This window comes from Dromiciops gliroides, chromosome 6 (assembly GCF_019393635.1).
Source record: "Dromiciops gliroides isolate mDroGli1 chromosome 6, mDroGli1.pri, whole genome shotgun sequence".
Classification (NCBI taxonomy): domain Eukaryota; kingdom Metazoa; phylum Chordata; class Mammalia; order Microbiotheria; family Microbiotheriidae; genus Dromiciops; species Dromiciops gliroides.
In genome coordinates, this window is record NC_057866.1 from 34,883,106 (window position 1) to 35,171,463 (window position 288,358).

Genomic DNA, 288,358 nt, shown 5'->3' on the forward strand with positions numbered 1-288,358 from the left:
AGCTAGGTCTGAAAACATGAAGAACTGAGTTCAAATCTTGACCATAGACACTTACTAGCTGTGACCTGGGGAAATTCACATAATCTCTGTCTCAGTTTCCTCATCTGTAAAGTGGAGAAAATAATAAAAATAACAACAATAGCACCTACCTTCCAGAATGGTTTGTGGGGATTAAATGAGGTAATATTTGGAAAGTGCTTAGAGTGTAGTACATGATATATAAGAGCTAGCTATTATTATTAATCCCGGCTTTCATTCTTCTCTGGATGAATCACAAGGATCCAATCTAGATCTTGACCTCAGGGGGAGGACCTACTTAAGGCCAAATCTCTCACTTGGTATCCCCCCCACTCTTTATAGCCCTCACCTTTTAGAAGCTCCAATTACCTCCCCAAACCCCGCCACTCCCAACCCCAACCAGTTCCTCCAGAACAGGAATTTACAAAAATAGAACAAAAAAATGACCCAGCTCCTGTAAGCTTTGTATGGGGGAGGTTTTCCTTCTGCTCAAGTCTCTGCCTCATTGCCTGAAGTAAGAGAATACTTTTTCTTCCCCACTCGGGAGTTGAATCTTCGCAAAAATTTCAAAACAAAATTAAACCAAATGGAGAATTAGATTCCTCCCCTCCATCTTTTTCCCCTCCGTTTGCTTTTCCTTTTTTTCCTTTTATAAATATCTTGCCACTGGGCCACGTTCCCTGGGAATGAAGCAAACTTTTGAAAGTAGAACAAAAATAGATTTCTCAGTGGGGTTTCTTGAAGTCAATAAGTGGATTTATGGAAAATGGGTTAGAAATGACAAGTTCTGAATTCTGATTGGTCAAGGATGAGATATATATGCATATATATACCCACACATATATATGCATATATAGATATATATGTGTGTATGTGTATTTACATATATGTATGGATGTATGGATATATATATATATATATATATATATATACATGATTTCTTTTACTTTCTCCTTCACTTACATCAAATTGGAATTATTTAGCATGAATTTGAATGTCCTTCACCAGTAACCCCCTTTTTTCCTTATCTCTGCTTTCTGCTATATTCCAGCCAAGGCTGGGCATAGCTAGGTGGCACAGCGGATGGGGTGCCGGGCCTGGAGTCAAAAAGACCCATCTTCCTGAGTTCAAATCTGACCTCAGATGTCTACTAGCTGTGTGACCCTGGGCAAGTCACTTAAATCTGTTTGCCTCAGTTTCCTCATCTGTCAACTGAGCTGGAGAAAGAAATGGCAAACTACTCTAGGATCTTTGCCAAGAACATCCCAAATGAGGTCACAACACAACTGAAAACAACTGAACAATAAAGGCCCAAGGTTGTTGGAATCCTTATCTCCTTGACATGACTTAAAAGGACCTTCTCTTCCCAATATGTCTCTTCTTCAAACAAGGGAAAGTTCTGTTGAGGTAAGGCAGAAGGTGAGCAGACAATCTGGTCCTAGCCCCTGTAGGAATAGACAAGGGAAGATGGGCCTTAAAAATATGGATTCAAAATCAGGCCTTTGCTACCTTTTGCTTGGGTAGCCTTAGACAAATTACTTCCTTTCCCTGGGATCTGGTCCTTCTTCCTTGACCTCTGTTAGACCCATCTATGTGATGAGGAGAGCCCACAGCCTTGGAGCAGGTATGCAGCTCCCACCAGAGACCAGCCATTTTGCTTAAAAATTCCCCACCCACTATGAATCATTCATTTGGGTTAAGGCATTAATGGCCTTTATCAAAAGGTAAATGCTTGGGGCAACTAGGTGGCACAGTGGATAGAGCACCAGCCCTGGATTCAGGAGGACCTGAGTTCAAATCCAGCCTCAGACACTTGATACTTACTAGCTGTGTGACCCTGGGCAAGTCACTTAACCCTTACTGCCCTGGAAAAAAAAAAAGGTAAATGCTTCCTGGGCAGAGTAAAGCTTAAAGTGTCATTGGCCCATAACACCCTCTTACACAAGTTGTAGTTTTGTCATTTTTCAGTCACATCTGATTCTTCCTGACCCCATTTGGGGTTTCCTTGGCAGAGATACTGGAGTGGTTTGCCATTTCCTTCTCCGGCTCATCTGGCATTTAGCTGCTTGGGGTGTATGCATGCATGCATGGATGTATGATGGATGTGTATATAATATGCAAGCAGGTATGTATGAATGATGGATGTGTGTATAATATGCTTGCATATTATATACATATTATATACATATATAAATATTTATATGTACTTGTTTTCTCCCTCATTAGAATGTAAATTACTTTACAGCCAAGATTATTTCATTCATAGAGGCAGCTACATGGCTCGGTGGAGTGTATTGACTTTATCTTGAGTCAGGATCTGGGAGTTCAAATCTTACCTCAGACATGTAACTATCTGTGTGATCCTGGACGAGTCTCTTGACCTCTGCCTTTTTCAGTTTCCTCATCTGTAAAATGGGGATAATAACAGTATCTAGTTCTTAGAGGTGTTGTGAAGATAAAATGAGACAATATTTATAAAGAGCTTTGCAAACCTAAAAAGCACTATAAAAAGCTCATTATTATTATTAGTAGTAGTAGTGGTAGTAGTAGCAGTAGTAGTAGTTGCGTCCCCAGCTCCTGACACAGTGCCTGGCATGTAGTAGGCACTTCCTATGTACTGGTTGGTTGATTGATCAGGTGAGGAAACATGTTCCTATGCATGCATCATGTCAGATGATGAGCCCTCATATTTAAGTTGGAATAGATTTCAATCAGGGCTTGTGATGTTTCCATTCATTCATAGCATCCAGATAGTCCTGGACTCAGCCAGTAGCATTTTCTCAACCAGCACAGTCATGGGCTGCCTGTCTCTGCCGATTCCCTTTCTTGTACTTGAGATAAATCCAAGCTTTGTCCCGTGGTGACCAAGACCATCCACTCTGTATCTCTGTTCTCCTCAGTTTCAGTTAAAATTCTCCTCTCCCTCCCAGGAGTTTCTGTGAGTGGCCCTTGGACAGGTAACCAGGAAACAGGACCAAAAACTCCACACTTGGCTCACACCAACCGCAAGGGAAGTACAGGCAATTTCCTAAGAAATAGGGCTAGAGAATGAGCTTTCATAAAGGGCAAGAAGGAGAAGTGATGACTCAGGTAAGGGGCCTCAGGATCCCCTACTAGGGGACAATAAGACCTCTGTGGGTATTCCAGCATCTAATGGAGAACACTCTGGGACCAGGATAAAAGACAGTTACTCTCAGCCCCTCCTAGCCAGAAATCTGTCACAGCTGACTGGACCAATACCAAGGTCTCCATTATACTGATCATAATTTAACGCTCTCACTACCTAATTTTCTTATCACTGTCTGACTCATGGAGCAAAAGGAGGAAACTGTCAGGAGAAGCATGTTTGCTGATTTTTCTAGACAAAACTGTCTCTAACTCTGGCTCTCTCTTTTTCCTCTGATTCTGTCTGTTTCTGTCTCTTTTTTATCTCTCCTTTTCTGTCTTTTTCTGTTTTTGTGTCTCTGTCTTTGTCTCTGTCTCTGTCTCTCCATCTCTTTCTGTCTCTGCCTTTTTCTCTCTATCTTTTTCTGCCTCTGTCTCTCTCTGTCTTTTGTATCTATCTCTCTCTGTTTCTTCCTGTCTTTCTCTGTCTCTATCTTTCTGTCTCTTACTGCCTCTCTCTCTCTGTCTTTCCAGATGTGGAAAAAGCATTACCTTAATTGTAAAGGCTCAGCCCAAGTAACCACCTCTCTCTTTTATGGTGAGTGTGTGTATGTGTGTGTGTGTGTGTGTGTGTGTGTGTGTGTGTGTGTGTGTGTGTGTGTGTAGAGGGGCACCACAGAAGCCAGCTTCTTCCTTTTCCTGATCCAGTTGGTATTGCTTGCCACCCCCTCCCTCCGCCATTACCTTGTATTTATTTTCTTCATTGTGTATGTTTACATTTTGTTTTCCTGATGGAATATAAACTCCTTGAGGTAGGGACATTTTTTCTTGTCTCTGCACCCCTTGCATGTATACATGTAAGGACTAAATGGGATGGGGTGAGATGAGAGATTGGGCCTGTCAGGCATTCCACTAGGCTACATCAGCAGGGTTTCCCAGAGCTCATTTTGCCTGTTCTCATATAATGGAACCCAGGTGTGATGAAATAATGGGACTTAGCAGATACTCAAAGACCCACCTGAAGATTAATCTAGACTGATTGAATCAAGTGAGAGTGATTGACTGCTGATTAGTTAACTGGATTGTAATCACACCTGACTATCCCTTAAGAAGGTATTGTTCTCAGAAGCTAGACTGTGAACTCAACTTGAGAACACCTTCAAAACCAATGGATTTGGAGGACAGCAACCAATCAGCTTGAAGCGGTGTGTAAGGACTGCCTCTGTTCCAGACCTATAAAAAGCTTCCAAAATCAGCTTGCTGGAGAGTTCCTGATTAAAGCAGGCTCCTGGAGGAGGAATTGAGGAAGAACCCAACCAGGCTGGAACTCTAGGCCAGGTAGGACTTCTTTTTCTTAACTTTCTGAACTCCTTGTAAATATCTGTAAGCTTTAATAAATGTTTAATGCCCAAAGACTGGTGCTGAAGCTTTTTTTATTTAAGGCAATCACACAATATAGATTTTAAACTTCACACAGGGTATGTGAATGTGTCTATATGCTAGTGCCCTTGTCTAGAGAGTGAGAAGTGTTTATATTTGGGGAAGGGGGGAGATAATCAGTCAACCAACAAACACTTATTAAGCACCTATTACTGGGGCAGCTAGGTGGCATAGTGGATAACGCACCAGCCTTCGATTCAGGGGGACCTGAATTCAAATCTGGCCTCAGACACTTGACACTTACTAGCTGTGTGACCCTGGGAAAGTCACTTAACCCTCATTGCCCTACAAAAAGAAAAGCACCTATTACATACCAGACACTGAAACAGTCCCTGTCCCCAAGGAGTTTACATTCTGTTGGGTAGATAACATTTACAAAAATAAATACATACAAAATATAGACTTATTAAATACAACAGAAATTTATTTTTGTGGAAGGAAGGCCATTAAGAGATGTAGGGATTGGGAAAGATTTCACAAAGAAAATGGAGTTTGAACAGAGTTTTAAAAACAAACCAGCAGAGGAGTGAGGAGGGAATCTCTTTCCCAGTTAAGCAATCAGACCCAGCCTGATTCCTTTCATTATGAAATCTTATTTTGTAACATCAAATCTAAAATTCTATCCTCCAATGGGCCATGATTTAGCTATAGTTTGCATGAATGGCAGAAAGGAAGAAGGGAGATTTTTGAAAATTGCATTTATGGATTATAAATAGAATCAACCAATCAAACAAACAAATCAATAAAAGAGAAGGAGCTTTACCAGTTTAATTGACTGTTACTGAGCTAGCCCCACCCCCTTCTCTTCCTCTTCTTCTTCCTCAATGCAGGGTGGAGTGAACCTGGGTTTTTTTTTTTCTATTTTTTTCCACATTTATTTATTTTTATTTTTAATTCATGGAATAAATAAGCATTTCCATAATATGGTATAATAAAAAGATAAATTTATCTGTAAATCTATTATGTACAACTTGCTATTAAGTTATTCTGTAATTTTTTTTTCTCTTCTTTTTTTCTTCTCTCTCCCTTCCCTTGCCCTAGAGATGGCTACCATTAGATACAAATAGGTGTGTATGTGTGTGTATATATATATATATATATGTATAGTTGTCTATGTACATGTGTTTATATATATACACACGTACACACATATACATATATATATGTGTGTGTGTGTGAAATTATTCTATGCATGCTTCTATTTATCAGTTCTTTCTCTGCATGCAGATAACGTCTTCCTTCATACGTCCTTTGTACTTAGGGTATTTATAATAGTCAAAATTACTTATTCCCTCAAAGTTATTCTTAAAACAACATTGTTGTTACTGTATACAATGTTCTCTTGGTTCTGCTCATTTTGTTCTTCATTATTTTGTGCAAGTCTTTCCATGTTTTACTCAGATCACTGAGCTCATGATTTCTTATAGCACAATAGTGTTCCATCACAAACATGTACTACAACTTGTTCAGCCATTCCCCAATTGATGGGTATCCTGGGTTCTTGGAGGTTATGCAGGTGGAGGTAAACTCTGACCCCTTCTACTGAACAGATAAGGCTTTGTCTCCCAAAGACCAAACCTTAGTTAATTGGGCACTTTGGAAAGTTTGGAAAGACTCGTTGCCAGAATACTGACTACAAGGTGATGAATTTAATAAATATTTATAGAATGTAATTGAATTTTTTTGTCTACAGCAACTTGTCTCCTATGGTGTGCCGGGGGTTATGATTTGCCCTTGGTACAGGGAGAATTCATGTCATTGAAATCATGGTGTTTTTAAAGAAGGACTGAAATGTTTAGCTAGCATTTGGAATCACCATGCACAACTTGGATGGCTCCCTTGGCAGCACCCAAGCACCCTTCAAGTTCAGGGACCAGAACTCAGAACTGACCTCCAGAAAGAATGGGAAAAATAACCATGGCTGATATTGATTAGAAAGTAAGCTCCCTGAGACCAGGCACTGTCTTCGCTTTTTCTTTCTATCCCCAGGGTTTACATTGTATCTGCCATTCTGGCAAACCCTTAAAAGATGCTTGTTGACATAACAACAACATTGGAAAGACAAGCAAGACTCAAGAACTCTGAGATGCCAGAGGACCAGTGAGGCAGCATGTTTGGTACCCATCTCCTGCCAGAGAGGTGATGGACTCAGAGTGAGGGGAATTTGTTTTGTTTTCATTTTTTGTTAAAGGGGCTCTGTTTTTCTTTTGTTTTTCCCTCCAATGGTGACAGAGAGACAAAACAGACTTTATATTAATTTGAACAACTAGAATAAAATTTTATCTTGATATAAATGAATGTTTCTTGGTTAATTGATTGATTTATCATATGAAAGCATCTTATATCCAGGAAGTTTGTCTTCATAGTTCATAAAAGTCAGAACCAGATGAGACCTTAGGGATTATTTAATGTCTCCTTAGCAACCCTATCATTTTACAGATAGGGAAACTGAGACCCATAGAGGTCTCAGAGGTAAGCGAAAGAGCCAGAATTTGAATTCAGGTCCTCTTAATCCAGCTGGAGCCTTCATTTCTCTACACTCTCTGAATTAGAGTCTGCCATCCTTCTTGTTCTTGCCCTTCTCTCTTTTCTTCCAGGACCCTGTGGGGAGATAAATTCATTTGTATTGGAATAAGTGACAAATGGAAGAACTTCAGATTTCAAACAGGGCAAGTGGGAAATGCTATGGGGGCAGGAAGTCTTCTGCTTGTTGTATTCCACCTGTGGGGTGAAATAAAGGCTGTCATTTCTACATATAAGAGCATACATTAATGTACATGCATGTATATTTACAGTGTAATAGCATGTGCTATATATAGCATAAATGATATATATTATGCATGTTACTGCATTGTTACACATAAATATACACCTAGATGTGCCATACAGTTGACTCACATTGAGTTCACAGTTCACTAAAATGCCCTGTGATTTTTTTCCTAAACTCTTGTCTAGTGATGCTTTCCCTTCCCACCTGGGAGCATCTGCTTCCTGCCTCCCTCTTTTCTTCCTCCTTTTGGATCACACATAACCACATACTCAGGACAATGAGAGGGTCATAGGAAGGAAGCTAAAACCAGAGCCAATGACCTTGGGAGAGAGGAAAGAGGATTTTTCCCATTAGGGGATCTGAAGTCCCTCTAGAAACAAACAAACAAACAAACAAAAACCTTCTTACAACTCATTTGAAATAATCCTTCACTCTTTTAAGAGGATTTATTGGCAGGTACCTTGGTCCCTTTGGCAGTGGAGCCATGGACAGCAATTTGGGGAGGAATTCTAATGGCGACAATTTATAGAGTGTTTTAAAGTTTGCAAAAATGCTTTGCAGATATTATCTCATTCAGTTATTACAACAACCTTGGGAGATAGAGACCACTCTTATTTCCATTTTACAGATGAGGAAAATGAAGCAGATTGAAGTTGTGACTTTCTCAGGATCACATAGCTAGTGATCTGAGGATGGATTTGAACTCAGGTCTTCCTGACCTCTGGTTCTTGGCAGGAGCTAGATTGGGGAGGGGATGCTTTACAATTGATACATTCTCTCCTCCTGTGTGTTATTTCTTCCTATGATTTACATAATACTGCATATCACAAGGGCTGAGCTCTACCAGTGTTTTCATATTTTCTCTTCGTTCTCTTCTACAGTCACCCTCTGATATCCCTTCATGGTGTGAATGCCAGCCTGACTTTGCCTTTTTTTTTTTTTTTTGCGGGGCAATGGGGATTTAGTGACTTGCCCAGGGTCATACAGCTAGTAAGTGTCAAGTGTCTGAAATCGGATTTGAACTCAGGTCCTACTGAATCTAGGGTCGGTGCTTTATCCACTGTACCACCTAGCTGCCCCTGCCACCCTGACTTTTGAAGATGAAGCCAATGGAGCCCATTCTCTAACAGATCCTATCATGTGGGAAAAACTTCCACTGATAAACTGACATCTGTCAGTCAAGGGTCAGTATGTTGGAAGAGGTTTCTCACCAGAAGGTTGGCTGGCGGCTGATGAATTTTCTGGCCACATTCTCTGGTGAAACCATCTGTCAGTGGGTGACATGACCCACGACTCCATGACCCATATTAAGTAAATCAGAAATACCTTAGGTACTGAAGCCTTTTCAGAGGACATTGGCAAGAGTTTTACAGAATGAGCAGGCATGGATGGGTTGCCATTTGGATTTTGGGAGACAATACCCATGCTTCTGAGACCATAGATTCGTTGTGGATATTTGCATGTGCCTCAGCAGCATTGCGATGAAATGAGGAGAGCTAGTGTCACTGTAATCACTAGGGGGACAGCATGTAACAAAGTGAAACCAAAATAATATGGTCCAGAATCTCGGAATCATATAACTTCAGCATTGGGCAGGTTCTCAGAGTTCATCTGGTCCAACTTGTATCTCAACTAGAACCTCCTTCTACAACATCCCCATCAAGGATTCACCTAGCTCTCACTTAAGGACAGCTAGTAAAGGGGAACTTATTATGTCCTGAAGCACCCTTATTCTACTCTAGTTGTTAGGAAGTTTTCCCAGATATCTGGCATAAATTTGACTCTTTGAGGCTTAAACCAATTCCTCTCAGTTCTGCCCTCAGGGGTCAAGGAGAAGTGGAGATCAAAGGTAATCCCATTTCCATAGTGATGGTCCTTGAAGCCAGATTTCCTATATCCCCCTTATTCTTCTCTTCTCCAGCCTAAGTATTCCCAATTCCTTCAGCTAATAGCCACATGACATGGTGCGATGGTCCCTTGCCATCCTTATCATAGAAAAACTCAAATCTCAATATCCCTTTTCTTTTTGACTGAGTATATTTTTATGTTGGTAATTGAAGTGTTGGAGATAGGAAGGAAACAAGCCTTGGAGGCCTCTATCTGACTTCTGACATGTTTGTTTTGCCCATTAAAACTCTGTTTTACCCAAAGTGAAAGAGAAACAAGAATCACCATTGAAGAAGAGAATGAGCAAATTGTTTCCTTGGGAGTCGAGGTGGAGATTAGAGGTGAAGGGAAGGTTACCCAGCACTCAGCAGCAGCAACTCTTTAATGGAAGCCAAGCTGTCATCTCCCCACAGCGGACATCAACAACCCTAATGAACCTGAAAATAAATCCTGATTCCCCAGCTCATGTTTGTGGGGACAGGTCAGACCACAGCTTGAACTTTATGACTTCATTTCACGGCCAGAGGAATCCAACAGCCTTCATAGCAGTTGTTAAAGGGGAAGAAGGGCAGGCAGCCAATGACCCTGCGACTCCCCACGTGATGGATCTCAGGTGGAGGAATGATTCCCACCATCCTGAACATTACAAAATTCACTTTGTCAACCACAAAGATAGGCAATGTGATGTAATGGTGCATTGGGAGTCTTGTGTTCAAACCATGCCTCTGATATTGATGAGCTGTGTAACCTTGGACAGGTTCAACATAAGCCTCAGTTTTCTCATCTTAAAATGGGGATAAAAATACCTAACTTTTGGTGAGATCCTCTATATAAAGGGATTTGCAAACTTTAAAGCATTGGATAAATAGTGGATAAATGCCCAAGGCCACACAGGTAATTAAGTGCTAAGTAAGGATTTGAACTCATTACTTTTGAAGTCACACCCAGTCCTCTCTTCATTGTACCACAATGCCCTTGGGCAAGTCCCTTGTTTTTCTCATGTGTAAAATGGGGGAATTGGATTAGATGTTCTCTAGAGCAGGAAAAGACAAAGGTATCTTCCCATGCTACAATTAATAATAGCTAGCATTTATATAGAAGTTTAAGTACTTTATTAATATATTTAATTAATTTTTATATATCACCATCATCCTCATATATCCAACTATGGGCAGTAAGTGCTATTGTTATCCCCATTTTGCAACTGAGAAAACTGAAGTAGATAGTGAATAGGTGACTGACTCAGGGTCCCACAGCCTGTGAGTGTCTGAGGTAAGATTTGAACATGAGTCATCCAGGTCCAGTGCTTTATCTGCTGTGCCAACTGGCTGCCTTCCATACTTCTTTTGTCCCTGGGAGCACAGGACACCCCAGCTCAGTCTTAATGGTTGTCACGAGGTTAAAACTTCTCAAAGAGAGAATCCCTTAAAGTAAGACATTTCTTACACTCGTGTTGTGTCTCAGGCACTAGGCTGGCTGCTGGAGATCAAGGATTAAAGGGACATATTCCCTGCCCTCAAGATTTCCATGTTCCTGTCATTTCCCGTAGGATCACCAAGCCTCCCCAGGGCAATAACTTTAACTGGCCTCTTCTCACTTGGACTGGACAGAACTCTGTGAAACATCCTATTCCCTAATCCTGAAACTACCTAAACCTTTGGTTTCCAGATCTTTATATTGCTTTGGGATTTACAATGCAATGACATAAGAGTCATGGAGAGAAGTCATCTACATTGCTGACTCATCTTCACAGGAATTTTTGCACCATACTCAGGACCTTCACCTCATCCCCCTCATTTTCAGTTCCTTTTGATGTGTTTTCCACCCCCATTAGAATTTAAGCTTCCAGGTGGTGAAGTGGGCAAAGCACCGGCCCTGGATTCAGGAGGACTTGAGTTCAAATCTGGCCTCAGACACTTGACACTTACTACCTGCGTGACCCTGGGCAAGTCACTTAACCCTCATTGCCCTAAAAAAAAAGAATAGAAAAGAAAAGAAAAGAAAAACTTAAGCTCCTTGAGTGCAGAGACTATCTTTTTTTCCCCTATCTGTGTATCCTCTGCATTTAGCTCAATGTCTAGCATATAAAGAATGTTTAATAAACATGTGTTGACTCGTTGACTTGACTTGAATGACATAGAAGATAAACCAACAAACTTTGGAGTAAGGCAGAGCTGTGTTCGAATCTTGCAGCAGACATTTACTAGCTGTGTGACCCTGGGGAAGTCTCATAAACTCTCTAAGCCTCTGTTGTTTTGTGTGTAAAAACGAGGACCAAATGAGATAATGTACACAAAGGGTTTTATTAACCTTATGTGTTATGTAATAGCTAATACGGAAATGTTTTGCATAATTGCCCATGTGTCATCTATATAAAATTGCTTGTCTTCTCAAGGCAGGGGAGGGTGGGGATGGAGGGAGAGAATTTGGAACTCAGATGTAAAAAAAAATAAGTTTTAAAAATATTTGTTTACAAAAAAAACTAAAAAAATATTTGTTTACATTAACTGAGAAAAATAAAATACAAATGAAAGGTAAGGCAAAAGTGTTATGTAAATATGAGGTATTCTTCTTCTCTTATTGCCTTCCATATTTTACCAAAGATAGCCATGCCAAGTCAGCCCAGTTAACAAAAAGGAAAGAACGAGGTGCTTTCCTGGATCTGCCTGTGTCCCATAATACTTCCACATCCAATACAATAATTACATTCTAGAAGATAAAACCCAAATGAAAACCATAGAATCACAAAATGTCAACATTAGAAAGGCCCTTAGAGATTATTTAGTCTGACTTCCTCATTTTTTGCATCAATTTTACATAGATTTTTATTCTCCAGGACAAAATTTGCATTTCCCCTTGTTTGCAGGCCTGATAAAGGGCTATGTTGTTCATTTCTCTCCTCCTGCACACATTGAAATATTCAGAATGCTCAGATTTACACAGTAACTCAAATGTTATTTTTTAAATGCCACTACATCCAGCCTTGGTTACAAACTTGAATCCTTGTTTTTGGAAAGCTTCGTGTCAGTCATGTGGAGAGAGGAATGACTACTGCACAGGCCACATGCTCCGCTGATATCATTACTTTTTGGGGGGTGCAGGGCAATGAGGGTTAAGTGACTTGCCCAGGGTCACACAGCTAGTAAGTGTTAAGTGTCTGAGGCTGGATTTGAACTCAGGTCCTCCTGACTCCAGGGCCGGTGCTTTATCCACTGCGCCACCTAGCTGCCCCTGATCACTGATCTCTTAATAGTAAACCTAGGGGCAGCTAGGTGGCGCAGTGGATAAAGCACCAGCCTTGGATTCAGGAGGACCTGAGTTCAAATCCAGCCTCAGACACTTAACACTTACTAGCTGTGTGACCCTGGGCAAGTCACTTAACCCTCATTGCCCTGCAAAAATTTTTAAAAAAAATGAAAAGCTTCATGTGATGCTCTCACTTCTGGTGACCTCTTCAGTGGTGGGCCCTTGGTCATTGGGGAGGATTGCTACTTTCCCATGTTGGAAGACAACTATGTGGGAAGAAGTAGGGTCTAGATCAATGACAAGTGGGGTCCCTTGACATGACAGTTGGGGCATCTGTTGACCAACAAGGAGTCATAAGTGTTGCTTCTTCACTAAATAAAATAACCTCTTCATTTTAAAGATGAGTAAACTGAGGCACAGAAAGAGGTAATGACTTTCCCAAGCCGGAAAAGACCTCGATTTAATAAAGGAGACCACCCAATGCCATCTTTGACAAGTAGTCCTTCTGCTTTTGATTGAAGATCTCCAACTATGGAGAGCTCCCTCCCCCTTCAAGGTAATCCATTCAATTTTAGACAGTTTTGGCTGTTTAAAAAAAAAAAAAGGTTCTTTTTCACATCAAGTATAAAGTTTGCCACTTCCATCCATTGCTCCTAATTTTGTTCCCTGAGATCAAGCTGTTCAAGTATAATTCTTCATCAACAGGATTCAGATATATATACAATATGGTAGGGTGGAGAAAAGGTGTTGAATCTTAGTAAAAGGACCTGGGTTCAAATCCTAGCACTGCTAGTTCCTATGGGTATGTATGGACAATTCATTTCACCTCTCCCAAACTTGATTGCCTAATCAACAAAATATGAGGACTGGACAAGATGTCCTCCCAGAACCCTTTGGCTCAAAACTTATGATATTTTGTCCCACTGGTTTTTTTTTTTTTTTAACTCCACTAAAACCCCCTAAATTCTTAATCTGACTCCTACTGCCTGGTTTCCAGCCTGATAGGATAAAACCTGGGATTATCTGTGGATTTCAATGACCCCTATTAGCCTAAATCATGTAAAAACACTCTTGATTGGGTTGTCTTTAGCCAAGAGCAGATAGGAGTGGGAAGGGAGGGGGTGATGGGAGGGAAGCACCTGGAGAGCTGTGGGTCCTTGTTTGAGGTGCCCAGTGGGGGGTTAATTTGCCCAGGCTGTTGATTTTTAAAATGGCATTGCTCTGCAATACTGCCTCTAAAATATTTCTTTTTAAATAAATGAGAGGCAGAGACAAGAAACATAGAAAGAGATGGAGATACTGAGAGACAGAGACAGAAAAAGACACACAGAAATAAAGAGACACAGAAAAAGACTGAGGCAGAAACAGAGAGATACACAGAAAGACAGAGAGAGAATGAGACAAAGAGACACAGAGAGATAGGCATAGAAAAAGACAGAGACAAAGATACAGAGACACAGAAAAAGAGCAAGATAGAGAAAGACACACACACACAGAGAAAGAGATAAAGACAGAGACAGAATGGCAAAAAGAGATGGAGACGGAGACAGACAGAAACAGAGACAGAGAGAGAACAACAGATAAAAAGAGAAGAGAGAAAGAGAGACAGAGACACTCAGAATAAAAGACAGAGAAAGACACACAGACACAGAAAGAAATACAGAGAGACAGAGTCAGAGAGAGAACAACAGATAAAAAGAGAAGAAAGACAGAAAGAGAGAGACAGAGAGACACAGAGAGAGAGAGAGAGAGAGAGAGACAGAGAGAGAGACACACACACACACACAGAGGCAATAATTCAAATAGCTTAAAATAATTCATGAGGCCCCTTTATCTATAAAATCCCACCCACCAGGCAGGGCTCATTTCCAAGAGAAGCTCAGCCTAGCTCTGGCCTGAAGCTCGACATAATCTCGGTCTCCTGGCACCTCTGCAGCTCACCTCATTACTATGTTCTATGAGCACGTGCAGCTTATAAAAGTGGAAACAGGTCCCCAGCTTCAAGAGGGCCCCTCTTAAAAGGCTTTCTGCCCCATGGTCTGTGTTCTGCAGAGCCCAGATAAGGTTCTGGGAGGTTTTCCCTGCTTGGAGTTACTGGGCCTTGGCCCAGGGGGCCACCTGAGTGACTTTTATCTTCCCTGCTCCTTGCACTGGGCTGCAGATGTTTTGAGTGTCCGGAAATTTTAAACAGTAATGAGTGACAGCTGTTGCCTCAGCGTCCTCTGGCATGGGGACACAGGAATGAATGGCTAGCAGCCATGGAGGCTGGTTTGGATCACAATCCAGGAGGAAGCCAGAATGGTGCAGTGAAAAGAACACTGGGTGGGGAGTCAAGGGAAATGGATTCAGATCCTGGTTCTATCACTTACTTAATTGTGTGAATTTGGGGCGTCATCTACCTTCTCTGTACCTTAGTTTCCTCATCTGTAAAAATGAGAGAACTGGAATAGATTGCCTCTAAAATCCTTCCTAGTTCTATACCTCTGACACTTACAAGTAATAATAGCAAGCATTGCTATTTAAGATTTGCAAAGCACTTTACAAATATTATCTCATTTTATCTTCATAACAACTCTGGGAGGCAGGTGCTATGATTTCCCCCATTTTACAGATGGGTAACTGAGGCTGAGAGGGCTTAAATGATTTACTCAATCACATAGCTACTAAGTTTCAGAGTCAGAATTTAAACTCAGGCTTTCTTCACTCCAAGTCTAGTACTCTATTTGGTTAAGTCACTTAACATTTTAATGTATGTTTCCTCATTTGAAAAATAGGGAGGTTAGACTAGTAGTCTCTCAAGCGCTTTCTTGCCTAAGTCAGAGTTAGAGCAGATCAAAGTTTTCCTGATGATCAGACCAATGAATGGTTTCTGCATTTCTAGCCTGGGCAAGATGGGGAGACCTGGAATTAAAAAAAGATTAAAAAAAGAAAAATTGCTTCTTACTCTGTCAATGATGGTATGAGGAAGGGGAGTCTATCTAGACTCCCTGGAACAAGGATACTCAAGTGTGGTCTAGTACCCGCTATTCATACTTGAGAATCCTGAACAAAACCAGGTAGGAGAGTCACCAAGGAATATCTAGACAGGATTTTGTGTCGCCTTCCAATCACACCCTCATCTTTTCCTACTTTCTTTCCATTACCATTGCTCATTGATCAATAGATCTCAGAGCTGGATGGAAAGCTCACAACTCCTAACTGTTATTGTCACTGTTTGTTGAAATGAATGGATGAAAATGGAAACGAGGCACATTTAGACCAGACTGGAAGGTAGTGAGCTCCCTGTTATAGAAGAAAGACCTCATGTCAAGTATGTTGTAGGCAGGTACTGTGAGCTCACATACAGGTTGCATTCTATGGTTGCTGAGGTCCTTTCTACTTCTGAGATTATGTGTTCTAGCTGAATTATAACTTCCCCTACATCATCCTCCCCAAAGTAGTCATGAGGACCTCTGCTCAAACACACCCAGTGAGGGAACATCAATACCCCTGCAACAACATACTTTCTTTCTCCCACTTCTATTCTTCAGTCCACTTCCTCCCCAATTGTGACTGGATTGTACCTTTCACAATTATGAAAAGTGCCTGATAATTTAATGTATTACTACCTAGTCAAGGATATTTGCATTTTAAAAGAGGAGATTGGCAAAGAGAGGGTGGCTTGGTTTGCCAGCCACAGGGCCGCACTTTGATCAGAGCTACCCCCACCCCCACCCCCAATACGGGGAGAATGGGCTGCCTCAGGAAGTTCTGGGCTCCCTCCTCAGAGGATGTCTTTAGATGGTGGCAGATCCATCAGGTATGCCATGTTTGGACCAAATGGCCTCTGAGGACCCTTTTGATCCTGGGATTCTAGGACCATGTGAGCAAGGCAGAACTAGTCATAGTGGGAAGGTCACAGAGCCACCTTTCTCAATGTTTTGTTTCCTATCACAGGCTTCTTCTGGGTCACAAGGGATTTCATTTATTTATGTGAACCATATGAACATGAAATTATGAGACCCAAGCAGATTGGGGCTTCTTAGCTCTCACCAGGTGGTCTCAGCAAAGAACAAAAATACATTGGTGTGAGAACAAGCTCATGTTTTTAAACACACACACACACACACACACACACACAGAACCATCCTTCTTCCCTCTATCGCTGACACCTTTGCTTAGCCAGAGTAATTAACTGAGACCCCTTCCCCACACTCCCCTGTATTTTGCTCATTGGCATTTTAACCTGGGATCTTTTTCTCAGTCTGGATCAAGAGGACTTCAGTTCCCATCAAATCTCACCTCAATGTTATAAAAACACACAATTTTGAAGACTTGTATAAGCTGATGGAGAAGGAAATGAGCAGAATTAGGAGAACAATTTATACAACAATAACAATACTATAAAAACACACCACTTTGAAATTCTTGGGAACTCTTGTTAACACAATGACTGTCCATAAATCCAGTTTCCTGATGCTGAATCATACTACCTACCTCCTGATGGAGAGGTGATGGATGGATTCAGGGTGCAGAATGAAACATACATTTGTTTTTAACATGGCCAATGAGGATATTTATTTTGCTTAACTATGCACATTTGTTACAAGGAATTTATTTTTATTTTTTCTTCTCCTGCCCCTTGGGATGGGGTTGGGAGGGAGAGAAAACAGACTTCTCTTAATTAAAAAATTAAAATTTAATTAACAAAACAATACTTTACCCATGTCAAGTAGTGTGATTGAGAGGGAGAGGAATTTGTGAAATGGTGAAAGAGCTAAATTGTATATTTGTTTTAAAATTGCAGTATTATTACTTTCAAATAGAGCATATTGTCCGGCAGCTAGGTGGCACAAGTAGATAATACACTGGCTCTGAAATCAGGAGGACCCAAGTTCAAATCTTGAGTCAGACACTCAGTAGCTATATGACCCTGGGCTAGTCACTTAACCCTAATTGCCTTAAACATCTGGGGCTATCTCCAGTCATCCTGATGTATACCCAGTCCACTGGACCCAGATGGCTCTGGAGGACAGAGTGAGGTTGGTGACCTTGTACAGCCCTCCCTCACTTAAATCCAGTTCAGTGCAAGTCATAACATCACCCAGATGTCATGGTCCTCTTCAAGAATGAAGGACAAAAAACTACAAGAGTACATTGATTGACATATATCAATAGGTATTAGTCAATGGAATAAATAAATTTTATAACACAGGCCAGTGTGAACTATATTGTAAGCATAAAAGTCCTTTGGAAAATGAGATTTGGGTTTTTCCCTTACCTTTTACTATTTACACAATCTTTGGTGAACTACTTGCTCATAATTAGGAACTGTTAAGGGCTAAAATTCTAGCTAGTCTGTCTAAAATATCTAATGAGTGGTCGCCAATAAATTATAAGCTTTAGCAAGAGTTAGGCTTTTAAGCATTTATTAAGGAGAATAAGAATTTGATAAAGAGAGAGAGAAAGGCCTAGATTTCTATCTATTAAAGGGAGAGCACATTTCTAGCTCCACTCTCCACCAGAGTCCAAAGGAAAGAGCGTGAGACCGAGCACCAGTCTCTTCCTTCCTCCTCCCACTCGCCCACGTCACTTCCTGACGCCAAAGAAAAGACTCCTGGTCTTGCCCTCAAAAACCTTCGCTTCATGGGTGGAACTCTTCTACAGTAAGTCTCCAGCAGGTGGCGTCATTCCAATCGTTACAGAACCATGCCCAAAAGGTTTTAAAACTTCATACCCTTTGACCCAGCAATACCACTAGTAGGTCTATATCCCAAAGAGATCATAAAAAATGGAAAAGGACCCATATGTACAAAAATATTTATAGCTGTTCTTTTTGTGGCAGCAAAGAATTGGAAATTGAGGGGATGCCTAAATGGCTAAACAAGTTGTGGTATATGACTGTAATGGAATACTATTGTGCTGTCAGAAATGATAAACAGAAGGATTTCAGGAAAAAAAAAAAACCTTGAAAGACTTACAGGAATTGATGCTGAGTGAAATGAGCAGAACCAAGAGAACATTGTACACAGTATCAACAACATTTTGTGATGATCAACTGTGATAGACTCTTCTCAACAGTGCAATGCAATGCTCTCCACATTCAGAAAAAGAACTATGGAGTCTGAATGCAGACCAAAGCATACTATTTTCACTTTTTGTTGGTTTTTTTGTTAGTTATTGTTTATTCTTTCTTTTGTTTTTTCCTTTTGTTTTGATTAATGTGGAAATGTGTTTAACATGATTGTAGTGTATAACCTATATCAAATTGCTTGCTGGCTTCAGGAGAGGGGAGGGAAGGGATGGTGGGAGAAAAATCTGGAACTCAAAAAAATCTTTATACATAATTGAGAAAAAAATAAAAAAATAAAATTAAAAAAGAACTACTTATGCATTCTGACTCAGTTTTCCTTTCCATAAGACATGGATAATACTTCTCATAATATCTCTCAATAGCTCAGTGACACAGTGGTTAGAGCTCTGGATCTCTACTCAGGACGATGAGTTCAAATATAACCTCAGACACAGACTACCTGTGTGACCCTGGACAAGTTATTTAAACCCTGTTTGCCTCAGTTTCCTTATCTGTAAAATGAGCCAGAGAAGGAAATGGCAATCTGCTTCAGTATCTTTGGCAAGAAAACCCCAAACGGAGTCACAAAGAGTCAGACACAACTGAAATGACTGAACAAGAGTAAAGAATACCTCTCACTAGGGTTGCTGTGAAGAGAATGCTTTTTAAATCTTCAAATTCTGGAGATATATGTGCTGTTTGCTATAATTGTGATTATTTGGAAAGAGTAGATCTGAGTCGTAGACCTGCCCCTGCTACTTACTACCTGGTTGATCTTGACTGAACTACTTCTCCCCATTTAGCAGATGAAGAATGATGGTCCTGTAAAGCTATAAGAGCCTCCCTGCCTATCTGTCAGGGCTGTTGATGGGAACTCTTTTTTTTAATTTATTTTATTTTATTTTATTTTTTGGGGGGGGCAATGGGGGTTAAGTGACTTGCCCAGGGTCACACAGCTAGTAAGTGTCATGTGTCTGAGGCCGGATTTGAACTCAGGTCCTCCTGAATCCAGGGCCGGTGCTTTATCCACTGCGCCACCTAGATGGGAACTCTTTATGACATGAGATCTCTCCTGATCTCCCTTCATAGGTTCATACATCTCCAGCTGGAAGGGGCCTCAGTGGTTATCAACTCTATCTCCCTTATTTTATGGATATAGAAACTGAGGCACAGGTAGTTTTCTGTTATTCCCACTTTCTTCTTCTTGAAATGACTTAGTTTCACTTGGCATTTAATTTCTTGTATCTGTGTTAGATACCATCCCCCCTTACCGCCCCCCCCCAAGTAGAATGTAATCTCTTGATGGCAGAGTCAGTTTTTTTCCTTTTGTTTGTGTTTCCTTGGCAGCCAGGAGAGAGGACTTGGCACACAGTAAGCCCTTAACACTGATTGGTTGAATTTGCCATTGAATCACTTGAGACAAAGAACATGAAAATCATCAAGCTCTGCCTAGGATCACAGTTGCATGGTTTGAGAGGGGGAAGCAGGGATGTGCTGGAGCCAGCTCAAACCTCTCCAGAGAGCCGCGGCTCCATCCAGTTTTAGTGTGAGGATTTACACCTCAGAAAAGCGGCAAATGCTACAAAACAGGGCTTGATTTATTGTCTTCTAGATTGTCTGTTCTTAAGAAAGTGCGGAGAAAATGCTAATAAATCAGATTAAACTTTAAGGTATATGTGGATGCATCTTTTTTATTTCCCCCCAAAGAACCACTTGTTAGACATTTAGCAACATATCTCTGTCGCAAAGGGACCTTTGCGGTCATCGTGTCCAACCTTCTCTTGTTACAGAGGAAGAATGGGAGGCCTAGAGAGATGAAGTGACTCGCCTGAGGTCCCTAAATGACCAAGTCGGGTCTTGAACTGATTTCTTCTGACTTCAGAGTCAAGTCTTTCCATGCACCACGCGGTGTAGCAGCTATTTAGTGAGAATGCTGAACAACCGATGGGTAGTTTGAATGCTGTATTGGTGGCCCCAGGACTTTGAGTGAATTCTTTGTGGGGAAGATTGAGAGAAGGCGACAAAGCTGAGAATAGAACCCAGGCCCTCTGACCCTCCGAACCCCGGCTCTTTCAGCTGCCTTGAGTTAGGGATTGTTGATTTTTGACTCCAGGCACAGTGAAAGAATCCCAACATCGTAAGGTTCACAGTGGTGGCCCCGGGTAAGCTCAAAGCATGGTCTGGGAATGTTGTAATTACACTTCTCTTTGTTGTTTTTGTTTGCAAAGCAGGATGAGATTATATTTGCTTTTCTGCAAAGCTGTCTTTTTAAAATAACACCACCTTTGGTTCTAAAAACTGTCCAGCAGGGCTCTTTTAAGACCCGGGGGGAGGTAATCTTTCAGCTGCTTTCCGGGAGACATCCAGATGCTTCAAAGCTCCAGGATTAAGGTAGCTCTTGTAATGAATATATCAGCCTTGGATAAACATAGAGACTAAATGAAATTGTGCATATCCTGATGGAGGAGACCCAATACACACACACGGCCCCATCTCCACGAGACACTGGCAGGCAAGGGCTGTTTGTATCCCTGCACAAAAAGGGGGCAATATTTATACAACCTCTCTATCCTCTGAAGCCATCTTGGCCCCTTTGTTACTGCTTGATTCTACTTAGATTTCTCCTGCCAATGGAGGGCTTTGTGAAAAGCAACTAATGTCAGACCCCTGCTGGAAAAGTTTGGCATTACACAGAGGACTCACCCTCTTCCCCTCTTGTTTGGCTGATAGAGAAAGAACGTAGCCCAGAGTCCAGGGATCAGTGGAGGTTTGGGATGCTGGTTGCCAAGACCTGTCTCAGGTGTGCAGAACTCAGGTTAAGGGGAAGAAAGAAAAGCTTTGGTCCATGTCATTCACCCATCAACCATCGTGTGTGTGTATGTGTGCAGGTATCTGCATGCACACACATATATACCTATAGCTATAGAAATTTATACATTTATATTTATATAAATATACAAAACATGTGCATGCATAGTGTATATGCCACATGTATTATAAATAATATTTACACATACACACATATGTGTAAAAAGGTAATATTAGGCATTGTGTGAGCATGTACACATACATATAATGTGAATAATATTGTATATATAAATAAAATGTCCATTATATTTTGACACATGTACGTATGTGTATGTTGTACACATGTCTATCCATACACACATATATCCATCCATCCACACATGCATGTATATATGGGCATGGGTATAAATAGAGGTGCTGAGCTGGAAGAAGGGTAGAAATTCAAGACCTTGCAAATAACCAGTTGGGTACTCTTAATTGTCACTCCCCCCTGCCTTAACCCTCAATTTTTTAGTCTGTAAAATAAGTGCTGACTTCTCAGACCATGGATAGCACTGATATTTCATGATTCTATGACTTAATTGGTGGAGGAAGGAACGGCAGTTAAATTGGGGGAACTGGAGGAAATGAAGAGATGAATCTAAGGTGGGGCAATCGGTGCTTTGTTTCAGAGTTCTATGCTTTAAGGGAGTGCCATAATTTAACACAGGCACTCCTTCAGAAGCACAGAACGCAGTATAATAACTTATGCTCCTTCCTGCTCAACTGAGTTTGTCTTAATTATTTCTTGGTTATTTTCATTTCATGAATTACAAAACTGATTTGAGGTGCTTTTTTGAGCAGGTGTGTTTCGTATTGCTTATACTGCCCTTTCCCCTGGGGACCAAAATATTTAATTATGATTCTGAGTAAATGAGTCAGAAGTTTGAAAAGAAATGCATATTTTTTAAAAGTTTCATTGTTGATATTGCCTATTTAATCAAGTTATTTTCCCTTAAACATTCCCCACCCCCATCTAACCTTTCCTTGTAACAAATGCATTTAAACAAAACCAGCTGACATATTTGCAAACCATATTTGGGCAGTCATTCCAGGACCAATGGGTAACTCTTGTTTCCAGTATTTTGTTACAACAAAGAATTCTGCAATTGATATTTTATGTCTTTACAGATGTGTTTAAATGTCGGGAGGTGGCAATGTGTTTAGAGCACTAGATTTAGACTAAGGAAGATTTGACATGCTTCAGAAGTGCAGTTCAGGACAAACAATTGAACTTCTCTCAACTCGAGTTTTTCCACCTGTAAAATGAAGCTATAAGGAACATCTGCCCCTTGTTATTGTTTTGAGGATCAAATGAGATTACATATAAATCACTTTGCAAACCTTAAAGGAATGCACAAATGCTATTACCTTATTATTAATTTATTGAGCAATCAACAAAGGATTTTTTTAAACACCGACTATGTGCCAGGCAAGGAGATAGAAAACAAAAATGAAAATGTGCTTGCCTACAAAAAGTTTAAATTCTCTTACTAATCAAAGGAGAATGCCATGGGAGAGGCAGATCCAAAGCCAAATGCACCGCCAAACTACAGATAGGCAAGTTTTCAGATAACTTATACATTTTTCACCTTTGTAGATTATCTCTCTTTTGGGGGGGGGGCAATGAGGGCTAAGCGATTTGAACAGGGTCACACAGCTAGTAAGTGTCAAGTGTTTGAGACCAAATTTGAACTCAGGTCCTCCTGAATCCAGGGCCAGTGCTTTTGCTCACTGTGCCAACTAGCTGCTCCCTGTAGATTCTCTTTTAAGACAACCTGACTTGACATTCTGACTTCTTCTCACCCTGGATATGCTTCCACCCCTCAGTTGGTGAGTTCCAACTTGGGACCTCCATTAAAGGAAATCCTCCCACCCACCATGCTCACTAATAACTACTCCTGCTCAGCCCCCAATTCTCTGGACTTTTCCACTTTGCCTCTATGCTCCCATGTCCTGAAATTCTTATCTTCCTTATATGTGCTGTCTTTGTTCATTAGAATGTAACCTCCTTGAGCATAGGGATTCATTTTGCTTTCATTTATATTCCCAGCTATTGTTGTTGTTGAGTTCTTTAGAATTTTCTTGGCAAAGATACTGGAGTGCTTGAACTGAGGCAAACAGGGTTAAGTGACTTGCTCAGGGTCACACAACTAGCAAGAGTCTGAGGCTGGATTTGAACTAATGAAGATGAGTCTTCCTGATTCCAAGTCCAGTGCTCTATCCACTGGGCCACCTAGCTGCCCCTCATAAATGCTATATCTAATCAAATCTAAACTCACCATTATTTTTTACAGAAAGGAAGGAGTGACATAAAGGATTCTGCTAGGGAGATGGATGACTGGGAAAGAATGGAGACCACTTGGACAGTGAAAAGCAAAGGATAGCTGATGGACAGCTGGGATGCCCCATTGGTATCCATGAAGGGTCCAGAGACCTGAAGGAAATCTCTCAACCAGGACTTCTTAAACTTTTTCACCTGGAGACCCCTTTTTGCCTGAGAAATTTTTATTCAACCCCAGGTATATAGGTATATAACAAAGCTTCTTAACCTTTTATTGTTGCCAAATTTTTGTGACACTCCCCCCCTACATTCAGTTACACGATCCCATATGGGGTCACAACCCACAGTTTAAGAAGCTAGACCATTGAGTGGTTCTCCTGTAGTCCATTTATGGGGGTTTATGGAGAAGCATTACACAAGAGAAGATGCAGATAGACTGCATCATCAGAGTGAGTGCCCATATTGATGAGATCTCACATCCATCAAAATAATGAATTCTAGAGAAAATGGAGACCTAGAAAGTGAAGTGACTTTCCCAAGGTCTCTTGGCTATGAAGAGACAGGGCAGAGAATAGAGTTTAGACTGCTAGATTCAAGCCTAATGCTTTCCCCACAATATTATGCTGACTCCATAACAAACATGATGAATAGTCATCTGAACTTCAAATAAAATAGAGATTCTGTACCCTTTTGCATATCATGGATCCCTTGGGCAGTCTGCTGAAACCTTTTAAAAAAATTTTTTTTTAGAAATTTACATTTGAAAGAAATAACAAATTTCATTTAGGGGTGAATAAAATAATTATTTGAATGAAAATAAATCTGAATTAAAATTAAAATGATGTATTCAAATCTGGCCTCAGACACTTACTAGCTGTGTGACCCTGGGCAAGTCACTTAATCCTGATTGCCTCCCCCAAAAATAATGATGTAAATTTTTTCCATTCAAATTCATGGATGCCCTAAAACCCATCCACAGCCACCCAAATTAAGAACCCTCAAATAAAAGCTGGATGTCTCCCTATCTGAGGCCAACCCAAACAAGGGGATAGTGTAGAAAGGAATTCTCATGCAGTCGCAGGATAGACTAACTGGTGACCTCTGAGGTGCCATCTTGCCCTGTCATTCTATGATTGGCTCTCCAATATGCTCCTCTATAGATTTCCTGGCTTCTTAAACACAGCCCCAAAACTCACTTTTTCTTAAAATATCACAGTTCTAGAGCTGGAAAGTGCCTGAGAGACCTGTAGTCTAAATTCCTCATTTATCAGATGCGGAGACTCGAGATACAAAATCAGAGATTTAAAACTAGAAGGTCCATTGGAGGTCTTCTAGTCCAACCCTCTTATTTTACAAGTGAGCATACTGAGGTGCAAGGAAGTTGTGACCCGCTCAAGGTTATATGGATAGTATGCTTCAGAGAGAGATTTGAACCCAGATCTTCTGAGTCCAAAGTCAGTGCTCTTTCTCCTATACCATTCTGCTTCCTTTTCTTTCTCTGATTCTTGGCCCCTGGGAGGATGCAGTCACACCATCAAGGGCAAAGATTTCCATCCCCTAGAGATGAGCAACCCTCTGCTGTCTCTGATGACCCTTTGCCCAGTACAATTATTCTCCTCTTTTCTTTTGGATTTGCCCAAGTCTCCCACCTCTACCCTCCTCACTCTTCAAGACTAGATTTTCCAGCTTGAGTGACACACACTGGAGTCCTTCAGATAAAATAATAATCATCATCTCATTAGCATCCTGGAGAATATTTCATGATTGCTGGCAGGAAAGCCGTGATTGCAAATCTAAACACTGATGGTGTGGCCACTCTCTCGTGCACCCGTCTGTTCTAAGCACAGCAGGCTCAGCGAAATCCATTATTGCTTTTACCTGCCTTGAGTTTAACTAGAACACACTTTTCAAGGCATCCTTCAGAGGTCAATTCTCACATCTCTCTTGTGCTGCAGAAAAAAAAAAAAAAGGCAGCTGAACAGTAAAGACCCAGTGGTGACTCAGAATGGGACAGCTCTGTAGCAGTTAGGACTGGGGAGCTCAATCCATCAATTGCCAATTCGCACGCTCTGCTCATTGCTTGGCAGTCTGGGTTCTCATACCACTGAGCGAGGAAGACAGGGGTGAAATGACTTGCCCAGGGTCACACAGCTATTAAGTGTCTGAGGTCAAATTTGAACTCAGGTCTTCCTGATTTTAGGTTCCAAGCTCTATCCACTGTGCCACCTAGCTGCCTCCAAGCACTCTCATGGGGCTCTGAAGCTACAGTGTTAGGAATGTAGCCCCACAGGGTTACCCCTAGAGCCCAAGGTTGTAGCCACCACCTGAAGACCTAATAAGGAATTGTGAGTACGTATTGGAGGACTGGGGAAGGGAATAAACAATTTTATAGCAACTACTATGTGCCAGGCACTATGCTAACTACTTTAAAAATATGTCATTTGATCCTGGGGGTAGATATGATCTCCATTTTATAGTTGAAGAAATTGAGGCAAAAAAGGGTTAAATGACTTTCCCAGGGTCACATAGCTAGTGTCTGAGGCTGGATTTGAACTCATGTTTTCCTGGGTGCCCTAGCTACTGCATGACCTAGATGCCTCTAATCCAGAGTACCCCATAGGGGGTGTTATAAGGAATGGGTTTCTGGGCAGGATTTTGTTTAGTAATTTCAGTCATATCTGACTCTTTGTGACCCCATTTGGGGTTTTTCTTGGCAAAGATAATGGAGTGGTTTTCCAATTCCTTTTCCAGCTTATCTTAAAGAGGAGGAAACTGAGGCAAACAGGGTTAAATGACTTGCCCAGGGTCTCATAGCTAGTAAGTGTCTGAGGTCAGATTTGAACTCAGGTCTTTCTGATTCCACACTCAGCACTCTATCCACTGTGCCATCTAGCTGTCCAACCTGGGTGATCTAGGGGAAGGGATAAAGTCGAAAACGAAGACAATGCCAAAAAAAAAGGAAATATAATTTATAAGATATTTATCGAAATGGTATTTGCTTTCACCTAATGGCAAAGGCTGTATAATCCTCAGGAGAGGTAGAGGAAGAGGAAGGAGGAGGAGGAGGAAGAAGAATTTTCTTACTCTCTGGGGCCATGTCTTCAACATGAACACCTCCCAGATACTCAGATAGCTGGAGGATCTTATAGGATCATAAATGTAGCGCTGAAAAGCACAACCTCATCACACCTACTCCTTTTAAAGATGGGGAAGCCGAGATCCCAAGGCATTATGTGATTTAACTGAGGGATTTGAACCCAGGTCCCCTCACTTCAAAACCAGTGCTCCTTCCATTCTACCAAACAGAAGGCTAAATGGGCTCAGCTCCTTTAACTTGTTTGCCGTTGTCTCCAGTCTTTTGGAGATCTTAGTCACCCTCCCTTGGGAACTAGTGACCTCTCTGTTCCTGTCTCTTCTGACCAAATGGTGGGATTTGATGTGAATGTTTCTTATGCTTGCTAGAGTTTTCTATAGAATAATCAGCCTGCTAATCCGACTTACCCGCTATACTTGCTTCACAAGCAGACAACTCTCCCGAATGCACTCTTACATAGACGATTTTCCCCAAAGAGAAACAGGATTTGTGGCTAAGCCACTAGACCATGGAATGCAGAGTTGGGAGTATAGAGTCTACCACTGTCAGTAAAGTTGGTTTGAGGTCATTCTTATTGTTTTATGCCTCAGTTCCCCAGAGCCAGAAAATGGGAATAATGATTAAATCATGGTTAATCATGGCAAAATGATAATGGTTAGAACCTCAGGAGAACCTCATAGCCCAAGATGGCCTGCAGAATTTAGAATGGCAAGAGGTCTTAAGTAGACAGCAAGGAAGTACCATTTACCTCCCAATGTTTCCTCTGGGTTAGCTGAGGAAGAAGAGCAGGAAGGAGAACAACACAAATACCAGCCCCCTCCCCTTCCCTGACAGATAAGTCAGACACACAAAGGAGAGCAAAAGGGAATAGAGAAGGAAATTAATAGTAACTGTCATTTATACTCTGGGTTTGCAAAGAACCCAATATATACTGCCTCATTTGAGCCCCTAAATGACTTTACAGGATTTGTAGTTTAACTGATGTCCCATCTGGAAATCAGGAAGACCCAAACTCATGCCCTGTGTCCAATACCTTCTGACTCTGTGACCCTGGCCAAGACCCATGAGCATTTTCAAGCTCAGGAAACTCTCTAAGACTTATCTTTGTTAGAGAAGGATTGTGTTTGCACGGGTGGAGGCAATTCCCAGCAGACAGTCTTTATGGGCAGAAGCAGTTTAGTATAGTGACTTTGAGAGTCAGGAAAACCTGGGTTCCAGGCCTGTTTTAGACACATACTGGCTGTGGGTGACCCTGACCTCAGCCTCAGTGTCCCAGTCAACTTTCCAAGACCATAAATTATCAAGCAGATGCCAGTCTTTACTGGTGTCCAGAGAGACTATACAGCTTGTCTAATTACTTTATTTTAAGGCAAAACTGGGACCCCGATGACAGGGTTCCTCCCTTTAGTTTCCTGCACCTATGGAATTGGCTTAAAAACAAACAACAGATACTTTGCCAGCTAGATCCTAGTTTATAAATGGGCTTAGAGACATTATATAACTGGGTCCTGTTTACACAGAGACAGAACTCAAATGCAGGTTTTCTCACCTCTAAGAGGAGAATACTTTCCTCTGCACTTGGCTGCTTCTAATGAATTAACAGTATACATGAAGTCCCCAAGTGCTGCCTGGCTTGGGCCCCCTGGGGTACCCTCACCATACTGACCCTACTCCCAGCTGACTGAGGCTCTAGGGAAGTAGGAATTGTACCCTGTTAAGATGTTAATTGATTTACTTGCTTAGAGTCACCATTTCTAGGAATAGCAGCTTTTTAAGGAGGCCACAGAAATTCAGGGACTCAGAAGTCCTGGGTCCTAGTCCTTCCTTAAAGTCAAGTAGCTTTGTGACCTTTGCTAAACCTCTATATCTCAATCACCTAAAAATAATAATAGGTGGTCTCCTGGAGTCAGAAGACCTGAGTTCAAATCGTAACTCTGACACTTGCAAACTTTCTGACCTTAGGCAAGCCACTTAACCTCTGCCTTCACTTTCCTTATCCAGAAAATGGGATAATATTATCTCCTACCTCCTGGGGTTGTTGTAAAGGTCAAATGAGGTAATATTTGTGAAGTGCTTTGCAAACTTTAAAGAACTATAGAAATGCAAGCTATTATTAGTAGTCACATTTTTCATCCTTGTTAGTTTATGAACCATTATTCATCATTTTAAACATACATCACTCATTCATACTACTGATTTTACAGATAAGAAAACTGAAACCCGAAAGGCAGTGACTTATCCAAGGTCATACAAGTAGTTTTTTTTTTTAGAAGAAAGACTTGAGATTCTCACAATGTCTGTGAGGAAGGTTATGGGGGTGTTATTATCCCAATTTTGCAGATGAAGAGATAATAAAAGACCCACCCATGGTCACACAATTACAAAATATTAGCGGCTGATTCAAGCATCCAGTCTGGTATGCTATCCAAGTTTTGTGTGCACAGAATTGTGTGGGCGACAGATGAGGGGTGGAGGTGGGGGGAGATTGAGAGGGCAGGAGATGAATGAGATAGAATGGGAGTGAAAGTAGCAAGAGAGAAGGAAGAAAAGAAAAAAGGAGAAGAGGAGGAGGATGACAAGGAGAAGATAGAGAGGAAGGGGAGGGAAAGAAGGAAAATGTAGAAGAGAGAGAGAGGAGAGACCGAGACAGAGTGACAGAGACAGAGAGTGACAAAGAGAGACAGACACAGAGAGACAAAGACACAGAGAGAGAAGCAGAGACAGAAACAGAGACAGAGACAGAAGGAAAAGGAGAGGGAGGGAGAGGATGCTAACCTGTGCTCTGGCTTTCCAGAGCATACACCCCAAATCAGTGAGTCGGGCCCCCTCCCGGTCCTCATTCCTTCTCCACAGTGGCTTCGGCCCAATAGGAGCAACCACTGCGCACAGATGGTGCCACCCGGCGAGACAAACAGCAGCTAGTTCAAAGCTATTATGGTGTTCGCACGACTGCATTCAGGCTGCATACTAATGTCTGGGCGAGCTCCCGGATCAGAGATTGGGGACCAGGGACTCAGGCCAAAGAGATGCTGCCCTCTGGCTTCAAAGGGAAAGGCCCAGGCATTTACTGGGGGTAAGGGGAGGCACAGACCAAGAGAGGCACTTGTGTCCCTGCTTCTGCCTGGGTCCATGGAGTAGTCTTGTTCTCATGAGGAAGCTTGGAGCTTGGTCCCTGAGGCACTGGACGATGACCTCACCTGCCTATCCTTACCTCTTACTTAAGAAGAAGGGTAGGGATGGGGGTGGGATTGGGGGGAGGCCCTCTGTAACACTGCACATTGAGCATGGCCTGGTGCGGAGCTGACGAAGGGGTCTCCTACATCGATAGGATCATGGATTAAGAGCCGGAAGGCCTCAGAGACCATGCGGACCAATGGCTTCCCACTCCCATTTTACAGATGAAGAGGACATCGGAAGATTCTAGATCTGGGGCTGGAGGGGCCTCCACGAGCCGTCTGCTCCACACTCCCCGCCCCCCTCCATCTTTTTACAAATGAGGAAGTTGCAAGTTAAGTTCCCAATGTCACACCAATGAGTAGTAGAGGAGGAATTTGTGACTCAGGATTCATTGCATTCAGGCCATTGTACCACTCAGCATCTTGGTATATACACAGATTCCTCTTCACGTAGATGTGAGAGGCGTGATAGGAAATGAAGCCTTGTTGAGGAGAGAAACAACTACCTCCTTCTAGAGAGCCTAAAGGGGGAGCCTGAAGATCAGCCTGAGCTCTGATGTGATCTGGCCTTGCTCCATTACAGAGCCTGAGGAGGGAAGCTGCCCAAGGAAGAGCTGGAGGGAGCTAGCCCCATCCATCACCCACCCTGACAGGGTCCGATTGTTCTCAGCAGGCTGGTGCCCATGGCTTCCTCCTGCCGGCTTTCCAAAGGGAGGCTAGAGGCTCTGCTACTTTTCTGAGAGATCTGACTGACTGCTGCTCCCTCTCTTGGGAAGAGTCACCTTTAATTTTCTAAATTTCACTTCTCGGCTTCATCCCATCAATCCTGGGCCTGCTTCCTTCCTGGACACCACTGCACAGGCACACACAAAATCAATTAAACTGTATTATCTGAATCAGGGAACAAGAAGCAGGTTGCCCGTCTCTATCTCAGAAAGAAGAGAAGCATCCTTTTTTACAAGTGGAGGCATTGTTTCTCCCTTTAATATCCTCCCAGGAGAATCAGAACCATTTTTTCCTGAAGGCCTACATTGTGTGTGGTTTTCCCAACTGGGCCAGTGGGGGAATAAGTCAGTCTCTCTTGTGCCCCACCCCCACTTCTGTTCTATATTTATTTATTTTCCCTCCTGTAGAAAGGTCTCAGCTGTTCTTCCTCCTAAATTGAATCCTCCTCCCACTGAAGAATGACCCAAGCAGACAAATTTCCCAAACATCTGAAATCTGACCATTTGCTCCTGGAATCCATGAGGCTACATGGATTCCAGATGGAAAAACCGGAAGAAAGAAAGAGGGGAAGGGGGGTGGGGTGGAGAAGGAAAGTAGGGGCACAAAAGGGGGTGGGAGGAAAAACAAAACCCTGAACTCTGGATCACTTCTGACTGCCTGGTGAACCAGCCCACACCTTCCATTTTGTCTGCACGTCTGACATTGCACGGTGGGCCAAGTCTGGAAGATGCACACCAGTCATGTATCCTCAAGAGGCTGTCAGAGAAATTATTAGGAAGTAAGTCTTTTCAAAGCCTTCCTTTCCAAGGGTGGTCAATGACTGATCTCAAGAAGCTGTATCCCAAAGAAAGACCCTGGATAAATGCTTCTGAAACACAGCAAGCTCCAGGAAGGGATGAGGGACTGCAAATCCTCAAAAAGGATACCCCCTCCCTCTGGCATGTGTAAGATGCTTATGACATGCATTTGGTGAAATCTCTGGTCCCGTTACTTGATCCCATCCAGGATATGGGTAGAAGGGATCCTAGCATAAAATCCAGATTTGGGAGGGATATCAGAGGCCAGCTCACCCACCCAGGCCTGAGTTACAATCCCCGTTGCAAGGGTACCTAGCCTTGGTTCAGGTTCCTGGGCAAACACACAACTGAATATTGTGGATAAATGGATGAGCAGAATTTGGACATTGGTGAAATGATTTACTGTGGAGCCTGTAAATACTTAAATGAATCCACAAGTTCTTCAGTGTGGGTGGCTTTGTGATAAAGGTGATTACAGCCCCTTGATACTTCCTCATTCTATTAGATTTTTTTGTTGTTGAGTTGTTTCAGTCATGTGTGATTCTTCATGATCCTGTTTGGGGGTTTTCTCAGAAAAAATACTGGAATGGTTTGCCATTTCCTTCTTCAGTTCATTTTACAGATGAGGAAACTGAGGCAAATGGGGTGAAGTGATGCCCAAGATCACACAGCTAGTAAGTGCCCAAGGTTAAATTTGAATTCGGGTCTTCCTGACTCTAGGCCCAGTACTCTATCCACTGGGCCACTTAGTTGCTGGGATTTATGACTGTGTATCTACTTCATTGGAAGGAAAGGACCTGAAATATCATTGATGTAGCTTCTGATGATACAGCCCAAAATTTTCTCTGCAATTTATCATCTTTCAGATATGTCTGGCACATGACTTGCTAAGTGTCATATAGCTAGTAGGTGTCATAGATAGAACCTGAATCCAAAGGAAGCCAGCTCTCTATCCCCTAGGCAACACTGCCCATCATTTACCTCAATACTTCAAAGAGACCTAATTTCACTGGCAGGGATACTACCTTCCCCCAACAGACAGCAACATTTTTTTTTTGTTTTTTTTGCAGGGCAATGGGGGTTAAGTGACTTGCCCAGGGTCACACAGCTAGTAAGTGTCAAGTGTCTGAGGCCGGATTTGAACTCAGGTCCTGCTGAATCCAGGGCCTGTGCTTTATCCACTGCGCCACCTAGCCGCCCCCAGACAGCAACATTTTTGAGGATGCTCTTGGTGAATTGTGATGGGTAAAAAACAATGCATCATGTGGAAGCCAACCTGGTAAGGGATTCCTCTGGATTCAGTTAGGCTGGTCCTCAGCCATACTCAAAGCCTTTACAACTTTGGGGGACCTTATAGAGCTTGTGCTTCAGAAACAAAGCCTTTGAAGACCGAGGGAAATATTCCCACCTTAGTGAGGCATGGAGAAGGATTTTAGTGCAGGATAATTAAAGATAAACCCAAAGGCTTGTTGCCAACAATGTGTGCACAATAAAGGCCAAGATGGCAGCCAAGTGGACGATAGTGACCTCACCACCTTAGCTTAGCTTCTTCACTTGCTCAAATTCATTTCTATAGGAGACCCAGAGCCTTAGTGCATCATAGACCTAGCAATGGAAGGGACTGCAAAGGTCATTTAATCCAATCCTCCATTTTATAGCTGTAAGGGTAGGGATGGATACATTCGTTATCTTGCCCAATTAAAAGTAATTGCTTTCCTTAAGTAAGCAATACACTTCTTGATGGAATCAAAAGGATGGCCAAAACAGGGCTTGTACACTTCATTGAATCAATCAAAGCTAGTGTCTGAAACTTGGAATTTGTGTAAAAGGAAGGAGTTATTTCAGGGCCAGAGAGAGAGAGAGAGAGAGAGAGAGAGAGAGAGATTCCTGAAGGTAACATAGAGAGGAAGGAACAAGGTCATTGAGTCAATCGGTGAAAAGGCAAAGAGAAGGTAGGACTATGACACAGAAGGGAGGACAGTCAGGAGCTCTGCAGGAATCTTTTTTGTGAGGCAATTGGAGTTAAGTGACTTGCACAGGGTCACACAGTTAGTAAGTGTTAAGTATCTAAGGCTGGATTTGAACTCAGGTCTTCCTGACTCCAAGGCCTATACTCTATCCACTGCGCCACCTAGCTGCCCCTCTTTGGGCATCTTAGGATGGAAAATGTGTACCCACCTACTCAAGGACTGAAGATAGTACAAAGGAAAAAAGTCTATTCTTTCCCCAGTTTCCTCTCCTGATGTTATTCTATCTACAGCAAATATAATATAGCCTGCACTTTCATTACCTGAATTTTATCTCAATGACAAAGAATACAGGTGTTAATAAAGATAGATATAAATGTAAATTTAAGCATTGAGACCAATCTCTGACTAAATATGAGAATCTTCTAAACTGGGCATTCAGAGTAATTGAACTTATACATTTTCATCTAAACTCCCTAAAACTGTAGAAGAGGTAACTATGTAGGCCCTTGCCCTTGGGATTAAAATGAACTAATTACTAAAATGGGATTTTACACAGATGAGAAATCTGGGGCCCTATAAGTACCAGCTTTCAAACTATATTACAAATGGTAATTATCAAAACAATCTGGCACTGGTTAAGAAGTAGTGTGGTGGATCAGTGGAATAGATTAGGTACACAATACAAAGCAGTAAATGACCATAGTAAACAAAGACCCAAGATTTAGAGTTCATTGTTTGACAAAAATTGATGGAAAAAACTGGAAAGCAGTTTGGCAGAAACTAAGCATAGATCAGTATCTCACATCAAATACCAAGAAAAGGTGAAAATGGATATACTATTTAGACATAAAGGATGATATAATAAGCAAATTATGGAAATATGGAAAATTTTACTTGGGCAGATCTGTGGATAAGGGAAGTGTTTTTGACTAAATGAGACAGAGAAGATCACAGGAAGTAAAACTGATCATTTTGATTACACGAATTTTAAAAAAAATGTTTTGTACAAACAAAACCAATGCAGCTAAATTTTTTTTTTTTTTTGCGGGGCAATGGAGGTTAAGTGACTTGCCCAGGGTCACACAGCTAGTAAGTGTCAAGTGTCTGAGGCCGGATTTGAACTCAGGTCCTCCTGAATCCAGGGCTGGTGCTTTATCCACTGCGCCACCTAGCCGCCCCCCCAAATTTTTTTTTAAAGCGGGAAACTGAGAGAATTTTTTACAGCATTTCTCTGATAAAAGCCTCATTTCTCAAATATATGGGGAACTGAGTCAAATTTATAAAAATACAAGTCATTCCCTAATTGATAAGTGGTCAAAGGATATAAAAAGGCAGTTAGAAGAAATCAAAACTATCTATAGTTGTATAAAATACTCTAAATCATTATAGATTATAGAAATGCAGATGAGAGCAACTCCGAGGAACCAGCTCACACCTGTCAGATAGGCTGACATGACAGAAAAGGAAAATGCCAAATTCTGGAGGGGGCGTGGGAAAATAGGGACACTAATGAACTGTTGGTGGACTCGTGAACCAGTCTAACCATTCTGGAGGATAATTTGGAACTGTGCCCAAAAGGCTATAAAACTGTACATGCCCTTTGGCCCAGCAATATCACCACAAGGTCTATGTCCTAAAGAGATCAAAGAAAATGGGAAAGGACCTACTTGTGTCCCCCTTCCCCCCCAAAATTATAGCAGCTCTTTTTGTGGTGGCAAAAAAATTGGAAATTGAGGGGATGTCCTGTAGCTGGGGAATGGTTGGTTTTGTAAATGATTGTGATAGAATACTATTGTACTATAAGAAGTGATAAGCAAGATGGTTTCAAAAAAATCTAAGGAGACTTATGTGAACTGATGCAACCAGGAGAATGTTGTACACTGTAACAGCAATATTGTATGATGCTCAACTGTGAATGACTTGGCTACTCCTTTGAACACTATGATCCAAGACAATTCTGAAGGACCCATGATGAAAAATGCTATCCACCTTCAGAGAAAGAACTGATGAATTCTGAGTGCATGTTGAAGTAGAATTTTCTCACTTTATTTTTCTTGCTTTTTTTGCAACATGGCTAGTATGGAAATATGTTTTCCATGATTTCACATGTATAATTAATATCACATTTGCTTGCATTTTCAGTGGTTCAGGGAGTGGCAGGCAGAAGGAAGAAAATTTGGAACTCAATTTTTTTAATGTTATAAATAAATAAATATAGAAATTAAAAAAAAAGAAATCCGAGGCCCAAAGAGGAGAAGTAAGTTGTTCAACTCAAACACACAGTATTTTATAGTATTTTGGACTTAGAAAACCCTTTGCAATTTATCAGAAGCCATAACATGAAATGATCTGAACTGAATGCAGATTGATCATCAGGAATCCATGGGAACTAAAGAACTTGCTTATTCCAAGCCAGACAGAATCTTAGGACAGAGACAGTGATCTTGCTAGTAGGAAGATGTAGATTCAAAGACAGATTAAATGCCTGAGTACTCTAATTAGCTGGCAAGAAGTTCTCTATCCCACAAGACATGGGGCCCTGGAGGCTAATATTCTTGGAGCTGACTCATCTCCCTAATTTTATGGAAAGAAAGCAACTGAGGGTTTTCCCCCCTCGTTTGATGGTGACCAAGTTTGTTAAGAACCCGACATGCTACGTATAATTAGGGAAGATGTGGCAACTTTGAACAAAGAAACTCATATCCAACCTGGTCATTCACACTAAGTGGAAAGTGGTCACATATCTGAGAAAAGTCAGTTTTCTTCCAATCTAAAAGGAACACTTGCTTCCCTATATTGAGTTTTTCTGGGTAAAATAAGTTGAACTCAGGGTCATGGTGATATCATACTAAGGAATCAGAAGAGGACTTTTATAAGTTTTCTTTTATAGGTACTCTTTTAGGATTCCCAGAATTCCCAGGCAAAAGTCCCATACTGCCTTTCCTTACACTCACCTCACCCTAACCACATTTCCAAGGCCAGGATATGTTGTGAGAGAAACCAGATCTTGAAAACGGGCTTCTAATTAACACCTTCTTTCTCCAGCTGTCTTAAGAAAATGGTGAGTCAGAGAACACACCTCCCAGTCAGAGAAACACTCGAACTCCACAAGAGCCAAACAAAACACACCTCTCTTCCTTCTTTGGGATATGGAATTTTTTTTCTCTCCAAGTCTGGAAAGTATGTTTTTACAAAGAGGCAGAGAATACATTCTGCTAATGGGCACACATGCCACAAGCTACACTTCTCAGTCTGAGTTATGGAGGGGACACCAATTGTCACCTCACGTTGGGAAGTGCTGAGGATTTATGAACTCCTCTCAAGTCTGATCTAAGTCTGGGTTGGAGGCCAGACATTAGCGAATAGAGGCATTGGGCCACTTCCCTCCCTTTTCCTATTACAGCTTATGCCATTCTCAAGAGTGAATTATGCTTTAATCTTTTCTGTTGTTAAGGATGTTACAGCGTGTTGTTAGCATTGTGGTCATAAAAAAGATTTGAACTGGAAAAAAAAAGTGAAAGGGAAATGTAGCCCTCATCACCCATCTGATCACTGCCACCATGGTAAAGCAGATCATCAATGGAGATTCAGTGCTAATCAATCAATAAACATGCATTTATTAAGCACCTAAAATGTGTCAGGCACTACATTAAGTGCTGAAGATACAAAGACAAAAAAAAATAGGACCTGCCCTTAAGGAATTTATATTCTATCAAGGGAGAATAAGTTTGCTGAAAAAGTCTTTACCAGTAACTAGCCTTCTCATAATGAATTCAGTTAGGTTGGCCCTCAGACAATCAACATACACTCTATATTTGGGTCTCAAAGGGTATCATACTTTTTTTTTTTTTTAGTGAGGCAATTGGGGTTAAGTGACTTGCCCAGGGTCACATAGCTAGTAAGTGTTAAGTGTCTGAGGCCGGATTTGAACTCAGGTACTCCTGACTCCAGGGCCGGTGCTCTATCCACTGCGCCATCTAGCTGCCCGGTATCATACTTTAAACAAGCTGAGATAGCATGTCCTATTTCATCAACTCTCTATTGGACATTTGCAACTGGGTGTCTTACCAGCATCTCAAACTCACTGTGTTCAAAAGAAAAATCATCATCTTTCCGCTCAAACCTTCTCCTCTTGTGAACTTCCATATTTATGTCAACCCTTCTCTTAGCCACCCAGTCCTCCTCAACTCCTCATTTCCCCTCATCCCACTTACCCAGTTGATTGACAAGTACGGTCGATTACATTTCCACACTACCTCATATCAGTCCCCCCTTTTTTTGCAATTACACAGACACCACCCTCGTTCAGATGCTATCCAGCTCTTACCTGGACTATTGCAATTCCCTTTAATTTGAACTCCAAAAAATCCATCTCTCTCCACTCAAATTTATCTTCTACAAAGACACCAAAGTGATGTTGCTAAAGTACTGATCTGACCATGTCAATTCCCTGCTTAGCAGATTCTAGTAGTTTGTATTTATCTCTGGATCAAATACAAACTAGTCTGTTTGGTTTTAACAGGCTTCGGCAACCCAGCTTCAGTCTACCTTTCCAGGCTAATTGTAAATTACTTCCCTTCACTTACTCTCCAAAATAACCAAATTATCCAGTTTGCTGTTGCTCACACACATAATTCTAGCTCCAGTCTCCACACCTTTGTACACATTAATTTTTGTGCTTGTTATGGACTCCTCCCTCATTCCCTTTTTACAAAGTCCCTAGCTTCCTTCAGAGTCCTGTTCAAGCCCTACCTCATACATGTGCCCCCCCCAACAAATCACCTTGTGTATGTCTATGTCTGTTATATGTGTGTGTGTATATATGTATATATATGAGTATATATATGTATGTAATGTACTTTGTGTATATATGTGTATATGTGTGTGTATATATATATATGAGTATATATATGTATGTAATGTACTTTGTGTATATATGTGTGTGTATATATGTATATATGTATGTAATGTACTTTGTGTATATATGTGTATGTGTGTGTATATATGTATATATGAGTATATATATGTATGTAATGTACTTTGTGTATATATGTGTATATGTGTGTGTGTATATATATGTGTAATATACTTTTTACTTGTACTTTTATTGTCTCTTTCTATAGAAAGCAAATGCTTTGAGGATCAAGTTTTATTTTTGTCTTCCTATCCTCAGTGCTGTCCCACTTTGCCAAAACCCTAGCCCCTCTTCTATGATTTGGCTCCTGCTGTTAGAATGTATGGTCCCTGAGGACAGCAACTGTCTGGCTTTCTTATTTTTAATGCCCCTCCCCTTTAGCACAGTGTAGCAAGTTCTTAATAAATGCCTTTCACTTCATTTCATTCATTCATTCTATCATTCATTCACTTAATAAATAGGTGTTGACTGGTTGACTGAATTGGTTGATTGATTGAAGAACCCAGGGTCACCTCCAACCATAATGAGAAGCTGGAGTAATGCTTTCAAGAAGTAATGGATTGTACAGGAACTAAATGAGCTATTATTGCCTGGGGCTTGGGAATCCTGACACTAGTGAAGTGATTTCTGCTAAACCAATCTTCATGGTAACCAGATTTGATGGGTATTGCTGGTTTTGGTTTTAATTATAGGGCTGAAGCACATTTGTAGACCAACACAGAGGAGGCTGGGTACTCTCTTTGTCCATACTGTTTATGTGTGAATCACTGTGGTGTGAAAAACACCTGTGTTTGGATGAGATGCTTGCTCACTGTTTATTATTACAAGAGGATTGTGGTACTATCACCTTCCATTACTTCAACCAGGGGAAAACAAGCTGTTCTGGCGACCTCAGGGTTTATCCCTTTAAGCCCTTAAACTAAAAACTAAAAGTTTTGGATATTCATCTCAAAAATCTATGCAGATTCCACACATGGAACAGCATTTAATCTCTTATTCATGACCCATTTGCGATTGTGGACTTCACGATGCCTCAGTGTTGTCTGACATACACCTGAGCCCTTTGCCCCTACACCAACTACCCCCTTCGTGAGTTCTTGTGTCTGTTTTTTGTTTGTTTGTTTGTTTTTCTGCTTTCTCCCTTGTCTTTCTTACAGCTGTCACTTTGGGCCATTATTACTGTACCAGTTTTTTCCTCTCTTGAAATTAGGTATTGTGATCCATTGTGGGTGTGGTAGTCATATTTGAAAAGGGGGGAGGGGGCTAAAAAGTGAAAAAAGTAAAAGTAGTGGGGCTGTAAACAAGAGCCTTTACAGGCTTTAAGACATCTGTTCTGGGTGCTCTGAGGTCGGCTTTGTTTCCTTCATTATTCTCAGATGTGTTTTGCCCAGAGGACGTTGCCAACTAGGCAGCTACATGGTGCAGTGGTTAGAGCAAAGGACCTGGAGTCAGGAAGACCTGAGTTCTAAATCTAACCTTTGACACTATATAACTATGTGGGCTTGGTCAAGTCACTGAATCTCTTGTTGCCTCAATTTTCTCATCTGTCAAATGGGAATAATAATAATAGCACCTACCTCTCTGAGTTTTATTAGGATAAAATCATATTTGTAAAGTGCTCTGTAAACTTTACAATGCTTTCTAAACTCTAGCTGCTGCTACTCATGTTCTACATAGATGAAGATTAGTGATTTCATCAGCATAGGGAGCTTCTGGTGTGAAAACTCTCTCTACTGATTCAGATCAGTGACTCTTCTGTAATTTATAGTCTTAGGGGGCTGCCTGAGGCATTGAGTGGTTAAGTGACTTGCCCATGGTTGTGTATCAGAGTTAGGACTGGAGCCCAGATGTTCCCAAGGTCTCCAGTACCAGCCTCTATTCACCGTCATGCCCCTAACATTGCCATGTTTTGGGACGAAGGCCATGGGCTGAACATTTTGATAGGGCCAACATCTTAATCTCAGTCCTGCTTTCCCTATCCCCTCCAATCATTATAAAGACAGACCAATGTCAAGAGATCCATGAAACCTTTGAATTGTTTAAATGTAACCTTGATTTCTGAATTCTGGTGCAAGGAAGCAAGAATTCCTGACATAACTTTCTGTCTTAAAAGGAAGAGAGGGTAGGGACTGTTTAATATCTTTTCCTTTCAAAGACACCAAGTTGGAGCTTTAAAACAGAATTAGATTTGAATGTTGTCCACAGCCCTTCCCCACCCCCCAACAGCAAGATGATGGGCTAAAATGTAGGGATACTATGTATATATGCAAGGCTGGAAAAGCCATTGCCGGGGATGGTCCTTAAACACTCTGCACTTGTGACAGGTGGATGCAATCACCAAAAAGTCTGAGCTGGAGTAATTTTATCCCAGGGAGTGCAGCATTTAAGAAGAATTGGGCAACAGCTCCAGACAATTGACTTCCCATAGCCTTTTCTTTCAACTCCATTTTCTCCTACTAATTAAGACTGATCCCTTGATTGTCTGCCTGCCTGCCTGCACGTCTCTATTCAGCTCTAGTGTCTTGTTAAAACTTGCAGATATTCCTACTGCCTTGTGGTTTTTATCCTCCTTGTTAGGATGGTGCAAACAAAAGCACCAGTGGGGTTTGGACTGAGTGTAGATCAATATAATCAAGGGTTTTTAGCTTTCATCTGGAAAGATAAAAAATGAGAGGCTCCTAGGACAGGGGTGGGGTTGGAGGTGGGGTGGGACAGTGAAGGAGCTAGTAGTACCAGGAAGTGAATTTCTAAAAAAAAAGTAATCCCCTCAAAACCCCAAACTGACTTATGCTTTATTATTACCTAGCTGATCAACGAAGCCAGATTCATAGCTGCAAGACCTCCAAGTGCTGGGCTGAATGGTGGCCCTCTTGTGTGGAATGGAATTTACTGTCCACTGTTCCTAGTGAGGTAGGAAATGTGTGTGCGCGCGTGTGTGTGTGTGTGTGTGTGTGTGTGTGTGGTGGGGTGGGGATCTAATGACTTCTTCAGGAGATTGAAAGTCTGGCTTCCTGGGTTCTGTAGCTATTTCACTCTTCATCTAGACTGGGGGCTGTGGTGGTGGTGGTGGTGATGGTGTACTTGTTTCTCTGGAGTGAAAATGGTCAAGGCTAACACTACTCCCAACATACCTGAGAGCCATAAACCGATCTGGGAAAATGTTTCATTCAGACTCTATTAATCTGGGTATGATATAAAATAATAATAATAATAATAATAATAATAATATCACATGTATCTAATCCTTCAGGTTTGCAAAGCTTCTTGTATATGTGATTGAATCTGAGTTTGTGAGTAAGCTAATATACTAAGCAAAAAAGGATGGAATGCTTAACCCATTAATTGGTCAGGTTTCAACCACAGACTCCTAAGAGTTGTCAGGCACCTTAGAGGTCACCTCCTCCAATCTCCAGGCTCAGGCAGGAATCCCCCTATTTGCGTATTTGTCAATACAGGGTTCTCTTGATTCATTTATCTCTACATTGCATAGACAATACAGGGCTCCCTTCATTGAGTTATCTCTACATTGCATAGACTTAGCCTCGTGCATGTTGTATATGTTGGATTCCCCAATAGCAGTGTTGTTACTCTGTGTGTGTGTGTGTGTGTGTGTGTGTGTGTGTGTGTGTGTGTGAGAGAGAGAGAGAGAGAGAGAGAGAGAGAGAGAGAGAGAGAGAGAGAGAGAGAGAGAGAGAGAGAAATAGAGAGCTGGCCCTCTTTTATAGTCTGCCAAAGGCAATGAACCCTTCTCAGAATTATAATTTTAAATTCATAAAATACCTAGGATTACAAAGGAATCCAATTATATTAAAATAGTTATCTATCTGTGTATGTATCTATGTATCTATCTATTAAGCCCAACAAGTTTATAGACCCCAGGTAAAGAATCCCTGCCCTTTAGAGTGCAAGTTCCTTAAGGGCAGGGATTGGTTCATTCTTCCCTTTGTAGCCCCAACATTCAGATAGCCCTTGGCACAAAGTTGTTTTTTCTTGGGACTAAACATCTAATGGGATTGATCAAGAACTTTCACTGTGGAAACTCCTTCTACCAATTCAGATTAACACCTGCATTCTAACATAGCTTTAAAGGAGCTGCTTGGGATACTGAAAATGTCCAAGGTCATGAAGCCAGTATATGTCAGGCAGGACTTGAACCCCAATCCTCTTAATTCTTGATAGATAGATAGATAGATAGATAGATAGATAGATAGATAGATAGATAGATAGATGATAGGTAGATAGAGATAGATGATAGATAGATATGTGATGGATAGATGATAGATAAATAGATAGATAAAGTTTTTTTTTTTTTGCGGGGCAATGGGGATTAAGTGACTTGCCCAGGGTCATACAGCTAGTAAGTGTCAAGTGTCTGAGTCTGGATTTGAACTCAGGTCTTCCTGAATCCAGGGCCAGTACTTTATCCACTGTGCGACCTTGCTGCCTCCCTAAGATTCTTGATAGATGATAGATAGATAGATAGATAGATAGATAGATAGATAGATAGATAGATAGATGATAGATAGAAAAAGATACAGATACAGATATAGATATAGATATAGATACAGATACAGATACAGATATAGATATAGATATAGATATAGATATAGATATATAGATTACATGTGATGAAACGAAATGGGGGAAATACACATTTTCCCTATTTGGTTTCATCACATGACATGTCATTCCAAGGCTGGCTCTCCATTACTACGCCACACTTTCACAGCATCTCAGTGATACACATTCACAAAAGAGTTTTGCTGACCTAGTTAGAAATTATCTCCTCAAAAGTAATGAAGTGCATCAATTATAAATTATGTTTAAAACCAAACTTTTCAGTAGTTCAAAGTGAGGTTTTCCAATACATGAACATCTGGTGCAGTCACCAACTCTTTTTGTTGTTGTTGTTGTTGTTGTTTGTTGTTTTTGCAGGGCAATGGAGGTTAAGTGACTTGCCCTGGGTCACACAGCTAGTAAGTGTCAAGTGTCTGAGGCTGGATTTGAACTCAGGTCCTCCTGAATCCAGGGCCAGTCCTTTATCCACTGCACCACCTAGCTGTCCCCAGTCACCAACTCTTAAATTTTGAATTGGATGAGACCTTGATGGACATTTTGTCCAAACCCCTCATTTTACAGGTGAGGAAAGTGAGACCCAGAGAAGGCAAATGACTGGCCCACATTCACATAGTCAGTAATGACCAGAGCTTTCCAGTCCTCTGATTTTAAATCCAGTGCTCTTTCCACTGGACCGTTCTCCTGTGCTCTGTGGGGGTGGGGACCATGTTAGTCTTTGCTGTGAAAGCTTCATACTTGGGCTTCATAAAGGCATCCATCATTGTGGATATTCCTTCTGGTGACAAAGGTCATACTCTTCTGCAACTCAGCCCACAATTTTCCATGCGTATTGTTGTCATAGAGTCTTTAAAGCAAAATGAATAAATAAATACAATCCATCAATGTCTAGCCATCCTAGTGATGAGTTTCTCCAACTCAGTTAGGCTGGCCCTTGGATGACTGATGTGAATCCCATTATCAGCCCAAAGTTCAAAGTCCATCAGTCTGAGGTGGGGGATACTAGCACTCTCAGAATCCTTAAGGTCCCAATGTCAACTCCACTCTGAGGGAAGCTTTAAAAGAAATCTTTATTGAAGGACAAACACTTAGTCCAAAAATGAAAAAGTTTACTTTTGCAAAGTTATTTTTCCAATATCTCCCAGTGCAAAGGTATTTAAGTCAACTCAGGAAGAGTCGAGAATCCCATATCCAGCAACTGTTAAAAGCATCAACTCAAAGCATTTCCAGTGACACATGCAGATAATAACGAATATTTACACCTACTTGCTTCCTCTGTGTGCAACTCTCAAAGATAAATGATCTTTTCAGTAATAGTTTTATTGATTTCCAAATGTGCAGGGAGGCCCAACTCAAATGTCTTTGGGGAAGTGCTTAATTTATCATTATCAAATAATTTAAAGGATGAGGGTGACATAGGGAAACATTAACTCAAATATTATACTTCCTGGAAAGATGGGGGATTCCCTTGTTTCATCCAGAGGGCTGAATAAAGACAGGAAATGGATAAGGAGAGAAAAGTGACTACAAAAATACCACCCTTGGCAATCCTAGCCCCCAGAAGGACTAGAGCAGTGCTTTCCACTGCTAATTTTTCTTTTGGCTGGTTGGAATGTTAGGAAAGATTTGAAATCTACTGTCACCATATTAGATCAGTTCTAGCATGGGCTCAGTGGGTTGTTTTTGCCACTGTTGAAATATGGGAGTGACTTCGTTTGTAAATTATTTGTATCTCCAGAGTACAATTCTTGGCACATAGTTGATACTTAATAAATGCTTGTTGGTTGCTTTTATTTTGCCCAGATTGCACTATACAGTTGAGATAAGGAACCTTTGGGGGTAGTCCAACAGTACATCTATTTTGGATGGACATTGATGAAGCTCTAACTAACTAGTCATTTTTGTAGCTGGGGCAGAAATACTGGGGTTGGGGTGGGGGAGAGTAGGGAGAGTGGTCTGCTACTCATGATATAGCTGGCATTCCAGGACATTTGAAATCTTTTAAGTTGATGAAGGGAGAGTAAAGTACAACTGGGAAGAAAGGGAGGCTGCATTTGCTACCACTAAGGGAGTAGTGTTTGGTAGAGGAGGAGCTGTGACTTAAGAATTCTGCTGGTGTCTTCTAAATATACTACTTTGAAGTAAAACCCTGGTGGCGCCATCTTTGTTATGGCTCTAGTCATTGACTATAGGAAATGAACTGGGCTGAGTTGACCAGGAGGAGGAGAGGGAACTGGATCACCTTTAGACTGTGTCAATGTTATTGATGATCTCAAATTGTTCCCTGTTGTCTGAGAGTACCTTTTTCCTACTAAGATTGCTCTAGTTATGCTATATCTCTGGGTATTATGAGACAACATGATCTCTGAAGGTTATGGACTACTGAAAACCCAAGGGCAATGAAAAGAACTATGGTAGTAGAAATGTTGTAGGCTAAGGCAAATTACCAATGATGACACAAGCACAAAAACATGGCCAAAAAAGATATCATCAAAGTCATGTGTGAATGGAAAAGGAGGTGGGTGGGTTGGGCATCTAATGGAAGTGAAAAATAGAAAAGCAGAATAGGTGTTACACAATTATCCATGATTCATGCCATTGTCCTTAAAATACTGGGGTGGGGGAGAACCATCAGGAGAAGACATCGGACACATTGGGCAGATCATCTATGGATGGTCTATGGAAATGCATGTGCAAGGACTGCATATAGTCCTCACCAAGCACTCACAGGGATGAGATTTGATCCACCTTGTATTAAAGGCTTACCTTCTGCTCCAGACTGGGGCTTTCTGAGTCCGTCATAACTTTCTTTGTCTTCTGTGTTTTGTTTATTTCTTGTTTGCATTTGACAGCTCCCATTCAAAATGGAACTTGTTGACACTGCCCAGTGTAGGGTGAGGTGTTGGTACTTTATTTGCTTTAATGGCTGATATATTTTTCCATATGTGGCCTGCTTCATAAATACTCTTTGATCAGAGAATAATAGATTTAGGGCTGGAAAGAAACTAAGAAGCTATTAGTCCAACCCCCTTATTTAGCAGATAAATCCTGTAGAGCACAAGATTCTGGGATATTTCTCATTTCTCACTAGTACGGCAGTGATCCATCATTGCTGGCAGCTTTTAAAAGTGAAAAAATCTTGCGCATGTATGGCATTTTGTAATTTTCAAAGGGATTTCAAATATCTGTCTATCTATCTGTCTATCTATCTATCTATCTATCTATCTATCTATCTATCTATCTATCTATCAATCAATCTATCCTCACATATATATATACACACACATATATATAATGTACATATATGTGTTTATGTATATATGAGTATATGTATACATGAGTACATGTGTATATGTGTACATATGTATCACATGTACACATATGTGTGTATGTGTGCGTGTATATATATATAGTATGAGATTTGGGATTTGAACCTATATCTGAAATTTTCCTCATGGCAAATGGAATGGGCTCGTATTGGCCCAGGGTGGCGAGTGGGGAAGCCAATTATCTTTTCCATCCTGGCTGTCACTTCCAGCTGCAATTATGGCTTTCTATTAGGTTCTCCAATAGCCCGACCTAGACTATAAATTCCTTGAGGGCAGGGGCCCTGTATTATCTAAACTTTGTATCAAATGAGATATTTGTAAAGTGCTTAGCCCAGTGCCTGGTATGTGGTATATGCTTAATAAATGGGTGTTCCCTTCCATCTTCTCCAGTTCTGAACACAAGGCTCTGAACATAATTGGAGACTAATTCATGTTGTTCCCAAGTAGAAAAAACCAACAACCATCATTTCTATAATTCATTGACCACTGTGAGGATATAAATAATGTTTCATTGTGAAGGTGATGGGGTTTTTTTGGGGGGGAGGGTGGGGACCAACAGTAAAATATTAATATTTTGACATTTCAGACTCCCTCTAATTTCGGGGGTGGGCTTGCAGCTTTGCTAATTGTGGACTTTTCAATCCAAACTGACATCTCCAGAGGTCATTCTATTCTCCCTTTTTTCACCTTCAGTATTTTTTTCTATTTTCTCAATGAGCCCCATGGAGAGAATTCCTGAATTTTGCTGATAACAAGTCTGTTTCCCAGAACTCCTTGGGCTTGAGTCTGAATTAATTAAATCAATCACATGATGAACCTTCCCTAGCCTTCCTTCCAAAATAAAACATTTCAATGGCAGTCATGCACTGTAATCAGCACCCAATTCATCATGGAGACATTACCCACTTCCTCTGATGAATCCTCCTAGGGGACTCTCTCATAGACCTGGGGGGCCTGTGGCCAATCAGGACCTAATTGAGAACCAGCATGGTCCTAGAGGAGGATGGGAGCCACGTCACTCTTCTGTTCAAGGGCTAAGAGGTCACCCTATAGTTTGGCAAAAGTTAGTATCGGGTTTTTTGGGGAAATGGACACGGCTCCAGGCTGATGTCTGTGCTAGACAGACACGGATGAGGCCTGGGCAAAAACCATTGCTGTGGGTTTAAAGATTCCCCGGTTAAAGTTTTATCAGGCACTATGGACAGCAAGAGGCCATAAAGCAAATTTTAAATCCTTCTTAAGAAAAAGCTAAAGTGCTTTCCCCTGTGCATTATTGAGATATGATAATTTATTTGGACAAGTTGCAGTATATTTTTATATTCTTGGTTATAACCATCTCATAAACTCCCGGATTTCCAAAATCATGATTCAGGTTGCAAACTTTAAAAAAAAAAATCAGCTCTTATGCCCTATTGGAGGCCTTGAGAATTTGCCCATCACAAGGACAGAGTTACTATTTTAAGGGGACATGGCGGAAGTCATGATTGAGAAAAGAAAGCAGAGCCAGGCTCTATACTATAAACCTAATAACTCCTCAGAAGCATCTAGTCTGCTCTGAAGCAATAACCTTTGAAAGCAGTTCTGTTAGGATAGCTGTCCTTGGTACAAGCAGTAGGATGGAGTCTGATCGATAAAATACCAGCGTCATCCTTCTCTCCAAACCGAAGGGCAATTGACAGTTCAGGGGGGCTTAGGTACTTATAAGCAGATTGTAGATGAGGAAACAAGGTCTTGCTGAAGCATCTAAAGCCTGTTTGCTTTTTCCTATGACATGGCTCCTACTGGGGCGCAGGATGGCATTGAAGAGATGGAGGTGGTGGTGGTGGTGGTGGTGAGTGGAGGAGACCAAACTATATCTAGGAATCTGTGTTCTCTGAATTAGCAGCATGATTTGTGCCCTCGGCTGAGCTGGGGGGAGACATTCTTCTGTTTTGGGAGGCAGAGCCCTCAGGACACTGGTGTGAGGCTGCTGGATTGGAGAGAATATGACATCCTTTAGGGCTGGAGATAATTTGCTTCATTTCTGCTGTTGGGTTCCCAGTGTGTAGCACAATGACCAGCACACAATGACCGACACATAGTAGGCACTTAATAACAATTTCTTTTTCTTTTTCTCTTTTTCTTTTAAAACGGGTCAATGAGGGTTAAGTGACTTGCTCAGGGTCACACAGCTAGTAAGTTTCAAATGTCTGAGGCCGGATTTGAACTCAGGTCCTCCTGAATTCAGGGCTAGTGCTTTATCCACTGTGCCACCTAGCTGCCCTTAATAACAATTTCTAGATTGGTAAGGAAGGGTGAGGGAGGAACTCATCCTGGGTCATCTGATAATATCCTATTATTCCTGCTTACTGAGTAAATTCTGTTGTAGTAGCTACAGTGGACAAAGCACTAGGCCTGAAGTCAGGAAGACTTGAGTTTAAATCTAGCCTCAGATGCTTCCTAGCTGTGTGACTCTGGGCAAGCCATTTAAAAATCTCTATCTGCCTCAGTTTCCTCATTTGTAAAATGGGAATAGTAGCATCTCCTTGGTGTGAGGATCAAATGGTATAACTGTAAAGCACTCAGCATAGTGCCTGACAAATAGTAGGTGCTTAATAAATGCTCTCTAGTACTGTTATTTTTTCTATAGTGCTGAGGCAATCAAAGTACATCAAGATACAGGACGTCCTTTAAATGTGCTGCTTTGAGGCAGAGACCGTTTTGCTCCCACCCTAGTAACAACCCTGCATTGGGGAAGATGTTGGAGATGTTGGTCTGGAACCTTCCACAGAGAAATAATTTCACACCACACACAAGATTCAACAGCAAAAATCAGAATTCCAAGAGAAAACAAGTCCCATTTTCATTACTGGGTACCAGTCATAGTAAACTATTGCCCACCCACACACTAAGGCCTCCCAGCCCACCCCCAGATCAGAAGATCATTGAGCTAAAGATGTCACCAGGTGGGAAGCCATCAAGCAGGCATTGATGGGCTTCCATCCTCAGGGATCAGGCTTTTGCTTTTGGTTGTGGCTTGGGGTGTGTGTCAAAAGGAGACTTGGAGGTGCTGTATCCCCAAAACCAAAGCTTGCAAAGGAAGGTGAGCTTGCAGACAAGGGTAGGTAAAGAAACCCCCTTCTGGTCCTTTAGTGGTTGTCTGTCATTTTCCATGACTTGAAAAAGGCCAGGGTGCTGGAAATAACTTAGAGGTTTCTAGGTATAGAGGGCTAGAAAGGATGGATTATCTTCTAGGAGTTAGGAGATATCAGAAAAGCATAAACTTGGGATGAAGATCAACTCAATGCATCCCTTGGATACGAGGATCTCACTGCATTTTAAAACAAGGAGACCAGAAACCCACGTCAAAGCTACCACGAGATACCCTGGCCTTTAATGTGGCTTGAATAACATGGGAACCCACAGAATTCCAAAAGAGAAACCAGGCTTTGACCTTATGGTGCTAGGAACCCTTGTTAGATGACCTTGAAGACTTGAGCAATTAGCATGTCAATTAACTGAAGCAAACTTTCATCTTTAAAGTCAAGGGTTAATCTCCCAGTACTGAATGAAGAAACTGAAGTCCTGGGCGACCCCAGCAATGAAAAATACCTTTGTATTTCTCAGGCTCACATGGCTTTTTCTTTCCTTTACAGAAAAGGTATCCATCTTAATTAATGGCCACACCCTTTCAAAGCACCAGCATCAACGAAAGGGCTCCATTACTGTTTCCAACTTTGTCAAGATGAAATAAGATTAAAGTAGGTTTTCCGGTTGTTGGCAGGTAGGTTCAAAAGAGTCACCCTGCCCAAGCCTGATAGCTCTGGATTCTACTGAGTTCTTTACTCTTCTATGGAAGAGCCTTCCCTGTGTCACTGCTAACTTGCAGGGACTTCACAATTGAGGGATTTCACAAAGGACCATTCTACCCTGGTCCTGGCATAGAACTGCTTCTAACGCCCACTATGACAGAACTGGGAGGCACATGGCAGACAGAAGACCACAGTCCTGGGGGAGATGCATGTCTGTGACCTGGGGGCTTTGGACACAGCTGTTGTTGGAAAGTTCATGGAGAAGTAGGAGGGTGAAAACACACACGCATTCACATACACATGAAGAACGGACGACTTTGTGTTGCTGCTGCCACAAACAAGTAGGCATTCATTTTTTTCTCTTCTCCTGTATGTTTTTCTGCTTAGCAGGCTGGGTGGAGAGGGGTTTTCCTAGGAAGCAAAAAAGAGGATATATTTAAGTGTCAGTGTGGGGAGCTTGAGATGATTATCTTTTCCTTTTCTTTCTCTTCCTTCTTTCTTTCTTTCCTTCCTTCCTCTTTCCTCCTTTTCTTTCTCCCTTCCTTTGTTTCTATTTCTTTCTCCTTTGCTTCCTTACCTCCTTCCTTCTTTCCTCCTTTTCCTTCTTTTTCCTTTCCTTCCTTCCTCTATCTCTTCATTCTTCCATCCTTCTTTCCTTTCCTCCCTTCCTTTTTTCTTTCCTTCCTTCCTTATTTCCTTCCTTTTTTCATTCATTCCTTCCTTCTCTTCCTTCCTTTTTTCTTTCCTTCTTTCTTTCCTTCCCTTCTCTCTTTCTCTTTTCTTCTTTCTTTATTTTCTTTCCCTGTTCCTTCCTCTCTCTTTTTTCTTTCTTGGACCATCTGTCTGACTCTGTCTCTCGGTCTCTTTTTCTTGAAGTTTTGCAGAAAGAATGACTGGTTACCATGATGAGGGATGACCTTCACTCTAGGCTAAAATCGTCCATTCCTAGAGTAGTAACAAGAATGACAACAGGAGAATAATAGGGGGAGCTTTCACTATTTTCTCTTCTTCTAAAGGAGTCTAGAAAGGCAAAAACAATAAACGCCCTCCCTCTACTCCTCCTCCTCTCCCCATCCTGAAGTAGTCTGGCCTCAGTGGAGTCTAGAGCCATTCTTTCCCCTAGTAATAATGGCATATAAAGGACCAATGGCCTCTTTAATGTTACACAGACATTTTCCACTTGAAACTGGGTCAAGATTCCACTTCATTTCACTTGGGCCCAGGAGTAGCCATTGGAGAACAATTTCAAATTATGACTGGTTTGGTCATTGGAATGCTGGGAGTCAGAGAAGCTTTGAGATTGTAGGATTTGGGAGCTGAAAGGGATTTTAGAGACAATAGATAGTCAGAATTGGGAGGACCTTCAGGGGACACCTAGTCCAATCCACTCCTCAAAAAGAGTCCCCAATATAACATACCCAACAAGTGGTCTTTGGGTCACCAATGAGCCCCCTGCCTCTCTCCCATCTACCTTCCAAGGCAGCCATTTTATTCTTGAACAATTCTAATGTTTAGGAAGGTTTTCTTGGCAACAAGCCTACATGGACCTTTTTTCACTCTTCTCCCACAGTTCCACCGCATAGGACCAAAAAGAGTAAGTCTAAATTCTATCCCATGTGACTACCCTTTGAATATTTAAAGGCAACTTCATGCATCCCCAAATTCCATTTGTTGTGGAGGGTAAAACCATGAATAGTGGGGGAAGAGTAGGAAGAGGCTTGATACTGGCAGGGATCCCCAAGACTTTTAACTACCAGAGCTATTTGTCTTTGTATTCAAGGTGCTTTGCACATAGTAGGTTGCTCAGTGAATGCTTTCTGAATGGATTTTAATCCATATGAGAAAGGGGCTGTCTTAGGTGGTCATAGGTTCGCTCTTTACTTGAGGTCTTCAAACAAAGACTAGGTGACTGCCTGTTAGTATATAATACTTTATGGTCTCAATCAACCAAGAGATTCTCTAAATGTAAACCCAGGGCTCTTTCCCTTACACCCCTATTAGCACCTTTGGGGATCAAAAATCCCAGATAAAGTATTGAGGACACCAAATGATCAGTGTGGTAGCAGCTATCCACCCACACCTTGATCCCCAGTGAAGGGACTGCCAAGATGATAGATGGAATCACAGAATTATCATTACCATCATCGGCAGCTAGGTGGTGCAGTGGATAGAGTGCCTGGCCTGCAGTTAGGAAGATCTGAGTCCAAATCCAGCTTCAGACATTTACTAGTTGTGTGAGTCCCTGGCCAAGTCACTTAACCTTGTTTGCCTTAGTTTATTCACCTGTAAAATGAGCTGGAGAAGGAAATGGCAAACCACTCCAGTATCTTTGCCAAGAAAATCCTAACTAAATATGGCTGCAAAGAGTTGGACATGACTAAAAAAATGACTGAAATGATGATGATGACAACTAGCATTTTGCATCATGCTTTAAGGTTTCTTATTTGATCCTTACAACTCCGTGAGGTAGGTATTATTATTATTCCCATTTTACAGATGAGGAAACTGAGGCAGGCAGCAATTAAGTGACTTGGCCTGGGTCACAGAGCTAGGGAGTGATTGAGGCTGGATTTGATCCAGGTCTTCCTGACTTAGAGGTCATCTAGTGCAACCTGTACCAGATGAAGAACTTCCTCTAAAGCATTCAGCCTTCACTTTAAGACCTCTCATGATGGAGAGCTCACTATTCCTGTAGTAGAAGGAAGAGGTGAAAAGCAAAGCTTCATCAGGCAGCCCCAGATCAGTTGTTCTCTTCCATCTGCTGTGCCTTCTCCTCCCCTGTGACCAAAATGCTTTCCTTTTTTCTGTCACCCTCCCCAGACCAGACGTGGGGAGGGGGCCATCACGTTAAACTGGTGTGGCTTGTCATCTCTGGTGATGGGCACAAAGAGAAAGTTTCAACTACTGAACCTGAATCCTCTTAAGCCTTGAGATTCTGAGACCTTCACTGATGCCTGAGACCAGCCCTACAAACAAAGGACTCTCCCATTGTTCCCTGAAATGAATCAGACTGCCCGCTCCTACCCTGTTATTCTCTGACATAATTTTTCTTCTTTGAACAGAGATGGTGATTTGAGTAGAATCAGGGGCAGAAGGGGATTCCTTACACTCATCCTTTATTACTAGCAAGACCACATTGCCAGTAAATCCTTAGGCAAATACTGAGTAGTACAAAATGCTGCAAAGGCATTATAGTTTTCCTTACAAGATAAATGTGGTTTTTACAGGTGAATTAAATTTTTTACATCCCACTGCCTAACTTCTTTAATAAAGAAATGATCCATCGACATGCATTTTTCAGATGCCTACTATGTTCCAGGCACTATCCTAGGTATTGAGAATTCAGGAACAAAACTGGTAATAGTGGTGGTGGTGATAATGATAACTAGTATTTCTATCAAGCTTTAAAGTGTTTCTTTTTTGGTTCTCATAGCAACCCTGCAAGATAGGTACTATTATTTCCCCCATTTTACAGATGAAGAAACTGAGGCAGTCAGAGATTGAATGACATGGCCAGGGTCACACAACCAGTAAGAGTCTGAGACTGGATTTGAATTTGGGTCTCTTGATCTGTCCACATGATCACTTAGTCTTTGTTGACATTAGCTTTCCTCATTTGCCTGTGTTCTAGCCCTGAATCTGGACTTCTGATCCCATTCTTTGACCCCTTGGGTCTCTTCTGCACTGAAGGATTCATAATGCTAATATTATACAGGGAAATGCCTCAATTTTGTATCTACCTTCTATCACCTGCCCTTGCTTCCACTTTCTGTACATGTCATTTAACTCTCAGTTGATTTGGTGAGTTCCCCATGTCAACCTGTCAGTCTCTTTAGGCAATTTCCCTCTTCCTCCTCATCTGACTTGTTTCTTTGCATATTCAGAATTTCATAATTTCATTCTTGAGATCTCCTAATCCCTTCTGAGCTAACTTCCCTACATCTTTTTTGCTTCTGGGATCCTGGTATCCTTCTCCCTGAACCCTTGGGAACACTTCTCCCTAAATTTTGGGTGTACACATGTCAAACTATAATCTCAGTTTTCCTCTCCTCTATCAAAAATTCTAATATGGAATGCTCATTTCCCCAAAATGTTTCCATCATTCCCACTACCAACAACCAGTTTCTCCCCCTTGGTGAGAACCATATCCAGAATAAAATTTTTCCTTGTTCCCTCCTACATTTTGAAGGATGAAATTATCATTAAGGCAAATAGAAAGCCTGCTCTACTTAAAGTTGGAGGGCCTAGAAATTAGCTCTGCTACTTAATTCCTCTGTGTCCTTGGTCCAGTAACATTCCTGCCCACTCATTTGTCAAATGATGGTAACTTCAAGTTCTCAACTTATGATGGTATACAATGATTAGCTACTCTTCTTTTGGCAGAGAGTTCCAGAAGATATTTAGATCTCAGATGTAGAGAAAGAGGGGACAATAGAAGTCAGGCCCAAACTCCTCATTTTACAAATGAAGAAACTGAAGCTGAGGGAAAGTGAGTGACTTGTCCAGAGTCACACAGCTAATAAGTGTTTGAGGTCAGATTTGAACTTGGGTCTTCCTGATTCCCGGCCCAGCATTCTATCTACTATATCATTTGGCTGCCCACATAATCTGAATTTGGAGCAAAGGGGACTGAGGTGGAGACTCCACTTGGCTTTAGTTTTTGGTTTTGGATCTTTCCCAGCTTCCTTCCCTGGCTCAGGTTCATCTGCACAGGAGATCCAAAGGATTTTGAGGAGTCAGAGAAAAAACCAAGGGGAAGAGAGACAGAGACAAGAGACAGCGAAACAGAGTGATAGCAAGGGAGAATATGGAAGGGAACATTTTTTCTCTACATATGCCTTGGCCACATGCATCTCTTAGATTACTGTCTTTTCAGACATGTTAGGCATGTCCAGTCTTCCAATGAACAGTATATGCATTTGTGGGGGAGTGTGCCCCAGATTTGTGAGGGAAATGTTTATGGCTACTTCTCATACTATGCTGTTTTATTTAATGCATTTACTTTGAAGTAATTGCTTCCACAGGCTGACTATAAAAGTAAAGACACTAATGGGGGCTCATGAGCTATGGTTTTCAGGGGATGTAGACCCACTGGGTAACTTGTACCTGGGATGGTTTTTCTCATAGAACCCATGTGTAACAGGGTTACCTCCAGCTGCTACATTGAAACTTATTTTACAGGAGAAGAAAATGAGAGAGAGAGAGAGAGAGAGAGAGAGAGAGAGAGAGAGAGAGAGAGAGAGGAGAGAGGGGAAATATATTATCCTTATTTTATAGATGAGGAGACTCATACTTAGAGAGGTACATATCTACAAATGGGGAAACTTCAGAGAGGTGAAGTATCTTGTCCAGCTAATAAGGGCTGGAACTAGGCTTTCACTTGACTTCCTGCCCAGCACTTTTCATCCATGGCCTCGGTTGGGGAAGGAGGATTAGATTAGATGATGTGGAAAGTCTCTCTCAGCTCTAAAATCCCATGGTTCTGTACATTTGCTGACACTGCTTGTGGGCATCTCTTCCCTAAGAACTTGAATCAGAACTTGGACAATATTAGAGGCTACTCGGCACTCATCTAGGCCAATAGTAAATCTAGGAGAAAAGCTTCCTTTATCTTTGCCCTTAGGGTCATAGTCCTTGGAGTTTAGGAGGACCTTTTTCAGCTCTGGAAGCAGCCTGGCTGGTCGGCTTAGCTGTGAGGTCAAAAATCTCCTCCTTTGGCAGAGGTGGGGAGGGATGGAAGGAATAAGAATGTCTGGGGGACTGTCTTGCCCCTGGCTGTGAACCAGAAATTTTCATTTCGTAAAGAACTATCTATCTCTATAGAAAAATCTGTGCTCTTTTGCACCCAATTGGGAAAGAGTTTAGGGAAAATGTCACGGGGAGCAGATTTCCAGCTCTTTGGCCAAAGGGAATAAAGGCTTGAAATGAGGTCCATAAATTAAGACAAGTGTGTCCTAGGCACCAGAGAGAGCTAATGCCCTGGTGCTCACCAGACCATGCAGAGAAAGCCAGTCTGCAGCCCTGAACTCCCCCCTTCTCATGCCCATCCCCCAAACGGCCTGCCCAAGAAAACCGCAATGTAACATCCCAAAGCATGTTGGGAAGGTCTGGATCCTGGAAAAAAAAGTCATTAACAGATGAACTACATTCTTTGGTGGCCTCTGTCCCAAAGGGAACAGAGTGTCTTTTGTAAAAATTTCCCACCAGGAGCTTGGCTAAGCTTGAACTGGGGCCCTATCCTCCCACTTGGTATTAAACCCTCATCAAGACATTATTGTTCTTGTTTCATTTGTACTACACCAAGCGGGGGAGGAGATTCAAATGGCACTGAAAATATATGGTCCATGAAGTCTCACGAGGCCCTTTGCCCAAACTTTGGGTTCATTTCTTTAGGGCAGCCAACTAACTCGTAGTACTATGAAATGTGAGAGCAAGAAGGGACCTTAGAGCAGAAGCATCATCACTGGAACAGAACTTAGAATATGGAGTGCAGATTGTGAGAAACAGAAGAGACCTTAGAATGCAGAAGACAGAATGCCCAATCTAGAAGGGACGTTAGAACATGGAACACAGAATGGTAGAGCTAGAAGGAACCTTAGAACATAGAACATAAAATGTCAGCACTAGAAGGAAGCTTAGAACATAGAACATAAATATTAGAGCTGAAAGGGACCCTAGAACATAGAAGATAAAATGTCAGCTCTAGAAGGAACCTTAGAACATGGAACACAGAATTTTAGAGCTAGAAGGGACCTTAGAACATAGAAAATAAAATGTTAAAGCTAGAAGGGACCTGAGAGCATGGAACACAGAAGGTAAGAGCTGGAATGGACCTTAGATCACAATGTCAGAAGAGGAAGAGACATCAGAAGATAGAACATAAAATGTAAATGCTAGAAAAATCCTTTGAACAAAGAAAAAGAAGCTCAGGGGGCAGTTAGGTGGAACAGTAGATAAAGCACCGGCCCTGGATTCAAGAGGACCTGAGGTAAAATCTGGTCTCAGACACTTGACACTTACTAGCTGTGTGACCCTGGGCAAGTCACTTAACCCTCACTTCCCTGCAAATAAAAAAGAAAAAAGAAAAGAAAAGAAGCTCAGAACATTGGAAAGGACCTTAGAGATTATTTGGTCCAACCCTCCCATTATATAAAGGAAAGAAACTAAGATGAAGTTGCTACAAAGAGGTTCTTCTGTTTCTCTGTCCCTGAAGAGACTGGCCTGGTCTCCTGGTCTGTTCTCCAGAGGTATAGCTTATTTTGATGCATAGAATCAGCCTTAAGTTGGAAAGAACCTTTAGAGACCATTTAATCCAACCTTGCCCTAGGGATGAGGAAAACACTACCTCATGGGCAGCCTGCTATATAATAAGTGAGTCCTAATTGTAGCCAAGCCCTGTCTCACATGGAGGCAAAATCCATCTCCCTCCGGGGCTACAAATAATTAATTTCAGCTCTCTTGTACATGAAAGCAGTGCAAATATTGGAAGACAGCAATCCCAGCCCCCCTTATCTTGGTCTGGGGACTTCTCTCATTACAGCTCCCAGACTGAGCTAAATATTTCCCCTGCTCTTCTAGGCCAACAGATATTTGAACTCATTCAGCCTTATTCTCTCCTCTCATATCCTCCTGATCGTGCCCCAAGGAATGGCTAACCATTTGTTTGATATGTTTTGGGGGGCATCATTTCATGTATGGGCTGGATTCAGTGGCCCCTGAGATCTCTTCCAACTCTCAAATTCTGTGATTTTTATCAATGGCTTTCATTCATTTCCCCATTTTGCTGCTATTCTCAAGAGTCCCTTCCAATTACCCCTGATTTTTAGTCACAATATGCCCAATAGTGAACCAGAAATTCTGGGAGTGTCTTCTTATGAGTGATTTGGATAGAGACATCCCAGCAGCATCTGTCATGGGGATGAGTTTAGATGGAATTCAAAGGTCTTTTGGGGGGAAAGTGTGTGAATAATAATGGGGGAGGGGGATGGTCAGCCCATCAGTCCACAAGCACGTATTATGTAACTTGCCCAAGATCACACAGCTATTAAGTGTCTGAGGTCAGATTTGAACTCAGGTCCTCCTGAATCCAGGGCCGGTGCTCTATCCACTGCACCACCTAGCTGCCCTGTTTATTTTCATAAAGGGCATCGATAAGCTGAAAAGGTTCCAGAAGAAGGCTGCCAGGATGGTAACACATCTCAAGTTCATGCAATATAAAGGAGTGTTTGAAGGAACTGGAAGTATTTAGTCTGGAGAAGAGAAGACTCAAGGTGAGGAAAATCATGTTAGGGGCCCTCAAACTTTTGGAGAGCGATCAATTTGTTTTGTTTGTTTCTTCGTATTTGTTAGGAAGGTTCTGTTTTTCTTCTTTCTTTTCAGTGTGGGGAGGAGAGGACAGAAAATGAATATTCACTCATTGAAAAAACAATTAAAGTTTCATAAAGATGGTTCCACTTCTTCTATCTGGTCCCAGGGGACAGAGACAACAACCATGAGTGGAAGGTGTGAAGAAGCAAATTTAGCTGTGATTTTAGGATAAGCTTTCTTACAATAAGAACAATGTTAAAGGAAAATGCGCTACTTTGCTAGTAGCCCATGAGCTCCTTGGGTGTATGGATATGAATACATAGTGCATATTTATGTGTATATATATATTACAACACACATGTAGTCTATATCCATATGTTATGTATATATTTATGTATACACACATATTTATAGCTATACCATGGCAAGTCATCTATTAAGGAGTGGTACGTATACCTATAGAATAACATATCTTTAAAGTAAATTTTGATGGGGCAGCTAGGTGGCACAGTAGATAGAGCACCAGCCCTGGATTCAGGAATACCTGAGTTCAAATCTGGCCTCAGATAATTGACACTGACTAGCTGTGTGACCCTGGGCAAGTCGCTTAACCCCAATTGCCTTGCAAAACAAAACAAAACAAAACCAAAAACAAATAAAGCAAATTTTGAGATGAGGGACCATTTGTGGTCTAAAGGTTTTGTTTTGTTTTTCATGTGGAGTCTTGGGGGAAAAAAAAAACCTTTAGTGTAATCAAACCAATAGGGATTGTGAGTGGCTTTCATTCTTGTTTCTTGTTTCTACTTTGTTGTATCCCCAGAGTTTAAAGGCACAAAATTTGGTATATTAATGCTTGTTGATTTGACTTGGGAGGCAGCAGATTTCCCTTCACCAGACCTCTGACATTCCTTCTAACTCTGAAAATCCTGTGACTTTGCCATCCATCTTGTCTACATCAAGCTATCTCCCTTCCTGAATCCTCTACCCCAAGAAGTGATTTTTGCTTATCTGATGTCAAAACACTTATCCAACTCTATTTGTATTAAAGTCATCTGATTACATGTCCAGTCACTCCTTCTCACATTGCAAACTCTATGAAAACAGAAAATATGCTTCATTTATTCCTGTATCTCTTATGCCTTAGAGATTATAAAATATTTATTGAATAGATGAATAAAGCCGTGAAGTCCTTCATTCAGCTTAGATGGCTTATTGGCTAGAGTGCTGGATTTGGAGTCAGGAAGACCTGAGTTCAAACTACATCAGACACTGACTACTTGTGTGACTCTGGGCATGTTACTTAACCTCAGTTTCTTCATCTGTAAAATGGGGATCATAACAATGCCTACCTCATAAGGTAGTTTCAAGAATCAAATGAGATAATTGATATAAAATGCTTTGCAGATTTTAAAGTGCTATATAATTGCTAGATATATTATTGCTGTTCAACCAAGGAGCAATACCCATGTAGCTCACTCCATTTATCTCCAGTCCTTCTCCAGGTCAACAGCTAGAGAAGCCAATGCTAGGCTCACTCCCACATGAGCCCCCTGAGGGCAGAGAATGTGCCTTATCTAAACCTTGGGTCCCCATTTTCCACCAAGTACAATGAGCTGTACACAAAAGGCATTTAATAAATGCTTATGGATTGACTGATGAGACAGAGAACCATGATATCTGAGGATTACTCTGAGATTGACCAATGAATGACTTTTGATAGCCTGACAAAAAGAACGTCACTTAATTATATGGCAATTCCCTTATCTCTGAGTGTGAATGAGCCAGATTAGTGGTGGGGGGTGGGGGTGGATAGAAGGCAGTGTTTGGAGTCTGAGGTCAGGTTCAAGTCCTAACCAGCCACTCCCAGTGGGGCTTTGTAATGACTCAATAGTTCAATATGGCGCACCTGCCAAGCAGTCATCCATCTTTTGCTTAAAGACTTCAGATGAAGGGGAACCTACTGCTTCCAGTACATTTCACCTTAGGGTTGTTCTAATTATGAGAATGTTTAATTTAAAATCAAAGCTAAATTCACCACTTCAAATTCAGAAGCATTTGCTCCTACATGGGTAGAACATAGCCTAGCCAATGCTCTTGTCCTCTGGGACCACGCAGAGCAAATATTTACATTTGCCTTTTTGGTGTGTCTTCTCTGGGCCTCTCTGCTCCCATTCATTTTGTATATGTTTTAAAATATACTTTTAGATGAACTGTTGTTTCCCCTGATAGAATGTAAGCTTCTTGAGGGTAGGGATTGTTTCATTTATGTCTTTCTTAGCACAGAGCAGATACTTACTCAATGCTGGTGGGTTGACTGCATGGTAGATTGAACTCTACAGGCTCTTCCAGTCCTCAGTCTTAGGGTCCTAGAGCCAACAGAGGCTTAATGAACTAAGGCCTAATTCCTATGCATATTTGCTACAAGGGCCTTGTCTCTCTTTTTCTTTTCAACGAAGGGAGATGTGAGGGAGAAAAAAGTTTCATTTTTTAAAAATGGTTCTGGGGCAGCTAGGTGGTACAGTCAATAGAGCACTGGCCCTGGATTCAGGAGGACCTGAGTTCAAGTCCAGCCTCAGACACTTGACACTTACTAGCTGTGTGACCCTGGGCAAGTCACTTAACCCAAATTGACTCACCAAAAAAAAAAAAAAAAGGTTCTCCTATTTAGTTCCAGGTTATAGACATAAAAACATTGAGTAGAAAGAGTAAAGAGGCAAATGTAACGTTGACTTTAGAATAGACTTTTAAAATAATAGTAATCATAATAACTAAAATTTATAGAGCACCTACTATGTGCCAGGCACAGTGAAAATAATAACAACAACAATAATAATAATAATATCTACATAGTACTTAACCATGTACCAGGCACTGTGCTGAGTTTTATAATTATTACCTCATTTGATCCTGAGAGGCAGGTGTTATTATTATCTCCATTTTACAGATGAAGGAACTGAGGTAAACTTAAGGTAAAAGTGAAGTGACTTGCCCAGATCACACAGCTAGTAAGTGTCTGAGGCTGGATTGGAACTCAGATCTTCCTGACTCTGGGCCTTGTGCTCTATCTACTGCAATCTACCTTTTTACAGTTAGAACAATGGGAATGGATACATGTGTGTGTTGTTGTGAATACCTGACGAGGCACTCTTCCATCCAGCAAAACAATGGCTTCCACCTCTCAGAAGGGCCCGTTGGCTGATGAAGGGTCATCATCATCGTATCTATGAGACCCTCGGTTTGGAGGGATAGCCGGGAAAGGATTTCGTCTGGCAGAGAACAAAGGAAATGGTGATCAGTTGTAAGACCTAGAACCCAGAACCTAGAACCTATCCTAGGAAAGTAGTTGTGAGCAAAGAACATTCTGCCTGCAGAGGGACATTGCATTACAGATGTTGAAAGCCACAGTAATAAGGGCAATAAGGAACCATGATGATGATAGTAATGTTTATGAAATACTTTAAACAAGTTAGCATGTTTCGTTCTCAAAATAACTAGGTGAGGTCACTTTGGAGATTACCATCCTCATATCACAGATGAAGAAACCGAGGATAAAGTGTTACTTATGGCCAACACCGAAGCCTAGATTTGAGTCCAGGTCTTTCTAACCTCAAGGTCGGACACTCTCTTCACTATGCTTCTCTACCTCTCACAGCAAAGTGTCTGCCCCAGTATTGTCCCCCTTTGCTCTCCTTAAAGATGTTGCTGAGGGCTAGTTAATGAAAAAGGTGGCCCACCTTCTGGCCTCTATTAGTTCAATAGATTTTTGAAAAAGAGTATGACACAACTTAATTGGACAAGGGTGCCTTTCCTGCCCCCTCTCAGTCCTTGGTTATTAATTAATTCAATATTTAATTAATGCTGTAAAATGATTATTCAACTCAGGAAGACAGAGAAGTCAAGGAGAGGTCCTGATAAGGCTGAAAAACAAAAAAGATTTAATATTCTTTGAATTAAGGTATGAGTATCACCTTCATCTCCTCCCAGAGTCCTAGGAGACAGGAACCACGATGGATTCCTCTACGCATCAGAACTAGAGAAGTATCAGGATGACCTCAAAATGATCTGGAAGGGTCATAGGTAAGAACATTCCAGAGCAGAGTCATGTCTGACACCCCAGGGGGGTGGTGCTGGATCATCATTTGAAATAAAAACTTCAAATGATACACTTGGAACCCTTGAATGTCTTATGGAGTAGAGCGGGGCAGACATCTAAGCATTCATGACCTTTGTTTATGCCCTGTTAGCCAATTAGTGGCAGTGGAGTAGAGTGGGCAGAGCACTGCATTTGGGAATCCAGAAGATCTGGGCTCTTCTCTCATCTCTGACATTCACTAGCTATACCCCAAAGCAAACCAGTTCACCATTCTGACCCTCAGCTTCCTCATCTTATAAAATGGGAATAATAATACCCAGTACAGGGTTGTTGTGAAGCTCAAATGAGATTACACACACATACACACACACACACACACACACGTGTATACATTTATATCTTTTTTGTTTGTTTGATTGTTTGTTTTGGGGTTTTTTTTGGCAGGGCAATGGGGGTTAAGTGACTTGCCCAGGGTCACACAGCTGGTAAGTTTCAAGTGTCTGAGGCCGGATTTGAACTCAGGTCCTCCTGAATCCAGGGCCAGCACTTTAACCACTGCACCATCTAGCTGCCCTCCATTTATATCTTAAACATATATTAAGTGCTTACTCTGTCTATAGCACTTTGTTAGGAATTGGGGGAGGGAAGGAGGGAATAAGCATTTATACAGAGCTTAATATGTGCCAGGCATTGTGTTAGGCACTTTACAACTATTCTTATTTGCTCCTCACAACAGCCCTGCAAGGTAGGTGCCACAAAGAGATACACAGTTTAACCATGACACAGTTTCTGTCCGACAGGTCTAGAAGAGGGGAATGAGACACAAAGAGGTAACTGTAAGATACAATTCTCTAATCTTTCCCCAAACACAAGGTTCTGTATACAGTACGTGCTAAATAAATGTTTGTCTAATGAATGTTAGAGAAGGAGGAAACAAAGGATGAGGCAAAGTCACAGGTGGAAGTAGATGGGAGGACTTCATGAAGAAAGCGGCTTTCTTGAGTTGTGGCTAGAGATTGACTGGGTGAACAAGGAAATGGGGGCATTCTTGGCATAGGTAACAAAAGCCTAGAGACACATTCGAAGAGCAGAGAACTATTTAGTTGACCAATGCTCAGAGGGCAGCTTGGGGAATAATATGAGATGGGGATGGAAAGTAGGGCAGTCCCAGATTGTGCAGGTCCTTGGACAGCTGCCAAGTAAGCTTAAATTGTACACAGGAGACAGTAGGGAGTTATGGGAGATCTGAGCAGAGTGACATGAGGAAGATGATTTTGGAAGGAATACTGGAGAGGTGTAAGGGAAAGTGAGAGGACTTATTAGGAGTCTAATCCAGTCGAAGGGACTGAGTTATGAAGGGTAGCAAAAGGAATTGAATGAATGAAAAAGGGCTATTTTAAGGACTTGGTGTTTGCCAAGCATGGTGCTTTGCTGGGTGTTAACAAATATAAAAGAAAAAATATCACCTACCCTCAGGGTACTTACTTTTTAATAAAAGAAATAAGTACCTACGGGTGAGTGGTGGCTGAGACAAAGAAATTAAGTCAGAAGAGGTAGTAGAATCAACAGGATTTGGAGACTGATTAGATAACGTCTGGGAGAGGGAAAGAGTAACAACAACAACAACAATAACAGGGCAGCTAGATGGTGCAGTGGATAGAGCAACAGTCCTAGAGTCAGGAGGACCTGAGTTCAAATCCAACTTTAGACACTAGCTACATAACCTTGGGCAAGTCACTTAACCTCCACTGCTTCCAAAAGCAAAACAAACGAAACAACAACAAATCCTTCAGTATGCCACCCAGAGAGAACAGTGGTGCCAAATACAAAAAAGCAGGGTTAGGAGGAAAGATGATTAGCTTGGTTTTAGGCATGGCAACTTTGAGGTGGAGCAGGTGTAAATTTGGAAACCAGTGGCACAGAAGTGATAGCTGAAGGCATGGAAATAACTGGGACTTGAAAGGAGAACACATGAAAAGAGAAGACAAAGAGGGGCTGAGGATAATTAGAGGAAGCCTCTCATTAATGGGTCAAGATAGGCATGAGGAGTCAGTGGAGGAGACAGAAGAATGTTCAGAGAGGTTGGGGCAAGATGAGAACAATGTGACATCTCTAAAGCCAAGAAAGGAGAGTGTTGGTGAGGGAGGGGTCAATGAGATCAAGCAGGATGAAGAACAGGGGAAAAAAGCCATTGGATATAGGGACTGTTGACTTTTTCACGGGGATAGGTTGGGTGGAAGGCAGTCCAGTCCACAAGGGGTTGAAGAATTTAAGGCATGGGGAGTAGGCAATTTTTTTTCAAGTTTTGTAGTGAATGGGGAAGAGGGAGACAGGATAGTCACTGCAAGGGACAGAAGTACCAAGAGAAAGCTTTTTTTTCAGACGGGGGAGACCTAGATATGTTTGGAGGGAGATGGGAAGAACAGGCAAAGATTGAAGATCTATAAGACAGAGCAGATGACTGATAGAAAAGGAGCCTAGGGGAAGCAGCAGGGAATGAGCCTCAGTTTCTATATCTGTAAAAATGGATATAGGGACTGTTAGATCAGATCAAGGTTCTTAACCTCATATTATGTTATTTGTTTCAACAGACTTTAAACAGTCTGAGGAAACTGTTCTTCTCAGAATGTTTTTTTTGTTTGTTTGTTTTGGGTTTTTTGGTTTTTTTTTAGTGAGGCAACTGGGGTTAAGTGACTTGCCCAGGGTCACACAGCTAGTAAGTGTTAAATGTCTGAGGCCGGATTTGAACTCAGGTACTCCTGACTCCAGGGCCGGTGCTCTATCCACTGCGCCACCTAGCTGCTCCCAGAATGTTTTTAAATGCATAAAATAAAATATATGGGATTATAAATGAAGCCAATTATGTTAAAGTAGTTATCAAATATGTATATATATATACATATAAAATACACATATGTAGGTAGGTATAGATATCACATATTTCAGGTTAAGAACTCCAGAATGAGGTAATCACTAAAATTCTCCCAGCTCTAATGTTTTAACTTTTCATAAAATTTACTTCATTTTCAAGTGTTCCCCCCCTTGACTTTTACCTATACATACTTATCGTCCCCCAGGGGCTCTCTTTCACTTTCAGAATCTCATCGAACTTTGCTCTCCTTCCTAACCTCTGTGGTCCAGCTAAATTGGCTTTCTCTTTTTTCCTTCCCAATGATATTCCATCTCCTGACTCTGTGACTTTACTCTTCCTGTACTCCCTCTGCCTATAATGCCCTCCCTCCTCACCACTGCCTTAGAGAATTCTCTCTTCCTTCACGACTCAGCTCCAAGCATCACCTTCAACATCAGGGCTCCTTAACTTGGGAATCTGGGAATTTGTTTTTTTCAAATATTTTGATAAAGTGTCTTTCAACCTAATGGGTTTCCTTTGCAATACTATGTATTTTATCCATTTAAAAACTAAGAAGGGACTCACAGGCTTTCAGAGACTGCCCAAGAAGCACCTGAAACCAAAAAGGCTAAAAGAACTCTTCTCCTCCATGAAGCTTTTCCTGGTCTCTACCCCCCAACCTCTCTCTGTACAACCTTGGATTTGTTCCCTTTACATTTAGTCTATATAGATTTACATATGGACTTGTTATTTCCTTCATTAGAATACATGCTCTTGGGGGCAGCTAGGTGGCGCAGTGGATAGAGTACCGGCCCTGGAGTCAGGAGTACCTGAGTTCAAATCCGGCCTCAGACACTTAACACTTAACTAGCTGTGTGACCCTGAGCAAGAACCCCAATTGCCTCACTAAAAAAAAAAAGAAAAGAAAAGAAAAGAAAAAAAGAATACATGCTCTTTGAGATAAAGAATTATTTCATTATTTGTATTTGCAGCCCCAGCATCTAGCACAGTGCCTGGCACATAGGAGCCTAATCAATGCTTGATAATTGAGTGACCCACTGATTTAACACCTCTCTCCAAGCCACTGTTTCAAGACCTTTGTTGACTGTCTCTGTACTCATCCAATCCAGGATCACCACCACGTTTTATCCTTCATATGTTCCTCTCCCCCAATTTTCTAGTCTTCTTATAGCTTACATTTCCCCTTCCTCCATCTACCCCCCTCCCATGTCTGCTCTGATCTAGCGGCACTGGCTTCCTTGCTATTTCTCGAACAAGACACTACCTCTTGACTCCTGGTATTTTCCTTGCCTGTCCTGGGGTTCTCTCTCTCCTCATCTCTACCTCTGACTTCCTAAGACTCTGAGGTCCTCAAGGTCAGGGACTGTCTTTTGCTTCTCTGTATCCTAGCTCTTTACACGGTGCCTAGAACACAGAAGGGGTTTAATAAATGTTTATTAACTGATTATTCCCCAAAAAGTCTGTCCCTAGCCACAGTTCACCTCTTCCTTCATATCAAGAGGAAAGGGACAACCAGGAGAGAATCCTGTATTGCTGACTCAGATTGACTTCACCTAGTAGCATCTTGTTCTCTTGGGCTACATTTCTGTACAGACAACAAATAATGGGTTTTACATCATAAGGACAGTGTTCAAATCCTGTCTCTTCTTTTAACCGTCTATATAACTGTAGGCACATTGTTTCTCATTTCTGGGCCTCAGTTTACTCAGCTGTAAAATAAATGGGTTGGATTTGATCCTAAAATCATCAATTTAGAGCTAAAAGGTACTTGAAAAGACATTTTACGTGACATCTTCATGATGAGGAAACTGAGTCCCTGACAGGTAAGATAACTTGCCCAAGATCCCACGGCAGAGCTGGGATTGACCCTTCTAGTTTGAAATCTCATGATCCTTGGGCTGGGCCTGGGAAGGTTCCCAATGGCACTGTGGACTTCATGCCTCACAACTGTTTCATTTGGAATTCAAGATAACCCTGGACCATTCACTGAGCCCATCTCCAACATGGTGCTTCATCCCTCCCCCATGCCATGATCATCCCCCATGCAGAGTATGGCTCACTGGACATCTGTCCTTTTTGCTTCCCCCGCCCCCAGGGTGGTGATGGCTGCCTGTTTCCACAGAAGACTGGATGGCTTGCAAGCATGCCCTGGCAGTGACCGGCAAAGCAACCTTATTTGAGTGGAAGTAATAGGCCAGATGGATGATATAGGAAGGTCCCACCTGGTCCCTGATGCCCTTTTACCAGCACAGCTAGACACAGAATATTGCAATTTTTCAAGACTCTTAAGGGGTGTGTGTGGGGTGTACTGCTTTTATTTCCAAATGAATTATATGACCACAGTTAGTTGCAAAGTAGAGATGTAAGAATGCATCTCCTTCCCTTCTTTGAAATGGGAAGGGGGATTATGGATGTGCAACACTGTATATACTGTTAGACTTAAGACTTGATTAATGTGTGTTGATTAGTTTAGCCAAATTGCTTTCTTTTGTCTCTTAGGAGATTTTTGTTTGTTTTTTTGTTAAAAGGGATGGTTCTTTGGGTCATGATAGAGGAAAGATATGTCGGGGAATGAAGGTGATGTAAAAAGAAAAGATGTAAATGAAAAAAATTTAAGTAAAATAAATTGAATGTGCAAAGTAAAAAAAAAAAAGAGAGAGAGAAAAGAGAAAATGAATGTGAAAATGAAGCTAGGTTTCCCGCTGAGTTTCAAATGAAAATGACATGAGAGAAGTCAATTTTGCCTTTCCCTCTTTACTTTGGGTCTCCCTGAAGCAGCAGCATTTGGGGTGAACCCCCCATCCATATCCAATGGGGCCAAGGCTGAAAGGGAGTGCAGGAGTCTTTCCCACAGCCTCGGGGCAGATCTGCCCAACACCCTCTGGGCTTTCAGGAGTGGGGGGGGGCGGGGAATCGCTCTAGCCTTTTACTTTCCCCTTTTTCAGCAAGTTCAGAAAATCTTCCTCGACCCAGTTTCCTCATCTTGTCTTGGCATGTGAATAATGGAAACTCAATCTCTCTGAAGCCATTTCCCTTCCACAGAAATCACACAGAGAAGATTTAATAAAATGCTGGACTTCAAATTTCCTGTTGCCTCTGCTGTTCTATCTTGGTAGTTAGCAGAGGGGGAGGGAGGGAGAGGAGCAGACAATAAATAACCCTGCCTTAGACACTTATCTCTAATCGCAACATGAATGGTGGCCTTATTCTGCACCATCGAACCAGTTCCAGGAACTTCAAGTCCCACTGTGACCTTGAATGAAGGCCCTACTCACTACCATGCTACCCCATCCTTTGCAAAGAATGGAATTCACCAGCACAAACACCATCGGGTAGGATGCCCTGCCCGCGTGAGAGAAGCTTTCCCACAGAGGGGCAACCACCCTTTGGTAGAATGCACTCCTACATTCCTTCTCCAGCACAGAGCAGTGGAAAGAGAGCTGGCTATGGCAGAGGACATGGGTTCAGATCTTGACTCTATATGACTTTGGGCAGAACCACAGAATTGAGTTGGAAAGGACCCCGGGAGCCACTGAGTCCAACTCATATATCAAAGGAATTTCCAATATAATACCCTTGACAAGTGGGATGCATATATCCTAAATATAGATAAATGTATTTATATCTATGATCCGTGCTCACTAGAGCAGTGAATGATGTCTGTTGTGTACCCTCATCCCTGGTCTAGGAAAATGGAAACCATTTTCTCGCTCCCTGAGAATTATGGTGGTCTTTGTATTATAGGATTTCAGGGTTGTAAAGGACATCTAGAGGTTATCTAATCATTTTACAATTGAAGAAATGGAGGTGGAGTGACTTGTCAGTTAGTTGGTAAGGACACAGTGGGTATAACTAGCTGTAAGAAAACTTAATTTGGAGTTAGGCTTCAAATTCTGGCTCTCCTACTTAAGAGCTGGATAGCTTTGGAAGAGAAGGAATTGAACTTCATTAAGTCTCAGCTTTCTCAGCTGAAAAAGAAAGGAGTTGAACTAGGTAACCTTCCCCCTGGGGTACCCTCTTTCCAAATCATCAATGCTCCTATAAGAACAGGGCTGGGATTTGAACTCAGGTCTTCTGACTTGTGTCTAGTGCTCTTCCCCCTGTACCATGTTGACTCTGCAGGTGAACACAAATCATTTATTTCCAAACCGTCTCTGCCTGATAATGACCAGTTAGACACCCACCCACCTTATTGACACAGGCACGGGGTGTTGATGGAAATGAGACACCTGAGAGTAGCTATTGTTCTAAATGATGACACCTCGTTGGTAATGAGGTTAGATCAAGCTGCTGCTGGTACCAACGAGCAAGAAAAACATACCTGTCCCTGAAATGGTAACATATTTCCCCAACAAATCAACCACGATAAAGCAGCAGCAGCCTCATTCTCCCTCCCCTCGTTCTCCCCCAAAGAGCACCCTTGCAGAATCCATTCATCTCTATGAGTAGATTTTCTCATCTGGTTTCCCTATAAAACAGCTGCTCACATGGCAGCCTGCTGAGCTGCATATCCAGCTGTGAGATGCTCCGATTAGAGGCTTTTCTAGGGCCCTAACCAACAAGCCACCCCCATGCACTGCCCTGCAAGTGTACTCAAGGGAAGAAAACTAGGGTGGCGAGCCAGCACTTCAGACAAACCAGCTTCCTGGATTCTGGGGACAGGAGAAAGCATTTCTACACTCACCTCACCTCTCCGGTGGTTAGGGAGGTGAGCTGTCTCTTCCCCTTAAAATGAGGTTTCCTACAGAGGTCTGGAAAGTGGTTAACGAGGGGGCTAGGAATTGGGACCAATGCCAAACATAAGGCTAGAATCGAGGTGCCTATGGGGGACCCAAATAAGAGGTGGTGGTCCATGCTTCAGAACCTGTTCTGGTCTTTGTGACCGTAAGAAAGCCATTTCAGGAGGCCAGCTAGGTGGAGCAGTGGATAGAATATTGGCCCTGGATTCAGGAGGACCTGAGTTCAAATCATCCAGAAATGATCCACTTCCATTTTTGTGAAGTCCAACATTCTTTTATCTGATCATAATCATTTATCATTACATTGTTCTTACACTTCATGGCCCCCTAAACCTTCTTTACTATTCCCTCTACTTCCTTCATCCCCCTCAGTTCTTTCCCTGGCTGTCACCCCTGGACTAACTATGCTGTCTCTGCTTCCTTATCTCAATCACTTAGTAGGGCAGTTAAACTCTCAATATCTTCTGCTCTTAAGTTTCTTGCTTTCTTGACCAATCATACCTAGCCAAACCCCAGTCCTGAATTACTGTCACCATTTTTAACCTTCACTCATAATCACATACCACCGAGCAGAAATCCTGAAGGCAAATTGACTGGGTCTACTACATACTTTCATTATCTAATCTCAACTGCGTCCTCGTAGCAGCAAGCAATCATTCTAATCCTTCCTAATCAATTCACTCTCCCACTCTTCAAAGTGGTGATTCCAAAACTTCTCATCTCTTCTTAAGCCTCCCACAGCACCACCTTGGTTCCCATCCATTTAGACCTCGACTTATACTTCACTCTCCAAAACTGAAGCCTTTCGCCGAGAGCTCCCTCATCTTTCTTCTTTGTCATCTGACATCTCGAAGATGCCTCCTCCCACTAGTTCCTGCTACACCCCTTTTTCACACAGTTCTTCTCTTTGCCAAGCACAACCCCCCTCCATGTACCCATGTTTCATCCTTCTGTACCTCCCAGAAACTTCCACTATCATCCCTACTCTAATTTTCAATATTCTATCTACTGGGGGAAGCTAGGTGGCACAGTGGATACAGCACCGACCCTGGATTCAGGAGGACCTGAGTTCAAATCTGGCCATTGACACTTGACACTTACTAGCTGTGTGACCCTGAGCAAGTCACTTAACCCCAACTGCCTCACTAAAAAAGAAAAAATCTATCTACTGGCTCCTTTCCTCCTTTCCTTCTGTCTACAAACATGTCTATATCTTCACCATTCATAAAAATAAATTTATTTGAGCCTACGTCCCCACTAGTTACAGTCCCAATATCTCTCTTATTCCTCAATCAAAATCCTAGAGAAAGCTAACTGCTTTGGGTAATACTATTTACTCACCTCTGTATTTTTTCTAAACCGTCTGTAATCTGACTTCCAACCTCATCCTCTAATTGAAATTATTCTCTCCAGTCACCAAAGATCTTTCTTATTGGCAAATCGAATGGCCTTTTCTCAAACCGTGTCTTTCTTAATCTCTCTGCTGCCTTTGGGACTGTCACTCACTCTTTCTCCCTGGATATGCTCCCTTCTCTAAGTTTCCATGATACTGCTCTCTCATGGATAGTATAGTCCATAGTCCAGTGCCTGGAACATAGTAGGTGCTTAATAAATGTCTGTTGACTGGTTCTCTTCCCAGTCTGACCAATCTTTTTTGGTCTCCTTTCTACTATTCTTTGCTAAGTCTTCATCCATGTCATTCTCACTAAGTGTGGGTGGCTCCCATATCTCTGCCTCCTTTCTCCCTCTCTACCATCCTCCTTGGGAATTTCATCAACTTCCATGGCTTCAATTTCCATATCTATAAACATCATTCCTAGATCCATATATTCAGCTTTAGTTTTTCTTCTGAGATCCAGTTTCTCATTTAGACATCTCAAATCGGATACCATGTAGGCATCTCAAACCTAACATGTCCAAAACAGGACTCATTCCCCCTCACAAAAATTTCTTCTTCTTCTTCTTCTTCTTCTTCTTCTTCTTCTTCTTCTTCTTCTTCTTCTCTTCTTCTTCTTCTTCTTCTTCTTCTTCTTCTTCTTCTTCTTCTTCTTCTTCTCCTTCTCCTTCTCCTTCTTCTCCTCCTTCTCCTTCTTCTTCCCCTCCTTCTCCTTCTTCTTCTTCCTCTCCTTCTTCTTCCTCTTCATCATCAACACCACCACCATCATCACTGCCATCTTACTAGTCACCCAGGATTGGAACTTATGTGTTATCCTCAAATCCTTACTTTTATTCTGCCCCCCCCCAAATTATACATTACCAAATCTTGCTGTTTCAATCTTCACATCTTTTATCAATGTCCTCTTCTCTCTACTCACATAGCTGTAACTCTAAATACATCCACTCATCTCATGCGTGCTGTATTGCAGTGGTCTGCTGGTGGGTGTCCCTGTCTCGTCTCTCCCCACTCCAATCCCTCCTCCACCCAGCTGCCAAAGTGATTTTCCTAAATGTCATGTCTGAGCACATCATTGTCCTAATAAGTAAGCTCCAGGGGTCCCTATTGCCTCTAGGATCACTTATGAAGTGCTCTGTCTATCATTAAAATCTCTTTATTGCCTAGACCATTCCTACCTTTCCAAACTTTTTATACTTGACTCACCCTCCATGTGCTCTATAATCCAGCTACAGACTTACTTGCTGTTCTCCACTTCCTGATGCTCCATCCCCCATTTCTGTGCTTCTGCTCTAGTTGCGCCAAATTCCTGGAGAGGTGTCCCTCCTCATCTCAGCCTCCTGACTTCCTCAAGACTCAGCTCAAATCCCACGTTCTTCCAGGTGCCTCCCCATCTACCTTTGACCTTCCCAACTACTAGTGCCTTCCCATCTGAGTTACCTTCCATTACACTGTATATAACTTGTTCATAGGGACTATCTGTGCCTGACTTGTAGTAGAGCCTTCCATGCTGGTATTGGTCTGATCAGCCACAGTTGGACACACTATACCCTGACCCCAACATAGTCATGTCATTTTGGTCGTCTTACAGAACAAAGGACAAAAACTATGTTGTTAATATGTTACCTTCTCCATCAGAATGTAATATGAGCTCCCTGAGGGGAGGAGAAACAGCTTTACCTTGCTTTGTTTCTCCTACCCTTGCTAAGAACAGTGCCTGGCACATAGTAAGTGTTTAATAAAGACTTCGATTGATTAATTGGTAGTCCCACAGACAGTATATGTCAGAGGCAGGCTTGACCTTGGGTCATCCCATCTCCAAATTCTGACTCCACACCTGATATGCCACATGAAATTATTATTATTTTACTTATACTACTACTACTACTACTACTGCTGCTGCTGCTGCTGCTACTGCTACTACTACCACCACCACCACCATCTACCTACCTACCTCTCAGAGTTGTTATAATCAAGGTACTTTGTAAGCCATAAAGCCCCAAGAGATGTGTGCCATTATTATTATTATTACTAAAAAACAAAGGAAGCTAAGGTGGGGATTGTCCCAAGGGTTAAGGCACCTGGTACAGGTGGCAGATAATGAGTGTGGCACTGGATATCCAGCCCCAAAGGTGGGAGGATGGCACAGAGTATGTAGGTTTCTTGAAAATTTCTCCAAGAACCAGGCAGCAGCTGGCTGTATATGTGCCTCAATTACTTTAAACCACCCTTGCTGCTGCAGAGGGATGAGTCTCATGCAGATTGCCTTTTTTAAAATGGGGAAAATCATATTTCTTTTTCTTTTCTTTTCTTTCTTTTCCCCCTTCTCTCTCTCTCTCTCTCTCTCTCTCTCTCTCTCTCTCTCTCTCCTCTCTCTCTCTCTCTCTCTCTCTCTCTCTCTCTCGTGTGTGTGTGCACGTGAGAGCACAACAATTGTCTGAGTCCATGGGACTAGACCTGGTTTTCTCTGTCAGGACTCTGATCTCTGGGCTCATCGCCTACCTCCCAGACCCAGAACTGCCCCTATGGGTGCCCCATGGAAGCACACATATGCCAGGCACCAGGAGAGCTGGTGTATCCCCAGGGACATAGAATGGGGCCACAGTAGCTTTTCTGGGTCAGGCATCTTTGCTTTCTCATTTTTAATTAGGCTATATATTAAATATTTTTTCAAGGCAAGTGCTATTTTTTAATTAGGTGATGTCCAGATAGAAGATAGGAGTGGAAAAGAATAAAGAAGATTTCCCAACACTGTTCTACCTGCAAGTCGGGGGGCTGGGGTCTGCGGGTAATTGTAGGTAAGCGGCCTGAGGGCAGGGATTACATAATTTCTGTTTTTATATACTTAGCACCTAGCATAATGCCTACTGGCTATGTAGGCACTAAGTAAAAGCTCATTGACTATCTGATGATGTGGTCCTCTTTCTGTTTCCATCATCTACCATCACTAGCAAAAGAAAGGGAGGTATATTTCCCCATTCATCCCTTGGAATCAAAATCCATTGAAGCCCTTTGCCTCCCAGACTCCCTTCACGCCACTCTGCTACCTGTCCATTATTGCTTAGGGAACATGATCTGGCAACCCTGGCACGGCTAAACCTAATGAAATTCCTGGATTTTGGTGGCCAAGAGCAGAATACAATTCCTCTTTTATGGTAGAACTCATGCTGCAGAGAGAAACTGGCTCATTCTCATGAGCCCTTTGTGGCTCATCTTCTTCAAAAGGGGGTTCCAATCCCAGTCACACATCAACTACCCTGTGACCTTGAGTAAGTCACATCTCTGGGCATCAGCTTCCTCCTTTTTTGGACCCCATGACCTACCTCTTCCAGCTCTAAATGTAGGATCCTTTCTATCATCCTAGGTCAGAGATGAGGTTTTTCTTACTTAAAAGAGACAAGAAGAGGAAAACACGCATGTGGACCTCCCCACTCAGTAGGATGTCTAGCACACTGCCAACACTCAACATAAGTGAAAAAGGGTTCAGTTTAAAATATTAGAGCCGTGTTCAGTACGATGCTCCCCCAGGCAGCAAACACAGATGTTTAGGGGGAAAAAAACAAGCCAACGGGAGCTGAATATAGAGCTTGCGTGGGGGATGCTCAGACTTCAGGAGGGAGGCTCAAACGTGATTATATCATCCACTCACAACTGGGAACGGGACTGGAATGATAGATAGATAATACAGGTGCCAGTCCAAGCAAGAAGTCTGCAAAGTGCCTGTTTGCCTCCAGGCAGTGCCAAGAACAGAATCTGTCTCTTTGGCTCATGCGTGGGCTTGCTCTCTGCGCTCCTGAGACAGCGAGGGAGTGTAGCTGCTGCAAAGTCCTGGGCAGGGGAATAAGAAGGTACTGGATCGGGAGTCATAGGACCCAAGTTCAAATCCTATTTCTGCAATTTCTGGCCCATGTGACCTTGGGCAAGTCACTTGCTCATGTCTCAGTTTCCCCATCTGTAAAAATCAGTGGGTTGGACTAGATGGCCTCTGAAGTCTCTTGTGGCCCTAAATCTATGTGTAAGGCATTCTGCAAATCTTAGAACATTATGATCATGATGCAATCAGAGCCTGGTTAGAAGTTCCAGAGCCTCTATTTTACCTCATGCTGGGGGATCATAGATTTAGAGCTCAAAGGGCACTTGGAGGCCATTAAGTTTTATGCCCTCATTTTCCAGATGGGGAAACTAAGTCAGAGAGAGGTTTAAGTGACTTGTCTAGCTACTTAGTATATGAAGTGGGATTTGAACCTAAGTCTTCCTGGCCATGCTTCCTCTATTCCAATCCAGCTCTCTTTCCTCTGAACCTGGACACTACCTCTTAATATCATTTCATCTAACACTCACCACACCCTTCCTTGTAAGCTAGGTGCTATTATCACATGTATTCCATAGATAAAGGGAAAAGGCTCAAAGAGGTAACAAGATGGTGCTGTGGACAGAGGGACAGGCTCAGAGTCAGGAAGACTGGAGCTCAAATCTGGCCCCAGACACTCACTAGCTGGGTAACCCTGAGCAAGCATTTAATTAATTCTTGTTTGCCTCAATTTCTTCATCCACAAAATGGGGATAGTAATAGCACCCACCTCCCAGGGTTGCCGTGAGGATCAAATGAGGCAATAATTGCAAAACCCTTAGCACCATACCAGGTACATAATAAGTAGTACATTATTATTGTTGTTGTTGTTGCTCTGTGTTATACAGGGAATAAGTAGTAGATGCATGATTTGAACCCATGTCCTAATGCCAGCTATTACCATTATAACATAAGCCAACCTATCAATGAGGTAGAAACGTTTGCAAATATGAAGCATTTAGCTAGCATGGGTCCCCTTTGTGTCTGCCTCTGAATGTTCTAGTCCTGGAGGCAGAGTAAGCTCTGGTCACACAACTGACTGCCTGTGAAATTGAGAAAAGGCTAAAAGACCATCGAAACTCCAACCCCAATCCAGAGCGCTAATGGCTGACGATGATGTGTCAGTTTTGGTTAATATGAATCTGCCCCTATCACGAGAAAGGCTGTGCAGCCCCGACAGCTGAAGAGACAAGTGACACATCTAATCTGACTTCATCAAACCACACCAGAGGGTTTGTCTGAATTCCCAAAAGGTGCTGCCTGCATAGAAAATACTAGCTCTGGCAGCAAGAGATGAAGATGATACAATAGAGGGGCGGGAAAAAGGCGCAGCGTTTCCTGAAGTGTTTGGTGCAGTGAAGCACACAGGAAAGGGGGAAGCTGTCCTTTTGCAGAGCATCTATCTGGTGGAGGCCATGACATGCCAGGCAAGAAGGAGCCCAGTGGAGTAGCTGGACCATAAACCCATTGTTCCTCTCATCTCCAGGCATCATCATTTTCAGGTGGAGAATCACTGCCTTGAGTGGGTAGTGAAAAATAAAAACCATGACAAAATGAAGAATAGCCCCTGACTGCCCTCAAGGAGCTTACATTTTATTTGAGGATTCAACAAATAAATAGCTGAGCAAATGCTCAATAATAACAGCAGCTAGCATTCAGGTGGGACCTTAGAGTTTACAAAGCACTTTACATATATTATCTCATTTGAGTCCCTATGAGGTAGGTGCTCTTACTTCCACATTTTACATCTGAGGAGAGAGAGGTTAATGAGATGTGAGTAGGGTCAAACTTGCTCTAAATCCTTTGCTCTTTCCATTCCACCATCTCTACCTTTCTAAGACCTGGGAAAACCAAGAGGGAGAGGAAGACTGTAACACTAGACCCTTGACATTATGGAATCTTAGTGCTAGAAGGGTCCTTAGACATTGTGAGGTCCATGCTCATTCCTAGAGCAGGAATCATTTCTAGAATACGCTGGGATAGGTGAAGTCTTCTAATGTCAACTTGAATACTTCCATTGATGGGTTGCTCCCCACTCATGATGCAGGGATCTCATTCCCTGATCAGATAGCTTGACTAGTTGGTTACTATGAAGAAGACTCTATGAGCTGAAATCTGCCTTTCTGATAACTTCCTCTCATGGATTCTAATTCTACCCTTATGAGCAACTTGGAATAGCTCTTTTCCCTCATTCATACAACAACTTTTCAATTCAATTCAGTTCAATTCCATTCAATTCATTTGAATTTAGTTCAATTTAACTGAATTCAGTTCAATTCAGTTAAACTAAAGTCAGTTGAATTAAGTGAATTCAATTGAACTGAATTCAACTCAGTTCAATTAAACTGATTTCAATTCAACAAAATTCAATCGATTTCAATTCAGTTAAACTGAATTACATAGAAGCGAATTCGATTCATTTCAGACACTGGGCTAGGCCTGGGATATGAAGAAAAAAGAAAAAAAAGTCTCTGCTTTCAAGGAGCATACATTCTACTAGAGGATATAATGAATAAACGGATGAGAAAATACAAAATGATTAAAATTGGAAGAGAGCACGAACAATGAATGTTGACCAGGAAAGTTTTTCTGAAGGAGGTGACATCTTAGCTGAGTCTGAAAGCAAGCCAAGGATTCTATTAGATGGAAGGGAGGAGAGAAGGCATTTCATGCATGGAGGACAGTCAGTATGGATGGATGTAGGAGAGAGATGAAATGCTGAGTTCAGTGAAAAGAAAGTCAGTCGGTTTGGCTGGGAGGGTCATGGAGTGTATGAGGGGAGCAACATGAAATGAGACTGGAAAGATAGGTTGCAATTAGATTGTGAAGGGTTTTAATTGGTGTCCTAGAGGTAATAGGGAATTAGTAATGATTCTTGGTGAAGCAGTAACATGGTCAGATATTCTCTGTAGGAAGATTACTTTGGAAACCACATGGAGGATAGAGAGGAGCAGGGAAGAACTTGGATGGAAGTAAGACAGCTGAGAGGCTATTCCAATAATCCAGGTAAAGATCTGATGATGAGTGATGTGTTGCTGTGAGTGGGAAAAGGAGGACAAGATGAAGAGACATAGAGATAAAAATGGACAAGTCTTGGCAACTCATTCAATATCAGTTTTAGGGGAAGTCAAGAACTGGGGGGGGGGGGGCGGGGACTCCAAGTTTGCAAACATGGATGACTGGAAAGATGATGGTATCCTCCATAAAATAGAAATATGTGAATGAGCAATAAGTGGGAGAAGCAGGATAATTTTCAGATATTTTAAGACATCTTCTTTTGTGCTGTATTATAATTTGTTTGTGATATAGAGGAGGAACTCTTAGGGATGAGATTATGCTGAGTTCAACTTTGTATCAAGTGTGATAACTATCTGCTGGATTGAGATGAATGGATACTCTCTCATTATAGCAACTGGAAATCAATTAAATGGCTCCTCTTTATCTGCTGGAAGGTTGATACAGAAGACAAGAGACAGAAATATTACCCTTTATTCTGGATCTTTCTGTACCTACAAAGAATTTTAATGTCATTAGAGCTGGGAGGCACAGTGGATGGAGAGTTGTACCCAGAGTTGGGAATAAATGAGTTCAAATCCTGCCTCAGAAACTGACTTGAGGAAGTCACTTAACATTTTATCATCTATAAAATAAAGATTTTATACTCTATGGCCTCTAAAGTCTCAACTAGTTTGAAAATCTATGATCTTATGGTAAATTCCAAATTTCTTCTTGTAGTACTGTTCTCCTATCAATCACGAGAAGTGTCAGTTATCAGGTTCTTGGCAAGTTCTTCATCATAATATACTCTCTAAATTTGTGACCTGGGATACATGAATTTCTGGGTGTTTTTTTCCAGGGGCTTAAACTGATAAATTTAAATAATTTTTAATTTATTTGAATAAATTTAAATAGATTGTTTAAACTGATACATGTATTTCAATATAATTGGTTTCCTTTGTGATCCTATGTATTTTATCCTATGCATTTAAACACATTGTTCTGAGGCTTGTTCTATAGGCTTTATCAGACTGCTAAAGAGATCCATCACACACACACACACACACACACACACATAAGATTAAGGACCCCTGATAAGACAGAATACCTTCCCGTTGACTCCAAGAAGTCTACTTATGGCCACCTTCATAAACTTCATCAAAATGAGAGGGCAATAAGTGCAGAGGTAAGAGCATGGATTGGCATCATATCTTGGGTTTATAACTCAGTTCTGCCACAGACCTGCCTGTATGACCTTGGGTATAGTCATTTAATGTCCTCTAGGCTTTATTTTCTTAATTGGTAAAAAGAGGGGGCTACTGTTCCTTTCAGCTCCGATTGCCTTGGTATTCAGATCCTATGCCCTATACCAAAGGACCATTATAATTTTCCTTGCATATTCTTTATTGCCTCCAAGAACATGGGATTCTCCTTGGAAAGCTCTGGATTCACCCTCAAGGGAAGAACTGCAGACCTCTCGAATAGCTCTGGGGCTGCTGGGTACTCTCTTTTTCTTCTGTGTCACATTCTTCCACCAACACCCTCCTGATATCGGTTTTGATTACCCTCATTAGAATCCGTTTTTATTTCTAGCTCCCTAGACAGGATGAATGAGATAATCTACGGAGGAACTCTTCATCTCCGCTAAAACACAGAGAGAGCCAGTCATCAAACACTTTAAACTTCTTCTCAAGTAGAGAGATCGGCTTGTATAAGTCAAGTGAAGTTGAATCAACAAGCATTTATTAAGCACCTACTTTGTGGCACTGCGCCAAGCTAAAGAAAGTAACAAGTGTTTTTGTACAGGAAAAGTTAGACTAAAAGGACAAAGAGAGCTCATTCCCACTCTTCTTGTCAGGGGTAGCTCTCCCACCTCTTAGAAGACAACTTAACAAAGCATATAGGTTTCATTCTTTACCCATCCACCTACTCAGCACTCAAAAAACACCGTCCTCCTCACTGTTATTAGCAAGGCTCTGCTTGGGGAGGGGTTTAGTCAGGAGGGATGTTACAAAATAAACATCACAACAAAATACTTAGAGGAAAGGACAAGAGTATTCTTTGGGGGCTTGTTTTTCAATATAAAGACGTTACAGAAATGAAAACAATAAGGCAGCCTTCTACCAAACTATTTTTAGTGCCCTTGAATTGTAAATGCAGGAAAGTTCCAGAACTCAGAATTAACACTCCTTTGGCATTTATTTATTTATTTTTGTTCAAGCCTGCAGAGTGACTTATTTCATACTCAACTGGAAAAAGAAAGCCCCTTTCCTCCAAACACTGCTTCTCTGGCTTTTCCCTTTCCTGAGTCTGATTTCTGATATTGCTACTGGGTCTGGTAGGACTAATGGGGCTTGGCTGCTGATCAAATGACTTTCTTTTCCACCACAGAGGATGGGGATGAGCCAGGCTTAGCCAGCTCAACATGTTCCCCTTTATGTTCCTCTGTCCAGGATATTTTGGAGTCATTTTGGAAATAGAATGGAGTTATTTTTATTTTTCCTTCCTTCTTCCCTTTTTCCTTCTCCTTCCTCTCTTCTGTCCTTCCTCCATCCTTCTCTCTATTCCATCTTTCCTTCCTCTCCCATCTCCTCTTTCTTTTTCTTCTCCTCCTTTTTTAAAAAGATATCAGACAGGGCAGCTAGGTGGCACAGTGGATAAAGCACTGGCCTTGGATTCAGGAGGACCTGAGTTCAAATCCACCTTCAGACACTTGACACTTACTAGCTGTGTGACCTGGGGCAAGTCACTTAACCCTCACTGCCCTGCCAAAAAAAAAAAAGATATCAGACAGTATAGAACAGTATCTATATGACCTTAGGCAAGTCACTGCCTGTTTCTGGGTTTCAGTTTGTTCATCTGTAAAATGAGGGGATGGGAGATAAAATTACATGGGAGACAGTATGGTGTGGTAGAAAGAGTGACTGCTGGAGTTAAAGTCAGAGGAACTGGGTTAAATTCCTGATTCCATTACTATTTATGTGACCTTGGGCAAGTGACTTCACCTCAGCCTCCTTATCTCTAAAATAAAGGGGTCTCACTCCCTGGTTTCTAAGGTCCCTTGTGGCTCTGCTATTCTGTATTGTAAGGTGTATCCCAGCTCTGACATTCTGTGATTTTTGATTCTCTCACTTCTCCCCTTTGGGTCACAGTTTCCTGTTCTATATCTCTTAGGACCCTTCTGTTATGCCACTCTAAAGCTTCCCTAACGTCTCTCTGTGTCTCAGTTTCCTCACCTGTGAAATGGGAGATTGGGCTAAATGACCTTGAAGGTCCCTGTTATCTCTGATAATCCATGATTATCCAACATCTCCTTTTTAGGACACAATTTCCTCAGCTGTATCTCTAAGGTCCCTCCAGCTATGCCATTGTAAGATTCTCTAACATTTTCTCTTGGGATCTTAGTTTCTTCATCTGTAAAATGAGGGACTAGACTGGCTATATCTAAGGTCCTTGCTTTCTCTAATATTCTGTGATTTTCTGACATCTTTCTGGGTACCCATTTCCTGATCTGTAAAATGCAGACATTAGATTAGATGATCTCTAATAGCCCTTTCACCTATTTAAATCCTACGACCGACCAGCACAATTCCCATACACATATTAATATGAGGGAAATGAGGGCTGATCCTAGTAGGACAATCACTACTTCCTTCATAGGGCTTAGCTTAGTAGAGAGCCAGAATTAGAAACCTCCCTATCTCTCACCCTTTCTCTCTTGCCTCAGTGACACTGACTCTTGTCTTCCTGCCCAGGTGGGCTAAAGAGGCTGAACTTGCGGGATTTCAACAACACCTTTCCTTCCCAAGGGATGTGACCACTAAGATACTGTTGATGGCCTGTCACTTGACAGTTTCTGGAGAGATTTTTGCCCTTCTGGCTGGATGCTCTCCAGTCTGAATGAGTCAACCCCCCAGCCAGAGCTGAGTGATGGAAAAATGAGGGGAGGAGAACTGATGTGGAGGGAAAAGATAAAAGGTTGGAATGGAATAAAGGCAAAGGGAGATTGTGTTGGTCCCTCCAAGCATCCAATTCAACTAATATTTATTAAGCCCTTACTATAGAGCAAGACACTTGTAGGTGCTAGGCATTCAAGGACAGAACTGAAACAGTTCCAGCCTCAAGGATGTTTAAATTTATTTTTTTTTAATTTTGATTTTTTTGGTAGGGCAATGAGGGTTAAATGACTTGCCCAGGGTCACACAGTCAAGTGTCTGAGGTCGGATTTGAACTCAGGTCCTCCTGACTCCAGGTTCGGTGCTTTATTGACTTTGCCACCTAGCTGCCCCCTTCAAGGATGTTTAGACATGTATCCTGGTAAATAATCCAACATCTAGAAGCAGGAAGGCCCTAGTGGGTTAATCCAGTTACTTCCTCTGACACATACTGGCTATAGGACTTTTCAGTTGTCCTTGGCTAACCTCCCAGTCACCGTGCCTGGATCTCTCTCCCTCCTCATCTTCGCCTCCTGGTTTCCCTGGCTTCCTCCAAGTCCCAGCTAAATCCCACTTTCTCCTGGAAGCCTTTCCTCATCCCCTTAATGCTAGTGCCTTTTCTCCAATTTATTCTGTCTATAGATTGTTTGCATGTGGTCTCCCCCATTAAACTGGAAGCTCTGTGAGAAGAAGCACTTTGGCTTTCTTTTGTATCCCCATCACTCAGCATAGTGCCTGCCCTAAAGTAGGCGCCTAATAAACATTAATGGAGTGACTCCAAGTTGCAGAAAAGGTGCTGATCTGCACTGGTGGTTGGCGTTTCCTCACATGAGACGTCCCTATAGAAATGAAATCAAAGGTTCTGTCCCTTTCGGTCGCCTACATACAAAGTTTTTCAAAATGTTTCTAAGGATGTGAGACGCCCCAATAACTGGGGGATCAGGAAAGTCTTCATGGAGGGGTTGGTGCCTGAGCTCTTCTTAGATGAAAGCTAGGAAAGCTAGGATCATAAATATACAGAGTTGGTGGATAGAGCATGGGCCCTGGAGTCAGGAGGACCTGAGTTCAAATCTGGTCTCAGACACTTAACACTTACTAGCTGTGTGATCCTGAGCAAGTCACTTAACCCCAATTGCCTCACTAAAAAAAATTTAAAAAAAAAATAAAAATAAAAAAATAAATATACAGAGTTGGATCACAGTTGGCCCCTTTTCAGTCCTCTTTCTATATATGGAGTTTTACCCCTATCCATGGATGGCTTCCAACTCTTAGAGAATTAAGCTCCCTGATCTGATCTCACCTTTCTGATTAGGCAAAACATGCTAATTTAAACAAAGTCCCATAGCCCTGAGGCATTGAATTGAGAAGACTGATGTCATGTTCAGCCTGCTTCTTCCATCCTTCAAAACTTCTTGACATTATCACGGAATCTCAGCATATCCATTACAACAAAATTCTAGTGCAGCCAAGGAAGCCTGGAGGACAGTATCTTGGAATTTAGCCTAGAATAGCAAACACTTCTGTAAATTTCAGTGTTAAAAAATTGCAGATTTAGAAGAGACCTAGTGGCAGTCTAGTTCAACACACATGGGAAGAGAATCTTCTCTACAACACACTCAAATCATGATCCAGCTTTTTTCTGAAGTCCTCTAATGATGGGGAACTCACTACTTATGGAATCAGCCTATTCCACTCTGATTCAGTTGCTGTCTTTGGGTAGTTAAAGATCTCTCCCATGGGAAGAGATATTAGAGATGAACTGCTTGGCCCCAGAAGGAAGAACTAAAATCAAGAGGTAGAAATTTTAGGCTTGACGTAAGTAAGCAAGGACAAATTTACTAAAAACTAGAGCTATATAAAGTATGGACCCTGGAGTCAGGAGGACCTGAGTTCAAATCCAGCCTCAGGCACTTGACACTTACTAGCTGTGTGACCCTGGGCAAGTCACTTAACCCTATTTGGTGGGAGAATTTACACCTTGGATATCTGCAAACATTGCACATCAGAGCTCAATTGACTATTTTGTTGATTGTCTATATTTTAAAGATCTTTCATAATCTGATAATCATTCAATAAATCAATAAATATTTATTAAGAGTCCACTATATGTGGGGCAGCTAGGTGCTGCAGTGGACAGAGCACCGACCCTGGATTCAGGAGTACGTGAATTCAAATCCAGCCTCAGATACTTGACACTTACTAGCTGTGTGACCCTGGGCAAGTCACTTAACCCCCATTGCCCCACCAAAAAAATAAAATAAAATAAAAAGTCCACTATGTGCTAGGCTCTGGAGATAAAAAGACAAACATAACAGTCTCTGCCCTCATGGAGCCCCTATTCTGTCACAAAACAATATGTACACACATTCCATGTATTTCCATATATAGAGATATATATGTGTGTGTACATACCCACAAGCATGTATATGTAGATACAAGAATATACAACATACTATGTGGGTAGGCTTGAAGGATCAGCAAAGGCTTCCTGTAGAGAGTAGGTCTTGAACTGAGCTTTGAAAGAAACTAGAATTCTAAGACACAGAGGTGAGGGGGAGGCATCTTAATTCCCCAGGCTGATTTTAATAGCTAATAAGAACAGCTAATATTTATATAGCATTTGCTTTGTGTCAGGAGCTGTGCTGACACAATATACACCAATATGATCTCACTTTGACCCTTACATCAACCCTGGGGGGTGGTAAGTGTTATTATGTATCATGCCCATTTTACTGATGAAGAAACTGAGGCAGAGGTCAAGTGACTTGCCTAAAGTCACACAGTTAGTATGTGTCAGAAGCTGGATGTGAATTCAAGTTTTCCTGATTTCCAGACCCAGCATTCTATCCTTTGCACCATCTCACTGCTTCTTTCCCATATTCCCATATTCTATGGTCTTTCCCATATTCTATGGTCTACCCAAACCCGTCTATTCTCTCTCTAAAATGCAACATCACCCACTTCCGGTTCTCTATGATTTTTATTTACACTTCTCTGTGTACCTGAAATGCCTTCCTTTCCTGCCACCGCATCTGCTGACCTATTCTTTAAAACCCAAGGCAAAGGACACCTTCTCCATGAAGTTCTCTGTCAGCAATGACCTTTCCCTTCAGCCTTAAGTCGTTCTTTGATCTGCATCCCTCTATAATACTTATCATGATGTAATGGTGTGTATTGTGGCTCCATGAGGGCAGGGTCACATTCTGTCTAATTTCTCTATCTCCCTCAGTGATTGTCATAGTGGTCTGCACACAGTAGGTGCTTAATACATATCAGCTGATTTGGATTGAATATTGAATAAATGAATAAATTCCATCCCCGTCTCTTGAACAGGCTCTATCAATGTTAATATGATCAGTACTCTATGATAATGGAAAATGGAAATGTCACCAATCAAGCAATAATTAAGCACCTACTCTATGCCAGGCATTGTGCTAAGTCCTAGAGATACAGAGACAAAAATGAAAAAGAATCTCTCTTTGAAGAACTAAAGCTCCCTGAGATGTTTAATAAATGCTTGTTGAACTGGACTTACATCTATACATTCTCTAAATCTCATTTCTAGCCTAAGTTTCAGCACCCACCATGAGCCCAAAGCTTCTACTGCAGTGCCTAACAAATTGCAATGTGGATTTAGGAGTCTCAACTCATTTTGTTTTCTCTCCAATGTTCCTTGGGTGTCCCCTTGGGATGTCCTTCCTGTACAGTAAAATTCCTGCCCATCCTTCTAGGCTGAGCTCAAGTCCTGACTTATCCCTGAAATCTTTCCTGATCATTCCAGACCAAGGTGATCTCTCCTTCTGACGAACTCAACACACTTAATGCTTGTACCACTCAATTGCATTTAATCATACATTGCTTTGGGGCATCTCTGTATTTTTAATTGTTTACTGATGGATAGGCAGATGTGGATAGATTGTAATATGGAGTGAAGGGAGTGCCCAGACTGATGAGATCACAGATCTATCTAAGTAAGAAGTAAATATGTTTGCTATGTACACATGTCTTATTTATAAAGACATTATAAAGACTTTGTCACCAAGTGGACAATCTACTCATGACAAGTCTTTGCATTTTTAAGCCAAGCTGGTCCCTGGAGAGCTGAAAGGCTATTACGTAAAGCCTTCCTACATTTAGGACTTGAGAAAGCTTAGCCTTTGCAAATCCAAGTCATCACCATTTACAGATAAGGCTCTCCAACTACATAATAAATTCCTCTAGGATGGGGAGCCCGGATAATCCTAGCACAATTCTTGTAATCCAATTTGACAACTGATTTCAACAAGCATTTATTAAGTACTTCCTATGTGCTAGGCACTGAGGATACAAAGTGAACAATTAAACAGCCCCCTGGCCTCTAAGTGCTTATATTCTACTGGTACTTACATTGTAAGCACTGAAAATGTTGTTTTGTTAATGACAGATGTGAGGTTAGACATTTATGGATAGAAATACATACCCCAGGGACCCATTTAAGTTATCCCAGGCTCTAAAACATTCTAGGTTGGGTGGTGAATCACTCATCTAGAAGAAAAATAAAATTGTCCTTGAAAATTATTTCTTTGGGAATGATTGGACTTGGACGAGATACAGATAAAGTCAAATAGAAACAGATCCCTGCAGGCTGCAAATTGACTTAGAAAACCACAAGTTAACATTATCTATGTTGTATTGTATTTTAATTTATTTTTTTAAACATTTCCCAGTTACATTTTGATCTGCTTCTGGTGGCACTCCTGAGTTTTTGCCGGCCATGAATCTCTGTTGTAGAGCACTAGTAGAATTTTTGAGGACAGGGGATGATTATTTTTTCATTTTGTCTTTTATCCCTATCATCTAAGAGCTTTAAGCATATTATGATAGAAATAGAGATAGGGATAGAACAGGGGGTAGAGAGAGAAATGGGGATAAAGAGATAGAGATAGGGTAGGGATAGGAATAGAGATAAGGATAGGGATAGAGGAAAGAGATAAGGATGGAGATAGAGATAGGAATAGGGATAAGGATAGAAAGAGGGAAAGAGAAAGGGACTCCACTTAGGATTTCCTTGGTACAGGGAACTCCAGGGAGAAGAAATTCCTTCTAGGATGCAGGTCGTAGCTGCATAGAACTGAGGAGTCAAACATGATGATGGGTCAAACACTTCAGATTAAATGCTGATTCAAATGTAATTGGGAAACAACAAGATCAATAAACATACAGTCAAACATAGGTAATGTTAACATGTGCTTTAAATGTTACTATGCAGCCATCAGGGATCCTCATGTGTGATTTTAGTGGTCCCTGTTTCCATCTGAGTTTGACACCACTAGCACAAGACTCTGAGGAGTTAAGTGACTTGCCCAGGGGTCATAGAGCCAGCGTATGTCAGAGGTGAGATCTGAACCTAGGTATTTCTAACTCCTAGCAAGATCGCTATTCATCTACCAGGCATATCCTGTCTCTCAACTTTGTATATATATATATATATATATATATTTTGTTAATTTCCTGTGTACATTTTGCATCCCACTAATAGAATGTAAGCTCCTCAAGGGTAGACACTGCTTCATTTTTGTTGTTTTATGCCCAGTGCCTGCAGTGGTGCTGTATCCAACAGAAGGCACTTATATTTTATGGAACCGAAATGCACAAATATTTGCCAAATAAATAAATGAATGATTTGAGTTTTATCTCCTTTTTGGTTCCTACCCAGGGTTTCCTTTGGTGATGTTACTAAATAAATAGTTTTTAAAAAAGAGAGAGAGAGAGGGCTGTCCTGGAGCCCAGGAATATAAATGCCTGAATAATTAAGAGTTGCTCTAAGTACTCAGTTCCTTACCTCAAAGGCAGCTGCTTGTTCATTCCCAAGGTGACAAGGCACACAGCCAGCATCGAAAAGTAAGCCCAGTCCTGGAGAGAGATCTAGCTACTCTGGGCTCATTATCCCTTTTGTTTTTTCTTTCCCTGCAGCATGTGGGAGTTTCCTTATATCATAATGAACTAATTGCGCTTGCAGACACAGTGGACCAAAGAGGCTGGAGGTGAGAATACTCCTCCAGCTCTTGACCAATTTGCCATTTAGCTACACACCATCTTGGTTCCCTCCAACAGCCTGGAGCCTTGCTCATTCTTCCCCAGCCCCTCCCCACCAACCCTTCTTAAGCAGAGGTCACCCCACAAGTTCAGCTCCAGCCACAAACACAAATTACAAATGGAGCGCATGGCTGGCAATGTCATCCTGGTGTCAAGCTGCCATTAAAAGCACTTAAGGAAATCACAGAGGGGGATCAGAGAGAAGGCTTCAGGGACCGGCTACAGGATGTGAAAGAAACACCAGTGGATGCTCCACGTGCCTGCCTCTTGCCCTTGGGAGGAAAGTGGAGGGAGAAAAAGCCGACATATAAAAAGCAGTTATTTCCAAAGAATGGGTTATGCCCTTGACACAATGGCACTTGTTTGATCTGCCCAACTACTCCATGAGCTGAGAGATAAGGGTACAGGGAGCAGGGAAAAACCTTTCCTAAAGTACCCACTACCTTTTGAACCCAAGCCAAATTCAATACAATTTAGCACAAGTACCCTTATCCAGGACTATAATGAGGGCTGAATGCCTTGGACTTTGTCTCAGGGTGCTGAATTTAGAGGGCTCTCATAGCACTTGTAGTCTTTTGTGGGTATAGAAAGAACCCAGCTGGGGCCAGCTAGGTGGCACAGTGGATAAAGCACCAGCCCTGGATTCACGAGGACCTGAGTTCAAATCCTGACTCAGATACTTGACACTTACTAGCTGTGTGACCTTGGGCAAGTCACTTAATCCTCACTGTTCCACCCAAAAAAAAAAAAAAAAAAAAAGAACCCAGCTTAGCACCTAGACAGTAAGAATACTTAGCCACACTAGGGAACTATATGATGGAAGTCGAGGTGTTCAACTTCCCTTCCTTCCTTTTCCAAGGGCTGTGTTTGTATCAATCACCCCCCTGCATGTGCTATTGGAACTTACCCGGAGAGCAAAAGTAGCTAGTCATGGCTCCTTCCACATATATTATTATTATAAGGAATTTAGTAGACACCAATTAATTAATTAATTAATTAATTTTTTTTTAGTGAGGCAATTGGGGTTAAGTGACTTGCCCAGGGTCACATAGCTAGTAAGTGTTAAGTGTCTGAGGCCGGATTTGAACTCAGGTACTCCTGAATCCAGGGCCAGTGCTCTATCCACTGTGCCACCTAGCTGTCCTAGTAGACACCAATTAAACCATACATTTTAGAGGGACAGCCCAAACCCTTCATTTTACAACTTGAGGAAATTGAGTCTATAGAGACAAGTGGAACGGAGCAAAAGTAAGCCATTATGTTCCCATAGCACCCTGTATATCTCTTGCGTGTTTTATCTGCATGCTATCTCCTCCCTTAGAATATAATCTCCTTGACTCAAATACTCAAGTGGTGTGCCATTTCCTTCTTCAGTAAATAGCAAATCTATATTATAGATACAAGGTGAATGGGGGTGGGGGGGAAGGTCATGAGCAGCTGAAGTGGGGATCAGAAATTTATACAACTGCCTTAGAGTTCATTTTCAATATTTCCTATGAGCTCAATTTCACACACTTCTTACTGGTCAGAGAATGCCTGTTTGTTAGTATCTTACTTTGGGTAGAAAACAGGGATAAGAGGAAAGTGGAAGGGAGAACCGATTAATCTATAAGCAAATATTTATTAGGCACCTACTATGTGTTGGGGATTTGGGTGAGGTGGGATGGAGAGACCAGGACTGTGATTCCATTGATGTGAGGAACTCCCCCAAAAGGAATCTTTCTCTACCAGACTAATCCACTTAAGTCCTTTTGCCTGTAAGGGCAAACAAAACAAAACAAAACAAAACAAACAAGCACCCCCCAAAATAAACAACCCCCACTTCCAGTTCTTGTCCTACTTCTGCCCCTCAAGGGTATATATTCAATCAGAGGAAACAAACTATATTGAAAGATTATTTTTATTTTATTATTTTATTATTGTTTTGTATCCTCAGCATCTAGCATGTGGTGCTTATAAATGCTTGTTGAATGAGGAGTGATATATAAACCAAAGTCCCATCTATCCATTTTTGTACCTGGGTTGGGCTAGGCAGTGCTAACTATGCTTGAGGGTAAGCAGTGAGACTGCTTAAAGCCCTGGGTAGATAATTCCGAGACTATATAAACTATTTGGAAAAATAGGCAAAGGAGGAGTCCTACCAAATTCCTTTTATGAGACAAATAGAGTGCTGATACCTAAACCAGGAGGAGTCAAAACAAAGAAAAAAAAAATCAGTAGAACAATTTCCCCTAATAAATATTGATGCAAAAATTCTAAAAAAAAATAGATTAGCAAAGAGATCATTTATCACCAGGATAATACACTAGGCCAGGTGGGATGTATAGCAGGAATACAGGCTAGTTAAATATTAGGAAAACTTTCAACATAATCACCACATCAGTAATAAACTAACCAAAATAATATGATTATCTCAATAGATGCAGAGAACACTTTTGACAAAAATACAGCTCCTATTCCTATTAAAAACACCTAAAGAGCAGAGGAATAAATGGAGCTTTCCTTAAAATGATAGGCAGTATCTATCTAAAACCATCAGCAAGCATTATGTGTGATGGGGATAATTTAGAAGCATTCCCAAAAAGATCATGGGTGAAAAAAGGATGTCCATTATAGCCACTATTATTCAATATGTACTAGAAATGTTAGCTCTAGCAATAAGAGAAGAAAAAGAAATTGAAGGAATTAGAATAGGCAAGGAGGAAACAAAACTATCTCTCTCTGCAGATGATATGATGGTATGCTTAGAGAATCCTAAAGAATCAGCTAAAAAAACTACTTGAAACAATTAACAACTTTAGCAAAGTTGCAGGATATAAAATAAACCCACATAAATCATCAGCATTTCTACATATGACCAACAAAGGCCAGCAGAAAGAGATAGAGAAACCCCATTTAAAATAACTGTGGACAGTATAAAACATTTGGGAGTCTACCTGCCAAGACAAACCCAGGAACTATATGAACACAATTACAAAACCCTTTTCACACAAATAAAATCAGATCTAAACAATTAGAAAAGTATCAATTGCTCAAACTAATATAATAAAGGCCAAACTAATACAATAAAAATGACAATTCTACTTAAATTAATTTACTTATTCAATGCCATATGAATCAAACTACCCAAAATTATTTCGTAGAGCTTGAAAACATAATAACAAAATTCATCTGGAAGAACAAAAGGTGAAGAATATCAAGGGAATTAATGAATAAAATCCAAAGGTATCTGGCCTAGCTATACCAAATCTAAAACTATATTATTATAAAGCATAAACCATCAAAACTATTTTGGACTGGCTAAGAAATAGAGAGGTGGATCAGTGGAATAGGTTAGGCACACAAGACACAGAGGTAAATTACTATAGCAATCTACTGTTTGATAAACCCAAAGACTACAGCTTCTGGGATAAGAACTCACTATTGGATGAAAAATGCTGGGAAGACTGGAAAATAGTATGGTGGAAACTAGGCATGGACCAACATCTTACAACATATACCAAGACAAGGTCAAAATGGGTACATGATTTAGACATAAAGGGTGATACCATTGGCAAATTAGAAGAGGAAGAAATAATTTACCTCTCAGAGCTATATAGAGGGGAAGAATTTATGACCAAATATGAGATAGAGAACATTATGAAATGCAAAATGGATCATTTTGATTACATTAAATTAAAAAGGTTTTCACAAACAAAACCAATACGACCAAGATTAGAAGAAAAGAAGAAAATTGGGAAACAATTTTTATAGTGAGTGTTTCTGATAACGATCTCATTTCTCAAATATATAGAGAACTGAATCAAATTTATAAGAATACAAGTTATTCCCCAATTGAGAAATGGTCAAAGGATATGAATAGTCAGTTTTCAGATGAAGAAATTAAAATGATATAGTCATATGAAAAAATGTTCTCAAGCACTATTGATTAGAGAAATGTAAATTTAAAATACTCGAAGGTACCACCTCATACCTATCAAATTGGCTAATATGACAAAAAAAGGAAAATAATAAATGTTGGAGAAGATGTGGGAAAATTGGAAAACTAATGCATTGTTGGTGAAGTTGTGAACTGATCAAACCATTCTGGAAAGCAATTTGGAACTATGCCCAAAGGGCGATGAACTGGGCATAACCTTTGACCCAGTAATACCACTACTAGGTCTGTATCCCAAAGAGATCATAAAAAAGAGAAAAGGACCTACAAGTAGAAAAATATTCATAGCAGCTCTTTTTGTGGTGGCAAAGAACTGGAAATTGAGGGAATGCCCATCAATGAAGGAATGGCTGAATAAGTTGCGGGATATGAATGTAATGGAATACGATTTGTTCTTCTAAGAAATGATGAGCCGGCAGATTTCAGAAAAATCTGGAAAGAGTTACATGAACTGATGATGCTGAGTGAAGTTGATTAGAACTAGAGAACCTTGTACATAGCAACAGCAACACTGCATAGTGATCAACTGCGATAGACTTAGCTCTTCTCACCAATACAATAATTCAAGATTATTCCAAAAGACTCACGATGTAAAATGCTCTCCACATCCAGATAAAGAACTATGTAGTCTGAATGCAGGTCGGAGCATACTATTGTCACTTGTTGTTGTTGTTTTTGTTTAATTTTTTCTTGTGTGTGTGTTTTTTTCCTTTTGTTCTGATTCTTCTTTCACAACATGACTAATGTGGAAATATGTTGAACATGATTGTACTGTATAACCTATATCAGATTAATTGCTGGCTTCAGGAGAGGGGAGGGAAGGGAAAGAGGGAGAAAAATCTGGAACTCAAAATCTTAGCAAAAAAAAAAGAATGTTGAAAACTATCTTTACATGTAACTGGAAAAAAAAATACTATTTTAAAAAGAATTTATTTTTTTAAAAAGCCCTAGATAGAGAGGGTGAGAGACCTGCCTCTGGTGCTAAAAAGGCTGCTGGTGGTGGCAGGGCTGAGGAGGAAGAAGACCCAACAGCACCTTCTAGTTTAACTATTCATTCTTGGTCACTAGCTGACAGGCTCAGTGATTCCAAATATTGTCAGTACCCTTTATATTTCATTTTCTCTGCGTCCTGCCCTACTTACAGCTCTGGTTATAATAGGCAACTTTTTTTTCCAGTCTGAATTCCCTTTCCTCCTTGCCTTGATGCCCAAACAAATTTTATACTGAAACACTTTCTGAGGTTAACAGGAACATCATAGATCATTAAAAAAAAACACCAGAGACAACTTTTTTCACAAGCTCCAGTCTGACTGGTCCACACCTTTCTTGCCTGTGATGTTGCCTTCACTAAGCTTGTACTGAGTGTGGGCACAGTCTAGTTAAGTAGACTGAACTTCATTACTTCTTATACCTTCCATTTTTAGAAAGAGTCTGAGAGGATTTTCAAGACAGAAATTGTCTTAAGCAAAGATGTTATGATTTCCATGCCTACAAACTAGTACTTATTGAGCACCTACTATGTGCCTGGCACTAACAATACAATGAAAAATACAGCAACAGTCCTTGTTTTCAAGGTGTTTTCTGTCTAGCCAAGTGAGACAAAATGTACTTAAATGTGTAACATAGATATCATCGACAGAGTAAGAGAGGAAAAGAATATTTCATCAGAGTTCTAACTAGGGTTGGGTGAGAAGGGCTTTGCTCTACGGTGATGACATAGTGGGGGGGGGCACATATCTTCTTCCTGAGGTTCTTCAGAGAGAGCCATCCCTGTGCTTCCATGGTCTTCTGGCAACTTGTCACATGTCATGGCTCTGCTCCCTTGCATGGCCTCAACCTCCCATTTTAGAGATGAAAAAAGTGGGGCCTAAAGAGGTTAAGTGATTTGTCAAAGATAATACAAGCAGTCACCATCAGAGGTGAGTTCTCGAGAGCAGCACTCCTGGCCAGACCTCCTCCTTAACCCTGAGAAGAGTCTGGGCATAAGGAATGGATGCCCCCTCTCTCATCATTACTGTACCTGCATTCAGACTGTCCTCCGTGCCAGGTGAAAGGATCCCTGGTCAGGACCCTGGATCCTATCCCTTCTAAAAGAAGAAATCTTCTTTATTTCAAGGTCAGAGAAGTAGTAAGTGACAGAGACAGGATCCAAAGATGACTTTTCACTGTGCTGTCTCTCTGGACATGTGAGTACTGTAGAGCCTACAATCATTAGAGGAACATTTTACCTTTTTGTCCTCCCTAGAGGCCTGAGAGAGATTTTGGCCTTCAGACTATGTGTTGGTGTCTCCTGTGCCTGAAATGAGCTCCCTCTTCAGCCTAGCTTCTTGGAACCTTCAGCTTCATACAGAGTACACTTCAGAGGTCACCTTCTCTATGAGGCCCCCATGACCTCCTTCCCAGTCACTAATGTTTTTTCCTCCCCCTGAAATCAATGAACATTGATTAAATACCTACTATGCACCAGGCACTATGCTAAGCACTGAGGATACAAACAGGAGACATAAGACAGTCCTGCCCTCAAGGAGTTTATAGTCTAACAGGGTCAGACAACATACAAACAAATATATGCAAAACAAGTTATATACCGGATAAATAGGAGATACTAACGAGAAGAAAGGGCACTGGAATTAAGGACGTTTGGAGACGCCTTCCTGAAGAAGGTGGGATTTAATTGTGACTTAAAGGAAGTGAGAGAGGTCAGTAGTCAGAGTGAGGAGGGAGAGCTTCCTGTCTGAGGGAACAGATTGATGAAATGCCTGGAGCTGAAGAGATTACTTTATGCATACCTTGTATTTACTTATGAATTGGTCCATGACCTCTTGACAGGTAATGATTCTGAATTAGTTAGGGCATTGGAAACCTCTACTAGATACCTGAAGCAAAGGTTTTTTGGTCAGTCTGGCCACTATTTTCAGAGAGATTGGAAGCCAAATCACATTAGTTTGGCTGACTACTCTGCCCTCTGTGAAATGGAAATGCCAATTAAAACTCAGGTCATGTACTCTAATCGATTATGAAATGATGTGAGGATAAGAAGATATGATATCTGTAGCAGGTTCATCCAGAGAGAAAGCAAAATGGGCACAGGAGGAAATATCCCAGAAACCAGTCATTAAGTAAAGAAGAAACACAGCATCAACCAAGTCTCATTGGTGACCCACATGCCTGAATGCCTAAATGGCTTACCGATGGGGATGTGGATAGGTAAGGCTTGATAGATGGAGCACAAACAAGATAATAAGCTGGATGTCTCCTTCAACAGCCCATAAACGGCATTAAAAGAGGCAGGGAACCTTGGCTCACTGTGGTCACACTGGTTTATTCTCTTCCCATGCTCCCCCTTTGCTGGTACATTCCTAGATAGCAGAATGATAGAGCCAATTTGAAGATGCCGGGGGCTCTAACTGCTTCTCCTTCCCTCAGTCAGATCTCCAATGATACCTATTCAAGGCAAAGCTCGGATGAGCTTTCCAGATGCTTTCCTCTCTTTCCTCCCACACATTAGGTCAGTTGCCAAGGCTACTATTTCTATATGTGTAATATATATTGGGCTCTGCTTCCTTTATTCCCAGTTCAGTCCACTCACATTCAGGTCTTCACTTCTTCTTACTTAGCATAATTAGAATATCTTCTTAGCTGATGTTTAGGTTTCTAGTCTCTCTACTCTCAAATGATCATCCTGCTACCTGAATAATCTTCCTCATGTCCAGCTGTGATCATGTTACTTCTCAAAAAACTTCCTCGTTCATTTATTCGTTCATTTATTCATTCATTCATTTGTTCATTCAATCAATCAATCAAGCTCCAAACATTTTTAAGAGACTACTATTATCCCAAACAATGTACTAGATGTTGAGATGACCATGTTCCAGCTAAATTAGATTGTTCTCCATTCTCTACTTTGCCCTTTCTTGCCTCCATATCTTTACTCATATCAACCTCCATGCCTAGAAATGACTCTCCTCCCACTTCTTCACCTAAGAACCTTAGTTCTTCCTTTTTTCAAAGCCCAGTTGAGATGTCACTTCTTCCATGAAGCCTTTCTTGATTACTACTCCCTCGGCACAGGTAAAAGTGGGGAGTCTTCCAATTCTTCCTAGCACTTTGTCTGAACCTTTCCGTTGTACTAACTCCCTCTCCCTTGCATCATTGTCATTTCTGTGCTCATTCTTCTTTCCCCTCCCCTCTTCTTTCCCTACATTGTAATTTCCTGGAGAGTAGAGTCTGTGTCCTAGCTTTGTATCCCCTTACCAAGCTTATTCTCCTTGCTCATAGCAGGTGCTTATCAACATTTATTGAAATGAAGTGAATTGACCCAGAAAATATTTTGATATCTCAGTGACATAGTTTGAAAACAAAACCAGATTTGGTTCCAGCGCAAATTTGTTCACCGAGTTTGTAAAATACATAAACAAAATCATCCTGAGTTTGAGTCACGACTCCCTAGGTAGGTGGATTGGTTATTTGAGATTCATTTGAAGTTCCCCAAACTGTTGAGCATCCTTGTGGCCATTGGTTCATGGTGCTCCTTGGTCACATCCCTCCTTGTGAGCCCACTTACTCAAAGGTGCTGTTCACAGTGCATGAGCAGGGGAAAGCCCTTATAAGAACAGCTAGTTTACCAACCAAGCGTCAATTCTTAGCCCTGGCATCTAGCACCCTGCCTTCAAGGTAGTTTTTAGGATGACACTCTCCTTCCATTCTACTTACCCAACATTCCACATTAGTCCTGTCTACAAAACCAAAACAATGGTCTCTTCTACAACTATTTCAGATGATGTAAACAAAACATAATAGCCAAAGGTGTAGCATGGAACACCATAATGGAGATAACTCCCCAAGGCTGTTCTCCTGCCTTGTACTCTGATAGCTAAATGTATTCTTAGATCTGAGAGGTTAGGTGACTTACCCAGTGTCACACAGCCCATATGCCAGAGACAGACCTTGAACTTTGAAGCTAACTCTCTATCCAGTATACTCTTCTTCCCTTCAGGTCTTCTAACCTACCAATGGTCCCAGGTGACTCTCAGATATAGTAGGTCTTTGGGGTGTGCTGTTTAAAATCTGTATTGTGGTCACCTTAAATTAGAAGCTTCAGTACCAGTCTTTTGGCATTAAACATTTCTTAATGCATACAGGTATTCACATGGAGTTCAGAAAGTTAAGAAAAAGCCCATTTAGCCCAGAGTTCCAGCCTGGTCTGGTTCTTCTTCAAGTCCTCCATCACAAGCCTGTTTCAGTCAGGAACTCCCAGCAAGCTGATTGTTTAAGCCTTTTATAGGTCTGGAACAGAGGCAGTCCTTACACACTGCTTCAAGCTGATTGGTTGGCATCATCCAAATCCATTAGCTTTGAAGCTGTTCTCAAGTTGAGTTCACAGTCTAGCTTCTAAGAACAGTACCTTCTTAAGGGCTAGCCAGGTGTGATTACAATCCAGTTAACTTGAAGTAGGTTAATCAGAAGTCAATCACTCTCACTTGATTCAACCAATCTAGATTAATCTCCAGGTGGGTCTTTGAGTATCTGCTAAATCCCATTATTTCATCACAGGGGAGATGTCTTTGTGCATTGGTAGAGGGAGTTTCCATACTTGAAATCCCCTGATCCAATGAAATCGAAGGTTCCATGAAGAATAAACACACAGGGGGCAGCTAGGTGGCGCAGTGGAGGGAGAACTGGCCCTGGATTCAGGAGGACCTGAGTTCAAATCCGGCCTCAGACACTTGACACTTACTAGCTGTGTGACCCTGGGCAAGTCACTTAACCTTCATTGTCCCACAAAAAACCCAAAACAAAACAAAACAAAAAAGAATAAACACACACCTGTTTCTATCTCTATCTCTAGACCTAAGTATGTATATATCTACATCTATATCTAAATACACATGTATACACATATATTTGTATATGTACACACATATACATGTGTATATATTTGTTATATGTTTAGTTAAATTCCAGTTTAGTAGATAGTTACTTCATCTATATTATTTATTTGATATATAGTTATGTTTTTGTTGTTTTAGTCCTTTTCAGTTGTGTCCAACTCTTTCTGACCTCTTTTGGGGTTTTCTTCACAAAGATACTGGGGTAGTTTGCCATTTCCTTCTCCAGCTCATTTTGAGGATAAGGAAACTGAGGTATATAGGGTTAAGTGACTTGCCCAGGGTCACACTTATCTGGGCCAGATTTGAACTTTCTGACTCCAGGCCCTATCTTTAGTTTATATTATGTTTGAAATATACATTACCACATATGTGTGGTGCATGTATGTACATATATGTATATGCATGTGCACTATGTATAGATATAGATAGATAAATGAATAGGTAGGTAGATATGCATATACATCTATATGTGTGTATATATATATGTGTGTGTGTATGCATGTATATATGTAGTTTCTAATCAAAACAAAATTTCTAAACACATACACATCATGTTGTCCCAAAAATCTTAATGTAGTTTTAAGCTATTAAAGCTTATTGCTTAAAATAGCTGTGTGCATGTACATTTAGTAACCACTTGTATAAAACAGAAGCCAGTCTCATCATTACCAACAAGGAACCAGATGAGCATTAAGGAACTAGGACAACTAGGACAGTGAAGGGCCTTCATCTATTTCATTTAAAGACCGGCCAAAGGATCTGGGGGTTTTAGCCTGGAGGGAGAAGCTTTAGGGGCAGGGCTGAGACAAGGCTTCAAGGATCTGAAGGGCTGTCCCGTGGGAGAGGGATTTGGCTAGTTCAGGTTGGTCTGGGAGGGCAGGCTTGAAGGTCACGCTTGAGCAAAGAGAAGGCTAAAGCAAGGGAAAGGCTAAGATGAACCCAAAGAAAGGAGATACCTGATGACACCAACCAAGAAAATAAAGACAACCCCAAAGGCAGCAAAACTCAGGTCAAGTATAACAGATCATATTGGTGTTGTGCTACCCAAGTTGAAGTATGAGTTAGTCCATCTGTCAAAAAATTACAAAGTCTGCTAATTGAAAGAGACTTGTCCTTTCAGTCACAACTACCTCAACTTGCTCATTTGGGGGGATGGAGTGGGAGGGATGCGTTTTGTGTGGGTGTGTGTTGTTTGGGTGTTCACAGAGAAGCAGGTATTGTGTCCAAGGAAAATGAATTAGCAAAGAGAAAAGAATAAAACCAATTTGTAGTTGTAAAATGCCTGGATACGTGGAGTTTCGAGAGGTTCTGCTGTTCATGGCACAGAGTGGTGTGGTTTTATCATAATGAGACTTTGGGTAAAAGAATTACACTTTCTGAGATTAAGGCTAGAGAAGACAAGGTACTGTTGGTTAAATTCGAACCCATGAGCCTTCTGAAGGGTCCACTATCTTTTGTAGATTTACTCCATGTCATGGCAGAAATGACAGTCTGTGACATCCCAGAGTTCAGGTGTTTGCTGGTCTTTTTGCATTAAGGTGGCAAAGGATGGTCACCTCTAACCAGCCTTCACCTGGTCTGTGCTTGAGACTAAGGAGGTATGGGGAAGCAGCAGGATTCAGGAGGTCATGATCCAGGTGAGGGTGACTTGGGGATGAAATCCCCAAGAATTCTGGTGTAATCCATAGTTTATCCTGACAACCAATAAATCAGCATTTATAAAGTGACTACTGTGTGCAAAGTATCAAAGGCACAAAGACAGTTAGTTCCCTGACCTCAAGGAGCTCACACTCTTGAAGATGGGGAAGGGAGGAAAGGGGGACAGAAACATGCATATGTATGTGTGTCTATATATTGTACAGAAAAATACATACACATACATATATAACTATATATAAAATACATAACAATTCACACAAAAGATCATAGATTTGTAGATTTGGAATCAAAAGGGACTCCAGAAGTCACCATATAAGTATATTTTCGGGGCAACTAGGTGGCATAGTGGGTACAACACTGGCTCTGGAGTTGGGAGGACCTGAGTTCAAATCTCACCTCAGACATTCACTGGTTATGTGACCATGGGCAAGTGACTTAACCCCAATTTGTCTTAAATATCTGGGGCCATCTCCAGTCATATGTATGTTTATAACATCATTTATATGTGTGTGTATATACATACATACATATATGTGTGTAAGTATATGTGTGTGTGTATATATATACACATACACATATATACATACATACACACACACACACACACACACACACACACATATATATATATATATATATGATCACATACTTGATAATCTGAGGAGGGAAAGCATGCTAACAATGAAAGTGACCAGGAATGGCTTCCTGGAAGAGGTGGCGTCTGTGTTTCACCTTGAAGAAAGTCAAGTATTATAAAATATGGAAGTTACAAGAATGCGTATTCTAGGCTTGAAGGAAAGCCTGTGCAAAAGAACTGAGGTGGGTAATTAGACACCAGATTAGGGGAAGTCAGACAAGCAGAGATTCTACAAGACAGAAAAGCAGAGATTTTAAGATTAAGATTTTAAGATTCACCTTTCTTGGCCCATAGAATTTTGAACTATAAGACACTTTAGAGATCATTTATTCCTCATTTTTCCTCCTTAATCACCTCCTAGATGGTGTGGGAGAGACCTAGCATAGAAAACTAAAGGGGGGGGGGCAGCTAGGTGTCGAAGTGGATAAAGCAACGGCCTTGGATTCAAGAGGACCTGAGTTCAAATCTGGCCTCAGACACTTGACACTTGCTAGTTGTGTGACCCTGGACAGGTCACTTAACCCTCATTGCCCAGCCCCCCCCCCCCCAAAAAAAAAAGAAAACTAAAAGGGGATGACTCAGAGATAAATACAAAACCATTCTAACTCCAGGTCTCTTGCAATGGGCATATATAGGAAGCAGCAAGGGAAGATGGAGGCTTGGTCTGTCTCTAGTTCACCCTTTCCTTTTCAGTCTCCCCATTGTGAACCAGAGTTCTGTGTATATGGAACCCACAGTAAATAATTTAAAGCAAGTGGGAAACTTGTGCATATTTAGACAGTTTAGGTGAAGCGAGTATTCTAGCTAATTACTGTGTTTGAAGATGCCTTTATCGTTCCTTTTGAAGGAATCCCTTTGAGGAGGGATTCCCAATACTGGGACTGACCAGCAATCACTTCACATTCTTTTTATAATTTTGGGGGGGAGGACAACGAGGGTTAAGTGACTTGCCTAGGGCCACACAGCTAGTAAGTGTTAAGTGTCTGAGGCCTCATTTTTTTTTTGGGTGAGGCAATTGGGGTTAAATGACTTGCCCAGGGTCACACAGCTAGTAAATGTTAAGTGTCTGAGGTCGGATTTGAACTCAGGTCCTCCTGACTCCAGGGCCGGTGCTGTATCCACTGCGCCACCTAGCTGCCTCTCAAAGTCTCTTTTGCCTCTGGGATCCTAAGCATTGAAAAGGATATTTTGACAGCAGTGCAGTAAGTAGGATTTCCGACATTTGGAGCAAAATCACAACGGTCATTTTAGGATGGCTACACCTGGATGGGGATGATATAGAATGGAGAACAAGGGCATATAAATTAAGGAGGTTCAGGGAGTCAGAGAAAGTGGGGACCAAGGGGGCACCAAAACAGGGGGAGTCCAGGGGGGAGTGAAATGAAGCGTGGCTCGGATCTCTGGAGGGGGAGTCATCTATCAGGAATGGGGGGCCTCGGAGCAGAGGTCTCCTCCTCCCAACTCGGAGATTCCCTGAAATTCCCCATCCCAAGCTCTGAATCTCTGGTTCCTCGGTCTGCGTAATCCTTTCTTGCCCCATCCTCCAGGACCCATCTTGCTACAATACATCGACTCAGATAAATCTCTCTCAAGTGCTGTGTCCCTTTTGCTCTCTAACCGGCATCTGTCTCTTGATTAGTCATCCTCATGGTTTACGGGAAGGTTGCACCCCCCACAGCTGACTGCTAGCATCCCCCCCAGCAGCTCGTGAATATTCCTGGCAGCCTGTTCAGCTTTGTCCATCAGAGAGGCCAGAACCAGCCCTCGGACATAGGGAGGGCAAGTGGTGAAAAGTGATTCCAAAGGGGGGCTCTGTCTAATGAGGCCAGTGTGCTGCAATTACAGTGATTGCCCCATTAACTAGGGCCCAGCGCTAAATCACAGTGGAACACCGACAGTATGAAAAACCAACGTACCTTTCATACATGGAGCAAATTAACTCTGCCCATTGCCCCTCCAGCTAGGAATTGTCAGTGAGGCTAGGTGCTCATTTCACACACACACACACACACACACACACACACACACACACACACACTTCCAGTTGGGACCACCGTGGTTTCTTGGCTCGGCACAAACTAAACATCTGCGGGCATACATGTGTGTGCACACACACCACATCCACACAGCACTGCCATCCCTCATTCCCAATGGAACAATGGAGAACCTGGGATACACTTTAAGTGTCCATTTACCCACATAAATGAGAAGAGAGAATCGTCAATGGTGGCAACATCTGCAGGAACACAAAATGTATTCATTATCCCGGGGGCTATTACAACGAAGGCAAATGCATCTGTAATGGAAGGACATTTAAAAATAATGTGCTGCTGGATTCCGCGTCCATAACAGCCATAAGGAGGGGATGGGAATGGATCATGTGAAGAAGGAGGCCCCACCGGCACCGGGGGTGCTTCTGGACTGAGTCAGCGCCTGGCTGAGGGTCCTGGGGATCAATGACTTTGGGATCTCTAAAAGACACAGAAGAATGGCTGTTGTGAATGAAGCTTTTGTTATCATGCTGTTCAAAGTACCAGCATAATTTGCAAAACAGGATTGGAGGTTTCTTCAGCAGGATTATAGCTACTGACAGTAAGGGGCAAGAGCACCGATCTGGGAATTAGGAGATTTAGAATCTCCGTGCTATGTGACCCCAGGCCAGCTGCTGCTCCTCCCCGGCTAGCTGATGGCCAAGCCCCCTCATGTCTCTGACATTCTAATACCATGGGGGAAGTGTGGGAGGCTGTGGCTTGCCTGATGTTTCCTCACCTCTAAGCCGGGGACAGTACGGAGGCTGCCCAATCTACCTCATGTGGTTGATGGGATGCATTAGATGGGAAAGCGTTTTCATTCAGCTGGCAAGCATTTATTAAGGACTTTCTGGGAGGGAGGCGCTAACAAAGGTGAATCAGCTTCTGCCCTCATGTAGCTAATAACTGAATATGTCCATATACAAGACTGAGGTGCGGGGGCAGCTAGGTGGCACAGTGGATAGAGCACTGGCACTGGATTCAGGAGGACCTGAGTCAATCCAGCCTCAGACACTTGACACTTACTAGCTGTGTGACCGTGGGCAAGTCACTTAACCCTCACTGCCCCGCAAAAAAAAAAAAAGAGAGAGAGAGAGAGAGTAAGGTGCTATCCTCTTCAACAAGCAAAATATAAGGCAACAATACTTTACATAGTCATAAACAGAATATAATGGAGCAAAGACTCTTGCCTCTCTTCCTCACTCTCTGGACTTTTCTACCTTCTCCCCAGCAATCTTGGAGATGCTGCCACTCTGTGAACCTCTTTTCTTTTGGGTCAGTCCTTGGACTGGACCGCCATTTCCTAAGGTGTCCAGTCCAAGGTTAATTCTCTCCTAGCTCTACCTTTACTCTCCAGACTATGTCACCTCTTCCTAAAACCCCACTACCTTAGTGGGTACCTTTATCCTCACTTCCCCACTGTTACCACCTCCATTTTATATGATATCTCTTCTCCCACTGGAATGTAAGCTCCCTGAGGGTAAAGACAAGGGCTCTGCTGGCAAATATGCAAGAACTAGCATATGCATGTCACACTTCTAGATTTAATCTGAATTATTAACATCTTTTCCATTGCTTTCTCAAATGTAGACAATCAACAAGACAATAAATCAAGCTCTTATTTGTAGCATTTGCAGATTCATTTACAGATAAATGCTCACAAAGAAAAGTTAACAGTGGCTCCATGAGCCAGTTTGAGCTGGCTTCAGCACATTCCTGGTAGAGAGTGCAAGTTTTGCTTGTATTTGTATCCCTAGTGCCCAGCACGTAATAAGAACTTAATAAATGATCATCCATTTTATTTGTCTGTCTGCCCACATCTATCATCTATCCTCATCTATCTACCATCTATCCATCATCTATACATTATCTATCTATCTATCCATTAACTATCAATCATCTATCATCTGTCTATCTATCTATCTATCCATTATCTATCTATGTATCTATCAACCATCTATTTAGCCATTGATCCATCTATGTATCTATATCTACCATCTATCCATCATCAATCTATCCATCTATCTATCCATTATCTATCATTGTATCTATCTATGTATCTATCAACCATCTATTTAGCCATCCATCTATCTATCATCTACCAACTATCTATCCATCATTTATCTATCCATCATCTATCCATCTATCCATCATCTATCCATCTATCTATCCATCCATCTATATATCCATCTATCTATCTATCCTTCCATCTATCTATCCATCTACCATCCATTTATCTACAAGATGAATGCAGATCATTTTGAGAGACAATGGAAGGTTTCAAAGAGCCAACGATGCTATATGAATGAAACATGGCGGTGGCATAGTGCACAGAGAACTGGACTTGTTCCCAGAAAAACTTGGGTTCACATCCCACCTCTGACACTTAGTGACTGGGTGGCCATAGGCAAGTCCTTTGACTTCTCTGAGCCTCAGCTTCTTCATCTGAAAATGGAGATGATAATAATATGTACCCATTCTCAGAATCATGTTTTTAAATAATCATGGGAAATGGTAAATTTCAAGAAAAGGTTAATTAAAATAAAGATGTACTGGTTTTCCTATCCATGTTCACAGACCCCCTGAAATCTATTCATGGATCCCAAGTGAGGAACCCCTGCTTTTAGGTAGTGATTGGCAACCTTTTGGAAGTGATAACGCCCATATCTCATGATATGCCTTCTCTACTTCTACCTCAGTGTGGAGGCACATTTATATTTCATGTTAATTGAATTTAAATGAGTTCTTTATTTGGAGGATTGATTTTTTGAGATAACCAGAAATATCCCAGGATTACTCCAAATCAGAGTCCCATGAGTCTCATCTCCCTTGAGCAGGATGGTTCCCAAACCCCACGTGAATATACCCTCTCCCTTTATTAAGCTCACTCGGTCATCCATGTCTCTGTAACATGCTAAGTATTTTGAGAGGAAACCCAAAAAAGTAAAAATAAGCATAAGCCATTTTGCAACTATAAAGCAAAATAATAAATGGACGCTACCCTCCAGGAGGAGCCCAGGATAGAATTCTTGTTAGGAAGTGAGCATACTCTGTATTCACCTGGCTACTTCTTAAGGAACTGCACGGTCACCTTGAAGCTAAGATATATCATAGGATTCCAGGTTGGAAAGGACCTTAGAGATCCCAGAGCCCAACCCCATCGTTTCACAGATGCTATTTCGGTCCTCACTAACATGACCCTTGCTCTAAGGGCATTCATTCCATCTCTCAGCCCATATTTATGAGGCACCTAGCACGGCCTTGTGGGAGATACAAAGATGAATAAGACATGGTTCCCTGCCAGACCTTGCACTCCCGATGGAACAACCTTTGAGAATCCAGGGTCACCTCCACCTCCAATGAGGCATCAGAGGAGACTGTTAGTGTAAGAGTCAAAATAAAATAATGACAGCAACAACAACATGCTGAAATGAAATTTAGGGAATCATTTGGATGGAAACCAACTAATCTGGACGTTGGAGATTTCATGGACCTTTGACTGAAACAACCTCACTCTCCCCCTCATTTTTCACCTTTTCCCTGAATCTATTGAATTTATACTCAGACTCAAGGCTGGTATATGATTAGATATCCAAGGAGGTACTTTGACCCAGACTGCCTCCTTATTTTTATTTTTTAGGATCTTTGGAAGGAAAAATTTCCTGGCAATCAAAGGTAGGTGAGAGAGTAATGGGCAGTCTAGAAAGGTAGCAAGCTCCCCTTTTCTAGAGGGTCCCAAGATTCCACATTGTGCAGCAGACCCCCCTTTTCAGTCATGGGCTGGTCTCTGAGATTCTGAAAGACCTTCCCTTTTCTTCCTTCCTCCCTTGCCCCCAGCACAGGGAGAAGGAAGCATGCAACATGAACAAAGTGCTCAGTCAACATATCTGATGTATCAATTCAGACAATGAAAATGCTACTCGGTCAGTTGGCAAGTCAATAAGCATTGATTAAGCACTTACTATGTGCCAGGCAGTATGCTAAGGACTGAAGAGACCAAGAAAGGGTAAGAACAAGGTCCCTGACCTCAGTGAGCTTACATTCTAATGGCAGAAAACACAAAAAACAATGAACACACTAGCTGTATACAAGGTAAGATGCTGGTAATATTTGAAGGAAGGCAGAGAGAGAGAGAGAGAGAGAGAGGACAGAGAGACAGAGAGACAGAGAGAGAACATTTATGGAATCAGCTGTGGGGTACAAGAGAATCAGAAGATCCACCCTCTTCCCTCAGGGGGCTGAAAATCTAATTAAAGGGACAAAGTTCAGGGGTTCATACATTTAGAACTGATAGGGACCTTAGAAGTTGTCAGGTTCTTCCATCCATTTACCATGGGGTAAATCCTCAATTTTACAGACTAGGGAACTGACGCTCAGAGGGGTTAAATGATCCAGGGTCACATAGTGAGGAAGCATAAGAGGTTGGATTTGAACTCAGGTTTTCTTTCCTCCAGATCCAGCCCTCTCTCTGCTGAGCGATGCCACCTCCAAGGTCAATGTCAGGAATGAGGTTGTACATACCAAACTTAATATGCAACCAGTGTCATTGTGGTGTTGAAGACAGTTTTTTTTTTTAAGTGAGGCAATTGGGGTTAAGTGACTTGCCCAGGGTCACACAGCTAGTAAGTGTTAAGTGTCTGAGGCTGGATTTGAACTCAGGTACTCCTGACTCCAAGGCCAGTGCTCTATCCACTTCGCCACCTAGCTGCCCCGACAGTTTTTGTTTTTGAGAAACATTAGCCAAATAAAGTCAATATATTAATTCACTGGCTACTGGAAATGGATCTCCCATTTGGAATATCATGGGCTATTAGGACTAATAGGGATAAGAATAGGGATTAGATTTGTGATTTTACTGATATCAGGAACTCCCAGAGGAAGAAAATTCTTTTGCCAATGAAGGTGGGCAACTTCTCTACAATTTAAACAATTCTAGAGAGCCACCTAGAGCTCGGACTTTAAGGTAAAATGACTTGCCCAGTCTAAAAGTCTAAAACAATTTATTCTGAGAACCCTCTGCCTCCTTTTCCCATCATCTTGTCACTGTTACTGCAGAAGCAACAAGGCACTGATTTTTAGAGTTACCCAATTACATGGCTATAACTGATCTAACAATCAACATATATTTATTAAGCACCTATGGTGCCAGGTACTATGTTAAGTGCTAGGGATACAGACAAAAGCAAAACCATGTCCTCAAGGAGCTTACAATCTGTGATGAAATAATGGGATTTAGCAGATACTCAAAGACCCACCTGTAGAGTAATCTATACTGATTGAATCAAGTGAGAGTGATTGACTGCTGATTAAGCCTACTTCAAGTTAATTGGATTGTAATCACACCTGGCTATCCCTTAAGAAGGTATTGTTCTCAGAAACTAGACTGTGAAGACAATGGATTTGGATGATGCCAACCAATCACCTTGAAGCAGTGTGTAAGGACCCCTCTGTTCCAGATCTATAAAAAAGCTTCCACAAACACTTTGGAAGGGTGTTCCTGATTAAAGCAGGCTCGTGGAGGAGGACTTCAGGAAGAACCCAAGCAGGCTGGAACTCTAGGCTAGATTGGAACTGAAGCTTCTGATTTAAGGCGACCAAAATTTAGATTTTAAACATCACAAATCTAATAAACTAAAGAAATCAAAGAAGGAGATAAAGGATCTATATGTACAAAAATATTTATAGCAGCTCTTTTGGTGGTAGCCAAAAATTGGAAACTAAAGGGATGTCCTTCTATTGGGGAATAGATAAACTAATTGTGGCACACAAATGTAATGGAATGTGACTTGGCTATAAGAAATGCCAAAATGTAAAGTTTCAGAAGAAATTAAAAAGACCTCTATGAATTGATGCAAAGTGAAGTGAGAAGAACCAGAACAATGTATACAGTTGCCTTATAGAGAAAAACAACTTCAAAGGGCTTTTGAATTCTCATCAAGACAGTGATAAACCATGAATCCAAAAGAAGGAAGAAAAAACAGACCATTCATTTCCAGAGGAGCATGAGGAACTGTCAGAGAGGTGATGAACTTAAAATGCAGAAAAATATACCTAAGAGGAGAATAATAGGGGACTATGAGACTATGTGGGCAGTGAGGTGTCGTAGTGGATAGAGCTCTGGGCCTGGAGTCCGAAAGACCTGAGTTCAAATCTAGCCACATACACTTACTAGTTGTGTGACCCTGGCCAAGTCACTTAACCCAGTTTGTTTCCATTTCCTCATCTATAAAATGAGCTGGAGAAGAAAATGGCAAACCACCCCAGTGTCTTTGCCAAGAAAATCTCAAATAGGGTCACAGAGTTGAACCCCACTGAACAAAATGCAGCTATGTATTGAAGGATTTGTTTTAAATTTTTATTTGTTTATTTTTGCAAATTTTCTCAGTGGAAGGGATGTTGTTAGTGAGAGGGATGAATTAGCTTAAAAACAATAACAACACAAGATATTCATGGTGTGCCACATATATTTTAAAAATAATTTTGTTTGTTTGTTTGTTTTTGAGGGGGAGCAAGGCAATGAGGGTTAAGTGACTTGCCCAGGGTCACACAGCTAGCAAGTGTCAAGTGTCTGAGATCAGATTTGAACTCAGATCCTCCTGAATCCAGGGCCAGTGCTTTATCCACTGCACCACCTAGCTGCCCCGTACCACATATATTTCAATATAATTTATTGCTGTGAATCGATGACATCAAACTCAAATAGAAATGGGGCCACCAAGGCATACATACGGATCCCTGAAAAAACACATATTAGTATTATATTCATTTTGTTATCTTCTTATTCCTTTTGTTAACTATTTCCGAATTACATTTTAATCTGGTTCAGGGTGCATTTGGCAAGACCTTGTGTCTCTCTGAATCAAAACTCAGGCACTGAACCACACTGCCTGAGAGGAAGAGTGAGAAGACACAGAATCAGCTTGCTATTAAAAATAGAGTATTTCAATTCATTGCCTTGATTGGGTAGGATTGCTATCGATGTGACTGTTATTGATAATGAATGGAAAGGTAAAAAAACCAGGTTAAGTACACAGGATTTAAAGCAGAAAACACATTTTTAAATCATCATATTACTAAGACAACTAAGCTGGGGAATGAAATCAAATTTAATTTAAAAAGAAAAAAAAAGAAGCATGGGGTATCACTCAGAACTGAGAAGCACTTTGTATTTTTCTTGGTTTCGTGGGTTGTCATGGTCTGAGCATCCATAAGGTGGTGGCTTCCCGCTTTGCTGCCTGGGGACTCCTTACCTCTGCAACTCTTGGTGCAGATGATGTACCCTTACCCCGGGGAAGATCAGCCATAGCCTGAAGTGCCCCAGTCAGCACCTTCTCATGTGCTTCTACAAGATTCGACTGGAGGCTAGGCAGACCTCCGGCTTCTGACAGAAGTTGGGGGGTGGGGGAAGGGAAGCTGTCATCTGTCCAGCACAACAGCTGGCTTGAGGACAATCAGGATTTCATCAGCATTTCCTTGCAATGCCCAAACTGCCTGGTAAACAAAAACTAAAGTGGATGCGGATTTCATTGATCAGAAACTCTCTGATTTTTTTAGGAGCCCAAACAACTTCCACACTGTGGTACTGAGGCCCATTTTACATTTTAAAATATTCACACAGAGAAATGTCTTTATTTAAACATATGGCCAGCACTGGGATTATCTTTCCCGATCTTTTCTCCCTCTCCAGTCTGTCTGAGCAAAGGTGGGCCAGGGAGAAGAGAAATCTCTATCCACACCCTGGTGGTGAGAGATTGCATTGGGACCTGAAGGAGAATGAAGAAGGGTGAAGAGAGGAAGGGCCAGGGGGTCATCCTGGGAGAAGAGAAGGAATCTGGTGGGTTTTGTTCTCCACGTGTGACATTGGGGAAGTGACTTAACCTCTCTGGGCCTCATTTTACTCAGCTGTTAAATGAGTGGGTTGGGGCAGCATGGTGCAGGGGAGAGATTGTTAGCTTGGGAACCAAAGGATGGGAGTTCAAGTCCTGACCTGACAGTACCTCTGTGACTCTGGCTAAGTTCCTTAACCGATCTTTGACTTGGTTTCTTCATCTGTAAAATGAAAGGCTTGCACTGAATAATCTCCAAGGTCGCTTCTAAGTCAGAGCCGATGATCTTATGATCAGATGGCCTGGAAGTCTCTTTACAGCTTAAAATCTAAGATCCTGTGGCTAGGACCTACAATCCCAGGAGGCTGTAGGAGGAGATGGCACAGGAAGCTCAACCTTGCCTCGTCTTAGGCTGACTGCCAGTGACAGGGAGACAGAAAAAAAACTGGAGTCAGAGAGAGAGAGAGGGAGAGAGGAAGAGAAGAAGAGGGACAGATGGGGAAAGAGAGGGGGGGACAGAGACAGAGAGACAGAGAGAGAGACAAAGAGAGAGGGAGAGAAGAGGAATAGTTCAGAGACAGAAAGGGAAAGAGAGGGGGAGGGGAGAGAGAAAGAGAGAGGCAGAGAGACATCGAAAATCAGGGAGACAGGGAAGGAGAGAATAAGAAAAAAACAGAGAGAGAGGGAAAGAGAGGGGAGGGGGAGAGACAGGAACAGAGAGAGAAAGAAAGAGACAGAGAGACACACAGAGAGAAAAACAGAGAGACAAGGAAGGAGAAAGAAAGAAACAGAGACAGAGAGGGAGAGAAAGAAAGAAATGTAGAAACAGGGAGGGGGAAGGAAGGAAGGAAAGAAGGAAGGAGGGAAGGAAGGAAGGAAGGAAGGAAGGAAGGAAGGAAGGAATAAAAGAAAGAAAAAGGGGACAGCTAGGTGGCACAGTAGATAGAGCACCAACCCTGGAGTCAGAAGGACCTGAGTTCAAATCTGTACTCAGACACTGACACTTACTAGCTGTGTGACCCTGGGCAAGTCACTTAACCCCAATTGCCTCACCAAGAAAGAAAGAAAGAAAGAAAGAAAGAAAGAAGAAAGAAAGAAAGAAAGAAAGAAAGAAAGAAAGAAAGAAAGAAAGAAAGAAAGAAAGAAAGGAAGGAAGGAAGGAAGGAAGGAAGGAAGGAAGGAAGGAAGGAAGGAAGAAAAAAGAAAGAAAGAAAAAAAAGAAGGGAGAGGGAAAGAGAAATAGTGGGGGAGAGACAGACAAGACAGAGAGAGAGAGAGAGAGAGAGAGAGAGAGAGAGAGAGAGAGAGAGAGGAAAGAGGAGAGAGAGAGGATAAAAATGTCTCCCGAACTTCGTTAGTCAGGAGGTGTACTCCAAGATAGTACTTGAGGGGGAGGGAGTCACAGCCCAGAGTAGCTCTAATATTGGGGACTATATTTGACTTTGGAGATTTACCTGTATCTCTGAGACTAAGGACTAAATCCTTGTTCGAGGATTTTTATTTCTTTTTTTTTCCTTCTTTTAGTAAAACATTCTGTAATGTCATGAATTGTGTGCCTGTGAGTGGGAAGTCAGTATCAGTTTTCTGGAAGGGCACCGCGCATAAATTCTCTTAGGTTTCCTTGGTGGGGATTATGAGCTCAAAGACTAAGGAAATTCCCTTTAGGGTACCTGAGCCATTCATGTTGTAAGAAAGCCTCTAAAACAGGTGTTGTATACACAGGTATATACTTATCATCCCTGAGAGCAGAACCTGAGGGGAAAGACTAAAATAAAAGGAGAAGGGATTTAGGAAATATTCCCTAATATCTCAGGCTGCTCAATGCCTGAACGTGTAACTGGAGGGAGTTAGATTGTCTGTTTCCTAGACTTATTTAAAATGGAACATATGTTTCTATTTGAAGGCAGGGGAGTGGAGCTGCTTCTCAAGGTCCCTTTGGCTCAAGGATGCTGTGCGGTCATCAGTAGCCACTCTGGAGCAGGGCCTCTCCATCTTTTTGTGCTTCACTGGCCCTTTGGCCACTCTGCTGAAGTCTGATTAACATTTTTAAAAGCATAAAATAAAATGCTTACCACTACAAAGGAAACCAATTATATTGAAATACAGGGTGTTCCAAAAGTCTTAGTGAAGTTTGAAGCTTTACTAGCTCATTAATAGCTTAAAACTGTAGTAAGACTCTGGGACACTCTGTCCAATGATCAAAATATATGTTAATGATTCGAGATGGCTCTGAAGGACTTATGATGGAAAATGCGATCCATCCCCAGAGGAAGAACTGATGGTGTCTGAATACAGATCAAAGCATACTTTCTTTATTTTTCTTGAGTTTTTTTTTAAATGTTGGTCTGTGTTTTCTTTTACAATATGCCTAATATGGAAACATGTTTTGCATGAGTAAACATGAATAACCTATATCAAATTGCTTGCCTTCTCAATGAGGGGGGGGCAGGGAGGGAAGAAGGGAGAGAACTTAGAACTCAAAATTTTAGAAATGAATGTTAAAATTGTTTTACATGTAATTGGGAAAAGATAAAATACTAAATAATTTTAAAATGTTATGTTAAAATAAGTTCACAAACCTCAAGAATCACTGCTCTAGAGCAAAACTTCTTAAACTGTGGGTCTCCACCCTATATGGGAGTACATAACTGAATGTGAGGGTTATGAAAAATTTGACAAAATTAAAGGTTGTGTATACATGTTTTATATATCTATATACCCGGGGTTGTGTAAAACTTTCTTGGGCAAGGGGCAGCTAGGTGGTATGGTGGATAAAGCACCGGCCCTGAATTCAGGAGTACCTGAGTTTAAATCCAGCCTCAGACACTTGACACTTACTAGCTGTGTGACCCTAGGCAAGTCACTTAACACTGACTGCCCCACCAAAAAAAAATTCTTGGGCAAAAATGGGTTGGGAGTAAAAAAAAGTTTAAGAAGCCCTGCTCTAGGGAACCACAGAATGTCACATCTAGAAGGACCTTGGGTGTTCTAGATCAACACTTTCATTTTACAGATGATAAGATGATTTGTCTTATAGGGGGGAGAAAGACAGATACCTAAGGTTACAACACAGGTAGTAGAAGCACAGTTCTTTTGTTTTTCTTTTTGTTTTTGTTTTTTGTTTTTTTGTCAGGGCAATGAAGGTTAAGTGACTTGCCCAGGGTCACACAGCTAGTAAGTGCCAAGTGTCTGAGGCCAAACTTGAACTCAGGTCCTCCCGAATCCAGGGCCGGTGTTTTATCCACTGTGCCACCTAGCTGCCCCCAGCACATGGTTTTTGACTCTAAATTCAGCGCTCTTTCCATGACACCGGGAGACTACAACAGCTGTCCCTAGTTTGGCAATATTTCCATCCCTTTCTACTCACATCATATCCAACTACAGCCCAGTCACTATCATCTTCCTGTCTTTGTTTTCCTTAGCCACATGGGCTGTTGGATGTAGAGAACCTAGGAGCCCCAAGGGACTCTCAGACAAGACTCTGCAGAAAGAGTGGCCTCACAGTTCCCATCTGGCTCCTTATATCCCACCTCCAACATCCCGAAGGTCCTCCAGAATCAGCAGGCCTGGGCAGCTGTGGTACAGTGATGAGAGAGCTCTATTTGGTCTAGGTTTGTACCCTGGCTCTATCATGTTCTCTCTGTGTGACTGAGCAAATCGCTTAACATCTCTGGGCTTCAGTATTCAAATTTGTAAGATGAGGGAGTGGAACTATATTAGAATCACAGATGATCAGTTTAAGTGGATGTTAGAAGCCAACTAGTCCAACCCAGAACTAAGTAAGCAGCCCCTTGCAAAAGCATCCCTGACAATAGGTCATCCAGTCTTTTCTTGAAGACTTTTATTGAAGAAGAACTCATTCCCTCACAAAGTCAGCTTTCATTCTTAGGAAGTCCTCCCTTACATGAAGCCAGAATCTATGCGAATTTAAGGAGTTCTACTCTGAGGTTCTACCTGATTCCCATGAGATTGTCAAAGCTGATAAATGGGGTTAATGAGAGGTGTTGGAGGGGCTATGGGGAAAAGGAACACCTATGAATTGTTGGTAAAGCTGAAAATTGGTCCAGATAGATGTTCTGGAAAGTGATTTGGAACTACATCTCCAAAGTCACTAAATTATGCATAATCTGACTCAGTTATATGACTATGAAGTTATATTCCTAGGAAATAAGAAAAAAAGAAGAAGAAGAGAACCCCTGTCTACCAAAATGTTTACAGCATCTTTTTGTAGCAGTAGAGAATAGGAAACATAGGAAGTGCTTTTTAACAACTTCTATCCGTTATTCCTAGTTTTGCCTCTGTAGCAAAGCAGGACAAGCCTAATTCCTCTTCCACCTGACAGTCCATCTATCAAGGTGGGTTTCCTGGAAGATGAAAGAAAGAAGGAAGGAAAGTTAGAGAGGAATTCTACTGAGGGCCCAAGGAGAGGAAGTAGAAAGAGTCCTCTCCATCTCCACAGTCTCCTGGAGAATAGTCTGGTGGTTTGGGAACAAGAATCTCATCTCGATTCACCAGAGGACTGTCTTCCATGAACCCTGAGAAACGCATTCTCAAGACACTGGGACAAGGTCACTGCAGAGGAGCCCTGCTGTCTCAGGCTCGGATCAACTTATATCAAACTGGTGATGACCTAATCTCACGAGAAATTGGCTCCAAAAATCTCAGAAGCAGCATCGCTGGGAATTGGGATCCATCCCCATATGGGCCTCCCTCAAACTGTTCTCATTGAAACCAGGGCCTTCTGACCCATCTGAATTAGCCCCTTGGTGGCTTCGGAAGATCCTAGCAGCCGCCTTTGCCCCTTTTACCCTCTTTCAACCCCCCCCCCCCACCCCCCCCCCCCCCCCCCCCCCCCCCCCGCACACACACACCTTTCAATTCCACTGGTTCAGTTATTCAATTAGCAAGCGGTTTTTGAATGTCAGCTGTGAACCTGGCAATTCAGTAACTGCTTGAAGCATCAAGGGAGGGCTGAGGGATAGACCGGCTACTGTGGGGAGGATGACAAAAGTAGAAGAAACAGTCTGTGCCTCTGTAGAGCTCACAGTCTAATGGGAGAGAGAGGACACACTCACTCACACTTAAACATACACTCATACTTACCCTCAGATACACACACATTCACACACACACATTTTCACATGCTCACATTCACAATAACACACTCATACATATATACACACTCACACTCACATCCATGCTCACACACATATACACTCACACACATTCACACACTCACACATACACACATTCTTAAACACATTCACACTAAAACACACTCACATACACATTCATGCTCATGGCACATACTAACTCACATATACACTCATGCACATAGACACTCACATACACATTCATACTCACACTTGTACAGACACACATAAACACACATACTCACATGTGCATGCATGCATTCAAATACCAGAGTAGGATGCAGAAGGTAGGGGCTTACCTTCTGGCTTCCTCGAAAGCTGGCTCTGTGACCCTGGATGACTTGGTTGCCTTCTCTGTGACTCAGTTTCTCCATCAGTAAAATGGGGGATAATAATGCTGCACTCCCTGTCTCACAAGTGGCTTATAAGGATCAAGAGTGGCAAAGAATGTATATAAAGAACTTGTCAAAGGGTCAAGTGATTGCCAGCATAAATGATCAGATACAAACAGATGCACAGTTAATAACTGTACATTATGTGGAAATCCCAAAGAGCTCCCCATGGATCAAGAGAAAGTAACCAGTTGAAGGCATATTGGCTTCATTTGGGGTTGGACTTATTTCACTCTATAGAGTTTAATATATCCTTGCAAGTAGGGAATGCTCCATTCTTTGTACCTGCATATGCCACACTGAGAATAGTACCTGACACTAATAAGCAATTAATAATGTTGATTGATTGATCAACGAAATGACCCTTCCAAATCTGACTTCCTATGCTCTATATTACCTCTCTGATCCTCAGTTTCCTCATTTGCAAAATAGAGATAGTTATATTTGAACTCCCAACCTTGGGGGCTGCTAGGTGGCACAGAGGATAGAGCTCTGAGCCAGGAATCAGGAAGACATTTTCCTGAGTTCAAATTTGGCCTCAGACACTTATTAGCTTCATGACCCTGGGAAAGTCACTTAACCCTGTTTGCCTCAGTTTCCTCATCTGTAACACGAGCTGGAAAAGGAAATGGCCAACCACTCCAATATTTTTGCCAAGAAAACCCCAAATGGGGCATGACCGAATAACAACAACTCCCTACCTTACAGGGGGTGATAATACACCTTTAAGTGAAGGTTGGCTGGTCTGTGTCTGGCTATGGGCCATGGGAAGGAAGAGAGTCATTTGCCTAAGATGAACAAGCTGGCTAGTTAGGTAAGTTGACAAGCGCTAATTCAAGGTAAACCTAAGGAAGTTCAAGACTGAGAATATGGCCCCAGAGGACCAGGAGAAGAGGAAGAACTAGATTGATCCTCATTGTTTAGGTCTAACATAACAAGGTGATCTTTTATGCTGACAAGCTCTGCTATTTTAAAATACTTTTTTTATTTTATAAGGGTATTAAAGGGTCACAAACTCCTCATTTTACAAATGAGGAAAGTGAGGCAAAAGAGGTAACATGACTTATCCAAGGTCATATAGCTAGTTCCTGTGAGAGGCAGGATCTGTATACAGGTCTTTCTGACTCTAGGTCCAACATTCTAGCCATTATATCATATTTCCTTCTCATTTCCTTCTCTCATTTCCAAATACTACTAATAATATCTAGCTTCTATATAGTGCTTTAAAGTTTTCATATTACTTTGCATGTTATCTGATTTGAGCCTCACAAGAACCCAGTGAAGTAGTTACTACAGGTCTTATTATACCCATTTTGCAGATAAGTAAATTAAGTCTCAGGCAAGTTAAATTAATTGCCCGGGACCACATAGCTAAAAATGGGTCTGAGATAGTATTCTAACCCCAGACTTCCTGATTCAGAGGCCAGCATTATCCCCACTAGACTGATCCTCAGCTAAACAGTATGTATGATACATATTTCCTTCTCTTCATTAACATCTAACTCGAAGAGACACCCAAGGTAATACTTCATTTAACATCATTACAGTGATTATCCTGCCTTCAATGCAATTATTAATAAAAAGAAAAGGTGCTACATTATACAGAGGAGTGTGCACAAATTAACTGACATGACACCTTTGATCCAAGTAACTGAATTTTTAATTAAGTCCACTCCACTTTCAAGGATGGAGAAACTGAGACACAATGAGCTTAGGAATCTTAGCACAGACCATGCCCCGGGTCAAGAGCTGAGAAGGAAGACTTCTAAGCACAGCAATCAGTAGTACTATTCATTACTGCCTCATGCTTCATGGACAATCATGAAATGGCCAGTCGCTTACTAGAGTTCTTTAACTAAAGACCACCAGTGAAGAAGCGTATTGGAGAAATAGCATAAAAGGTGTCATAACATATGTATAATCAATATTTATTAAGTGCCTACTATGTGCTAAATGCTAGGAATAAAAAAAGAGGCAAAAGACAGTCTCTGCCATCAAAGAGCTCACAACTGGAAAAGGAGGTTGGCTGGTATGTGGATCCTTGTACAGATATGGTCTTCCAAATCCGAGTTTCTATAATTCCATTAAAATATTTTTGTAGTTCTTCAAGTCTTTGGCTCATTGTACTCTGACATTTCAATCAATCATACAATACTTATTAAGCACCTACTATGTTCCAGACACTGTGTTAAGTGTTGGGGATATAAAAAGAGACAAGAGACAATCCCTGTCCTCAAGGAGGGTCTCATCAATGTGCTGATTGCACCTCATCTATACCTTCTCATCCTGTACAATACTTGTCCCTGTCCTCCTGTAAATCCAAGAGGGCTAGAGTTTCTTTCTTCAAAACTCTTAATATTGTATGGATACCAATGGGACATTTGGGCTATCTATTTGTCACCCCTCATTCTTTCTACATGACCATCTACCTCCTTTTCCAGTAGTGAGCTCCTTGAGGGTAGGAACTGTCTTTTGATTCTTTTTGTTCCCCAGCACTTAGCACAGTACCTGGAAAATACTGGGCACTTAATACATGTTGATTGGTTATACATATCCTATGACATCCTCTATGACACTTCTCTACTACCGTTTTTCACTAATGGTACACCATTGTCTACTCCTGTTCCCACTGTGTTGTCTTTTGTGTGATCAGCCACTTATACTCTCCAAGACTATGGGATTTCTTGGCTTTTAGCCATATAGCATCACTGGAAGAATATTGATATTAAAAATATGGATATTGATTACATAGCAGATGCCCAATAAATGCATGCAGAGTGAGTTGAGAAATGAAAACAAGGCCATCTTACATTTATATGGTGTTTTATGGTGACAAATACCTTTACATTACATTCATCCTCCACTAAAGTCTATCTCCAATTCATCACCATTTCATAGAAATGACTGGGTTCTCAAGGGCTGGGTTAGAGGAACTCGCTCAAGTCCTATTTATCTGGAAATGATTTGAGTATGGGCATAGTGATAGACAATATGCCTGTTTTACAAGAATTGGCATAGATAAGTATGGAGATTCCTACTACTAGAGCATGATAAATTCTACTGGACAGGGCAATTTGTGAAACCTTCCACTAATTCGAAGAGGCAGCTGCCATCTGCATAGGTGGGGGTGTTGAAGACTTATGTGTGTCAGCACCACGGCCAGTGGTTGTGATGAAGCTAAGAGCAGCCAGGTGATTCAAACCAGAAATGGAAGACTAGGCCATTATTGTGATGTTGTCCCAGGCAGCTGTATGAGGGATATTTAATGAGAAGAAAACCTTGTGACTGGAGCCAGTATATTTAATTAGGTTGGCCTATTTTTTATGCCTTATGGTAGTCTTTATTGCTCACAGAATAATAATACAAAAGGAAGGGCATCATTACATTTTTCCTGAAGAGAGTATCTCTCTTTGTTCTCTTTGTTCATAGCCATAGGATTATTAAGACCATGGAATATGAACTGGAAGAGACCTTAGAGGCCATTTCATCCATCACCACCGTCATTTTATGGTTGAAGAAACTGAGGTCCAGGGAAGTTGTAACTCAACCAGGATTTGAACCGAGGTCCTTTGACACCAAGTCCAGTTTTTCTCTTTTGTACTATGTAGTTGGAGGCTGAATGAATGTGACCCTGTCCCTGTGTCTGTTCTAAGGCTTTGGTGGTATGTAGGTTGGTATTCCAATAATGGTTGAGTCTTTGATGAGAAGGCCTGAAGGCTTCTCAGAGGCAGCTTTGTCTTCATTCTTTTTTTTTTTTTTTTTTTTGGTGAGGCAATTGGGGTTAAGTGACTTGCCCAGGGTCACACAGCTAGTAAGTGTTAAGTGTCTGAGGCCAGATTTGAACTCAGGTACTCCTGACTCCAGGGCCGGTGCTCTATCCACTGCACCACCTAGCTGCCCCTGTCTTCATTCTTAATGTGGCTCTTGTCCTAAGCACACTCCATCACTATAAAGGTATATTTTGAGAGTCCAAATTTAATAACATGGATGAAGTCAAATATATTTGAATTATTTACTCCTGGGTTATCAAATGATCCCATCTGATCCTTACTACCTCTTAAGGTGAGCATTCAGAATAAAGAATATCATACCCATTTCATGGTTTAGGAGACTGAGAGTCACTCAAGGTCATAGAGACACTTCTAGGATTTGAACTCATGTGTTCTGATGCCAAGTCCCTTCTTTATTACTATAGGCTATGTTCTGCCCTTCCTTGATCCTTCGGGGGTTAATGTTATGAGGGCACAATAAAATGACAGAAAAGGGCCACAGTAAGAGATGAGCACAGACTGTCATTCCTTAACTCAACTGGGTACTGCTCCATGTGTCTAGTGATTACAGGTGCCCACACCTGCTGAGCTGGCAAAACTGCGAGGTAAGAAGTCCAGCTAGAACGGAGAGAGCTCAAGGATGGGCCAGCAGGAATGCACAAGCAGTGAGCAGCCCTTTGGTCTTTAATTATAGGAAATATCTGCTGAGAGCATCTCAACTGCCGTCTGGAATCCTGCTCAGCTAGAAACAGAATGATGACCCAGCATCAACAGAAAACAATACACAAGGCAAGAGAGAGTTCTGCACATAAATGAAATAGCCCTTTTCTCCCAGATGGATAAAAAGTATCTTCAATATTAACAAGGTAGCAATTTTCTGGCATGGGATAATGACAAGAGCTATAACTGACAATTTTGGTGCCCAGGGCAAATAGCAACAAAATATGCCCTCAAATCATGAGGGATGTTGATGAAGAGACCCCAATACATCACAAGGGAAGAGACTCTAAACACTAGCTCTATGGAGAGAAACTTTTTATCAGTAAACCACTGCTCGAAGGTTCACCTTGTATAGATGTTGGTAACCTATACATATTGTTGCTCTGGGACAAAGCCCTACTTTCCCCATCCTAGTTACAGCTCTGGAAAATGAAAACATTATGACTATCTTGCATCAGATTTCTTGACTTTTTAGGACACAGTTGGGGAGGAGAAGTTGATTTGCTATTTTGGAATGGAAAGTTCCTTAATAGTTAAATAATAGGGGCAGCCAGATGGCGCAGTGGATAGAGCACCGGCCCTGGAGTCAGGAGTACCTGAGTTCAAATCCGGCCTCAGACACTTAACACTTACTAGCTGTGTGACCCTGGGCAAGTCACTTAACCCCAATTGCCTAACTAAAAAAAAAAAGAAAGAAAAAAATAGTTAAATAATAATACTATTGTAGCTCACATTTGTATTGTACTTCACTAAATTGAATTAAACAACAAACATTGAGTAAGCCTGTTATGGTCAAGACACTGAGCTGGGCTATCAAGGAAATTACATTTTATTGGGGGTGGGGGAAATGGCATGTAAACAGTCGATACAAAAGGAAGAGTACAAATAACTGGGGGGGGAGGTTAGAGAAATCTGGAAAGTTTAGGAGGTGAAATGTGAGCTGTTCATTCAATCCCCCTAGGGATTTTAGAGGTGGCATCTAGGAAGGAGTTCATTAGAGATAGAAGCAACCTCTCCAGTTAGCCTGGACAGGAGAGTGCATGAAGGGCAGTAAGATGACATGACTGGAAACGTTTCTATGTCAGAGTCAGTAGTTAATATTCTATCCTACAAGCAGTAGGGATATTTCTGAGTTGGGGACTGACTCTAAAGGTTAGCTCTCCATTTTAGAAACATCCATTTGATAGTTGGGGGGAGGATGGATTGGAGGGGCAGAGGGAGACTTGGGAAGAGAGCCCATTGCGATAGTTGAGGTGAAGGCGTTGAGGGTCTGAACTGGGATAGAGGCTGTGGAAGTGGAGTAAAGGAGAAAGATGTGAGAAATGTGGAGCTGGTGTCAACAGGATTTGGCAATTGCTTGGACGGAGGTGGGGTAAGAGTCGGGGAGAGCCAAGGATGGCGTTGATTGTGATTCCATATGAGTAGAAAGAAAGTCCATGTTTACAAGACATTTCCCTCACAAAAGTCTTGGGATGTGAGTAACACAAGAATGATTTTACCTTCTTTACAGATAAGGAAACTGATGCCAAGAGAGTTAAAGTGACTTGTTTACGGTTATATGACTAGAGATGAGACAAACATCATAGCACAATTCTGAGAGAATGCAGTAGAGAGCAACCCAGCACCGGCAGGTGTGGATGGGCTGTCGGCTGCATCGTGGGGAAGCATGCCCACATTAATGAGATGCGGGATCCATTGGAGCCCTGAGTAAATGCATTTATATGTGAGACACATGATTTATTCATTCTACAGAAGGTACATTGGTTTATTTATTACACCAAGCCATTTAATGAAATGCCCACCTTGCAATAACTCCACAGCCCCAAGCCGGGGAGTAAATAGGAATCACTGGTGTAAGAATCAAGTCAGGGAGTTGGGAGGTATGGGAATTCCATTTTGTTTGCCACTTGGCATCTGAAAAACAACTGTCTTCCCTTGCTAGAATCTGGGTGGCATAGTAGAGAAAAGACTGTATTTAGAGTCAGGAAGAGCTGAGTTCGAATCCAGCCCCAAATACTTACTAGTTATGTGACCCTAATTAAGTCACTTAATCTCTTTGGGCCCCAGTCTTCTCATCTGACAAATGAGAGCACTGGATGCGTTGGACTTTAAGACTCCTTTCAGCTCTCCATCTATGGCCCAACAAAACCTCCTTTTCTCGATCCGCAAAATCCAGAAGGAGAGTGAAAAGGCCATACTAATTGTAAGGGGCTGGTGTGTAGAGTCTCTCTCAGGGCCTTCCATCTGCGATGATGTTTGGTACCCAGAGTCATCACCTGAAATATTCCAGGGAAAGCACCAGTGAGGATGCCTGAGAAATGCAGCATAATAAAAGCATCCCCACAGACCAAGCATAAAGCCTGTTTCCTCTATGTCCTCACCTGCCAGCTAGTGATTAGAGATATTCTGACTCCTTTGTAAATCCACAGAGAATTTAAGGAACATACACACATGTGCAGGTCAGTCTGAGGCAGAGAGCTGGGAAAGGGGAAGGAATCAAATCCCACATGGGAACGGTGATTCATTCTGCCTCTGCATTGTGAGGCCAGTGTGGGGTGTCGAAAGACCATTAGATTTGGGCTTATCACCTGTCATTTAGTTCATGGGAAATCCCAAAACCCTCTCTGCCTCAGTTCACTTCTATGTGAAATGAGGGAGTCGATCTTAGGGTTCTCAACCTGGGGTCCATGGACCATCTCCCCCCACCCCCAAGAGTCTGTGGATAAGTATCAGTCAACTTGGATGGAAAACCCCACTATTTTCACTAATCTCTAATTGAAATTTGGAATTTTCTTCAATTAAAAAAAAAGTTATTCTAAGGCATCCATGGGCTCTGCCTGACTTCCAAAGAGGCCCATGACCCTCAGAGTAGCTCACAGGATGGATCACAAGTGTAGAGCTGGAAGGCACTTCAGAGGCATCCAGTCCAACCCCTTCATTTTACAGGGTCGATTGAGTGACTTATAAGATTGGATACTGTGAGACTTGTAAGATCTAGGTTTGAAAGGAAGCTCAGAGGTGGTCATCTAATCCATTTCCCTGTTTTACAAATGATGAAACTGAGGCCCAGGGAGATCACTGACTTTTCCAAGTCTATGTAGGCAGTGAGTGATAGACCAAGGTTTGAACCCAGCTGCCTATCACTTGATGACCCCCCACTTAATGAGGCAACCCCTAGTGAAGAACTGCTGCACACAGTGGGTGTTCGATGAACTGATGGGCCACAGCTGATCCCCGATGCAAAGCTTCCCATGCCGCTTTCAGTTTCTGATGTGTTCAAACCCTGGTTTTGACACTCCCTTCTCTCTTGCTTGCCTAAGAGCTTCAGAGGAAAAGCCTGAATTTTAAATATCTTCCAGGTCTGAGAGAGATATAACCTGTGAAGGGGAGAAATCATTTTCTCCTTCTCAGATGTCAGCCTTATCATTCAAGCTGGGGGAAAAAGGAGAAACAGCAATCCAGAGAGACTATTTTAAAAACACAAAGAGGAAATGGCCGACCATAAGCCCAAAAGGTAGGAGTCAGCAAAAAAAAATAATAAACATTAAAGAAAAAATTCTGTTTATTTTGGGAGGCGTCTCAGGACAATAAGTTGTGAGTTCACACCTTGCCTTTCTCAGCCTGTACCACAGCTGGTTCAGACAGACAGCTATTCCCCAGTCTCATCATGCACAACAGCCAGAAGCTCTGAGAACCAAAGAGGGCAGGCAGTTTAATTAAAGAAGGCTTGCAGACAGCCACTTGCCCAGGGACAGGCAAACAGCTGTAAGGAAAAAACTTCCTAACACTTGGGGCTGTCCAAACATGCATCAGACTGCCTTGGGAGAGAATAGCAATAACCATGGCTGACATTCATAAAGTTTGCCAAGCACTTGTCTTCATCATCTCATTGGATCCTCATAACTGCCCACTGAAGTGTTCCAGATATTGTCTCCCACACCAAGGACTGGGTTTTGTTTGTTTCTTTCTTGGGTTTTATTTTTTCTTTTCTTGGTATCCCCAGTGCTTGGCATAGTACCTGACAAATAGTGTCACATTTGTTGACCAAAAAATTTTAAGGTGTTTGGATTTTTCATTTTGGATGTGCAATTCCATTTCTCTACTACCACTCAATTTTCTAATGCCTTCCTGTGGCAAAGAAGCGACCATTTTTTTTCTCCAAAGTTAAATTATTTTAATAAAAATAAAAACCCTTGTAATAAATATGCAGAATCAGGCAAAATGTATCCCTGAATTGGCCATGTCTAAAAACAGATTTCTCCTTCTGCACCTTGAGGCTGTCACCATTCTGTCAGGGGGTAGGGAACAAGCTTCCTGGTCATGATCCTATATTTTTGATCAGAACATGAGCTCTGGAATTCCTGCCAAGCTAGAAAATCTTTACTACGGGTCAAGTGAAAGACTCCATTATTTAGCCTCTCATTTAAGAGGTTCAAATCTGATCTCAGACACTTGCTAGCTATGTGACCTTGCGCAAGTCACTTGGCTCTGTTTGACTTAATTTCCTTGTCTGTCAAATGAGCTGGAGAAGGAAATGGCAAACCTCTCTAGTATCTTTGCCAAGAAAACCCCAAATGCAGTGACGAAGAGTGAGATACAACTGAAAACAACTGAAAAAAGATCTCTGAAGAGATATCTCATAGATTTAGAGATGGAAGGGGCCTTGGAGTCATCCAAGCTAGTTCTCTTATTCATGAGGAAACTGAAGCCCATTTAGATGAAGTGAATTACTCAAAGTCTTATAGAGAGTAAATGGAAGGGTTGAGATTTTAATCTAGGTCCTCCTGCTCTTTCCCCCAGACCCTGTGTGATCACATTTGTTAAAGAATCTTATATAATTTTAGCATATTCATGGGAGAACACTTGTTTGTTGATGTTTTAAAAAATGACTCAGTAGGACAACAGTAAACATAGGGAGAGATTGTATTTTTTCTTCCTTTTTTTTTTTTTTTTTTTGGCAGGGCAATGAGGGTTAAGTGACTTGCCCAGGGTCACACAGCTAGTAAGTGTCAAATGTCTGAGTCCGGATTTGAACTCAGGTCCTTCTGAATCCAGGGCCGGTGCTTTATCCACTGCACCACCTAGCTGCCCGAGATTGTATTTAAAAAACAAAACAAAACATTTGTCACAGAATTGTAAAGATGTGATTTGTAAAAGATCATCTACAAAATTCTATCTCTTCCCTGTTCATGCTTTCATCAAGGATACTCTGTCCCATGCATGCATAGACCATTTTCATTTTTAAAAATTGAGGAAATGAGAAAATTGGTATATGGTACATCTCTGTTGCCTTTTTTTGTTTGTTAAAATTATTGTCTCATCTTTTCATTGTTGGAATTCTCTATTTAAATTTTATTAGAACATTTTGTCTGGACCTCTCCATTGCTATTTCATCATTTATCATGCTTATTTACACATATAGCACATCCTCCTGTTAGATAGTAAGCACTTTGATGACACAGACTTGGCTGTTTTTCATTTTCACAGCCTCTCCCAAAGGTATTGAGCTCTGTGTTTCTCTCTTCTTGCTCTGTTCTTTGGGGCCTCTTCCTGGTGAATAGAGGAGCAGATAATGCTCTGAAAAGTCAGTCCTTTCTTTTTCTCTCTTCCTATCTGCTTCTTCTTCCAACTTTTTCTTCTTTCTTCTCTCCTTTTTCTTCTCCCTCCCATTTTCTTTTCTTCTTTTTTCTCCCCCTCTCTTTATCTCTTCTTTCCTTTCTTACTTTTTCTTTTCCTTTCTCTCCATCTCCCTCTCTCATCTCCTTCCATCTCTCCCTCTTTCCTTCCTCATGTTTCTCACTTTCTGCTCTCTCTCCTCTCATTTCATTTTTCTCTCTCCTCCACCATCCCTTGCCCACTTCCATTATTTCCCTTTCTCTGTGTCCCCATGTCTCTTTCTTTCTCCTCCCTTCCCATGCCTGCATCTCTTCTCTTTAATGCATCTCTGACTGTTGTGTGGGATGGGAAGCTGTCCCTAGGATAAGTACAAGTTAGGAGAGTATTGCTAGGGAATCCGGTTCTACACAGAAATGTCTAAACATCTGTCTCTTTAGGGTTATTATTAAGAGTTACAGCCTCAGTTTATCAGGATGATATTTTATGGATTTGCATGTGAATTCCTGAACTGGTAATTTTCCTGAAAGTCCATGTGCTTGATAGCACCCATTAAATATTCCTCTTTTTTCTCTCTCTCTCTTGAGAAAAATTATCAATATGTTCAGTGGGTTTAGTTAGCTGAGCACCTAAGAATCTTACCACCCACTGTCAAATAGATCTCAAGGCACAAGAAGGGAAAGGGGAAGGAAGGTTAATTGTACTTAACCTGATGTCCATTCTAAAAAAAAGTCTTTAGAAATCTGATAGAGATAATGTACATAGTTTTAGAAAGAATCTTGTTTTTACCATTCATAATATAGTAAGACTGATGGATGGACACACTAAGGACTGTAATGGTACTCAACATATTGGGTGGTAGCACTAGAAAAAGATTTGAAGAGATAGGCAAGAATGAAACATGTTGGGGCAGCTAGGTGGCACAGTAGATAAAGCACTGGCCCTGGATTCAGAATGACCTGAGTTCAAATCTGGATTCAGACACTTGATACTTATTAGCTGTGTGACTCTGGGCAAGTCACTTAACCCCCATTGCCCTGAGAAAAAGAATGGAACATTTTGTAAAAGCATGAAAAGGCTTCAATCTGCAACATGAGCTCTGTCTGGCTAGACACCAGGGTTACTTCAGATTGTAGGGGTGTTGAATGCTAAGCATTCAAGTATGTATCTGCATTAGTATGAAAAGCCATGGGAATGACCAGACTGATGTGGAAAAGAAGATTGTTCAGGCAACTAAGTGGAATAGAGCCCTGGGCCTGTACAAGTGGAATAGAGCCCTGGGCCTGGAGTCAGGATGACCTGAGTTCAAATCCAGCCTCAGACACTTGCTAACTCTGTGACCCCGGACAAGTCCCTTCATTTCTATCTGACTTGTTTTTCTAATCTGTAAAAATAGAGGGGATAATAAAAGCACCTACTTCCCAAGGTTGTTGGGAGGATAAATTGAGATATTTATAAAGTGTTTTGTTTTAAAGTGATCTATGTGTGCTAACTAGTGTTATTAATGGGGGCTTGGACTGGGGTGGTGGCAGAGCCACCATTAGTAGAAAGAAAATAGACTAGAGAGATGAGATGAAGGTGTGATCGATAGAGAGTAGTTGGTAACTAATTGGATGAGAGAGGCAAAATCAAGGGGGGAAAATTCAAGATCATTCCACACACTTAAACGCAGGAGACTTGTTGGAAGTCAAGAGTGAAAACAAAGGAACAAATTTAGGGAGATTCCTAATGAGGTGGCTTTGAATGGGAGGATGCTGCAGTGTAGACACCACCACACAGGTGGTGAATTCTCACTTATTAATCCAATCCCATGCCCTGCCAATGGTAAAATTCTGATGGTGCTTTTCCTCTGGGCAAAATGCCAAGCTTAAAAGGTCTGTCCCCGGCACCCCAGAGAAATGCCTAGAGGGTTACCAAGGAGGTCTCAGAACAGATGGGTGGCCACCTTTCCACTGGAGCCCAGGAAAGGAAAGGTGAATTGGCCAGAAACAAACCACTTAGGCCCACTTTTCTAAGTGATGGATGTAGTGCTGATCTTTCCAAGCAGCAGACAATTCATTCCCTTAGAACAAAAGTCTCCAAATTATCTCAACAGTCTTTTGCATCTCAACCCTGAGCTAATCTTATTAAGAGAGAGGTTATCCTGTTCTTTGTTATTGAACAGCACATTAATGAGATCTCCCTGAAATAATCCCATCTCTAATGTGCAGACAAAATTACATTTTCCAGTATAATTGTTGTGGCAGTCGGGTGCTCAAACTTCAATATTAATTGCTTCGTTTGGAAAGGCGGCAGCAACCTGTTGGTTTGTCAAACCTCTGAAGACTGAGGGAAAGCTCCCATATTCAAGTATATGTACATAAATTTTAGAGGAGGTCAGTTGTATATGGGGATGGATTGCCTAGGGAGATAACAGGTTCCTCTTCATTAGAGGACGTCTAAAAATATCTTATACGTATTTTTTTATAAATTTATGGCACTCTTATTTTCCATCGACTCCCTTCCCAGCTCCCTCCCCCATGACCCTGCCTTGTAACACATAAGTGGAGTCAAGTGTGGCAATGTTTGAAAATGTATGCCTCATCTGTCACCAAGAGTCCACCACTTTCTCTGTCAAAGGGTCAGCAGACTCAATGCTTCTCAAGGCTAGCTCATCGAAGGTGGGGACTCTGTTGTGTGTATCCAGAGCCAATCCCTTAGTGATAAGGACTAGACTTGAGAAAGGCTCCCAGGTGAGAAAAATCCCACCACCACCAAGCAGGTTGGCACCTTCTATACAACTTATAGTCTAGAGAGTTGTTCAGGGGGCAGTCAGGTGGAGCAGTAGATAAAGCACTGGCCTTGGATTCAGGAGGACCTGAGTTCAAATCTAGCCTCAGATACTTGACACTTAACTAGCTGTGTGACACTGGGCAAGTCCCTCATTGCCCTGCAAAAACAAAAACAAAAACAAAAAGTCCTTTAGAGAGTTCTCCAGAGCACAGAGGGGGTAAGTGATTTGCCCAGGGTCACACAGCAGGGATGTTATCAGAGCCATAATTGTTAAGGGCTAAAATTCTAGCTAAAATAGGATAATTAGGGAGTTTAAAAGGTCCATTTGAAAAAATTTAAAGGAAAACACAGCCAGTACACCAGTACTTAGCAGTTAAAGGGAGAGGGAGGGGAAATTTCTTACCCAACCAGAAGATCAGAAGAAGACTGAAGTTTAGCTTTCCTCTTCGTGGTCAGCCATCTGTTAAGGGCTAAAATTCTAGCTAAACTGTCTAAAATATCTAATGAGTGGTCGCCAATAAATTATAAGCTTTAGCAAGAGTTAGACTTTTAAGCATTTATTAAGGAGAATAAGAATTTGGTAAAGAGAGAGAAAAAGGCCTAGATTCCTATCTATTAAAGGGAGAGCACATTTCTAGCTCCCTTCTCCGCCAGAGTCCAGAGGAAAAAAACGCGAGACTGAGCGCCAGTCTCTTCCTTCCTCCTCCCACTAGCCCGCGCCACTTCCTGACTCCTGGTCTTGCCCTCAAAGACCTTCGCTTCATGGGCAGAACTCTTCTACAGTAAGTCTCCAGCAGGTGGCGTCATTCCAATCGTTACATAATGAAGCCTGGCCTTCCTCACTGCAAAGCGAACTCTCCCTCTGCTGAGCCCTGTCTCTTACCCAGAGCCTGTTCATTGATGCAGAGTGAGGTGAGAACCAAGAGAATGACTCTTATGATAACAACCGCCTTGTAAAAACAAACAATTTTGAAAGCCTCAGTGATGACAACTAGCATTTATGGGGTACTTGAGGTTTCTCACGTGCTTTACACATATTGTCTCATTTGATCCTCACGACAAAACCTGGGAGGCAGGTGCTCTTGTCTTCCAGGGAGGCTGAGGCCGCTGTGTCTGTCCTATCCTAGACCAGGCACCACTCCTTAGAATCCTCTAAGTCCTTGGAGATAAAAGGTGTGGGTTAACCTGTGAATTTATCTAGGAAGGTCTGAGAGTGTGACATGTTAAAAACCTAGAATCCTACATTTCCTCTCCAGGTCTAACCTGTTTGGATGACTGTGGTGACCCTGACAGACTTCATCAGCACGGCATGATTTCTGATACTACCCATGTCTTGATTTTGTCATTTACCTAACTATTCAATGCTTCAAGGGTCCAGCAGTGTTTCTCAGTGTGGGTACATCCTTTACTTGTGCAGCTCCTCTATAATTAAATAATTGGTCTTACAGAGTGGCTTTGGACAAAGAAAAGGCCATCCCTTTGCGACCAACTTGGAGATGAGCCCATCCAACCCTAATGGTCTGGTCCAAGGACACCAGACTCATGGGTGATGCATCACGGGCTTGGTATTTACAGACTTTACCCACTTGAGGGGGGTCTTCCCCCCACGGTCATAGTCTTTAAGAACCAGGGCTCACCTGGGTTCAAATCCGGCCTCAGACACTTAACACTTACTAGCTGTGTGACCCTGGGCAAGTCACTTAACCCCAATTGCCTCACTAAAAAAAAAAAAAAAAAGAACCAGGGCTCTCTCCCAGCCTGTGTCCCAGGACACAAGAGGACAGCATGCTGTGAATAACTTTGCCCACATTACTATTTAACCAGAAAATTATCATTATTCTCTTCAATGTGATTTTTAAAGGTTTCCTGTATGTTTAGGTGTGAGTTTATTATACCATTGGTTTATTTCCTCTTCCCAAAGCACTCATATCCAAATTTATAAAGAAAATCCATGGGAAAATAGCATTCTGCATCTGATATTCATTTCCACAAGTCAGAAGCCCATATATTTTGCATAGAAACAAATCAATATTTACTATTTACTTTGTTCTTAGCACCCCATCAGATGCTATATCCCTTTCATTCCCCTCCTCTTTCATCCCCTTTTTCTTCTTCCTTCCCCTCCCTTCCTCTCTTTCCCTCCTCTTTTCTACCCCTCCTCCTCCCTTTCCCTCTTCTCTCCTCCCCTCTCCTTTTCTCTTATCTTTCCTCCTCTCTTCTTTTCTTTCCTCCTCTCCCTCCTCCTTTTCCCCCTCCTCTCCTTCCTTTTCCCCTTCCTTTCCCTCTTCTTTTCTTCCCCTTCCTCTCTCCTCTTCCCCTTCCTTGCACTCCTCTCCTCCTCTCTTCTCCCATCCTCCTCTCTACTCTTCCTTCCCTTCCCCTCACCTCCTTTCTCCTTCCTCCCCTCGCCTCCCCTCCCAATTCCTGTTCTCTCCTCTCCTCCCCTCCTCTCTCCTTTCCTTTCTTCTGATAGCTTTTTGGGGGGAGGGGAGGTTATGTTGGACCCCCAAGAGTGAATCTGCAGCCTACAAAGTTCATGGGTCATCCAAAGGATGCTGGCTAAGTAGGTGGACTCATCTCTGCCCCCCCTTTCCCCTTCTGGCCCAAGAGTGCTCTCTCAAACTGGGTGCATTTCCCAAAGGGACCAAGGTTATCTGGGCCCCCTCCTTTGTTTTCAAGGATCCCCAGCCAGAGGAGATGAGGGCCCGGGCTGAGGGGCCATCGCTGGGCTGGCAGCATCCGTGCCCCGAGTCTTCATCAGTCCTGTTTGCCTGTAATTGCCGAGCCTCCCCTCCTGCTCCAATTATCCCCCCACCCCCAGTTAATTATCAGTTCTGGAATTAAGTGGCTTGCCTCTCCTGTCGTTGTCATGGCAACCGCTGGCCCGCACCTGCCACTGGGTGAGCCTCGGCACTTTCTGACAGAGGAGCTGGTGGTAGGGTTGGGACGTCAAAAGTAAGAGCAGGGGCCGTGTTTATGTGTCTGGGGAGGAGAATTCCCTTTCCCAAGGCCTCCTTGGCTCACCTGCCAAGCACACCTTGGGATGGATTTGACATCAGAGACTTGATTCCCAATAACAAATCACCAGGAAAAAAAACAAAACAGAAGGCAATCAGCCAGAAAATCCTCCTGTTTTGCCATAAAAATGATCGGGCCTCTCATCAGACCCCTGAGCCCCACTCACCACCTGCTCAGGGTCGTGCCAGGTAAATAAATATGGATTTTCCAGCTACCCTTCCAGCAACAGAAGCTTCTCCCTTTCATTCATTCAATAAGCACTTCATTATTAAGCAATGTATAAAACAGGTCCTGCCCTCGAAAAGCTTGCATCTATTGGGAGGTAAAGGGTGTGGAGTATAACATGATTCAAGGAATTTGAGAGAGGCGGGGGGGGGGGGGGCAGGGGGAGACCTCTGTGGCCACCAGTCCAACCCACAGGTAAAGAGAGTCCTCATTACCTGGCAAGTGGTCGTCCAGCCTCTCCTTGAACCTACCACTTCTTGGCTGGAAAACAATCTCAGCCCGTATTTTTGTGGGGTTTTCTGCTCCAGGGGTTCTTTTCTTGCTGTTTTTGGGGTAATTGTATCAGGAGTTCTGTGCATTTAATGTCTTTCCTCCACCATCTTCGGAACCTATCACTTCTTGAGGCAGCCCATTCAACTGGAGACAACTCTCATTATTAGAAGTTTTTCCTAACATCAAGCCTTAATTTGCCCTTTTGCAACTTCTACCCATGCCCTGTTTTCTGGCTCTCCCTTTTAATATCAAACAGAACAGGTCTAACCCCACCCTCAACACATACACATAAAAGCTTCTTAAGTGCTTAAACACGGCTCCTTCTCAGTTTTCTACAGGCTAAACAATGCTCATTTCTTCATATGTTGTGAACTCATGGCTCATCCACCCTCCGGGGTTGTCCATCCAAGGGAAATACAAAGTATCCTAGGGTGCAGAGTGGGGAGCTAGGGTGGGAGGGGGAAGAGATAGCATGTATATGGAGCCTCGAACAAAGCTAAGGTTTCTAAGAGATAGAGGTGAGGAGGTAGAGCCTTCCAGCCAATTCCCATTACTGTAAGCTCCTCTGAATTCTGTGTTATATTTCCAGGCCCTGCACATAGTAGGCACTTCCTAAATGAGGAAGGATTGATAGAAAAACAACAGAAAGAGGAAGAAAGGGATCATATATTTAGAGCTGGCTCATTTTCTAGATGAATGAAACTGAGGCCCAGAGTGACTCAATCCCTCAGCCTGCAAGAAGCAAAAACTGGAATTTCAACAGACCTGCTCCCGGGTGACCAAGAGCAGGGCACGGAATACCCCAATTTCTTCACCTGGAAGATGAGTGTATTGGGCTAGATACCTCTGAGTTTCCTTCCCACTCTAGAGACCAATCCTCTGAGTCCAGACCTGGCAGAACTCTGGGAGGTTCTCTTGCAGTAGGCCTCTCAGGAACAGGTGATGGTGAGGAACACAGTGAGGCCGACACTCTGCTCTTAGCCAAAGCTTGTCCATCCTCAACTGGGAGGTGAGTGATGGGGCCAACAAAAGAATGTCAGGCAAACTGACCCAAATGGATGCGGGCTTAGGACAGGTGCCTGGACCAACTGAGAAAGAAATACAATTGCTGTTTGCACACTCTGTTTTTCCTCAATGCTTAATCTCACATCCTTTTAAATGGTGAGGTGAGGGAGAAAAGTGGGGATTGTTTACAAGTGAAATGTTTGCTTTTTTCCCATTGAAAGCCCCACTTGTGGGCAAGGGATTGTCTCTCCTGCAGAACTTGAGTTCAAATCTCAAGTGAGATTGAGAACCGGCCCTTGAGCTTCAAAGATTTGCATTGCTTTGGCCTTGTGTTCATGCAAAGCATGAACATCTCTCCTCCAACCTTCTATGCTCACCCCTCCTCCGTAGTTCCATTTTTCTTTTAAAAGGAAGGCTAACCAGAGGTTAGCAGCTCAACTTTGGACCTAGCATCTTGAAGGAAAACAAATGAGCAAGTGCTCCTCAGCACCTATAACCCATCCATGTAGCTGGTCTCAGGATAGGAGGTGGGCAATTTCCGAGCAGTGAGGGAGAGGAAGGACCTTGAAAGCTTGCTGGGGAAATGGAATCATTGACCTTTGGACTGCCTCTCAATGATGGGAAGGGAGTGGGTGCTGGAAATGCCAACAAGTTCCTCTAAGAATAAAAGACAGATGAGCAACGCATTTTGACATAACCAATACTTGGGTTTCATGGCCCAAACAGTGGGCACATGACCAAGGACATCAGATGTAGGTTATTTTTATGAACGATGACAGTTCAGAAATGAAAACGAAGAGGGGGGGGCTTACCAAACTCCATCAATCTCCCTTCCTATGCGGGGGAAACATCTGGGAAGAATTCAGGCTCAGCCTCCCTAGATGGGTGCAGGTCCCGTTCTGGGATCCCTTCTTAGTCTCTGAATGAAGGTGGCCCTGCATCCCCTAACACCCCCCCTTTTGTTGGTCTTAAAAATCTGGAAAGCACAAAATAAGCCCAAGCCTTGAAGAAAGAAAACACTCTCGGAACAGTTGTCCCTCAATGCCGATATTTAGGCATCTCTTCCTTTTGAAACACAGAAACCGTTTGCCATATTGTTTTTTTCAGGCCCAAACTGTCATATTTGGAAACAATTAGGTGGTACAGTGGAGAGAACAGTGGACCTTGAGTCCACAAGGCCCGAGTGTGAATCTTACCTCAGGTACTACTGGGAAAGTCACCGACCTCTCTCAGTTTTCTCATCTGTAAAATGTGATAATAATACTCTAGGTAGTTGTGAGTGGGAATCTGAGGAGATGTAAACCTTAAAGCCTCTATCAATGGTAAACTTCATTATCATCATCATTATCATCATTATTTGGTGAGGCAATTGGGGTTAAGTGACTTGCCCAGGGTCACACAGCTAGTAAGTGTTAAGTGTCTGAGGCCAAATTTGAACTCAGGTCCTCCTGAATCCAGGACCGGTGCTCTATCCACTGCACCACCTAGCTGCCCCTTAAATTTCATTATTATTAAAGTATGAATCAGACAAGATAAAAACCACCCTTTGATCAGCGATCATGGCGCCCATTAGGTGGCTCATCATCCCTTAAGGAGGGAGATCTATTTCAGCTTCTTGTCTGTATCCCTACAAGTGCCTGGCACATAACAGGTACTCAATAAGTGCATGCTGTTTGATTTGTATACAAGGGTAATAGAATGTGATTGCATTCCCAGAAACAAATAATGAGAGATACGAACTGATTTAGAGCAAGCAAAGCCGTGCCAAGAGAATGAGACACACTGATTATAATCACGGACGAGATAACACCGAAAAGTAGCTGAATTTTTATGAATTGTAATGAGCAATCTTGGACCTGGAGACCTGAGAAGGAAGACTTCCCTTCTTCCTCTCAGTAGAGAGGTGGGGACCGCAGATGCGGAATGCAGGATACACCCTTTTCTTTGGCTTTGCATCAATGGTTTTTCTTTATTACCAGGAAGGGTTCCAATTGGGGGAGGGAAGTGGTGCAGTTAGTCAGTCAATAAGGATTTATTAAGTGCTGACTATGTGACTGACAGTGTGCTAAACACTGGTGGTGGTAATAGTAGTAGTAGCAGTAGTAGTAGTAGTGGTGGTGGTGGTGTTGGTTTTGGTAATGGTAATGGTAGTGATGGTGGTAGTGGTAGTGATGGTGTGAGAAAATAATGGGATTTGTCAGATACTCAAAGGCTCAACTGAAACTGATTGAATTAAGTGAGAGTGATTGACTTTGATGATTAGCCTACTTCAAGTTAATTAGATTGTAATCACACCTGGCTAGCCCTTAAGAAGGTATTGGTCTCAGAAGCTAAGGACTTTGAACTCAACTCAAGACCACCTTCAAGTCCAGTGAACCAATGAATTTGGATGAAGCCTACCAATTAGCTTGAAGCAGTATATAAGGACCGCCTCTGCTACAGAACTATAAAAAGCTTCCACACTCAGTTTGAGGGGAGTTTGTGATTGAAGCAGGCTTGTGGCAGAGGACTTAAGAAAGAACCCGACCAGGCTGGAACTCTAGGCTACATAATTTTCTGAACTCCATGTGAATACCTGGTATGCTTTAATAAATGCTTAATGCCCAAAGACTGGTGCTAAAACTTCTAATTTAAGGTGACCACACATTAGATTTTTTAGACAACACATTTAGATTTTAAACATCACAGTGATAGTAGTAGCAGCAGTAATTGTAGTAGTTGTACTGGTGGTGGTAGTAGTAGTTGAAGATGTGATGGTAGTGGTGGTGGTAACAGCAGTAATTTTACTAGTAGTTATAGTAATGGTGGTGGTGGTAGTAGCAGCATTAGTTATGGTAGTAGTTGCTGTAGTGGTGGTGGTGGTAGTAGCAGCATTAGTTATGGTAGTAGTTGCTGTAGTGGTGGTGGTGATGATTATAATGATGCTCATGGTGGTGGTGGTGGTGGTGATGATAACAGTTAACAATAACTAACATCGGGGCAGCTAGGTGGTACAGTGGATAAAGCACCAGCCCTGGATTCAGGGGGACCTGAGTTCAAATCCGACCTCAGACATTTGATACTTACTAGCTGTGTGACCCTGGGCAAGTCACTGAACTAACTTCATTGCCCTGCAACCCCCCCCACAAAACCCTCCAATAACTAACATTTATATAGCTCTAAGTTTTGCAAAGCACATACCCCATTTGAGCTTCACAAGAACCTTAGGAGATAAGTGCTATTATTAACCCCCATTTGACTGATGAGAAAATTGAGACAAATAAAGTTTAAATGATTTGCTCGGGGTCATACAGCTGAGGCAGGATTCAAAATCAGGTCCTGAGGTCTGCCCACTATATCACCTAGCTGCTCAAAATAAAAGTTTTTAAATGACAACAAAAATCAGTATAAATCTCACTTGGGGGAAAGATGACTAAAAAAGTGCATTTTGTTCTCCAGAAGAGATGCTAGTTGCTTCTTTTTTTTTCTTTCCATCAAAAGAGGAAACCCAGGAAAAACCTGCTTCCATTGCAGCTCATGTTCTTTGCATATTTAAATCTCATGGGAATATGCTCATCTTCACATGTGTAAAGCTAGGGAAAGTGTGAAGGAGAAGGATCTGTCCTCTGTTATAAAAACCAGGGAAGGCTGGAGAATGGGAGTATCTGACTTCAGCCCCTTTCTTCTATCAGTGGGGCACAATATCAATTGAGGGATGGGCAATAAGGCAGGGGTGAGCACTGTCTTGTGACTCCCAACACTGCCCCCTTTAGAGAGGGGGCGAGGAAGTGGGATTCCATCCATCGGGTCATCCTTGATGTCCAAAAAGGACTATTGCCCTCATCCAGCTGTTCTCAGGGGGCATAGCACCTTAAGGAACAAAGCCCTGCTTGGATGGGTGTGTGGAAAAGTAGATGGTCAGAGGAGCAAGGCATGGAAATGAAGTGCACATGCCATAATCCTCAGTCTCCACTGAGACTTTCTTCTTAGCCTTTGCTCTCCAGCCCTGGACTCCCCCCTCCCTTTCTACATTCCAGTTTGGGTGGGTTGGACCAATCCTATGGTCCAGTGTGGTACAGGGGCAGTTAGGTAGTGTAGTGAATAAAGTACTGAACCCGGAGTCAGAAAAACCCGAGTTAGAAACTTATCTCAGACTCTTAACTCTGGGCAAACGTGTGTAACCCTTAACCACTGTTTACCTCAGTTTCTTCATCTGAAAATGGAAATAATAATAGTACCTACAGCCCAAGGATTTTGGGCAGAGGAAGTGGGCAGTTGGGTGGGACTGTGGATAAAATGTTGGGCCTGAAGTCAGGAAGACTGATCTCCCTGAGTTCAAATCTGGCCTCAGACACTTCTTAGCTGTGTGACCCTCAGCACGTCACTTCACCCTATTTGCCTCAATTTCTTCATCTGTAAAATTGGTTGAAGGAAGAAATAGCAAACCACTCCTGTATCTCTGTCAAGAAAACCCCAATAGGGTCACAAGGAGTCAGGATTTTTGCAAGGAAAAAAGGAAATAATATTTGTAAAGTGCTTTGTAAATCTTAAAGTACTATAAAAATGACAGTTGCTACTGTTGCTACCACCACCACCACCACCACACTACTGTAATACTACTACTACTACTACACTACTACTATACTACCACCACCACCATTATTTAGAATCAGAAGATCTTGATTTGAGCCCTAGCTTTGCCACAGGCTTCCTGGGTGACTCTGAACTTATTAACCCTTTAATATCTGCTTCCTTATCTGTTAAAGTGAAGGGACTGGATTAAAATTGGACCAAACTTTTTTGTTTCAGGACCCTTTTACATTCTTGAAAATTGTTGAAGACAATCCCCCTCCCTGAGATCTTTTGTTTATGTGGCCTATAACTGATAATTTTTAACCATATAAGAGATTAAAATATCTTAATTATTATGAAAATAATTTTGACTAAGTGGACCCCCTGAGAGGGTCTCAGGGATGTCCAGGGATCCCCAGACCACACTTTGAGTATGCTTGAACTAAGTGGTTCCAGAGGTCCCTTTCAGTCCTCTGATCTCACTCCCTAATAAAAAGTCTCTGAGAGCAATGGCTTTTGTCCCAATCATGTTTTTGTATCCCTAGCTGCCAGCACATAGTAGGTGCTCAATTATGGATTTAGACTTGGAAGGGTCTCCATCTCATTTGAGCTTTCCAACAACCCTAAAAGGTAGGAGGGGGCCTCAGCCAGCTATGCTCACTTCTCACCCCGTTGCACTTGTGACTTTCTGGACTAAAAACCTGTTTTGGTGCCCGTTCCCCACCCTCTCCTTTTCAGCTTCCTTTTATATATTGTCACCACCTGTTGTCAGACTATAAGCTCCTGGAGGGCAGAGGCTGTTTTTTTACTGGAATTTGTATCCCCCAAGCTTAGCACAATGCCTGGCAAATAGCAACAGCCTGATAAATGCTTTATCTAGGTTTGACAGATTCGTAAGATTTTAAATTTAGAACTAGAAAGAAATTTAGAGGTTATTCAGTCCACCTACCTCAGAATACAGATGAGGAAAACTGAGGCTCAAAGAGGGTCAGGGTTACAAAGCTAGTAAAAGGTCTGAGGGGAGATTTGAACTTAGATCTTTTTTTCATTCCAAGTCCAGTACTCTATCCACTAAGATACCCTGCCTCTCATAATAAATACTTGTTGCTCGATCCTAGGGGAGAAACAATGTCTGGACTTCTCCTTGCTGGAAATCTTACAGTTTGGGAGAAGTCTGGTAGGGTATTGAGAAAATAATTTTTGATACTTCTGATTTTAGCTGACCTTTTGCAACTAGACCATACCCCATGGCACCATCTACCCTCTAGCCAGGATGAACAGCTCCAAAGGGCTGGCCTGGCTGTGAGATCAGCATCTTTGACCTTCCAGACAAGAAATCCTCAATTACAGAATTGACTTGTTGAGGCCACTTAAATTGAAAGCACCTGAGTTCACCATTGGTGGAGCTGGGAATTGGTTCATCCATTGAAGAAAAGAATTTGGAATCGTGCAATGAAAGTTCCTAAAACTTGCAGCCTTTGACTTGGAGATTTTGTTCTGAGGGTATATCTCAATGAAGTTAGTGATGACCGGAATAGAAAGACCTGGATATAAGGAAATACTCCTAGCAGCATTATTTAGGGTAGCAAAAGACTGGGAGAAAAACGATGAATATGAAGAATTCAGAGAAACAAGGGGAGGACTTTCCCTTAATTGATTCTGAGTCAAATTGCAGAACCAAGAAAACAACAGACCCAGTGATTATAATGTAACTTAAGTCAACAGAGAGAGGTAACAAAACTATCCAATACAATGGTCGATATCAGCATCATATTAAAGATCATGGGACCATAGATATGGCTGGAAGGGATTGAAGAGGTTATTGAGCCCAATTTTTAGAGACAATTTTTACAGATGAGGAAATAGAGGCTATGGAGGTCTTACACAGGAAGACACAGCCCTATTTGCCGTTCACAGAATTAGAAGATCACAAATTTAGAAATGGAAGTCGGCTCACAGATCATGGAGTCCAATGCCCTCATTCACTGGAAATAAACTTGTTGGAAATGAAAGTTGTACTTTGTAAAGGGTAGTGGTGGGGACCTATTTGTTGCATTAAAACAATATGTATCAATATTAGAAAAAAAAACAATCACACCAATGCCCCATGACTGCTCCAAGTGGGACTTTCATCTGGGATTAACAACGAAGAACAAGCAGGCAGATGTGTTTGAATACAAAGTATGCCTGCCCTTATGTTTACAGCGGTAGGAAGATGCAGGAAGCTGGAGAGACTACGCCTGCATTCTATAGCTTCCAATGGGTTCTTTAGGATTCAGGAGCTCATGAAACACAATTAAGTGGTGACTGTTGTACGGAAAATATCTGAAAATCAATTACATCAGGAAGGCAACTAGATTTTGTCGCAGATGGGCACTGAGATGGATGGAACACCGTCTGCTTCCACTTTTCATGTGGCCCAGGTGAGGGCGGTGGGGGATTCCCCCCCCCCCACAGCCAGTAAAAACAAAATATAGCCCAAGCCCTGTACTTGGAAGATGTGGCAGTTGAGGGTCTCTTTATGCAAGAGGCCAGCAAAGATGCTGGAGAGAGAATGACAAACAGCTCTATCTCATTCTGTCCATTTCACAGTATCTCAGCTCTTCGGGTTTGGCTTCCAGCTAAGCCCAGTGAAACGGGGATAATCCAACAATGAAGCTGCAATCATTGAAAGACAAAGGAAGCCCCAGACATCCTGCTGACTCAGTCGTCCCCAGTCCCCCGCAAACTAAGGCACTGACACAAAGGGAAGATAAATTCAAAATTAAGCATACATTTTTTATGGTTTGAGAGAAAATAAACAGGTCATGGCATAGGGTCCCAAACTGTTTTTAAATGAATTATAAGCCACAAGGTTAAAAAAAAAAAAGCTAAGGTTTGCAGAAATTATGCTCACGGGCAGCTCCATCTTGCTGAAGTCCATTCCCATTCAAGGGCAGCCCCATTTTGCCGGAGCCCATCCCCATCTCTACTTGCTGTTTTGTTTAAAACATTCACGGAATTTCCCCATCTGTCCAATGAAGGAGCATAAGATTATGGGATTTCCATCTGGGAGTGACCTCAGGGGCTGCGAAGCCTAAACTCCTCATTTTATAGATGAGAAAATGGTGGCCTGGAGAAATGAGGTGACTTGCTCTAGGTTTTCAGTCAATCTAGATTAGCGGGGTGAAACCCAGATAAAAAGGGGGGGTGGGGCACTAAACTGTACAGACTGATCCCTGTGGGCCACATAGTAATTTAGGGTTAGAATGCATTGGTATCTGTTTTATTATGTTTTAATTTATTTTGTTAAATATTTCCTACTTACATTTTAATCTGGTTCTGGCCACATTGGGAAGTAATGGGGGCTGAACGCCATAGGCTGCATATTTGAAACTTGTGATCTAATCCATCTTCCAATTTACAGATGAGGAAATTGAGGCAAAGGGAATTATGTTGACTTCCCCAAGGTGACAAAGGAAATAAGGAGCTTCCCTTACTTCCCTCCTTCTCTTCCTTCCTTCCTCTTTCCTTCCTTTTCTCCTCTTCCTTTCTTCTTCCTCTTCTTTTCGTCCTTCCTTTTCTCCCTTTTTCTTCCCCTCTGTTCCTCCCTTCTTCCCTTCCTTCCTTCCTCCATCCCTTCTCCCTCCCTCTCTCCTTTCCTTCTTTCCTTCCTTCATTTCTTCCTTTTCTTCCTTCCTCTCTTTGTTCCTTCTTTCCTTTTTTCCTTCCTTTCTTCCTTCCATGCCTGTCACAGACTTTTTAATAAATGCCTGTCATTGCATTGGTTGATAAGTGTATTCCTATGAGACAGGTAAAGGACACATTCTGACACAGAAGTAGAGAGGGTCAAGTGATTTGCTCAAGGTCACAGAGCAGGTCAATGAGTGTCCATAATGAAATCCTAGTTTTCTGACTCCCCTTGTAGCTTTTCCACCTTTAGAACAAGCTTCCTCTTTGATCATGGAATCAGCAAGGGTCAGACTCACACTGATGGTAGTGGTGCTTTCTTTTTTTTCCAAATAAGAGAGAACTTTGAAGAAAAAAAATGCTACAGAAGCCCAATGTATGGCTGTTGCTATTTTTAAAATGCACAGGGTGAGTCTAAAAACCACCCTGTGCATTTACCTTACAATAAAGTGGAGAAAAACCCATCCCCCGATGCACACACACACACACACACACACACACACACACACACACACACACAATCTGACTCTAAAACTGCTCCAGCCCCTTGGAGCAAAGGAGTTGATAGGAGGGTCTGTCCTTTCCGTGGTGCCCCCTCCCATGTCACACGACTTTTGGAAGCAGCTGATGTACATCAGAGCTGCCACCCCCTCTCCTCTAATTTCTATTACTTCTCAGCAGGCTTCAGCAGGAAGAAGGAGGACGCAGATCTCCCAGAGAGTGAATGCAGGATCTCCCATAATACAAGAGTGAAGACAGAAAATTGTTCCCCAAAGTGCAAATTGCTTTTCTCCCCCCTTTTAATGTTCTTAAAAGGAAAAAAAATCACCCTGGGCTTTAAAAATACCCATCCCCCACCCCCTGAAAAAGATGACTAAGTGCTGAGTAATAAGCATCCTTGAGCCATTTGGGCTGCCTTGTTTTCCCCTTGGAGAATCCTTTCAGTGTATGAGATACTGTGTGTGTGGCAAGGGCGGGGGGAGGAGGCAGTGAGATGGGGAGACAATAGAGAGCTTTTTTTTTCTGGGGCAGAGCTAGTCTTGACGTTTGCCTGGAAGCCTCCCTGGGATGCTTTTCCACAACTGGGGTTTTACATGTATCACTGGGGCTTATCCTCTGTGGCACCCCAGTGAGGTGAGCAGATGGGAGAAACATCGCTGTTTCGATGACAGATGAGAGGGGAGGCGGTGACTCGGATAAGGGAATGTGTTCATGCAGGGAAGACGATACAGTTTTCCTGACTCCAGGGTAGAGGAATGGAACCAGAATTTCCAATCCAGGACTGAAGATGACCTTGCTTAAAATATAAGTTAACAGCCATATGAGGAGTGCTTGCACCCTAGGCAAATGCTGGAGATTTCACTCGCGACTAGGGGTGAAAAGTGAGTTCTCTGTTGGGGAATGCACAACCTTGTCACATGGTGAGGATGCATAAACACTGAAAGGGGGCTGTGAGGCTGACATAGGAAGGAAGGGAGCAATGGGCAAGGGAACAAGTCAACCAGCCCAGTCCTAGGCAGCTTCCTGTTTTAACTATTTTGGCTAACCAGAACACTAAGTTCTATTGTTTCTAAGCTGCTCAAGGACCACAAGCCCTGTCAGCACCCCCACCCCCATTGCCCTACCCTAGCTGGGGTCTTTCACAGATAGATCCACAGCCTACATGCCTGCCTATCTATGTAACCTTGACCAAATCATTCACCCTCTCTGGGCTGCTGCATCTCATCTGTAAAATGAAGAGATTGGACTCAGCGACCTCTCAGATTCCTTCTAGCTCCAAAGTTATGATCTTAAGATCCTGGAATAAAGGGGACAATGTCTGGGCACCTTGGTTCAAATGGCTCATGTGGCCCGGGTTCAGCAAGGAGACTGCAGCTGTTAGGGAGTGTTATCTATGAAGCAGGAGGGTGGGAGGAAAAATGGTGGATTATTGGCCAGATGGCTTAAACTCAAAAGGAATTTTCCTGTGTCTGCTATTTTCAGGGCTGTCTAACTCCCAGGCCTTGCTTTTTCTGTTCATGGGGTTGCTCCCATACTGTGTGGCCCGGACAGAATGGATATGAGTTAGGCTGGTATTAATTACCCAAGCAGAATTAGAAGGGGAGAACAATTCCATTTCCAACCTCTCCGGAATGAAGAGAGACCTATTCATCCTCTCTGGCTCCTTCCCACCACAAACTCCAATCCAGGATTGCCAACCACGTGAAAGCCTTTGGAACGAGACTCCTCTTGGCTTGTTGGGATGGCGAACAATGAGGGAACAATGACAATCTGCCCAAAGTGTTCATTAGGAGAGATGGAGCCAAATGATGGTTTAACACTAGCAAATTCAATTCAACACATAGAAATGTAGAGGTTGAAAGGAAAACCTGATGACTTCCTGTACTGTCAGCAGAAGCATCCTCCTGAGGCACTCACCCTACATGCAGCCTTCCTTCTGACCTAGTGTCCAGCACAAGCCCTGCACACCATCACGGGTGGTGTGCTCTGAGGCAACAGCTTGGCATCTTAGTAACCTGTCAAATGTCTCCATGCTGTGTGTCCAAATAACATGAAGTCATGTTCCATTACACTAGAAAGTCACAGAATCAGAGAATCTCAGAAGGTGTCTCAGTGGATTATGAGTCCAACCCACACCCGAAAAAAAAAGGCTACCCTCTAAATCTCAAAGCAGAGGTTATCTATGATATCATATACACACACTATCTATCTATCTATCTATCTATCTATCTATCTATCTATCTATCTATCTATCTATCCATCTATCTATCTATCTATCATCTATCTATCTATCTATCTATCTATCTATCTATCTATCTATCTATACATCTATCCATCTATCTATCTATACATCTATCCATCTATCTATCCATCTATCTATCTATCTATCTATCTATCTATCTATCTATCTATCTATCTATCATCTATCTATCTATCTATCTATCTATCTATCTATCTATCTATCTATCTATCTATCTACCTACCTATCTAATCTCCACCACCCTTGAGCTGATCTTCCTTCTACCATCTTGGACAGTTTCCACCTTATCAATGTGCTGTACAGAACTGAATGAAATACTCCAGATGGGGTCTATCCAGGACCGAATCACCTCTCTGCCAGCTAGGTGGTGCCATAGTGCACAAAGAGCTGGGTCTGGAGTCAGAAAGACTCATTGTCTCCCTCAGTTCAAATCCATCCTCAGACACTTTCTGGCTATGTGACCCTGGGCAAGTCACTTCACCCTGTTTGCTTCAGTTTCCTTATCTGGAAAATGATCTGGAGAAGGAAATGGCAAACCACTACAGTATCTTTGCCAAGAAAACCCCAAAATAGGGTCATAGAGAGTCAGATTCAACTAAAAAAAATGACAACAACAACTTCCCTAGTCTCAGACGTTGTGCCTCCCTTCCCTGATGACTCATACTGCACTTTAATCTTTTTTCAGATGAACAGCTATCTAACAAAATCTCTGCCATTTCATATGTGTGTAATTGATTTTGGGATCTCAATATAAAGTACATTGGACAATTCTCCTAAATTCTCTGGATCGCAGTTTCCTAATCTTCAAAATGAGCACATATGGGGAAGTCTAGCACTCTGAGGTCTTAGACTATATTATAAAGCAGCAGTCATCAACTTTTTGATACTAGCTAAATAACAGAAAAGTGAATATCAGTGGATATCAGTAGATATCATATTAGTAGATAGGAAATCAATCAATCAGGCAATCAATCAAAATTATTAGTGCATACTATGTGCCTGTGCTGAAAAGTAAAAAACCTAAGCAATCAAAAAATAGTAGTCTAGTGTTTGATAAATCAAAGAATCAAAGGGAAGGAAATAACTTTTCTGATGCGAACTATTGGGAAACCGGAAAAGACCGCCATCTTACCCCAATACAACAATGTAACTCAAAATAGTTATGTGACTGAGTTCACAGGTCACACATCATAGCAAGAAAAAAGAAGAAAATTACTATACATTTATAACTTATATTGAATTGCTTGAGTTCTTAAGAGGGGTGGGGAGGGAGGGAGGAAGAGAACTTGGAACACAAAGTTTTAAAAATCTATGTTAAAATTTGTTTTTACATGTAATTTAGGAAAAAATTAAAATTCTAAATAAAGAAAAAAAGAAAATAGAAGAGAAAATTATCAGTTTCCTTTCACAACTATGATTAGGGAGAAAATTTTTAACCAAGGAAAAGATAAAGGAACTTATTAATAAAAAGGGACAATTACATAAAATTAAAAGGTTTTACATTAAATAAAATAACGACAAATATAAAAGGAATGTTAGAGGGACTGAAAAAGACAGGAAAATGATGTTATTGGTGATTTAGTCCAACCACTATGAATGATGAAAGAATGGGGACTAAATTGTTCATATGCTTTGACCCTGTGATCTCTTTTGCTGAAACATATACCCCCAAGCAACTCAAAGACAGAACATAAATTCAATACGTACCCAGTTCCTCCATTCCGAAAGAATTGAAGCAGCATTCTTTATGGCACTAAAGAACTGGGACCAAAAGTGGGTATCCACTGATTAGGGAATGTTGATTTGATGGCATATTATTTAGAAGCAAGAAATAATAAGGGGAAGATTTGTGCAAACTGATGAGGACTTCCCTAAGCGGAAACAAGAGAACAACATGCACGGTAACAACAATGTAAATGAACAGATGACAGAAAGGAAGTTGAATTCTTATTAATGCAAAAGGTCCTAGAGAAGAGATAAAGGAAATATGCCTCCTCTTTGAAGAGAGGTGAGGGAGTATGAGGACAGAATCTCATCTAGATTGTCGGATTAAAGATTAGAGGCAGGAGAGGAAGAAGAATTCCAGGATCATATATCTAGGGGCAGGGGGGTGCCCTTAGAGGCCATCTAGTGTAAGCGATTTTACAGATAAATAAACTGAGGTCCAGAGATTGTGGGGAAGTAACTTGTGGAAGCTCAGAGATATAGAGTCACAGTCAGGATTTGACATTAAGACTTCCCTTCTTTGGGCTAAGTATTTCAGTCCCTCTAACATGAATTTTTCCCATTTTCGACAATCTTCTTTTATTTGCAGGGTCTGAGATGAAACCTCAGAATTGTTTTAATTTGCACTTTTCAAACATTTAGTGATTTGGAGCATGTTTTCAAGATGGTTGTTTGTACTTTAAAATTCTTTTGTTCATATTCTTTGACCATTTATCATCTCTTGGGGGAAATAGTTCTCAGGGTTGTACATCTTTGTTCATTCTCTCTATATGATATTTATTGATATTTGATGCAAATAGTTTCTCCGCTTTCTTTTCAGGTATTTCTCAAATGACAAAGACTAGAGAAGACCTTCACAACCCTGATTAGTGGTCTCCTGGATACTTGCCAGTTTATGATGCCCCTCCTGGAATGTGATGCCCTTCCTACCTCACAGACTCGTGAAGTTCAAATGAGGTTGGATATGAGAAAGTAATTTGAAATCTATTCAAAGGTTACTTAACTGTGTTATTATTTTTACATTCTCATCTTCAGTTTCAGTCTTTGCCATTAACCATGATTTCCCCTCTCTTGGTCTCAAAGATCCACTAGTCCAGGGTTCTTTTTTCTTTTTTTTTTTTTTGGTGAGGCAATTGGGGTTAAGTGACTTGCCCAGGATCACACAGTTAGTAAGTGTCAAGTGTCTGAAAGCAGATTTGAACTCAGGTCCTCCTGACTCCAGGGCTGGTGCTCTATCCACTGTGCCACCTAGCTGCCCCATCCAGGGTTCTTAATATTTTTTTAACATGGACCGCTTTTTAAAATAACATTTTTAAATGCATAGAATACTTATGATTCCAAAGGAAACCTATTATATTGAAATAGTTATTAGAATATTTTTTATTTTAAAAAAATAATTCCCAGACCCCAAGTTAAGAGTCCCTTTTCTAGTCCTATCCCTTCTTTGAACACTTGAAGAAACTATGGTCTCTCCCAGTTTATGAGACTTGGAGCTGTTTCGTGCTACCTGCAGAGCACATTGCATTTGGCCCAAACCAGCATCCTTTATTTTGTTCACATCAGTGTTACAGCATCTCAGGTCCTGTATTTACTGATCTTAAATCAAATGAGTCATAAGAAAACCGAGGGCTCCAAGGCCTGCAAAGCTGAAACCTAGTGACAGATGGGCCTTAGAAGTCATTTTATCCAAACTCCTCATTTCATGGAGGAAGCCAGACCCCAAAGAGATAAAGAGATTTGCTCAAAGTCACATATGTAATATAACGAACCCAGGTCTGATTCCAAACCCAGTGCTCTATGCACGGCACCATGACCCCACCCCAAGCACTAAATGCCCCCTTTGAACTCAGCCCCACAATGCCAAGACACAGGAGCAGGTAAACATTCTTTCCAGTAAGACATATTGCTTCCCATTAATTAAATGCCTACTTTAATCCAGCTCCACAGAGGCAGGATCCAGGCTCAGGTAAGCATCTTCTCTCCCGAACAAATGCCCTTTTTCATACTTACTCAACACATTATTTCATAGGTGTAATGAGTCAGACTCAAACATGCATCGGGTCCAAGGTAAAGAATATAGGCTCAGCAGCTCATTAGAGAAACAATCTACTCCCATACCCGATATAACAATGCAGAGATTAATTCCGTTCAGGCCATCAGATAAGTTAATTATAATTTAAATTTGGTGCCTGCCATACTTTGCAAGGCACAGACAATGTGCAGAAAAACAGAAGCAAGTTACCCTCCTTGCCTACTTTTAAATCTGTCTTTACTTGAAGGGCACAGGGAGTGGACTTGTGTGAGTGGGAAGGGAGATGAATTCTTAGGAAATAAGATTTTTAAAGCCCAGGGCTTAGGTTGGTGATTCCATTTCTGTGCCTTTTCTAGGTTGTCCACATTTCATGGGGCATTAAGAGGCCTCCGATGTCATTGCACCTCAGCTCTCCAGAAGGAAAAGATGATAAAAAGAAAAAATATATATGTATGTTCCTACCTGAATTCTTCATCTCTGATCTGAAAGAGAAACAGAAAAGAAACACCACCAGGGTCAGGAATGCAGCAGGAGACAAATTCCTATTTTATTCTTCTCTCCCTCCATTGCATCCCCCCTCCCCATTAGCAATCAATCAATCAACATTTATTAAGCACCTACTATGTGTCGGGCACTGTCCTGTGGACTTCCCTTAATATAAAAGAAAGAGGGGACACTTAATATAGCAAAGATATTCCTTGCAGTGTTCAGGGGACTGAGGAAAGGGTTAACTTAGACGTCTGAGCCACACATCAGTGGCAAGCAGACAACTTTCCCTCTGAAACCTGGTCCCTTCCCACCCTTGCAATCATCTCGGTCCTTAAACAGTCACTCCACTCCCAAAACTCCATCTCTTGACTCCCAGCTTGCCTCAATTCCCAGTTAAAATCTCTCCTTCCACAGGAAGCTTTTCCTCATCCCCCTTAATGTGGGTGTCTTCCCTTTGTTGATTATCTCCAATTTATCCTGGATCCATCTTGTTGGTTCACAGATGCATTATCTCCCCGCATTAGACTGTGAGCTACTTGAGAGTTGGAGCTGTCTTTTGCCTCTCTTCCCTGTCTAGCATTTTCTCCCCAAATTCCAAAGGATAAGCTCTCAATGCATAGACATAAGCATTGGAACAGGTGTCCAGAAATCTGGGTTCTAATCCAAGTGAAGTTACCATGTGATATGGAACAAATCCTGGCATCCTATAATCATAGTTGTTGTTTGTCCTTCATTCTCAAAGAGGACGAGTGACATCACAAGGGTAATGGTAGAATCACAGATTTAGAACTAGAAGAGACCATAACTCCAGCCCCCTTTCCTTTTGTGGATGAGCAAACAATAACAGTAATAATAGCTTCTATTTATATGGCGCTTTAGAGTTTGCCAAGCATTTTATAAATATTTTCTCATTTCATCCTCACAACCACCCTGGGAGGTAGCTGCTATTATTATTAACCCCATTTCACAAATGAGATTGAGGTTTAGTGGCTTGCTCAGGGCCATGCCACTAGTAAATGTCTCTGGGTGGACTTGAACTTAGGTCTTCTTGACTTCAAGCCGGGGCTCTGTCCACAGCACCATCTCCCTCTTTGCTCCTTGACTCTAGACTAAGGGGAGCAGGATTAGTTAATTTCAAAGGTCCCTTCTAGCTCTAGGATTCCATTATTCCAAAATCAGAATCCAATTCAATCCAAGCTGATCCAGTCCTATTGAATTCAAGCAGTAAGCATTTATAAAGCACCTACTATATCCCAGGCACTGCATTAGGCTCTGAGGATAAAAGCTACAATTGAAGTAGTCTCCACACTCAAAGAGTTAATATTCTACCAGGAGAAAAAAAAAAACAATTTAAAAAATTCAATTCTGTTTTTAAAAGATTAAATGTTTGCTGTATACAAAGAATGCAGAATGCACTAGGGATGCAAAAATGCATCAAATGTCTCTGCTTTCACTGATCTAAGAGCTTATGTTCTATCAGAAGAGAAAACAATCATAGAGATTCAATTCAATTTTTAAAAAAAGATTAAGTGCTTGCTGTATACAAATAATATGGTAGGCACTAGAGGTACAAAGATGAAATCAAACATTGTTTTTGATCTGGGAGAAAGGCAGGCACAGAAACAACTCTAATATAAGTTAAAATATAATCAGTGTTTGGGAGAGGCCCAAGCAAGAGCTAGGGATGGTACTCTGTAAATGCTAACATCATCTTGGCCTGCATTCATTAAAATAATAACTGACATTTGCACAGTGCTTGAAAGTTTACAAAGCACTTGACATTCATTCTCATATTTGAGTGTCTCAAAGGCCCTGTAATAATGGTTAGCATTTATTTAGTGCCTTCTATGTACCAGCCACTCTGCTAAGCACTTGATAAAGATTATCTCATTTAATCTTTACAACAATCCTGGGAGGTAGGAGCTATGATTTCCCCCATTTTACAGTTCAGGAAACTAAGGCAAAGCAACTTTAAATGACTTGCCCAGGGTCACACAGCCAGTAAGTGTCTGAGGTTACATTTGAACCCAGGTCTCACTGACTCCAGGCCCAACTCTCTATCCTCTGTACCCCCTATCATTGTCCTGTAGGCACGGTAAATATCAATCTCATTTTTCAGATGAAGAAGGTGCAAGTGACTTGCCCAGGATCATGGAGGCTCTAACTGTAATGCTATATCTACCATGCTGTTTTTTTAGGAGAGACATTTTTAGGAGGCCTTTTAAGGAGAGGTATAGTGTCCAGTGTGAGAGAGGGGATAAGTCTACCATAATCTGGCAGGACCTTCCTGGAAGAGGTTTTCATGTGATGGATGGATGGATAGATGGATGGATGGATGGATGGATGGATGGATGGATGGATGGATGGATGGATGGATGGATGCCTCCATATTTTCAGAGATGCTGTATAAGTCTAGATGGCTTCTTAGCCCCGCCCCCCAACTCCCAAGACGTCATGTTTCTGTGAGATCCTCTGTTCTGAGCAGATCACTTCTGGAGTACTGGACTCAGTCCCAGGTACCATATTTGATGAAGGACACTGACAAGGTGGAACATGTCCAGAGGTAGATGATCAGGATGCTGAGAAAAATAGATACCAAGCAATGAAGGGAGTGGATGGGAAGGGAAGGGAAAGGAAAAAGAAGGGAAGAGAAGGGAAAAGAAGAAAAGGGAAGGGAAGGAAAGAGAAGGAAAGGAAAGGGAAAGGAAGGGAAGAGAAGGCAAAGGAAGGGAAGGGAAGGCAAGGCAAGGGAATGGAAGGGAACAGAAGGCAATGGAAGGGAAAGCAAGGGAAGGGAAAGGAAAAGAAGGGAAGACAAAGGAAATGAAGGCAAAAAAGGTAAAGGAAGAAAAGGGAAGGGAAGGGAAGGGAAGGGAAGGGAAGGGAAGGGAAGGGAAGGGAAGGGAAGGGAAGGGAAGGGAAGGGAAGGGAAGGGAAGGGAAGGGAAGGGAAGGGAAGGGAAGGGAAGGGAAGGGAGGGAGGGAAGGGAAGGGAAGGGAAGGGAAGGGAAGGGAAGGGAAGGGAAGGGAAGGGAAGGGAAGGGAAGGGAAGGGAAGGGAAGGGAAGGGAAGGGAAGGGAAGGGAAGGGAAGGGAAGGGAAGGGAAGGGAAGGGAAGGGAAGGGAAGGGAAGGGAAGGGAAGGGAAGGGAAGGGAAGGGAAGGGAAGGGAAGGGAAGGGAAGGGAAGGGAAGGGAAGGGAAGGGAAGGGAAGGGAAGACTGGTGAGGACATGATAGCTGTCTTCAATTATCTGTAGGACTGATCAGACTTATTGGCCCCAGAGGGTGGAATGAAGGGTACTGGGTACAAGCTGCCAAGAGATTGACTTTAGTTGACTTTAGAACCCTGTCCCAAAGTGAAATAGTAGTTGGTACCTTCCACTGAAGGTTTTTAAGCCAAGGCTGATGACTCGCTGTTAGGTTTATTTTAGACAGGTTGCTAGCTATTACCCACCTCCTGAGAGTAAGGTGATAGACTCAGGGCGCAGAATGAGATACATTTTTTTGGACATGGCCAATGTGGGGATCTGCATATTTGTTGCAAGGACTGAGTTGTCCTTTTCCAGCGCTAGGTGTGGAAGAAGATGAAAAGGAAATGTTATGGGAGTATTATGGGCCCCGGTTACCCCCAGAAGTTGTCTGGGGAGGTCAAGGAACTTTTTTCCTTGAAACCCCTGGAGTTTTCCCTTGAGATCAAGGAACCTTCTCCTTGAAACTAAACCAAAGGATAGACACACCCAGAGAGATAAGCAGCACCTGATTGGACTGAGTTAGCTCCAGGACCACCACCCTGCATTCAGGTAATCCTGTTAGGCACAGTTGCACCAGGAGAGGACAGAGCAACTGCCCACCAGGAGACTGCTTGTAACCCACCAGGCCAGAGTAACTGCCCATCACCAGACTACCCCCAACCCATCACCAGAGTAGCCCAACCCACCACCCAATAAGGGACATTTTACCCACACCATCTTGACCCTATAAAAGGGCGCTCCCCAATCTAGTTGTGGAGGAAAGTGTTTTAAACCTTCCTCCCGGGCAGTTTCTCTTGTATCCAATAAACCTGTTCTTTTATTCCTAACTAGGACTTGCTCGAGAGTGTAATTCTTTACAGAAGAATCCTAAGGACCCACGTGCTTCCCCCATAACATTTTTGGCGCCCCAATGTTGCAGGGTATAGGATCTTCCTCTCTTCTGGACATATGGCACCTGGAGGTAAGAATGCATTTTGCATAATTTCTCTTTCTCTCTCTCCCACCTGACCCTAGCCAGTGCTCGGCTTTTCCACATGATGGGCAGCGCAGTCACCCTCCCTCGAGAAAAGTTCAACCTAATGTCTGAACCACGTTCAGACCATTAGAATTATCTGGGTAAAGGTTTAAACAGCCTTAGGCCTATGGGGCAGAGAGTAAGCTTTCCAAAAAATTCTCCTCTGGGGTGCATCCTAAGAGATTGGAATAAACTAGACCTTACAAACTTGAGAAAGATTCATGATCTATCATTGTAGCACTGTTTGGCTGCAGTATCTGTTAGGATCTCAAGAAAACTGGCCAGCACACAGACCTCTTAACTATAACACCATTGTGCAATTGGACAAGTTTGGTAGGTGTGAAGGGAAGTCGACAGAGATTCCATACATTTTGGCCTTTATGGCTTTGAGCCAGAACTCAAAAGGAAAGGAACAGAATAGAATATACCCAGCAAAACGAACTGAACCTAAGGAGGCTTGGGATAATCCTAAAAAACCTTCTTCCTCACAGGAGGCCTTCCATAACCCTAAAACACATTCCTCATAGGAGGCTTTCCCTAGCAGATCTGAGAAAGCTTCTGACGTAGCCAAAGCCCTTCTAAATGAAATTATTCCTCGATTTGGTCTCCCCAAATCTCTCCAGAGTGATAATAGCACAGCCTTTACCTCTTAGGTTACCCAACTCATAACAAAGGCATTGGGCATTACTTATCACTTCCATGCTGCCTGCCACCCCCAGTCCTCGGGAAAAGTAGAACGCATGAAAAAGAACCCTTACTAAGATCTGTACAGAAGCAAAACTAGTAGGGTCCAGGCACTCCCCATTGCTCTGACTCGAATACAGATGGCTCCTAGGGCTAAACTAGGTTTAAGCCCTTTTGAACTTATGTATGGCTGACCATTTCTTAAAGTGGATCCCCTCCTTGATCCAGACACCCATGCCATCACCAGCTTTTCCAGACAGCTGGGGTCTGTGCATCAGGCCATCCGAGAATATGAAGACCAAATACTACCTAAGCCTTCGACTCAGGATGACACAGGCATCCAACACCCAGCCCAACCAAGAGATTTCGTTTTCCTTAAAGTCTGGGACACAGGCAGGGAATATAGATTCTGCCAATTAGGAAACAAACAAGCAAACTTGATTTTTAAACAAATAAACACAAATAAAGAATGCTATTTCAGGGATAAGATGAACTAGGTAAACTCTAGTCCTTTAAAAACATTGAAAGAGTATGGTTTAAGGAAGAAGGAAACATTTCTATAAAATATTGGGTTTTTCCTCTTTTTATATCACTTAAAAAAATCCCTGCCAAACTGTGGTTATTATTTCTCCTGGCAGGCCACTCTCAGTCCTTTCAATTATCACATCAGATTCTCTTGGGGCTCCAAAGTGACTGCACGAGTTTCCCCCTTGGGATCCTGTCCTGAGAGAGATTTTTCATTTAACTCTCTGGTCTTCCCCTAAAGGAGCTCACCCAGCCGCTTGTATGGGTGACAAAGCATCCTTCATTTCCTCCATCTGGGCGACACAAGATGAGTGGCTCTGAAGATGGCATGTCTGCCTCTCCCCCTCCCCCCCCCCCAATACACACACACACACACACACACACACACCCTTGCAATGTGGGTGGTTCACTAAGGACAAAAAAAACAAAGGCTGGGTTTTTTCCTAGCCCCATTCAGGTCTAAGACCAAAAGAACAGCTCACTGAGAAAACAAACAACTCCCAAACTCTTCTGGTTAGCACTATAAATAGTTGGCAAGCTGGAAATTAGAGTGGAAAGAGGCCACTAGAAAGGTAGTTAGTTACCAGGGAAGTCTCAACAAACTGATAATTTCCCACTGGGAGAAAGACACAATTGAAGGTCTCTTACCACTGAAAAAGCAGGGAGCTGGAGGCTCCCTGAGGGCAGGGAGGGTTTCACTTCTTTCTAATGTATTTCAAAGACTTAGTTGGGTGTCTGGTAGGAATAGGGCTACACCTGTGATTTCTCTGATATAGGGAACTCTCAGATACAGAAACACTTTCTATTATTGCAGGCTGGCATCTTCTCTGCAGCTTCAGAGTCTTAGGGAATCTTACAGAGAAGAGGCACCAAACACGTCGCTCAGGGGCCACACAGGCCTGCAACACTCTTGAGTGAAGCCAGGACTGGATTAAACTGTAATTTGGAACAAAATACACAAATGATACAATAGAATATAGAAAATGTTAATACTAAATCAATATGTGACCCACAGGGATCCTCAGTAGCCCTGTTCCCATTTGAGTTTGACACTCAATATTGATCTGCCTGGTGTCCAATAGCCAGGTACATCAGAAACAAGACTTGAGACTCTTATCTTCCCTATTCCAAGTTCAGTACTCTATCCACTACACCCCATTGTCTCTCTGCACATAGTAAGTGTTTGATTGTTGTGCTTAGAAACCTCCTTTGAATTTTAACAGAAATCTCTTGTGGGAAACTAATTGAGAACGAGGCCATTACATCACCAACAAGTTCCATGACTATTGATGATGTCATTAAAACTCAACACAAGTTTTCAATCATTTGAGTTGTTTAAATATACAGTCGCCATGGAGAACAGCTGATATCTTATAGAAGTGTCCCTATTTAGACTAGAACATGTCCTATTTATAGATTTCCATTTCCTTGGGGATTTATCAATAATGACTTTTGCAGAAGGGGTCAGGAAGGGGGCACAAAGTTTTACTTGATCTCCATGTGTTTCTCTTGTTTATTTGCTGGAAGGACTCCTGGGCTCATTTTTAAGCAAGTTACTGCTCCTCTCTGGGCTTTGGTCTCCTCATTTGTAAGACTAAAGAGTTGAACAAGGTCACCACTAAGATCCCTTCTAGCACTAAGCCTTCCTTCACCAAGGGAGAAAGCACAAAAGGGGGAAAAAAAAGGAGACTAGGATTAGAAAAACCCACACCTTATTTCAATAATCTATACCTAAGGGACATAAGGTGAATGAGCAGCCATCAAAAGAGATAGAGGAACTACAGGACATAGAAGAGAAAATGGCATATGACAGACACCCAAGACCTACTAGCTCTAGGGCCTTTGGACATCTAAGTGCCAACACACTCTCCAGGACCACCACCATGCTGGCAAACATGGAGGGCTGCACAGTCACATTTAGTTACAATGGGTAATATATGGAAGAATGGGGAAATGGATAGAAAGTTGTCTTCAGAATCAGGAAAGCCTGCCTCCATCACATACTGGCTGGGTGGCTGCAGTCAAGTCACACAACACTGAGGTGCCAATTCTCTAAGAGGCTGAGTATCAGAGAGGGCACAATCTGCATTAGTAGAAGGAGTTTCTTCATTGGGAGTTCCCTACACTCATGATATGATCGGTCTCAACCAAAAACTAAAAGTGGTCATTAGCTGAATTGCTAAACTTCATCTCTGGGTTTGAGGGTGTGATGAAATAATGAGATTTAACAGATACTCAAAAACCCACCTGAAGATTAATCTAGACTGATTGACTCAAGTGAGAGTGATTAACTGCTGATTAGCCTACTTCAAGTTAACTGGATTGTAATCACACCTTGAGAACACCTTCAGAACCAATGGATTTGGATGATGCCAACCAATCAGCTTGAAGCAGTGTGTAAGGACCGCCTCTGTTCCAGGCCTATAAAAAGCTTCCACAGTTTGCTGGAGAGAGTTTGTGATTGAAGCAGGCTTGTGGCAGAGGATTTGAGGAGGAACCAGACCAGGCTGGAACTCTAGGCTAAATAGGCTTTTTTCTTAACTTTCTGAACTCCATAGGAATATCTGTATGCTTTAATAAATGTTTAATGCCCAAGGACTGGTGTTAAAGCTTCTAATTTAAGGTGACCACAATTTAGATTTTAAACATCACAGTTTGGCGACCACGAAGGGACTGCTGAACCCCTCAACCTTCACATTGGGTAAGAAATTTTATGTTTGTAAGTATGTTAATGCTTCATTTTTGTGGACTTTCTGTTTTGATTTATCTTTTACCTGCTTTTGCCTTTAACTAATAACTTTATAAAGCATTGGTATTATGAAAGAGAAAATAAAGGGGTTGAAGAAAAACAAGAGAAACTTTATCATCATCATATTTCAAGAATCTGCTTCTATTGCCATAAACTGGCACATATTTTTCCGAAATGCAGAAGTAGACAGCAAGATATTAATATGAGATGTGGAGATTTTAGATATCGAAATAAAAAATACTCTAAATTCACTCAGAGAAATAATGTCAGTTCAAATGTTACGTAAAGGTTTCCTTTTTATGCCATTGTATCTACATTTTGAAATTGATAGTATGAGTTTGTTTTCATAGATATTTTCATTCTTTTAAGATTATGTTTTGTTTTTACAACTGATTATTTGATCAAATTATATAAAGTATTTCCTTGGTAAAGTGATTACTATGACAAGTGTAAATTAATTCTAGAAATACTATTTTTGCAAAAAAAATATTATTTGGAATCATTGTACATTGTAACTTATATTCTGACTCAAAGCAAATTCATAGTTTTTGTGATCATTTCACATTTTTTTGCTATCATTATTATCCTCAAATTTTTAAATCCATATGAGACTTGGATTATGGGAATTTACCATTTAAGACATTAATTGCCTTTACCCATGAGAGGAATACATACAAGAGCAGGCATTGAACTCTCACAGAAGGGGAGACACTTATGAAGTCCAGGTACTGCACAGATGGCTGGAAGTTTTCATCCCACCCATCTCATTCTACACCTAGCTTCTATTCCCCTACAATATGCCTGATGCCATGGATGTCTCAATCCCATGCATCTCATTAAGCCTGACTCAGTTTCCTCCAATATGTTCTATGGCATGGACGTATATCCCATCCACCTATTTTAAGCCTGGCATACTGCATGTGCTGTATATATTGCTCAATGGTAATCCCCATAATTATCTCAGATGTCATGATAAATACAGTGTTGGATTTGGCCTTGACATCTATTACCAATTATATTAGATTTAAAAATTTCTCATAATGGCATGAGGATAATTAGGCAGATGATACAAAAGGTGATGAAATGAAGATTTAAAAAATTACTGTCTTCTCAATTCACATTTTTAAGAACTTTCATTGTTTGATTTGATTACTGGCAAAGCTATTTTTTACTGTTTCATCAAGGAACACCTGTTCCTAGAAGAAATAAAGGGGGGATGTGATGAAATAATGAGATTTAGCAGATACTCAAAGACCCACCTGAAAATTAATCTAGACTGATTGAATCAAGTGAGAATGATTAACTGCTTATTAGCCTACTTCAAGTTAACTGGATTGTAATCACACCTTGAGAACACCTTCAGAACCAATGGATTTGGATGATGCCAACCAATCAGCTTGAAGCAGTGTGTAAGGACCGCCTCTGTTCCAGACCTATAAAAAGCTTCCATAATCAGTTTGCTGGAGAGAGTTTGTGATTGAAGCAGGATTGTGGCAGAGGACTTGAGGAAGAACCAGACCAGGCTGGAACTCTAGACTAAATAGGCTTTTTTCTTAACTTTCTGAACTCCATAGGAATATCTGTATGCTTTAATAAATGTTTAATGCCCAAGGACTGGTGCTAAAGCTTCTAATTTAAGACGACCACAATTTAAATTTTAAACATCACAAGGGAATCCCAAAAGATCCATCAAATCTAGCCATCTGACTCAGTCAAAATCAAAGTCTAGAAACCTGGAGAAATCCCCAGATTCCCTTCTAGAATTATGTCATACAACCCCCCTTCAGAGACTCTGCATTCCAGACTATTTACTATTCCCTCATTTGGCTTTCCTATCTCCGTGGCTTGGCTTGGCAGAGGTCTTCTTAGAGGATGGTAGAGCTGGGTGGGACCATTCATAGGAACTATCCAATTCAACCCTTTCATTTTCCAGATGAGAAAACTGAGACTTAATGATTTGCACATCACTGCAAAACTAGCAAGAGTCAGGGCTAAGATTTGAACCCAGGTCTTCCCAGCTCCAACTTCAGTACTCTCTCTACTATGCCACAATGCTTTTTGCTGGTTAGGAATTCACTTCTCTCTACTTCTTAGAATCTTTCAAAGCTTTCAAGTCAGGTACCACCTCTTCCAGTATGCTTCCCTGATTCCCCTCAGATTATATTACCTTTACTCATTTGTTCACATATTGTATGCTTCCCCTAGATTATAAGCTCCTTGAAGAGACTATTTTTCATTGTCTGCATAGCTACATTGCCTTGGGGATAGTATAGTTGCTTTAATATTTCTTGTTGAGATTTCGATGGAATACTATTGTATTCCAATGAAATGACAAGCAGGGTATTTTCAGAAAAACCTGGAAGTCTTATATGAATTGATGCAAAGTGAAGTGAGCAGAACCAGGAGAACATTGTATATGGTAACAGCAATATAGTACAATGACTTTGCTGTTCTGATAAAGATAATGATCCAAGACACTTCTGAAGGACCCATGATGAAAAATGCTATTTACCTACAAAGAGAGAACTAATGAACTCTGAGTACAGACTGAAGCATGTTTTTTCATTTTCATTATTTTTCTTGGTTTTGTGTGTATGTGTTTTCTTTTGCAATATGGTTATATGGAAATATGTTTTGCATGATTTCCCATGTCTAATAGATATATTTCTTGCCTTCTCAAGGGGTGGGGGAAGGAAGGAAGGGAGAGAGAGAGAGGAATTTAAATATTTTAATGAATTAAAAATGTTTTTAAGGTAATAGGGAAATAATTATATTAAAAAATTTATAGAAATATAAGGAAATTAACAAAAGAATGTATGTGGGGAGGATTCTTGTTGAATTGATTTTCCCCTATATAATTTAACTCCTTTCTCCCACACTTTAAGACCATATCTCCTTGTCAAATTCTCTGTAGACAAGCAAAACAGATGTTAATATTTCCCATTTACTAATCCTCCAAGTTCTCAGAAACCATCACCAGCTAACATTTTCCCTTCAATCTTTTCAGAGACCTAGCAGATCTGCCCCATTTAATTTATCCAATGAGCTACAATCAGGCACCCACAGATTTCATTCCTCTTTTCTTGGATGACTACCATTTATTTGGTACCTATAACATCTTCTACCTCAGTTTCCATGATACTCATGGATCTCTTCCTATTTCTTTTGTCTTCTCTGTCTCTTTAAATATTCCCTCCTGCCCCTTTAAAAGTGGGTTTCCCCTAACGTTCTATCCCAGGCCCTTTCTTTTCTATCTTTACAACTGTCTCCTTTGATGTCTCATCTACTCCCGTAGTTTCAATTATCACTCCTACATATATGACTCTCAAATCTATATCTGCATCCCTAACCTCTGGCCCAAACTCCAGTCCTGTTTGAACGCTTCGTCTAGACACTTAGAACCACCCCCAGCTGCCTATCCTGTCTCTGGTCTACCCCCTCTACAATCTGTCCAAAAGAGAGTCTACTGCCACCCAAATGAGCTTTCCCAAGTCATCCCCACCCCCATACTGAAAACCATGCAGTGTCTTCCCTTTACCTCCATTATAACGTTTCAGCCTAACTTGATCCTGCTCATCATGAGCTTCCATAATCTGGCTCCAATTTCCCTGGCTGGGCACACAGCTTGTTAGAAGCAAGATTCAAATTCAGGTTTCCTGATTGCAACATCGGTGCCCTTTCTACAATGCCACACCACTCTCACTGATGGGGGAGTGATTGTGGGTGCTCATATGTGTACTGGGGGTTGAGAGTTTGGGGAAAAAGTATGGGTCAGGGAACACTACGGAACCTGTTCGTTTAGGGATGCTACAGTCAAAGCAGGGAGGCCCTGAGATATGGCAGGCAATGGTGAGCCACTGAAAGTTTCTTCCTTGCCTATATGCCCTGATCTGCCATCTGACCTCCTGAAGTAGCTTTTAGACTCCTGGACCTTGATGTCTGCTCTGCTGCCTCATCCTTAGGACTTATGGTCATTCCTATATACCCTACAATGAAACTTTATTTCTATACTTGTTGTTTTTTAGTCATTTTCAGTCATGGCTGACTTTGTGACTCCATTTTTTGTTTTTTTGGAAAAGATACTGGAGTGGCTTGTCATTTTATTCTCCAGATCATTTTACAGATGGGGAAACTGAGGCAAAAAGGATTAAGTGACTTGCCCAGGGTCACTGTCTTAGGACAGTTTTGAACTAAGGAAGAGGAGTCTTCCTGACTCCAGGTCCTTCACTCTATCCACTTTATCCCCTAGCTGCCTTCACCTAATTAGAGTATCCTTGAGAGCACCCACATTTTTATTTTATTCTATTTGTATCTTGAGAGCTTAGTATGGTGTTTGGAATATTGTAAACACTTAATAAATGCTTACTCATTCATTCATTCACTTCCCTCCTTCCTTCTTTCCTTCCTTCCTGCCTTCCTTCCAAGTTGGAGTGACCTGATCAAAGTGGAATTTAAGGATGATGAATCTCCATCATTCTTGATTTCACAGAATATTAGAGACAGAAGGCATATTATAGATTGTTTAGGTCAATCCTGAGCAGCTAGGTGGCACCATGGTGCACAGAGCACTGGGCTCCAAATCAGGAAGACTCATCTTCCCGAGTTCAAATTTGGCCTCAGACACTTACTATCTGTGTGTGAGCAGCATGGTATAATGAGAGAAGCACTGTACTTGGAGTCTGGAGCAAGTTGGGTTAGAATCCTGCCTCTGAAACTGACTCAATGTACCAATCCTCTGAGCCTCAGTTTCCCCATCTGTACATTGAGGATAAAGATACCCATGATATTTTTCTTTTAATGTTGTTTCGAGGCTCAAACAAGAAGCAGCTGGGATTACACAGAGGAAAGTGTGCTGGATTTGAAATCAAGGAGTCCTGAATTCAAATCCTGACTCAAACACTGTGCGACATGGGCAAGTCTCTTAGCCTAGGTTTTCTCATCTGTAAAATGAAGATAATAGCAGCATCTACCTTATAGAGTTGTTATAAGGACAAAGTGAGACATCATTATTTAAAGTTCTTTGCAAACTTATCATCATCATTATTTCTCTCTAGCATCCATGGTGCTGCTTCTCTCTACAAGAAGAAATAGTATTCAATTCAGGAACTGGGAGCCCAAAGGAGACTGTCTCTCTAGTCTTCTAGCATCTAGTGGTGTGTTGCAGCAGGGTGGAGCTCAAGCCAATTGTTCAATTTTCAGCGTGAGTAATCACACCTTGGAAATCAGCAAAATGCTACAAATAAGAGCTTGATTTATTTATTTTTATTGATTGTTTAGACTGAAAACATGTTAATAATAAAGATTAAACTTAAAATTGTGTTGTGGATGGCTAATATGGAAATGTTTTGCAGAACTACACATGTATAATCTATATTGAATTGCTTGCCTTCTCAAGGTGGGGGGAAAGGAAGGATGGAGGGAAAGAATATGGAACTAAAATTTTTTTAATGTTAAAATTTTTATTTACATATAATTGAGAAGGAATAAAACATAAATCAAATATTTTAAAAAATGTTTGTTGTGAGTATGTTGTTGTCATTGTTGTTCTGAAAGCTGGTTGTTAAACATTTTCCAGCATGCCCCTACCACCACCATCATACATCAAAACAAGTTCTCTTGAGTGGTGTGTCTTCTTTCTTCCTGTTTGCTTTCCTCAGTCACATCCTCATTGATTCCTGAATGATTTTCCACACTCTCGACCACCCAGGAATCAATCTCTCTCTCTCTCTCTCTCTCTCTCTCTCTCTCTCTCTCTCTCTCTCTCTCTCTCTCTCTCTCTCTCTCTCTCTCCCCCCTCTCATTCTCTTTTCTCCTCTCTCTCGTTCTCTTTCTCTCCTCTCTCGTTATCTGTCCTCTCTCATTCTCTCTCCTCTCTCTCATTCTCTTTCACTCTCTTCTTTCTCGTTATTTCTTGTTCTCTCTCTCTCTCTCTCTTTCTCTCTCTCTCTCTCACACACACACACACACACACACACACACACACACAGCCTTTGAGCTTAGTCAGACACAGGAATCTGACAGGTGTAACCAGAACAGCTTAATAAGCTACAAATAGCCGAGCTGCTTCCTGAAAGAAGGCTAGCACCAGCCACGTAGACGAAGGATGAGGCCAATTAACAGCCTTGTAGAAATGTCTTGCTACTTAGCCTCGCCTCAGCTTGCTGCTGCTTTCTCACTGAGCCAATCAAGATGAAAACGCCTCCTCTCTTTGCCAGCCCTGTGGCATGGAGGCTAAAATCTTCCCCAAAGACCTTCATAAGGAGGTACAAAACCTCCCTTTGAAAATACTCAGGCCCTGAAAATCTCTGGAGGGGCTAATCCATTGGAGATAGAAGCAACAGGAGCCCCTGAGTCCAACCTGCACTTGAATGAGAGAATTCCTTCTATCACCATCCACCTTTCCCAATCCCTCCTAATCTTAGCTCTTTCTCTCTGTTGACTATTCCCTATTTATCCTGTATTTATCTCATTTTGACTGAGTTGGTTATATAAACTCATATAATAGATTATATATTTACGTAAAATAAAATAGATTTTATTACACTTATATATACACTTTATATAGCATAAAATACAATGTTATATTATGCTTATATAATATATCATATTATATAAGTATGCTATAAAACATTATATAGGTTAATGTAATACACAATATGAACATATAACATAAAATATAATATGTAATAGTCAATACATACAAATAATTGTTCATACATTGACTGCCCCTTAGACTGTGAGTCTTTTGAGGGGATGGATTGTTTTTGTGTCCCTCCCCAGCACAGTGCTTGGCACACAGCCAGTCCCACTTTGCTCATATGAACCTATCTGAATTGTCTTTATCTTACTATGAGTTATCAACAAAGCCTGGCTCCATCTCTCTCTCTCTCTTTTTTTTTTTTTTTGCAGGGCAATGAGGGTTAAGTGACTTGCCTAGGGTCACACAGCTGGTCAGTGTCAAGTGTCCAAAGCCGAATTTGAACTCAGGTCCTCCTGAATCCAGGGCCAGTGCTCTATCCACTGTACCTATCATGTATATCTACCAATCTCAGTCTTTCTGTCTCTGTTTCTCTGTCTCTTTCTTATATATAAGAAATATAAATATTTCTATACATTATTTATATAAAAGATATTTTATATAAAGGGAGAGTATAAAATAATATATAATGCATATAATGTTCTGTATTAGAATATGTATTATATAATTATATAATGTATATTATATACAGTGTATATAATTATATATTATATACACATATATTACATATATGTATACATGTGTGTTTGAATAGGGCCTATTATTTCACTGGGCTGGGACCTCTAGATGAGGATCCCAGGGCAGGTTGGCATCTGTTCTGCAATATATAGGCACAGAGAGTGGCCTGGACACTGGCAAGTTAAGTGACCTGTTCAGATTCATAAAGTCAACATGTATGTCAGGAGGAGAATTTTAATCCAGGTCTTAGTGATGGTGGGGTAGCTTTCTAGCTACTATGCAACCCTACCCTCTTGTAATATATAATATTAGCGTGTAATAGTGTTGTTGTTCACTTGTTTTCAGTCATATCCAACTCTCTGAGACCCTATTTGTGTTTTTTTTGGCATAGATAGTGGAGTGGTTTGCCATCTCCTTCTCCAGCTCATTTTATAGATGAGAAAACGGAGGTAAACAAGGTGAAGTGACTTGCCCAGGGTCATATAGCTATTAAGTGTCTGAGTTCAAATTAGAACTCAGGTCTTCCTGACTCCAGGCCAGGGGCTTTATGCACTATGGCGCCACCTAGCAGCCCTAGAATATAATACAGGTATTCTTAATTTTGTGCATGCACTGGACCCTTTGCCACTCTGGGGAAGCCTCCTGACTCCTTCTCAGAAGATTTTTAAGGGAATAAAATAACATACATAAGATTGCAAAGGAGATTTTATAAATTACATTGGAATACAGTTATCCAGATATTTAAAATAACAAGTTCATGGATCCAAGGCTATGAACCCTTGCCTATATTATAATATAATTACACTAATGCATATTACAGTACTCAGATACTTACTATAAGTTATACATAACAGATACTTAAGTAATATACATGTGTTTTTCTTTAGTGCCACACACAGAGACTTACACGAATTCACACACATGTGTACTTACACATACAATACACACACATACACCCTTTTAATGGGATTCATGATGCTGGCAATATATAATTTTTAAATCCTGTGTCATCCCATAGGAAAATAAAGAGGAAGATTCCTTGGAAGAATGGAATTAATAAGCCCACTTTGGAATCTTTGTTGAATTTCTCCATTGAGTACACAGGGTGTGGAAGAAATTTGCTTTGACCAATGAGTTACCAGATTAGCTGGAACAGGAGGCTATTAGATTATAACAGTTTATTGTGGTGGCTGTTGCCAGCTGAATGCTACTTATTGTACTAATAGCTTATTTTATGCATAGCAGGCTCCCGAGGCCTTTCTCACCCCTCCCTGGCTAAGAGCAATTCAAACTGGGTTAACAAGCAGTGGGGAGACCTTTAATGGATGGCTAATGTTAGGGAGGAACTAGGTTCTTTAAAAGTGTGACTCAAGAAAAATCAGAGAGGCAGATGAATATCCATGAGAGTCACAGGATCTCAAGGGGCAGAATGGACAACCTTAGGCAAATCCACGCCCCCACCTTGGTTTCTTCTTCTAAACAAGGAGAGGGTCAAACTAAATGACCATCTTAAAGACTCTCCCCGGTTCTAAGTCTATGAGAAAATAAGGTCATTTCATTGAAATCTTTAATTTTTCAGATGTGGAAGTAGAGGTGTAGAGAAGGAGGAAGGTGATTTGCTACCTTGAGGGAGAAACAGCTAGACTAGACAGAGGGAGAGCTAGAACTAGAACTGGGGGTTCTGGATTCCCAAGCTAGAACATGAAGCTTCATTTTAAAAACAGCTTCACCATCATTCTACTTTGAGGTGAAGGCCTAGAGCAGGTGTGGGGGGGTGTCAAACTAAAAAAAAAAAAGGAGGCCCTTAAACCATACATAAGGAGCCCTCTCCCAGACTTAGTGATCTAGAAAACCACACATTAACATTATCTATGTTCTATTTCATTTTATAAAAAATTTTGCTGAATATTTCCCAATTATGTTTTAAGCTGATTCTGGTTCTACTCTCCAGTGCATGTTGGACCCCTCTACCACAGTGCATTCAACTGGGAGTCAAGAGGCCTTGAGTTCAAGTCAAGCCTCAGATACTAACTGTGTGACTCTTAAAGGCTTTAGGCCAACCTATCTCCCAGCAACATCATCATCACCACCACCACCACTATCATCTTCTTCTCCTCCTCCTCCTCCTTCTTCTCTTCCTCCTTCTCCTCCTTCTCCTTTTCCTCTTCCTTCTTTATCATCATCGCTAACATTTATATAGAGCCTATAATGCGCCATTCACTGAAAGAAGCTCTTTACAAACATCATCTCATTTAATATTCACAACAACCCATCGAAAAGATGGTATTATCCCCATTTTTCAGATGAGAAAACTGACGTAGAAGTTTGGTAACTTGTCCAAGATCATATAGTTAGTAAGGGTCTGAGGTTGGACTTGAACTCTGGTCTTCCTGACTCTGGATCAGTGCTCTCTCCACTGAGACACCTAGCTGTGGTTACCTACAACTGTCGATACCTACAGCCAAGGAAGATAGTGTATTGTTTTTTTGTTTTTGTTTTTGTTTTTTGTTTTTTGGTGAGGTGATTGGGGTTAAGTGACTTGCCCAGGGTCACACAGCTAGTCAGTGTCAAGTGTCTGGGGCTGTATTTGAACTCAGGTCCTCCTGGTTCCAGGGCCACTGCTCTATCCACTGTACCACCTATCTGCCCCTAAGATAATGTATTGTTATTTCCATTTTACAAATGAAGAAACTGAGGCAGAAAGATTAAGCAACTGGCCCATGGTCATGTAGCTAGTGAGTGTCTGAGCCCTCATTCAAATACAGATCTCCTGATTACACATCCAGTGTCTTTACAATTATCTGTCTACCCAGCGTTACGGTTTCCCCTTTTCTGTCAGAGCTTTCTCTGTTTCCCTTCCTCTTTATTTCTACTGCTTTCTCCATGGTATAGGCTCTTATGTCCCACCTATACACTCTTTCAATCAATCAGCTGATCAACCAACAATTTTTAAGTGCTTACTATGTACCAGGCACAGTGATAAGCACTTCCAATTCATTTTTATACAGTTCCCAGAAAAATCTCCCATATGAATAGATTTAGTCTCTCACTCCTCAGCATAAAACCTGCAGGAGCTCTCCGTGACCTCCCCAGCAAAGCCCAAGTCTCTGAAATGGCTTTCAGGGCCTCCACACTTCAGTGCTGCCCTTCTTCCTCTATGTGTTCTGCATTTCAGTCAAACTGATTCAGAGCCTAGCCCAGGGACTGCCAAACAGTAAGAACTTAATAAATGCTCGCTGATAGACTGATTGATGTGTTTCCTGCCCGTAAACATGCTGTCCTTTATACCCTTTGTCTGGGCTTTCCTCCTTTTTGGCTAGTTGAGTTCATGTTCATCCTAAAAAGCCCATCTTCAAAGCCCCGAATTCCTTAAAGCTTCCCCTGATTCCCTTGGTCTTCCAAACATCATCCCCTAGACCTCAGGTAGTATTTTTCTGTTATACTTATATATTACATTTATTAGTGTTTTGCCTTCTCTCTACTAGATTCCAAATTATTTGAAGGTAGGGACCAAGTCTTACGGACTCCCCCCCTCCCCCCCCCCCCCCCCCCCCCCCCCCCCCCCCCCCCCGCCACACACACACACACGCACACACTATACAAGTAGGTGTTTAATAAATATTTGTAGAGGACTGAATGAATGAATGAATGAATGAACGAACAAATAAATAGATAAATAAATAAATGAAAGAGTTACATAAACCCTGCCCCATATACACACAAATTCCTCCCTTAGTCATCTGTATACATTCGGTGCTTAATCATTGTTTATAGAGGGCATGAATGAATGAAAAGAGTGACATAAACTATTCTCACATACACATACACACACATACTCCTCCTTTAGTGCTCTCTATAGATTAGGTACATAAAGTTTGTGGAGGGCTGAATGAATGAATAAAAAGAGTAACATAAACCCTTCCATGCATACACACCCTCCTTCCTTAGTGGTCTGTATACAGGAGGTGCTTACTGTTTGTAGAAGCCTAAATGAATGCATGACTAAAAAGCAGAGAGCCATAAATGAGCAGAAAACAATATGGAGGGCCTCGGTCCCAGGAAGTCCTTGGTTTTCAGGAAACACATAAGCATTTCTCACCTTCTGGAGAAGATGAATCAGGCCACACAGAAGCACCACAGTGAACTTGAGTAGACATGGCTCTTAGAGGTCATCAAGTCCAACCTCCTTGAGGCTAGTTGCCTCTTTTCTAGTCATAGATCCGGGGTTAGAAAAGAACTCAGAGGTCTTGTAGTTCGAGTCTCTCGCTTTACAGATGAGGAAACTGAGACTCGGAGAAATAAGAGTGACTTGCCGTGGCAGCTAGGTGGTGCAGTGGATAGAGCACTGGCCCTGGATTCAGGAGGACCTGAGTTCAAATCCGACCTCAGACACTTAACATTTACTAGCTGTGTGACCCTAGGCAAGTCACTTAACCCCAACTGCCTTGCCAAAAAAAAAAAGTGACTTGCCCAAGATGACACAGAGATCTCATCACAGTAATGGCAGCACCAGCATTTGAACCCAAATCCTCTGATCCCAAATCAAGGACCCTTCCCACTGTCCTCATGCCGCCTGGCGTCAGTAAGAATGATGAGTGATCTGTCTGCAACTACAATCAATCACTCCACCCATCCTTTCTCTCGGATCATTTAGAGGACATCTGCCTTCTGGGTACCAACTTCATCATCTCACTCTGGCTTCCCACTGCTGCATTACTCTTCAGCAAGACGCCCCTAGCCAAAGACATGCCAGCTCCGTGCCTGGTCATCACTAGCCCTGACATTGCCACGGTGCCCTTGTAGGTGCCAGCAGAAGGGCCCAAGGTGCCCTCTTGGCTTAATCAGGCACATACTTTCACCAGGCTGCCATGAAATTTCACAAGACACAACCTCTCCCACCATAGTTAAGATCCATCCAGCACAAGAAGGGAGGGGGGGGGGGAGGTCTGAAACCTGCTAGGGATTTGGTTTCCATGGATGGAAAAGCATCCAAAAGCACACACAGGAGGTGGTGGCTTCGTCCACGGAAGCCTCCGAGCAGAAGCTGGATGACACCTTATCGGGGATATGGTAGATGGGTTTCTTGCCCAGATACAAATTACTTTGGTGGTCTCCCAGGTCCCTTTCTACCCTGAGCTTCTCTGATTGGTGATTCTGGGATCATATCATCTCTACATGCTTATGTGGGCAGATTATGCTTAAGAGACCTCTTAGCTTTCTGCTACGGAGATGGGTTTAATCCTGACAAAAGAATTATCCTCTCAGGGTTCCTAAGTATGTATCATAAGCCAAGAGATGGTACAATTTTCTCCCCCAGTCCCCGCGCTACTGGCCATCTGGACACTCTCCTCCCCCTTACCTCTGGTTTCATCGAAGCCAACTCGTTGAAGGCATCGAGCTGGTGCCTTATCTCCGCCATCTCCGCCATCAACTTTTCCATGTGCACGTGAATTTCAGCTAGGACCTCCGTCATGTGGGCCGTGGCCACGGCTTCCTGGAGGTCCACCAGGTGGAGGGCCTTCCGCTCCTCCTCGCAGACCTGCTGCCGTACCTTGTCGAACTCCTGCTGGATACAGACTTTCATCTCACTCCGGCTGACCTGCAGATTGTATGGGTAAGAGCAAACAAGGAGAAGGGTGAGTGCAGGGAGGAGGGGGCAAGGAAGAACACTAACCCGGCCTCCTCTGAAACGTTCGTATTAACAAGGAATCCCCCCACCTCCCCACCCGAATAACACTGGGCAGATAGGCTTAAAAATCAACAACAATCCATCAGCATCTCCTACAAGTGTCCATTGGTCTCTTTCAGACATGTCAGAGTCATAGCCATGTTGTGATATGAGAGAACACCAGAAGACCAAAGAATCATTCTGTAATGTCATCATCACAAAGTCTGCAATCAACCAAAGATCAGTCCCCTCATCAGACATCAAGCATTTATTAAGCATCTACTACATACGAGGCCCTGGGCAACAGCTCAGGGATACAGAGAAAAGCAAAAAATTGTCTCTGTTCTCTAGGAGATCACAGAACAATGGGGGAGAAATCATGAAAACAGCTGTGGACAAACAAGCTACCTGCAGGATAAAACATAGACAATAAGAGGGAGCACGAAGGGGTGGGGAGGGGGTGCAGGGGATAGAGCATCTGGCCTGGAGTCAAAAGACCTGAGTTCAAATCTGGCCTCAGACACTTCCTAGCTATGTGACCCTAGAAAAGTCACTTCATCCTGTTTGCCTCAGTTTCCTCAGCTGTAAAATGAGCTGAAGGAAATGGCAAACCAGTCCAGTATCTTTGCCAAGGAAACTCCAAATGGGGTCACAAAGAGTCACATGACTGAAATGACATAACAATAACAACACCCCTGACAAACAAGCAGCATGAAGGGGGATTAGGAAAGTCTTCTCCACCTGGGATTTTAGCTGGGTCTAAAGGAAACCAGGGAGGTCAGGAGGCAGAGATGAGGAGGGAGTATCCTAGACACTGGGCTAGGGGCTGGGGGCTACATGGACACATTGTATCAGAGAAGATATCACACACACATATATGTGTATGTGTGTGTGTGTGTTATGCAAAATGCATACATACATACAAAATAATGGGGGGGGCAGATGCCAGCACCTGGGCAACCACAAAGATCTCAATAGAAGGTGAAGCTTAAACTAGGGATCAGAAAAGGCAGAGGTGAGAAGGAAGTATATTCCAGGCGTGGGAGACAGACAGCCTGTGAAGAGGTGAAGATATGAATGGGAGATTGAGAGAAAGGTGTGAGGAACATAAGGCAAGAAGACCAGCCTAGCTTAGGTGCCATAGCACCTTGGACCTGGCCCAAGATCTGTCACCATCACAGGATTGAATGTTTGTTTTTTCTAATTTTTAATTTTTTTTTTGGTGGGGTGCAATTGGGGTTAAGTGACTTGCCCAGGGTCACACAGCTAGTAAGTGTCAAGTGTCTGAGGTCAGATTTGAACTCAGGTCTTCCTGAATCCAGGACCAGTGCTTTATCCACTGTGCTACCTAGCTGCCCCCCTGCAAAGTTTTTTTGATGTACACATTGTTTCTTTTGAGCCTCACAAAAACCCTGTGAAGTCAGTAGTGCTGGGGCTATTACCCCCATTCCCAATTTACAGAGGAGAAAGCTGAAGCTTAGAGAGTTTAGCCAATCTGTCCGTGGTCATCTAGGTTATCAAGTTCAAACAGAGATCTGAACCCGGGTCTTTCTGCTTCCACATCCAACACTCCCCCCAGCTAAAGTTTGCCATCGCTTGCTTCTTGCTACTCCTGACCCTAGAGATTCAGGACCATGGACTGTGGCCAAGAGAGAACAGAAACCCTCAAATCACAAGCAGTCAGTCAGACAACCATTGGGTGTGCACGAAAGGAATAGGCTCCATCTCCCTTTAGGATCCCTCACACTAGGCTTCTACTGACCACCTTGGAAGGGGGCAAGACCTCTCCAGCTATTTTAAACCTACTTGCTGAAAAATCTTATTAAGCTAGAAGAATACTCTGCTTCCTCTGAGCAAGAGCTGAATAGTTATTGCATAAATTTACACTTCCTAAATAGGACAAAACACCAAAACGAAATCCAGTTTCTCCAGGTACTTTTTCATTCAGTCTTAACTCGACCAAAAAGAGAAATTCTTTAAAATAGATATAGGGTTTATGATTAGGTCACCTAATTCTTCAGGCTTCTGGAGTTGGCCATTCATTTGCATTTTAACCTTGTTTGCATTTTAATCTGCTTTGCCTCATTCAGCCTCCGAGTGTCTGAAAATGGGTAAGTGAAGAAAGAGAAAGGCCATTTAGTTATAAAACATGTGCTGCAGAGATTATGAGAAAAAAACATAGTCACCTAGTAAAATGAACCCAGTAAGACAACTGGGCTATGTTTTGGAAATTTAAAGAGTAGCTGTGGATTGAATGCTGAATGTGGAATCAAAGGGACAAGGCTCTAATCCCAGGTTTGCAATTTACAACTTGTGTGACCTGGGGCATGTCACTGCACTTCCGAGCTTCAGTTTCCTCATCGGTAAAATGAGGGGGGTTGGACTAGATGGCCTCTGAAGTTCCTTCCAACTCTTTCTATTTTGTTGTTGTTTTTTTTTTTTGGGAGGGGGCAATGAGGGTTATGTGACTTGCCCAAGGTCACACAGCTAGTAAATGTCAAGTGTCTGAGAACGGATTTGAACTCAGGTCTTCCTGAATCCAGGGCCAGTGCTTTATCCACTGTGCCACCTAGCTGTCCTTTTCTGTTTTTGTTTGTGTTTTTTGTGGGGCAGTGAGGGTTACGTGACTTGCCCAAGGTCTCCAACTCAATATATGATTTTATGACCTCCTCATTCTGCCTCAGTTTCCTCATTTGTAAAAGGTTAGACTAGAGGACCTCTAAGGTCCCTTCTGGCTTTAAATTTAAAAAGAAACTTAAGATTAATCATAGGTATAAGACTAAGGTGATCTGACAGAAATGAACAATTGGCCGGGGGGGGGGGGGGAGATGCCCCATTATCTCCCTCCTCTAAGGGTCTGTCATGCCCCTTACAGGTTGCGGCTCATCTAGAAATCTTTGAGGTCATTTCATTAACAGGGTCATTTAAGGGGTTTCCCAGTTTAACAAGCATATCACCTGAAAAACTCATAGTAACAGTAGGTCATATCTCTGCAGCACTCAGGATTCAAACTAATCTGATCAATCAATATTGATTATGCCCCTCCCATGTGCCTGGCACTGTCCTAGGTACTAGGAACATACACAAAGAAAAGACAAAACAGTCCCTCCTTCTATGTATCCTAGGGGGAGAACTGTGCCTGCTACAAGGTTCTAGGGGTCTCAGGGTATAGCACCCCCCAACCCCCAAAGCTGGGCAACATTGATTTGGGGTCATCAAGAAAGCAAGGGCATTCTGAGCATTCTATTCTGAGCTCTTCCTCATTTGGGGATGGGCCAGAACTCTGTGGACCCTAACCTACCTTTCAAAACCACTGCCCTATAACTCTCCTTCATACTCTCTCTGTTTTATCCAAACAGACCTACTGGAACCTGACCATTTCCCAATGCCCTTCAAGGAATTTACTTTCTATTATAGTGACACAAATATAGCCATGTAAGAAGGTGTAAGGTGATCTGTAGAGAGTCAGTGTTGACATAGCAGGTGAATACCCAAGCAGAGCCTTGAATAAAGGCTAAGAATTCTAGAGATGAGGGGGCAGCTAGATGGCACAGTGGATAGAGTACCGGCCCTGGAGTCAGGAGTTCCTGAGTTCAAATCTGGCCTCAGACACTTAACACTTACTAGCTGTGTGACCCTGGGCAAGTCACTTAACCCCAACTGCCTCACTGAAAAATAATTTAAAATTAAAAAAAAAAAAGAATTCTAGAGATGGAAGTGTCCAGGGACTGAATTCAAGGCATTTTATCCTCATGATAACCTCAAGTATCAGATATGTTTATTATTTCCATGTTGCAGTTGAGGAAACAGAAGCAGAGATGAAGTGACTTTTCCAGGGTCACACTCCTACTAAGTGTCTGAGGACAAATTTGAAATCAGATCTTTCTGAATCCTGGTCCTGCCACACAGCTTAGTAAGCATCTGAGGCTGGATTTGATCCCAGATCCTCCTGAACCTAGGTCCAGGGTTCTATGCACTACACCACCTGGCTGCCTCTTGGAGCAATGCATAAAGAGTCAGGAAGACCTGAATTTAAACACAGCCTCAGACCTTTACTAGCTGTGAGATCCTAGAGAAGTCTGTCTGCCTCTGTGTCCTCATCTGTAAAATGGAGTTAATAAGAAACCTACTTCCCAGAGTTGTCGTGAGAAGCAAATAATAATTGGAACGTGCTCAGCACAGTGCCTGGGACACAATAAGCTCTCTTTAAATGTTAGCTATCATTACTGGGTGCCCACCATTTGTCTATCTCGGGACCTACTAAATTCACTCTCCTGGCTATCTATGCGACCCCCGCGGACATTTCTGAATTATTTCTCCTTGTTTGTTTGCCAGCCCTGCTCAGTGTCTCTCAGGGGTAACGTTTCTTTAGGTGAAGGGGCGATGCAGCAGCTGCAGTCTTCCCCGGGAGCCTTCATCCCTGGGCACATCATCGTCACTACACCTGTCAGAGGTGGGAAGATGGGTTAGGTAAGACATAGAGACTGGCCAGGAAGAGGTCTGGGGATGCGGGAAGTAGAGTGTGCATTCATTAAGTCCACTTGGCCTCAGGCTACACCATGCAGGCAAGAGCTAGGAAGAGCACAGGGCTGTGGAACGAGATGTATTTGCTGAAGTGCTAGGAAGAGGCACAGAGGGTCTGGCCATGATATTGAGTGCACAGAATGTGATTGCAAGAAGGGCACTAAAGGACAGTGAAGTGAGAAATCAGAGATATGAGAGAGCTTAGGAAAGTGTAAATCGTGCTTGTCTCCATCCTTATTCCACAACATTTGCGATTATTTATAAGGGGATGGAGGGGAGATGTAGTGAAGAGGGATGATGGGCACGCAGACAAAACCAAGGCCTGGTGTCTTGGAATGAGCACTGGATTTGGAATCAGAAGAGATGGGTTCAAATCCTGGCAGCAAGGTGATTATGGGCAAGCAAATTAAGCTCTGGGTCTCACTTTCCTCATCTGTGAAATGAGGGGGTTGAACTTGGAGATGTCTAATGTCCTTTTAGGGGATACTGAAAGATGAATTGAGGGGAATTCTCTGAAACACAGCTGCTGCTTCTTTTCTTCTGCTTCAGATAAAAGGAGCAAAACAGTAGATGTTACCAGGCAACTAAAAGCAGCAGGAGCTGCGGTTGGCTACTTTTTCACAAAGTAGGTGTCCCATCTCCTGCCTCTGTGACTTTGCCTAGGCCTTCCTCCATGCCTGGGATGCCCTTTCTTTTCACCTCTGCCTCTTAGAATTTTTTAGTTTCTTCAAAGCCACCTTCCATACAAGGCCTTTCCTCATCCCCCTAGTTAAGCACCTTCTTCCTTCCCAAATGATCTTGTATCTGTTTACATGCTGTATCCCTCACGTTGCCCTTCCCCCAGTAGAATGCAGGGTCCTTAAATAGAGAATATGTTGTCTCCATATTCTCAGGCCCTACAACAGTCCCTTGCACATAGCAGGCACTTAAAAATGCTTGCTGAATTGAATTCAACTGAGTCACTGGAGTATAGGCAGAGTTTCATTCTTTGTATTTATTTTCACCTCCTCCGTGCATAGTAGGCATGTCATAAATGGTTGTTGATTTTTTAAAAAGGAGAACAGGCCTTAAACAAGCCTAGTTCATCCTTCTCATTTTAGGGAGGAGGAAACTGGATCTTCAGGAAGAGGAGTCATTTGCTCAAGAGGTCATTACAGAGGACACACCAACATCTCCTGACAAGGTGCCAGGATGATGAAGTACCTTATGGACTAGGGAACAGACTAGTGGATAGAGCACTGGGCTTAGAATCAGGAAGACCTGGGGCAGCTAGATGGCGCAGTGGATAGAGCACCGGCCCTGGAGTCAGGAGTACTTCAGTTCAAATCCGTCCTCAGACACTTAACACTTACTAGCTGTGTGACCCTGGGCAAGTCACTTAACCCCAACTGCCTCACTAAAAAAAAAAAATAATAATCAGGAAGACCTGAATTCAAATCCAGGCTCAGTTTTGTATTTGTGTGACTCTAGGCAAGTCACCTAACTTCTGTTTGCCTCAGTTTCCACATCTGGAAAGTGGGGGGTGATGGTGGTGATGGTGAAGATAGCTCTATCACCCAAGGTTATTGTGAGGGCCAAATGAGATAATAAAGTACTTAGCACAGTGCCTGGTACATAATGTGCCCTATAAAAATATTAGCTTTTGATGCATTATTATTTTTAACCAAGAGAAGAAAAGGAAGCAGGCAGAATGACACTGATCAATGTCTTCAATTATCTGAAGAACTGTCGTGGAAAATGGGCAGGTGGATGGTGCAGTGGATACAGTGTCTGGTCTGGAGTCAGGTAGACTCAACTTCCTGAGTTCAAATCTAGCCTCAGACACTACTGGCCATGTATCCCTGAACAAGTCATTTAACTCTGCTTGCTTTGGTTTCCCCAACTGTAAAATGTGTTGGAGGAGAAAATGGCAAATCACTTCAGCTTCTTTTCTTTTTTGTGGAGTAATGAGGGTTAAGTGACTTTCCCATGGTCACACAACTAGCTAGTGTCAAGTGTCTGAGGTCACATTTGAACTCACGTCCTCCTGAATCCAGGGCTTGTGCTTTATTCACTGCACCACCTAGCTGCCCCACTTCAGTATCTTTGTCAAGGAAATCCTAAATGGGGTCTCAAAGAGTCAGACATGACTGAAACATCTCAACAATGTGTGGGAAATAGCGACTTGTTTTGTCTGAGGACAGAACTAGAAGTAACAGATGAAAGGAAATTGGAGAGGGGCAGATTTCCCTTGATTTTCTAACTGTTAGAACTGTACAAAATCAAAACAATCGTGATGTTTCACCTTATACTCATCATATTGGCAAAAATGACAAAAGAAGGGGATAGTCAGTGTTAGAGGGACTAGACAAAGATAGGTACACTAAAAAAATGTTGCTGGAGATGTGGATTAGCACAGCCATATTAGAAAGCAAATTTTAATTATGTAAATATCTGTCCATACCCTTTGACTGAGAAATTCCATTGCCAGGCATAGACCTCAAAGGACGTCACTGACAAAAAAAAAAGGTCCCCATATATATTAAAATATTTATAGCAGTACTTTTTTGTGAAAACAAAGTAGATGCCCATTGATTGGGGAACAGCAAAATAAACTGAGTAATGAATGCATTAGGATATTATTATGCTATAAGAAACAGCAAATATGATGAATATTGAGAAGCATTGGAAAGACTTGTATGAACTAATGTAGATAGAAGGGAGAGGAACCAACAAAACAACATACACAATGACTATGGTGACATAAATGGAAAGAATGACCACCACAAAAGTATTGAAAGTTAATGCCACATAATTACAAATCTTGGCCCCAAGGAAGAGAGATAAAAGATATCTCCTCCCCTTGTTTTCCAGAGGTGAGGAGTCCCTGTTTGTGGAACACCACATATATTGAGAGATTTATTTGATGTTTTGATTGGTTTTATTGGTGTTTTCTCTTTCTCTTTTCCTTTTAAAAACATCCTTTGAATCAAATGAATGCCAATCAATTGCGGAATAGCTAAACAAGCTGTGGTATATGATGGTGCTGGAATATTATAGTGCTATAAGAAATGATAAGCAGGATGATTTCAGAAAGGCCTGAAAAGATTTGTATAAACTGATATATAGTGAAGTGAGCAGAAACAAGAGAACACTGTGCACAGAGACGGCAATATTTTTTGGTGGTGCAATGAGGGTTAAGTGACTTGCCCAGGGTCACACAGCTAGTAAGTGTCAAGTGTCTGAGGCCAGATTTGAACTCAGGTCCTCCTGAATCTAGGGCTGGTGCTTTATCCACTGTACCACTTAGCTGCCCCCCCCCAAAGACTATTGATGAAACTTACTATCCACCTCCAAAGAAAGAACTGATATTGATGGAACACAGACTGAAGCATGCTATTTTTCACTTTCTTTCATTTTTTTCTTTTATTCAAGTTTTCTTGTACAAAATGGCTAATATAGTAATGTTTTATATAATTGTCCATGTATAACCCATATCTGTTTACTGCCTCAGGGAAGGAGGGGGGAATGAGGGAAGGCAGGATAAAAATTGGAACTCAAAATTAAAAATATATTTATTACTTTAAAAAATAACTAAAATTAAAAACATCCTTTGTTATATTTAGGTAGTTCTCTGGGAAGGGAGAAAGAAGAAGTAAATAAGGAAATTTGGGGAAGGTAAAAGCAAAACATGTCAACAAAACTTATTTTAAAGAAATAACTAGGGGGCAACTGGGTGGCGCAGTGGATAAAGCACCGGCCCTGGATTCAGGAGTACCTGAGTTCAAATCCAGACTCAGACACTTAACAATTACTAGCTGTGTGACCCTGGGCAAGTCACTTAACCCCCATTGCCCCGCAAAAAACCCCAAAACAAAACAAACAAAAAAACCCCTAAAGATGGCGGAGTAGAGAAGCACTCAGCTGAACTCTTCCAGCATTCTCCTCCAAACAACTTTAAAATAATGCCTCAAATAGAATCCTGGAGTGGCAGAGCCAAGAAAAGGTCAGAGTGAGAATACATGCATCCCTAGATGACAGAGGAGGTCAGAGAGAGATCTGTGACAGGGAGGCTGGCCTGGAGCCCATGTGGATGAAACACCACTGGTGGGACTTGGTGGTGACAACAGAAGCAGCACCAGCTTTGGGAACTCTCAAGCCAGAGATGGCAAGGGGACCTGGCAACTGGCCAGAGAGGGATTACAGAGGACTCTTGTGCTAGCACTGGAGACAGGACCAGATGCTGTTTGGCAAATTCATTGCCTGTACTCACTCCTGGGTCAAAGTTCAAGGGTAGAGAGGAAAAATTTCTGTTAAGAAGGAGAGGGAGCCCTGAGGGGCAATATTGCTTTTGATCACAAAAGTTCAGGGACCTTGAAAAATAGCATCACTTGCAACCCCAAAGGAAAAAGGGACCTGAAGAATACTTTCACTCCTGATCCCAAGAGACCAGAAGCCCTTAAGAGCAGTATATCTACTGCAACTTCAAGGGATCAGGGGCCCTTCCTGGAGAAAAAAAAATAGGATACAGACCAAGAGAACAGTGACCGCACCTCTCCTGAGGTCACAACACCTTGGAAGCACTGAAAACTTCCAAACAACCAGAACTAGCTATGAAAACAGCAGTTTGGAAAAAGCCTGGAGCTTGAGAAAGTGCTCCTCCTCAAACAAGCCAGAAACAGGGTCTAACTTTAACATAAACTCCAAAATCAGAAATAGGGTGAAAAAATGAGCAAACAACAACAAAAAGAATTTGAGCAATCAAAAGCAACTATGGGGGCAGCTAGGTGGCACAGTGGATAGAGCACCGGCCCTGGAGTCAGGAGAACCTGAATTTAAATCCGGCCTCAGACACTTAACACTTACTAGCTGTGTGACCCTGGGCAAGTCACCTAACCCCAATTGCCTCACACACACAAAAAAGGCAACTATGGTGACAGGGAAGATCAAGACACATCCTCAGGAGACATGGAAGTCAAAACAGCTACAAGTAAAATGTAAAAAAAAAAATGTGGATTAGATACAACTCCCCCAAAATTACTGGAATAGCTAAAAATTATTTTCAAAATCAAAGAAGAGTGGGAAAGAAAAAAATATGTAAAGAAATGAGAGCAAAGGAAGAAAATTATGAAAAGACAATAAACAAGTAGCTAAAAGAGTCACAATAAATACTAAAGAAAATTACACCTTAAAACATAATTGGCCATGTGCAAAAAAAGGTATATAACTTCATTGATAAAAGTAACTCCTTGAAAAGGAAAATTGGACAAATGTAAAAAGAGGAACAAAAGCTCACTGAAGAAAATAATTCCTTAAATATTAAAATTGAGTAACTGGAAACTAATGACTCTATGAAACATTAAGAAACAATAAAACAAAGTCAAAAGAATAAAAAAAAAGAAAATGTGAAATATCTCATTGGAAAACCAACTATCGTAGAAAATAGACCAAGGAGAGATCATTTAAGAATTGTTGGACTACCTGAAAGCCATGATCAAAGAAAGAGCCTAGACATTATTATTTTTTCTTTGTGGGGCAATGAGGGTTAAGTGACTTGCCCAGGGTCACACAGCTAGTAAGTGTCAAGTGTCTAAGGTTGAATTTGAACTCAGGTCCTCCTCAATCCATGACCAGTGTTTTATCCACTGCACCACCTAGCTGCCCCCAGGACATTATATTTCAACAAATTATCATGGAAAACTGCCCCAAATATCCTAGAACGAGAGGGTAAAATAGAAATGGAAATGATCCACTAATCACTACCTGGAAAAAATGTCAAAATGAAAACTCCCAGAAATATTATAGCCAATTTCTAGAGCTCCCAAGGCGAATGAGAAAGTACTTCAAGAACCCAGAAAGAAACTGTTCAAATATTGTAGAACCACAGACAGGATCACACAAGATTTAGCAGCTACCTACCATGTTAAAGGAGTAGAGTGCTTGGAATATGATATTACAGAAAGCAAAAGAGCTGGGATTACAACCAAGAATAAGCTACTCACCAAAACTGGGCATAGTTTTTCAAGGGAAAAATGGATATTTAATGAAAAGAGGACTTTCAAGCATTCCTGATGAAAAGACCAGAGCTGAATAGAAATTATGACTTTCAAATGCAAGATTCAAGAGAAGTATAAAAAGGTAAACAAACATAACAGAGATATCATAAGGAATTCAATAAGGTTAAACTGCTTGCCTTTATGGGAAGATGGTAGATTTAACTTTTAAGCACTTTATAATTATTAGGGCAGTTAGAAGGATTCTACATAGAAAGAGCGTGCAGGACTGAGTCAATTATGTAGTGTTGATATAAAAAATATGGATAGACAAGAAAGAGATATCCCCTGAAAGGAAAGAGAAGAGAGATGAGGAATGGGAAAAATTATCTCACATAAAAAGGCACAAAAGGAAGAACTTTTACAGTGAAGTGGAAAATGAGAGGGCAGCCAATACTTGAACCTCACTCACATCTAAATTAGTTCAAACAGGGGAAAAGATATTGTATATGTATATATGTATATGTGTGTATACACACACGTACACTCAATGGTAATAGAAATCTATCTTACCCAACAGGGAAATAGGAAGGGAAGGGGATGAGATGATGGGAGGGTGGATAAAAGAAGGCAGTGGTCAGAAGTAAAACAGACTTTAGAGGAGGGACAGGAAAAACAGAAGAAAATAGAATGGAGGGAGATGCACAGTTACCAGTCATAATTGTAAATGGGAATGGGATGAGCTCACCCATAAAACAGAAATAGATAGCAGAATGCATTAGAGACAAGAACTCAAGAATATTTTGTTTACAAGAAACACACTTGGGGAAGGTAAAAATGAAACAAGTCAACAAAACTTATTTAAAATAATAACTGAAGATGGCAGAGCAATATTGAAACATGCACAGGGTTAAAATAAAGGGCTAGAGGGGAATCTATTATGCTTCAGCAGAAGTAAAAAAGGCAGGGAGAGCAATCATGATCTCAAACAAAGGAAAAGCAAAACCAGAACTAATTAAAAGGGATAAGGAGGAGAACTACATCTTGCTAAAAGGAATCATAGAAAATGAAGTAATATCAAATATGCACCAAATGACATAGTCAAATTCTTAAAGGAAAAGATAAATGAATTCCAGAAGGAAATAATAAAATTATACTAGTGGAGTAACTAAACTTTCCCCTCTCAGAGTTAAATAAATCTAATGATAAAATAAATAAGAAAGAAGTAAAGGAAATGAACAGAATCTTAGACAACTTGGATATGATAGACACCTGAAAAAAATTGAATGGGAACAGAAAGGAGTATAGCTTTTTCTCAACTATACATGGCACCTTTGCAAAACTTGGCCATGTATTAAGGCATCATAACCACATGCAAAAAGCAGAAATATTAAAGGTACCCTTCTCAGACAATAATTCAATAAAAATTACATTCAATAAGAAGCCATGGAAGCACAGATTAAAAATTAATTGGAAACTAAATAATCTAATTCTAATGAATGAGTGGGTCAAAGAACAAATCATAGAAACAATAAATAATTTCATTAAAAAGAATGACAACAACGAGACAGTACTCCAAAATTTGTGAGATGCAGACAAAGCAGCATTTAGAAAACATATATATCTAAATGCATACATCAATAAAAGAAAGAGCAGATCAATGAATTGGGTATGCAATTTAAAAAATCCTAGAAAAAGAACAAATTTTAAATCCCCAATTAAGCACCAAAATAAAAAAAAAATCCTGAAAAATCAAAGGAGAAAAGAATAAACATGAAAGTTAAAAACCCTGCTGTGCTTATAAATAAAAGTAGGAGTTGGGTTTATGAAGAAAAATCCAATAAATAGATAAATAATTCTTTTAATTTTTTTACAAAATAAAGACCCCCCCCAAATTCCTAGTATCAAAAATAAAAAGGGTGAATGTACCACTAATGAAGATAAAATTAAAGAAATTACTAGGAGTTATTTTGCCCAATTATATGCCAGTAAGATGGATAATATAAGTGAAATAGATGAATATTTGTAAAAATATAAACTTCCCAGATTAATAGACAAGGAAACATAATACTTAAATAACCAAGAAAAATAAATTTAAAGAATAAAATAGGCAATGAGGAAGCAATACTATCACTTTCTGCAGATATAATGGTATATTTAGAGAACCCCAGAGAATCAACTAAAAAATTAGTTGAAATAATTAACAACTTTAGGAATGTTTCAGGATTTAAAATAAACTCACACAAATCATTTGCATTTCTATATGCTACCAACAAATCCCAGCAGCAAGAGATAGAAAGAGAAATTCCATTTAAAATCATTACAGACGTTATAAAATACTTTGGAGTTTACCTGCCAAGACAAATCCATGGACTATATCAACACAATTACAAAACACTTTTTACATAAATAAAGACAGATCAAAGCAACTGGATAAATACTAATTGCTCATGGATAGATTGAGTCAATATAATAAAAATGATAATTCTATCTAAGTTAATTTACTTATTCAATGGCATACCAATCAAACTGCCAAAATTATTTTATAGAGCTAGAAAGAAGAATAACAAAATTCATCAGAAGAACTAAGTCAAGGATATCAAAGGATCAATGAAAAAGAAAATGTCAAAGAAGGTGGCCTAGCAGTACCAGATCTCAAAGTGATAATCATCAAAACAATCTGACACTGACTAAGAAATAGAGTGATGGATCAGTGGAATTGGTAATGTACACAATACACAATAGTAAATGACCACAGTAATCTAGTCTTTGTAAAACCCAAGGATCCAAAATTTTGGAGTAAGAACTCATGATTTGACAACAATTGCTGAGAAAACTGGAAAGCAGTTTGGCAGAAACTAGGCAAAGACCAATGTCTCACACCATATGCTAAGATAAGGTCAAAACGTGACTTATACATAAAAGGTGAAATTATAAATAAATTAGGGGAACATAGAAAAGTTTACCTGTTAGCTCTATGGGTAAGGGAAGAGTTTATAATCAAACAAGATATAGAGAGAATCATAGAAAGCACAATAAATAATTTTTATAATATGCAATTAAAGAGCTTTTGCATAAACAAAACTAATGCAACCAAAATTAGAAGGAAAACAGGAAATTGGGGGGGGAAATTTTACAGCAAATTTCTTTGATAAAGGCCTCATTTCTCAGACTTATAGGGAATTGAGTCAAATTTGGAAAAATAAGAACCATTATCCAGTTGATACATGGTCAAAGGATATGAACAAGCAGTTTTCAAAATAAGAAATAAAATTTTTCAAAAGTCACATAAAAAAATGTTATAAATTTCTACTGTTTGGGAAAATTAAAATTAAAACAACTTTTAAGTACTATCTCACACATCAGATTGACTAATATGATAGAAAAGGAAAATGACAATTGCCGGAGGAGATGTAGAAAATTTGGAACAGTAATGCAGCGTTGGTGGAATTGTGAACAAGTCCAAACATTCTGGAAAACAATTCAGAACTACACCGAAAAGGCTATAAATCTCTGCATACCCTTTGACCCAGGAATACCACTGCTAATTCTGTATCTCAAAGAGATCAAAGAAAAGGGGAAAGTACCTATTTCCACAAAAACATTTATAGCAGTTCTTTTTTTGGTAGCAAAGAATTGGAAATCAAGGGGATGTCCATTAATTGGGAAATGGTTGAACAAGCTGTGGTATATGATTTTTATGGAATACTATTGTGCTATAAGAAAGAAGGAACAGGGTGATTTCAGAAAAATCTGGGGAAACATATAAACTCATGTAATGTAAAATTAGTAGAACCAGATTATGGTACACAATAATAGCATTATTGTAAGGATCATCACCTGTGAAAGACTTAGCTACTTTAATCATGATAATATTCCAAGAAAATTCCATGATGAAAAATGATATCTGCTTCCAGGGAGGGAATTGATGAATTCTGAATACAGATTAAAGCATATATATATATATACTTTAATTTTCTCTATTTTTCTTGTTTTTCTGTCTTTTTTCTTTTGCAACATGCCTAATATGGAAATGCTTTGCATGGCATCACATGTATAATAATATCAAATTGCTCGCCTTCTCAAGGAGGGAGAAAGATTGGGAAGGAGAAAGAGAATTTAGAACTCAAAATGTTTTTTTAAAAAATGAAAGTTTGGAGCAGGTAGGTGGTACAGTGGATAAAGCACTGGCCCTGGATTCAGGAGGACCTGAGTTCAAATCTGGCCTCAGACACTTGACACTTACTAGCTCTGTGACCCTGGGTAAGTCACTTAACCCTCATTTCCCAGAACAAAAAAAAGAAAAGAAAAGAAAGTTCAAATTTTTATATGGAATTGGGAAATATTTAATGAAATAAAATATATTAAAAACAACTGTGCAGAAACAGGAGTTGTTTCAAAAGGTAGTAAGGTCCCCATTACTAGAGGTCTTCACAAGGTGGGTGAATGACCACTGGTTGGAAATGATGTACAAGGAAATTCTCTGTGGGTGTGGATTAATCAGTCAACCAATCTATCCCAGCTCTAGAGATTCTAAGATTCTCTGACTTCCAGTCTATCCAGTCTATCTACTTTGCACTTTTTGAGCTTTTAAAAGCCGATAGAACAAAAAACAAAAAAGTCAATACAGAGTTTAGTGAATAGAATACTGGGCTTTTAGTCAGGAAGACTGGAGTTCAATTTCTGCTTATTGGGGAGCAAAGAATAAGTAAGCATTTACATAGAACATACTATGTGCCAAACACAGTTAGGTGCTTTACAAATATTCTCTCCTTTGAACCTCACTATAACCCTGCAACATAGGTGCTATAATTATCCCCATTTTAAAGCCAAAGAAACTAAGGTAGACAGAAGCTAAGTGACTTGCCCACGGTCACACAACTAGTAAGTGTCTGAGACTAGATTTGAACTCATCTCTCCCTGACTCCAGTTCTAGCACTCTGGTGGCTATGCCGCCTAGGAAAGTCACTTAACCACTCTATCTCAGTTTCCTCATCTATAAAATAAGGAAAATAAGACCATCTACCTCACAGAGCTGTTTGAAGATCAACCAAGATAATCATTTGCAAAGTGTTCTCTCTATAAATGTTAGTTATTATTGTTGTATATAGAATAGAAGCAGAGAGGATAGATAAATTGAGGGGGGAGAGAAAAAGGAAAAGGAAAATCACCTATAAAATGAGAGAGCTGAACTAGTTGATCCTCAAGATCTCCGTACCTCTATGCTCCTAAGAAGACTAAGGACAAGTAAGGAGGTGGATTCAAAATATTTTAGTTTTTTAAAAACAGAGGCCTGTCACATAATGGTGTTTGTATAACAAGGTTAAAAAATAACTTGTCATGAAATAAGACCTCTTAATCCACGCTCCTAGCTTACACCATGCGTGACCACCCCAAGCCTGACCCTCAGAAATCCATCTGCCCAGAGCAGGTGACCTCCATAGTGAAGAAATGAGGGGCGAGAAAGTGTTAAGTGTTATTAATGTCCCTGCAAATTCCGTATCAGATTGAGAACTGTGATTTGTGTTTATTTTTAAAAGGCCTTTTTATTTTTAGTGTGACAATTTCAAGGCTGTTATGTTTTATAGTGATGATTTATCAGAGGCTATATACCCTTGAAATAAATTAAACATCGTTTCTTAGTAGGGAAACGTCTCAACAGAGAGAATTTTAGCTTAGGGAAGAACTTTTTAGAATGTCTCAAACCTTCCAACTCCCATGAACTGACATTGAGTGGAATAAGCAGGACCAGGAAATCAATTTATATGGTGGTGTTCCTGCTATAATAAGATGTGATCATATAATGTGATATAATATCATAAGATATGTGATGTGATAGGATGTATGGTATGGTATGGTATGAGATATGATATGATATGATATGACATGATATAATATAACATATAATGTAACATAACCATATAGAATGTAATATCAGTTAGACCCAACTGAAACAATGGAACAACACAAATATAGTATAATATAATAAACAACATAATATAACACTATATAAATGATATACAATAATATAAAGGAAAACAGGTGAAAGACTCCAGGACTCTGACTGATAAAGAGACTAATAATTACTTCAGATGACTAATGGTGAAGCAAGCTTACTTCTTGTCAGAGAGGTGTTGGACTACAGGGGCAGAACAAGGCAGATGTTGAAAAGTAAGAGTGGTGGGAAAATGAGATAAGAACATCAATAAAACATTTTTTTTTAATCTTAAGAACTGTTCACTGTTACAAGTGACTAAAGTTGGAGATGAAAATAAAAAGTAAAGAATGACCTATTTAACTAGACCATACACACACACACACACACACACACACACACACACACGAGTGTGAATTTAGTTAAGCCAACATGACAGCTTTGAAAAGTGTACACCAGTCAGACCAGAGCCTGTGAAGAAAGATGTTTTGTATTTTTTTTAATCCTATATTTTGTAGCTGCTAAGTCTAAATGAGTATTTCAATAGGAAACCTTTAAGCCTGTCAGACAAGGAGGAAAGAGAATTGAGGAGAGAGAAACTCTGGTGCATCAAATTCATGTATTTTCTTCTAGGCCCTGTTCTTTATTGAAAGTAAAGGGATCTCCAAGCTATTAGGAACATTGGCTTCCATCCACTCCACTCCATACCTGAACAAGTCCTTCTATGATATACCTGACAAGGGGCCATCCAGTCAGCAGATGAAGACTTCCAATAATGGAGAGGTCATTCACTACTCCCTAAAGTAGTGCATTTCACTTTGGGTATCTCTCATTTTGGGTAGGCCAATATATGCCTCTCTGAATCTCCATTGCTCCTGGTTCTGCCCTCTTGGGAAAAGCAGAATAAATCTTGTCTCTCTTCCATGTGATAGTCTTCCAAATGCTTGATGACATTTATAACGTGTCTACTGTCTTCTTTTTCCCAGGGTAAATACCACCAATTTACAGAATCTATGAGTTGGAGGGGACCTAGATAGCTATTTAACTCAAGCCAGTTGGTCAACAAGAATTGATTAAGCACTATGTGCCAAGGCACTGTGAGCAAATTTAAATTTTTAAAAAAAGGAAAAACCACCTCCTGCCCACCAAGAGCTTACATTCTAATGGACATAAATGAGCAAGAGTACTCTCTACAGTATATCTGACAAGCAGTCATACAGAATTTGCTCAAAGACTAAAAGGGAACCCATGACCTGACAAGGAAGCCAATTTCACTTTTGGAGAATCGGAAAAAAGGGGAGTTGTTGTCATCAGACCTAATTTTGGGGGTGAAATGAAAGACAGAATGTACAATCTGAGGGGGAGGCAAGCTAGAGACATTACCAAATTGTACCACATGAGAGCTGGAAGGAAGAGAGGAATGAAGATTCAGAGCTTGAAGGGACCTTGAATGCTTTACAGATGAGAGAGAGGAAATGAGTGACTCGCCCAAGGTTAAACAAGTAGTTCTACCAGGCAGAATCAGCACTGCCATATTGCTGCCCTTAGAGGATGCTGTAGTTAGAGTCCAATGAGTCCAACCCCTTCATTTTACAGGTGAAGAAACTGAGGCACAGAGAGACTAAGTGACTTCTCCATGGTCACAAAGATAGTCTGAGGCAGGATTTGAACCCCGATCTTCTTGACTTCAAATCAAATGTCTTATCCACTAACCTAAACCACCTTTTCATTTTGCAGATGTGTCTCAGAAACATGAAGGGGCTTCACCAAGGTCATTCAGCTAGTTAAGAGGTGATGGAAGAACTGGGACACCATGAAGACAGAAAACTTGACCTCAGGTCCTGCTAGGCCACTATAATCCATCTCCTTCCTTCCTATCCACTCCAGAGTCCTCCAATCCAAAGGATCTCAATCTCAATATTCCCTTGGCCAATGTGCCACCAGCCATTATTTCTTCACCATCCCTGGAAGGATGGATTTGCAATTGGAAGAGTTAAGTCTCCTTCCCCTGTTTTCCTTCCCTTCTTGTATTTAACAGTTCCAAGCCTAGCCAGACTCGAGGGGCTCTCCAATGAGCACTTTAGCTATCCATAATTAAGCACATAAAACCCTGAATTAAGAGCATGCACTTCAGAAGAACACACCTCACTCTCGCTGTGCTTCCTCTCCCTGGGCTAGGAGCCATTAAATCCCTGTCTCATTCCCATTTCAGATTAGGTTGAGGCCACAATAGCTAACAGGAATCTGGACACTCTGGGCTCTAAGGAGGAATCTCATCCCAATGAGGGAGGAAAGCAAGGCAACATATCAAGAAAACAAGCCCGTACATCAGGAGTGCAACCAGACTCTTTCCTTTAAAAAGGCCAGACATCACTTTGGCCCAACCTGCCCCCAAGATGAGCTCAGAGCTCAAGGATGGGTGGGGAGGGGGGAACCGAAAGCATCCAGTTACAAAGGGAAGCCCGGGCCAAGCATCTCATTCTTGGCTCAGATGAGCCGGCCACTGTTCAGAGAGAGAAAAACCATAAAGGGAATATTTCTTTCAAGATGCTTCAAGACGCTCTTCCCACAAGCAGGGGCCCCCAGCCTCAGCCTGCAGCCCACAACTTTCTCTAGGGGTTGTCCTCCTGCCCCCTCACAGTCAGATGGAAAGGAGAGGAATTTTCTTGATGGCAGAACCAGGAGTTTGCTGGTTCATTAAGGGACTGGACAATCTGGCTTTGTATTCACCTGCTTTAAAAACAAAACAAAACAAAACACCAACCAACCCCAGGAAACAGCTGTCTGGAAGCTCAGCAGGTGTGAACTCTAGCTTTCACCCTGTCACCTACTTTCTGGGAGGTGTTGGAAAGATCCCATGGCACCCAAATGAATGGGGCTATTAGCCTTAGCTGTGGAGTGGGGACATGGAGGAGGACCCATCAGCTATTTGGGATTCAAATTGAGGCTTCCTCATCTTCCTTCATGGGCCCCTGCCAAGTTCTCTCACTTTTCATCAGCTCTCTCTACACCAGCTTGTGTTTGAATCAGAGCACCAAAGAATTTCTATCTCAGCTAAAACAGATGACTGAGACCACCAATTACTTAGCCTGAGCTTCGGAGACCTGTCTTTTACTTTAAGTGCCTACATATGTTGTTTTTATTAAGTGCCTACATGTGTTGTCTTTCCCAATTAGATTCCTGAGAGCAAGGATGGTTTGCTTTATTTATTTGTATCGCCGCTGCTTAACACAATGCTTGGCACACAGTAAGTGCTCAGAGCCTGCTTTTTAATTCATTCACAGTGTCCTGGATTCTGCCCATATGTAAAAATTTGTCAAGTCAAATCAATAAGTGTTTGTTAAATACTTACTAGGCTGAATACTGGAAACACACGTTTAAAAAAAAAACACAAAAACAACAACAACAAAACAAAAACAACAGAAAGTCAGTGCCTGCCCTCAAGGAGCTTACATTCTAATGGGGGGGCGGGGGAGATGAATAAAAAGGACCTGGCAAAGAGAAAGGGAAGCTACTCATGCATGGTGGAAGATGCTAGAGAAAGAAGCTCAGAGGAGCAGAGGGTTCAGAGGGTGAAGGAAAAGATGTCCTTTGGGAATTCATCAGGGAAATTGAGAAAAAGTGGAGATAAAACATTCCTTTGAAAATCAAGAATTCCCCCCCCAAAAAAAAAAGAAAAAGGAAAAAAAAGAAATTTTTTTTAAAAATAAAGAAAGAAATAAAGAAAAAAATTAAAACAAAGAAAATCAAGAAATCCAGTTCCTAGCCATCTGACACTTGGAGTCTAGAAAACCTCATTTGGAATCACACTTTTGATACTTACTCCCTGTGTGGCTCTGGGCAAGTCATTCATTTAATCTCTTGGGCCCTCTATAAAATGATGAGTTGTTCTAAGGATCAAATGAGATAATGCAGGCAAAGCTTTTTTAAAACCATAAAATGAAGAGCTCTTTTACTTGATGACCTCAAGCTTTACATGAAAGCAAACATCTATATAAATACTTTTTTTGGACTGGGTTTCCCAACTTGATCAGGCTGAGAAGGAAGCAAACACTCACAGAGCTAACCAGTATGGACGTTTGCACCTGCTCCATTTCTAGCATAGGCCAGTTCACCCCTTCTTAGGCAACCTGGAAGCCCCTGGTTTGTGTTTTTGCAGAGGGGATGAGAGAGATGGTGGAGAGATGGATATGTAGTTAGAGGTCCTAGGTTTGCATCCCATGTCTGCCATTTAAGACTTGTGTGACCTTGAGTAATTCACTAAAAAACAAACAACAAAAAAAACCTTCCTTGGGCCTCAGTTTCCCCATCTGTAAAATGAGACGATTGGACCAGATAATCTCTGCAGTCCCTTTCAGCTCTAAAAATATTATTCTACGACTAGATGGTCCTTCCTATTTGGGAATTCTGTGAATCTGTGAAATTTCACAACCAGCAGACATTTGGTCACCAACCTTGATGGCTTTTGGTCCACATCCCTCCCCACTAGACCAGAGCTTCCCTGCCCAATCTGACCCCCCTCAAAGGTCTGGGGAAAGCACACTGTCATGTCATCTTGTTAAAGAAATAATAGGGGCAGCTAGATGGCGCAGTGGATAGAGCACTGGCCCTGGAGTCAGGAGTACCTGAGTTCAAATCTGGCCTCAGACACTTAACACTTACTAGCTGTGTGACCCTGGGCAAGTCACTTAACCCCAATTGCCTCCCTAAAAAAAAAAAAAAGAAATAATGACACTTCCATCAGTGAAGGAGGTCATTTGATGCTCTCTGCCCTTGCCTAGTCTATAGGACTAGGAGTTTCAATAAGCCCAGAGCTGCCGAGGGACTAAAGGCAGATTCCCTGGTTGAATTGCTAGACTCTCATGGTGCAATGGAAAGAGTATTGGCCTTGGAGTTGGAGTGCCCGGGTTCAAATCACACATCTGATGCTTTCTACTTCTATTATTTGGGGCCAGTCACTTAACCTCTATAGACCCCAGTTTCCTCCCCTGTAAAAGGATGAGGGTTGGACTAGATGCTGTTGGAGGTCCCTTCTCGATCTAAAGATATGATCCCTTCGGCTCCAGGAGAATCATGAAGCAGCCTGGTGGGGCTGTTTCAGTGAATGATTAAAATGTGTCACTGCTTAGAAATAGGAGGCTCTGTAGGAAGATGTGGCTTTGCCAGTGAGATCAACATTAGCATAGAGAATCTCTGCTCACTGGATGTTGTTGGAGAGTCTGGGTTCAAATCCCTGCTCTGTGACTTACTACATGGATGCTTTGGGGCAGATTTATGTCATTTTCCTGGACCTCAATTTTGTCATCTATAAAACAAGGTGGTTGGATCAAATGATTTCTATGGCCCGTCTGACTCCAATCCCTAAGATCCTGCAGGAAGCATCCCACATCAAACCAGTCCCTTTATAGTCCCGATAAACCTGGATGTAGCAGTGGAGAAAGCCAAAATCAATTTTGTTCCTGATGGTAACAAAGTCAGACCTCTGAGTTCCTTTTTTTCTTTCTAGAGGTTTTCACTTGACTAAGACACTTCACCATCACCGCCACCATCTGCATCATCATCACAATATTAGTTAGCATTTTATCTCATTTTATCCTCACTACCACCCTGGCAAGTAGGTGCTATTATAATCTCCATTTTACAGAAGAGGAAGCTGAGGCAGAGAGAGGATAAGTGACTTGTTCAGGGTCTCATATCTACTCAGTGTCTGAGGTTGAACTAGAACTCAGGTCTTCCTGACTCCAGGCCCAGCGTTCCAACATCACACCTGGCCAAATCTGAGGATCTATAGAAATTCAGGCCCTGAATTAGGAGGAGAGCTAGAAATATGCCATTGGGAGGAGGTGTAGAGAAAAGAACTCTAGAGTCAGGCAGCATGGGCACTGGGGGACATTGGGTGAATCGCTCCCCCTCTCTGGGCCTCTCTAAAAGGAGGGGGATTGGCTGACGTCTAAGTTTCCTCGCAGCTCGAAATCCTAGCATCCCAACTCTCTCCAGCCCATGTTCTAGCAATCATAGCAAACATATCAAACGCCAGATGTACAAAGCCACGGGAGAGGCCTCGGGGAACCTAATGGAACCCAACTTAGCAGTTGTTGTGACAACACAATCTAACTATAAAGGGAAGAAGCCTGTTGAGTATTGGTACTGACAGAAGCAGTCTCACCGAGCCTTGGCCCCCCAGAGACAACCACAGGACGCAGAGCTGGGAAAGGGAGCTTAGAAATCATCCATTTTCCAGAAGGTAAAACGGAAGCCAGAGAGAGAAAGGTGAAACATGACCAAGGTCCCTGGGTGATCCATAGCTGACCTTGGATCTGAGCCGAGGTCTTCCAGATTCTAGCAGAACATCTTTTTTCTACTTCATCACAGGTTCTTTTTTTTTTTTTTTTTAGTGAGGCAATTGGGGTTAAGTGACTTGCCCAGGGTCACACAGCTAGTAAGTGTTAAGTGTCTGAGGCCGGATTTGAACTCAGGTACTCCTGACTCCAGGGCCGGTGCTCTATCCACTGCGCCATCTAGCTGCCCCTCATCACAGGTTCTTAATGCTTCGGGGCTTGTGGACCCCCTTGTGCTGCCTGAGGTAGCCGACAAACCCCCTTCTCAGAATTATATTTTTAAATGCACAGAATAAACTCCGGAGGATGTTGGAGGAAACCAATTCTATTATGGAAACAAAGATTTCATTTCTTTTTTTCCCATGCATGTACACGGACCCCCTGAAATCTCTCCACAACACCACTTGGCGGGGGGCTGTCCTATGGCCCCCTGGTTAGCAGGTCCTGCTTCACACCAAATTGCTTCTACCTACCCACTTAGAGTGCTCACAGCATCCCTTAAATTTTAGACCATTTTTCTTCATCTGTCCTTCCCCAACATTTCCCCCTGAATTTGCTCAAATCTAGTCTCCTGCCCCCTGGAAGCCAGACTATTGCAGGCTTAAGTGATCTCTCTTTCTGGCATTAACTATCCAACCCCTCCCCTTTACCACTAGATCATATTATCTCATACTATGCTTAACTGTTTCCACACACATGCCTCTGTCATTGATATCTTTTATATCCTCCCTAGGGCCTAGTACAAAGCCCATGTGGTAGAATGGAAAAGAATACTGACTTTGGCCTCAGAAGAGCTATTGTCCTCTGGACAAGTTCCCTTCAAGAGGAATTTGAACCCAGGTCCCCTGACTCTAAACCTGATGCTCTTTCCCCTTCTGATTAGCCTTAGACTTCCCTCCCATGCCCCAATATGAACACCTCCCTCTTTCCCTCTAAGCCCCTCCCTAAGTCTCTCAGCAACTTTTCCTTTTATGCATAGTCTTCCTCCATTAGAATGTGAGCTCCTTAGTGGGGCAGCTAGGTGGCGCAGTGGATAAAGCACCGGCCCTGGATTCAGGAGGACCCGAGTTCAAATCCGGCCTCAGACACTTGACACTAACTAGCTGTGTGACCCTGGGCAAGTCACTTAACCCCCATTGCCTCACCAAAAAAAGAAAAAAGAATGTAAGCTCCTTGAGGCTTAAGACTGTCTTCCTTTTTTGCTTATTTGTATTCCTGGCACTTAGCACAGAGCCTTGAAACAAGAAATGCTTGTTGCCTGCCTGCCTTCCAATACTGCATTCCTTCAGTGCTCACTAGCTGTAAGAACTTGGGTAAGTTAGCATGGTGTCGGGGCAAGCACACTGGACTTATACTTAGGAAGATCTGAGTTCAAATCCTACCTCTGACACTTAATGGTTGTGTTACCCCAAGCAAGCTACTAAACCTCTCTGAGCTTCTATAAAATGAGGGACTCAGCCTCTAAAATCCCTTCCATCTCTAAAATGATGATTCTATCAGTTATTTAGCCTCTGTGGGCCTCAGTTTCCTCATTTGTATAATGAGAGGATCAGACTAATTCATATCCAAGTTCCCTATCAACTCTAGGCCTTTCATTGTATGGATTCACTAGTTAGTTATAATGATAATAGATCATATACACTGAAAGGAATCCTGCACTGATGACATCTCAGGTCTGACCTATGTATCTATTACTTTGTAGGTAACAAAGCTATCTATTTGTATCCATGGAGAGACTTCTATCTTTTTCTGGTCTCACAGAGACCTACCTCGTGAATAATGGTAGGTGATTTGGGCCCCCAAATGTTAGCTGAATGCCTTCTGACCAACACAAAGGCTATGTCCCTAGTAGTATCACTGGAATTTCTTTGTGTCCTTAAAACTTAGCACAGAGCTTAACACACAGGAGACAAGACTTGCTTTTAAACTGACAGGCTGAAAAACATCAAAGCCCCAGAGATTCAAGATGGAATGGATCATTGAGATCATCTAATCCAATTCTTTCATTTTATGGAGAAGGAAACTGACACTGAGACCCGGAGATGTCAATCATCTTGCCCAAAGTCACACAAGTGGTAACTGCCAGAGCTGAGATTTGAACCCAAAGTTTCTGAATCCAATTCAGGTGCTCTTTCTACAATGCCACATCCCTCCAAGACCACTCATTCACATTCTCAGCAGCTAGGACATTATTGCCATGACAACTTAATAGGTAACTAGGTGACATGCCACTGGACTGAATTTACCAGACCAGTAATTTACTGGATACAGTGGACTAACTTTTTATTGATTTGACAGTCAGGCTAGAGATGCCTCTCTGGTTTCCAACCCCTAGGGTGACAATAAGGAAACAGCACCGCAAACTTATGAGCATCACTATTTCTGAGTAGCCTAGAAGACTCCTGTGTGTTCCCCGAAATGAACTCTAAAGAAATAGGGAATAACATAAAGAACTATGGACCTGGGGTTTGGAAACTTGGGTTCGAATCTCACCTCTGCTACTTATTTGCTCTGTGACCTTGGGCAAGTCACTCTCTATCCCCCTTGAGCTTCAGTTTTTTTCATCTATAAATGGGCATAATAGCATCTTCACTTCTCACTTCACAAGGTTGCTACAAGAATAACAAGAGGCATTAAGTAATCATTCGTGAATCCTTGGGAGACATAACAATAGAGATAACCATTCAATGACATTAGATTATAAATATCAACAATATTTATCAAGGAAGGATTACTCTCAGTAAGGAAACTCTGTAAAAATTTCATGGGCAAAAAGGGGTAGTGAGTGAAAGAAGTTTAAGAAGCCCTGCTCTAGAGGCAGCTAGGTGGCACAGTGGATAAAGCACCAGTCCTGGATTCAGGAGGACCTGAGTTCAATTCCAGCCTCAGACACTTGACACTTACTAGCTTTGTGACCCTGGGCAAGTCGCTTAAACCTCATTGCCCCACCAAAGAAGAAGCAGAAGAAGCAGCAGCCTTGCTCTAGATGACTCTTTAAGACTGTAAATTGAAGAAAAGGCATCAGTCTATCAGTAGAGTGAGTTTCCTCATATTGGATTTCCTTCTATCAATCTTCAATTTACAGTCTTAAAGATTGGATTCACTGTGCCACCTAGCTGGTTCCACCTAGCTCTTAGGCAACTCATAGGAAGAAAGGTAGAAAAAAAGAAGGACATACGGTCACTGCTGGTATGTATCTCGATCCACAGTTGAAGAAGCCAGAGTCTAGAGCTCTGAGTGTTTAAAGGACTCGTCCAGGGTCTGACAGACAATTTGTGTCAAGGGTGGAGAATGAATGCAGGTATTTCAGGGTCTGAGGTCAGCCCTCCATCTTCTATGCTATGCAGTGTCTCTCACTGATATCAATATAACAATAGCTACCATTTACCTATCGCTTTAAGCTTTGCAAAGCACTTTACACACGTGATTTGATTTTCACAACAAATTTGGGAGGTAGGTGCTACTATTATCTCCATTTTTTTTTTTGGTTTAGTAATTTTCAGTGTAGTCCGATTCTCTGTGATCCCATTTTGGGGTTTTCTCAGAAGAGAAACTGGTGTGGTTTGCCATTTCCTTCTCCAGCTCACTTGACAGATGAGGAAACTGAGGCAAACAGGGTGAAGTGACTTGCCCAAGGTCACACAGCTAGTGTCTTAGGCCAGATTTGAATGTAAGAAAATTAGTCTTTCCAGGCCTGGTAGTCTATCCACTACACCACCTAGCTGCCACCTCCATTTTTACAGATGAGGAAATTGAGGCAGGAAGAGATTAAGTGACTTGACCAGGGTCACATGTCTGGCTAGTGAGTGTCCCTGGTTGAACTTGAACTCAGGTTTTTCTGCTTCTGGATTCACTGTGCCACCTAGATGGTGCCACCTAGCTTTTAGCCAGCTAATAAGAAGAAATGTATAAAAAAGTAGGACACATGGTCACTGCTGGTATGTAGAAAAACCAGCCCTGAGTTTAAATGGAAGAGGGATTCCCTATAGATGGTGAAGACCATTAGATATTGGTTGAAGATGACATTGCATTGAATGTATTCAGCCCTAGAACACTTAAAGGATCACTCCAAAAAGCTCAATGTAACTACCCACATAGAAAAAATCAAGTGGATGAAGTGGCTAGAAAGTCAGGCTCAGAGTCAGAAAGACCTGGATTCAAGACCTGCTTCTGGCACTTACTGGCTGTGTGGTCTTGGGACCATCACTTAATCTTTTGATGCTTTAGGCAACTGACGAGGAATTGCAAAGAAGAGGCTGGGCTGCAGTGATAGAGGTAATTTTGTCCTCTGGGAATAGCCTATAGCAACGAAATCACAAGTTTATCCTCTATCCCAATGAATAATCATTGACCAAACTCTACTATACAAAGTGTCCCGAAAATCTTAGTGCAGTTTTAATTTTTAATAGCTTATTTGGTGGAGGCAACCTGTGTATTACGCTTGTGGGTGAACTGGGCACAGACTTGAGTAAGATTAGGACAGCCCTTGGAAAAGTGGGCAGTTCTTTTAACACCACCTTAAAAAAGGGGAAGCTCTATCTCTCTCTCTCTCTCTCTCTCTCTCTCTCTCTCTCTCTCTCTCTCTCTCTCTCTCTCTCTCTCTGTCTGTCTGTCTGTCTCCCTCTCTGTCTCTCTCTCTGTCTCTCTCTCTGTCTCTCTCTCTCTGTATCTCTCCCTAACATCAGCATTCATTAAGGCATGCCATTCTCCATTTCCTCATCTGTAAAAATGAGGATGCTACTATCTGTACTCTCTATCACTCAAGGTTATTACAAGGCAAGCACTTGCAAATGATAAAGACCTCCATAAATGGGAGCCATTGTTCTTATTATTTATTTACCTCCTGTTATATGTCTCATCCAAGCTCCTTTAAGAGCTGGGATCGTTTAATTTTGTTTTTTTCTGTTCCTAGAATTCTACCCTAGTGTCTGCCACATAGTAGGTGCTTAAGAAATGCTTGCTAAATATTGAGCCGTCTTCCTGAATCCAAGCCTGGTGTTTGTTTGTTTGTTTTCCCCCAGACATTGCTTAAAAAGAGTAACTGGCATCTTGATTTCCAGCTTTCCTCTTCTCCAACCCCAACCTGCATATGAAACACTTCTCTTCTGCTCTAGAATTAATCAGGTAGGAAGTGGGTGGTTGAAAGTGACACTGAAAGTTTGAGGGGGCCCTAGGCTCAGAAACAACCCTATTTTTAACTAGTTTAGACTAGTATACCTAGAGAAATGCTGGATTTTTTCCCCCTCCATTGAAGGTGAAATTAATTTAAAAATAAGTCCCATCTCTGTCCCCATTCAGCTCCTACCAAGTGAATTCATAGCCTTGGGAAATCTCAAGTCTCCAGCTGGAGATGGTGGAGACCTGACTTCTAGGTAGCTTTGTATAATATGTCACTTCTCTAGGCTTTTATTTCCTCCCCCACAGGCAGCTCCGCCACACAGTAGATAGAGTGACAGGTTTGGAATCAGGAAGATCAGAATTCAAAACTGACCTCAAACACTTAACTAGCTGTGTGGACTTAGGCAAGTCACTTAACTTCTCTGTGCCTCAGTTTCCTCATCTGTAAAATGGGGATAATAATAGTACATACCTCCCAGAGTTGTTAGAATCAAATAAGATAATAATGGTGAAGCACTTAGCACAAGACCTGGCACATAGTAGATACTATATTGCTGTTATTGTTAATATTATTATTATTCTGTAATATTCATAAAGTGCTTATCACAGTGCTTGGCACATAGTAGGCACTTACTAAGTGCTTGCTCTCTTCCCCATAAAGATGAGGTGGTTAAACTAGGCAAGTTCACAGAATATCATACAATATAGGAGCAAAAGGGACCTTAAAGACCCACTAGTCCTGGAGTTCTTTTTGGCTATTTTGGAGACTGGGTCTCCGTATTTTATCTAGGCTGGAAAGGCAGCAGCCACTGATGGGTGGATCCTACTCTTGAGGGTTCCTAGAACTCTGACCTATCCCCTTTCTGACTTCACCTGCCTTGTCTCTCTTTGGGCAGCTCTTGGTCTCCCTATTGGTGTCAGATTTGGTGTAGACTTCTTATTGGCTTAGCCCACTACAGTTCAGAACTACCAATCTCAAGCAATCCATCTCCCAGCCTCAGTTTCCCCTATAGATAGAGATTACCTGCTACCTTATACTCTGCTAATCTATGGGTTCTTGGAAGGTAGAAGGATTTCATGGGTTTAGAAATCTGTTTTTATTAATGTTTTTATAACTATTTAAATATAACTGGCATCCTTTATAATCCCATGGTTTTATTTTTTGCATTGAAAAATTCTGCAAAGGAGACATTAGGCTTTACCATATTTAGCACAGTATTTGTGGTAACTAATAGATACTTAATAAATGCTAGTTGACTGCTTGACCTTACTGGCAAGGAGTCCATGTCACCCCCCCCCCCCAAAAAAAAGGTTAAGCAACCCTGATATAGTCTAACCCTTTCCATTTACAGTTCAGGAAAAGAAAAGCATAGAGAGTTTGAATGTTTTGCCCCAGGTCCCACAGGTGGTAAACAGAGACAGGATTCCAGTCTAGGATTTCTGGCTCCAAATTCACTTTTCCTTCCAACACGTCATGAATTAAGGTGTCTGTTGGCTCAAACAGTACATGAATGTCTATGAGATTTACCTTCCAGGTAAACTATGTATAATCACAGAAAATACAACAACAAAATCATTACACATCCACTCTTAAGAGCAGAAGAGAAGGGGCAGCTAGGTGGCGCAGTAGATAAAATACTGGCCTTGGATTCAGGAGGACCTGAGTTCAAATCCAACCTCAGATACTTGACACTTACTAGCTGTGGGGCCCTGGGCAAGTCACTTAACCCTTATTGACCTGCAAAAATTTTTTAAAAATAAGAACAGAAGAGAAAGAATTAATGATCATGGAACTCTAATTCTTAGTGGGCAGGCTCATCATGGGTGAAAATTACAAGACGGCAAATTAAGGCTCTGTTATCTAAGACCTGTGTTCGAATGCTCATTGTCATTACTATCTCTGTGGCTTTGAGCAAGTCCCTTTATCTCTGTGGATCAGAATTTCATAGGATCATAGAGTTAGAGCTGAAAAGGACTTTAGAAACTATCAAGCCCAATCTTCTCAATTGACAGGCAAGTGTGAGAAAATAATGGGTTTGAGGGGTCCCAGAGGGCCCCCCCACACACACGCACACACACTAGAGTGAGCCTTGCCTGACCTTTTTTAAGGCCAGCCCAGAGTCAGGAGAATTGCAAAGAAAATGTAGATTGACCTTCCTGACTACCTAAAGGAAGTTAACTCACCTAGGTGACCACCCTCAAGTCATGACAATTAATGGCCTTGAATGTTACTGGCCAATTAGCTTACATCAATGTGCAGTGACCCACCTCTACCTTCGAGAGGATAAAAACCCTTGGAGAGGGAGGTCTCTCCCTCTTGGCTTCCCTCGCTCTCTTCTCTCCCCTTTGCTATCTCCTCTCTGTTCTGGTAATGTAGGGCTTCTCAACTTTTGGGGCCATGTGCTCTCTTTTGATTAACATTTAATATGCTTTAATAAATGCTTTAATGCCAAAGACTGGTGCTATAGTCTCTAATGTATAAGTAGCAATATATTAGAAAGCCCAGGGGGTAGCTAGGTGGCACAGTGGATAGATAAAGCACGGGCCCTGTAGTCAGGAGGACCTGAGTTCAAATCTGACCTCAGACACTTGACACTTACTAGCTGCCTGACCCTGGGCAAGTCACTTAACCCTTGTGAGATTTAAAATTGGATATAAGAGCATTAAACTCCCCTTTAACCTTTCATATATATATATATATATATCCCAGACCAGTAAGAGAAAGAAACCTCTGAACTTTAATTAGAGATGAATTACTTAGCTTTTATTGTTTGGGAATTAATTAGCCAAAAAACAGGTGATACTGATTAGGGAAATAGGAAAGTAGAAATACAAATAAATAGTCTTAGATCTAAGCTTAGTCTATATTCTTTTATAAAACTCACTGAATCCTAAAGCTACCTCTCAGGCTGAGAACAGTGTCAAGCACGTGCTGCCACCGAGGACCAGAGCCGATCACCGGAACACGCCGTCAAACCTGAGCCAGAATGTATATGCCGAGAGCGAGAGAGACCACTTCCGTTCTATCCTCATTTTTAAGCTCACACCCCGGAAGTGGAGTGCTTGGTCACGCTCTCCTGAGCATCAGCGGGTGCACAGCTGTTCGTCATGGTCTCCTCCCCAAAAGGGCAGTCCTTCAAAAACTGGCAGTCCTTCAGTAATGTGCATTCAACTCTTAAATTTTAGTTAAAGAACTTTCATTTTTTACCACACCCTCAATGCCCTGCCAAAAAGAAAAGAAAAGAAAAGAAACCCCAGCTAAGTTCCCTAAAACTTAGGACAGGGATAGGCACCTCCATATATTTTCAAACAACACACAAGGAAACTGAGGCCAAGTAACTTGCTTAAACTCACACAGATATTTTGTCTGAGGCAGGATTTGATCTCAGAACTTCCCGATTCCAAGGACTGTACCCTATGTACTTCCAGTGTCCACTTCCCAATAAATGAAGGAGGTTGGACTAGGTAACCTCTAAGTTATCTCTTAGTTCAAAGCAAGAAATTATCCCGGGAACATCTCATTCTTCTAGTGAAAAAATGGGGGTCCACAAAGGATTACTGGTTTGCCCATAGTCCCACAAATAGTGAGTAGCCCTCTGCTTCCAAATCCTGACCATGTCACTCCTCTCCCTGATAAACTTCAGTGGCTCCCCATTACCTCTTCTGATCAAATCTGAGTTCCTCCCTTTAGCTTTTAAAGCCCTTCATAACCTAGCCTCAAACTATTTTTCCAGTCTCATTATTCATCATTACATTCCTTGCCACACTGTCCGAAACTGCCCTTCTTGCTCCATTTCCCACCTCAGCTGTTTTTGTACTGGCTCTCTCCCATACCTGGAAGGTGAGCTCTCAGTTCTGCCTCTAAGAACCTCCTGCTTCCTTTAAAACCCTACCCTTTACACCTTGCATAAGAAGCCTTTCTCGAGCCCTCCCAGATGCTGTGGGTGTGAAAATGGGACCTATTTTGTACATATTTATTCATGTACATAATGTCTCCCCCTGATAGAATGTTTCTTGAAGGTAGAGACTGTTTCATTTTTGTCTGAAATGCTGAGCACAGTGGCTAGCACATGTTATCAGGTGCTTAATAAATGCATGCTGATGGATTGACTGATTGAGTTCTCTCTGACAGTTCTGGCTCCTTCCAGCTTAAGAAGCACATTCTGAGTAAATGAAAACATCTTCTACACATGCCCCACAGTCAGACAAAGCACAACTCTTCAAAGGAAATTAAGAGATGCTGAGAAGGCTCCTAAGTGACACCAAGAGCTTTTCAGGGGAGAACACAGGACTTGCACCCTGGAGAGTCTAGAACCCTCTCTCCTGTGAATGTCCCCAGGTAGGGAACTCTACCTAATGGCTTTGCCCAGTAGTTACAGGTGCCTGATAACCAGGGATGTCTTTCATCAGTTGCGAATAAATGGACATGGGCTGTCTAGGAGTAGTATTTTTCTTTCCTGTCTGATGGCATCTGACTTCAGCAAGAGTTACAACTTAAACCAATTTAGTGAGATGAGCAAAAATTGAAAACAAAATGTCAGGAATTTCAGGTGAACAGAATGAAGTTTACTCCTTATATTCTCTGTGTGTCTCTCTCTCTGTCTCTGTCTCTCTGTCTCTGTCTCCCTCCCTCCTTCCCTTCCTTTCTTCTCTCTCCTTTTTTCTCTCTACCTCTTTCCTTGCTCTCTCTCATATCTCTCTTCTTTCTCTCTTTCTCCTTCCCTTCCTCTCGTCTTTCTCTCCTCTTTTCCCTCTCCTCATTTCCTCCTTCTGTCTTCTCTTGTTCCTCTCTTCTTTCTCTGTTCCCTCTCCTCCCTCTTCCTCCCTTCTCTCTCCCCTCTCTTTCCCTTGTTCTCCCACCCCCACCCCAAAGCTCTCTGTTTGTCTCTGACTCTCTCTCTCTCTTTTCATCTCTCCTTCCCTCCCTCCTTCCTAGGCAGCTGCTAAGCTTCAGAATTTCTCTCTCCCCCTTTTCCTCTCTTGTTAATGTCTGTACTTTCCCTCCAGCCCTCCCCTAAATCACCGGAACAAATGGACAAGGCTAGGGTCTTGTTTGTTTCCAGCTGGACTATTTGGGAAAATTTGCAAATGTTCTTAGGGTTGTGGTGACAGCATTCATTGCCCTGGAAACTCAGACCTCAGAATTTCTAAGCCAAAGACACTGCTGTTCTCTAAACATATCTCCTCTCCTAGTTACCTTCACTATCTAAAAGGTTTTTGTTTTTCTTTCAAATTTATACTTTTTCTTTTGACATCACCTTCATTCCCCCAAATCTCCCACCCTCCTCTCCAACCCAGGCAGCTATCTCATATAACAAAAGACAAAGAAATTGATAAAAGGCAAAACCAGCCAAGACATCCTCCCTGTCTGACAGTATATGAGATGCTGCACACCCGTAGTTTCCTACCTCTGCAAAGGAGGTAGGGGGTGCATTCTTTGAGGCCAAGCTTGGCTATCATAGTTACCCAGTGTTCGGCTTTTGATTCAGTTTTATTTCAACTTATGAATAATTGGTACAACCCAAGGTTAGAACTAGAAGGTCCCTGCCAGATGATCGTTTGCCAAGGTTACCCAGCTCGTGAATGATCTTATAGGGACTGGAACCCTAGGTCTACTAATTTCTAAATTAGTTTTCTTTTCAACAATATAAACCATCCTTTTTACATTCCTTGTGGGGAAGAAAGAACATGGTAAACATGGGCAATCCAGAACACTGACTCTGTTTTGCTCTGGGGGGAAAAAGCCCTGTGGGATATTTGTCTCATCCTGGGAGTTTAAGCAAATAGCAGATTCTCTCTCCTCAGAACTTCTTCAGATCTAACAATGGGAACTGCTATTGATGATTCTACATAGCTATTCTGGACCCCAGAGTCTAAGAGGATGCCTGTCAAATGATTCCAGTGTTCTTTCCAGACCCATGCTATGGCTATTGCATTGAATTCTGAGCCAGGAGATCTGGGTTCAATTCCTTCCTCAGATGCTTGCTAGATGTGTGACCCTGGGCAAGTGACAACCTCTTTGGGCCTCAGTCTCTCCTCTGTAAAATGAAGCAGTTAGACTTACTAGCAGTGTGATCCTAGGCAAGTCACTTAACCTCTGTCTGCCTCAGTTTCCTCATCTGTAAAATGGGATAATAACAGCCCCTACCTCCCAGGGTTGTTGTGACAATCTAGTGCTATAACACAGGTAAAGTGTTTTGCAACTCTTAAACCACTATGTGTTAGCATTCTTCTGTGACTTGCCCAGGGTTAGAAGTTAGGTGTCAGTTCTTCCTGACACCCTCTCCATTGCTCTTTCCACTGATCCACAAGACCCCTTAAACAGAGGCAAGCCTGGAATCAAACCTTTAACTGAAGCCAAGGCTGGTCCCTTTCAAGAAGGAAAGGGAGAAGGGGGGGTGTCACTGATGACTATGATCACAGTAACATTCTGTCTACAGTCGGTATGGAGGCTCTGTAAATAAAATGTAAATAAAAAACCATCTCACCCTGAAGATGATGAAGTGAGGGTGCTTATGGGGGGAAGACTGGCAGCTCCACCAGGCTCCTGCAGGTAGCCTCATCATCAGCTCCAGCAGAGACATTCTGGGGTGCTCCTCTGTTTGAGAGGAGGGGGAGACAGACATGACTAGTAATTGATTTCATCAAACCCTTTAAAATTCAGCAGCACCAGCCCCCACTATCATCCATCCAGCATTATTCAATTGACAGAGGCTTGATTCCAGGGGAATCTTGGGACCAGCCAAGAGGGTAGAAGACCCTGGCAATCATAGGATCACAGGTTAAGAGTCAGAAGGAACGTTGAAGGTCATCTTCTCCCTTACTTTACAGGTGAGGAAACTGAGGTCCGAGGTAGCATAAGGCAAAGGTAGGATTTGAACCCAGCTCCTGGCTCCAAATCCAGCCCTGTGCCCCACAGATTTGCTACAGCCCCAGGCAGGTTTCCTAACTTGAGATTTTGTTTGCTCCTTGGCAGTAACTATGATTGCTTTTCCCAAATCGATTTCCTGTTGATAAGGGGGATATATGGACACAAGCCTGCAGGCTCCTGAGGCAGATACACAGACCCCACACTGCTTAACTAAACAGGGCTCCAGGGCAAGGAAGGCAGCCCTGCTGAGAGCTGCTTGGCATCTAGGCAGCTTTGGGCTCAGCCCAAACCGTGTGCGTGTCATTAGCACTCACAGGGGGCTCCGATGCCCCTTTTAAACCTGCCATCTTAGAAGTGTGTCCCTAATCTTTGGAAGTGTTAATTGATCAAGATACAGAAGAAAGTTATTTATAACCAGCAGTTTATTTTCTCAGAGCCTGCGAATGTCTTCTGAGCTTGGGGGTGAGGGGAGCCTCAGGGCAAGCTACCCCCCCCAACATTCTCCCCTTGGGCTACAGTCCCTATGCAAAGACTCCCACACCAGAGATGAGGAAGCTGTGACCTGTCAAAGAGTAAGATACGCTTGGTGACAGTTAATCTGTGGGTGCCAAAGGAAATGGGGGAGAAGTCTAGTCATCAGTGACACTTGAGGGGAAGTGTCAGAAAATGATTCCCCAGGCAGGAGCCTCATTGAGAAGCAGCATGATGGTACCTGGGGGCTGTCACTCTGTACCAGTCCTGCCATGATCCTAGGGCCCCTGTGAACTCTGAAATCTCCATGAGCCTCATTTCCCCAGCAGGGAAGATGAAGAACAAATGAGGATAAGAACTAGAGGGGAGGGTCAGCTAGGTGGCACAGTGGATGGAGCACCAGCCCTGGATTCGGGGGGACCTGAGTTCAAATCCGGCCTCAGATACTTAACACTTACTAGCTGTGTGACCCTGGGCAAGTCACTTAACCCCAATTGCCTCAGAAAAAAAAAAGAACTACAGGGGATCTCCACTACAATATATTAAATGGGGGTGCAAGAAGGGAGATCTGGAGTAGAAATGGGGCGTTACTCCCTTAAGGGCAAAATAGAACAACTGCAGGCCTAGGAATCCCAACACCAAGAAAAATTTAGCTGACTTTGGCATCTTCCAGACAAAAGCCTGGGCCCTTATGGGAGATAGAGGAGAAGGCAAGCCAACCAAGGAGAGACAGTCCAATGGGGGTTGCCATTCCCCTCCTGGCCAAATAGCAACCTTCCTCCCTCACCCTTTCTTGGAGCTTACCTCCCCTGACCTCTGTAATGACCAGCAAAGGATTCTGAGGTCCCAAGAAGCAGATTCTGGACATGGAGAGAAATATGCCCCCTAAATGTTGGCACCTGGAACAGAGCCCCAATCGTCCAGACTTGTCCTAGTTGCAGCTCTGAATGCAACCTCCTAATAGGGGTCCCTTTGGGTTCCCCCAAGCCTTTAGCTCCTGGAACAACTCATCCTTTTTGCTAAAATTCACCTAAGCTCTCTGGGCCTCTATTTGCTCACATACAGAATGAGGGGGTTCCACCAGATAATTTCTAGAAGGTCTCTTCCATTATCTGATTCATTCATTTTCTCAGCTTACAAGAGAGCATTGGACAGTGTGTGTGTGTGTGTGTGTGTGTGTGTGTGTGTGTGTGTGTGTGTGTGTGTGTGTGTGTTACAGGTTTGGGGAATGACTTGGTACCTATCCTGTCAGTGGGCTCCATGTTGTAAGTAGGCCACATGCTAGAAGCAAAGACAGAATTGTCTCATTCTGGTCCTTGTCTCCCCAGGGCTCAGTATCTAGAACATACTGATCTCTGAGGACACTCGATGTATTATGGTGGATTGACTGACTGTGTAGGAAGGCAGCAGGAAAATGGGAAGTTCGCCAAGTCTGGAGTCAAGGGGCTTGGTCCCAATCCCAACTCTGCCACAAATTGACTGTGGGACATTGGGCAAGTTGTTTCCCCATCCTGGGCCTGTTTCCCTATTAGTAAAATAAGGAGGTTGGAGCAGATTGATTCTGGGGTTCCTTCTAGTTCTGCCAATGACTCAGTGGTCCTAAATATGGGTGACCAGACCCACATTCGGCCTACTTCAAAAAACAAAACAAACCTGCCCACCCTACCCCACAAACCTTCTGCTGAAAGAATTCGCTTCTGCCATTTAAGTGGGAGGCAGGCACAACTTATTGGTTCAATGACCATTCCAGTGGGTGGTAGACAGGCCCGGGAGGGCTCTTGCTGTCTGAAATGGATTTTCAAGCTGGAGAGGGCAAGGGAAGAAAAGACGTTCTCTCCTCCCTCATTCCCCACCAAACTGATCTCTGAGGACAGGAACCAACTTGGAGATTCTGGGCAGCACCCAGTCTATGGCTAGTTTTGACTCCATTTCTCTGTTTCCTGCTCTCTTCCCAGGAGGGTGGTTAGATATTCACCTCTAGGAACCTTGTATTCAAAATCCTTAGGGAACCAGGTAATAAGAGCAAAGGACCAGCGTATTTCTGGGCTATGACAATGGCTCGAAAACCGGATATCCTCTTGACCCACCCAAGGTTTCCCGGATAACTCCAGGCAGTGCTCAGTTGATTCATTGATAGCATGTAAGAACCATTTCTCCTTGTCCGAAAAGACTCAAGTCTCTGCTTCCCTTTAGGCTCAATCTTACCAGGGGGTTCCCCAAGGGGGCCACAGCCCATCTCTGAGTAAACAGCAGGATGCTGACAACGGGAATTCAAATAAGGTTTCCGCTTATAATCCCCACCCCCCATTTGTGAATTCGAAATTTAGAAGTTGACAAAAGAGACTGATTAGTACTGAGCGAGAGCAAGGGACCTGGGCTCTGTTCCATGCCTCAAAGATTAGCTATTAAAAGTAATTGTAATGCTCTTTTGCAATCACAAAATCTTATATAAATGCTAAATAAAAATAATAAAATAAGTAATGAGAGGAAACTCGGAGCTCTATTGAACACATTTCACATTGCTAGGCAGTACTTTTGTTTAGTTAGCACTCTTAGAAGACCATTCCCCCACCCCCATCTGGATTGGGAATCAAGAGAAAGAAGTTAGGACTCTTTAGAGATAGCCCTTACTATTACTGCCTGAAATAATCATCAGGTCAGGTCTCTTTATATTGGGTATTAGAGATAATGCAGCAACAGCCCTCGGAAGTAGATAATTCAGGAATCCTGATTCCCATTGTACGGATAAAGAAAAGTGAGCTTTGCTTCCTCCTCCTCTTTTAGTTTGTTTGTTTGTTTGTTTATCTATTTATTTACTTATTTATTCATTCATTCATTCATTTATTTGTTTGTTTATTCATGCATTTATTCATTTATCCATTTATTTATTTATCTATTTCTTTATTTATTTCTTTATTTGCTTACTTACTTATCTATTTATTTATTTATTTACAGGGCAATGAGGGTTAAGTGACTTTCCCAGAGTCACATAGCTAGTGTCAAGTGTCTGACATCAGATTTGAACTCAGGTCCTCCTGAATCCAGGGCCGGTGCTTCATTCACTGGACCACCTAGCTGACCCCAGTCATTCACTTTAAATCCAGACATATACAAAGAAGCATTTTTTGGGTCATCCCCCTTCCAATGACCAATCTATATCTTTAGTTCATATGTATTTACCTCTTGTCTCTCCCTTTAGAATATAAGCTCTTTGAGGGACAGGGCCTGTCTCGGGCCTCCTTTGTGCTCAGTACACTTGTCCCGTCACACCAGCAGTAAGTGTGGCACATGGGGCGCAAGCCCCACTTCCCAGATCCTATCTACTCTACTGGCTCCTCGGTACCTTTCCAGCCTTCTTTACCTCCTACTCCCATCCTCCCATCTTCCCATCCAGAAACACCGACCTCCTGGCTGATCCTCCAACAGGAGACTCCCTCTCTTAACTCCAGGCATTCCCCTTCCCACTCACCACCCCCCCTTCAGTGCCTGGAATGCCCCCCCCATCACTCAGTCCTGGCTTCCTTCACTTCTCTCCTAAAGCCCCACCTTGTACAAAAAGCCTTTCCTAACCCTTCTTAATGCCAATGCCTTCCCTCTCTTGGTTCTCCCCCATTTATCCTGTAGCTAGCTTGTCTGTACAGTTGTTTGCATATTATCTCCCCATAGTACTGTTCTCCTCTAGAACAAGGGACAGCCTTCTACCGTTCTCTCTGTTCTCTCTATCCCCAGTGCTTAGGACAGAGCATCAAATGAGAACAGAGGGGAAGCACTTTACAAACTTTAAAGTGCTTCATACTAACTTTAAAGTGCATACTCAATGCTTACAGATGGCTGGTGGCCCAAGGTTAGATAGGTAGGAGAGAGCCAAGGCAAGATTTGAACCCAAGACCTCAGACTCCAAAGCTAGTATATTATATTTCCCCTATGACACACTGTTGACTAATCAAGGGACCTATATCTGGAAGGGTCCTCAGAAATCATTCAGCCCAACATTATGGTTTCTAGGAAACTTTTTTCCCTAAGGTCCTCTAAAGCAGAAAGTACAAACATTATTATGCTCATTTCATAATTGAAGAAACTGAGGCTAAAGGAGATTAGTGACTCACCTGAGGTCTCTCACGTAGTAAGTAGGAGAACCAGAGGCACCAAGTGAGCAGCAGAGGTCCTGAATTTGAATCCAGAATTTTCTGCTTAGAGCTTATATGACCTTGAGTAAGTCAACTTTTCTAGGTCTAATTTCTTTATGTGTAAAATAAGGTGTGTCTGGGAGGGGGTGGTGGATAAAGAACCTCTAAAGTCCCTTCTAGGTCTGCATCTATGAGTCCAAGTTATAGGACCAAGGTCTTGTTACACAGAAAATTAGCACAAGAAGCTACTTTCTCTAAAGTCTAAATAAATGACTGTGGCAACTGAGGGCAGAAGAGGAATCTTTCAAGGTCATATGCCTATTTAAACTTCAGACTCTGGTCTTCTGACTAGGATGACACCAAGGATCTTCCTGAAAAGTTACACAGAGAATTTTACATTTAAAAAATTACATAGAAAATCATTTGTAACATATAGGTTAAAGGAGTTTGCTAGAAATGCTGGACTTGGGAATCCGGAAGTCCTGAGTTCAAATTTTGCCTCTGACACTTAGTAGCAGTGTAACCCCTAGTTGAGTCAATTCTTTGGACCTCAGTTTCCCCAACTGTAAAATGAGAGAGTTGGATCCAATGACCTCTAAGAATCCCTCTAGCTCTAGATTTGATTCCCAAAGAACGTTGTCTTCTTTTTTCTTTTTTGTTAATCAAAGCTAAGAATCCTTTGGTATAAAAAAGCCTGCCTCCACCTCAGATCCTCAGCTTCCTTTCTTATTCCCTACCTCTACTCTATTTTCCTGCATTTTCGAGAATTCCATTTTCTCATAGCTAGGACATGCTGCAGTCATCCTAACTGGTTCTCTGGACCTCTTGCAGGAAAAAAAAAATCCAAGTAAGAGAAGCAAAACCATTCAGACTGGCAAGGAGCAGTGAGTCTAAAAAATGTATTAGACAAAAATGAGTCATTTGCATCTCCTGTCTGCTTAGCTCAGAGGTAAAAGTGAAATGGGTTCCCAGTGGGACCCAAGTGTCTGGACTAATCAAGCCTGGTGATGCTCCAGGGGATTTCCGGAGAAGCAAATGGGGGACAGCAGAGTGTTCATCCCTCCATGACTCAATGGCTGCCTCTGGATAAGTCAGCCACATGAAAAAATGAGACGATACCAAAAACTGAAGACTCTGCCCCGCTTTAGACAAACTGACTTAAAGGGGGAAGGAAGCAGGGAAAGAGAGGGTATCAGACATGTTAGAGACCATCTAATATGTCTTGCTCAATTATCAAGCACTTATTAGGCACCTACTGTGTACCGGGCCCTTTGCTAGGTCCCGGGTATAAGGAATGGAACAATTTTTACTCTCAGGGAGCTGACATTATATGAAGAGAAGCACTTTACACAGGAGCAAACCCTAGAGAGGGGGCCAGTGACTTGCTCCGGGGCCCCAGGACACCCGGGTTCCGGTACTGTGTCTGCCCCTCATTCGCTGCTTGCCAGTTCAGAGATCTTTTCTCTATCATTGCTGTGTGTTGTTAAGCTGTAGGGCAGGCAGGAAACCACGACCTCTTAGGAAAAAGGCTGATTCATTCCTGGGGAAACCAGACCGCCCCAGACTGTCTTTGCTGCAGGAAGGACAGATTTAAAATACCCCGTCTTCACACCTCCTTTCCGAGTCAGCTGTGCTGCTGAAGCCACCAATCAGCCGGCACCAGGTGTGCAGGGCAGAGGACACAAGACCTGCAATTAAGGGTCTTAAAAATAAAAATGCAGACAGGGCACATGTTCCCCCAGCTTCCTCCAGCTGAAATGGGTGTGAGAGAGCAGAGGAAACAGCGAGGGGACACAAATGTCGGACTTAGGTTCCATCTCCTAGATCTAGCAGTCCTGACATTAGGCAGGAGGGAAAAAGGTCCCACACTTAAAAGTCTGAAGACAGGGTTCCCACCCCAGATCTACAGCATACTAGCTGTGGGACCTTGGAAGTCACCTCCCTTCCTAAGAGCCTTCATTTTCTCATCTGGAAAGTGGGCTTAAAATCTTGCCACACAGGATTGTTGCAGGAGGCACAGGATTGTTGCAGGAGGGAGACCCCGTGGTCGATCTTCAAGTGACCTAAGTATCCAGGTTATGACTATCTGCACATGTAAAGCTGAGAAGGGGACAGGTTAGTGTGTGTGGAGCTTCCGAAACGTTAAAGTAAATGTAGATTAAGTGAGCATTCTTAATTTCAGGTTGGTTTAGGCTTTATTTGCAGAGTCTCACAATAATCTTGTGAGGGAGGAGCTCTGAACATCCCCATTTCACCGATGAGATAATGGAGGCTACATAGGAATGAGTGACTTGTCTAGTGTCACAAAGTTGGTTAAGGATCTGAGGTGAGATTCGAATCCAGGTCTTCCTAGTTCTGAGTGCTGAGCTCTAGACATTGATGGCATCCCATTTCTAGGACAGGGAGGGGTTGCATCTAAATGAGAGTCCTGGGTGTCCATGAATTTGGATGGGCAAAATAACAATTTCATCTCTATTTCAATCCGATTGGGTCCCTTTTGTAATCTGATACATTTTATGCAATGTGTTTCATGATGTGATTTTGAGAAGGGGTCTGTAGGCTTCACCAGCTAGCCTGTCAAAGGGATCCAGGACAACAGAAAAGGCTCAGAATCCCTGGCTCAGAACATAATAAGGTAGGATAAGGAAGGGAATAAGCATTTAGATAGCACCTACTATGTGCCAAGCACTGTACTAAGTGCTTTATAATTATTATTTCATTTGATTCTCACAACAGCTTCGGGAGATAGGTGCTATCATCATCCCCATTTTACAGATGAGGAAACTGAGGTAAACAAAGGTTAAATTACTTGTCTGGGGTCACACAGCTAGTAAGTATCTTCCTAGCCCCAAACCCCATGCTCCAGCCACTACCCTATACTTCCTTCTATTGCTTTGTAACACGGACAGTGAATCTGTCCACAGCCTGGAGGGGCTGGACCAGTTCAGACAATACTTGGTAACCCTGCCTAAAACAAAGGCATGAAGAGGGGGGAAGTTGTCAATGCAAAAAGGGGAATCCTACCCTTTATGGAAGATGATAGCCCAGACTGTACTGTGCGAAGTACTGACATGCTCAACTAGAAAGCTGATGCAGAGAAGGCAGCAAGGTAGCCCAGTGGGCAGTGCACTAGAGACCCTCCCCCATTCCGGAAGACCTGCATTTTCAGTTCAGCCTTTGACACCTACCAACTCTGTGAGCTTGAGCAAGTCGCTTAACCTCAGTTTTCTCATCTGCAAAATGGGGATAATTATAGCACCAACCTCCCAGGGTTGTTGTGAGGATCAAATGATATCCTTTTTACAAAGTGCTTTGTGAATCTCAGAACTCTATATAAATTCTGTCTCTTTTGTCAGAAGACATCAAAGCATTGGACATGCATTTTCATTAGACTCCTCACCTCCCAAATGACAGATCACTATGGCTTCCTCTGTAGCCTCTGAGCTCCTGGAGGACACTGGGTTCTTAATAAAGGCCAGTTGGATTGGATTGGCTAGTATATGTATAGGTATGTGTATGTGTATGTGTATGTGTATGTGTATGTGTATGTGTATGTGTATGTGTATGTGTATATATACATACATACACACATATACATATATTTGCGTGTACATGTATATGTGTATGGAATATGTATGTGTATGTGTATATGTGCATGTATATGTGTGTATGCATATATATATTTGTTTTGTTTTGTTTTTAGGAAAGGCAATCACGGTATACTAGAAGGAGCATGGGACTTAAGGTCAGGAAAAACCTGGGTTCAATCAGTCAGTCAACAAACCTTCATTAAGTACCTCCTATATGCCAGACACGTACTAAGTACTGGGTTCGAGTCCCACTTACAGCTTGTGTGACCTTGAGTAAGTAGCTTAATTTATCCTCATCTAGAAAGTAGAGATAATAACCCTTGTACTACCTACTGAACAAGGCTGTTACAAAGAGAACACTCTTTATAAACCATAACACGGTGTATAAATGTGAGCTATTATGATTATTACCAACCTGTGAGGGCGGCGGTGAAGATTAAATGAAATCATGTAAGGAAAGCCCAGCATAACTATAAAGAGCAATAGAAATGTGACTTTATGGTGACTATTATTGGATTTTGTTTTCAAAGACAATGCCAGTGGTGATTAGGGTGTGTGTGCTTGGCTGAGGCTGAGACGATCAATGCTTAGCCCAAGGACTTTTGAAACATTCTTGACCCCCTAGGGAATCCTCCTTCAATTAACTCAAGACAGTGCAAGTACAAGAAGACCCGGGTTTAAATCCTGATTCTGCTGCTGACCGACTACCCAATCCCTGGAGGAAAGCTTCAATTTCCTTGTAAAACATGGAGAAAAGAAGACCCACCTGGAAGGGTTGGTTGGAGGAAAAGAATTTATAATCTTTTTTTTTGTTTTATTTTGTTTGGGGTTTGGTGAGGCAGTTGGGGTTAGGTGACTTGCCCAGCTAGTAAGTGTTAAGTGTCTGAGGCTGGATTTGAACTCAGGTCCTCCTGACTCCAGGACCGGTGCTCTATCCACTGTCCACCTGGCTGCCCCCAATTTGTAATCTTAATTCATGATATTGATGGGAGTTGTTATCATAGTCATCTTCTTAGTGTCTGTGGCCACTTAGTAAGAATCTTCGCCTAATTAGTAGGGAGTGGAGGGAGGGAAAGAGGGGTAAGAGAATACAAATGCATATATGGTATATCATTCACTACCCCCGCCTTCTCTGCCTCGGAACTTAACATTTATATGGAGATTGAAGGTTCACAAAGCACTTTACAAATATTGCCTCATCTGATCCTTATTATTTCCATTTTATAGATATGGAAACTGAGGGAGACAGAAATGATTTGCCTAGGATTACACAGCCAATAAGTGTCTGAGGCTGGGTTTGAATTCAGGTCTTCCTGACTCCAGGTCCTGTGCTCTATGCACTGCACTATTTTGCCACCTGGGTGGAGATTATAATAATAATAACAATAATAATAATAATAATACCAAATAAATAAATAAACAAATGGTTTTTAAAAGGTAGGATTTCCAGGCTCATCACCAAACCTGTCTCCCTCCTCACACTCTGGGTCAAATGGACAAAAGCATTCTTGGAAGTAGCCAGCTCCTTGTAAATAGAGGCGGCTTCCCGCCTCGATTTGTGCTCTCTCTCCCCTCAGATCATACTGTATACATTTATCCATCCAAATGCTGTGGAGACTCAGTAGGAGATAAGCTCCTTGTGGCCAGGGGCTATTTTTTTTACACTTTGTCTTTATGTGTCTACCATGGTATCAATCAACAAGCAATTATTAAGCACCTACTGCTGGACAGGTACTGGGCTAAACAGAGGAGATACAAAGAGCATCCCTGATCTTGAGGAGTTTACATTCAGTGGAAAAAGCTTAATAAAGACTTGTTGGATAAAAATGGAGTTAATTTGAAATGAACTTAACCATTTGGCAAAATGGAGCTGAATTCTCGGGTTTTACCCCAAACCCCACCCCTAAACTCAGGCTCCTTTCTCTATTTAATTCTGGGATACCAGCTCCCTAGCACAACCAGCTGGCACCAACACCTGGCAGGGCCCTAGTCAACGTCTGGGTCAGAAAAGGGGTGGGTTACTCATAATCCCTGCAGCCTGTTATGCTTCCTGCTCTGCCCCCACCTTGGTATGCTGTCTCCCAGAATATCAACCTCCAGCCCCCAACATATTGCAGAAAAAAGCCTGGAGGATTAACGTGTCCCCCTCGCCAGACTCTGGGTTGTGGGGACAAAAACATTCTTGAAGGCAGCTGGTTCCTTGTAAATAAAGAAAGCTTCTCCCGGTGGGCACCAACTGGATGAGTCTGGATTCCTGACTAGCCTGACACATTAGGCTGATTCATGTCTCTAATATATGTGTGTTGTGAGTGCAATTTCTAATTTAATCTCTAATTTAATTTAATATTTAATATATATACACAATACAATACATATGAACAATGTATATTTTGTATATGTATATATACATAGATATATGTGCACATACACATGTCTACATAGGCATGTGTGTAGATCTAATTCTGTATTTATATTTATACATGCACGGATAGGATGTCTTCAACAGCCATTAAATTCAGCAATATACATGCATATGCGCAAAAACACATCTATGCACATAGTTATGTATACATGCACATATACCCATATGCACATTTATGTATATATGCACACAGAGCTATAGAATCACATGTGTGCATATATGCATGGATATACATACATTCACACACATAAATACAGGTGCTGTATATTTGCATAGCATGCATACATTATATTTTTATATGTATCTTCAACAACCATTAAATTTGTGGAAACATATATACATGTGTGTCTACACACATGTAGACACACGTTTGTGTCTATATATGCATATATACTCATGTGTACACATTTATGTACATAAGCACACATAGGCACAAATATATAAATGTGTGGTTATATATGTTTGTATTCTATACGCACATGTATATATGTGCACATGTGCACATGTGCACACAAATATATGGGTACCCAGTATTTGTGTGTATATGTATTCAGAAAGTAGAATATATTAGCACACATGAATATATATAGTAAATATACACTTTTATATATTATAAATAGTACATAGTATAGTATATATAGCATGTATACTAATAACATAAATAAGTATATTCAGCAAGTAGAATATATATTCAGCAGTATGTGTATCTATGTATATGTGTATGTATGTGTATATATGTGTGTATATACATATATACATACATATATATGTCCTTGCTGAATCGAATGGTCATTGAAGACATGAGCATCAGAGGAACAGTAGCAGGGGATTAAAAATACCCCATCTATAGTTTAGGAACAATGATGAATGATTACGTGTTGAGCGTCACAAATGGAAACTGGGCAGGAGATAAATGACTTGATCTGCAGGCATGTTAGAAGCCTTACTCAGACTCTGACAGGCAGGCTTAATTAGATCTTAATGCAGTGTTCAGATGGGTGTTATTAGCTGTGGCCCGCACTTGGCTCAAGGAGAAGGGAGAGTTCCCCAGTGTTCTAGCCCCCTGCCAGTCCCCCCAAACAATACTCACTCTGGGATCCCCGCACTTGAATTTTAGCCTCTCCACCATCTCTAGCATGGCCACTTTCAGATCCACCGGTTCTCTGTTCTAGAGGAGAAAAGAAGGGGGAGGGAGAGTCACTGGTCAGCCTCTGCTTGGTTGCTCTGTTGAGCCAGAGGAGGAGGAAGAGGAAGGAGAAGGCCGTTTCTCTTCTCTTCTCAATTAGCCAGGAGCCTTGCACAGCCAGGGCTGGCAGCTCTGCCCTCCTCCCTGCTTCTCTCCCAGCCCAGACATCGCCCAGTGACCCGGAATTGTAATGAAAGGGGATGCCCTCGGACAGGTGGGCTCATTGGCTGCCAACATCTCTGGGTGGAAGAGTGGAGGGCCAGTCCTGAAGCCTGAGGCTGAAATGGGGGGCAGGAGGACTGCTGCTCTGACCTGCTCATCTTGCTCTCAGAACGCTCAGGTGCCATGCACCACTGTCCCCTCAAGACTTCATCTCCAAGGAGATATGAATTCAGGGTGGGATGGTTGGGGGTGGAGGGGACCTGGAAAGGGTCAGGGAAGAGCCTCTAAGGGTCAGAGATTTAGAGCATGAGGGGACACTCCCTGCCAGGCCATCTTTCTAGTCATCCCCTGCTTCATACAGATGAGGAAACTGAGGTGAAGGTCACAAATTGTAAGCATCAGAGATCGGATTTGAACCTTGTTCCTCTGACCACAGAAGCCCTTAGTTTCCCCCATACAGATGTGAAAACTGAGGCCCAAGGTCATACAGCTCATTTTGAGGCAAAGCCAGTGCTTTCTGGGATGTTTGTGAATCACTCCTTCCCTCTCCCCCCCCACCCTCGGGAAGAGCCCCCCAAGGCCCCAAGACTCAGGAAGGCTGTGTCAGACCCCAGATGCACAATCTGTTGCCAGGCCCTTTCCCAAGGCCTTTCTAGCACACTCAGTTCCCTTTTCCGCCCCACCCCCACTCTCCTGTGCTGTCACCCCAAATCATTCTCTGAGAAAACTGGCCCTGTCCACTCTATCTGGGGAGGGCGGCTGTGCTCCGGCTTCTGAGCCCAGGGCTCTGCTGAAGCTTCTCCTGCCCAGGGCCCCACTTGTCTGTTTCACTGTGAAATCCAATGAATGACCTTTTCTCAGTATTCATCTTCCTTGACCTTTCTGAAGCAACTGAAACTCTGTCCTTCCCAAACCTTTCTCCCTGACTCTCTGACTGTTCCTTCTCAGCCTTTTTTGTAGGTTCACCATTGTTCTCCTGTCCCCCAAGGACGGCCATCCCCTAAGGTCTTGTCTTCTCTGCCCTTCAGAATGCTCCACCTTGATGATTCACTCCCTTGGCTTTGGCAACCATCACTGTAGAGACCCACTAGGTGTGTGGCTCTGGCAGGGAGAGGTTGCTTAATTCGGTACCTCAGGTTCCCCATCTGTAAAAATGGGGAAAATAATAGCACCTCCTTCACAGGATATATTACCTGTACAACACAACATGGTAGGTATCATGCAGAATTTTCCAAACCTTATAGCTCTCTATAAATGCTAGTTATTGTCATTATTATTGTTGTTGTTATAGATGACTCAAATTTATATTTCTAGTCCTAATCTCTTCCCCAAGCTCCAGTCCCTTCCTGCTTCCTGCTGTTATATAGCTATACCTGGATATCCCACTAACATTTAAAAATGACTTGTGCAAAATAAAAATGATGGTCCCCTTTTATCCCAACAACATTTAAAAATTGCTTGTGCAAAAAATAATGACTTCAAAAAAAATTTTTTTTAAATAATGATTTCCATTTATCCCACCAACATTTAAAAATTACTCATATAAAATAAAAATGCTAATGGATTTAATCCATCCCACCAACATTTAAAAATCATGTCTACAATTTTGTTAAATGAGGAATTCCATTTATAAAGCTCTTTTAAGGCTGGGGAAGCACTTTGTGTATATTGTTCCTATCCAGACTGACTCCACTCTCCTTAGAGGCTGTGAGAGCCAGTCCCAGAACCAGGAAGACCTGGGTTTAAATGACCCCCCCCCATGATACATACTGGCTATGTGACCCTGGGCAAGTCACATAGCTTGTCAATGTTCTCCTCTCTAAGATCACCTACAATGGTGGATGGAGTAACCTAGACCACTGAAATCATCTCTATCAATTACATGTATGGAAATTGAACTCATTGCCTTCTCTATCTCCCTCTAAAATCCCTCCTCCTCTTTCTGTCAGTGGAATCACAGCCCTCCCAGTTACCCAGGTTTAAGTGACCTTTGTCTCTCTCCATCCCCCTTTCCCTATCTGATCACCTTTCAGGTCTTATACGTTCTACCTCCACATTTCTAGCATTGGTCCTATTCCCATCCAACTTGCCCATCCACCATTCTACCTCTGCTTTCATCACCCCTCACCTGCACCCTCTAAGTGGTCCCTCAACTCCTATCATGTCCCATCTCTACTATCCTTCATAGAGCTGCCCAAAGAAAGTTCCCAGAGCACAGGTCCCACCACATCACCCCTACCCCACCCCCAAACCTTCTGTGGCTCCCTAGGACAGTGAACTTGAAAACGCTGAGTTACTAAAATAGCTCCAAATGCAACTCTGCCTCCAAACTTATTTATAAGTAAAATATTTGATTTAGAAACCAGTAAATAGCATTTCCTTGTTTACTGAGTTGGAACCTAGTACGACCTCTCTATGTCCACAGGCCAAATGATGTTACCACCAAATAGATCAATCACCTCTTAAGCCTGCTGTGACATAATTAGGACAGATAACTAGAAGAAAGAACAGATTTTAATCCCAGGGGGGTGGAAAAGGGGCCCACTGGGATCTTAAATCACATTTTCATCCTTCCTATATAACAAAAACATTCATGAAAAGACAGTGGTTGGCTATCTTAATAGAGAACCTAAATGTCTTTATACATTTGAGTAAATGCATCTAGCATCCTTTTTACAGAGGTAGGGGACTAAGGCTATGGAACACTGTATACACAGGCTGACTCCATAGATACGTTGGTTAGTTTTACTGATTCTCTTTCTCTCTCTCTCTCTCTCTCTCTCTCTCTCTCTCTCTCTCTCTCTCTCTCTCTCTCTCTGTCTCTGTCTTTCTCTCTCTCTCTCTCTCTGTCTCTGTCTCTGTCTCTCTCTCTCTCTGTCTCTGTCTCTGTCTCTGTCTCTCTCTCTTTCTGTCTATTTCTCTGTCTCTCTGTCCCTCTCTCTGCCTCTCTCTCTCTTTCTCTGTCTCTCTCTGTCTCTCTGTATCTGTCTCTGTCTCTCTCTTTTCTCTCTTTGGAGAGGGGGGAAGGCCAAATAGCAAAAGAAGATAGTCAGACTCAGTGTCAATGTGATTTGGGTTCAAGTCCTGTGTGATCCTGGTCAAACCATTTAACTCTTAGTGCCGGAGGCAACTCTGAATTGCCAGAGAGATCTTCCCAGCCCATGAAATCTGTCACAGGAGGCATGGATAAATTTAGAAATGAAAGCGATGCACAAAACAAAAGATTAATCTCTCTCCACATATGGGTCTGTGCCTCGCCCTCTCTGGCGCCTCAGTTTCTTTGTCTATAAAATGAATCCCTCAAATTAAATGATATCTGAGGTCCTTATGAGCCTATTAACCTGAGCATACTGTGGAAAGTTCACTCCTTCCACAAGCTGCCTTTTGATCCTGGCACACAGTTGGCATTTAATAAATGCTTATGGACAGAGGCTGGCAAAGAGTAGTTACTTAATAAATGCTAGTCGGTGAGTAGGATGTAGTCAACGAAATGCAGGTAACAAGCATTTATTAAGTACTTAGTGTGTACCATGCCTGTGCTAAGTGCTGGGGATATCTGAGCTTACATTCTGTTAAATTCTATTTCACGTATATTTTATATAACTATGTATTGTAATCATTATCTATCTGTTATCTTATTCCTTGTAGTTGGGAGACAGGAACTGGGTGAAGTGTAATACCAGCTTTGGACAAGTTGGTTCACTTCTGTGGGGCTCAGGTGCCCCATCTGAAGAAGCTGGGACCGGAAGTTGGATGCCCCTTACATGATCCTAAGTCTGGAGGCAGTGAGGAAAGGGTTAAGCCACCAGACACAGGGACCCCATTCCCAGAAAGGAGCAGACAATGAGCTTGGCTGATGATGTCACCCCTCTTGTCCTCCTTCTATTGGCTGAGCAACCAGGTCACTTGTCCCTAGAAAGCTCTTGCCACTCTCCCCACCCCCCACCGTTCCAGCTGCTAGGACACTGTTTCCACCCAACAGCATAAGGCCACTCTATTATTATTATTATTATTATTATTATTATTATTATTATTATTATTATTATTATTATTCCCACCCCCCATTCACCCTCCTTGCTCTGGAGTAAGAAATTGGAATGTGCCAGACTGTACATTGCAAGCCCCAGAAAGGAAAATGAGACTCAGAGAGAGTGATAATGAGGGGGGTTGTTTCTGCCAAATGCTGCTCCCACTGAGAGATAAGGGGACCCGTAGTCCCTTCAGCTCCTCCCAGGAAACTGGTATGTGCACAAGCGAGTGCGAGCACACACAAACACACAAATAAGCAAAGAATCAGCCTCCACCACTCCCGGGGAAATATACTCCCAGGATGAAGTGGCACAGGGTTTGGACTCCTCAAAAATATGTAACTAGGGCTTCTACCCATCAGTCATGGAATATTGGTAACATAAATTTAATTTGATTCCCTTTTGGTTTTATATCAATTTCATCTTCTTATGTCTCTTTCCTCTCCACTGCCTCCTGAGAACTCTCCCCTATAATAACAAATAAAAAGAAGAAAAGGAGGGGAAAGCCTACACAACAAACCAACATATATTAAAAACAAAACCCACCTGAGGTTATATGCCATGCTCCACACCCCTGCTCCCCCACCTCTACAAAGGAGGGGTGGGGATATGCTTTCTCATATCCCGTCTTTAGGGCCAAGTTTGTTTGCTATACTTTTGCAGCATTGTTCCGTTGTGGTTATTCTATCTACTTAAAAAACAACAAGCACTTATTAAACACCTACTGTGTGCAAGACACTGGAGTAGGTGCTAGGGATGCTGAGGTACAAATGAAACAGCTAATAAGTGTCTGTGGCAGGATTTGAACTCAGGACTCCACATCTGACATGTCTCTGCCTTTTAATAAATCTTTTTAACATTTCATAGAACCAGAAGCCAAATGGGCACCCATCAATTGGGAAATGTCTAAAAAGAACTCCACAAAGCAGTATTATTTTTATAGAGTAAGAAATGCGGGATTCAGAGAAACCTGAGAAGATTTGTAGGAAATGATGCAGAATAAAATAAGTAGAATCAAGAGAGTAAACAATGAAAATATGAGTGAAAGAAAGCCTAAATCTTAGGTATTCAGCCAATAATGAAACAGACATTCTTGCTCATATCAGAGATGGGAGACTATTAGGACCAAACACTATGTACCTGGTCAGATGTAATAAAAGCTTAATTGTTTTTCTTTTTAATTTTTTTAAAAGAAAAGATCAAATCTAAAGGGGAAAGGTTTTAAAAAAAAACTCCTTGTTTCTTCTTACAGCAATGAGATACTTTTTAAAGGGCAACAATAGGTGATGTTCATTTTTTTAACCATAAAATTATTTTATTATTTATTAATTACATGTAGAGATAGTTTTCAACATTTGTCTTTATAAGATTTCTAGTTTCAAATTTTTCTCCCTTCCCTCTCCCCAAGACAGAAAGCAATCTGATATAGGTTATATATGTGCAAGGTGATATTCATTTTTTTTTTGCAGGGCAATGGGGGTCAAGTGACTTGCCCAGGGTCACACAGCTAGTAAGTGTCAAGTGTCTGAGGCCACATTTGAACTCAGGTACTCCCGAATCCAGAGCCGGTGCTTTATCCACTGCGCCACCTAGCTGCCCCGATATTCATTTTTTAAAAAGTCATAGATTCCAGCATAGTATTGGAGTTTATCATCAGAAGCCTCCCCAATTAAGGGAATAGATCCAGGGGGGTTTTCTGAGGGAGAAAAGGCCAAAACCCTCTAGTATGCCTAGTATAAGGAAGACTATAAGTCCCACAAGAGAGATACAAAGTACCAGGTGCCTAGACTCTCTACAAATCAGGATTCAGAGCTCTAGAGAAGTAGGAGGGGATGGTGAATAAAGTACTGCACCTGAAACTGAGAAGGCCTCTGACCCATATTGGTCATATCACCCTAGACAAACACCTCTCAGTTCTTTAGGCAACTCTCAAATATCACAGGCTGCAGACGAGGTGCTGAGCTCTACTGATAAATGCAGTTTTCCACAGGTCCCATCCCCATCTCATGTAGCATTTGCACTGTAGTATGATGAACATTGGCCTCCATGTCAGAGGACATGCGGGGTTTAGACCCTGGCCCTGCTCAATGACATTGGGGTCTCAGTTCCCTCACCTTTTAAATGGGAATAACAATATTCCAGTCCCTCATCTCACAGGGGTTTTGAAATGAACGTGCTTTTCAAACGTTAAAACACTTGTAGAAATAGAAATAAATATTGTCTCTCATTCTTGCCATTTGACCAGCCCACTTCTGCTTCCTTTCTTTTCTTTTAAAACATTAATTTATTTACTTTGCGGGGGCGGGGGGGGGGCAGGACAATGAGGGTTAAGTGACTTGCACAGGGTCACACAGCTAGTGTCAAGTGTCTGAGGCAGGATTTGAACTCAGGTCCTCCTGAATCCATGGCCGGTGCTTTATCTACTGTGCCACCTATTTCTTTACTTTTAAGCTTCTTATTTTTAAATGTTGGGTTTTAAATTCTCTTTTTCCCCCATTCCTTCCCCTCCCCTTGGAAAGACAATCAATACGATATTGATTATACATTTCCATATTAGGCATGTTACAAAAAAATAAAAATAAAAAGCAAGTAACACAAAGAACATGAAAAAGTATGCTTCAATATGCAATCAGAGTTCATCAGATCTCTTTCTGTTTCTGACTCTATTACATCCTGGAGGATTTCCTCAGTGGCCCCTTGGGCCATCTGCTATTTTGGCTCTGTGGAGATACTGGTATTCCTTGGATCACAGAATAATTGGCCTGGAGCTGGGAGAGATCTCAGAGGCCATTGAGTTCAACCCTCTTGTTTTACAGATGAGTAAACTGAGTCCCATAGTTGAGTTCCATGGGGAACACACACACACACACACACACACACACACACACACACACACACACACACACAGAAAAGACGTAGACCCCATAACTCGGTTTCTGAAGGTGGCTTAACAACAGTTCTGCTAGCCCTTGGGACAAATACAGTGAATTAGTCAAGAAACATAGACGTGGGGAGAATTCCAAGAACTCAGAAGCTCCTGGTGGACAGATTTTGTTTATTCTCCTTGTCCTCCCCCATGGAATGTAGTGTAAAGAGGGGCTCATGTTGAATTGACAGACATCCCTCTGTGTGTGACTCAGCCCTAAGGCTGTGGGTGCTCCCCTAAACAACATACTTTCCTATGATTCATTGGTAGGGTGGTCCATGATCTTCAAAGGGCTCTCTGATCTGTCTCATTGGATTGAAAATTGGGCCAACCCCCTCCCCCCCCCAAGACAAGGATTGTAAAGGGTTCTTTTGCTTTTTCCCCAGGGAGTGATATAGTTCATAGCATAGACTTTGTGTTCAGTAAATCTATAATGAATTGAATCTTCATTAAACAATATTATGAGGTAGGCAGGGCAGATTCCATTATTCCTATTTTATGGAAGAGGAAACTCAGTGTTGGGAAAATACATTGACCTGTCTATGGTGACACAATTATTCAATGGCCAAATGATACACTCTATTGAAACTGGGCCCTTTCCCCTGGAAAGAACCCTAGATTAAGCTGACATTAGAGGGACAGCTAGGTGGCACATTGGATAAAGCACCGACTGTGGATTCAGGAGGACCGGAGTTCAAATCCGGCCTCAGATGCTTGACACTTAACTAGCTGTGTGACCCTGGGCAAGTCACTTAACCCTAACTGCCCTGCTCCCCCCAAAAAAATACCCACCCAAAACCAAAAAACCAACTGACATTAGAGATCTGGACCAAAATACAAAAACAAAACAAAATGAAAAAAATCCCAACAGTAGTAACTTCTAACCATTCTAGGCCACATGGACTCAGCCTCTATCTTTAGGCAAAACCAATCTGTCCTTTCTCTCCCCAGCTCCAACCTCCCCATGGCTGGAACCAAGCAACTTAGATGGAGCAGCAGGATGACAGTCAGAGCATATTATACTAATTATAAGCCACCTTTATTCACCATATTGATTCATATTTATCAATATATCATATAGTTGAAATAGCTCTCTCTTCTCCCTTCCTTTCCTCTTCTCTCCTCCCCTCCCCATAAAATAACAAATTACAAATGAAACCAAAGATCTGTGAAAAAAATAAGTGAGGTTTTTTCCCTACAATCCAAGTTCACAACCCCCTCCAGAAATGCATCTGTGGATCTTTGGGGGGGGGGGTGGTCTCTAGGTTAAAAAACACTTGCTTTGATGAAAAGGGCTTGTTGAGTAGCTGTATCAGGAAAAACAAATCCATCCCCCCAGGAGCCAATCTGCTGGCATTGATTTATATATCTTAAGAAACAGTAATCGAAATATTTTGTCCACATTTTTTTTTTCTGAGGGAATTATACTGAGTAGGGTGAAGCCAGTCTTATGTTGTGTTTCTGCCGGAAACAGTATTTATTAAATCCCTGCAGGTACATGCTTAAAAGTCAGGAAGACCTAGTAGTGAAACAGAAATAAGGAAGAAGATGTTTTCAGCTGGCTGAGGCAGCATCCCAAACAGCAAAAACCATCTCCTTTCATTCCATACTCACAAACAGCAAGGGTCAGAAAGTCTGCTTTTCACAAAGATGCAGTCAGATTTTCCCAGCCTGCTCCTAAGGATCACAGGCCTAGAGCTAGAAGGGCCCTTAGAGGTCACTTAATCCAATCTCCTCATTTTATAAAAGAGGAAACTGAGGCCCATAGAGGTGGAATTGACCTGCCTAAAGTCACATAGTGAGTGAATAGTAGACCTGGGGTTAAAACTCAGCTCTTCGGGGGCAGCTAGGTGGTGCAGTGGATAAAGCACAGGCCCTGGATTCAGGAGTACCTCAGTTCAAATCTGGCCTCAGACACTTGACACTAGCTGTGTGACCCTGGGCAAGTCACTTAACCCCCGTTGCCCCACACAACAAAAAACAAACAAAAAAACTCAGCTCTTTTGATTCTAAGTTCTCTCTAACATACTGCCCTGACTTCCATAAATAAATAAATGAATAAATGAGTGAATGAATAGATGATAGATAGATAGATAGATAGATAGATAGATAGATAGATAGATAGATAGATAGATAGATAGATAAAGGTTGGATATTCATTACAGTTGGTGGTTTGCCTTAACTGTACAGGTATGGTAAAAGGCCCCATGTATCCTTATCAAGACATTTCCTTTCATACAATAACATTAAGAAAAAAAAAACAGACTGTGGCATCTAGATGCAGATTGAACCATACCATTTCTATTTTTTTTTCTTTTTTAAGGTTTTTCCTTTTTGCTCTGATTCTTCTTTCACAGTATGACTAATACAGAAATATGTTTAATGTGATTGTACATCTATAACCTATATCAGATTACTTGCTGCCTTGGGGAGTAGAGATGGAGGGGAGGGAGGTAGAAAAATTTGGAGTTAGAAATCTTAAAAAAAAATGTTGCAAACTATCTCTACATGTAACTGGAAAATAATAAAATACTTTTATGAAAAAAACTGGTACATTCAGGTTAAATCAACAATTAAGCACCTACTATGTGTCAGATACAGTGAAGATGCTACAAAGAAAGGCAGGGAGAGTCCGAGATCCCAAGGAGCTCAAATTCTAATGGGGGAGACAACTTGTAAATGACTAGGTGCAGACAAGATAGATGGACAGCAATAGGGAAGATGGGGAAAGGCCCCCTTGAGTAGATGGGGTTTGAGCTGAGTTTTTAAGGAATCCAGGGGAAACAAGAGGCAGAAATGAGGGGGGTAGAACATCCCAAGTGAGGGGGACAGGCAGCGCAAAAGGACAGGGATGGTGTGGTATTGAAGGAACTGAAAGCAAGCCCGTCTGGTCACAGGAGCAAAGTTTGGAGATCAAAAGGCTTTTGGAGCTCATCTTATTTTATAGTTGGGGAAACTGAGGCCCAGAGAAAGAAGCGACTTTCGCAAATGCACACACTGGCTCCAAAACTTCTCATAAAATCCTAATTTTGCATATTAGTAAACTGAAGCCTAAGGGGATTAAACAGTTTATCCACGGTCTTACCTCCATGGTTTGTAGAAGAGCCAGACTAGCACCTACAATTACAGACCCCCTCCTAATCTGGCTGCTCTCACCATTGGGTTACCCGACTTCTGAAAATGCACACCCTACTAGGTCTCTGTGCTTCAGGCAGGAGCAGCAAAAGAGACTTGGGCTGAGGGTGTCTAACCTTATCTGGGATTATCTACTTTAAAAACACACCGAGGCGCAACTAGGTGGCTCAGTGGATAGAGCACTGGCCCTGGAGTCAGGAGGACCTGAGTTCAAATCCGACCTTAGACACTTGATACTTACTAGCTGTGTGACCCTGGGAAAGTCACTTAACTCTCATTGCCCCCCCCCCCAAAAAAAAAAAGCACATCAACGAAGTCCCAACTGGAAAATGAAGGTCAGGAGCCTCCACACCTCCTCTCCCCTACCCACCCCCTTCCTCTCCCTGCTGCTGAGAAACAGAATATCATCCAGCAGGAAAACTAGAGAGGCTGGTAGGCCTAAAATTAGCCCCACCAGCTGTGTTTTGGTTAGCTAGCCTATATTGCACCAGCAGGATGCTGAAATGTAAAGCAGTGGCATCCTTGGGAGAGTCAGTTTTAGGGCGTGCTCAATATTTCACTTGTCTGCCTACTCACCAGAAAAGAGCTGGGAGAAGGAGCACAGGAGAAGTGGGCTGATAAGATTATATCCCCCCCCTGAAAAATCCAGAATCCACAGGCTTTTCTGAAGTTTTACCCAAGAGAGGCCCTAGAGAGCAGGGGTCCTTAACCTGGGGTCTACAGACTCCCAAGGATTGATAGATTTCTGGGGGGGTGGGATCTGGATGTCAGGGGAAAATACATGGTTTATTATCAGTAATCTCAGATTACTAATCTAGGAATTTTTTTTATTTTCTTCAATTATTTTTTGTTTGTTTTTTTGGTGAGGCAATGAGGGTTAAGTGACATGCCCAAGGTCACACAGCTAGTAAGTGTCAAGTATCTGAGGCCAGATTTGAACTCAGGTCCTCCTGACTCCAGGGCCGGTGCTCTATCCACTGCACCATCTAGCTGCCCATTTTCTTCAATTATTTCAAAATATTATTCAGAGGTGGGGTCCATAGGCTTTACCCTATTGCCAGAGGGGATCCATGACATTAAGAAACAAACAAACAAAAAATTAAAAACTCCAGATCTAAAACTGACTTAAAGACAAGTTGCTGGCCCGCTTCAGTGGAGGGACTTCAGAAGCAACCTACATGGCTGAAATCACAAGTCTGGACCAAAGGTCCCACTCAGTAGTAATATTTCTGATTACTGCTGGAGTGTGGTTTGGACTACAGGGTTCTGCAGCTCCTCTCAATTCAGAGATTCTACCATTCTATACCTGCAAAGGGGAACGTGCCCAGTGTACTAAATTATAATCTGCCTGCATTTGTATTATGTCCATGAGACCAAAACAGAACAAAAATCTTAAGAACTCCTGATTAGAAACAACCAACAGAGGGCAAGTCCTAAGATTAAGAAGGACTGTGAAAAGCATCTTGAGTAAGACGGGACTTTAGCTGGCTCTTGAAGGAAACCAGCAGGTAGAGATGAGGAAGGAGAAAGTGACAAGCACAGTGCGTAGCCAGGGCAAATGCTGGAAACTGGAAGGCGAAGAGTCACCTCATGAGGGAGGGAGAGAGGAAAAAGTAGTCCCTCTGGCCCCTTATTATTTTATTTTATTTTTGCGGGGCAATGGGGGTTAAGTGACTTGCCCAGGGTCACACAGCTAGTAAGTGTCAAGTGTCTGAGGCTGGATTTGAACTCAGGTCCTCCTGAATCCAAGGCCAGTGCTTTATCTACTACTCCACCTAGCTGCCTCTTTTCTTTTTCTTTTCTTTTTTTTGTTTTTTGGGGTTTTTTTTGCTTTTTTTGGCCCCTTATTATTTTAACTAATTATTCCTGCTAATTAGGTGCCAGCTCAGGTGTTCCTCCCTGCTGAAGGAATATGAATTCCCTAATTCTCTGGCACCCCCATTCTCCAGTTTGGAGCTGTCTGATGTTTTTGTAGTCTCTCACCTCCCTAGGGCTGAGGCAACAGACTGGCTCCAGAAGCAGATGGGGTTGATGGTACACCAGAGACCTCCTTCAGGCTCGTCCCAAGTCTGGAATGGATGGGATCCATAGACAGATCAAATTCCACCTTCCGGAGGACACATCTGGATTGTGAGGATGGGGAGGGGGCTGGGGGTGGGTAGTGGCTGGTACTCACTAGTCATTTGCTTGAATTCAAAGAGAATTGATCAGACACTTACTAAATACCAGGCACTGAGCATGTATGTGTAGGGAAGATGAAGAAAAACCTTTGAAGTGAATTGAGGTAAGAGGAGTTGATATGAGGGGCTTGGAATCAAGAAAACTCATCTTCAGATGTCAGACATTTACTAGCTGTGTGACCCTGGGTAAGTCACTTAACCCTGCTTTCCTCAGTTTCCCCATCTGTAAAGTGAGCTGGAAAAGGAAATGACAAAGTACTCCAGCATCTCTGCCAAGAAAACCCCCAAATGGGGTCATAAACAACTAAACAACAAGAGTTGATATAGGGGGAGTTGGGAGAGGAAGGGAGAAGGACAGGACCTTTGGCTTCATCACTCTAGGGAACTCCCTGGTGAGGAAATTCCCCCTATTGTTTACACTGTATGTATTATTTTTGCATGTTGTCTCCCTCATTAGAGATGAGAGTTCCTCCAGGGAAGGGAAATTCTTTTTGCCTTTCTTTGTATCTCCAGGGCTTAGTATGCAGTAAGCACTTAATAAATGTGTATTGCCTGACTGGTTACCAATGCAGATCAACACCTTTTCTGCAGTTCATAGTCTTGCAGATCAGTGGGTAAAACATTCATTAAGCGCTTACGGCATGCCAGGCACTGTGCCAAATTCTAGGGCTACAAATATTAGCCAACAGGTTCCCCAGAGGATGTGTCAGACCCTGGGTCTCCTCGGCTTCAAGGATTGCTCATTCCAACCTCTACACGTGGGAAGGAGAAAGTGCAGAAAGAGGAGGGAGAAAGAGGAAAAGACAAATTTCACCTACTACTTTACAATCACACCCAGGGCTGCTCTGTTTACTTTTTGTTGTTTGAGAACAAATACAGGCGGTGGGCAGAGGTATTTTTGTCCCCTGTGGCTGAGAACACTCAGCCCTGCAGGAACACTGGCTGTTACCCATCTTACACTGTGATTTGGACTTGGTTTATATCTGAGATTAAGGGGGCCAGGAAGCATCCGCCGTCACATTTCACTAAACGTAGGATAAACTGTAATCTTGGAAATTGTTACTTGTCATAAATTATGAGGCCAGTGACAGGAGGCTGACAGACAATTCTTGCCCCACTTTTTTGTGAGTTCCTTTGAGAAGGGTGGATCAGAAAATCTTAGTGGGATGGAGATCTGTCACTCCCTTTCTTCAGATACTATACATAACTCAAATCAATCAAAAGTCACACGGTCCAGTGGAAAAGACCAGGCATCAGGAGTCAGGAGACCTGAGTTCAGATGCTGCCTGGAATGCTTGCCACCTGTGTGACCTTGGACAAGTCACGACTCCTCAGTTTCTTCATAATGTAAAATGAGGGGGTTAAATCACCTAGTCTCTGTGGTCCCTTTCAGCCCTGATCTATGATCCTATTCTCTATTATTAAACACCCAATTACACCATCTGACCTTTATATAGTTTTAAGGCCAAAGCTTTCTTTACAACCTTGCAAGAGGGTCTCTAATTATTTGGCCTGCCTGATGTCCCTCACCCAGGACATTCCATCTCCTGCCTCCAAGCCTTTCCATGGGCTGCCCTCCTTGCAGGGAACGTTATTCCTTCTTACATCCAGTTCACAGAATCCTTAGCTTCCTTCAAGGCTCAGCTGTAGCAGTTCCTCCTATAGGAAGCCCATCTTGATCTCCCCAGATGCTAGTGCCTTCCCTGTAAATTACTTTGAATACATTTTGTATTTAATTTTTGGTGTATACATTGTTTCTCCCCAAATAGAACGTGAAGGCTAACATGGAAATATGGTTTGCATTACTGTACAGGTATAATCTATAGCTAATTGCTTACCTTCTTAAAGAGGGGAGAGGGAAGTTGGGTAGGGAGAGAATTTGGTACTCAAAATTTAATGCTAAAAATTGTTTTTACATGTAATTGAGAAAAATAAAATAAAAAAAACAAATAGAATGTAAGCTCTTTGAGGGAAGGGACTTTTTTTTCTTCCTTGTCTCTCCAACACCTAACAATGCCTGGCATACAGCAAGTACTTAATAAATGCTTAATAAATGGATATATCCATACATCCAATATCGCCACCTCTCCATAATTTAGTAGAAAGTTCTTAAGTGAGCTGTTTGAGACTAGGGAGTATAATAGATTTCTGCAAAGTTATAGAACTGCAGATTTAAAGTTAGAAGGGGCACAAGAGATCCTCTAACCCAACCCCTTCATTTTTTTGTTTTGTTTTTTGTTTTGTTTTTTGCAGGGCAATGGGGGTTAAGTGACTTGCCCAGGGTCACACAGCTAGTAAGTGTCACGTGTCTGAGGCCGGATTTGAACTCAGGTACTCCTGAATCCAGGGCCAGAGCTTTATCCACTGTGCCACCTAGCTGCCACTCCAACCCCTTCATTTTACAGATAAAGAAACTGAGGCCCAAGTATTTGCTATTAAGTACTGGAAGGAGCTTTGGAACATGGGCCCTTAGGGATGCTCTAATGAGGTGGACTAGAAAGAGCCGGTGATGATGGAGTTAGGGAACCTGGATTTAATTTCCACTCTGTTGCTTATAATCTTTGTAATTTGGGGAAAATCATTTCACATCCTTAGGCCTCAGTTTCCCCACCTGTGAAAATGAGGTGGTAGAATTCAATGGTCTTTGAGGTCACTTCCAGCTCATGATCTGTGTTTCTAAGACTGCCAAACCAATGTCAAATTATCCTGAATCATCGTCCCATGATTCCTATTGTCAGAAGCAATGCTGAAACCTAAATCTTCTTGGTCCCTTCTTCTCATCCTGCCAAGTTGGGCTGCCTCTCAGGTTAGTAATAGCTTGCAATAATATATACCTTCCTACCGAGCCTTTGGGGTTAGTAGACCCCAGAGGGGTTTTATCATCATTCCCATTTTACAGATGAAGAATGGTTGAACTTCTTGACCATAGCTGCATAGCTAGCCAGCAAGGGTCATGGACAGGATCTAAGCCCAAGTCCCCCAGTTTCAAAAACTTGATTTATTTATTTATTTATTTATTTATTTATTTATTTATTTATTTAATTGGGTTTAAGTGACTTGCCCAGGGTCACATAGCTAGTAAGTGTTAAGTGTCTAAGGCTGGGTCTGAACAAGGCAATGCCCAACCACTATTCCAGAGGATTAATGATGAAGTGTTCTACCCACTTCTTGACAGAGAGAGGATGGACTCAAGACGCAGAATAAGACCTTACATTTTGAGATAGAGCCAATGTGGGAATTTGTTTTGCTTCACTGTGTATATTTGTTACGAGTGCTGTTTTTCCTTTTTTCCCCATTGAGGGATGGGGGAGAGAAATGAGAGGTGGAATCGGATAACCACCCTCCCAATAAAAGATCATTGAAACATTTTTTAAACGCACAGAAGAGAACAGAAGTAATACATGTTGCATTTGTGAAATACTTGCATTTATTATATACTTAAAAATAAAACTAAGTTATATGTAATAGAGATTCATTGTTTAATGTACCATCCCCCTTTTCGGTTCTATTATTTATACAAAAGTCCTTATTCGGTTTTTGTTAAGTTCAGAATTTTAAGCATTGACAAAATGTTTTAAAAGATTTTTAAATGTAAGCAAGGAAGGCCTCCAATATGTTGGATGGATTCATTATGGCAAACTTATGAGAAGACATGGACACGGATGGTAGGCAGGGATGACTCAAACCCTGCCTATTAGCAGGGAACTCCCAAATAGACGAGATCACAAATCCAATGGAATATCTGAGTTAGCACAATGAATAAAGAGCTGGCCTAGGAGCCAGGAAGATCGAAGTTCAAGACTCATTTTGCAGATCTCCTGATTGAGGAGCCCTGAACAAACTGATTAACCCTTTAGTGCCCTAGATGACTCTCTAAAAATCTAAGTTGAAAGGAAGGTGCCGGGGCAGCTAGGCGGCGCAGTGGATAGAGCACTGGCCCCGGAGTCAGGAGTACCTGAGTTCAAATCCGGCCTCAGACACTTAACACTTACTGGCTGTGTGACCCTGGGCAAGTCACTTAACCCCAATTGCCTCACTAAAAAAAAAAGAAGAAGAAGAAGAAGGTGCTAACCTGCACCCATAGTGGGCATTTCTTCATTTGGGAATGCCCCATATCATTGAATTCCTAGATCCAGTGCCTACTCCATCTCTCCCACTGAGAATCAAATGTACTGACTACGTGATGAGGAATGTGGTCCAATTACCCATTGTCTTTCTCTGGAATATAGTGAATAAGTTGTCATTCTGGTTTATGAATCAGTCTTTTGGTAGGTGTGACTCAGTCTAAGGATTGGAGCCCCCTAAATGGGCAGATGAACAAAGGAAATTTCAGTGAGGGAAGGGCTCTTGGAGCACCCTCATTTTATCTTTTGTTTTGTTTTGCTTTTGGTTTTTGTTTGTTTTTTGGTTTTGGTTTTGGTTTTTTTTGGGGGGGGGGCAACGAGGGTTAAGTGACTTGCCCAGGGTCACACAGTTAGCAAGCATCAAATGTCTGAGGTTGGATTTGAACTCAGGTTCTCCTGAATCCAGAGCCGGTGCTTTATCCACTGTGCCATCTAGTTGCCCTTGGCACCCTCATTTTGTTAATGAGACAATTTGCCAAAAGTCATACAGCAAGTTAGCAGCAGGGCCAGAAGAAGGATTAACCCCTTACCCCCTGGGACTAAAAAGATCACAGATTTAGAGTAGGAAAAGGCTGAACCAGTTCAATCTCCTCCCTGGCTTTCCCAAAGTCATAGAGATGGTTTCCTTCTGTGCAAAATGAGATGATCTCTAAGACTCCTCCAAATTCAATTTAAAAATCCCCCAAAAAAGGCGGGAGAGGGGACAAGATGAGGAAAAGTTGGTGTAGAGATAAAGTTCTGGATAAGGAGGAATAAGGGAATAAACATTTATAAAGCACCTACAATGTGCCAGGCACCTAACAAATATCTCATATGATCCTTGAACAACCCTGCAAAATAGATGCTTTTATTAACCCAATTTTACAGATGAGGAAACTGAGGCAGACAGAGGGTAAACCCAGGGTCACAAAGCCATTTAAACCCAGGTCTTTTGGACTGCATGTCCAATGCCTTATCCAATGTGCCACGTGGACTTATTAGTTCTGATGGAGACCCTTTGTGGGAAGAACCAAGCTCTCATCAATTTTTAGGTATAGGTAGTTTCTCCCAGCTGCCACGACCTGATCAGAATAGTTTCTGAATGACCATAATGCTAACGGTATCCCTGCCCCCCCCACCATCCCAGGAAACATACCCCACAGACAGTAGCTAAATTTGTTCCCCAAAGCCTATCTTTCCTGAAAATTTAAGTGGTTTCCATTTGAAATCATACCTTTGACACTGAAAAAAGATGACTTATAGTACTAAAGAAGGGATGCTGAGAAACTGACTCTTTTTTTGGAAAAATATCAGGGGTAGGAGTGGGGAGGGAGGAAACACCCATGCAGGGACTCTGATCCCAACACACTAATTCACTGAAATGCATGAGCTGGGACTCAGCCTGGTCTCCCCTGTTCCCAGGAGGGGCCACCCCCAAGCACACAAGTCTTCAAGGAAAGGAGTAGAATCCATACTTTACTCCTAGGCACACATTGTTCCAGTTGCTCCCAAGCCCTCAGTTATTTATTTCCTCTGGAAGCCTAGGCTCCTAAGACCATAGATATGGAGTAGAAAGGGACCTTAGAGGCCAACTCCTTCATTTCACAGTTGGGGAAACTGAGGCCCACAGAGGGGAAGGAACTTGCCCAAGGTCATCCAGATCACAGCATCATCCATCTAGAGTTAGAAAGGGTCTTAGAGGCTGAGTCCTGTTTCTGTAGCTTGTATTCTCTGACTTTTAATTCAACACACACTTATTAAGCAATTATGATATTCCAATGAAGTGTAAACTGCTGGAAATATAAAGACAGACCCCCAAATGGCCCCTGCAGTGAAAATCATTTTATATTTTCCTGAAAAATCTAGCATATACACAGATTATCAATATTATTAATAATAATAGCTATATAGCGCTTTAAAGTCTACAAAGTACTTTACTGATAGCCATCTTATTTGATCTTCACAACAACCCTGTTACTGTACAGTTATTATGCCCATTTTTACCGATAAGGAAACTGAGCCAGACAGAAGTTAAGCCTAAGGTTACAGAGCTAGCAAGTGTCTGAAGCCAGATTTTAACTGAGGTATTCCTGATGTCAGGTTCACCATGATATACACTGTATCATGTAGCTGACTAGGAAATACAAAATAATTCGAGGAAAGGCAGAGGCATGACTACGAATTTGTTTTCGTAGAGGTGTAAGGAATTAATTGTGATTTGGGGTTTCCATGACCACATTCTTGCTTCATTATGGCCCTTACAGAGTCAAAAAATATTAGGGTTGAGGAGGAGTTAGCAAAGATGCTGGACAGTCTGATCTTAGGAGCAGTTGTACTAGGAAAGGATGCAACCCATCATCAGCCAGTCCTGAGCACCATTTCTTTGACCTCTTCCAGTGATGGATGCCTCTATCTCCAGCCCTTGAAGGGTGGTGGGGTACCAGCCTGTGTACTACAGGCGTGTCAGGTAGAAGCAGCAAGTGCTGAAAGGAAGAGGTCCTCCTAATCAATAGTGCACCTGGTGGGGAAACCGCAGAGGCCACACTCTAGTTATGATTCTGGGAAAGGGAAAAGAGGAAAGAGAGAATGAAATGAGAGGAGGAGGAGGAGATAGAGGAGGCAGAGAGAGGGTACAGAGAGAAGAGAAATAGAGAGAGGGGAAAAGGGGAGAGAAGGAGAGAGAGAAAGAGAAGGGGGAAGAAAAGAGGAAAAGAGGGGAAGAGAGAAAGAAGGGAAGAAAGAGGAAGAGAAAGAGAAAGGAAGAGAGAAAAGAGGAGGGAGAAGGGGAGAGAAGAAAGGGGAAGAAAAAGAGAGGAAAAGAGAATGAGAGGAAAAGAAAGAGAAAGAAAGATGGGGAGGAGAGAGAGAGAGAGAGAGAGAGAGGGAGAGAGAGAGAGAGAGAGAGAGAGAGAGAGAGAGAGAAGGAGGGAGAGAGAGAGAGAGAGAGAGAGAGAGAGAGAGAGAGAGAGAGAGAGAGAGAGAGAGAGAAGGAGAGAGAGAGAGTGTTGCAAATCTTCAGTGTTATATAAGTATGAGTTAGGAGTTTGGGTGATTTTTTAGCTGTGATTTCACTGGTGTATATGAAACCTGACAACTCTTCTGGGATGTGCTTTAGAGGACTACCTGGGGCACTGAGAGCCAGGTGATGCTGTTCTGATGACAGGATGTGTCTGAGGGGGCTCTAGTACCAAGCCATCATCTTCAAAGCTTCTCAAGAGTTCATACTGTTGGGGGCAGCTAGGTGGTGCAGTAGATAAAGCACCAGCCCTAGATTCAAGAGAACCTGAGTTCAAATCCAGCCTCAGACACTTGACACTTACTAGCTGTGTGACCCTGGGCAAGTCACTTAACCCTCATTGTCCCACCAAAAAAAAAAAAAAGAAGAGTTCATACTATTTGCCCATTAAAGAATGGAGACAGAGAGCTGATCCAGAGGTAGGAAAACCAGTCCACAGATGTTCCTCAGAGGCCATCCAGACCCACCCACTCATTTTACAGGAGAGGACACTAAGTCCTAGGAGTCAGGAGACTTGCTCCAGGTCATCTCTTGCAAAGTGAATTTCCTTTATATGTCACCTTAATATCTGCAAGCACTTGATTTAAGCATCCCCATATTACACATGAGGAAGTTGAGGTACAGAAAGGCTAAGCCACGGGTCACACAGCCAGTACATGTCAAATTGGAGTTTGAACCCAAATCTCATATGGCTCCAAGCCCAGCCTTTTAGTAGGTGTTGAACAAAATAAAGAAGGATTCATTCTACATTTTAAAGGGTCCCAACATCCCACAACTTGTCAGGCTGAGCTTCAGGCTTCAAGAAGAAAAGAAAAGCATTTGGAAATGTCAAGAAAAACAGGCTTTAGTGTTGGGCTTCCCAGTGGAAAAAAACACATAGAAATCCCAACTACTTTGAGCCAACCTTGGTCTTCCACAACAAGTCAAGTTTTTTTTGTTGTTGTTGTTTTTTGGTTTTTTGTTTTGTTTTGTTTTTAGTGAGGCAATTGGGGTTAAGTGACTTGCCCAGGGTCACACAGCTAATAGGTGTTAAGTGTCTGAGGCCGGATTTGAACTCAGGTACTCCTGACTCCAGGGCCGGTGCTCTATCCACTGCGCCACCTAGCTGCCCCAACAAGTCAAGTTTTAAGCCAATCTCCACAATGGCCAAGGCCAGTCCATATTTCTTAAACTAAACACTGATGGTCTTCCTGCCTCAGAACATAAGCTCTGTAAGGGGAGGGATGGCTTCATTGTTCATCCTTGTATTCCCAGTGCCTAGCAAAATGTTGGCTCATAGTAATCAGTGCATGCTCAATGGTTGATATGAGCTCTTAATCAATGCTCATGGGATGAGGACATTTCAGGGGTGCAAGCCACATATGTAAAGTACAACTCCTGAGTGATTTGGGTCCTCAAGAATTGCCCAACCAGGAAAATCCATTGCCCTAAAGATAATCTGGAGAGATGCGTGGCCTGCATTATAAGTCAGGCTGGTTAATCAATTGATCCACAAGCCTTTATTAAGAGTCTTCTATATGAAAGGCACTATGCTAAGCACTAGAGATACAATGGAGGAGGTCTTGACCTCACAAAGCTGAGGTTTCATGGGAACTTGGAGAACGGACATCTAGTATATCACCAGACCTCTTCTGGAAGTCTTTCCAGCTTGGTGGGGCCATCAGACCACCACCAGAGCTTATGCCCTGTTGGCAAAACCTTTTGAGAACTAGGGGTCCCCTTCCCTGCACCCCCAGGAGGCATCAAAGTGGGATCTGCAGGAGAGATTTCCTCTGGCAAACTTAAAAATTCCCCACCCCGTCCCAAACCACAGATGTTCTCGGCATATTTGCCACCTACTTTCAAGATGCCCCCCACCTCCATCCTGTCTCCACTGAGGCAGCTCTTTCCTCCCACTCTTAGCTCCTGCCTTCAAGGACGCCCTCGAGATGAAAATGAAAACAAGTCTATGGTATTTTGTCTAATACATCTTTGTTTCTTCCTCCCTCCCCTCCCAGTGCCTAGCACAGTGCTTGGCTTTTGGTAGACATGCTCATTAAATATCTATTGACTAATTAAGTGATTTTCTCAATTACCTAGGCCTTTTCTTCCAGTTCTCATTTTTTCCAGTGTATTCCTTTTTATTTTGGAGGTGGGGGGAATGGAGAAAGAGAGGGAGGGGAGGCATTGGGTTGAAGTAGGAGACACAAGCTTGTTTTCAAGAAAAACCTGTTGACCCTGGGCAAGTCACTTAACCCTCATTGCCTCACACACACAATTTTTTTTTTAATCCCTACAACTTCCATACCTAATGCCAATCAGGAATAAGACACAAGTAAATGGGCAGCAGCAGCAGTGAGATCCACTGTAAATACTGTCTTTTGAATCAGAGAAACTGGCTTCAAATCCTGCCTCTGATGAACATGACTTCTGTGACCCTGAGTGTTTTGAACACTATACCCAGGCCTCAGTTTCCTCCTCTGTTAAAAGGAAGGGGGTTGGATTAGATGACCCCTTTCAGCTTTAAAGGTATGAGTGACCCTATGTTTCACAGGAAAGGTCCTGGGACAGCCAAGGTTCGGGTATTAGAAGGAGACACCAGAACTAAAAACAGACACCTGGGTGCCCTGGTGCCCTCTCCCCAGAGCCCATCTTTACACCTGTGGTCTCATAGTCTCCAAAGTGAGGGGACCTCAGTAAACTTGCCTCATCAAACGCTAACCTATTCAGATTGGGGGATGGGGGATGAAAAAGGTGAGGTTGGGGTCCCCAACCTTTGGCTGGTTCCAGAGCTGTTCCCCCTCCTCCAGGGCCCTATCATCACCCTCGTGGTCTCATAAGCTTCAAACACTGATGGGCCCTGTCTACGCGTGGGGAGGGGTCCCCATCAGATGGGGAGTGGAGGGATGAAGAGTGTGAGGTTGGGGTCCCCACCCTTGCCTGGCCCCGGAGCTGCTTCCCCCCCAATGCTCCATCCTCACCCTCATGGTCTCGTAGGCTTCGTCCAAGGTGCTGAGGGGGTGCTGCTGGTGGGAGCCCGCCACGGCGCACAGCACGCAGATGATCTGCTCGTCCTCCTTGCAGTACAGGCTCAGCTCCTGGTCGTGCTCGGGGCACTTCTTCCTCTCCAGCTTCTCGGGCTCCCCAGGGTCCCCGTCAGGGCCCCCGTAGTCCCACAGCTGGTGGCTGCGATACCTCTGGCGGTGTTCTCGGGCGTGGGGCTGGCAGTAGCAGAAGCCGCAGCTGTCGCAGAGCTGCACCGCACGCTCCGCCTCGTCGGGCTCACAGGCATCGCATGTGCCATCGTGGGGGAGATCCTCGAAGGCCGGGCCTGCTCCCGAGGCCATGCTGCCCTTGACCTCAGCAGGGGATGGAGGGTCAGGGGCCTGGGCTGCACCTAGAAGAGCATGGGCTGGAAGCACTAGGGCCAGGACATGGGGGCTTTGACAATGGCCACCCCCATCTAGGCACTGGGGCTGGGCAGCGAAGCCTGCAGGCCGTGCGGAGCCTCTCCTTTCCTAGTCCGGGGATGACAGCCTCTACTGGGGCTCCACTTCCTCCTGGCACTCCCTCCTCCCCCGCCGGGCGACTTCCTGCGGGGGGAAGCCTTCCCCCTGGGCTCCCATACAGCCCTGTCTCCAGCAGGCGCTGCTGCTGCTACTGCTGCTGCTGCTGCTCCTCCTGTTGCCCCTCGCTTAGCGGCCGCCCAGGCCAAGCAGCTCCCGCAGCCCCAGCAGCCCTTCGCTCCGGCTCTTCCCTTCCTCTTCCCCCGCTGGGCCCCGTGGCCGTGTGGCCTCCTGACTCTGCTGCCGGCCCTGCACCCCTCCCTCTATCCGGGTGTCTCCCTCCCTCCTCTCCTCCCTCCAGCGTTGCAGCTCCTGCCTTTGTCCTTGCCTCTGCCGGCCCGGATCTATTTCAAGCCCAGATCATTCTCTCTCTCTCTCTCTCTCTCTCTCTCTCTCTCTCTCTCTCTCTCTCTCTCTCTCTCTCTCTCTCTCTCTCTCTCTCTCTCTCTCTCTCTCCCCACCCCCGTTTTCCTCTCTTTTTTTCTCTTCCCTCCTCGTCTCTTTCTCTCTGTTTCTATCTATTTTTCTGGCTCTTTCCCTCTCTATCTCCGTCTCTCTCCCTACACTTTTTCTCTGTCTCTCTCCCCCTCTTCATCCTTCTCTCTCTCTCCCTCTCTTTACTCTCTCTCCTCTCCTCTTTCTTCAGTAAGTCTCTGTCTCCCTTCCCCCTCTCTCTCCACCCTTCCCTTTAACCCTCTCCACCTATTTTTCTTTGCAAGCCCCAAATACCGCAACCTTAAATTCAACTGTCAGGACTGGGGGCTGGGGGTCGGGCTGCCCTAAGGCTCCCAAGTTAGGGGCAGGGTCTACTTTCACTTTTCAAGTCAGATTGTTCCCCTTTCACTTCTTGAGTCCTTCAAAGTGGCAATGGCCTCTTCTCTCCCTTTCCCTCCTTCTTTGCTCCTCCTCCTCTCACCCCCACCCAAGAACCCAAGAAGGCTGGGACCGAGTTACTCATGCCCAACACCCTCCCCCAACCCCCAGATTTTTATTCCTGGGAAGGAGGAAAATGGATGAACACTCTCCAGTTCACACCAAGGGATTTCTGGGGTTGATTGTTTGTTTTGTTTTTGCAGTAGGTTTGGAGGACACTCTTTCTTGCAAACCCCTAAGCCTTTTGTCTTTGTGTGTCTTAATCTCCCTAGTTGCAGTGTCTGCTATTTGGGACTCTACATGGGAGCCAGGACAAGTGGGCTGTTTACCAGACAAAAAAGAAAAAGCAAAAGCAAGAAAGAAAAAGGAGGAAGAAAAAAACACTCAAGCCCAGAATTGATTGATACCTCCTAAACAGCACTTGTGTTTGCTCCTGAAGCCCCATACCGAGACTTTTCAACAACTATCTAATAAAAAAATATATATATATATATACATCCAAATTTGCATCTTTTGTCCCCAGAGGCCCCTGACTTTACCTGTGTCCTCACCTGCCCTCAGGCACCATGACAGTGGTTGAACAAGGGAGAAGGAATGGAGGAGGGGGGTAGGGATTAAGAGGAGAGAGACCTCTTAGCCCCAGGGACTCCCAGTAGCACCAGCATGCAAATCATTTTCCTTCTCCAGCAACAGACTGCTCAAGAATACAAATAGGGTTTCCAGGGGAATTAATTTTGTTCTTGGCGCTGAGGTGAGAGCCCAAATGTCCGTCTGACCTGCTTACTTCTAGGCCTGAACTGTCCATTCCTTCCATCTGGGAAATTGATTTCAGCCAATTTTCTTCTTACTTCTGAACAGCCCATCTTCTCTCCTCCTCCCCACCCCCATCAAGACATGCTGCTGACATCGGCCTTTTGAGGATCGTGAATCCAGAGCTGGAAGGGATTTCAGAGGCCAGCTAGTCCAACCTCCTCATTTTGCAGCTAAGGAAACCGAGACCCAGAGAAAGTTTAAGCAACTTAAACAAAGTTGTCCATCGCAAAGGTAGGATTCAAACTCAAGTCCTCTCACCTTAATCGCAAGGCATAATAAATTCCTCTAGAATTGAACTCAAGTGCTTGAGGGATACATTCCCCAGTAATTACACTTTCACTTTTGTGACTGATTTCATTTCCCCCTTCACAGGCCCATGAGATCACCTCCGTCTCATTTCATGATGTTCCTTTATTAGCCAACATCTCATCCAATTAGGATCAATATAGTGAAATATGACATCCCTGCTACCCTCCAGTCTATAAAAGGCTCCCAAAGGCCCCTGGAAGAAAGTGAAGCTTGGTACTTGCCAGTGCCCCATGTGCTTGAGCATTTCTGGACACTGGTGACTTTTTCCCGGGACCCTTAGTAATAAACAAAACCTAGAGGGTAGCTGTTTATTCTTATCAACTCAAGGCACTGGTTGTTGTTAAATTTTTTATGTTCCTTAAAATTAAAAAAAAAGGAAAAACCAACAACCCCACTGCCCCAAACCAGAATTTATACAACAGCTGTGGATAGGCCTTCTTTCAGGATTTTGTGAATTACATTTATTTCATCCTCCTCTCGCTAAAAATTTTCTGAATTTGTCATGCATGCTGACATATAGTGGCATTCACTGTACCTTTGTGTTCATGTCTCTACTCTTTCCCTTACCACCCCCCACCAATGGCATCCAGGTTTTTGTTCAATTCATCTTTATAAATTCCTGCCAAGTTCCTGGGAGCCCCGGCCTATACTGTGTGGTTGGGGAGAGGGGAGGTCATTAGAGTCTGAGAGAGCAAAGCAAAACGAACAGGCTCCCAGACCAAGGCTAAAGATCCCATATCTTCTGATGAGCTAAAGGATGCCGACTCTTGGCAAAGCCATATTTCTAAAGTTTCTATATTTGGAAATGCTTTTATTAGGCAAGGCTCGGACAGTTAATGGGGATGGGATGCAGGGAAAGAAAGAGGAGTTATTTACGATCTGTCCTGGGATCAGCATTCCTAAGGGAGGAGTAAAGCTGGAGTTGAGAACATGACTCTCATCCCTCCATATTTCAGATCCTCAGCCTCCTATGCACAGGAAACAAAGAAAGGGATTTAGAGACTGAGAGGGACCCTTGAGGTCCTCTTGTGGAATGCCTAATTTTATAGATAAAGAGATTAAGGCCAGGAGAAGCCAAATGATTCATGAATAAATGACTCTTAAATTGATCGGATACTGCTTTGTCACCCAGGTGGGAGATAATAGAGTCATGATATAGTGGGTAGATAACTGTCTTCAAATCCAGGAAGAACTGGGTTTAACTTCCATATTGGTTGTATGACCCTAAACCAGTCATTTTATCTTAGTGTTCTAGACCAAAGCTTCTTAAACTGTGGGGAACTAAATGGGGGGTTGTGAAAAATCTAGCAACAGTAAAAGGTTATGTATACCTATTTTATATACCTATATACCCGGCGTTTCATGAAAACTTCTCAGGCAGAAAGGGATTGAGAGTCAAAAAAGTTTAAGAAGCCTTGCTCTAGAAAACTCGCTAAGCTTCAGAGAAGGCAGAGCAGACAGTGTTAGTTCCCTGTGTCAATAAAATAAGAAATCTAGTTCCTATCTCTGTCCTACAGTGAAGCTGTAGGAACAAAGGATAAAAGCCAAAGCTAGTGTCTTCCCTCTGGGACTTTCTCCAATTTATCCTATAATATATCTTGTTTGTACATAGTTATTCACACGTTGTCTCCCATATTAGCTTACTGAAGTCAAAGACTATTTTTTTATCTTAGTATCCCGAGCACTCGGCACCGTGCCTGATGTAGAGTAAGAGTGTAACAAATGCTTGTTGACTCAACTGGATTTGACTTGAGACCACTAAGAGGAAGAGCCAAGATTTGAACTCAGGTCCTCTGACTCTATACACAGCTCAACATTGTCCATAACCAAAACACAGCATCTTCTGCCTCCAAACCAGCCTCCAGGCTTTTTAGTTCCTTTCAATGGTACCACCTTTCCCCCAGTCACTCAGATTTTAAACTCTAGAGCCATCTTTGCATCTTCCCTTTCCCCATAACCATATGATCAAGCAGTCACCAGATCCTACTGATTTTACCTTCAAAATGTCCTGCCTGTCCCTGCTTCCCTTTCCATTTCTATCACTGCCCTAGTACATGCCCTCATTACCTCTAGCTCTCTATCATCTGTCTTCTTCATTTCCCTTTTTGTTCTTCCAATCCATTCTGCATGGCCAGATTTATCTTCCTTCCAAAAACATAATTCTTATAAAGTCACCCTTGCTGGTCTGTAAATTGTTCATTTTTATATTATTAGTGTCATAGTATAAACTGTTCTCTTGGTTCTGCCCATTTCAATCTTCATCAGTTCAAAATAATCTTTCCATGTCTCTTTGAAGGCACCTTTTTCATCATTTCTTACAACACAATTTCATTATATCCACATACCACAGTTTATTCAGCCATTACCCAATTGATGGCCAACTTCTTATCTTTCTACCCTTCCTTTGCCTTAGTTTCCCAGCAGAAACTGGTAATATTCATAATTTATCCATCCATTCATGCATCCATCCATCCATTCAATTACTCAGACTTTCATTCCAATACAGTATTTGCTGAGCTTTGTGTTTAGCACTGGGGCAGGGGGAGGGGAGGAATTGAAAGTCTGCTGCTTTCAAGGAGTATTCAATCTTCTAGGGAAGAGGAGATAAACACAAATAAGTATAACAGAAGTTAGAATATGATAAATCGTATGAGACAGTTTCTCTTTTTTTTACTTTTCAGATGAAGTAGAGATCACTTTCAGCTGGAAAGTCAATGGAGGCTTCAGAAAGGATGTGGTATTTCATAAAAACCACAGAATTTCCGAGTAAGAGGAGACCTCAGAAACCATCTGGTCTAACTGTTCCACGTGCAAGAATCCTCTCTAAAACATCTCTGACAAATGATCGTTCTCAAAGACTTTTAGGGAGTGGAAACTCGTTACCTCCCAACCCACCCCATTCCGTTCTTGGACACTTCTCAATGTTAGGAAGTTAATCCTGACATAAAGTCTAAATCTATCCCACTACAACATCCACCCTTTGTTCCTGGTTCTTCTCCATGGGACCAAGCAGAATTCAATCAAGGCAATTCAAGAATGATTTATCAATCAACAAGCATCTCTTAGGCACCTACTAGGTGCTGGGCGCTGTGCTAGATAGTCATACAAAGAAACGACCCTATATTCTATAAATTCAGAAAGCCTATATTCTAATGGAAATTATTTACTATATGCAAGATATTTACTATGTACAAGACACTGTGCTATGTGCTAGGGATTCAAGGACAAAATTAAAATCAAACAGTTCCTAGGCCCAGGGACCTAAACCAACAAGCCTGATCCCTCATCCAGCTGGCAGTCCTTCAAATATTTAGACAGCCATCATGTTTCCCCAAACCTTTTTCCCTGTCATGCTAAATATCTTCAGTTCACTCAATTCATCCTCATAAGACATGGTCTCAAGGCCCTTTATTGGTCTGATTACTCTCCTTTGGTCACTCTCCAGTTTGTCAATATTCCTTTCAAAATGTGGCACCTAGAAGAAAGCACAAGACTCCAGATATGGACTGATCAACTGAATTATCTCTTCTAATATTATGGATATTCTACCTTTCTCTTTTTTTCAGTTCAGGATGTTTATTTTTTTTTAAGTAATACATTAAACAAAAAAAGTTTTGCATTCCAAATTTTATCCCTCCTTTCCTCCCTCCACCCTCCCTGAGGCAGTAAGCAATCAGATATGGGTGATACATGTGCAATTATGTAAGACATAAAATATTAGTAATTTTGTATAAGAAAACTTGGATAAAAGAAAAAAATGAAAGAAGGTGAAAAATAGCATGCTTCACACCGGTCCTGGATTCAGGAGGACCTTAGTTCAAATCTGGCCTCAGACACTTGACACTTACTAGCTTTGTGACCCTAGGAAAGTGACTTAACCTTCATTGCCCCATGCAAAAGAAAAGAAAAGAAAAGAAAAAGAAAAGAAAGAAAAGGAAAAAAGAAAAAAAATAGTATGCTTCAGTCTGTGTTCAATCAATATCAGTTCTTTCTTTTGTGAGATTTAGAATTGGATACAAGAGCATTAAACTCCCCTTTTACCTTTAATGCTCTTGTATCCAATTCTAAATCTCACACTTTGGAGGTGAGATAGTATACTTCATCATGCGTCCTGTGGAATTGTCTTGGATCATTGTATTACTGAGAATGGAAGTCATTCACAGTTCTTCATCAAACAATATTACTGTCTCTGTACACAACATTGTCTTGGTTCTACTCACTTCACTATACATCAGTTAATACAAGTCTTTCCAGACCTTTCTGAAATCATCCCGCTTGTCATTTCTTTCAGCACAATACTATTCTATTACCATCCTATATCACAGCTTGTTTATCCATTTCCCAATTGGTGGGCATCCCTTTGATTTCCAATTCTTAGCTACCACAAAAAGAGACGATGTAAATATTTTCGTATAAATAGGACTTTTTCTCTTTTGGGGGATGTCCTTGGGATATAAACCTAGATAGTATGTATTTCTGAAAAAAGGGGTATATGCACAGTTTTATAGCCCTTTGGGCATAGTTCCAAATTGCTCTCCAGAATGGTTGGATCAGTTCACAACTCCACCAATAGTGGGTTATGTTCCAGTTTTTTCACATCCCCTCTAATATCCAATATTTTCCTTTTTTAATATTTGCCACTAATGATATGTATGAAGTGATACCCCAAGGTTGTTCTAATTTGCATTCCTCTGATCAATTGTGATTTAGAGCACTTTTTCATATGACTGTAGATAGCTTTGACATAAATCATGGGGAGGGGTGCAGGGTCTTCCAGAGGGCCTGAGATCCCATGTTGAGCACCCAGAGTTCTCAGATAGGCCAGCAACCGTGTGATATCCAGAGCAGATAACTGGAAAAAAATGCGTAAATCAAAGGAAAAGATAAAGAGTTATCAGGATGCCAGGTATATTCAAGATGCAAACTCAAAAGAGAATAACTCCCAAATACTCACAAACAAAATCTTTAAGAAAAGCACAGCTTGCCAACAAGATCAGTTAGAATTCATAGAAGAAATGTTGCAAGAGTTTGTTTTTTAAAGTCGTTGAAGCTATGAATTGGCATAACCATTCTAACAATTCAGAATTATGCCCCTCAAAGTTACTAAACTATAAATGCCTTTTGACCCAGCAATACACCTATGCCTCAACAAAGAAAGGAGAGTCCTATATGTAGAGAAATATAAGTAATAACTCTTTTTGTGGTCTCAAAGAACTCTAAACTAATGGGATATCTAGGTATGCAGTGGATAGAGTTCTGGGCCTAGAGTCAGGGAGACCTGTGTTCAAATCTTGACTCAGAGATTTACTAGCTATATGATCCTGGGGCAAGTCACTTAATCTCTGTTTGCTTCAGTTTCATTAACTCTAAAATGGGGATAATATAGCAGCATCTACTTCCCAGGGTTGTTGTGAAGACCAAATGAGATAATATTTATAAAATACATTTTTCAGTGCCTGACCTATAGTAGGAGCTATAAAGATGTTAGCTATTATCATTAATGGGGTCCCCATCGATTGGGGAATGAAGGAACACATTATGGTAGATGAATAAAATGAAGTACTACAATTGTGCTGTAAGAAATGGTGGAAAATAAGGCTTCAGAGAAGCTTGGGCAGACAGATATAGAATAAGGCAGAGCAGAACAAGTTGAACCAAAATAATTTATACTATGATGCCAACATCTTAAAAAGGAACAAATTCAAAAAACATAAAAATTTGTGGCAATGCAACGCACACCCATGATTCCAGAAGACCAGTCATGAAGTCCTTTACCTACCTCCTGACAGAAGCAATGGACCAATTAGACACACATTTTAGGACATGGCCTGGCTGGAGTTTGTTTCGCTTAATTTCTGTGTTAAAATCATATATTGTTCTGACCACCCTGCCCCCTTCAAGTCAGTGTAATAAGTCTATAAGTAGCCAATATAAAGGGAACAATAGCAGGAAATGATATTGCAATGGGGCACCTGGAAGTCATGTACAAACTGTCCCAAAGATTGAAGAAACATCATTTACAAATTCTATCATATGGTAACTAAAATTCACATCCTGGTAACATGTGGTGAATCCGGTGAAGTCACCTAGATGCTACTGTCAGTGCCTTTGGTCCTATGGTATGTAAATCCCAGAAAAGTTCCAGACATTTTCAGTAAGCCCAGCAGAACACCAAATGGTGTTGGGTAATTTTGAGATGATGTGGAAATATAAACTTTAAAGTTTTACTGACAAGTCTGAAATCATTTTTATATGTCAATGAACTAACCCCAAGGTGGAATAGATAAGAGTTAGTCTGCTCCCCCCCAAACCCTTTTAAAGGAGACCATAAACTCCTCCCACCCTCCCTGTAGAACTCGTCCCACTCCATCATATTCATGCTGCCTAGTGTTCCTAGTGTTGAATCTGTGGTTACATGAGTGATATTGTCTGTCTCTACCCCTCTTCCTCACTCTGCCTGCCTCCTTTCACTATCCCATCCTCTATTCCCACACTGTCTGCTTCTGTGTCCCTTTCCGTGCTTCTCTCTGCTTTCATATGCTTTTTGCCTTTACATCCTCTGTGCTTAATTAAAGTGTGATTGCCATCTTGTTTCCAGATGCCAGTTATGGTCTTTCCTTTCAGGTGTGTCTGCCCCCATTTCATAATTTCATAAATTATCAATTCAACTATGATTATTGTTATTCGAGAAGGTGGTGGGGACGACAAGAATGAGGAAAAGAAAAACTTGATAACTGAAAAAAATTAAAATAATGGTGGTTGGGCCTACGGACTTAATAATCATCAGAGCCAGGCCTCAGGACAGAAGTTTACAGGGTTACTAGCCTCATAGATAACAGGAGTATTCTAGATATAATTTATCTCAATTTTTGACCAGAGAACAAACGCAGAATCAATGAATGAAAGTTTAGAGAGGCATATCTAGGCTTGATTTGAGAAGAAATTTACTAACATTTAGATTCATTGCAAAGTAGAATGGTCTACCTTGGAAGATGGCTGGTTCCCATCCTTTGGAGGTCTTCAATCATAGGCTGCATGAGTACTTCTGGGGAATACTGTACACGGGGTTCTGTCATTTGGTGATTGTTGTGAAGTCTTGTAAGAAAGGAGAAATCTGGAATTGACAAGAGCAAGGTCTGTGAACTCAAATCAGTCTTTCTTTCTCTTTGGTCATCATCTGAAGACTAGAGAAGGGACAACAACCAAATCTGAGTCTACCGGGGCTACAAGGAAAACAATGCTTGAACCTTGAAGTCAACCATGGGGAACCAGGAAAGACCTGGACTCGACTCAGGAACTGGAAGCTACAGGTTAGAGCCTAGGTATGAAGTGGGATGGATCTCAAGGAAAAAAGTGAAATTGTATACAAAGCTGAACTTGGTGTTGGTGTTTGTGCTGGGTATTCAATCTGGTTCCCTGCCAATTATACCTTGAGATTCCTCACCATAGGGTAAAGTAGTTTCTGTTCTGTTGATGAGAAATGTGGGATGATTTGGATGCTGGCCAGGAGGGAGACACAGGGCAGCAAATCTATAGTTTAGCTCTAAAAAGAAAGGAAAATTCCTTTCATCCCTTGGGCGATGTCATTGAAAATGAACAGAAGACAAAGCAGACAATCAATACTTTTGTGCCACATGTACAGGGTGAATGTTCTATTTAAGTATTTCTTCTGAGCTTAACTTAGCAATGGTGGTGGTGGTGGTAGTGGTAGTAGTAGCAGTAATTCTAATAATGACATAATAATAGTGATCATGGATAGCTGGGATTTATATAGCAGTTTAAGGTTTGCAAAATATTTTACAAATATTATCTCATCTTACCTTGGGAGAGGGTGCTGTTATTATCCCCATTTTCCAGATGAGGAAACTGAGGAAAATAGAAGTTAAACAATTTCCTAAGGGTCGGAGGCCAAATTTGAACTCAGGTCTTCCAAACTCCAGTTCTAGTAATTATATTATTTCTATATCATAAAATCAGCAGAATGGGGAAGCTGAGCCCCAGACAGACCCAGCTAACAACTGCTAAATATAAAATGAGTATAATAATACTTGCACTATCTTCCTCATAGGGTTATTGTGGGGATTAAATCAGATCATACGTGTAATGTTATTTCATAAACACAAATGTATCAATCAGCCTGCATTTACTAATTATCTGAGTCCCAGACATTATCTTGGGTACTGGGATTCAAAGACAAAAATAGTTAAAATAAATAGTTCCTCCTCTCAAGGAGCTTATGTTCTGTCAGGGGAGATAAACATTCACATGTATTCATATCTGGAAAATGTGGTGGTATGCAAGTTATTTGGAAGAGTTAAGTAATTTTATAACTGAATATGCAACATGTATTCCCTGTGCTACAGTCACTTATTTCACGTAATTTGGCATTGAATTCACAAGGTTTTGACCCATGTAGCACCTCCTCTGGAGCCACTCCCTCAGTATGCACTGGTACTCAAGATTCAGTGTTCCCAAGGAGCAATTACCACTACTCAGCACTCTAGGGACGACCCTGTGGGTCTATAGTTTTAGTACTATCATTTGTGAGCTTCCCGTCAACAATAACCCAATAGCTTCAATCAGGTTTTTGTTTGTTTTTTAGCAAAGGCTTTTTGGTTTTTGTTTGTTTGTTTATTTTACAAAGGTCATGTAATAAGAATGGATAGTAGAATGGATTGCCACAAAAGCCTGAGGCACATTTTCCCACAAACACACATAGGTCTATGATAAGAATGGGCTCAAACTTTTAATACAATAGTATGAAGCACATGTATATGATATACGTGTAGTAAAGGGGTAACTCATAACCCTTCATATTTTATGGTCTGAAAGTCCTTTCTATCTCACTCCTTGAATAACTATGTTTAGGCATCTTTTGTCCCCTATGTGTCATTCTATTCCTGACTGGATGTGTTGTCTTCTGTTAGTACAGTCTCTATAATAACATGGTCAATAGAAGGGGAAGAAGGGAGAAAAATGGGAAACTCTCTCCTTCCTCAAAAAATGATTTCCTCTCAAGGTCTTGGCTCCAATTCTCAAACTGGAATCCTCAGCTCCCAAACTTGATCTTTGATAGCTTGGTTCATCACTGAACTGACTGCTATTTTTATACGTGGACCCAGAAATGCATCTGATTCTTTTAGCCAATCACAAGATGCTTCCTATGTTGTGTCATTTTCCTTAATCTTGTGGATAGAACACCATAATCCTTTCCAATTGATTGAGGATTTGTTCCCACATTTTTAGAAAAATTACTTAAGACCCAGTAGTCTGTTGATTAATTGATAGAGTTGAGATGTCTTGGCCTTCTGTGATAACATTAAGACTTTAATTACATGTTACACATATTCTTTAATTCTTCACTGTGAAACCATATGTTTATCCCATTATGTATTGAAGATATTAAGTATCTTTGAGCAACAATAGATTTTCCCAGGAATTACCTTGATTATAGGCTATCGGATTTCAGCGGTGTTTGAATGGGAAAGGTTTCCTGGTCATTAAAACATGTTTGTCTTTCTCTTCTGCAAAGTTTTTCTCGATTTCATGACACGTGGCATTGTATGAGGCCATGTTGAAGTATATCACCTGGGGCTTTCTGTAATTTTAACTCCATTTTTCAGTATGTTGGGTTTTTTAAATCAAATTCATCATTTCTTCAATAGAGACAAGAACTGTGACTGCATTGTTGGTGGGAGCACCCACATTGATGAGATAAATGATCCATTAAAATATGGAAGGATGAAGGGTATGCTAGATGTCATTCCCTGCTTCTTATCATATGTCCAGAGTATCATTCGGGATGTGAATCTATTGTGTTTCATCCTTGCTCTCTGCCCACTCCCCTTTCTTTTCAGATCCATATCTATGCCATTTGCACAAGCCATCTTTTGATAGCATGATTCACCCTACTATGAATTTTTCTATTGTTCTTTGGTTTGCCTGTCATGTTTTTTTTTCCGCTTCTTCTAAATATTTGATCTGTTTTAACCAAGATCTGCCTTCTCACTCTCCTGTCACAACCCCTCATGCCCCTAGTTGAGAACACAAGAAAAACAAAGAGGTTAGCAGTCGTTTTGAAGACTTTGGTTATAATATTGACTCAAACATGATGTGAACCTGGACAAGAAACTTGACCTGTCTGAGCCTCTGTTTCCTCATGGGTAAAAATGTATATAATACTTTACTGAATTGTAGTGAGGATCACATGAGATCATAGACTGGGAGCCAGAGAGGTCTTCAGGGATCATTTGTCAGATGAGTAAACCCAGTGAGATGAAGCCATTCACTGAGGATCATGCTGATAGTGATGCAGGCAGAATTTGAACCCAGCTCCTCTGACCCCAGAGTCACAGCTCTTTCCAAATACATTATGATGGCTCTCCTTAGGTAAGGTAAGAAACGTCATGGCAAACTCTGAAGACCTATCTAAGTGCTAGCTATTCTGATCGTCCCTGGAGGTCCTTGTGTTCCATGATTCTTATCCATCTGGCATTCTTGGGAGGATGTTAGGGCCAAAGAGATGAGGTTTGGGTTTGGTTTTGTCTTGACATCTGCTGTGGAGACGTCTCTTCTATGCTCTTCTGTTCATTTCCCCCGGTGTTCTTCATACTAATTATTTCCCCTTCTGCTTTTCTTCTGAGTTCAAGGACTGTAGACTTTACAGATCCAGAATAGAAGGGACCTCAGAGGCCATCTGGTTCAACTCCCTCATTTTATAGATGAAACAACTGAGTCCCAGAAAGGGGAAGTCACTTGCCTCTGAGTCACATGACTAATAAGTAACAATAGCAGAGGTCAAGAACTGAAAGTCTCCTCAGAGGTGTCCAAATTCCATGCCTTTATGTTACGTATGGGAGCACAGAGAGATCATGCTTCTGGATCATGCAAATAGTAAGTTATGGGATCAGAGATCTAGTCCTGAAGGGGACCTAAGAGGCTGTCTAATCCAGCCCCTGTATCTTAAAAATGAAGAAACTGAGACCCACCCAAGGAGGGGAAGTGATTTGTTTGTGAGTAGCCCAAAGTAAAACCTAGTATCACAGACCCAGAGCTTGGAGGGACTTCAGAAGGCAGCTAGTTCAAGCCCTTCAATTTACATCTAGGGAAACTGGGGCCATGGGAGGTAAAGTGACTTGTCCAAAGTCATACAGGTAGAAAGTATTAGTGGTGGGATTTGAACTCAAGTCTCCTTACTCCAGAGCCTGTCCTCTTTCCACTGAACTGTATATTTACAGTTATTTTCTCTGGTGAGTACTTTTTTTCCCCTTCCCTGAATTCATTTTGTTCTTGTCTTTTATGAATCCATCTCCAGAACTGTAATCATTTCTGTTAGTCCTCTCTGACCCCCATCCTCACCCAGCCCCCTCTAAGTAACAAACCCTGCAGATCCATCCTGGGACCACAGCTGGGATGGCTTCCTGCGAGCATAAAAATCCATTTGCCCTAGTCCCCTCTAATGGAGACAGGAAATTAGAAAGCCCCGCCCGCCTGCTTCCCAGGGAACATACTGGAAACCCAATGAAAAGGGAACTTTACTGTTATTTAGATTTTAATTTAAAAAAAGAGAAAGAGAGTTTACTTCTTATCAAAGACCTGGGAAGCCTAGAGATGAAGGCCCTGAATGCCAGCTTTGGCAAACCTTAATGATCTTCCTTTATGATGGTCTATTACCATTTGCTAAGCCTGTGGTCAAATACAATAGCTTTATTAAAACTGTGATTCACTTAGAGGGAAAGATGAATTTGGCTGCCACCAGAACGGGGAGGGGGAGGGAGGGGGGAAATGAGAGGCTAAGGGGCCCCACTGATAAAAAAGACTCCTTCACAAAGAAAACAGGGTGACCAGCTTCCCTTGTACCCCCACCCTTCCCCTGGACTGTTCTCCCCTCACCCCAGGAGCCAAGTCGGCTTCAATACTCTGCTAATTCAATCCCAGGAGCTACTTAGTTCCCCAGTCACTGGAAACAGATAATGACCCTCCTCTCCGTTCATCCAAAAGAACCGTGGACAAAGCCCTTGATGTCTCCCCCTCCCTTCTTGCTCCTCACATCTCTTTTTAGGAGGCACTGATCCGAAATCCCCCCCAACCCATTCACGAGGAGATAGACACTGAATTAAAGCTTGCTGGGTGGAGGAAGGAAGGGGGGAGAATTTTGTGAGAAAAGACCCAGGGCTCACAACAATCACACCATTTCCGTGGAAGAGATAATTTGCAGGGGACTGAAATGGCTTTCGTGTAAGAGCTACAGCCATCTTTCTTCAGGGGGAGGGAAAAGATACAAGTTCAAGGATGGGGGGGAGGGAATCAGTGGAGGGTGGAGGTCAGGGCTGTCACCATGGCTCACTGAGGCAAACAGACAGGCCTGGCCTTGCCAAGGGGCCAAGGCAGAACATTATGCCTGTACAAAGGACCTCCACATGACTCACAGGGAAATTAACTTTTAGAAATTCTAGGGCTTTTGTTAGTCGTATGAGCAGCATTAAATAGGAAGAATAGCGACTATTGAGTAAAAGAGTCCCTGAGAATCTCCATACTCCCCAGTAGGAATGAACCATAGGGATGTCAGGATCAGAGTCATAACCAGGGCAGGGAGATCAAGACTTTGTCTCAGAGGACACAGTCTTGTAGTGTGGTAGAAACAACAGAACTTAGGGCCTAATTTTTTGTTTTGGGAGTATATCTTTGGAAGGGAATAACAGATCCAGAATTTCATTGGTAGAAGGAGCTCCTTAGGAAGAAATTTACACAACCAAAGCAGATTTGCAACCATTCTGCAACTTTTAGTCCATCCATCCCTCTATTCCTCCATCCCTCCATCCATCTATCCATCCATTTACTCATCTATCTATAATGTATGTATGTATGTATGTATGTATGTATGTATGTATGTATGTATGTATGTATGTATGTATCTACCATCTATCTATAATGTATGTGTGTATGTATGTATGTATGTATGTATCTATCTATCTATCCAGCTATCCATCCATTTACTCATCTATCTATAATGTATGTATGTATGTACCATCTATTTATTCATCTATCTATAATGTATGTATGTATGTATCTATCTATCCATCCATTTACTCATCTATCTATAATGTATGTATGTATCTACCATCTATTTATTCATCTATCCATAATGTATGTATGTATGTATGTATGTATGCATGTATATATATATATATCATCTATTTATTCATCTATCTATAATGTATGTATGTATGTATCTATCTATCTATCCATCCATTTACTCATCTATCTATAATGTATGTATGTATGTATCTATCCAACTATCCATCCATTTACTCATCTATCTATAATGTATGTATGTATCTATCTATCTACCATCTATTTATTCATCTATCTATAATGTATGTATGTATGTATGTATATATCTATCATCTATTTATTCATCTATCTATAATGTATGTATGTATATATCTATCATCTATTTATTCATCTATCTATAATGTATGTATGTATCTATCTATCTATCCATCCATTTACTCATCTATCTATAATGTATGTATGTATGTATCTATCCAACTATCCATCCATTTACTCATCTATCTATAATGTATGTATGTATGTATCTATCCAATTATCCATCCATTTACTCATCTATCTATAATGTATGTATGTATGTATCTACCATCTATTTATTCATCTATCTATAATGTATGTATGTATGTATATATCTATCATCTATTTATTCATCTATCTATAATGTATGTATGTATCTATCTATCTATCCATCCATTTACTCATCTATCTATAATGTATGTATGTATGTATGTATCTATCATCTATTTATTCATCTATCTATAATGTATGTATGTATGTATGTATTTATGTATGTATGTATCTATCTATCTATCCAGCTATCCATCCATTTACTCATCTATCTATAATGTATGTATGTATCTATCTATCTATCTATCTATCTACCATCTATTTTTTCATCTATCTATAATGTATGTATGTATGTATGTATCTATCTATCTATCTATCCATCCATTTACTCATCTATCTATAATGTATGTATGTATGTATCTATCCAGCTATCCATCCATTTACTCATCTATCTATAATGTATGTATGTATCTACCATCTATTTATTCATCTATCTATAATGTATATATGTATATATCTATCATCTATTTATTCATCTATCTATAATGTATGTATGTATGTATGTATGTATCTATCTATCCATCCATTTACTCATCTATCTATAATGTATGTATGTATCTATCATTTATCTATAATGTATGTATGTATTTATGTATGTATGTATCTACCCATCCATTTACTCATCTATCTATAATGTATGTATGTATGTATCTATTCATATATCCATCCATTTACTCATCTATCTATAATGTATGTATGTATGTATCTATCCATCTATCCATCCATTTACTCATCTATCTATAATGTATGTATGTAAGTATGTATGTATATATCTATCTATCTACCTATCATCTATTTATCTATCTATACTGTCTTCCCATCTTGCCCCAGGCTGGAAATTCAGAGGCTACCCATGGGCCCAGTTCCTCAAGTGATCTGTTGGGAGCTTTGACTTGCTCTGTTTCCAACTCGAGCGAGGTCAGTGAACCATCCCACCCTCCTGGGTTTACCAAATTAATGCCAAACTTAGTGAGGTCATCCAATAGGCACAGTCAATTGAGCTCATGACTCCAGAGCTTGAAATCTGCCATTTTGAGCCTCCTCCAGTGGTTAGGACTAGAGGTCTCTGTCATCACACTTCGCTTGAAATTTAGTCTTAAAAAGTTGTCTAGGAGTGCTGAGAGGATAAGCGATTAAGTGATGTGGTTGTTGTTGTTGGTGGTGGTGGTGGTAGTGATGTGTGTGTGTGTGTGTGTGTGTAAAGACAGGCAGAGAAAGAGAAGGAGAGAGGGAGAGTGACAGAGGGAGAGAGAAACAGGGGGAAAAGAGAAAGAGACAGAGAGGAAGGGAGGAAGAGACAGAAGCAGAGGAAGGGAGGAAGAGACAAAGGCAGAGAAAGAGAGAGAAGAGAGGAGAAAGGGAAAGAGGGAGAAGGAGGAGGAGAAAGAGAAAGAGGGAGGGGGAGAGAGAGACAGATAGAGACAAAGAGTGACAGAAGAGAAAAGGAGAGAAAAAGAGAGGAGAGGGAGAAATAGAAACAGAGAGAAAGAGAGAAGAGAGAAGAGAGGAGAGGAGAGAAAAAAGAAAGGAAGAGAGAGGAGAGGAAAAAGAGAATAAGAGAAGAGAGGAGAAATCTGAGTATGTAGATATGTATATATATGTATATGTATTTATATATATATTTATGTAGCAACTTTGTATATGTATTATTATACCTATTTTAAAGATAAGAAAACTGAGGCTCTAAAAGTTTAAGCAACAGCCACACCATCTAGTAAATGCCATAATGGGACTTGTACCCAGGTCTTCAGGAGGCTTCCCAGTCCCCGATACTGTATAACAAAAAGTTCCAATAACCTCATACATTAAGAAGCACCATGCTGGTTCAAACCAACCTTCTCTTCAATGCTGTATTTTTCTGAAAGGATCATGAACCAATCATGGGATATTGATTGAGTGCCTGCCAGGTGAAGGTCACTTTGGGGCTTTGCAAAGAAGTACTGGATTGGAAGGTTTCTCCCCTCTTCCATCCATCTTCCACACAGCTGCCAAAACCATCTTACTAAGACATAAATCTGAGTCATTTGCCTGCTCAATAGTCTTTGGTGGCTCCCTAGTGTCCCTATGATAAAATGCAGATTTCCCCCCAAAGTCCTTCCTGGTCTAGTTCTGGCCTCCCTTTCCAGTCTTACTGCCTATTTCTCTCTTTCATAGGCTCTGGATTCTATCCAAACTACTTGCTATTCCCCAAATTCTTCATTCTGTTGTTGTGCCTGGACATAGGCTGTTCCCTATGACTACAAGGCACTCCATCCTCCACCATCTCTTAGAAACGTAAGCTTAAGGTCCAACTCTTTTCTAAAGGAAAGACTTTCCTGATCCCTCTAGTTTGGGACTTAATTTTTTTTTTTGGAGTCATGGACCCCTTTGACAGGAGTCCTGGATTCAAGTCTTTCCTCAACAACTAACCATGATCTCAGAAAGGATACTTCCTCTCCCTGGGCCTCAGTTTCCTCCTTTGTGAAATGAAGAAGGATGGTTTCAGTGATTTCTACTGGTCTTGACTCTTAGTGATTTCTTCACCTCTCAAAGGTGTTTAATTATCTCTATGCAGATAAATAAATGAAAAAAGAATTTGAGTGCACATGATAACGTTAGAGGCACAATGCTAAGCTTGAGGAATACAATTTTTAAAAAAAGACACTCCCTGCTCTTAAGAAATTTAGATTCTGGGGGCAGCTAGGTGGCGCAGTGGATAAAGCACAAGCCCTGGATTCAGAAGGACCTGAGTTCAAATCCAGCCTCAGACACTTGACACTTACTAGCTTTGTGACCCTGTGCAAGTCACTTAACCCTCCTTGCCCTGCAAAAAAAAAAAACCCAAACAAACAACAACAACAAACAAAGAAATTTAGATTCTAAAGGAACAAGACAATAGATGTAGGTGAGAGGTGATCAGGGATCAGAATTTTGTCCTAAGGAGGGTGGAACATCCCCCCCTCCCCCAACCCCTGGTTATGAATGGGAAGCCCGGGTGGTTTACCAAACTAAATCATGAAATTAAGTATCTGGGGACAGCCAGTAGATATAAGGACCTGAAGGGGGCTAGTTTTCACACACTCAACTAATTGGGTTGGGTCCTGAGGTGGCAGATCCAAAGATGAATAGATTGACTTCCCCAACACTGGAACAAGAATTCAGGAGCAGTTCTCCTGGTGGGTTGTGGAAGGTCCTGGTGCAGATGTGGAGGACAGGATGGTGGGAGGGGGCAGGATGTCGTATGTTGCAGCTGGATGTTTGAAGAGAATGACAAGCAGTTTTCTGTACCCAGTCCTAGTGTCATAGATAATTCACACTCAATCTATGCAAAATGGAATTCACAATTTTTTCTCCCAAACTCCCCCCTCTACTGAACTTCCCTCTTTCTATCAAGAGCATCACCATTCTTTTAAAAAAATAAAGTAACATTTATTTATACAACCATTTATCCTCTCTCCCACTACCCTTCACCCAACTGAACAATAAAAAAGAAAAAAAATCCTCTTTGAAAACATGCGTTGTCGGGGCGGGGGCAGGTGGTGCAGTGGATAAAGCACCTGCCCTGGATTCAGGAGTATCTGAGTTCAAATCCGGCCTCAGACACTTGACATTTACTAGCTGTGTAACCCTGGGCAAGTCACTTAACCCCCATTGCCCCGCAAAAAAAAAAAAAAAAAAGTAAAAAACATGCATTGTCTATCCAAAAGCAAAACAAAACAAAACAAAAAAACCTCTCATTAGTTGTGTCCAAAACCATATTCCATTCTGTATTTCAAGTCTATCACTTTTCTGGAGGGAGATAGGTGGTCTCTTTCATCTTTAGTCCTCTTAACCCATAATTTATCATAGTATTGATCACAGTTCAAAAGTCTTTCAAAGTTGTCTTTTTTCCATAATATTGTGATTGGATAAGTTGTCTTTCCTAATTCTCCTCATTACACTCTCCATCAATTCACAGAGATCTCAATTTTCTTCTGAGACTGTCCAATTCTATCATCTCTTATGCTATAGTAATATTATATTTGCATACCATAATTTGTTTAGCCATTCTCCAATAGCACAAACCATTTGTTTCTATTTTTGTCTATGAAAAAACCCAGCTATAAATATTTTTGTATGTGCAAATCATTTTCTTCCTTCTTTGATTTCTATCGGGATATGTATGTGCATGTATATGTTTAGTAATGGTATAGCTGGGTCAAAGGGTACGCACAATTCAATAGCTTTGGGGGCATCATTCCAAATTGCTTTCTAGAATGGCTGGACCAATTCACAGCATGTGTTGATGTGACTGTTTTCCTGAATCCCTCCAACATTTGTCATTTTCCTCTTTTGTCATATTTGTCAATCTGATAGGTATAAAGCAGAGCCTTATTATTGCTTGAATTTTCATTTCCAGTACAGATCTATGTTATTCCTCTACTCAATAAACTCTAGTGGGTCCCAATTACCTTTCAGATCAAATTCTGTTTGGCCATTAAAGGCTTCACTACCTAGTCAAAACTGATCTTTCCAACCTTATTATGTGTTAGATTGCTCCCTTCATTCTGTAGTCCAAATAACCTGGTCCCCTCTCTGTTCCTCACTCAGTCAATCAGTCAGTCAACTAGCATTTATTAAGTCTCTAAGACCTTAGCTTAAAAAAACCAAAGTCTCCTACTGTACCTTGGGCCATCTCCAGGCATCCTGATTGATGTCTTGTACTGGATTCAGATGGCTCTGGGGGAGAGTGAGGCTGGTGACTCTGCATAGCCCTGCCTCACTTAATTCATTTGCAAGTCAAGACACCATCTTCCTGATGCCATTGGTCACTTTTGAGAATGAAGATAAACAAGAACAGCAATGAAGTCCCTACTGTGTGCCAGGCACTGTGCTAGTGCTAGGAATACAAAGATAAGCATCAAATAACCTCTGCTCTCAAGGATCTCACTGTGTGATGGGGGAGATGACACACAAACCAAGTACCAAGAAGATATAGACAGGATAAGTTGGATAAGTCTCAGAGGGAAGGCACTAAGATTAAGGAAGGCTGGGAACAACTTCTTGTAGAAGGCTGGACTCTGTCTGAGTCCTGAAGGAAGCCAGAAAAACTAGGAAGCAAAGATGAGGAGGAGAGCCATCCAGGCACAGAGGATGGCTGTGGAAAGAACTTGGAGCTGGGAGGACTGTTGAGTTCAAGGAAATGTAAGGAGTCCAAGTATAAGAGCACTAACAAGGTAGGGAAGGGCCAACTCATGGAGGACTTCAAAGGCCAAACAGAGGATTTTATATTTGATCCTAGAAGTAACCGGAAAGCACTGGCATTTGTTGAATGGGGTGTGAGTGGGGGCGGCTAGGTGGCGCAGTGGATAAAGCACCGGCCCTGGATTCAGGAGTACCTGAGTTCAAATCCAGCCTCAGACATTTGATACTTACTAGCTGTGTGACCCTGGGCAAGTCACTTAACCCCCTGCAAAAAATTTAAAAATTTAAAAAATGAATGGGGTGTGAGTATGGTGGCAGGGAGTTATGATCGGATCTTTGCTTTAGGCAGCTCATTTGACAGCTGAGTGGAAGATGGGCAGGAGTGGGGAGAGACCTGAGGTAGGCAGACCACAGGAGTGAGGTGATGAGTCTACACTGGAGGGGTGTCAGTGTCAGAGGAGAGAAGAGGGTATGTCATCAGGACTTGACAGCTGACTAGATATATGGAGGGTTGAGAGTGAGGAATTTAGGATAACACCTAGATTTTTAGGTTGGGTGACTGGGAGGATGATGGGTAACTAAGGAGCATGAATGAATCATGGGTTATTTAGTGAGTGCCTGAGGCTCAGGGAGAGGAAGTATCCTTTCCAACATCATGGTTAATTGTCAAGGCAAGATTAAAATCCAGTTCTCCTGATCCCCAGTCCAGGGTGCTTTCCATTGTTTCATACTTTTCTCTCTCTTTAAGAGGCATAGCCACTTACTAGCTGTGTGACCCTGGGCAATTCATTTAACCCTCATTGTCTGCCCCACCCCCCAAAAAAGGCATAGCCCCCATTAAAGTTCTAGAGAAGGGTAACTAATCATTAACACAGAACTCCTTTTTCTACCCTTATGCCTTTACCCTCCACTAGCTATTCCACCAAGCCTGGAATGCATCCTTTGCTTACTTCTTCACTGAAGAAGACAGTTTAAGTACCTCATTCTTTACTAATACTTTCCCAATTCTTCCAATTGTTCATGCTCACCCTTTCTAACTACCTTGTAATTTTTAAAAATTTACTATTTATTGATACAAGAACATGCTGACCCTACCATTGGAATATAAACTACCTGAGAGTACAGATGGTTTCATTTTATGTTTAGCAAAGTGCTTGGCACCTAGTAGGTGTTTAATAAATGTTCTTTGAATTGAATTAATAATATAGATGATGTTTACATAAAGCTTTAAGGTTCACATCCTCTCAGGAGTAGGCAGTGGGTTATTCTCCCCTAATTGCATTATAATATACTCACTCACAAGGAAACTCATGAATGAAACTTTTCTGACTACTCGTGGCATTGACACGAATGACTGATTAGCTTTTCAGAGAAGGTCAAGGCATTCTCTCAACACCAGGCAAGGTCTCAGTGGGGGGAAATGTTTTCTAGGAGTAATGAGGAGAAGGCCTCCCCAGGCTAAGAAGGTTGCTAAGTTACTCTGGCTTCTCCTGGGTCACGTTTGCAGTAGTTTTACCCTCCAAAAAATCTTTCCCCAAAGGCAACAAAAATGGGAACAGTTAGTGAAGACGCTCAATCAGTACTGGGTTCTTCTCTGATTGGCTCCTTGCTGTTATTTCAGTTGTCTTTCTAGGCCAATTTTTGCAAGGAAGACACCTAGACACGAGCCTCGGTGATCTTCTTGGCAGATTCGGACAAACTCCAGTAGGCCTGCCATGCTGCCTTAGTTCTAGTAGCTCATTATATTAAACTATAAACTACTCGCGAGTAGGGATTGTTTCATTCTTTGCTCTTGTATTTCCAATGCCTAGCACATAGTAGGGTTTTTTGTTTTGTTTTGGGGGGTTTGTTCTTGTTGTTGTTTTGGTTTTTTTGGGGGGGGGCCAATGGTGGTTAAGTGACTTGCCCAGGGCCACACAGTTAGTAAGTGTCAAGTGTCTGAGGTCAAATTTGAACTCAGGTCCTCCTGAATCCAGGGCAGGTGCTTTATCCACTGCACCACCTAGTTGCCCCCCAAACAGTAGGTTTTTAACAAATACTTGTTGATTGCTGCTTCCAACCTATTCCTCCGAAAAGTCAAAAACCAGGGCACCCTGCCCTTTGGGAGGTTAGAATCCTATAATCTCATAGTTGGGAGGAGCTTCAGACATCCCGTGTTCCAACCCACTCCCAAGCAATAATCCTGGAAATCTTGGATTGAAGGCGATCTGTGGTCTCAGTTTATCATTTCGTCAGTGCAAGGAACTTGTGATATGGATCTACAACTCCTATTTAATCAGTAGTTCTATAACCATTTTTTTTTTTTTGCAGGGCAATGAAGGTTAAGTGACTTGCCCAGGGTCACACAGGTAGTTAAGTGTCAAGTGTCTGAGGCCGGATTTGAACTCAGGTCTTCCTGAATCCAGGGCCAATGCTCTATCCACTGTGCCACCTAGCTGCCCCCTAATCAGTAGTTCTAGATAGCAGCTCTTGGGGCACTGAAACGTTAAGTGAGGTACTCACAGAGACCAGATTTGAACCCAGATCTTCCTGATGCCAAGACTGGCCTTCTGTCTACTATACCATCCTCCTGCCTCTTTGGAAAGGATCTCCAGGCTCATTTAATCCATACCACCACCACCCCCATCCTTATTTCACAAATGGGTGAGCCAAGGCACAGAAAGCTTAGTCTGACCTTACTTAGATCCCTAGTTTGCGTTAAATTCTGGCAATGCTACATGAATGGTATCAGTTCCCTTTATTTGTTTATTTGACCTGACCTGTGGTTGAAGATTATAGAGAGAGACATAGAAACAAGGGTGTGCTGGAGCCAGCTTGGATTGGTGAGAGCTGATTGTTAAATTTCCACCTCAGAAATTGGCAAATGCTACCAATCAATCTGGCTTGATTTATTGTTTTCTCAATTGTCCAGACTTAAGAAAGCAATGGAGAAAGTGTTAATACATTAACTTTAAAAGTGTGCCTCTCCCCCTCCCCCTAGCCAGTTGTTAAATATTTACAAGCACACCCCAGAGAAAAGGGGCTTCTGGTCCAACTCCCTCATTTTATAGGTGAGGAAACATGAGTTAAGTGACTTGCCCCGTCACACATTTTATAAGGAGCAGAACTGGGATTCAAATGTAGGACACTTAACTCCAAATTGTACTGTACTACCATGCCTAGGGAATTCCCAGTTAAACTCCCTCTCCCAATGTAGACTGGGAACTGTTCTACAACTTATAGCCTTTGAGTGTTTCTTGGGGAACTGACTTGACCAGGGTCACATGGCCAGGCTATGTCAGAGGAGGGATTTGAATGTGAGTCTTCCCTGACTCAGAGGCAGGATCTCTAGGTGTGATGCCGAGCTGCCTCTGCTCCACTTGAAGAAAGCATTTCCCTTGGGAGAAGATGCTATTTCAGAGACTTCCAACCCCTCCTCTGCCTGAATCTATAACATGTCAGCCAGGCTTCTTCAAATGTATCACTGTATGAGCCCCCCATATGCTCCATGGGTTTCGCATCCATGGTAACACATATTTTACATACCAATTTATTTCCAACAAAGGAAAATTAAATACTTGATGTGAAGAGATGTCAGGTTCCTAGTTGGGGGCTGGGGAAAGGGAGAATTTGCCTTCAAGTCGAAACCTGTCAGAGAGAATGTTTCATTCGGCCAAAGGAGAGAGAACTCTTGGGAGTCAAGGTAGGGTTCAACAGCTGCTGCCCAGGTCATCTTTCCCACCCTTAATTTCTGCCTGCATCCAAGAATATCAAACACGAGCGCTTGAGCACACACACACACACACACCACTACCACCACCACCACCAACAACAGTAACAAAACCTCAAGTATTTCCAGGAAGCAGTGCCGGGAATAGAGAGGAAAACAAAAAGAAATTGAAAAAAAAAAATAGGTTACCTGTCCATAAAAAAGGAAGGCACTTAGGGGCTTTATTTAGGAGATGAAACTATCCGTCTTGGAAAGGTGACATTTGGGAATGAACTCCATTTGTTAGTTTGGAGATCCCCTCCCCCCAACATCCTCCCTTTCCCAGGCTCACCTGCTTATTATTACTTGTAATGACTTAATTTTGTGATTATCTTTATGCCCTAATAAAAGCCCTTTTAAACAATTAGGAGTTGTCTCTCTGAAGCTGTATTTTCAATTAATTCGGTCGTGTATTTAATAGCATCAGCTGCCTATTAATGTTAACATTTATGTGGAGTGGGTGGGGGGAGGTTCCCTCCAGTGGAACTCTAGGCTGACCCTTTTTTGAATTGAGCAGCCTGAGGAGAGCAGAAGATGCTCACTCAGCTGATGGAGGGAGTAGAACTATCTGATGACTTTGGGAGCCCTGAAGTGGAAGTCAGGAGGACTGGGTTCGAGTACCAGTTCTACTGCTCACTAGTTGTGTAAACTTGGATAAGGCTCTGCCCTTCTTTGATCACAGTTTCCTATGAGGTGGCTAGACCAGAGATGATCTTTAAGAGTGCTTCCAGCTCTGGGAGGTGCCATGCTGCAGTGGAAACAGAGTGAGGTTCAAATCTTGGCCTTGCTACCCAATACCTATATGAAGTTGGAGAAGCCACTTAACCCCCTCACCTTCAATTTTCTCCTCTGTAAAATAAGAGAATTAAACTAGATGATTGTTAAATCACCTTTTGAGTTTCTCTGAGGTCAGGTTGGTATTTTGGCATGAAATTGCTATCCCGAGTGACTATTTTTGTTTTTCATGACCCTTCTTCCTTCCTTCCCTTTTCTCCTTCCTTCTTTCCCTTCCTTCCTTCCTTCATTCTTTCCTTCCTTCTTCTTGTCCATTCCCTCTTTTCCTTCCTCCTTTCCCTCCCTCCCTTCTTAATTTTTTCCTTCTTTTTTCCTTCCTTCCTTTCCTTCCTTCTTCTTTTCCTTTCCTTCTTTTTCTTCCTCACTTCACTTTCCTTTTCCTTCTTACTTGCTTATTTCCCTCCTTATTTCCTTTCCTTTTTTCCTTCCTCCTTTTCCTCCCTCCCTCCTTCCTCCCTTTTCTTTCCTTCCTCCTTTTTCTTCCTTCCCTCTTTTTAAAAGTGATCTTGGGGCAGCTAGGTGGCGCAGTGGATAGAGCACCGGCCCTGGAGTCAGGAGTACCTGAGTTCAAATCCGGCCTCAGACACTTAACACTTACTAGCTGTGTGACCCTAGGCAAGTCACTTAACCCCAATTGCCTCACTAAAAAAAAAAATAATAAAAAAAAATAAATAAAAGTGATCTTTTCAGTACCCACATAACTCAAAGATCAATCCATCAACAAGCATTTATTAAGCAATGACTATGTGCCAATCACTGTTCTTAGCCCTGGGGATAAGGCATTGAGCACAATGCCTGGAATATAGTAGGTACTTAATCAATGCTTGTTTGACTTGATTTGAGTTAGATGCTATTCCATCTTACAGATGAAAAAGAGGCAATCCCATGGAATCATATGCTTTTCTCTCTCTCTCTCTTTTTTTTTTTTTTTTTTGCGGGGCAATGGGGGTTAAGTGACTTGCCCAGGGTCACACAGCTAGTAAGTGTTAAGTGTCTGAGGCCGGATTTGAACTCAGGTACTCCTGAATCCAGGGCTGGTGCTTTAACCACTGCGCCATCTAGCTGCTCCCATATGCTTTTGTCTTATGGGGAATGGGAAAGGGTTTTCAGTTCCTTGCTAAAGAACATGCACAAGCTCAGGTACATCACTGACCCATCCTTGACAAGACACTGTCCAGAGAGAATTGGGTCCTTAACCAGGAAGAGCCACCCACTCAGGTGACCTTAGAACCAAAGACTCTGCGTTCTATTTCTTTCTTACTATCTGCAATGGGTGTGGGGACTCCATGAGCCCCTATCTTATGGTAGGAGAATGAGGGGTTACTCCTCTCTCCCAGGCATCTATGTTGACTGCTCACACATGGCAGCAGGAACGTGTGCACCCTGGGAAAGTCCAAGCCTGAACCTCAGGATCCTGGCTGTCTCTGCTATTCTGTTTCTTTTCCTGAGCACCGAACAGTGATCTTGAGATGGACGTTTCTGGCTTTGGAGACAATCTCATGTGTTCTAGAGTTCAGGAGTTCTTGGCTTTTTCACTCAGACCTGATCAGCAGCAGGAACTTTCTGTAATTATGCCTTTCTTGGAAAAGATAGCCACTTCCAGGAAGTGGCTCAAGCCAAGGCCTGACTTCCTAGAAGATGCACACATTGAAGGAGTTGTTTGCAAAGCCCAGAGCCAAGGTAGAAATGAAATGACTGTTTGAAAACACCACAGAAATGACTCATGCTATTATGTTTTATTTATTAGCCTTCTGGGAGAATATTATAGGACTTAGAGGTTATTGTTTCATATTTGGAGTCTGTCAATGCACTCTCATGGGTGTGTGGACGTGTATGTTTTGAGAATTTATTTGGTAGTGGACAAAATAAATGAGTGTCCTATGCCTAATTGACATCATACAACAAGTACTTTTCTGTTTCTCTTTGATTAGATATGAGACAAACCTAAGCTTTAAGTGATTTTTTCCCCTAGAACTCCAGGGTTGGGTCTTAAAGAGTCAGGGATGATGAGAAAGAGACTGACTCCTCTTTTTAGAAGCCAGGGTCCCCTAGGTTTGAAGCAGGTCTGTATGAGCCCAGACCTAGAATATCTTAGTAGGACAGGGTATCCTCAGCCCCCATAAGTCAGTGCCATTATGTTGTTACATTAGTTTAAAAAAAAAGCTACACTGGTCAGAAGTGACATAGCACTGATGAAAGATAGGAGTAATCAGGGGCAGCTAGGTGGTGCAGTGGATAAAGCACCGACCCTGGATTCAGGAGAACGTGAGTTCAAATCCAGTCTCAGACACTTGATACTTACTAGCTGTGTGACCCTGGGGAAGTCACTTAACCCTCATCCCCCCCAAAAGATGGGAGTAATCCTAAAATTATTCATCACAGAAATAGTACCCCTTAACATCTCCCCTATTTCTAACCACTGATGCTACCATTTTTCTATTCTTCCACGTTAGAAATCTTAGCACCATATTTGACTTGGTCATCTCTTGTGATGTCATTTACAGCCCTTCATTACCTGGCTCCAGTCTATCTTTCTAGGCTTATTAGACATTACTCACCTTTGAACTATCTGTGTTCCAGCCAAATTGACATATTTACTATTCCTCATACGTTGTATCCCCATCCCCATGCCTTTAAACAGGCTCTCCTCCATGCCTAGAATGCACTCCCTCCTTACCTCTGCCTCTTAGAATCCCTAAGAGTCTAAGACTGCTTTATGGGATTTGAACAATAGACTCTGAATCATTCTGTCAGGATAAAGGGCTCCTATGAGGCATGAATTGTTTCAGATAATCCCACAAACCATAAGTTATTCCTCTCATTGTCAATGAAATCGTATGTTGTCGATATCTGTTCTCTCTCTCTCTACATCTATGTTTATATGTGTATATACATCTATAAAAGCTCAGCTCAAGCACCTCCTTTTATATGAGATCTTCCCTAACCCCCCATCAACAGCTACCTGTCCTACCTTCCTGTGAATCACCCTAGATTTATTTTTAAATTTATTTAACATTTATATACGTGTATATATGCACATATACATATAGACACATATGTTAAAGATGTATATAGATTTATGTACACATGCATATATACATACCCCACACATGTATATATATGATATATATGTGTGTGCGTGTGTGTATACACACGCACATACACATTATGAAGGAAGGGATTATTTTTGTATTTGTATCACCTAGCCCAGTGCCCGGAACTTTGTACATATTTAAGATGCTTGTTGTTTGATAAATTCAATACCCTGTTTGGTAATATCTGTATCCAGGAGATGACAGACCCACTAGAGTAACAGAGCATGCCCACTGGCTAGTACAGTGCCTTGTATATAGCAGGTGCTCAATAGAGATTGAATTTTAAACGAATATTTGAAAAATTGAAACTTGAGACTTGAAAATTGAAGTTTGCTTCTCTCCTTTTACCTCTTGTCTTGTTGCAACCTCTGGTATTGCAGGGACTAAACGCCAGCTGGCTGGGCAGTGATCACAGCTCATCTGAGAGGAGGAGAGGTTCTCTCCACCCCATTTTATGGGGCATTGAGTTAAGGGGCTCCCCCCGTTGTCATTTGCTCATTATTTGGTTCGACAGGTGTTTGTCTCTTACGGATCACCAAGAATACTGTATAAAGGCTAAATATTTAGAGATCCTCGGCTTAGAAGCAGAAGTGCCTCCTTCTGACAAAGCTGTATTTATTGTGTTATTTCACCAACAAAGGCTAAAATGCTAACTAGCCTCGTGAATAATTTGTGGAGGGGAATGTGACCATTATTCTAAGTCAGCCAGTGGGCTCAGTTCATTGCACTCCCCACCTAAAAATAAATTCGCCTGCTGACTCCAACCAGGCCCATACTTGCTGCAAGTGAAGCAAACTTATGGGTACCATTAAAATGCCAGTGCATTGGAAAATAACAGTGAAGTGAGCGCTGATTTGCATTTATGTCATAAAATAACTTGTCACCTTCAATTTATCACAGTAATTGGTACCAGAGGAGGACGCTTGATGCTTACACGTGGACCCAAGCCACCTTTGTTCACCTCCCATTCCCCACATCCCCTCCAGCCCCCCTCTCTCCTCAAGGAGAAACAGGTCTACACTGAGAGAGGTGCAACCTGGGCATTGTTCCACATCTCAATGAGTTTGGAAAATCAGATGCCACAATATATAGGTATATGATGCTTTCTCTGCCATCTACAGGCTGACGTCAGGCTGATAGAGCCAGTGCCGGGGTAGAATAAGTCCAACTCCTAGCTTGTCAGGCCTATCAGAGAAAATGTAGTGGGGCTCATGTGATGATGCCTTTGCAAAAGGGAAGTCCAGAAACATGTGAATATATGAATATATAATATTACATATGTTTAATATTATATACACACATAGACATGACTTTTTATTTCCAAAGGTATATATTATATATTATAATTTATAAATAATATACACATACACACGTGTATACATGGGGCAGCTAGGTGCCAAGGTTGATAGAATACCAGGCCTGGAGTCAGGAAGATTTATCTTTCTGACCTCAAATCTGGCCTCAGATACTTACTAGCCTTGAGACCCTGGGTAAGTCACTTCTCCCTGTTTGCCTCAGTTTCTTCATCTTCAAAATGAGCTGGAGAAGGAAATGGCAAACTACTCCAGTATCTTTGCCAAGAAAATCCCAAATGGGGTCCCAAAGAATCGGGCATGACTGAAAACATCTAAACAACAACACATGTGTATGTGTATTTTCATATGTATGTATGTGTATGTATATGTGCATTGTGTATATGTATGTTCATACATACACATATACATACCCTTATATATCTATATGTATGCACACACATATATGGACACAAACATATCTAAATATATAAACATATATGTAGAGAGAACAGATATTGACACGTCACTTCATAGATAATGGGAGGAATAGCCTATGGTTTGTGTGATTGCCTGAACAATTCATGCCTCCTAAGAGCCCTTTATCACAACAGCATGATTCAGATTCTGTTATTCAAATGCTATAAAGCAAATGTTACATTCGATTCAACTGAACAAGCATTTAAGAGGTATCCATTGGATATACCAGACACTGGAAACCAGAGGAGGATTTAAAGATGAGGGCAGGCTTGGTCTACGAGGGGAAATAAGATCAGCCAAAGTGTTTTCTAATGTCTAGTGTCATTAAGTACAGAGGAGAAGTCTGTCCAAAGGGCTATGCAGAAGTAAGAGGAGAGGGAGAAATGAATGACTAAAATAATTATTTAATGTTGGCTCCACTTGACCATGATCAGAGAGACCTGAACATCTTAGTTCCCTGTAAAAGCTTAACATCTCCCACTGAAGGATCTCTCCCGTGTTGGGAAGGGGGCACTGGAAGGGATGTAGCGCTTATGCACAGAGCAGTACAAAAACATACTGTCTCTGGAGTTTGAGGACCTGGCTTCATATGTCTCCCCTGACTCTTCAGCACCTTAAGAGAGGCTGAGCTAGAGAGCCTCTAAGGGCTCTTCTAGCTCTATAACCATATACAGGTTGAGATCCACGAGCCTGGGGCAAAAGCACACTAGCAAAATGGTGATTGGGAGAAGCTAGATGGTAGCCTTCCCGACCTGGAATTTGGAAGACTGGAATTCAAATCCGGCCACAGACACTTACTAGCTCTGTGTCCCTGGGTAAGTCATTTAACCCTGTTTGCTTCAGTTCTTCATCTGTAAAATGAGCTGGAGTAGGAAATGGCAAACCACTCCAGTATCTCTGCCAAGAAAACCCCAAATGGGGTCTCAGAGAGTCAGACCAGACTGAACAACAACGAAGTGGAGTTTGGCACATTTGGGGTGGGGGTGACGGGGAGGCATGACAATTGTCGGTCTCTGAATATTTAAAAGGCTGCCATGTGGAAGAGATTGTAAATGTGCTTTGACATGGTCCCAGAAGCAAAGGTCAGAACTTAACAGAGAGGAAGAATTCATCTCAATGTAGGTAAAGAATCCCTCACTGTTACTTACATCTGTCCAAAAGCAGAAGGGATGTCTGTAGGACCTCTAGAGGTCCTCTGACGAAGACAGATGGGCACTTGTTGGGGATGTTCTAAGAACATGTTCTGATGGGAAAAAATGACCTCTGACCTCATTTTAGGAGATCTTTTTTGGTCACTTACCTTTATATCCCCAGCCCTTAGCATAGTGCAAAGCACATCTTTTTTCAGTTTTTTTTTTTTTACTCTTCATGACCCCCATTAGTGGTTTTCTTGGCAAAAATACTGGCATGATTTGCCATTTCCTTCTCCAGCTCATTTTACAGATGGAGAAACTGAGGCAAACAGGGGTAAGTGATTTTCCCAGGGTCACAAAGGGGATAAAAAGCAGAGATGGTGGAAGTGGGATTCATATCCATGACCTCAGCCTCCTGAATCAGCTGTTTCCATTATCACCAGAGAAAGCCTGAACAGAGATGTCAGAAATACCAAAGCTGGGTTGGGAAGATGAAGTGGGTAGTGAGGAGAGGAATTCCTAGGATATAACAAGCCAAGAATGAGGTGGGGTAAAATCTACTAGAAGAATAATTCACATGACAGAGGTCAGGATAGCACAAGAAGTGACAGATTGCTATCTATGATACATAATCAGCTTTTCTTTACTGACTGGCTGATGTGTGGCTGGCCGCATGCCTTCCTTATCCTCAACGGGCAACTTTTTATGAACCTAAATCTGCATTCACCTTTACTAAACCTTTAAAATATTTTTTGATTTGCAATTCATTTGATTCATCAATCATTTACCATTAAACAACCCTTCCCTCATGACACCTTTACATTAAAAACTATTCTAATGTAGCAATCACTACTGACCATGCATGTAACTTTCTATTCCTATAATTTAGCATTTGTTTTTTATACATATACTTATTTTATTCTGAACTTAAGAAACCAAACAAACATTTCTATAACATAGCAGAATAGGAAAAAAGATGGTTGCATATGAAACTGCAAATCCATTATGTACAACTTGTTGTTCCTTTTAAATATATTATTATCATGTAACTTTATTTTTCTTCCCTCCCCCTCCTTCCCTGACCTGGGGATGGCTGTCATTAGATACAAATATGTATATGTGTAAAATCACTCTATACATAATTCTATTTCTCAGTTCTTTCTCTGGAAAAGAAAGGAGGGGGGGAGGCAGAGTGGTATTGGGGAAAGGGGTGATAGATTTAGAATCATATTGCTATGGTTCAGATCTCCCTGTAGGACTTTAGGCAAATCACTTAAATTGTGCTAAACCTCAGTTTTCTCATGTGTAAAATGAGTGTTGGAATAAATGGTCTCTAACATTTCTTCTAGATCTATGAGCCCATCATCAGTCATTGGGAAGCACCAATGAGCATTGCACTGACCCTCTATTTTGTGGCTTTTTAGGTATGTCTTCATAAGCATTTGTATAGTTACCCTGTATACTCCAGCTCTCATCCCCATATCCTATTAGTTATCAGATCTTGATTTTACTGCCAAACCACGTCTCACATCTGTCACTTTTGTCTACTCATGTTGCTACCACCATGGTTAAGGTTCTCATCACCTTTTTCCTGGATTATTCCAACAACCTCTTGGCCTCTAGTCTCTCCCTTCTCCAATCCATCCTCCACACAGCTGTCCAACTAATCTTCCTAAAGCACAAATCTAGCAATGTCATCTTCTGTCTTAAGAATCTTCACTGGGTTCCCTTTTGCTTCTAGGAGAAACTACAAACTCTTCAGCTTGGTGATCAAAGTCCTTCACTATCTGGCTATAGCCTACCATCCTTGACGTATCACATGTTCCTTTCCTTCACACACTCTAGGTTCTAGCCATACTGATCCCACTTAGCTATTTCCAGTGTTCAGCATAACATTTCTGAATTCCGCCTGGAATGTATTCCCCTTCTTCCCTTTACCTCTTATAACACCCCCCTTCCTTCAAGGCTCAGCTCAGTGCTATCTCTTATAGGAATCTTTTTTGACATTCTTAGCTGGGAATGTTCTCTCCCCCTACTCTTTCTCAAATTATCATATGTATGCTTCTCTGTTTCTGTACGATAACACCCCTGCTCCCAGTTAGAATATATGTCCTTTGAGGACAAAGGATGCTTTCATTTTTATTTTTATATCTCCAGCGATAGGCTTTAATTGTTTGTTGGATTGGATTTTGTCTTACATATCTTACATGTCTTCTTTAGTTTCTTTGCATTCTGTTTCTCATTATTTCTTATGATTCTATGAGACTGCAACCATCACAGACCACAATTTGTCCAGTCAGTCCCCAATTTGAAAAGGGTATAACAAATGCCTAACATTGGTGAGAAAATGATGTCATTGTTAGGGTAGAAGCAATGTTGAGAAATCAGCGATCCCATTCTCTCTCCTGTCTTCTAGGAAGGTTAATAATAACTAACATCTACATAGTGCTTTTTGGTTTGCAAAGAGCTTTCTAAATTGCATCACAACAACCCTACGAGATAGATGCTATTCTTATGCTTATTCTTATGTGAGACAAGATGGAAGAGCCCATTTTATAGATGAGGAAACTGAGGCTGAGAAAAACAGCATGTATTTGCTACAAGACTTTCAGATTTCTCCCTTCCAACCCCTGTTATATTTGATAGATGCCAGAGTCAGGGTAAGTAATACCAAGAAGATTAGTATGCAAACCAGAAAGGAGAACAATAAGGTTTAAAATTGTTTCTCTACCATCTTGCTATAGATATGTGTCTGAATGTGACACATCTTCCACCCCCAGCCCACCCCCTCCTCTCCATATGAAGCCCAGCGATCGCTAAGGAGTGTGGATTTTGAGTGTTAACCCTTGTTGAATCAACCAGAGATTGCTTTTCCCACGGAGGATTCGCTATTTCAGCAGCTTACTCCGAGCTCCGAGATAGCGTGAAAGCTGCCAATCATCTTCTGACATCAATTGTTCAGCAGCTGACAGACAGTGATGAGCCTTATTATCCTTAACGACAAGGGTGCCTTTTCCATATCATAGCTGTCAAGCAATGCCGGTTTATCGGGTATAAAGCGACTCTGTGACGAGGAGGCATCAGACACAACAAGAAACCTCCAGGGCAGAATGGAGCTCACCTGGGCAAGCTTGTGCCCCCTAGAGCTATATCAAGAGAAAGGACAGAGGTGGGGCCCAATCCAGAAATCAGCTAGACTCTTACCTGTGGGGTTTATGCGATCTATTCCTCACCTCAGGGCAGGAGGTACGGCATGGAGGGCAAACATTAGCATGCATATGACAGCAGTTGTTGGTGTTAAAGGATCATAGTCCTTAGAAAAGAGAGGGAAAGTATTCCTGAAAAGCAGAGGTTAATTACATTGGTTGTTATTGAGGAAAGGGTGTTATAGGATTTAGATTCCAAAGGTCATGTGGTCCACCCGTCCCCCCCCCCAACTTTACAGATAAGGAAACTGAGGCATAGAAGGGTGAAGGCACTGGCCCAAGTTCATGTAGCTAGTAAGCAAGAGACCTGTATTTTGAATTCAGGACCTCTGACTCCAAATCCAAGGATCATTTCACTACTTGCTATAGATATAACTGACCTAGATTCTAGCAGAACATTAGAGACAAAGTCTCTAATTCTGGTCCTGTGGAAAAAATAAGAGAGATGTGTGCTGGACATTAATACAATTAGGTAGATTTGGAACTGGTTGAATGACTGGACTCCAAGAGTAATCAGTCATTAATGATTTTATATCAGCTTGGAAAGAGGTCTCCAGTGGAGTGCTTCAGGAATCTGTGCTTGGCCCTGTGTCATTGAACACTCAGTGACTTGGATAATGAGATATATTTATCAGATGTGCAGTCAACACAAAGTTTGGAGGGATGGTTAATTTATAGGGTGAGAAAGTTATAACCCGCCCCCCAATCCTGCTTGACTGTCTTTTGTTGCTTTTTAAAAATCTCCAGCACTTACCACAACACACTGCCCAGCACATAGTAGGTGCTTAATAAATTTTTATCATTTGATTGACATGCTAGAACAATAGACAAATTGTAATATGAAATTTAATATAGAGAAATGTAAATTCCCATACTTGGGTTGAAAAAATTCAATTTCACAAGTACAAGATAGGGAAGCTACAGTTACAGAGTAGTTCATATGAAAAGATATGGGGGATTTAGTGTACTGTAAATTCAATATGAGTTAGTAGCATGACATAGTAGCCAAGAAATCTAATACATTCTTTGTCTGCATAGAGAGCAGCCCAGTGTCCCATACCACAGAAGTGATAGTGCACCATGCCCTTCCTTAGTTAGAGCACAGTTGGAAAATCATACCCATTTCTAGGCAACAGCTTTTAGAAGGAACATTGATAAGCTGGAAAATGACTAGGGGAGAGTGACCATAATGGTAAAGGTCCTTGAGTTAATGACATAAGAGAATCTGCTGAAAGGAACTTGGAATGTTTATCCTGACGAAGTCAGTCAGTCAGACAATCAACATTTATAATGTACCTACTATGTGCCAGGTATTGTGCTAAGTGTCTGGGATACAAAGAAAGGCAAAAGATAGTCCCTGCCCTCAAGGAGCGTAGAGTCTAATGGTGAAAGAAAGAACAAAAGGGAATAGAAAAGAGGGAGAGAGAATGGAGAGAAGATGTCTGGTGTGAGACAAGATGGAAGAGCCCAGAGAAATGCATCAGGATGGGAAATGAAGAGATTCCTGGCTTGGGCACCCTCCTTCAATGGAAGTTCTGGAAGCTCTCTGCTCTCCATCCTTCAGTGAGAGGGAAGGACAAGCCCCAAGGGCTGAGGGCACTGATGACAATGACAACGATGATGTGTGAGTTCCAGAGCTGAAGTGAAGGATGAAGAGGCTCCTGGGGCATGAAGTAGACATGGAGAGGAGAGCAGCCGGGTGAGAAATGAACAAGTCCCTGCCTTCAAGGCATTTATATTTATCTAGGGTCACAAAGAAGGCACACAAATACATAAATCAATCAAACAAAGGCTAGATGAATGCTGGTAAGGTGGGCTGTAGAAGTATCTTTCTTCATGTCCAGGTGGTATCAGAGGACCTGTGTGTGAGGTCACCTCCAATTCTGTGTAATTAACTTCCTAAAGTCATACAACTAGCAAATGGAAGGGCCAGGATTTGAACCTAGGTCTTCCAGTTTCAAAGACAGCACTGTTACCTCTATAACAGGCTACCCATCTAACCTCACAGGATTATTATGAATACAATGTATGTAAAGAATTTTGTACCTATAAAACTCTATCAGATGTGAATTGTCCCTGTCATTATTATGGCAAAGATGGGACCGCTTCTCAGGCCTCCTGCTTCTGAAGCCAGTCTATTTTCCATTACACCACAGGGCTTACAGAATGAGCAGAAAGATTAGGTTTTATCTTTGGCTAGGAGCAGGCATAGGGTCTAAAGTTGGTCTCAGGATATATACTGCTCTGTCCAGATAAAGTTGATGTTAGAGACAGACACAATGATAACTTCTCAGGAAATCTCAGCTTTGATGGGTTTCTATTTCCCTCTTGACACACTGGAGGGCAAAAGCAATGAGCCATTTATGGTCTGATTGGTTCACTTGGCAAGGGGTTGGCAATAAGACACATCCCTTGTAAGGGACACTTCAAAAGGGATGTAGAAAGGCAGTTACAGTCAGGGCTGCAGGAGAACCACATATTCTGGTGGGAGAACAGCCTTGGGTGCTGCTACCTCGGGCTTTATGGAGCCAAGGTCAAGATCAAGTGCAGGTCCAAAGCTATGTTGAACATGGCACACCCCCACTGGGGCAGATGGGGAAAGACACTCTCACCCTACTGTTAACCCACCTCAGACATCTTGGTCTCTTCCTCATCTAGTTTGACAATTCAAGGCACATTTAAGTATCTCATTTGTGTTTCACTACCACCAAGCGCTTTACTCAGTTCACTAACTGAGTCAGGAAGGACTTCTGGTCTTTTGGGGCTTTTCACCCCCAAATAATAAATTTAGAGGGGTCACTTCTTTCCCTAGGATAATCCTCCCCAGGTGTCACCTTAAACCTTCATGTTTTATGAATGCCATTTGAGATAGTGGGAAGGTCTATGGTCTCCAGTGCTATGCTACTCTATCCCATCCCATCCCATTCCATTCTATACTATTCTAATCTATCCTATTTTGTCCTATGCTATCCTACCCCATGCCATCCCATCCCATTCCTTCCTATTCTGTTCTATCTATTGTTACATATCATTTTTTAAAGTGGGGCAATGAGGGTTAAGTGACTTGCCCAGGGTCACACAGCTAGTAAGTGTCAAGTGTCTGAGGCTGGATCTGAACTCAGGTCCTCCTGAATCCAAGGCCAGTGTTTTATCCACTGTGCCAGCTAGCTGCCCCTGTTACATATCATTTTGTTTAATTCTATTCAAGAAACATTTGCTAAGCTTTTTTTTTGTTTTTGTTTTTCTATTTTTGGTGAGGCAATTGAAGTTAAGTGACTTGCCCGAGGTCACACAGCTAGTTAAGTGTCAAGTGTCTGAGGCTGGATCTGAACTCAGGTCCTCCTGAATCTAGGGCCAGTGCTTTATCCACTGTGCCACCTAACTGCCCCTTGCTAAGCTTTTAATACACATTAGGCACAGAATTGGACTATGTAGACAAAGACAAGAAAAGACAAGTCCCTGCCTTCAAGGCATTTATATTTATCTAGGGTCACAAAGAAGGCACACAAATACATAAATCAATCAATCAAACAAACAGCAAGCATTTATTAATCCTACTATGTACTATGAACTGTGTGAGGCCCTGAGGATATAAAGGCAAGAAACAAAAACAAAATGAAACAAATCCTGACCTTGAGAGTTTAAATGCTATTGGGTTTACAGTAAGTGCATAAACCAGCATGTGCCAAATATAAACAAACTACAAGGTAAAGAGGGGTTTGGCAGAGAGGCAGAGTGGGCACGAACAGCTAGGAGAGCCAGGCAAGCCTCCGTGAGAAGGCAGGAATATTTCACCATAATGCAAAATGCTTTCAAGAGGAAGAATACAAGATAAAATGTATATAGTTTTGCATATAGTCAGTCAGTTGGCAAACTCTTATTAAGCTCTTATTTTGTGCCGAGCATTGTGCTAAGCACCAAGGATTGAAATAAACTGTTTTTAAAAAACATTTCAACCTGGAAAGTACCTATTTGTACAAAAATATTTACAGCATCAGCTGTTTTGTGGTGACTAAGAATTGGAAATCAAAGCAATGCCCATCCATTGGGGAATGGATGAACAAGCTGTGGTATAGGATGGTGCTGGAATATTATCGTGCTGTAAGAAATGACAAGCAGGATGATTTCAGAAAGGCCTGGAAAGACTTGTATGAACTGATGCATAGTGAAGTGAGAAGAACCAGGAGAACATTGTACACAGTGACAGCAACATTGTTTGATGAAGAACTGGGAATGACTTAACTATTCTCAGGAAGACAATGATCCAAGACAATCCCAAAGGACTAATGATGAAGTAGACCATCCAACTCTAGAGAAAGAACTGATATTGATTGAACACAGACTGAAGCATGTTATTTTCACTTTCTTTCATTTTTTTCTTTTATTCAAGTTTTCTTGTACATAATGACTAATATGGCAATGTTATACATAATTGCACATGTATAACCCATATCTGGTTGTTTATTGCCTGGGAGGGGAAGGGGAGGGAAGGAAGGAGGGATAAAAAATTTGTAACTCAAAACTATAAATAAAAATGTTTATTTTTTAAAAACCCTCTACCCACAAGAAACTCACACATCAATTGCATGATCACCGTGTACATAATTAGTTACATATAAGGAAGGAAAGGAAGAAATTAAGCATTAATTAATCATCTACTGTGTGCCCCTCACTGTGCTAAGCACTCTACAAATTTTGTATCATTTGATCCTTACAACTACCCTAGGAAGTAGGTACTATTATTAACTCCATTTTACAGTTGAGGAAATGGAAGCAAATAGAGGTTGAGTGACTTATCTAGGGTCACACAGCTGGTAAGTGTCTGAGGTTGGATTTGAACTCATGTCTTCTTGCCTTGATGCACAGTGTTCTGTCTACTGTGCCACCTATCTGCCTTTACATAAGAAATAAGCAAAGCAGATGGTCATTTGAAAAGGAACCTTTCAGCTGGGCGAACCTGAGAAAGTCACCTGATGTTTTTTGGTTCAAGCCCTTTCCTAAAGGAAGCTGGAAAAGCCAGAGACAGCAATCCAGGTATGACAGGGACATCCAGGACAAAGGCATTATTGGAATAAGACCTCTCATTTTCAAGGTCAGTTTAGTCATAAGAAGACTGAAATGGGGGTGCAGCTAGGTGGCACAGTAGATAAAGCACCTGCCCTGGATTCAGGAGGACCCGAGTTCCAATCTGGTCTCAGACACTTGACACTTACTAGTTGTGTGACCCTGGGCAAGTCATTTAACCCACATTGCCCTGCAAAAAAACAAAACCAAAACCAAAACAAAAGAAGACTGAAAGGGTAGGAAGGGTCAGGGTGTGGTACACTTTAAAAGCCAAATGGGATTTTATATTTGATCCCGGGGGTAATGGGAAACCACTAGATTTCTTTGAGCTGGAGAGTGACATGGTCAGTCACTTGATCCTCCCAACAATCCTTTGAGGTGGGTTATATTTTTATACCCATATCACAGATGAAGAAACTGAGGCTGAGAATGGTTAAGTGATTTGCCCAGGGTCACACCGAAAATATGCACCTGAGGCAAAATATGACCTTTGCCCTGCCTAACTCGAAATCTCGTGCCCTCTACTCAGTCTAAGATACATAGGAAGAAAATTCCTAACATGTAAAGAGAATCAGGAAGAAAAATCCATTATAAAGGATAGGGATTTTGTCATCCCTTTCTCTAAAGGGAGCAAACCAAGTTGATAGCATGGAAAGGACACTGGACTGAGTTGGGGAATTGAGGAATCAAATCTTGGCTCTGCTTCTATGATAGAAGGTGAAGTTTCTTTCCTTTGGGCCTCAGTTTCTCCATCTGTAAAATGAGGCACTTGGACTGAATGGCCTTTGAGGTCCCTTCCAGATCCAAACCTGAGGTCCCATCTGATCTCTAAGATCCCTTACTTCCCAGACCCAGTGCTCCCATCCCATTGACCTTTCTCTCTACTCTTAGAGCTACCACCTTCATTTAGGTAGCCATAATCCCCTCTTGCCTTGATTATTGCAACAGTTTCTTCATTGGGTTCCCTGCCTCAAGTCTTTCCCCATCCCAGTCCATCCTACACACTTCTGTCAAAGTATTTTCTTAAATGTATAATTGACCCTGTGACTCTCCTACTCAACCAAATCTAGTACCTTCCTTGGATGAATAAAACTCAGTTTAGCTTTTAAAGCCCTACACATCATCTTCCCATCCCCACGGGACATTACCCCTCTCCTACTCTGATTCAGCCAAACTGGCCTTATCTATCTTTTTTATTTTTATTTTCATTTTTTGGCTTTATCTCTCTTTCCAATTCCCTAGAATCTATCCCTTTGTCTTATTCTTTGTATTGGACATCCCAGATGCCTGGAATGTACTCACTCCTCCTTGAACCACTCTTTTCCTTCAATATTCAGCTTAGACAGTGTCAACAACATTGTGTTTTGATCAACTGTGATAGACTTGACTCTTCTCAGAAATACAGTGGTCCAAGATAGTTCCAGAGGACTCCTGATGGAAAATGCTCTCCAAATCCAGAAAAAACGAACTGTGGAATCTAGATGCAGATGGAACCATACTATTTCTACTTTTTTGTTTTTCTTTTTTGAGGTTTTTCCCTTTTGTTCTGATTCTTCTTTAATAGCATGACTATTGCAGAAATATGTTTAATGTGATTGTACATATATAATCTATATCAGATTGTTTGCTGTTTTGGGGAGGGGGCAGGGGAAGGGAAGGGAGGGAGGGCGAAACATTTGGAGCTAGAAATCTTATAAAACAAATGTTGAAAACTATCTCTACATGTAACTAAAAATAATAAAAGACTTTTATGATTAAAAAAAAGCTTCAGCTTAGACATCATCTTCATCTGCATGAAGCCTTTCCTGATTCCCCCAAATGCTAGTGTTGTCCTTCCTAAATGACCTGATCAAACTACCTAAACTACTTACCTAAATGCCTGCTTTGTATGTATGTCTATGTATGTGTGTATATTTATTTAACTTCATGTTCATGCTAGCTATATTTTTATAAGTGCTAGCTGGCTGTCCCATTAGGATGTAAGCTCATTCTAAGGAGTAATTGTTTCATTCTTTACACCTTTGCAGAATGCCTGGCATACTGTAAATACTTAATAAATAATCCTTGATTTGCTAAGTACCTTAAGCATGCAGGACCCTGGGTCCTTTCCACACTGGAGAGCTGTCCCTGGTATTTCTCAAGATCAGGGAAGGGACCTGACCTCTGCATCTAAGGAGGTTACCCAGCCTGCCACCTACCCTTGTGAAGAATCTCCTCAAGAGAAGTGCTCTGTATCTCTTGGCTTGACTGATTCAAAAGTGTATCGAATCCATAAGGATTGACTGCAGGGAGTAATCTGTGCTTGGGTGATCTCTGGGGAAGGATTTTAATAACTTAATAGGGCCTTTTCATCTCAAATTTCCGTGGCTCCTGGGCAGGCTGATTAATGGAATGATGGTCCCAGCACATCCCCAGGGCTCTATAATCTTGGGACAGCATCATCAGTTGATTTGTATCAGTCTAGAGACCCATCCACTCTTCCTCTTAAGCTTTGCTCACTTTCTAAAGGACATCAGCTAAGCACTCAGTAAAGTCTTTTATGAACCTGCCAAAAATACTGCGGGGGCTTTCAAAAAGGAGACAAGAACAGGCATTTTCCTCCCTCTGTTTCTAGTTTTGATAGATTTCAGCCAAGGTGATTTTTTTTCATAGTCCTGTGGGTGATTACCTCATTTCCCTGGCATCATCGGGACCATCTCCCTGAATACAAGAGCTCTTAATGACTTTTCTTTGGGGCAGGAGGGAGGGAACTGATAATTGTCACTACACAGAGGAGGGAAGTTTCCAACTTGAAATTCCAGAGGGAGATGGCACTATCAGACAATAGTGCTGACTCCTGAAAGAAGAAAAAGTTCATGCCGGTCTGACAGTGATCTTTTTGTCACTTGTGGTGGGAAGGGCAGACATGACTGATCCTGTTTTATCTGATTCTTGAATGGCTTGGCTCTAATACCTTTCAAATTAAATCAGAAAGCAGGACGCTAATGCAACACTGAATGCTAAGCAAGTGTAATGACCAACCTCAGCCAGGAAAAGAGATGAAAAAACACCTGCCTCCTTTTGGTAGAGAGGTGGGTGACTATGGAAGAGGATTGTTGCATACTCTTATCAGACATGATTATTGTGCTGGTTGGTTTTGCTTCATTTTTGTTGTTTTGCTAACAAGGGAGGGTTCATATGGGAACTCCTTGAAGGCAATGACAGTATTTTTGTCTTTCTTTATATTCCCACCACACAGTTCAATGTCTGGCACACAGTAAGTGCTTAATAAATGCCTGCCCAGTGTGTGGTAGGGAGAAAGGGGAGTAGAACCATATCCAACAATGAAAGTGATATAGAAAAGGCATTGATAAGACTTAAAAAAAAAAGTTAGGTGGGAACAATGCCATTAACAGTAGTGTAAATGGAGGACAGCATGAGTGGCTAATGCAAGGTCAAATACAAGTATGACTTAGAGGAGACCCTAGGGCAGCAAGTACTTTAACAGCATTATAGGTAATTGGCTGTCCAGATTTTAGTGCAGTATTGTCAGAATAAGTGCAAAAAGTTTAGGCTCGATTGAAATTCCTCGGATTATTCACTCAGTCAGTGAACATGAAACCCAGACTATGTTACAAGCACTGTGTTGAGGATACAAAGAGAAAAATAAAATCATCCTTGCCCTCAAGCTTTCGTTCTACTGGGTAAGAAACTATCTGCATATATATATGTATATATATGGGTGTATATATATGGGTGTATATATATACACATACATACATATATATACATATACATATATATGTGTGTGTGTGTATATATATAGATGCATATATGTGTGTGTGTACCCATTCTGGGACCATTTATTCAAATCCAATTTGCATCTATGGGCTGGGTCCACAGAAAGCTTACTTTTTCTCAACTAAGGTTCTAGAACTAACTCTGAGGGGCTGTTTACAGCTCAGGAGCCCCCATCTAGTATTGACTATCGGCCAGAATTAATTAGCTTTTAGAAAGGGTATTTATTAAGTCAATATAGCAAGGATAGTTGTTATAGGGGGAAAACCCCCACAAAATGAAAACCTCTCCAAATGAAGGATATACTCTCTTCTTACAGATGCAACATCCCCGGTGAACATGGGCTTAAAATGAAGCAAGCATTTATGGCCAATGGGTAAACTTATAGCTCCTACTTATTAGAAGTTCTTTTCTCCCTTTGTGGAGATCTTGGGAAATTCCCTTTAGGGAATATATTTCTCCTCTGGGCTATGAGGGTCGGTGCCCTTTTAGAATCTCAAAGCTCCCTTTCTTTTGCTGTGTCTCTAGGCTCCTTCTTTAAGCACTGCCATCAGCCACAGTCATTCTGATTATACTGCAACTGGATTCACTTGCCAGAGATGTACCTCCCTGATGGCTTCAATGAATTCTAAGAATATACAAAATAAATATAAAATAGTTCATGAAAGAGGGCACTAGGAATTAAGAGGATTGGGAAAGGTGTTTTTAGAAGCTGGGACTTACCTGAATATTGAAGGAAGAGAGTATCCATAGAACAGAGGTGAGGAGGGAGTATAATCCAGGCAAGGGGAATATCAAATTCAAAGGCACTAGGATGGAAGATGGAATGCCATGTATAAGGAACAGAGGTAGAAGGTCAGTTTTAGATAGACCGTCGGGTATGGAAAGGAGAATGAGGATAGAATGGTGCCTTGGGGTAGACTGTGGAGGGCAATATTATATAGTTGAGTCTGGATCAAAACCAATGGAGTCAAGACCTGATGTCAAATCCCTCTTCTGACACATATCTTTGCAAGTCACTTAACCTCTTAGTGTCCCAGGAAATTCTCTAACATGTTTAAATATAATATAATTTAAAGTTTTCAAAGCACTTTACAAATATTATCTCATTTGGTCCTCAAAATAACCCTTATAATTACTATTTTACAGATAAGGAAACTGAGGCAGATAAAGTTAAGTGACTTGTCTAAGGTCACACAGGTAGTAAACATCTGAGGCAGGATTTGAACTCAGGTCTTCCTGATTCTGGGACAAGTGTGCTGTATCTGCCTTGGTGGAGAAAACCTCCACACCAGGATTTTCTCTACATTAATGAAATCCCAGATCAAAACCAACCAACTCACGCTATCTTGGACTTCAATGACAGAAGAGGATGCAGATTTCCTGCACTTGGATGCTATGACATGGGTGGCCTTGGACAGCTGCAGATACCATCAGGTTCAAATGAAGGTCATAGCTCTACATCTTTGAGCTATAAACTAGGGGCTTTGAGTGACATATTTTATTGGTTTGGTTTCTTTGCTCTAGATGCTCAATCTTCCCTTCCATTACCATTTTTGATTGGGTTAATAAGTCACCAGGGATGCAGTCTCTGACTGATGAAGTCCAAGGAAATTTGCAAAGTGAGGTTGAGGTGTGAAGGTTGAGTTTTTGTTTTCCTTGAAGAGAATACAAAACATGGATTCTGAACTAGCATCTGGACCTCTGACCTAGAAGGGCCCTTGGGAATCATTTAATCCAATTCCTTCCCCTCATGTTTCAGTGCATGATGCTGAAACTCAGAAGGGCTAAGCACAAGGTCACTAAGGGAATCAGTAATAAAACAAAGATTAGGAGGTTCTCTGAGATGGTGAAGGAATTCTCAACAGAGTATTTAAGGGAGCCAGACAATTGAAAGTTGGAATCAGTGTGAGTGTGTTGGGGGGGGGGGCAGGGTCCATGATGTTTGGTTCTTCGGTGTTTGTAAATTGCAAATGACAATACTTTGCAATTGCACTGTGGTTTAAGGCTTGCAACGCACTTTATATTCCTGATCTCATTTGATCCTCAAAATGATTCTCTGAGGTTGGTGCATTTATTATCCTCACTTCTCCAATGAGAAAAGCGATGCCCACATAGATAAAGTGATATTCTTGAGGCCAGCAAGGATCTAAATTGTATCTAACGTCAGGTCTTCTTAACTCTTGAGTCTAGCACTTTACCTACTAAGGACTGCTGCTTCTATACCATAATTAGTATATGGGGGGGCATAGACTGTAGGTGTCTGTGATGATCCAACCCCCCCCCAAAGTGTGCTCTAGAACAGGAGAAGGAAGGAACAATGAAACTGAGTTCTAGGCCTGGACTAGCCAAGTTATACCATGTATACCCATTTCCCATTTCACATCCTGGATGAAGGGGGACTGGTGATGCACATGAAGCATAAACTTTATTGTTAATATGTTCCAATCATGTCCAACTTCACAATCCCTTTGGGGGTTTTCTTGGCAAAGATACTAGAGTGGTTTGCCAGTTCCTGTTCTAGCTCATTTTACAGATGAGGAAACTGAGGCAAACAAGGTTAAGTGACTTGCCAGGGTCACACAGTAAGTATCTGAGGTAGGATTTGAACTCAGGTCTTCCTGACTCCAGGTCCAGCGCTCTATTCACTGCACTACTTAGCTGCCCCTAAGTATGACATAGGCTGGTAGAAATCAGTCTGAACACTGCAAGTCATTTCCCCTTTAACCCCGTCTTATATACAAAATTCTGTCTGGCATTCAAAGACTTTCATAACCTAGCTCCCTCTACCTTTCTAAACTTTTTCTACCTTATAACCCTCCCCCTCCCAATGACACTGGCCTCCTTGCTGTTTCTAAAACAAGATACTCCATTGCTCCATGGCTGTCCCCCATGCCCAGAGTGATCTCCCTCCCTGGCTCCTTTCAAGTCCCAGCTTAAACTCTATATTCAAGAGATAGCCTTCCCCAATCCCTTAAATGCTAGCACCTTCCCTTTGTTGATTACTTCCAATTTGTCCTGAGTACAGCTTGTTAGGACACAGTAATTTGAATGTCATTTCCCCCATTAAATTGTGAACATCTTGAAGACAGGGACAGTCACTTATCTTTTTTATATCCCCGGGGTTTAGGACAGTGCCCAGCCCAGAGGAAGTGCTTACTAAAGGCTTATTGACCGATCAACTGGTCCTTGAATCTGTCGAGGCAACCTGCAGGGTCTGGAGCCCTTCTGAGCACCATCTTACTTCTTCTTTGACCATGGGTCAGTATGCAATATGGGAGCCTATGGCATGGTGTGAAACAAACTGTATCACCAGACTTCCTTACCAACATCAGTTGTGAGGATCCTATATTTTCTCTTCTTTCTCCCTCTACTGCAAGGTCTGAGGGTGAAGGTGGGGGTCTCAAAACACTTTCTCTGACATGAATCAAAGGATTCAACTTTCAGGAGCAACTAGCTTTCCTTCTGTTAGAAAACTGACCCGTCCACCAGATCCCTCCAGCTACACGGATAACACAGAGACACTGAGGCTCAGATATGAACTTCACTCTCTCAAGATCATGAAAAGCTCACCCTCTTCTCCCAACAGCAAGGACGCTGGCTGAGGAAGAAATATGGAAGTTTACCTCTTTGGGAAAAGGGAATGCCCAACTGGATGTGGCAGGGTGGGGTGAAAAGATCCTGAGCTGAGCTTCCCTAGTGTTTTATATTCCAGGGGCAAAGAGCCACAATACTGCCCACTGGGTGGCCAGGAACCAGGATCTTTATAATCAGCACCAAAGGGCATCTTGTGCTGGTTCTTATAGCTGCTGCCAAACTGCAGCTACCCTGTGGGAGGTGTGGCATGCTTAACAATAACAGCTGGCATTCATTTGGCCCTGTAGTGGTTTCTTTGGAGAAACCGATTCATTATCCTGAAATGGGTTTGGAGTGGGGGTGGAGTGATGTATTTAGATTTCAAGCAGAACCTTCATGGGACAGGCGAGGACTGATGCAACAAGCAAATGGTCAATCTCACACCGTACAGTAGAAATCATCCAGCCCGATGTTAGGGCTGACAAACTGATTTCTTCACAAGAGCCCCATGAGGTGGTCAATGTGAGTTTTACTGTGCCCATTTTATAGATTGCCAACTGAGTCCCAAGGAGGCTTTGTGAAGAGATAAGAAGAAGAAGGAGAAGAAGAGGAAGAGGAAGAAGAGAAAGAAGGGGGAGGAGAAGAAGAAGAGGAAGAGGAAGAAAAAGAAACCACTAACAACAAGAATAACAATACAGAGAGAGAAGAAAAAGAAGAGAAAGAGGAGGAGGAGATTAAGAAGAAACATTTATATAGTGCCTACTATTTGCCAGGAACAGCACTAAGTGGGTGGTAGGTGCTATTGTTATCCCCATTTTTGAGGCTAACAGAGATTAAATGATTGCACAGGGTCAAGACTTGCTGCTGGTCCCATTTTCTTTCTACTCCAAAATGCTGCCTCTGCAGGTGTAGTGGCTCTAAAGTCCCAGGACCTGAGTTCAAGTTCTATTTACTTGTCTATGAATGTTACTTCTCTTGACTTGTAGCTCTTCCCTATACATGGCATTCTAACTCTGAAATCCTTTCTACAACTACTCATTTCAGCCCTTTTTCTTTAACTTTTCCCAATCTCCAGACAGGAATTTTTGAGCATGGCCATAGTAGCTTAAACTAACAACAACAGAAAAGAGTCCTTACCATGGACCACATTCATGGACCTAACATAGAGCCCAGTTCTCTCCCAAATAATGGTGCCCTTCACCATTATTAACCCCTCATTGATCTCCACAGCTCAGCAAACGTGTGAATTTCCATTGAATAGATGCCAGCTGCGTGGACAATGGGATTTCCTGGATTGGGAAGTAAGATAACGTCTAACACAATAAAAAGGTCCATACGGCATTGAAGAAAGGGGGGAAGCATTTTTACTCCAAGAGACAATTCCCCATTCTTTTGCAAAAAAAAAATAAGTTGCTATTAAGAATTTTCAGAAATGTCAAGAAGATAAAAAAAAATTGGAGAGAAATCTTAAGAGGTAAATAAAATGAGCAGGCATTCAGCTTGGCTTGGTAGGAATCACACAGAGAAGAAAATTCCACCTAGGTTTAGTGTGGAGACATAGTTTATTAGTGCACTTTTCCCCACAGCAGGACAAAAAGAAGAGAAACCGGTAAAAACAGTCTCATTAAAAAATTATGACTCTTCTCTCTGATCTTCCTGAATTTACCTGAAGATGAATGGCCTTCCTAAAAGTGGTCCTCGGTCTGCAATAGGGACATAAAGTCATTTTTAGTTGTATCTTCTGAAAGTCTTCCTTGTATTAGCTAAATAGGGAGTTGTGTTAATGGTGCTAAGTGCCTGCCTTTTAGGTCTGAAAAGGACCAAGGGATTTTTTTTGTGTGTGTGTGTGTGATTTTGTAGGATCTGACTCGGGGATATTAAATGGCCTCTTTCTCCTATTTCCCCATGAACCCCACTACTCTTATTTTAAATTAAAGCAGTTTGATAAATATATTCCCTTTGGAAAACTTAAACATGATGCAAGAGAAAAAAGACCAGCTTCCAAAAGTTTTTATACAAGAAAGTGCAAGAGTGAGATATTGAAGGCTTGTCCCCTAGAGTATTTAAAGGGATCCTATTTGGAATAAGGATTAGCCAATCATTCATTTATTCATTAGGGATTTGAATTCTGATGCTGAATCAAGCCTTTT

The 288,358-nt window shown here is 41.9% G+C and overlaps 1 protein-coding gene across 3 annotated transcripts; it reads right to left on the reverse strand.

Annotated features, from left to right (window-relative positions):
* Nucleotides 1-7,157: 7,157 nt before the first annotated feature.
* TRIM44 (tripartite motif containing 44) lies at nucleotides 7,158-238,974 on the reverse strand. 3 transcript variants are annotated; one of them, XM_043971821.1, is made up of 6 exons: nucleotides 238,602-238,974; nucleotides 215,996-216,073; nucleotides 169,229-169,468; nucleotides 148,405-148,424; nucleotides 61,463-61,595; nucleotides 7,158-7,284 (listed from the first exon to the last, which is right to left on the reverse strand). In XM_043971821.1, exons 1-5 carry the CDS (start codon nucleotides 238,965-238,967, stop codon nucleotides 61,508-61,510), a joined length of 792 nt encoding a protein of 263 aa, XP_043827756.1. In that variant the 5' UTR covers nucleotides 238,968-238,974; the 3' UTR covers nucleotides 7,158-7,284; nucleotides 61,463-61,507. The 3 variants fall into 3 exon arrangements, with proteins under 3 accessions (XP_043827756.1, XP_043827755.1, XP_043827757.1); XM_043971820.1 differs by lacking the exon at nucleotides 7,158-7,284 and adding an exon at nucleotides 46,310-50,433; XM_043971822.1 differs by lacking the exons at nucleotides 7,158-7,284; nucleotides 215,996-216,073 and adding an exon at nucleotides 46,310-50,433.
* Between the last annotated feature and the right edge of the window lie 49,384 nt (nucleotides 238,975-288,358).

Bases quoted from the DNA above. Each gene is read 5' to 3' on its own strand.
- TRIM44 (XM_043971821.1), bottom strand. From the start codon at position 238,967: ATGGCCTCGGGAGCAGGCCCGGCCTTCGAGGATCTCCCCCACGATGGC. The intron at 169,469-215,995 runs GTGAGTATTGTT...TACAATCTGCAG, and splicing joins TCAAGTGCGGGGATCCCAGA to GTCAGCCGGAGTGAGATGAA. The intron at 148,425-169,228 runs GTAAGGGGGAGG...TTTCTCTTTCAG, and splicing joins TGGCTTCGATGAAACCAGAG to ATCAGAGATGAAGAATTCAG.